The 249,422-nt window shown below is 32.2% G+C and overlaps 25 protein-coding genes, 1 long non-coding RNA gene and 1 other non-coding gene across 42 annotated transcripts; 15 read left to right on the plus strand and 12 right to left on the minus strand.

The window, feature by feature from the left end:
* The first annotated feature begins 13,682 nt into the window (after positions 1-13,682).
* On the plus strand, positions 13,683-23,543 carry LOC101211772 (myosin-9). 2 transcript variants are annotated; one of them, XR_969201.2, is made up of 7 exons: positions 13,683-13,863; positions 17,233-17,335; positions 17,718-21,554; positions 21,647-21,889; positions 21,984-22,142; positions 22,274-22,449; positions 22,927-23,219. XR_969201.2 is itself a non-coding variant. In XM_004147689.3 (7 exons), the coding sequence occupies exons 2-7, from the start codon at positions 17,255-17,257 to the stop codon at positions 23,194-23,196; spliced, it is 4,749 nt and encodes a 1,582-aa protein (XP_004147737.1). In that variant the 5' UTR covers positions 13,685-13,863; positions 17,233-17,254; the 3' UTR covers positions 23,197-23,543. The 2 variants fall into 2 exon arrangements, 1 of the variants encoding a protein (XP_004147737.1); XM_004147689.3 differs by having other exon boundaries at positions 13,685-13,863; positions 22,291-22,449; positions 22,927-23,543.
* Positions 23,544-31,320: 7,777 nt separating this feature from the next.
* Positions 31,321-33,393, minus strand: LOC101212169 (scarecrow-like protein 23). The gene has a single exon (XM_004147690.3). It carries the CDS (start codon positions 33,051-33,053, stop codon positions 31,719-31,721), a length of 1,335 nt encoding a protein of 444 aa, XP_004147738.1. The 5' UTR covers positions 33,054-33,393; the 3' UTR covers positions 31,321-31,718.
* A 3,642-nt stretch (positions 33,394-37,035) lies between these two features.
* LOC101212413 (60S ribosomal protein L27) lies at positions 37,036-37,812 on the minus strand. Its single transcript, XM_004147691.3, has one exon. The coding sequence runs from the start codon at positions 37,735-37,737 to the stop codon at positions 37,330-37,332; it is 408 nt and encodes a 135-aa protein (XP_004147739.1). The 5' UTR covers positions 37,738-37,812; the 3' UTR covers positions 37,036-37,329.
* A 3,611-nt stretch (positions 37,813-41,423) lies between these two features.
* LOC116403584 lies at positions 41,424-41,502 on the minus strand. Its single transcript, XR_004216389.1, has one exon. It is a non-coding gene; the product is annotated as a small nucleolar RNA R21 (small nucleolar RNA).
* Positions 41,503-41,992: 490 nt separating this feature from the next.
* On the minus strand, positions 41,993-42,722 carry LOC101212658 (60S ribosomal protein L27). The gene has a single exon (XM_004147692.3). The coding sequence runs from the start codon at positions 42,628-42,630 to the stop codon at positions 42,223-42,225; it is 408 nt and encodes a 135-aa protein (XP_004147740.1). The 5' UTR covers positions 42,631-42,722; the 3' UTR covers positions 41,993-42,222.
* A 777-nt stretch (positions 42,723-43,499) lies between these two features.
* LOC101212892 (serine hydroxymethyltransferase 3, chloroplastic) lies at positions 43,500-47,651 on the plus strand. Of its 2 annotated transcripts, none has more exons than XM_011654958.2 (12): positions 43,500-43,660; positions 44,079-44,322; positions 44,570-44,762; positions 44,885-45,059; positions 45,145-45,262; positions 45,342-45,454; positions 45,557-45,679; positions 46,295-46,399; positions 46,510-46,596; positions 46,678-46,785; positions 46,869-46,941; positions 47,018-47,651. In XM_011654958.2, exons 2-12 carry the CDS (start codon positions 44,106-44,108, stop codon positions 47,290-47,292), a joined length of 1,587 nt encoding a protein of 528 aa, XP_011653260.1. In that variant the 5' UTR covers positions 43,500-43,660; positions 44,079-44,105; the 3' UTR covers positions 47,293-47,651. The 2 variants fall into 2 exon arrangements, with proteins under 2 accessions (XP_011653260.1, XP_031740593.1); XM_031884733.1 differs by lacking the exon at positions 43,500-43,660 and adding an exon at positions 43,742-43,772.
* Positions 47,652-50,610: 2,959 nt separating this feature from the next.
* LOC101213130 (protein PAT1 homolog 2) lies at positions 50,611-60,367 on the plus strand. The gene is made up of 5 exons (XM_004147694.3): positions 50,611-51,146; positions 52,095-52,240; positions 54,203-54,259; positions 55,227-55,302; positions 57,843-60,367. Exons 1-5 carry the CDS (start codon positions 51,095-51,097, stop codon positions 59,936-59,938), a joined length of 2,427 nt encoding a protein of 808 aa, XP_004147742.1. The 5' UTR covers positions 50,611-51,094; the 3' UTR covers positions 59,939-60,367.
* Positions 60,368-60,379: 12 nt separating this feature from the next.
* Positions 60,380-61,828, minus strand: LOC101221168 (protein TIFY 5A). Its single transcript, XM_004147727.3, has 3 exons — positions 61,617-61,828; positions 61,417-61,516; positions 60,380-61,158 (listed from the first exon to the last, which is right to left on the minus strand). Exons 1-3 carry the CDS (start codon positions 61,700-61,702, stop codon positions 60,955-60,957), a joined length of 390 nt encoding a protein of 129 aa, XP_004147775.1. The 5' UTR covers positions 61,703-61,828; the 3' UTR covers positions 60,380-60,954.
* Positions 61,829-70,782: 8,954 nt separating this feature from the next.
* On the plus strand, positions 70,783-74,192 carry LOC101213376 (DNA topoisomerase 3-alpha). The gene is made up of 3 exons (XM_004147695.3): positions 70,783-71,387; positions 71,884-72,081; positions 73,527-74,192. The coding sequence occupies exons 1-3, from the start codon at positions 70,914-70,916 to the stop codon at positions 73,836-73,838; spliced, it is 984 nt and encodes a 327-aa protein (XP_004147743.1). The 5' UTR covers positions 70,783-70,913; the 3' UTR covers positions 73,839-74,192.
* Positions 74,193-78,841: 4,649 nt separating this feature from the next.
* On the plus strand, positions 78,842-83,899 carry LOC101213612 (N-acetyl-D-glucosamine kinase). Of its 3 annotated transcripts, XR_004216212.1 has the most exons (8): positions 78,847-79,342; positions 80,051-80,198; positions 80,579-80,770; positions 81,675-81,803; positions 82,276-82,445; positions 82,581-82,711; positions 82,938-83,143; positions 83,395-83,899. XR_004216212.1 is itself a non-coding variant. In XM_004147696.3 (7 exons), the coding sequence occupies exons 1-7, from the start codon at positions 79,111-79,113 to the stop codon at positions 83,001-83,003; spliced, it is 1,068 nt and encodes a 355-aa protein (XP_004147744.1). In that variant the 5' UTR covers positions 78,847-79,110; the 3' UTR covers positions 83,004-83,355. The 3 variants fall into 3 exon arrangements, 1 of the variants encoding a protein (XP_004147744.1); XR_969202.2 differs by lacking the exon at positions 83,395-83,899 and having other exon boundaries at positions 78,842-79,342; positions 82,567-82,711; positions 82,938-83,355; XM_004147696.3 differs by lacking the exon at positions 83,395-83,899 and having other exon boundaries at positions 82,938-83,355.
* A 2,978-nt stretch (positions 83,900-86,877) lies between these two features.
* On the minus strand, positions 86,878-91,210 carry LOC101213852 (polyamine oxidase 2). The gene is made up of 10 exons (XM_004147697.3): positions 90,744-91,210; positions 90,500-90,618; positions 90,316-90,404; positions 90,114-90,227; positions 89,216-89,303; positions 88,957-89,042; positions 88,677-88,779; positions 88,048-88,145; positions 87,540-87,969; positions 86,878-87,441 (listed from the first exon to the last, which is right to left on the minus strand). Exons 1-10 carry the CDS (start codon positions 90,781-90,783, stop codon positions 87,133-87,135), a joined length of 1,476 nt encoding a protein of 491 aa, XP_004147745.1. The 5' UTR covers positions 90,784-91,210; the 3' UTR covers positions 86,878-87,132.
* A 16,421-nt stretch (positions 91,211-107,631) lies between these two features.
* LOC101210478 (reticulon-like protein B8) lies at positions 107,632-112,640 on the minus strand. Of its 3 annotated transcripts, none has more exons than XM_011654960.2 (6): positions 112,468-112,640; positions 110,001-110,197; positions 109,709-109,889; positions 109,462-109,603; positions 108,649-108,718; positions 107,632-108,100 (listed from the first exon to the last, which is right to left on the minus strand). In XM_011654960.2, exons 2-6 carry the CDS (start codon positions 110,185-110,187, stop codon positions 107,931-107,933), a joined length of 750 nt encoding a protein of 249 aa, XP_011653262.1. In that variant the 5' UTR covers positions 110,188-110,197; positions 112,468-112,640; the 3' UTR covers positions 107,632-107,930. The 3 variants fall into 3 exon arrangements, with proteins under 3 accessions (XP_011653262.1, XP_011653261.1, XP_031740165.1); XM_011654959.2 differs by lacking the exon at positions 112,468-112,640 and adding an exon at positions 112,267-112,457; XM_031884305.1 differs by lacking the exon at positions 112,468-112,640 and adding an exon at positions 111,895-112,234.
* A 7,299-nt stretch (positions 112,641-119,939) lies between these two features.
* Positions 119,940-122,402, plus strand: LOC101214094 (oxygen-evolving enhancer protein 2, chloroplastic-like). Its single transcript, XM_004147698.3, has 4 exons — positions 119,940-120,347; positions 120,797-121,029; positions 121,635-121,685; positions 121,918-122,402. Exons 1-4 carry the CDS (start codon positions 120,101-120,103, stop codon positions 122,176-122,178), a joined length of 792 nt encoding a protein of 263 aa, XP_004147746.1. The 5' UTR covers positions 119,940-120,100; the 3' UTR covers positions 122,179-122,402.
* Positions 122,403-124,684: 2,282 nt separating this feature from the next.
* LOC101221870 (DExH-box ATP-dependent RNA helicase DExH6) lies at positions 124,685-142,967 on the plus strand. Of its 5 annotated transcripts, XM_031884897.1 has the most exons (16): positions 124,685-125,009; positions 126,518-126,608; positions 126,842-127,121; positions 127,288-127,359; positions 127,545-127,589; positions 128,144-128,234; positions 128,356-128,414; positions 128,860-129,021; positions 137,594-137,646; positions 138,425-138,458; positions 138,637-138,726; positions 138,804-139,805; positions 140,360-141,466; positions 141,551-141,736; positions 141,861-142,372; positions 142,522-142,967. In XM_031884897.1, the coding sequence occupies exons 1-15, from the start codon at positions 124,895-124,897 to the stop codon at positions 142,122-142,124; spliced, it is 3,651 nt and encodes a 1,216-aa protein (XP_031740757.1). In that variant the 5' UTR covers positions 124,685-124,894; the 3' UTR covers positions 142,125-142,372; positions 142,522-142,967. The 5 variants fall into 5 exon arrangements, with proteins under 5 accessions (XP_031740757.1, XP_031740756.1, XP_031740758.1 ...); XM_031884896.1 differs by having other exon boundaries at positions 124,686-125,009; positions 141,551-142,372; XM_031884898.1 differs by lacking the exons at positions 124,685-125,009; positions 126,518-126,608 and having other exon boundaries at positions 127,121-127,171; positions 141,551-142,372.
* LOC116403562 lies at positions 129,030-130,249 on the plus strand. Its single transcript, XR_004216367.1, has 2 exons — positions 129,030-129,394; positions 129,519-130,249. It is a non-coding gene; the product is annotated as an uncharacterized LOC116403562 (long non-coding RNA).
* A 2,341-nt stretch (positions 142,968-145,308) lies between the features above and the next one.
* On the plus strand, positions 145,309-148,827 carry LOC101222105 (probable fucosyltransferase 8). Of its 2 annotated transcripts, XM_011654963.2 has the most exons (3): positions 145,309-145,587; positions 146,562-148,106; positions 148,500-148,827. In XM_011654963.2, exons 1-2 carry the CDS (start codon positions 145,449-145,451, stop codon positions 148,055-148,057), a joined length of 1,635 nt encoding a protein of 544 aa, XP_011653265.1. In that variant the 5' UTR covers positions 145,309-145,448; the 3' UTR covers positions 148,058-148,106; positions 148,500-148,827. The 2 variants fall into 2 exon arrangements, with proteins under 2 accessions (XP_011653265.1, XP_031739550.1); XM_031883690.1 differs by lacking the exon at positions 148,500-148,827 and having other exon boundaries at positions 145,310-145,587; positions 146,562-148,251.
* Positions 148,828-153,885: 5,058 nt separating this feature from the next.
* Positions 153,886-159,469, plus strand: LOC101214577 (BTB/POZ domain and ankyrin repeat-containing protein NPR1). The gene is made up of 4 exons (XM_004147699.3): positions 153,886-155,141; positions 155,626-156,385; positions 157,652-157,849; positions 158,938-159,469. Exons 1-4 carry the CDS (start codon positions 154,593-154,595, stop codon positions 159,186-159,188), a joined length of 1,758 nt encoding a protein of 585 aa, XP_004147747.3. The 5' UTR covers positions 153,886-154,592; the 3' UTR covers positions 159,189-159,469.
* A 5,071-nt stretch (positions 159,470-164,540) lies between these two features.
* Positions 164,541-168,112, minus strand: LOC101214823 (phytoene synthase 2, chloroplastic). The gene is made up of 5 exons (XM_004147700.3): positions 167,485-168,112; positions 167,080-167,130; positions 166,004-166,176; positions 165,321-165,556; positions 164,541-165,140 (listed from the first exon to the last, which is right to left on the minus strand). The coding sequence occupies exons 1-5, from the start codon at positions 167,819-167,821 to the stop codon at positions 164,771-164,773; spliced, it is 1,167 nt and encodes a 388-aa protein (XP_004147748.1). The 5' UTR covers positions 167,822-168,112; the 3' UTR covers positions 164,541-164,770.
* An 8,216-nt stretch (positions 168,113-176,328) lies between these two features.
* Positions 176,329-180,479, plus strand: LOC101215061 (protein JASON). 2 transcript variants are annotated; one of them, XM_031884030.1, is made up of 7 exons: positions 176,329-176,706; positions 177,127-177,175; positions 177,267-177,337; positions 177,784-177,902; positions 178,274-179,015; positions 179,093-179,172; positions 180,020-180,479. In XM_031884030.1, exons 1-7 carry the CDS (start codon positions 176,533-176,535, stop codon positions 180,120-180,122), a joined length of 1,338 nt encoding a protein of 445 aa, XP_031739890.1. In that variant the 5' UTR covers positions 176,329-176,532; the 3' UTR covers positions 180,123-180,479. The 2 variants fall into 2 exon arrangements, with proteins under 2 accessions (XP_031739890.1, XP_004147749.1); XM_004147701.3 differs by having other exon boundaries at positions 176,330-176,706; positions 177,258-177,337.
* A 487-nt stretch (positions 180,480-180,966) lies between these two features.
* Positions 180,967-188,137, minus strand: LOC101215308 (switch-associated protein 70). Its single transcript, XM_011654964.2, has 10 exons — positions 187,906-188,137; positions 187,707-187,811; positions 186,936-186,997; positions 186,739-186,822; positions 186,616-186,647; positions 186,432-186,513; positions 184,262-184,490; positions 182,822-183,049; positions 182,415-182,707; positions 180,967-181,752 (listed from the first exon to the last, which is right to left on the minus strand). The coding sequence occupies exons 1-10, from the start codon at positions 187,927-187,929 to the stop codon at positions 181,428-181,430; spliced, it is 1,464 nt and encodes a 487-aa protein (XP_011653266.1). The 5' UTR covers positions 187,930-188,137; the 3' UTR covers positions 180,967-181,427.
* Positions 188,138-189,274: 1,137 nt separating this feature from the next.
* On the minus strand, positions 189,275-197,067 carry LOC101215545 (translation initiation factor IF-2). The gene is made up of 4 exons (XM_004147703.3): positions 195,820-197,067; positions 195,425-195,574; positions 190,947-191,132; positions 189,275-189,716 (listed from the first exon to the last, which is right to left on the minus strand). Exons 1-4 carry the CDS (start codon positions 196,837-196,839, stop codon positions 189,636-189,638), a joined length of 1,437 nt encoding a protein of 478 aa, XP_004147751.1. The 5' UTR covers positions 196,840-197,067; the 3' UTR covers positions 189,275-189,635.
* A 3,771-nt stretch (positions 197,068-200,838) lies between these two features.
* LOC101215781 (photosystem II 10 kDa polypeptide, chloroplastic) lies at positions 200,839-202,614 on the minus strand. Its single transcript, XM_004147704.3, has 5 exons — positions 202,308-202,614; positions 202,157-202,215; positions 202,006-202,061; positions 201,799-201,851; positions 200,839-201,087 (listed from the first exon to the last, which is right to left on the minus strand). Exons 1-5 carry the CDS (start codon positions 202,459-202,461, stop codon positions 200,993-200,995), a joined length of 417 nt encoding a protein of 138 aa, XP_004147752.1. The 5' UTR covers positions 202,462-202,614; the 3' UTR covers positions 200,839-200,992.
* Positions 202,615-203,252: 638 nt separating this feature from the next.
* On the minus strand, positions 203,253-207,874 carry LOC101216187 (renalase). 2 transcript variants are annotated; one of them, XM_031884145.1, is made up of 10 exons: positions 207,752-207,874; positions 207,579-207,654; positions 207,386-207,485; positions 206,909-207,089; positions 206,268-206,340; positions 205,992-206,171; positions 205,413-205,510; positions 205,079-205,167; positions 204,798-204,971; positions 203,253-203,659 (listed from the first exon to the last, which is right to left on the minus strand). In XM_031884145.1, exons 2-10 carry the CDS (start codon positions 207,619-207,621, stop codon positions 203,488-203,490), a joined length of 1,110 nt encoding a protein of 369 aa, XP_031740005.1. In that variant the 5' UTR covers positions 207,622-207,654; positions 207,752-207,874; the 3' UTR covers positions 203,253-203,487. The 2 variants fall into 2 exon arrangements, with proteins under 2 accessions (XP_031740005.1, XP_004147754.1); XM_004147706.3 differs by lacking the exon at positions 207,752-207,874 and having other exon boundaries at positions 207,579-207,739.
* Positions 207,875-214,986: 7,112 nt separating this feature from the next.
* LOC101216433 (cold-responsive protein kinase 1) lies at positions 214,987-219,021 on the plus strand. 3 transcript variants are annotated; one of them, XM_031884037.1, is made up of 8 exons: positions 214,987-215,230; positions 215,481-215,533; positions 216,285-216,436; positions 216,593-216,708; positions 216,834-217,044; positions 217,216-217,453; positions 217,904-218,054; positions 218,438-219,021. In XM_031884037.1, the coding sequence occupies exons 3-8, from the start codon at positions 216,367-216,369 to the stop codon at positions 218,843-218,845; spliced, it is 1,194 nt and encodes a 397-aa protein (XP_031739897.1). In that variant the 5' UTR covers positions 214,987-215,230; positions 215,481-215,533; positions 216,285-216,366; the 3' UTR covers positions 218,846-219,021. The 3 variants fall into 3 exon arrangements, with proteins under 3 accessions (XP_031739897.1, XP_004147755.1, XP_031739898.1); XM_004147707.3 differs by lacking the exon at positions 215,481-215,533 and having other exon boundaries at positions 214,988-215,230; XM_031884038.1 differs by lacking the exons at positions 214,987-215,230; positions 215,481-215,533 and adding an exon at positions 215,580-215,596.
* A 2,528-nt stretch (positions 219,022-221,549) lies between these two features.
* LOC101216675 lies at positions 221,550-229,514 on the plus strand. Its single transcript, XM_004147708.3, has 9 exons — positions 221,550-222,884; positions 223,590-223,719; positions 224,646-225,133; positions 225,894-225,974; positions 226,097-226,207; positions 227,766-227,879; positions 227,979-228,062; positions 228,475-228,546; positions 228,634-229,514. The coding sequence occupies exons 1-9, from the start codon at positions 222,564-222,566 to the stop codon at positions 228,904-228,906; spliced, it is 1,674 nt and encodes a 557-aa protein (XP_004147756.1). The 5' UTR covers positions 221,550-222,563; the 3' UTR covers positions 228,907-229,514.
* A 1,204-nt stretch (positions 229,515-230,718) lies between these two features.
* LOC101216905 (protein Iojap, chloroplastic) lies at positions 230,719-235,040 on the plus strand. The gene is made up of 5 exons (XM_004147709.3): positions 230,719-231,115; positions 232,402-232,528; positions 233,336-233,474; positions 233,580-233,668; positions 234,363-235,040. The coding sequence occupies exons 1-5, from the start codon at positions 230,852-230,854 to the stop codon at positions 234,476-234,478; spliced, it is 735 nt and encodes a 244-aa protein (XP_004147757.1). The 5' UTR covers positions 230,719-230,851; the 3' UTR covers positions 234,479-235,040.
* A 2,160-nt stretch (positions 235,041-237,200) lies between these two features.
* Positions 237,201-239,161, plus strand: LOC101217146 (uncharacterized serine-rich protein C215.13). The gene has a single exon (XM_004147710.3). It carries the CDS (start codon positions 237,527-237,529, stop codon positions 238,877-238,879), a length of 1,353 nt encoding a protein of 450 aa, XP_004147758.1. The 5' UTR covers positions 237,201-237,526; the 3' UTR covers positions 238,880-239,161.
* The last annotated feature ends 10,261 nt before the right edge of the window (positions 239,162-249,422 follow it).

A 249,422-nucleotide genomic window follows, 5' to 3' on the forward strand; every position in this document is an offset into this window, starting at 1 on the left:
GAATGAGAAGGGTCCTGTATCACAAAAAAAAAACAACCACTAACTTACAAAATTACTATACCTCCCAATATTTCTTTCAATATTAAAATATAATATATAGGAAAGTTTTGAAATTAAAGTTGAAGTTTGAAACCAAATCTCAATTAAATATTTATTACTAAAATCACATTAGATTTACATTTTCCTTTTTCTAATTTAACCTAACCAACACGTGATCCACTTCTTAATTACTTTAATTATATTCTCTCATCGACTTTTTAAATTAAATTAAACTTTTTTAACTATCTTATTTGTTAAATAATATTTAAAGTTTTTTCGAGATGCCTTCGATCTTATTATTTGCAAGAAGTATAATAGGAGAATTCAGATTATTAGATCTTACATTTTGTGTAAAGATTAGTTAGTGTCAAGTAGATCCTTAATTCACAATTATGACTATTCAATCTTCTCATTGTAAGTACAGAAAAAAACCGATGTACTAAAAAATCTAAAAGTCACATGTTCTTTTGGTAAGAGGATTTGTTATTTTCCTACGACGAAGATAAAATCGTTGTGTTATTCTCTCAAGTCTTCTTTACTATCATCCATTCTCATAATCTTACGTAATTATCACCATACTATATATTCGACCATCTAGTCCTTTTCACAACACATATTAATTCACTTTTTTCTTATGATACAAACTTTTTTTCTCTTTATCTATCAAATTTTGGTGAATAAAAACAATTATATTTTGATATTTCTTAAATCAAGAAATTATTCAATAAAAGTGTGTGTTTGTATACTATAGGAATAAAACATTGAATAAATATTTTAAGGTCGTATACAGATAATATACAAAATATATGAATGTAGATCCAATACCCATTAAATTAATGAATAATTTTTGGGAGAAGAGTAGTGTGGTTTGGTGGATGTGTGTCCCAGACTCCCAATAAATGTTCAACAGAATAATTGGGCTATCTTAGAATATAATGAAATTAATTTACTATTATTATTATTACTACTTTTGTAGCTTTTCCAAGACAAGATCCAAATAAATAAATGTGATGCAGTGATTCATAATGCACTGTGAAGTGCAAATTTGGTTATTTTTAGGAAACTCCATTGATGCTGATTAGGAAGGGCAATGGATTGTTTTCACTTTCCATTTTCAAATAATTGTTCATAGTAATATTTTTTTAAAAAAATAGATAGTTGTTATAAGAATATATTGAACTAATTAATTAGGATATGTGTGTTGGGCAAAAATGATCTAATATTAATATTATGATAACTACTCTGGTTGATTACAGTGGCATTAGCTAGGAGGTTTAGGGTTAATAAATGTGAGGCCATGCTAACAGTTTTAGGTGCTCAAGAAATTTACCAAATCACACATTTGTGTAACAATTAATTATTACCCAGTTGTTGTAAATAATTCAAATATATCATAGAAGACATAAACAGATTCTTTGGGAGCTCAAACCCTCACAAAGTCACAATCTGACAGTCATACTCACTACTCTTACTGTATTATAAAAGAAATGGACCATCCCATTCCCCTGCAGGGTTATTCGGAAAAGTAGTGTGTGGTTGTAAGAATAAATTGGATAAAAACAGAGTTGGTTTTGAAACATTTTAGTATTACTTGAAGCTAAAAGGTGTCTTCTGCACAAACAATAAAATAAAAGAATTGGCCACTGAATGCGAATGCATCACCCCCACTCTGATCTCTTTTCCTCCTTCACCCATGCTTCTCTTACCTTATCATCAATATTGTTATTTTTCTTATATTCTTTTTTCTTCTTTCTTATCGTTCTTCTTCTTCTTCCTGTTATTGTTATTTTTCTTACTGTCGTTGTTCTCTTCTTATTATTTCTACTGTTAATAATAAGATTTAAATTTTATCTTGGCCACTAGTTTTTATATTTTATTTCATTTTGATTCTTGATGATAGAACTAAGTCATGCACAGCGGAAAAAGAATCGAATTTCTACCCTAATTGCCACAATTAACATGTAACCATAAACTAATCAAATTAGGGTTTTAAGAAGTATTACCTTTGAAGCTTACAAAAGGTTTGATGTCTTCTTACCAATTCTACCCGAGACCACCACTAGTACTCAACTGCTATCCTCTAGACAAAGAACCGGGTTGTGGGACCCAATTTTGGTGTAGAAAGTAATGGAGATAAAATGAGATTGGAAGCTTTCTTTTTTCTTTTGTTGAGATTATGAAAATGATAAAAGAGGCAAAAGTCCTTCAACATTTGAAAACATCTCTATTTATAGCCTAATTACATGCAAAAATGCATGCAATTCAATTGCCAAATCTCAACACCTAATATTCCACTAACAATTAGTGGAACTTAGTGGGCTAGGTGTCTATATCTCATATAGCCACATATCCCACTAAGAGTTAGTGGGATTATCCAACAAAATGTTGGATTTTCCCACTAACTTAGTCCAAGGGTAAAATGGTCATTAGATTTTCCTAGTCAAAAGTCAAACTTTGACTTTGCTAAGTCAAAAGTCAATATTTTGACTTTTTACCATTTTGTCCGTCTTGACTAATTCCAACCTCCCGAGCATGAATCCGCATTCATTTTTCCAAAATTCAAATCACATTTGAATATAAGGCCGGTCAAAGTTTGACTTTTCAAAGTCAAAAGTCAACATTTTGACTTTTTACTATTTTTGACCAATTCCGAGCTTCTTAGTATGAATCCACATTCATACTTATAGTATGTAAAACATAAAGCTCTATTTCTAATTAGAAGACCGACGATTATATCACTGTATATGTCGGTTTTCCTTTCTTCTCCCTATTCGAACAATTCGACTTATTTCATCACACTGTTCTAAGTTTAATCCATATGAGCTAGCAGAGGAACCTAATGGACCTATAGATCATGGGCTCCAACGATTCAAGATTAACTAGCTAAACTCTTTTAAACCGAGTTAATCAACATTCGTTAACTAACGGGTCATTCCACTAAAGTCCCGTAGTTGCACTCCCCTCACTATAGATATATTTGTGTCCATTTGATAAAACCATAATCAGTAAGTTAATCCTTCACAGGTTGCTCGTAACCTTGGCTGGGTCAAAATACCGTTTTACCCCCAAGATTACATCTTGCTCCTTAAGTCCCACTAATCCACTATTGAACAATTGGTTTAAGGTTCAACCTATAAACTTAATCCCTCTCGGGCCAATGAGAGGGTGGGGCCCCTTGTTCAAGACTTGGATTCAGTGCTTAAGAGAGCAACCTATCTACTAACCCTAAAGCGGGTAGGAGTGAATTCCATCTTGTACCCTATGTTCCCAGCTATCCACCCGATCTTACCCCTGAAATGGGAGGCTTATTGGGCCAACGCTGATGAGCTGCCCTCACCTATGCAGATCTAAGGATAATCTCGTATGAACAGGAGTTCATAGTTAACTCAGGATTAAGACTAAGTTACCTAGGTCATCAATAATTGAGATAGTCAGTTTTAAACAGTAAACGGTGTTATAACGTAAAAATGACTAATTCATGGTTCAGTCTTATGTAAACATTTTACATAGGATGCCCCCACTTTCATGTCTCTACATGAACGGTTAGGATCATATCGTTTGTACTACAAAGTGGGCCGCATCCATAGTCTCTCAAAATAAGGCGCCCAACCTTTATTTCATATACTATAGACTATTTAGGCTATATACTCGAACTTGATCCACGTTTATGTTTACACATAAAGTTCAAGTTTATTCAAAAAATAGCCTTGGAACTTTGATTTATTGGATTTAAGATTATAATATTTTAATTTCTCAATAACAACTTTATTGAATAGAATATGATTTACAAACTACGAGTTTTAGGACAAAAAATTCCAACACTTGAAAATTTAAAAAACGTTCATAAATTTTTTAAAAGAATCTATTTTAGTCTATGTTGTTAAGATTCCGTTAACTTTCTAATGAATTGATAAAGTGACTTCTATATTTGGATAACTAGATTGTCAAATAAAATAATCACTTTTAATAATTTAAGTATTAATTTTAAACTCAAAATATCACTTGGACTCTAAAATTAATATGTTGATGGTCATTATTTTAGCCTAATGTCATTCTATTTCGCTTTCTCATATAATATGTTACATGCAATATTCATCTACATACAACAATTTTAGTGCCTCAAGTTCATGATATTTTGTATTTCATTAAGGTGTATTTTTTTTTTCTTTCTCTCAATTTTTTTTTTTTTGTGATACATTGTAAAAATATTTATCTGTAATTTGCCCATTGTTGCGAAAGAGGTTAATTTAGTAAGTGTCATTTTTTTCAATTTAAGCACTTGAAGGTAGTTAATTGTAGTATGTATCTCTAGTAGAATTCTTTTAGTCATCATAGTCTATCTTTTTTATATATTTTGCTATAACTATAGTTGTTTAAAAATGTTGTTACATTCATACTTAATAAGTAATATTCTTAAAAGTTCTATTCAATGCAATTATTCAAATGAAAAATATAGCCATTAATGTAATAAAATGAAATGTAAGAGAGTGTTTTAGTCCAAAACATTTCATAAAGATATACCCTTGAATTTTTAATATAGGTAGAATTTAATCATATTCTTTTTCTCAAGTTTGAATTTTCTTTACTGAATTTTTATAATTAATCTAGCATGTGTAAAATTTTAATTATTTTTTCCTTATTATATTGGGTTTGCTTATTTTTTTGGGAAAACTTTAAATCAATTTAAAAAGAAAAAACGTGTTGAATTTTTAATTGTTTTATTTTAATTAATTTGCTATTAGTTTATTTTTGGATTTTTTCAAAAATACAACAAGAGCCAACATATTTTAAAATGGAATAAAAGTGCATATCTACCATAAACAAATACCAAAGATGCACTATCAACATGAAATTAATTGGCACGCATGATATATTTGGTATACCATCGTTTATATTTGACTTTGATATATTTTTTGTACATAATTGGCTACATGACGATTTAGATTTTGGTTAAATATGATCGTATACCAATATCCAACTAATTTTTTTTTCAAATATTTGTATTTGATAGATTTTGTTGTAGCCAAATCTAGCTATGTACCAATATTCAACCAAATAATTTTTTTTTAAAAAAATTGCAGAAGAAGAGAAAAAGACGATTTTTGTTTAAGATTGTATACCAAGATCTTTTGTATTTGGTACACGATCTTGAACAATCAAATAAAAAAAAAAACTATGAAAACAAAAAGAAAAATTGAGGAAGAAAGAAGATGAAAGAAAGGGCAAAGTTGGAATACTTAAAAAAGATTACCAGCTTTCTGAGATATTTTTATTTTGTTACACGAAAAAATATTTAGTATTTTGTTATATTTATGAAAAATTGCATATATTTTTTTCTCCAATTGTTTTGGATTTAAATTAGCACTTGATTTTCTTATAAAAATAAAAATGAGTTTAGTATGTATTGAAGATTGTCATTGGTAAGAATTATTGAAAATTTATGACTAATTAATTAGTATATTGAATGATTATTTTTATGTTATTTTAGGGTTTAATTAGGTGTGAGATAATGTTTTCTAACAAGTATCAACAATTGTTTTAAAATTATGTTATGATAGTATATTTCATATCTTTACATTATGTTATTATATATTTTGCAACGTTTTTTGTTTTCGTGTAAATTTAATATATAGTTCGTTATTATTTTTAGATTATTATTATGGGTTTTTTAAAAAATGAAAAATTTTGGTAAAATACTTACTAGAACAAAACCACTACAAAAAAATTTACACTTAATTTTCTAGCTTTTTTTTTTTTTACAAATTTTCTTATATGTTTATTGTGTTGTTCATTTGTTTTTTCTCATTGTTTTATTATGTGTGGATTCTTTTAACTAATTAGGTATATGAAGATTAATATATTACTTTAGCATGTGATTTATTTTTTAATTAGGTTTGGTTAAGTATTTAATAAATTTATATTTGAGATTAAAAGCGAACCTTTTGGTGGGTTGAATTATTGGTTATTAAAAGCTATTGAAATTACTACAGTAATTGAGAGTTATAATATTTTGTAGGGATAACGTATGATATTAATTAAAAACATATATATAGTATATAAACACTATCGACACACTTTGGGCAAGAAGTAGATTATAGTAGCAGGTGGTTATAATAGTCTGAGGATTATAAGAATTTGTAGTTTTAATTTGGGTTATTACGGTCTGTGTTTGGAGTGCATAATATATTATAGTTTGTGTTTTTATAATATTTGTTTGGAGTGATTATAGTTTGTGTTGTTATAATATGTGTTTGGGGTTTGAGACTTTTAGAATTTAGTTTTTCACTAATCTTTTTTGACATACATATATATTATATATGAAATACACATTTTGTTTCCATTGATCCTATTAAATTTGATTAATTAGAATGTTCATTTAACAAATTTAGCTTCAAATTGGGTTTTCCACTATCGTGAGTGACTAATTGGTGCTAGTATAGAGAATTGGACAGAGGAATGGTCAATAAACGTAAATGCTAAAAAAAAATAACTCAAATGATAATATTTTATTTTTTTATGAAAAACAATATGGTTAGTGATAAAAAAAAATTGTTGTTACGTAAGTCAAAGAATTTAATCCATGATATGTAATGAAATTACAGGTTAATGACAATTTGTGACCAATTGATAAGCATAAGATCCCTTTGATAATCTTCTAAAGATAAAAAGTGAAATGTGACTCAGAATATTTAAATGCTATTTTAATTAATTAAATTCAAATATTTATTTATACTATTAAGGTTTTCAAAATTTCTATTTAAACTTCTAAACTTTATATATTTTAGTTAGAATATAAGTTTTTGAAATTTAAAATTTAATAATTTTGATTCTAATATAATATAGTAATATTATTAACCTTCTTTAAAATTTTGGGAATTTGTTATTTTTATAAAAAAAAATGTAATTTGTTTTAGAAAAAAATTATTTCAAATTTAAATTTATTTCAAATTAAAAGATGGAAATTGATCTCGTGGTCAAGGTGACGTTAATTTTCATAAATGATATTACAATCTTTTAATTTTTTTAATGTATGTTGTGCAAATTTTCATCTAATTTTTTTAATTAAACTAAATCTTTAAAGATATATATGAACAAAATTTATTAGATAAATTTTTGTGTGGCATAATTAAAATTTGTAAAATTTATTTTAAACTACATATTATATTAAAACAGTGGCAGACCGAGAATGTCAAAATTGGGTAATTAAAAAGAACGGCAAGGGGCATTATGGTGAGAAGAAAATTGATCATTTTGATTTATCATGTTTCTATTCTATCTACTCCCAATATTTCGAAAAACAAATTCAATTCAAAGATGATTTAAAACGATTAATCCATCGAGAGACTAAAATTGGAAGTTCGATCAACCTCTAAAGAGTCAAGAAAGAGACGAATCAAAAGAAATCCACTAAATTCTTCCATTTATTTATGTCCTTGTCAGATATGGTTGATGGTGCTGATAAATTAGTCTATTTCCAAACGATTAATCGTTTTCGGAGAATGAAATTGAACATTATTGTATTGGGCTTGGGCCAATAGCCCATGCAACCCAGACCATCACTTCCTACTTTTGACAAATTATTGCGTGCTTCTCTTTCTTTTTTATTGTGTTTCAATAATAGTTTAGATTTGAAATATGGGTTTAGTTCATTTTGTAATATTTTAAAATGTTACTTTCCATATTTTTATAATAATCTTATACCCTTAAAATAGTTCAAAATAAATGTGTAAAGTAGCTTAGGATTTTCTTTAAAAAGAAAAATAACCATACACTATAATATCTTTAAATGAAAACCTGAATTAGCAGCCAAAATAAAATAGAGTAATAAGGATGTAGAAGTTTAGGTATTTAAATATATTTAATAATTATATGTGTATTCATTTCTCCTTTCGCAATTTAATGTTTAAATTTGAAGAGATTTTAGGTTGGATGTCTGTAGTATTCATTATATCATTTTTCATGTTTAAATGTGTTGTAAGGTCTAAATAAAGAATAGTGTTGTTGGCTTTAGGCTATTAACTATTATTACCCATCCAACTCCTTCCCCTTCTCCTAAACTCAGTAAAGCTAAAGCGTATCATTACCTTTTCATTCTTCTTCCTCTTTCTCTCTAACATGCTTCCTTCATACCATTCTCTTTCATTGTTCAAAAATGTTTCCTATTTTATTTTTTAAAATGTTTAATTAATACCTATTTTCTCTTCATTTCTATTCATAATTTGTATCTTTCTTAACTATAATTCGTTGTTAAAAAGGAAAATTGTTATAAATAACAAATAATAATAATAATAATAATAATAAATTTTAAAAACTTTTGGATTTTTGCTATATTTTGTAAATAGTTTTAATTTTGCTATTTTTGAAAATGTTTCACGGTTAATTATTAGAAAAATTTTAAAAACAAAAAATAACTAATTTTTAGTTTTCAAAGTCCAATTTATTCTTTCAAACTATTGATGAAATATAGATAACAAAAAAAAAAGAATGTTGGAGATGAAAATAATATTTATAAGTTTAATTTAAAATCAAAATAGTCACCAAATGAGCTAAATATTTAAAAGTCTATGTTGTCATAAATAATTTTAGGGCAAGTATCAACTTATACCTATAAAACTAATAATCGTATCAATTTAAACTGAATTTTATGGTCGTAGTATATCAATTCAAACCTTAAACTAATAATCGTATCAATTTAAGTCATAAGCTTTCATAAATGCATCAACTTAAACCCTAAACTTTCATATATATTTTAATTTAAATAAGTATATAAGTTTAGAATCTAATCTCATTTTAAAGTTTGAATTAATAGTATTAGTTATTAAGATTGAAATTGATAGGATTTCCAAAATTGAGGGGTATAGATTGATATCTTTCCTTCCATGGTAGATTACCTTTAAGCTTAGGAGAATCAATGGATGGACGTTTTGAAGTTTCAAACCACTCAGTTTGAATTTATACGAAGTTGACTCTTTCCTCCACTTGGCAATTTCTAGAATTTCCACGTGTAAGTCTTCACTTGGCCACGTCCTTCACATACCGCTTGCCATATTGGACTGGTTACGCAGCCCGCCGACGTGGATGCCCACTTGTAATCGCCGCCGATCAATTGTCAAAGGTTGATTTTTTCCAACTTTTAAACATCATATTATTATTAATTCAACACTAAATCTGTCCATTAAATATCAGACATTTATTTTTGTGAATAAAACTTTTGTAAAATTTTATTTAAATTAATAATTAAGTTGTTATTACTCACTCTAACCTAAATTATAAATTACATTATTTATATTCATATTGAGATTAATAGAGGATAATTTGTACTTTTATTTCAAATAAATGGTTAAAAATAGTAAAATGAATAAATTATCAATCCTACCAATAGTGATCTTGTGCAAGGTAAATAGTTTGTTTTTCTAATATTTATTTATGTTTTAGAATCATCAATATCAAGAATGAACCCAATTGTATATAAATAATATTTCAATCATGCATCAATTACAATATTTCATAATTTTATACTACAAATAAAGGAAATTTAGTCCTCATTCTAGAAGAAAAAATATCAGTAACGCCAAGATGAATTTAGTTTAATTGACACCTCTTTGTATCGGTAAATAAAAGATTTTGGATTTAAATATTCTCATCCGAGCATTAAGTTATAATATATTTCCAAGTAATTTGACCGTCATATAGATGTAGTCAACAAATAAATATTAATTTTTTTATTAAAACGATGATGATAATAAGAACTATTAAATGTATACATTTGAATTTTATGACATAAAGCAACTTAGAAAATCTATAGAATAGCTTTTAATTATTACCTGATTAGTATTTGACGTTGATTATTGTGTTAAAAAAATGGTTTTACATTTTACTATATTAAAAAGATAGTATATTTGTTTTCAAGATTGGGTTACTTTACTAATTCAACAAACATACCATATACTTGTAGGTCCTACAATATACATAATAATATATGATTAACGAGTCCATATTTCACCTTTGATATGAAGTATCCAAGAATAAGCTTTTTGTTCATAAAAGTCTTACAAGATTATTTGGATTAAGATTTGTCTTCAAAAAAAATATCTAAACTATAACTATATAACTATATAACTATATATTAATAATATTTACATATGCTGTTCTCATATTAACTAAAACATTAAATTAAGACGTAAACAACAAATTATGAATAACGATTCTAGTTCAAAGTTATTCTTATAAATTAACTGGAGACAAAAAAAAAAATTATACTAAATATTAAATTTGGAAACCATTACCAAAATTAAAATCAAAAGCATACAATTTAATATCACGAAGATTATTATAAGAATATGACAATAAATGAAGTTGAAAATTTCCATAACTATCCCTTCTAACTTCTCTAATTTTCAATTCAAACCTTCAAAGTCAAACTTCCCCATACATTCTTTGTTAAACCAAATAAATTCCTGAGACCTTGGAATTTTCTTCACTTTCTCTTTAAAATAGGGAAAATTAAATATCATAGGGTGAATTTTTATTTTTTTTCTTTAATTAATTAAAAGTATATTTGATTTTCTTAAAAAGGAAGTATATTTGTTTCGTGTTTGACTAAATAGTTTAACTAATTAGCCAACATCAATCTATATAATTCAATTTATACAATTTTTATTATTGAGCTCAATCCGTTAAGTCAATATTTAAATTTTGCTTTAATAATTTCGAATGATATATTTTGTTTCTTTTTTCTACTTACTGAGTACTCTACTTCTGATTTCTACATTACTTTTTGTCAAATTTAATGGTTTAATTTAAAAAGCGAGGAGAGAAAATAAATTGTATTTAATTTTGCTCCTAATCAACACTGATGGATTAATTCATACAGCTAATTAAGTCCCTAAGTCCCCTTTTCATTCTCTTTGTTATCATCTTCTTTGGCTGTTAATTGTTAATTGTAGAAAGAGATATTTGGGTGTGAGAAGACGTTACGTTATAAAAGTTATGCCTATGGGCTGTTTGGATAATGACCTTTGCTTTTTTTTAATTGCATTTTTATTTTTATTTAATACATTGAGTTTTTTTTTTTTTTAAGAAAATCAAAATTGTATTTAATTTTGCCCCATATCCCTATCCACTAATTAATATAAATATATTCAAAAGTAATATAAGATTTGGACCTTATAATTTCTTGATGTAACAAATACAACAAAAAAAACTCCCTTAAATTTCCTCAATAAAGAAGTCTCAAGCTACTTTTAAAAAAAATCACTTAAATTGTACAATGTGACCGACCATCTCTACTAATTAATAAACTAACTAATAATAGAAGCTCTATATATGTATGCATATCAGTTTAATATTAGTCAACTATGGATTCTAAAAATTTAGGAACTATTCATTTTTCAAACTTTATAAAATTTGTAGGAGGTTTGTTTTAAAATTTGATGAAGTGAACATAGGACGAGAGGTGCATTTAGTTAATAGATCACTTGAAGAAAATTATAGAAAAGAAAATTGAGGCAAAACTAACTTATAAGTTATACCTGGACGTAGCAATAGCTTGACTCAATATATATCTAATTAAGAGTATCAGAGATGCTTGGGGGTATTCGAAATATGGATATATAAATGGGTTAGGGTTGTGAAAGCAATTTGGAAAAGAAGGTGGCGAAGAAATGGAATATAAAGAAAGTGTAGGGGTGGGAATATGAAAAAAGAGGGCGTGGCCAAAAAGGAAATTGTAGACGTCAATATCACAGGGAAGGAAACGACAGAGTGGTCATGTTTGCACACATACAATGGGCGGTTTGGTCGGTGGACTTTGCCAACGCTTGTCGCCGCCACTTTCAGACCAAAAAGCCTACCCCTTTCTCCTTTCTTCACAATCACCTTTCTCACCTCTCCCTCTCTACTCACTTCCATCCAAATTGCAAATTGTTAATACTAATCATATTTTAATCCACTTCTTTCTTACATTAATTTACCTTTCTTTTTTTAATCATGGTTAGTAAATTTAAATACATATCCACCAAATTATAATACATTTTCCAAAAATTTATACATTCACAAATTATAATACATTTTCCAAAACCAAAAATTTCTTTTAGTTCACGTATGCTTTAATTCACCTTCTACCAAAGGAATTGATCCTTCGTAGGTTTACTCAACTAAAACATTTTCCAAACCCTCGATTGCTATTAGTGAGGGGTATTTTAGTCATATTGTGTTTTTCTTCTTTCATAAACAAAAATGTATTAACTAATAAATAGGAATAATCTTTAAAAAAAACTAAATCGAATAAACAATAGTATTTTACACATCTACTCCACATGATGTTCTTAGAAACTATAAATGACAAATGTCCACAACTCAAAGAAAGACAACATTTTGTCGTAATTGGAAAGTTTATAATTGTAAGCAAACCATGCCATATACATTATTGAACCACATTCTTATTACCTTTTTCCTAATATACTTTCCACCGTCAGTAACAAGGTATATTGCCTTCGCTCATCACTGCTAGGAGTGCAAATACTTGTCTTGATTAGAAAAGAAAGTGATCGTATGTATGTGAATGATGACGATTATCTCTATTGACCGTGTGAGTTTTCTTTAGTGTGCCAAAAACAACCTTGAAATTTTTTTTGTCCAAAGTATATAATGTCATGCATTTGTACTGTCTTGTCTACCTTGAGTAGTAAACGCTCTATGAGTGCACATATACACCAATAACTCATATGTATTGAGATATATTTTAAATGTTAATTATCCTTTATCGTTGTATCTATTCTTTCGATGACGATTTGGATATATTAATTGTTGCATCATTGTAATTATGTGATTAATGTTAGCTTCAACATTTTAAATAAATTCTATAGATGAGTATCACAGCTTATTTGAGAGAATGAATAACTTATGTCTAAATTAAAAACAATTTAATAAAAACTTTACGACCCAATCAAACATATATAAAGTTCTAGATTCTATTTTCCAAGGGTTTAAGTTATGATAAAATAACTCTCGCTTTTTTCTATTTATTTATATAAAATAATATCCCAAATAGGTAACCAATGAAACAAAAAAAAAAATATTAATGAAAAAGAAAAGAGCATTGTATAACAAAATCTATCAATTTTTTTTATAGACTATTTAAGTTTTTTTTTTTTTTTTCCTTTTGCTCTACTTTATAAATACTTTCAATTTTTTTCTATTCACATGAATGGATGGAGAAAAAAATAGCATTTCCACGAATAGAAAAATCTACAATATTAACACATACTTCTATACTATCTAAATTAAAGTTAAAAAAAAACTTAAATAATTTGTGTGTAACAACTTTCTTAATATTGAACAACAAAAAGTTGATTAATTAAAAAATAAGATAAATGAAAGGGTTTAAACATATACTTAGGAAAAGAAAAAAGGGGTATAAAACTTAAAGAAGTTTAATTAAATGGAGAAAATTAGAGAGATGAGTAGATGGTACGGTTGTAATATAACTCGCATTTAAGGGCTGATGTGGATGAATTATCCAACGCGGCTGCTCTAATTGGACCTATAACTATTCTCCCTTCTCTTTGTTATTGTGGACCCACTTCCCTGGGTCCCACATCCTAATTAAAAACATATATATATTAATATTTATAATTAACCATATATTAACAATTCAAGCCCATTCACAAACTCATTTACTAAAAAGAATCTCTCTCTCTCTCTCTCTCTCTCTCTCTCTAACCGCCGTCCTTGATCGGCGTCTCCTCCGCCGTTCCCCCATTTTTCACGCCGCAGAAACCTTACAAATCGTATTGAAAACGCAACCGCCGACCCTAATTTCCGGTAACTTTACTTCTCTCTTTCTCTCTCTTTTCTTCATCTTGCTTTCTTGTTTACTCGTTTTGTCTTCTTGCTTCAACTTCTCTGCTACACTTTTAATTAATTATTTTCTGCAACTGCTGCTTCACTCTCCACCGCCCTCCCTTCTCTTTTTTACTTCTATTTTCTTTCTAATGACAAGATCGGCGACTTTGTGTTTTATTCCACTTTATTATGTTGTTTTCTTGGCACTTGATCTCCTCGTTGTGTAGTGGTGAATCGATATTAATTGATCGATGATGTTGAACAGCCGTCTCGTTGATGTGCGTTCTTTAGATAACTCTCTTTAATTCTCCGCTTAATTTTTACTGCTAGTGGATCTCGTTCAATCTCAAGTTAAATACTGCCAAGTCGTGGTTTCCTCTGATGATCACTATGTTTCCCTGCTTCATTTCTCCTTTGAATTTTGCTTCGCTGAATTGAAAATTTACAGTATTATCGCTGTGTGTTAATCACTCATGTTAATTAAATCAATTCATCGCTTTCTTAAGGATCAAGGTAGAATTTCATCAGATCATATGAGATTTCCATTTCGACTTTACTCTTCGCCAAATCATCGATTCGATAACTTTGATCTAAGTATATATTATTATGATTTTTTTTTTTTCATTCTTGCTTATTCATCGGTACGGTAACTTTTGTCACATAAAGTGAATAATTCTTCATAATTCATAATCAATTGAAATAAATTTATATTTTCAATAATTTTACCGTGAAATAACATTCCACTTCCGTCTTTAGATCTTTAGAGATGAAAACTCCAGAAAGTTAATAAGTTTATTTCCCCAAATTTCTCCCTCATTCTTTTGGGTTGCTTTCACTGTGTGTGATCTACTGCACATCAAGTTTTAGGTAGAAGCTCAAACACTAGAATAATTTATATTAAATATCTGACTCATATCCACGTGGCATGGATTAACATTCTTAACATGATGACGTTGATTACCACGTCAGATAAATGCGAATTTCAATTCAGCCCATTCATTACTTAATTTTTTTTTTTTTGAAAAAAAAGTTTAAGTTTTACAGACAGTAAATAAAGTAATGGACTTAGTAAAATAAAAAGATGCCATTATGATGATCAATCATTTTGACAAAACCATTGCCTTTTTCCGGTCTGGTAAATTGAAATGTCACGCCTACCCTTCTATAAAGTATGTAATTACAAAAAGGAAGAGAAGGACCCAGTCGTAATTTCGCGAGAGAATTATTAAAATTTAGAAAAATGGAAAAAGAAAAGAAAAAGGTACCTGATTTGGACGGCGTTGATTGAGCTGTCCGAACAAAGGGAAGGGAGAGAGTAATGCGTTTGGTGGTAGTGCCGTAGTGGTGCTACTGCTGACACCTATCGGAAACAAGCAACCGGCTGACCGGCGATAGCCTGTTTTCGTGGTGGGGACCACCTACTCTCCATTCTACAAAAACAGATATTCATTTCCCACCGTCTGATCTCATCTGATCTATATTTTTAGAGACTTTATACGAACTTTATGGTAAAACTGTGATGACAAGGCTCCTTCCTTTGCTTTGCTGGCAAGTGGCAAAACCCACTCAGTGGGTCCCATCTTTAAGTAACGGTCCTGACTCGGGTTCTACTTTAATTGAAAACTTGTTAAGCACAAAAAACAATGCTTATGGCCCCACCAGCTAGGTTGGAAATTGTTTTGGTTTTTAATTTATATTGCTCCATACGGACAGTAATAGATAAAAATAAAACGTTTCTAGTTTTTGTTTTTTTGTTTTTTTTCCCCAAATGTAGTTCATAATTCTTTTGGATTTTTTTTAGTCTTCAGAAAATAAAATATGATTTTGTTTTTTGAGGTTGATTGTTTAAGTATATGTCAATGCAACAAAATTCATGTTAGTATTTCTTAATTTGTTGCTTTCAATGTATTGCCCTTTAGACTTCTTTTTTATACCTCCAATGTCTTTGTTGGAAGCATGTCTTGATTTTGCCTTGAAGTAGCAAAATAAATTCCCTATTTTTTTTTTATTTACGTAATGACATAATAAAATATGGCATTATTTAAAAATACCTCTTTAAAATTATATTATGTGATTTACTTTTATTTAAAATTATTAGTATTCTACAAAAACGATTTTATTGTAGTATTCTATTTTTGTCTTTTTTTAAAAAAAAAAAAAATTACTTGTATGGTTCCAAATGTATTCAAGGTCAAAGTAAAGTAGTATTATTTTACTTTCTCTATGATCTCATGTCATGTCATCTTATTTTATTTGTTTCAACTTAACTACGTGTATGACATTAAATTATTATATTTATATAGTATAAAGACTAAAATTATTATTTAATAATTTTTTAATGATAATGAATTTCTTTTTTAGTTAGCAGGTGACTTTTTGAATGATATGTTCAATTTTATAGCATTTAGACCTTTTTTTTTCTTTGTAAAAAAATAGTCTAGAAAACGTGCTGCCTTTAACTTTTCTTAAAGAGACAGATAGAGTATCTCTTAGAATATTAGTCGATGGAGATGATACATTGCAATAATGACTGCATTGTATTAGTTATGGTATCGTTGGCAATTATCAGTTTGACAGAAATATAAGTTAGTAATAATGAGGTTTTTAATTTTAGCCGCCTAGGCCTAGTAGTAAGCAACAATTGTCCAATTGTAATCAATTAAGGCTGAAACCTCCACGTTCTCTTTCCTAGAGGGATTCTCAATCTCTTCTTTAAAATATGACCAACTTTTGTTTTATGCGAATTAAGAATCCAAAGCAAATAGTGCAACGACCCATGGTTTTGAAAAAAAGGCAGAATAGTTATTTAAATATTTACTTTTAGTACTCTGTGTCGCAAATTTTTGCATGTTCAAAAACCCATCAAGTAGATCAGTAACTGTAATTTTTTTTAAAAAGATAGGGGTTAAAATTCTAGATCTCATCAAGTGTCGAGATAAATTCGATGGATCTAAATGCTAATTCAGTATTCTTGAATTTAATTGAAAGTTGGATGTGTTTGTGAAGTATTGCTGAATGCCATAGTGATAGACAAACGTGTGAGTTTTTGATTTTGTCAGCCGCTCTTCATCTTCGTTTCATATTTATTTTTGTGCAATTTTTTTTGCTTACCTCTCTGTTCCATCGACTCTAAAACCTATTAGACAAGTATAACGTTTCATTGCAAAGTCAACTGTTTATGAAATGTTTAACTCATATATATTGTAAAGATCATAAGGTCTCCATCTTTTTGAGGTGGGATACTCAACACATAATAATACTGAAAATAGTCAGTAATAATCGTTGTTTGCTTTTCTCCTTGTTACTATATGCTGACGAATTGACCTTTTCTTTTTTCTGTTTAATTAGATATTATAGATATAGCTGAATCATGGAAGTCGAACCTCAGAATTCGGAAGTCCCAGTTACAAAGGTAGTTGAGGATACTGGAAATGATGCCAATGGCGATAAGGTGAGGAATGCATTCTTTTGTGTTATTCTAATAGCTTTCAATTTGGTTTGAGCTTGATGACTGAAGCGGAATATAATGAATTTAGCAACAAGTGGTTATCTGTGTGTGTACACATTTATGTAACATGTTCACTTTCATATAATATTTTGTGATGAATCAGATGACATGTTATGTGCACAACTTCTTTCATTTTGTTTTTTTTTTCTATCAAAAGCAAACCATTTTTGTGTTCTGGCATCATGACTAATGGAGCTTTGTATAACTCCATATCTGAACTTCTTGATAGAAATATTTAGGTCCTACAAATATCATGCTAAAATTACGATTATTAATTCTTAGAAGTTCTTGATAGTCATGCATGGTTTCCCAAATCTTATGACAGATAACGAATGGGGTTGCTCAAGTAGGAAAAGAAATTAAGAACGACGAGGAGGACAATGCTCTTGACGGGGAGTTCATAAAAGTAGAAAAGGAGCCTCTGGAGGCGAAGGATACTCATTCAGCCAAAACATCATCCTCAGAGGAGTATAAACCAACTATTGTTGAAAGAAGTTCAAGCAATTCAAGCAGAGAATTATTGGAGGCCCAAGAGAAGTCAAGAGATCTTGAGCTTGAAATTGAGAGATTAGCTGGAAGTTTGAAGGATTTAGAGTCAGATAATTCAAGGCTGCAGAATGAGGTATCACTCACAAAGCAGAAGCTTGAGGAAAGTGAAAAGAAGTTTGAAGTTCTTGAACTCGATCACAAGAAATCAAAAGAGCAAATTGTTGAATCTGAAGACAAACATAGTTCGCAGCTCAACAGTTTGCAAGAAGCATTGCAAGCTCAAGAAGCGAAGAACAAGGAGTTGATAGCGGTGAAAGAAGCATTTGATAGTTTGACCAATGATTTTGAGAATTCAGGCAAGCAGATTCAAGAGTTAGAAAAAAAACTGAAGGTCTCTGGAGATGATGCATTGAAATTTGAAGAGCTCCACAAACAAAGTGGCTTGAATGCTGAAGCGGAGGCAAATAGAGCATTAGAGTTTGAGAGGCTTCTTGAATCAGAAAAACTGAGTACAAAAGAAAAAGAAGATCAAATCTCTTCCCTGCAAGAAAAAATCAAGGACTTAAATGACAAGATTGTTGAAAGCCAAAAGGTCGAAGAAGCACTTAGAACTACAGCAACTGAGCTTTCTGCCGTCCAGGGAGATCTAGAGCTTTCAAGAACTCAAGTGCTAGACTTGGAGAAGAAACTTTCTACAAAGGAAGGTTTAGTTGAAGAATTGACTCAAGAACTGGAAACACGAAGGGCTTCAGAATCTAAGATCAAGGAAGATATTTCAGCCGTTGAAATCCAGTTTGCTTCAGCTAAAGAGGATCTTCGTGTAAAGATGTCTGAACTGGAAGAAATAAGGTTGAAGCTTCAGGAAGAAATTAACCAAAAGGAATCTGCTGAATCTGCTATAAAAACACTGGAAGCACAAGTCTCTGTTATTCAAAAGGAACTTGCTGCAACTACCAAAGATAAAGAAGAGCTTGAAGTGACTGTAGCAGATCTCTCTAGCAATGCCAAACAATTGAAAGCTTTATGCAACGATCTTGAGGAAAAACTGAAGCTTTCAGATGAGAATTTTGGGAAAGCTGATTCTCTTTTGTCTCAAGCTCTATCCAACAATAAGGAGTTGGAAGAGAAGTTGAGGAATTTGGAGGATCTTCATAATGAAACTGGAGTTGTCGCTCAAACTGCCACTCAGAAGAATCTTGAACTTGAGGAAATTGTCCGTGCTTCAACTGCCTCAGTGGAAGATGCAAATTCAAAATTAAGAGAATTTGAGACCCGATTTATAGCAGCAGAACAAAAGAATGTGGAGCTTGAACAACAGCTAAATTTGTTACAATTGAAAAACAATGATGCTGAGAGAGAAGTGACTGAATTATCTGAGAAAATAAAAGAATTTAGTACTAAGTTGATCGATGTCGAGGAAGAAAAGCAGCAGTTGAATGACCAAAAGTTGGCATATCAGGATAAAGTACTTCAACTTGAGTCTGCGATAGAGAAGTCAACGTCACAACATCAAGAGCTGGAGAAGGAGCTGACAACCACAATTGGGAAATGTTCTGAGCACGAAGAACGAGCTAACATGAATCATCAACGTAGCATTGAGCTTGAAGAACTTATCCAGACATCTCATAACAAAATTGAAACTGCAGATAAAAGGGTGAGTGAGTTGGAGTTGTTGCTTGAAGCAGAAAAGTACAGAATTCAAGAGCTTGAGGAGCAGGTAAGTAATTTAGAAAAGAAATGTGGGGATGCTGAAGCAGAAACCAAGAAAAACTTTGACCAGGCAGCTGTCCTGGCATCTGAAATCAAGTCATATGAAGAAAAAGTAGCTAGCCTTGAAACTGCATTGCATGTTGCCAATGTAAAGGAAAAAGAAATAACTGAATCGCTGGATATTGCAACAGAAGAGAAGAAAAAATTAGAAGATGCATTGAACTTGTCCAGCAGTAGGCTGGCTGAATCAGAAAATTTGGTGGAAGTTATAAGGAACGATCTGAACATTACTCAAAAGAAACTTGAAAGTATTGAGAGCGATCTCCAAGCTACTGGTATCAGAGAGACTGAAGTGCTGGAAAAGCTGAAATCTGCGGAGGAGAAATTAGAACACCAATTACAAACAATAGAGCAAACTACTTCAAGAAACTTAGAACTTCAGTCGTTACATGAGTCATTGGCCAAGGACTCTGAAACTAAAATGCTGGAAGCTGTAGCGAAGTTCACCAACAAAGAATCTGAAGCTACCTCTCTAGTGGAGAAAATCCAAGTTCTTGAAGAACAAATAAAAGCTTATGAAGATCAGATATCTGAAACCAATGGAAGATCTGTAGCTTTGAAGGAAGAATTGGATCAGACTTTGACAAAATTGACTTCTTTAGATAGTACAAATGGTGAACTCAAGAAGTATAGTTCGGAAATTGAAAACAAAGTTTCTCAGATTTCTTCAGAGAATGAATTATTAGTAGATACAAACATTCAACTGAAAACCAAGGTTAATGAACTTCAGGAGTTACTGAGCTCTGCTCTTTCTGATAAGGAAACTTCTGCTCAAGAGCTTGCTTCTCACAAGAGCTCTATTGCTGAATTAACAGAAAAGCACTCGAGGGCCATTGAGTTCCATTCTGTCACGGAAGCACGTCAAGTGGAGATAGACCAGAAATTACAGGAAACCATTCAAAAGTTTGATCAGAGAGATTCCGAGGCTAAGGACTTGAGTGAGAAACTGAAGACAGCAGAGGAGCAGATAAAATTGTTTGAAGGAAAGAGTCTGGAAGCTTCTGCAGATGCTGAAGCTCATAAGAGTCAGCTAGAAGAGACTCTTTTGAAAGTAAAACAACTTGAAAGCATAGTGGAAGAGTTGCAAACCAAGAAAATTGATGCTGAACAGGAGAGTGCGGGGCTAAATGAGACGAAGTTGAAGCTAACTCAAGAACTGGCCTTAATTGAATCTAATTTGAGTGATCTCCAGACCAAGTTGTCAGCTGCAAACGTTGAAAGAGATGAAACTGCTGAACGGCTTCAGATAGCAGAGGGTCAGATTAAATTGGTTGAAGCAAAGGCTCTGGAAGCCTCTACAAATGCAGAAGCTCATAAGAGTCAACTCGAAGAGACTCTTTTGAAAGTCAAGCATCTAGAAAGTATAGTAGAGGAGCTGCAAACCAAGGCAGTCAATGCTGAAACGGAGAATGCGGGATTAAGTGAGGCAAATCTGAGACTTACTCAGGAATTAGCCTCATATGAATCTAATTTTAGTGATCTCCAGACCAAGTTATCCGCTGCAAACATTGAAAGGGATGAAACTGCTGAACGACTTCAGACAGCAGAGGGCCATATCAAATTGGTTGAAGCAAAGGCTCTGGAAGCTTCTTCAGACGTTGAAACTCACAAGAGTCAACTCGAAGATCGCGTTTTGAGAGTAAAGAATCTCGAAAGCATATTAGAGGAGCTGCAAACCAAGGCAATTAGTGCTGAAAAGGAGAATGCAGGATTGAATGAAGCAAATATGAGACTTTCACAGCAATTAGCCTTGTATGAATCTAATTTAAGTGATCTTCAGATCAAGTTATCTGCTGCAAATGCTGAAAAGGATGAAACTACTGAACGACTTCAACTTGCAGAGAAGACTGTAAATGAGTTGAAATCACAACTGGCTTCTGAAGAACAAAGGCTACAGTCTCAGGTTTGTAGAAAAGCTTATCTTTCAATTATTAATTGGTGCTAGCTAAAATGTTATTTTCGGATAGTGCAATGAATTCTTTCTCATGTTTACAGATCGCTTCAATTGTGGAAGACAACAACGTCCTCAATGAGACATACCAGAAGACCAAAAACGAATTTCAGTCGGAGATATTACGGCTAGAAGAAAATTTGAAAGAACAGAGCAAAGTAGAAGAATCATTAAGATCTGAAATTGAAAATCTCAAGGCAGATATTGCGGAGAATAATGGTATAAAAATACGCCACAAGGAGCTTGAAGACGAGCTAAGTAAATCTGAAGCTCTACGGAAAGATGAGGTACGTCAAAATGAAGATTTCATTAGTTTTCTCATTTGATAAAATTCTTGTTCTGAAACTTTAATGATTTGTTTATATTGAATTATGTTATTAGGTTGAAAGTGTCCGGGCAACCGCTGCTGGAAAAGAGTCAGAATTGATTTCCAAATTGGAAGATTATGGACTAAAAGTTCAAGATAGAGATCAACTCAATGAACAAGTACTTCAACTTCAGAAAGAATTGCAGGTAGCAAAGGCGGAGATTGCTGAACAGGTTAGTCATCATGACTCTTTCTTTTTTCTTTAAATCAGAAAATAAACTCTATATTTCTGAAAAAACATGCTGTTACAATCAAGTTGAATTGCTTGGATTGTATCAACAATGAATTTAGTTTAATTTCTTAGGACGCTGTCTTCAACAGAAAGAGAAAGATTCTCAAAAAGAGTTCGAACGAGAGGATTCACTTAAGCGGTCTCTTCAAGATCTGGAAGCGAAGGGCAAAGAAATTCTTGCTCTAGAAACACAAATCAAGGACCTCCAGCAGAAATTGCTCCTGGCTGAGGCTAAGCCTATAGAAAAGGTTCGTTTTTCTCCTATATACAATCTTAAAAGAATCCTATTTTTATGAACGACTTCAAGTCTTCTTATCTTAAACGTGATTACCCTCAAATGATCTAGCCACAGTTTGGCACCTGGTCTATTCTAAATATTTCCATCTTTTTTCCTATTTTGTGGCTATATGTAAGTATTATGCTATGAAATCAGACACATAACAGTGTAGCTAAGTCCACAGACCGAGGGATAACAATAGATTATGAATATAAAATTGATGCCTTTTCTTATAGTTTATACAACCCAATTCTCTAAATTTGGTCTTTGAAACGATAGATAATAGATTCAATACCATTCCAACTTGTAGCTTTCTAACCAATAAAAAAACTATAAAAACAGCCAAAGAAACATTAGTTATTCACAATCTTGAATTGTATGAAACAATGAATGCCTGTTGTTAAGCAAAGTGTATAGGCATTGATGTTGTGTTGAACTATGTTTGCAGGCTGACGGAGGCAGCTCGACGGAGTCGAAGGAAGGAGTAGAAATCAAATCTCGAGACATTGGATTAAACTTTTCAACTCCAACAAAAAGGAAGCACAAGAAGAACAAAGAGGCATCATCAGCATCAACACCATCTTCATCTCCATCTCCATCTTCTGCCGAAACACATACTCAAATTGCTGAGGTTTCTTCAATCTCCTCTTTGAAGTTAGTTTTGGTAGTAGCTGTCGTATCTGTTATACTTGGTATATATCTGGGGAAAAGGTATTAAGCATCATTTGTGGTTTTCGATTTTTTTTTCCCTTTTTTTTTTCAATCTTTTCCCCCTTGTTTTTTCTCCTTTTTTTCTTTTTCCTTTTTTCATAAGCCTCATTTTGTTTCTTCTTTCAAATTTCTTTTTTGAGTTTTAAGGTTTTTCTAGTTGGTTCGGGAATTTGATTTTTATTTTTCCATCCCCAGCCAGCATGTAAAAACAAATACAATTGATGATACGTCCTAAGTTCTCAAGTGTGTATTTATATATTGTATGCTCAAAAGCGTTGCAGATGTCATGTATGTACTTTCTTTGTAATGCATTTTATAAGTCATTATATAGTGGAAGCATTTTTTTTTATCCAATTTGGTAGATATTGCATACTGGAGGAGAATTTGTAAAAAGCAAATTTTATATACATGGAGTCAGTCTATTGCTATCAATAATATAGAATCTATCGTCGATAAATTTTTTTATTATATATATATATATATATATATGCTAGCTTAACTTTTTTTTTAATCTTAAAATTCTCGAGCTTAACTTGTAAACTAAGATCTCTTTTGTATATTAAGAATAATTTAACTTATTATATTTCTTTCAAGTATAATAACTAAGTAAGGTATGGAGAATATGAACTTAGAGTATACCAACTTATGATCTACTAATTGAGTGTTGAAAATATGGTCCATTTCAATTATGATGCATTGTTTTCGGTTGAGGGTGATTCTTTACATAATTTTGGAGAAGTACCAAATATTTTTAAAAATTTTAACGTTGTTACATTACATTCCTTAATAAATTTAATTTTAATACATATCTTGATTTTAAAATACTAATAGGTTAAATTTAATTTATTGAAAATAAGTTTGTTTTTTTTAAAAAAAAAGTATAAACAACAACGACCAAATATCCAATTTAAATATTTTAAGAAAAAAAAAGCATCATGAAATTTGATTGTGCATGTGAGGCAACTTACCCCACTCTTTCTTTTCTTTTCTTTTTCCATTCGAAATGTGGTGTATATACTATGATTATTACACTCCTTGGAAACAATTGACATTGAATATAATGCTCATGTTCACCATCAATAAGTGGATGTCTCTTTCATCTTCTACTATAATCCTTTACAAAAAGAAAGAAAAACCAAAAACAAGAGAAAAGGCAAACAAAATAAAAATAAAAGGACAGAAAAAGGAAGAAGGATTTGGTAATACTATTAATATCGTTTCTTTCATTTCAAATAAAAGTTTTCTATTTTTGAAAAAAAAATTATTGAATAATCAGTGAATTGCATAAAAATGGATGAAATTTCAGTATTATTTTTAATCCAAATTTTTATGAAGAGAGAGAGAAAAAAAAAAGGAAGTTTAATCTTAGAAGGCAATTTTTATTTAAATTTTATGGGTCACTTTTCCTTTACCTTTGACATGTGAATTTTCTCAATTTTCCTTAATGAACAATTTTTGTTTTTGTTAGGGATTTGGTCCAAAGGAATTGTGCAATTTAATCAATGATTTTGAGTACCAAAGTTTTTCTTTTCTTTGTTCATCTTACCCACACAATTGAAGTGGACACCATTTTGACTCATAATTTATGATCTTTAACCAAATGAGGACATGTTTCCATACAATAATTAATTATATATTCCTTTTTCATATAAAACAAAAATTAAAGTCCTTTATATATGTTATTAATGCTTTAAAAAATCTTAGCCTTTTCCTCCTAAAATCTCTATATTTATATGTTGACAATTTGATGATATATATGAAAATGGATCTCTACACAACACAACATAAAATGTGGTCTCTTTCTAACATATATAGTAACATATTTTTCTTACTATATTTTCGAATTATGAAATATATATATATAATATGAGTGTATGAAATCCTGCAAACATGACACAAACCCTAAATGCATGCTCGAGTGCTTTGATCAACAGTGGCCATATATACAAATGGATTCTCTAAATCTATGTAAACGTTTGATAGGTCAGATAGGTATTCTTGAATGATTCAAAGTTTGTTTTGTTCAAAAACAATTAATGCAGTGATTTTTATCCATATTTGTTATTCTTATTTGTCGAAGTATGAAGAAAATATTTTTGGTAATGAATAATCTGCTTGCAATTCACAATGGCCTTGTCGTTTCAAACACTCAGAGACCCATCATGGTTGTCTTTGACTGTCTATGTCTAGGAATATTCAAACCCCTTAGTTTATCTTTTGCTTGTTCGCGTGATGTGCGGGAGTATACGAGTAATGAGTGGAGAGAGTCATCAAACAGAGAGAGTGAGCCTTCAAAATGGACGAGACCTTGATATTTTGAGATTACATAGTTTGTGGAATCATTATAGATATGGGGATAAGGGTTACAGATGTTGGATAACAAGAAAAGAGTAGAAGTAGTGAAAGGGGCATTGCTGGATGGTAAAGGGTCCGTTGAAATGGTGAAATGCAAAGGGTAGATTCAGAGAGTTTTGTGAGATTGCTGCTCTGATACATTATTAAAAATGTCCCAAATTTCCATTCCATCATTATATGAATGTATGTATTCTTTTCTAAAATTTAAAAAGAAAGGGGGGTTTTTCAAAGCAATAATAAGATGAGATGGGTAGTGTGTCTCTTAGGTATGAGAGAATCCCACCACCATCATCATCATCATCACTACATGTCCAATCTAAATCACTATTTTTCAACAAACTCTTTCATTTTATTTTGGCTTCCATTGATAACAACAACTTTTTGCATTGTCTGCTCAAAAGATTCTTCCACTACTTCTTCATTACAATATACCTTTTCTTTTCTTTCTTTTTTACCCATAAATCTTTACCCTTTGTTTCAAAGATCTTTTCTCTCTATCTCTCTCTCTTTTTAATTAACTTCAAATAATGCTATTTGTGAAAGAATATTCAAACTAAAAATGTCACTACAAAACATGTTTATGCAACTTTTGTTCTCAACAACATAAACATAAATCATAAAGTTGAATTTGGAAAAACAACTTTCTAACTTCCAAATAATCTATGTTTTCTTTTGTTCTCGTCAAAGTTGCCCTTTTTTTAGTTCTTCTATTCTACTTTTTAGGATTTTAATTAATTATGAACGGAGTACTTTTATTTACAGGGGAGTAGAATAATGGTATAATATTAAGGTCTAATCGAATATAATTATACAAGTTTGTTTTAATTAAGAATTATGTTGATTCTGAAGAGAACGGATTTAGTTTATGAGATCTCGCATTTTATAACATTCAGTTTAGTCATATTCAACATTTTGAGAATGTAGTGACAAACGAGGTGATCCATTGAACTGTAGATGGATCTCATAATCGTCGTGTTAACCAGATAAATACTTTGTTTTAATGTGAAAAGGGAAGACAAATATTTCATAGCAATCAAAATCTTTATACTTCATATAGTACTTTATATATATTTGGACCCTAAAAATATGAATTATAACTTTTTTTTTTTTATTGAATTTCTTATTTGTTTTTTCTTCTTAAACAAAATTTATCAAATTTTACTTAAAAACAATTAAATTGTAGTGATTAATTTTTATAAACAAATAACATTCTATTTAAAAGAAGAAAAAGTTCACTATAAGAAAATTAATTTACCATTTTTTAAGGTTAAAACTTTTCAAAAAAAAATTAATAGACATTTGATATATATTTTTTCAAAGGTTATCTCAACTTTTGAAAAGTGTCGTAACTATTTTTGAAGGTCAAAACCTTTAAAAAAAGATTTAATAGACATTTGATATATCTTTTTTCAAAGGTTATCTCAACTTTTGAAAAGTGTCGTAATAGTTCTGTTGAAGAAACTTTTTTTTATGGTTTTGCCGACCTTTGAAAATTAATAATTTTTTTGAAGGTTTACTAATCACGGTGGTCTAAAGTCCACTCGAAAGTGTGGTGGAGCTTCGACTGTTGTGATGGAAAGACTTGTGCGACAGAGGATGTGGAGCCTGGGGTGGCCGATGGATGATTTGAAAAACATTGGGGAAGGAGAAGAAGGTGTTGTGGATATGGAGGGAGGAAAGGAAATTTGGGGGAAAAAGAGAAAAAAATACATATTTAACCTTCATTTCTTAGAATTTATTTTTCTCGAAGGTTTTATTTTACCTCCGAGAAAAGTAAGATATCTTTTACTTTTTTCAGAAGTTTTATTTAACCTATTTTTCAAAGATTTTTCTAAAATCTTCGATAAAAAGTACATATTTATTTTTCCTGTCAGAGTAGATATTATCGAAGGTTTTTTAAACAAAAGATTTTATTAATTTTTGATGAAAGTACCTATTTCTCAGAGGTTTCTTCAAAACTCTAATAAATGTATATTTTTTTCAAAGGTTATTTGTTATTAGATAAAATGTATATCTTTTTCAAAAGATTTTAATAACCTTTGATATTTCTCGAACGTTTTTTTTATAACTTCTGATAAATGTATATATTTTTTTAAAGATTATTTATTATCCTCCAATAAGGAATAGGGTCAAAGGTTTTTTCAACACCTTCGAAAAAAACGTATATCTTTTCCAAAGGTTTTTATTATTCTTCGATAAAAAATTTATATTTCTCAAAGGGTTTTCCTAACCATCCGATGAATGTATATCTTTTTCGAAGGTTTTTTATAACCTCCGATAAAAGATGGTTGAAATATGCTCACTTTCTTGTAGTGGTCACACTCAACACACCAATTTTGATAAACATGTTGATGTAGTCTTTTATTGTTGCCTGCAGATGATCAATCAAATAAAAGATCAATACTACCTATACTACTAAGTAGTACAAGTGGCAATACCTGGTTGATCAGCAGGGAGCACTGAAATGAAATATATGGTAGCTAAGGGAAGCATGGAGATTAAGTTTTCAAAGAGTTACTTAAATTCTTTAGTTAAAGTGATAAATGAGAGGTTTGGTATGGTTTGAGATTCAAATGAATAAAGTGCTAAAAAAATAACGATATAAATGCAATCAATGAAAACATTCTAGCTTAGAGGAATAGAATTGTCCAATGCAATAATTTTGATAATTGAATAATCAATGTATGATTTTTAGCTTCTTACCTATGCCTAGCCCAATTGAGGATAAAAGTTAACCAATGGGTCCTAAATATCAAATTAGCCAACTTATTTAGATGAGAAGCATTCTTAATCAAGGTAACAAATTAATGCACTACGTTTTAGGGATTAGTTTCAATTACGGACAGACTTGAAGAAAGAGATTTTTTTTTTCATTAAAAATAAGAAAATAAATAGTTTCAATTATGTTTTTGTTGTGTATTTAATAGTAACTCATAAGTTTTCGTTTCTATTATTGGGAGACTAGAAAAAAGTTGAGTTTATTTTCATGAAAAGTAAGAAAATCACACTATATTTTTTTTTTGTGAAATCAAGACTATTTTTTTATCATTAACTAATTCTTCTAAAAAATGTTACTTATTGCAATTGCCCTTAAAACAAAGGTATTTTAGGAATAAACAAAAAAATTAAAAAAATTGCTAATGTTTAAAAAAAGTGTTATATCTTTAATATTTTATGCCAAAAAGTTTACCCATTTTAAAAAGGAATAGTCGCAAATATAGCGATTAAATTCAAAATAATTAAGTATATAGCAACATTTTAAAAAATTTACAAATATAGCAAAATCTATTAAAGTCTATCACATAGATCATGTTACAAATATTTGTATATCACCTATAAATTTTACTATATTTACTTAAAATTTTGCTATATATTTAATAATTATTTTTAAAAAAGATTGCCACCAATTATAATTACTCTTACAAAAATATTATTATAAAATATATATATATATATATATGGAAAACAAGAGCAATGACTTTGGAGGAAATTGTTAAGACATTTTTGGCCATAAATAAATGATTCCTCCCTTGACTTTGTTTGCATTATGGAGAGTGAGAGAAGGCATCAAAATTATTATAAACTGTCCTTATACTATACTATAACACACACTACCCCAAACCATCACCAATTATTCAACAATTCCATTCCCCCAATATATACACACAATTCTTGAATGCATGTATCATAACATCAGTCCTTTCCAGTTTTCAATCATGATTATGATCTAAGTCTTCCTTTTTCTTTACACACTACAACTTTAATCTTTGACAACCTTTCATAATAGTTTTACCCAATAAGTCTTTAATTTTTCATTTTATATGTTTCTAAACTAATTTCAAGTTTTGTGTCTAATATATATACTTAGATTTCTAACCCCTTTTTTTTTATAGAAAAAATATCATAATTCATAGTTGTATCCTCTTCCTTTTTCTTTGGTTTCCACATTAAAAAAAGGACAGAAGAAGAAGAAGGCAAAATAATTACAATTTTGAAGAGAGAAGAAACTAAGAGTCTTTTTTTTCTTTTTTTTTTTCCTTTGGGAATAATTTTTAGGGTTGCTTTTTCAGTTACCATTTGCCTTGGCTTTTAGGGAACAGCTTCTAAATTTGAAACTTCCTTTCTCAAATTTTGAAATCATGAATTCTCAATTTTCAATGCAATTTCTTCTTCTTCTTCTTCTTCTCTTTTTTTTTTCTTTTTTTTTTCTCTTTTTCTTTTTACTAAGAATGAGTAAAAAGTAAGTAAATCAAACATTCATGATTGCACTATTCATTTGTAGATTCTTTCTATTTGGTACTTGAGAGTAGTTGAGTTTGAGTTGAGTGAGAGTGTGTATATCTCTCACTTCTCTACGACTCCTTAACCAATCTCCCTTTGGAAATTTGTGCTAATTTAGCAATCATTTTCCTTTCCTATTTCTCCAAACTTGGAATAATTTCCAATCTTCATTTACCCACCATACTTACTTTAAATATTGTGAGAGAAAAAGTATTCACAAACAAAATATTCTTCCAAGATTTGTAGATTAAATTACAAGTTTAGTCACTCTTAATTTTAAAGGAAAGTGTTTTGGATAGTAAAGTTTCTAATATGTGTAATTAATTTTGTAAGGTAGTGATTAATCTTCTCTCTTTTTCTTATATAAAATATTTTCTAAGTAATCGTTTTAAATGAAAAAACTATATAAAATATTTATAATATAACAAATCAATCATACCGATTACTTTATGTGATATGTTTTGATCAAATTCATATATTTACATAACAAAATTTGACATTCCTTTTCTTTTTGTTTTTGTTGGTGGTTTGCATGTTCAGCCATTGGTTCATAGTCAAAGCAATTGCTGTTCATGTTAACTAAAAGCATATTACAATACTAACATTATCAAACCAAACATATATCAAAAGAATATTGTCCTTTTTCTTTGTGTATATGATTGATTTCCATTGATTCAAACATGAATCAAAATTCTTTTTTCTGATGAAAGAGAAAGTCATATAGTCTAAATATTTTGTGTTTGACATCTTTTTTGTTTTTTTACTATATATTTCTTTTTCTCTTTTTTATGTATAAATTTTGATGAGATATTTTTTCTTCGTTAATAGATAGAAAATTCGTGCATAATGGGTCTTTTTTTAATTTTATTTCCTTCATAATATAAAAACTAACTTATATTTTGTTATCAAAATGTAGAAAGCGTAAAAAAAAAACTTCATCCCAAAAATACTAACCTATCAATGTGAAATAAATTGTGTAGGTAAAAAATGTTACCAAACAACAAATTATGTAAGCATAGGCATGGTATAAAAAGAAAAATTAACGTTCCTATTTTGATAAAAAAATTCTTGAAAAAAGCACCAAAAAGAAAAAGAGAGAGAACAAAGAAATGGTGAATTGGGATATAGTGTTGTGATTAGAGGAAGTGTGGAGTAGATAAAGTTGTTTCTAGGGATTATAGCCACTTGAATTAAATATTCAACTTAATCATTTAAAAAGTATATATAAATATTATTCAAACATATATATACAATTTTAAATCAACCTCTCTCTCCCTTCAAAAAGAAAGTTCCAAAAACAAAACAAATAGATAAACGAAACAACTTTATAAGATTCTTCTATCCAATGTCAAACAATGTGTAGCATATTCATTACATTCCATATTTTTACACAACTTTTATGGGAACAATAAAGCACGAATTTATCCTAATTTATAATGATGATTGTAATTATATTTTCAAATTAACTTATAAAAAGAACCATTGATGTTATTGATGATTGATGAATATGATTCCAAAACAATACATAGATATATATATATATATATTATATTTTACATAAAAGAAGACAGTAGCAGATAAGAATTTCTATTACAAAAATAAGTTTGGTTCAGCTGCTACCAATCCAACAATAATTAAATTATAATGTCAAAAATGCCTTCAAGAAGAGAGAAAAGAAAAAAAAAAGGGAGCCCAACAAATCTAAAAAGTAAGACAAACTTTCTTGTCCCCATTCCTTCGAACCTTCAAACCTTCAAACCTTCAAACCTTCATACCTTCCTTTCTCTATTTTGGGTGTGCAACAAAATAAACCAAAAAATACAACCTGATCTAGTAGCGAGGGCTAGAGCATTTGGTTGGTTCGATTTATAATACAAAACTGGTAGTGTGTGGTTACGTGGGCTGCCATGCTGAGGCTGTAAGAAGAGATAAATCCTTCCATCCAAGTTTAAGGCACCCATTCTCTTCAACAAGAGTATAGCCTTTCCAAGGGAACATCCCTAGAAGTAAACTGGCTTGAGCAGCGGGGTTTCCACGAAGAGAAAGGGGTTTAAAGCCGAGGCGTTTGAGTTCATCTCCCCATCTTTCGACCTTAACTTCACCAGTTCTTTTGGGTCCACCAACGGCGATAATGTTCCTGATCTCACACCCAAACAATTGCTGTTCCACCACATGTCTTTCAATACTATCCATCCCTAAACTATCACCAAGCGCGTCAAATAACGCGCTATAATAATGTAAAGCTTCTACAAATCTTCCTAGAAAACTACCTCCATGGCTCAGATCTTGTTCAACAATCGTGATTATTTTTGGTTTTAGAGTTGAAAGTAATCGAAGCGTACCTATATCGCTTCCCGTTACGTCGTATAAGCAATGATGCATCCAATGAACTACTACTGCTTCCCCAGATCTCAATTCCAGTTGACCCGGGTTTGTTAGGTTCCCGATTTTGCCTTCCACTGGATGGAATTCGAAGGGGAGGCCTAGAGATGTTGCAAAATCCGCCAGTCTTCGTCCTGTTGATTGGAGCAAATCGGAAGAGGATCCGAAGCCGGAGATTCGTAGGGATTGGATTTTCTTTGGCCGAGAAGCGAGGATGTGGAATAATCCAGGCCATTGGAGACCTTGCATTACGTCGAGGTCGATAACGTGGACTCGATCTTCACCGTCTAAGGCTTGGAAGATGGCTTGATTAGCGGTGAAGTGAGAAAACTTAATCAACGGACTGATGGAATTGTAAGATTGAAGAGCGTTGAAAATCCTCTGCGATTGAGTTTGATTCAGTGTTCTAATGGTTAAGGGCGAGTAAGTTCCTAAGCAGGAACTTATGACTCTAGCTTGAAGCGCGTGGGCGAAGTAGGCGCCGACGCGCTCCGGTGAGGTTCCAAAAGGCGAGGAGAGCTCGGAGATTTCGGGTAGGAGATCGTTGGCCTCTTGGAGGTTATCGATGGCAACGCACTCGGCGCATTGAAGGAGAAGGCCGAGCAAACGCAAACCGGTGGAGTCGGTGGGGTCGAGGGGAGGAGGAGGGTCGTGGTCGTGGTCGTGGTCATGGTCGTGACAGGAATTGAGGCGCTTGGAGGGAGGGTGGTCCGGGGAGGAGTCGGCGGCGGTGGAGGGGTTGGAGTCGGGATCGAGATGGTGATCGGAGCGTTTAGACTTCATGGAGGAAGGAGAATTGTTGGAAGTGGAATTGATGGGGGAATGAGGGATTAAGCTACGAAGCATGATGGGATGAATTTGGGGGAAAAAGAGAATCAAAAGGAGAGAAGCTTTTGGGGGAAAAGAGACAAACAAGAATTGAGGGAGAAATGGAAAAAGTTCATTGCAGACTTTCCTCGCAAACAAAAACAAAAAAAATGTGTCAGATAAGTGAAAGAATGAAGAGAGGAAGGAAGGAAGGAAGGAAGGAAGGAAGAAGAAGAAGAAGAAGATGAATAAGCCTATCTTAAAATCATTTCTCAATTACTCCTTTTTCTTTTTTCTTTTAACAAAAATAAAATTATATTAGCTTAGCTTAGCTTCATGTTTATGACTTTGATTTATAACATTCATTTATGTTTTAAATACAAATGAAAGGTCCAAAATTGTCATTGTTTTAAATAAATTGATGAAAATGAAGAATCATACATTAAAAAGTTTTATTTATATTTTTGGGAAGAAAAAACGGAAGTAATATTTAAATCATATTATTAAGAAAAGTTGTTAGGTACTCCGTCTACCGTTGTCTTTAAGTGCGTTTTTTTATGTTGAGGTTTACATTTTCTTATTATGTCTTCTCTAATCATCATTTTATATTCTTAACAATATCTTATGTTCCTTAAACTAATTACTTCCTTCTTTCTTACAAAAAAAAAAAAGAAAAAATGTTAGTTTGGGTAATCTCCTACCTTTCAATCTAAATATGTTTTCAACTCCACAATTTTTCTATCCTAAAATCATTTTATCACGCTCAAAATCATTCGTCTTATTGTGTAACTGAATTTGATAATTTAATGACATCTCTTGAAACTTGTATCGTGCAATAGGGGCAATTGCCTTGACCGAATGTCTAAATGCACAGCATGACAACTCTACTTGTAGATTGCCTTGTCTAGACAGAACACCTAGAGTTATTGTTTGATGTCTCGCCTTGAGTCTAAGGAGTATCACGTTGAGAAGATGCAACGCCTAGACAATGTGCGTGTTAACTCGTTTGTAATAAATTGTGTACCGTATGGTCGAGATTTTGTTATTAATCCAAACGTCTAAGGATTAGCTCACCTGGTGTTATTGCAAAATAGAAACTAGTTAATAAAGAAAGGTTGAGTCATAGATCTCGCTTTCTTTAAGATATTTTGCGGCTCAGCCTTGTTGTGGAAACATAATTTCTTGTCTTGTCAATCTCAGGATAAAAGAATCTCGTTCTTCAATCAAAATTGCACATAAACTTATTGGAATATCAACACTTGAATAGAAACTTTTGTTATGATCGTAAAACTCATATAAAAATTGTATAAAAAGTTTTTTTTCCTTTTTTTTTTCAAAATGAAGAAGAAAATTTGTTTATACAATGGAGAAGACTAAAAAAGACGTTGATACTTGGATAAGGAAGTTTAATTATGAAAACGTTTGTAATTAAAGGAGGATGACATTGAAAATTATATATAGAACATACTGAAAACGTTTTACTCTTTTATGACAGTGAAACAAACGTAGAGATTTTGTATTAAAGAGACAACAATTATATCATTATTACATCTCATCTAGCCTAAGATGATGACATGTGCATGAAGATCTTAGCAAATCTCCTAGTCATCTCGACTAGGATGTGCAACAAGTCTAATCGCCTAGCCATCTAGTTTTGGATGACAACACACAACTTATTTGTCTATCTTCTCTCACTTCCAAATTCATGATTGGACGAGTACTTTGTAGTAATAAAAATTTCAAAAAAAAATCATCAACAACGTTTCTTATATAAACATGTCAACAAACTGATTGACAATTGGGTAATTTTATAAAATACAATATTAATATCATACAATAGTAAAATCTAACATCAAATATTAATATATTTTATTTAGAGGTTTTTTCATGAATAGAAAAAAATTAACGAACCAATATTTATCATACTCAGTTTTTCTATTTTCGAAATTTTATATTATAGATTAAATTATTACAAATTTAATATTCTTATTCATTTAAATGGTTAGTTATAAGAAAAATATATTTAAGTAAATAAATGTTTAATAATAATTTCAAAAAAAGTTGAGATGCATATCAAAAGATAATACCCCAGTCGCTATCCTTATTCTTGAAGTATGAACCAAATGACCAAAATGTTCAATTTTATCGTTAAGCAAATTCCCTATATATATACATACTTATATACAAATATTAAATTTATTTTTTCAAACTAATTTAGACTATTTTCTTTTTCCTTTAGAAAAAAAGATCAACAATAAAATAGAATTAAACATCTAAAAATATAGAGAGAAATAAAACAAAGTTGAAGTTAGTGTTTGCTCTTGCCGTCCAAACTAAAATAGTGTTTTGTCTTTAGATGTTCAACAAAGTACACTTCACCCTTAACATATTTTAACAAGAACCAAGTTGTTTTTGTATTTGAGTAGGACGTTTAACTCCTATCCCGATTCATTCGCTAATTCTTTTAAATAAGTTTGAACTTGAATACAATTACATAGCACATCATTTTCTTTTAACAATAATAATCAATTTCATACCATGTTAGTTACTTCATATCTCTCTCTTTATTATCAATATCCACACTTGTTTTTTTCCTTCTCCAGTACTTATCCATACTTATAGTCATATGGGATGAGTATGTCCAAATCATTGATATATAAACATATATGTAATGTCCAAAATTCCAATCAATTTAATCAAACAATTTGATGTTAAATCCCTACAACTAAAAGGCAAATACATATACTATCAATTGAATATATTTCGAAAATTATAGATCAAATTTTAAAACCAGTTCAAGAGCAAAATAGGTTGCATGGGTACAAATTAATAGTAAATGTTACATTTTGGAAACAAAATCATGATTTGTTAAACAATACCATTAGTGAACTAACAAAATCCAAAATTCTTGAAGAACAAAGAGGCCTCCCTCATGGCCTCTATAAAACCAAAAGAAAAAACAAGATTTTATGAACATTTTTAGAATTTCAGATTAACATTAATCATTCATAAAATCATGCACCACAACAATATAATCAACTAAAAAAATGAAATGGATCACACATAACAAAATATAATGTTTATTTGATCTAACTTTCAAGATTTTGAAATCCAGACAGAGCGATGGACCAACCGGTCCTAAACCAACTTGAACTGAACCAAACAAATTTGACCAAAGCAACTATAAATTACTTTTGAGTTGTAAGTTTAAATAAACTAAACTAAATTGCCCTAAAGATATAATTAAGCTATCATATTCCCCTCTAGGCCATCTACCAAGACCTAAACATGCATTCAATGCATTAGTAGAATATACCAAGACAACGAAATGAAATGCAATAGAAAATTCACAATACATGGATTAACCAATGCAATGGAAACTAATGAAATAGCAGACGTATACTAGCAACTAATCAGTCTATTCTCTGATTAACAAAGACAAAATGTTTGAGAAGATGAACGCAAGCAAAGCATAGATAATAGATTGAAACTTACACGGTAAGTTACCAGTTGAAGTAACATGGTATCCCAAAATAGAAGTTGAAAGCAAATACTTGGCATCATGCAAATTAAAGTCCATTTTGAAAGTGTAATATAAGGGAAAAGAATCGACCGTTTGATAATATATTTTAAGGATCACAAGAGACCGTTCTCAAGGTGCTCAGTTTCAACATGGATTTGATTTGAAAACATTCGAATAACATTTTCAACTTTCTCCTATATGTGTGTTATTCAGAGAGATTGTGACATAACAAAATGGATAACAAAAGATCAAGGACAGGTATATGAGATCCATCAAATAAAGGCACATAACCAATTTCGATATTTGTTCATCAACATGCTAAAGATAATAGTTCAAAACTTTTGGATTAACTTTCCATGTGTTTATAAACAGTTTTCTAGCACTTACAAACATCTTCTTTATCACTAAGAGTGATATGAACTTGTACAAAATTTGGTTGCAAACATGTAGTAATAATGTCATCAGACATAGAAAATCAGCTAATAAACCCCTAATGAAAATCATTAAAACATCAAATTTGTTCATTTAAGTTCTTATATGCGTAAAAGTAACTCTTATCAAACTACAACAAAAATAGCCAGAAGAATATTTGCAACTATCCACGGGCTTCAGACATTAAGTATTAAATATAAATTCAACTGATGGAAATGTAATTTGCACACAATCCATAACACCAAATCAAACTAAACTCGTAATGTAAAACGTACGATAGCTCAAAAACAAAAAATAAGGTTGTTCAGTTAACCTAACAAGAGAGTAATGCAGAACAAACCCATAATTGAAGCAGCCACTTCAAAACCTGAGCTTGGTGAAAAACCACCTGTTCTTCCCGGTTTTGAACCTTTCCTCGAACCTCTTCTTAGTCTCCTTGGCGGCAGTCACCTTCTTGTCTTTTGACTGCAATGAATCAATAGTGACAACGTCTTTAAGATCGACATCGAGAGTGTACCTTGTGGGCATCAGGTGCCTGTAGTTGACGAGCTTGACAAAGGCCTTGACTCGAGATTTTTTGGCGGTTTTCTTGGCGGAGTCCTTGCGGATGACCTTGGCCGGGTACTTCTTGATTCCAGCGACTAAACAGTGGCCATAAGCACGATCCCGGGTACCGTCGTCAAAGGCGCGAACGATGACCGCCTTCCGACCGGCGTAACGGCCTTGGAGGACGATGACGGCTTTGTTGGGCTTGAGGAATTTCACCATTTTCGGATTTCTCCTCCACTCTGTACTTCCCCTTCTATGACGGCTCTTCTTCAACAAGAGAGGGGGCGTAGATTTAGGTTATCTCAACATATTGGGTTTTAGGGCATTTTCAACTGAGATTGGGCCCCAATTAAAATGGGCCTTCCTACTGCACTGGGCCATACTTGAAATTAGGCCGAAGTATTAGCAAAAAAAAAAAATATGCTTATTTTGTTTTTAATTGTTATGCAACTGTTCGAGACCAGGAAGACCGAGTTTTGTATTTTAATATTAATTTTGAAATATTATATTATAATATATTAAATAATATTTTATTACTATTGAATTCTACTTCATAATAGTACGTGTATTCCTTTCAAAATTTCAAAATTTTGAGTTCAAATCTTATCTACAACATCTTTAAATGGTATACGTTGCTTTCTTGCTATTAAGTTGGTGATTCCTGTTGTGGTATGATCCGTTTGATCTAATTTTTTGCTAAGGGGTTAAATTTTGCTATGAAAGAAGGCTCCCAGAGACTTACTTACCTACATCATTTGATGATTTGCTGTCCATTTTTTTTGTAGTTAAAAGTTTTGCATTCATGTTTTGTTCTGATTTGTTGGAATTGGAAGGCATTCTCCACAAACCCCCTTTGTGTGATGACTTGAACGGTATTATTGATATTAGCTCTTAATATCTTTGGAATAGTGTGCTTTAGCCTTTACCTTCTCATAGCTGTTATCTAGTTTGCTTTTTATTTTCTTTCTTTTATTGGATCAAGTTACTCAGCTACTGGGTTTTGGTCCTCTTGTTCTTATGTTCCATTCTTGTTGAGGTCTCTGTTTTCTATTTAACCTAAGTATCTCACTAGGTTGTTTTGAGATATGCAACGAGGTGGAAATTTGTGATTGGGGTCAATTAGATGGTCTTCAGCTGATGACCTCTTTTTTCCTCTTCTTTATTTTGAGAATGATTAATCAATAATCTTATTTTGTTCATGCACCCAATTCGCTTTTTGATGCTTCACGATATGAGGTTTTTTTTGTCAAAATGTCTTGGAAGAAGTGGGGATGGATGAAGATATCCCTTTAATTGTTTGTTAGGGAAGAGGTAGGTTTCAGTTCACTGCTATGCTATGTTACTTTAATTATTGCATTATAAAACTTAATTCCCAGACAACGGAAATGAAAAAGTTTTAACTCTTTTCTTTATCCTTCGAGTTGTGCTTACATGTGTTTGCTTTGAAAAAATTTTGGATGTGGTTTTCTGTTAGCGGGTCACACATCTTTTAGTGATATATTTAAGGAGTTCTTTCTCCGTCGGTCGCTTTCAAGAAGAGGGATTTTGTAAAGACCCTAGATAGGAAAATAGTGGATTACTGGTAGAAAATGTAGAAAATAAAAATAGTAGTTAACAAACATATTAGTAAATAGTTAGTAAGTTGGTTACATCTTTTTGTTATATATAGTATGGGAGAGGGGTTGAAAAGAGGTGTGAAGAATTTTGAAGAAATATTTCCTTGTAAGGGAACCTTGAGAAAGTCCAGCCCTCTCAAAAGGCTAGGATTACTTGTTCTTATGATCTTCTAGTATATATTTCATATTTGAATGTTCTGTTAAGAGTTATTGAGTTCATCTTATTTTATTGAGATAATTCTGGTTAGGTGAGATCCTAACAAATTAGTATCAGAGCTGTAACATTTTGTGGATGACACAGGTTATGTGTAGAAACAAAACAGAGGAGAGGTTGGAAAAGAATGAAGACATTAGGGAGCTTAAATATTTAGAGTTGTCCAAAAGAGTTGAAAGGATGGCAGAGGAATTACGAGAAAATAGTGTTCATCATCTACGAAAAGAATCTAGTATGTCGAAGAAAGTTGAAAGGATGGCAGAGGAATTACGAGAAAATAGTGTTCATCATCTACGAAAAGAAACTAGTATGTCGAAGAAATTTGTGTTGAAAAGTAAAGGAAGGATGGAAGAAAGCACGGGCACGATTGAGAAAGGGACTTGGGAGTAAACACCTAAATGCGCTGTGGTTGAAAGAGGAGAGACTCTATGAATATGGGAGTAGATGCAGAAATGGATTGTAGATTGCAAAGAGAAGAATACATAGGCATGCTATATCAATGCATCAAAAGCTTTCTAAAGGGCTGCAAAGTGATAAAGAAAGAGAGGGGAAGAAACTAGCAAAAATCAAAGTTAGAGAAAAAGAGAAATGGAAAAATGACTTGAAGATGAAGGAATCAAAAAAACGAGCATGAAAAAAATGGAGGAAAGAGGAAGCCAAATCTAATTGTACATTCTTATGACCAACGATGAAAGGTGAAGTGGTCGGAGACAAATACTGAGTGGAAATGGAAACACTAAACATAGGAGGCAGAAGCATGGGAGAAGAGACGGTTACTATTGACGAGAAGGGAAAGTGTATGAAAAATGAATGATTGAGAGAGTTATCCCTGACCCTACAAGAAAATGAAAATCTCTCAATGCATGAGATATAGTCTTTTACGTATAATTTAACTGTAAGATTATATGAACGTTTTTAGAATTTCAAATTAACATCAGGCATTCATAAAACCATATACCAAAATAATATAATCAACTACAAAAACGAAATAGACCACACACAACAAAATATAATGTTTATTTCATCTAACTTTGAAGATTTTCAAACCCAGACAGAGCACAGGACCAACCGGTCCTAAACCAACTCGAACTGAACTCAGATTCCACCAAAACAACAATAAATTACTTTTGAGTTGTAAGTTTAAATAAACGTGACTAAATTGCTCCATAGATTTAATTAAGGTATCGTATTCCCCTCTAGGCCATCACCAAGACCTAAACATGGCATGCATTCAATGCATTGGTAGAATATTCCGAGACAGGGAAATAAAATGCAATAGAAAATTCACAATAAATTGATTAACCAATGCAATAGAAACTATTGAAATAGCAGACGGATACAGCAACTAATCAGTCTAATCTCTGATTAACAAAGACAAAATGTTTGAGAAGATGAGCGCAAGCAAAGCATAGATGATATTGAAACTTACACAGAGCAAAGTTACCAGTTGAAGTAACATGGTATCCAAATAGTAGAACAAATTTTTCATCATGCATTAGATCTGAAAACAGTAGAACAAATTTTTCATCTTTCTACTATGTGTTATTCAGAGATCAGGGACAGGTAGATGTGATCCATCAAATAAGGGTACATAACCAATATCGATATTTGTTCATCAACATGTAATTAGACTTCAACTATAGCATAGTTAAAATAAAAAAATAAATTGAAATTGTGTGTAATTAGACATCAATTATAACATAGTTAAAATACAAAAAGAAATCCTAAATTATTTTTCAGGAGTATATCATATTTAGTTTAACAAACTCGCGAAAATCCCAATGGGAGCTAACATCTTTCAAACCTAAAATAAAAATCAAACCCTAAACCACAAACCATAAATGAATTTTTCACAAAAAAAAAAGAAAAAAAAGAAAAAAAATGTGAGTTTCATCCAAACTCAAGGTCGACAAACAGGGATTAGAGACTCAAATGCTCCGTACCCTTGCCCAAAACAAGAACACAACCTCTGCTCAACATCCATCATGGTCATATATATTATTTTTTAAAAGAAATCCTGACCAAAATTTGAAACCTCACAATGACAGCTTCAGGAAATCTATTTGCAAAAAAAATATCCCTCAGAATTGATACTTCTCACCAGTAAGACTCAGTCCACTACTTTTATAATTCCAATCAATCATCATAGGGATATAAATTTCAATACCTATTTTTTTCAGATATAAATCATTAATATTCAATGTAAAATCCGGAACTACGGACAAATATACCAGAGATTGAAGGCTTAATTCATCGATTAAAAAAAAAAAATATATATATATATATATATAAAAACCCAGAAGCCATCTCAGAAGGAAAGGTAATTCAAGCAGTATATCTAAAAACTCATTAAGATCGTAACAAATTTGTAAAGGAAGAAGGGAATGCTTGGAATTTCAAGACGTTTCAAGAGCATTCTGGTTGAAACGAAAAAAGATCGAAGACTTCAAAACAAGACAGCCGGCCGGTAAACAAAAGGGATGGAAACGTTTAAAGGAACTCCACTCAATCATAAGCAAATACTCAGACATCAAATATTTAAAAGTATACAGATACATAAGTTGCATTGCATAATCTACATCTCGTAAAGCGGTTTTCACTTTAAAACGAAGAAGAAAAATATATGAATACCAAAACCATCACATAATATCAGAAAAATATATGAATCTATATAAATGCAAGTCTCAAATGTATCATTATAACCATAGAGATTTCTCATCCAAGCATTCAAAGTACGTCCAGACAAAAATTAAACACCAAAACAAACTACATTAGTAAGATAGAACGTACGATAACTCGAAAACAAAAAATCAAATTGCTCAATAACCTAATACGAGAGTAATCCAGAAGAAACCAGTAACTGAATGAGCTACTTCAGAATCTGAGCTTAGTGAAAAACCACCTGTTCTTCCCGGTTTTGAACCTTTCCTCGAACCTCTTCTTGGTCTCTTTGGCGGCGGTGACCTTTTTGTCCTTTGACTGCAACGAATCGACAGTGACAACATCTTTAAGATCGACATCGAGAGTGTACCTAGTGGGCATCAGATGCCTATAATTAACGAGCTTAATGAAGGCCTTGACACGGGATTTTTTAGCGGTCTTCTTGGCGGAGTCCTTGCGGATAACCTTGGCCGGGTACTTCTTGATTCCAGCGACTAAGCAGTGGCCATAAGCGCGATCCCGAGTTCCATCGTCGAAGGCGCGAATGATGACCGCCTTCCGGCCGGCGTAACGGCCTTGGAGGACGATGACGGCTTTGTTAGGCTTGAGGAACTTCACCATTTCCGAACTTCCACCTCTGGTCTGTGTTTTCCGTCTCCTTGCTCTCTGCCTCCAAGCCTCCAAGCCTCCAACAGTTGAAACGTTGATTTAGGTTTTCCCTAAAAATAGGGTTTTAGGGCTTTTCAAGTCAATTTGGGCCATAATTTAAATGGGCTTTTGTTAATCAACTGGGCCGACGGCACTGTATCTTTTAATCAATAGCTTACACCGTTTTCGTCCATCCTCCGCTTCTTGGTGACGTCCATGTCTTATAGGGTGAAGCTAAACCCTAATCCGAGGCTTGAACGACGACGGAGACGAAGAGAAATAGAACGAATGGAGGGCAGTTGATTGTACACCCAATGTTTTTATTTGGGCCGAGCCTTACTCAATGTCTCTTTTATGGGCCCATGGGCTTACACTCCGTCTCAAAAAGATTATTATTAGGAAAATTTTAAAATCAATAAAAGAGACCATAAATAAGTCTATAATGTGTGCATTTTATTTGGTTTAGTTAAAAGAAATGTGAACTTTGTGGGGGAGAACTAAAATAGATAGTTTAAACACAATTTTCTTCTGATCGAACTAACTAATATAACTCTGAATGGTAAATAAAAGAAACAAAATAAAGTAATTGTAATTACATAGTAAATGTATATGATGATACATCAAAGTTGAACAAAATTTAAATATGAATAGCGAAATATGAGCATTTTGGGTAGCAAAATTTTTAATTTAAAAAATTGGAGGTTAGAAATAGAGGCTTAAGATTAACCTAATTTTGAAGTTTAATCAAATATAAAATTGAATGCGTTATTGATAACTGCTGACATGGGAAAGACACATCCTTGAGTGACTAGATAATTACAAGGTACTACTTCTAGTCAGCCAAATTACAAAAAGTTTCCTATCGTTTTTAAATTCTTTACGAACCCTTCTCAGTTTTGTAAACCCCTTCGTCTCTTCCTCTTCTCAGTCTCAGTTTTGCGCCCTCTCCTTCTCGCCGTCCGTCTCCCTCCGATTTTCTTCCTATTCCGACGGCCATCCTAAGGTTTGTATCATTTTCTGATTTTTTATTACCAAAACTCCTTAAAAACTCTCCAAAAAAATAATTGGAAATTTGATTACTCAGCCGCTTCTTCGCCGTCACCGTCGCCGGTCAGGTTTTCGTCTACAATCACTCTGAATCGTCTTCTCATTGTTTTTATTATTATTTTCCGTCCATTTCTGTGTTGCCTGACTTCGGCTAATTTCTGATTCTCCGTTCAAGTATTGGTTTGTTGGCTATTACCGATTAATAGTTTCTGTTTTCAAATATCAGAGCGTGTCTCGAAGCGGTTTGTGGGTCATATAGACTATGTTGTGTGTTGTTTTCAAACTTTTTTTATGTTTGATTAAAGTTATCGCTGTTCTGTTATGGTGTTTGATTGTTGTTATTGAAGTTCGTTCTGTTATATGAAATTTTGTAGGGATTTTTGAAGATTTAAGTGGACAGGATGCAGGCTACAAGTGGTGTTGCAGTGATGGGCTCTCTGCAAGTTGCTGTTTGTGGGAAGGGGTCGTGTTTTCCTTCTAAAAGTTCTAGCATCTGTGTGTTTCCGCAGCAGAAGAAAATGAACATCCTGAAACCCTGTAAGTCCTTCAAGGTTGAAGCAAGCATGGTTGCGGGGAAGCCATCATCTTCTGTGTCTGTCACTGTTCCAGAAATTGGAGGTGAAATATTATCTAACTGTTATGATTTTCTTGAACATAATTTGGCAATTGGCATATCTGCTTGAGCTTGACCCATGTTAATAGAATGGATCGAAAATTTGACCCTCTACTCAGAGGAAAATTGGTGAGATATTTTTTTTGTTTTTTAATCCTAGATTAGCCTAGTTGGTGCCTATGAATGAAAAAGTTTTATGTTTGATTGAGTGGGAGAATTTAGCTTAGGCCACCCTTCGTTGTTGTCATGCAGGTGTAAGCAACTTTGTAGACCATGCCTTGAGTGAAACAGATCCTGAAGTTCGAAGTATTATTGACAAAGAAAAGCAGCGACAGTTTAAAAGCCTTGAACTTATTGCCTCGGAGAATTTTACCTCTCGGGCAGTTATGGAGGCAGTGGGGTCCTGTCTGACAAACAAATATTCAGAAGGATTACCTGGAAAAAGGTGAAATTTCTTCATTTGATGTACTATGGATGTGAGTTCCAATTCATTCAGGGGAAGTTTTGAGGTTTTGTTGTTGTTGAGAGGATTGTGCAAATTAATATTTTTTCTATCATGCATCTCAGGTACTATGGTGGCAATGAACATATTGACGAGCTGGAAACACTCTGTCAACAAAGGGCTCTTGCAGCATTTCATTTGGACAATAACAAGTGGGGTGTAAATGTTCAACCACTATCTGGTTCGCCTGCTAACTTCGAGGTTTATACTGCAGTTCTTAATCCACATGATCGAATCATGGTGAGTGGCCTTATGATTACTTCTTTAATCACAGTGTTAATTTAGACAGTTGTTGATACTACCAATTCGTGTTAAATGACTTTAGGGTTTAGACTTGCCTCATGGAGGACATTTGTCTCATGGGTTCATGACACCAAAAAGACGGGTGTCAGGCACATCAATTTATTTTGAATCTATGCCTTATCGTCTTGATGAGACAACAGGTACTTCTCATACATGATACAGGTTTTTTATGATCATTCCCTGGTTTATGCGTTCTAATTTAGTAGCAAACTCTTGCAGGTATTGTAGATTATGACATGCTTGAAAAAACTGCTAACTTGTTTCGACCAAAGTTGATTATCGCTGGTGCAAGTGCTTATCCACGAGATTTTGACTATCCTCGCATGAGAAAAGTGAGGGTTTACCTGTGTCCAATGTTAATCATTTTACTTTGGGCAGCTCTGTTGAAAATAAGTAATCATTAATGACTGACTTACTTGATTTGATATGGGTAGATTGCCGATGCTGTTGGTGCTTTTCTCATGATGGATATGGCTCACATAAGTGGGCTTGTTGCTGCTTCTGTGGTTGCTGATCCTTTTGAGTACTGTGATATTGTGACCACAACGACACACAAGGTAGATGATAAATGTTGGTAATGGATGCTTCCTTCTAAGCACATGCTTTTCTTTAAATTCGTTTAACTTTTTAAGACAAGAAATTTGTATATTTGAGAACCAAACGTAAAAAGGGAACGACCTATTGAGCAAGGTAGAGAAAACTAATACATAAAACTCGTCCAAGTTAGAATTAACATTAAGAGGATTACCGTGGTTACAAAAAAAGCCTCTTTGTGAATGATACTTGTATGAGATTGCAAGAAAGGTTTAAAGAATTTTTGAATCCTTTGGTTTCTTTGTAGCTCTAAAACCCACAAAAGAGTTCTAACCTTGCACTCCAAAACATTTTTGCTTCGTCATTCAGCCACCAGCCCAAGAGAGCTTCAGGAAATCAAATACATGACTTTACTTGAAAAGTAAAGGAGATCAGAATTTGTTTCTTCCATAATATTTGAGATTCAGCCCTTCATCATTCCGATTTAAATATCATAATTCATTTCATGCTTATTTACTTGTATTGAATTTTTGTCATTCTCATCTCGTGTTGCCTTCTCTTTAAAACATATTAGCTTTGTATATGATTTGAATTTGATATGATTCTGAGCCTTAAAGAAATGTCAAACTTATATGCAGTCTCTGAGAGGTCCAAGAGGGGGAATGATCTTCTTTAGGAAGGATCCTGTTCTCGGAGTTGACTTAGAATCTGCGATTAATAATGCTGTGTTCCCAGGATTACAGGTTGGTCTAACTAGTCTTGTAGAGTAGGCATGTAGAGAAGAGTTCATTTGTCTCGCTGCATACTTTTTCTTTGGTTCTTAAATATTGTCAGTTTTATGGTTGATATACAGGGTGGTCCTCATAATCATACAATTGGGGGACTAGCTGTCTGCTTGAAACATGCACAATCCCCAGAATTTAAGGTCTATCAGAACAAGGTACTTCATTTCCTCAATGATCTAGAATTGGTGTAAGACACTGTTTTCTTATTTCTAACAACATAGCTTTTTATACTTTAGGTCATTGCCAATTGTAGAGCTCTTGCAAATCGGCTGGTCGAGTTAGGTTATAAGCTAGTTTCTGGGGGAAGTGACAATCACCTAGTTCTTGTAGATCTCAGGCCATTGGTAAATCTATGCTCCTTATAGATGTGCTTTCAAAGATTGATGTGGGTACCATATGTTAATGCATGCGTGAACTCTAATGACAGGGTATCGATGGAGCGCGGGTGGAGAAAATTCTTGACATGGCCTCAATCACTCTCAACAAGAACTCAGTACCTGGTATTGACTCATGTTTCAACAGGCTGATCGTCATTTCCAATTTTCTTGAACTGACTCTTGGCTGTTTTATGCATAGGTGACAAGAGTGCTCTAGTTCCAGGAGGCATTCGAATTGGGTCGCCTGCCATGACCACCCGAGGTTTCACTGAGAAAGAGTTTGTAGCGGTTGCAGACTTCATCCACGAGGGTGTTAAGATAACTCTTGATGCCAAACCACTAGCCCCTGGATCAAAGCTCCAAGAGTTCCTCAAGTTTGTGACAACTTCTGATTTCCCTTTGACCGACCGAATATCAGATCTTCGCTCGAGAGTCGAAGCTCTTACCACTCAATTCCCAATACCGGGCCTGTGAGTTTCGCACTTCTGAGAAGGAAACGGTTATAAATTTACAATAACAATTCTGACCAAGAAAAGGGATAAGGTCAGAGAAAATGTCACTTATTCTTGATGGGGACATGTTTGTGCTGATTGTAGTAATACAAGTTAGGTAGTTTGTAACATTTCATAAGCTCTTGCTGCGATGAGGCTTTGGTGGGAACTGGATCATCATTGATCAATTTTATCTTCCTATGTTTTTCAATTTTGTGTTCCTGTTAGTAGTTTTATTTTTAGAAACTTCTATGTGTTTCACTTTCAGTGTATTCAAGATGTTAAATTTAAAGAATCCAATGCTGATTATTGCAGAATTAACAATGATTTTGTTGGTGATTACAAATAATTTGAAAATGAATACTGTGCAATTATTTGTTAGTATGAATGGTTTTGAACAAAAATAAATTTCACGTGCTTCTCTTATTTTATTTGTTTTTTTATTTCTAATAATGTGAGCCAATGGGCACATTAATATTGAAACTGGGTCAAGAGTTGTAATGTTTTCTTATATTAAGATATTGTACGATTTTCTTTTGAATATTGTACAAAATTCAACCATCCACTATCTTATAGAGTAAGTGATGTGTCTTAATTTATTTAAAAGAATGACAACCTTTATAAGCACTTGATGTTTTATTAAATTTCATAAATTGCAAAAAGGATAAAATATGATCAAAATAAATAAACAAAACATCAACCATGGGTTCACAATATGGTTATACCTTTTCTTTCAAAATGGTATATTTACGTTGCCACCTTTTTTTTCCTTTGATTTCTGAATCTTTAAAATTATTTATCAGTCCTTGAATTTTTAAAATTAAATTCAAATAAGCTTGAGATGTCCTTGAATTAGTTTTTTTTTAATTATTTTAAATTTTATGCAACGTTTTAAATATCTCTTTCTATCCTTCCTCCCTTTTCTACCTCATTAAATTATTGTTTTTTACTATTTTAAAATTTAGATACTCAAAAAAGTAATTTTTCAAAACAAGAGAGCACAAATTATTCCTTGTATTTGATAAAAAGTATTATAGTGTAATATTAATCCAGAGCTAAATAAAATTTAATTCGACTAGCGAGAATATATGCTATAAATAAGCACGTGAATACAAAGAATAAATATGACAGTTATCAAATAATAAGACTACAACAAACTCAACTGATTGTAAAGATAGATGTTCCTATTATATATGTGGACATGAAAATAAGGTTATGTTCATGATGTGTTGATCCATTAATTCAAATTATTCACATTAATGTATATATACTTGTACATTTGTAAATTTAAGCAAAAATGTTTAAACAAAAACTTTATTTATTTTTTTCATTCCTACACGTTAATCTTCATATTAGATATAGATAGTGGAGAATTGTATGTTTTTGTTAGGAGCAATCCCATCATCAATCATTTCTCAATTTGTATATAAAATGAAATCTATATAATATAACTCATAAGGTAGTTTATATATTAAAAGGATGTAACTTTACTCTTTCAAACCATATTCCTTATTTTAAATAACTAGTTATGTAATCATAAATATTAAACATTTAAAAGTTTGGATAGACACGTATATTTTGAATTACCGACTTGTTTGTTCATTGCCAATCAAAGTTCACATACACCTAAAATCTCTCTAAACTAATAAACTCACTATACAACGTAATTAATTAATATCATATCTAACATACACAAGTTTGTGATTTTTTCTTCAAAAGTCAAATACGTCAACAAATGACTAAAACCGTGCTAAAAGTTGAAGTACGTATTAAGAACAAAATAAAAAAGTTTATAGCTTCTCAACTTGCCTTGAGTATGTAAGTCGTTATCCTAATAAATATTGAACCTCCCTTCCCAATTACTATAACACACAATCATCCGAATAAAAGCTATACGTCAAATGTGTTTCTACGACATTTACTATTTTATAACAACACACATATTGTAATAACCAAGGTACATAACGTTCTTGAATAGACACGTTTCATACAAATAGAAGTTTAAAAGACTCGTTCGACTAAACCGAACCTGTAATGTTTAGAAAATCATTAAAAATGGATTGAGTTGAATATTGAGTGGATTTGTGAAGTAAGAAATAGAATAGAAAAATTGAGAGTATAAATAAAAAAAGAGAGAAAAGAAAAGGACAGTCCCAACTTCTCCCCAGCGATCTATACGTCTTATACTGACTATGCTTTCTTTATTTATTAGTTTATTCCCTTATATAATGTTTAATTTAATGTGTGTGTGTGTGTTTTGCTTTTACTAAAAGAAAATGGATCGCTCCTAATCCAAAAGAATATCCGGGGTAGCGTAGCACTCACTCAAACACATTACATCACACCACTCATATACTGCCACGCCTCCCACTCTTTCTCTCTCATCCTTCCCTCCGGATTTGTCTCACTAAACACGTGCCTTTCCCCACCCTTCATTTTTCTTAAATCTCTTTTCAATTCTATATTCTTAAACTCTCTTTCATTTACACAAATTATTACCTACACCAACAACAACTTATATAATTACATGCATTTTTAATAAATACTACCCTTCATCTTTTCAACTAGGTGAATGTAAAATATTATTATAAATGTCCTACAACTATTCGTATCCTACAAAGTCTCAATCAAATTCAAATTTAAAGAAAAAAAAAGTGCATTTATAATTAGTAGACGGTGAATTTTAAAAAGTAAAAATAAGTAACAATTTTGTAAGTTTAGAAATTTAAGAATCATATAGGCATGAATACAATAGAGGTAGAATTTTGTTAAATAAAATACTATGAATTTTGAATGATTAGATGAAAATAATTATTTTTTTGAAATGAAAATTGACATCAAATGAATCAAAACATTTTAAAAAATATAACAAATATTTTCATATATTATTGATGATGAACACTAGTAGATTTTTATTAGTGTAATGTTATTAATAGAAATCGATTGAAATCTATATTTTGTAGGTTTGGTAAACATATTCAAATTTTCTTTTTAGTAACTAATTTAGATATAATGACTAATTTAGAAAAAAATTAACTTTTAAAGATGAGTATAAGATCTTATTTAAAGCTTGAGAATTGAAATTAAATAGGCGAATGTATAAAGAATTAAAAGAATACAAAAATCAAATTTAATTTAATGTTGATGAACACGATATTCATAACACAGATGTAACTTTCACTCTCAATCAATTGTAAAAAAAAGAGAGAGAGAGAGAGAGATAAAAAATGATATATATTTTTTAAAAAATAAAAATGAAGGAAAAAAAAGTCTTCGTCTTCTTTCTCTCTCATCCCCGACCTTTCATCCCTGTAATTACCTAAAGCCCAACCTCCAAAATGTTCCTATTGCATCCCTCTCTTTCTCATTCTCTCTCTCTCTCTCTCTTCGAGAGAGATGGGTTTTCTTCTTCTTCTTCTTCTTCTTCTTCATATGGTTCCTCACAGTTCTAGCCTGAATCTGTAACCCCTTTTCAAATTCTTTTGAATGCTGTCGTTTTTCTGCTTGTAAATCTCCCTTTTCACTTTCACATAACCCTAGAATACACCCCCCTCCACCGCTTTTGTTGCTGCCTGCTGCTCTCTCTTTTCCTAATTTGCTTCCTCACCGGACGAGAACCACGACGACGACCACACCTTTGTTTTTTGTTGTTTGGTTGTACTTTCTCTCCGCTTCTTCCTCTACTTCTGCTTTTTCCTCTTCATCTCTATCTGTGTGTGTGTGTGTGTGTGTTTCTCCTTGTTCTTTTTTATGGTTCCTCCCTCTACCTGATTCCTTCTTATGCCATGGAACAATCTGATGTCAACGATTTGAGGGACTCTGCGGAGAATTCCTCTGGTGAGCTCATTCTTTCTTCTTATGAGATTTGATATGATTTTTTTTTTTGCTGTTATTTTCATTTCTGTGCGTGGTTATTTGGAATTGTTTTGCCACCTTTGCGATCGTGTTCTTCTGGAGCTTGTTTCGATGTGCTTACTAGTCGGTGGGTTTTGTTTCTTGTGTAATATAGAGGGCTGTAGCGTTGTAGGTGGGAAGTTTGGGACCTTGTGTTGGACGATTTTAATTTTTTTGGTTGATTACTTGTAGTTTAATTTTGTCTTGCTTTCACATCTATCTACCTTTGTTGAGGTTTTTCTTCGCGTTTAAGCTATTTTTTAAAATTGTTCTGCAACTGTGTTTGCATTCGAGTGTTTTATGGCGTTGAATGGTATGTGTTGCTGCCATTAAGTTGGTCATTTCTGTGGTGGTGTGATCCGTTTGATCTGACCTTTGGCTAAGGGGAGGTTAAATCTTGCTATGAAAGAATGCTCCCAGAGACGTACTTACCTACACCATTTAATGATTTGCTGTCCATTGTTTTTGCAGTTAAGTTTTGCATTCATGTTTTGTTCTGATTTGTTGGAATTGAAAGACATGCTCCACAAACCCTGTGTTTGTGTGATGACTTGAACGGTAGTATTGATATTAGCTCTTAATATCTTTGGAATAGTGTACTTTAGCCTTTACCTTCTCATAGCTGTTATCTAGTTTGCTTTTTATTTTTTTTCTTCCGTTGAATCAAGTTACTCAGCTGCTGGGTTTTGGTCCTCTTGTTTTTATGTCCCATTCTTGTTGAGGTCTCTGTTTTCTATTTAATCTAAGTATCTCACTAGGTTGTTTTGAGATATGCAACGAGGTGGAAACTTGTAATTGGGGTCAATTAGATGGTCTTCAGCTGATGACTTCTTTTTTCCTCTTCTTTATTTTGAGAATGATTAATTAATAATCTTCTTTTTATTCATGCAGCCAATTCGCTCTTTGATGCTTCACGATATGAGTTTTTTGGTCAAAATGTCGTGGGAGAAGTGGAGCTGGGTGGTTTAGAAGAAGATGAAGATGCCCCTTTATTTGGATCTACAGATGAAGAGTATCGTTTGTTTGTTCGGGAAGAGGTAGGTTTCAGTTCACTGCTATGTATGTTACTTGCATTATAAAAGAGAGTATGTCAAATTTTCATTTTCGTGGTCTGGGAATTAAGTTTTAACTCTTAATTTTCATATCCTTGGAGTTGTGCTTATATGTGTTTGCTTTGAAAAATTTTTGGGTGTGGTTTTCCGTTAGCGGGTCACACTTACACAGCTTTCAGTGATACGATTAAGGAGTTCTTTCTCCATCAGTCGCTTTGAAGAAGAGGGATTTAATTTTTTCTTCAATTTTTTTATTGGAAGGTTGGGGTTTGTCCTTTGATGCGGGAGAGAGAAATAACTAAATGTCAGAATCTTTTGTGGGGTTGAGATGGAACCTTTTGATATTTGGGCAGTTTTAATGTTTCTCACTGGGTGTCTGTGGCAAATTCTTTCTTTATTTGTCAGGTCATATTTTGGTAGATTGGAGACTCTTCTTCTAGGGTGCTCTCTTTTGTGGGCTAGGTTATCCCTTTGTTTTCTTTCAATCGTCTTAGTAGACATTGGTCTTTTTATAAAAAAATTCAACCTTTTAAAGGGTTGAGAGGCCTTTCAGTGAGGTGGGATCTTGTATGAGATTCTACATGTCCAGTTGGGTAGTTGAAGATCCCACATTGTATAAATCAAGGGATCTTACACTCCTTATAAGATAGATGAGTTACTTTTTTCATTGCCAATTGGTTTTGAGATGAATGAAACCCCATGCTGTCATCAAATAAGTTGTCCGATCCCATAAAGCCCAAACGGGTATTTTGTCCAATAAAAAGAAGCTGGGATCCGATCAAGAATGGTAAACCCAAAAGAGACACCATCTTGAGGGGGTCACGTTGAGGTTCCCTCAATGGAAAAATCAAGGGACCTCACATTCTTTATAAGATAGATGAGCTAATCCTTCTTTTATCAATTGGTTTTGAGATGAAACCCCATACTATCAAATAGGGCATACGTGACCAAGCTTTTTAGTAATTACCACTATGTTTTATTTTCCAAGATTGAGGGCCATGCTTGTAGGTTGCCTCCTTCTGTGAACTTTTCTGTTTTAGGCCTGCCACCTGTGTGTTGTTTTATTTTTTTCTCAAGGAAAATTCGATTGTTAAAAAAATAAATAATAGCCTGTCTATCAAATAGGGATTTTGGGTAGGGAGAAATGGATGGTTTTCGAACATATCGTTATGGGTATCCATTGTGAGTGATGATTTCTTTGTTTTCATTGTCCTTGTTTCATTTTACTGCTACTGGATGAAGATGTGGTTGCTTTTGGGGTCATTCATTTGGATGGTTTTCGTTCTTTTCATGCTTTCCTGGAGCTAAAGTAGAAGATATTTTTTAGTTGGATATGCGTGTGCTAAAACTTAGAGCAGAATAAGATTGCTTCTATTTGGACCTGTGAAAATTACTGGTTAGATATTTATTCCATACACGGCCTATGTTTTTACCGTGCAGTTTCTCTTCTCTAGTTCGATTGGTTGTTCTTCATCGCAGACATAATTCTTTCCTTTCCAGGGATTTTAGAGTTTTTACCTTTATTTATCAATGTTTGCACCACTTTGCCATGGATAATATTTTTCTTTAGGAATTTAAAGAGGTCATGCTTGATGTTGCTTTCTGAGCAACTGGGGACTGGGGTAACTATTATTTTCTTTCATCTTCTTCTCTCAACTGTGCCTCATATGATAACATGATCAAGTTTATGTTTTTATATTCATTTACTAAAACTATATTTGTTCCCTGAGAATATTTTTTTTGAAGTCCTCATTTTTTATGCTAATTATACATTTATGTAATCACTATTTAATGTCAACCATTTTTACTGTTTGTTGCTGCTGCTGTTATTATTTTTTTGGTTATAAATATGCAAAATAAAATAATATTTATTTAAATGCCTCATTGGAAGATTTGGGAGTCAAATTTAATTTACCTCTTTTTTCCCCCCTACTTTTTCTTTTTCAGAGTGCAGGGTTGGGATCTTTATCGGAAATGGATGATTTGGCAAGTACTTTTGCAAAGGTATGCCTTCATTGGCAATTATGCAAATAAAAATGGACAAACCTCTCTTGAAATATTTTATTGGTGTGATCTACTGATAACACCATTTTACTGAATGTTCTTCACCGTTGTGGTCTCCATGCGAAATCTCTCCTTAGGTTTTCTCTACCCCTTTTTCCACTGATCTAGTGATAACACCTGTTTGGTTAAATTAAGTAACAAAGTTCTTTAAATAGAGAAAAAATCCAGATGATATGCAGCAGCTCTCTTTTCCAAAAGTAATGATGCAACAGACATGATTTCAGTTGCAACTTTGATTGTTACTTTGCTAAAAGATTGTTACCACATACCGTCATGATATCAGTTTCCTCTTCTTCTCTCCTCTTCTTTCTTTTTCTTTTTTGAAAAAAAAGGATATCAATGTATTTGGTTACTGGATTGTAACAACTACTCTGCTGACAGAAATATACTAACCCATTGAATAATAACTACGAGCCTACATTTACATCAAATAAAAATTATTAAGAAGATAAAACTTTCATGCATATGAATATTTCTCTAGTTATGAGTAGTCCATATCTATTTCCTAACACCTATATTTGACTGAAAGACACATAGCAAGAAGTGATCTTTAAGATAATGTCAGCATAATTGCTAATTTGCACTGGGGGGTGGGGGTGTGCTTGGATTCTTTCAAAGCTGTCATAAAGAAACCATTTTTCCTTTTTGTGGTTTTGTAATTTGTATGCTCTTGCATCTTCCTTCATTTCTTATGACAGCTTTGTATACTACCAACAAAAAATGGTTTCTATTTTTGAATACTATACTGTATTTTAATATTAATTTACAAATTACAATAATCTTCCATTAATCAGTTTAGCTGTTCCAACTGTCATCGTTCTTCTTTTCTTTCTTTCATCATCTTCTTCTTGTGAATGGAAACAGTAACTTTCATTGTCGTATCACTCATTTTTCTTCTTTTGTGCAGTTGAACAAAGTTGTTACTGGACCAAGACATCCAGGAGTCATTGGAGATCGAGGATCTGGTTCTTTTTCTCGAGAAAGTGAGTTTTTTGTCAATGGAATTTCCATATATACATTAGACACATATATACATATTTACTTATTTATTTGAATAACAAGTATAAACTTGGATATTTATATAAAAAAAAGTAAAAAAAAGGAGATGGGGCATCTTCCAACTGCCAGAGTATTACAGAAAAGAAGTCTCAAATGGCATAAATTTGCAAGTTGCAACAAAGTAAAATTGTAGAATTTTTTCTGGAGAGAGCACCATAAAGAACCTGTCAATCTTTTTATGTGCTTCTCTCCATGGACTAGTCTTCCTATTCCTTTCAAATTTCAAATGTAAGTCTCCAAGAAGGTAAACATGAAAGGGAAGTATGAAAGGAACAGACATGGAGATCCTCTTATCCTCCTTTATTTTCCTTCTTGTCGTGGATGTTTTAAGTAGCCTTATCTCTAAGAGCATTGTTGATTAAATGACTTAAATCCATGTGTTCTTTGTAGTTGAGAATGAGAATGTGTTTCTTTCCTACAAAATCACTAAAGAAAGGGTTTCCAACTAGGTAAAATAGGTGCCTAGAGAGGAATTACTAACAACCTTAGAAAACGAAGCCGTAAGAGAAACATGAAACATAACTAAGGATCAAACCTCACTAGGGCCTCTTTTCACACCCACCCACCCACACACACACACACACACAGAGATCCCATAACAATTCAGACACCTTTGGTAACCAAAGAAAGCGCTTTCCCTCTAAAAGGTAGATGGAAGAGGAACTCCCCTATCAATCAATCATCAAGCGGACATCCCTCTGGCTAAAGCCATCAATATAATTCTCAATTGTCATTCTTTGAACATCCATAGACTACATCAATATGTTTATACATCCATGGACTACATTCTTTGAAGACGTGAGTTTGCAGGATGCGTGTGGAATCATTCCTTTTAGACATTTGGTTGGCAATTTAGATTTTGTTTTTGTCAGATTCACTGAGTTCAACAAATGTGTATTTGGTAAACAACTTGAATTCTGTTTTAGAAAACCGTTTTCGGATATTGTGATCCAAACCGTGAAAATTCTGAAAACAACATTTTGATGTTTACATTGTATTCAAAATTTGAATTTTAATCTTATGTATTATAATGCAGAATTATATTAAATAATCATAAAACATTTAGAAATACAATATGCAATGATATAAAATCAATTTTTTTAAATTCAAAATTTGGGTTATCTAATGTATTATAAACTGTATAATATTACAAATCAATAGTTATAAAAAAATTTGGGCTATTTTCAGAAAAATATCATAGTTTGTCTACGATGGGCTGCTATAGGCTACTATTTGTGTGTGTATCTTTATGATAGACATGGATAGTAGCCTATCTTGGTCTATCACAAATAGATTGTCATATTTTGCTATAATTGCAAATATTTTTAGAAGTTGTCATTTAAAATAATTTCCCAACTTTTTGTAATATAAATCATGATTAGAAATTAATTAATAATAGTTTATTGCTAATTAATATTTAGTGTGCAACTAGTTTTATGATTTATAAATATAGTATCTAACACATATTTTATAATTGTTTAAATTATAATCCAATTTTTGAATTTGCCATACAACTCATATTTGAAAATAGGAAATACAACTCTATTTTTTCATTGGACACCTTGCTTTTATATTTCTTACCAAACTGGCACTTAACTTCTCGCTAGCTCAGTTGTGCTATGGACTGGAAGTTCCTCCTCTATTCATTCCTTAGTGAGAAGAGTAGTTTTCCATGGCTTACTAGGGTGTGCTATATTGTGGGATTTTTGGGGTGAGTGGAATAACCAGTGAGGGCTGGAGAAGGATCGTATTGATGTTTGATCCGTCATTAGATTTCAGGTTTCCCTCCATGCTTCTATTTTGATGACATTTTGTAATTACTTTAGTCACTATTGCATAGCTGTGGCCCCTTCCTCGTTCTCGTTTTCCGTCGGTATAGTTCGCAGTCCATACATTCCTAAGGAATTTTCAACAAAACAGTAAAAAAGGGTGCCCACCAAAGGACCACTTGCTTATCTTGGGATGGTGGATGGAACAGACCTCCTCTGTCACCCGATGGCACGACTTCTTGCAAGCCTAATGCTAACACACTTAAAAGGGCCTTTAAACCTTTACGATTGATGAACCTAACTGAAAAAAGTAAGATTTTCTTGGGTCTCTGTTCTCTTAGAGGTTGGGTATCCATGATACATTGGATGCCTATAATGAAAGATTCTCTTGGTAGAACAAAAAGAATAACCTCACTTGAGCTTGAGTTGTTTTACCTTTGTCCTCGAATTCAAAGAAGCATAATTGAAAGAACTGTATTGCAAATGGGTCTTATTTTCTTTCACCATCTTGGCGTTTTATGTGCTGTAAGAAGCAGAAGTGCCAATTGGTTCTCTTTCATGATTATTTTAATAAATTATCATTGTACACCATATTTTTTTTTCCAGTTGATGTGTTGTTCATCCTTGAAGTCATAATTTCATTGGTAGTTCTAATGGTAATTCATCTGTGTTTGTGGTTGTATCATTTTCTTAAGGTTCATCTGCAACTGATTGGGCACAAGATGGAGACTTTTGTAATTGGTTAGAGCAGCATGTATTTGATCCAGAATGTGCTCAGGAGGAGAAGAAATGGTCATCCCAACCTCAATCTTCTGTTCGTCTTCCAGATCCGAAACCTTTGTATAGAACATCCTCTTACCCTCAGCAGCAACCTACACAACATCACTTTTCTAGCGAACCAATTATAGTACCAAAATCTTCTTTCACATCCTTTCCTCCTCCAGGAAGTAGGTCCCAACATGGTTCACCTCGTCACCTAAAAAGTATTCAATCTCTTGCGGATGGAAGTCAGTTACCCTTCTCTGCACCAAATATCACTTCTTTATCCAAGTCTAATTTGCAGTTAGCTGGTATGCATCATGGCTTGCATTATGGGGGCAACATGCACCAGTACACCACTCCCGGCCTTTCTTTTAGTAGCAGGCCACAAAATCAGTGGATTAACAACGCTGGTCTATTACATGGGGACCACTCAAATCTCTTTAACAGTATATTGCAACAGCAACTATCTCATCAAAATGGCCTTCTGTCCCCTCAGTTACTGTCAGCTCATCAGCAGCTGCAACAACACAGGCTGCACCATCCAGTTCAACCTTCTTTGGCGCATTTTGCAGCTCTTCAGTCTCAGCTTTATAATGCCCATTCACCATCCTCACACAGAGCAATGCTTGGATTGTCTGATGTGAGGGAGCAGAAACCCAAGTCCCAGAGAGGGAAGCATAACATGCGTTCTTCTCAGCAAGGTTCTGAAACCGGTAGTCAAAAGAGTGATAGTGGATCCATTCAGTTCAGATCTAAGCATATGACAGCTGATGAGATTGAGAGTATCCTGAAGATGCAGCATGCTGCAACCCACAGCAATGATCCATACATAGACGACTACTATCACCAGGCTCGTGTTGCCAAAAAAGCTACTGGTTCAAGATTGAAAAATGCATTTTGTCCGTCTCGATTGAGAGAACTTCCATCTCGATCTCGTAGTGGTTCAGATCAGCATTCTCATTCCACACCTGATTCATTGGGAAAAATACCCCTCGCTTCTATTCGTAGACCCCGGCCTCTGCTTGAAGTTGATCCTCCACTGTCAGGTTCATGTGATGGTGGTTCTGAACAGACAATATCTGAGAGGCCTCTGGAGCAGGAACCAATGCTTGCTGCTAGAATCACCATTGAAGATGGTCTCTGTCTTCTCCTTGATATAGATGATATTGATAGGCTTTTGCAACATAATAAACCACAAGATGGTGGAGTCCAGCTTAGACGAAGGCGGCAGATGCTGCTAGAAGGTTTGGCAGCATCGCTTCAGCTTGTTGACCCACTTGGAAAAAGTAGCCATGGTGTTGGCCCATCTCCAAAAGATGATATCGTGTTCTTGCGTTTGGTTTCTCTTCCCAAAGGTCGAAAACTTCTTTCTAAATTTCTGAAGCTGCTTTTCCCTGGTAGCGAGCTTGCACGAATTGTCTGTATGGCTATTTTTCGTCACTTAAGGTTCTTGTTTGGTGGACTTCCATCTGATCCTGGAGCAGCTGAAACAACATCTAATCTTTCCAAGACTGTTTCTACTTGTGTTAATGGTATGGACCTTCGTGCACTAAGTGCTTGTCTTGTTGCTGTTGTCTGTTCCTCAGAGCAGCCACCACTGCGCCCCCTTGGAAGTTCTGCTGGAGATGGGGCCTCTATTGTTCTGAAGTCCATTCTTGAAAGAGCTACCGAACTATTAACCGATCCTCATGCTGCTAGTAACTGTAGCATGCCTAACCGTGCACTCTGGCAGGCATCCTTTGATGAATTCTTCAGTCTTCTTACGAAGTACTGTGTGAGTAAATATGAGACTATAGTGCAGTCATTATTTTCGCAGACACCATCGAGCACCGATGTTATAGGGTCAGAGGCAGCCAGAGCCATTAGCCGTGAAATGCCTGTGGAGCTTCTTCGTGCTAGTCTTCCCCACACAAATGAACCCCAGAGGAAGCTTTTAATGGATTTCGCTCAGCGTTCCATGCCAGTTTCTGGATTCAGTGCCCATGGTGGAAGTAGTGGGCAAATGAGTTCAGAATCAGTTAGGGGTTAGAAGAAAAAACACGACCATGTGCCAGTTCAACTATGTTACTACCAAAATGTTTATTCTGTGCATTGCTTGCTTCCTTCAGGAGGTGAACGCTCTCGGGGTTCAAGGAGGCAGGACGCAATGATTGGTGAGTAGCATGGCCATATCAATCACATCACAGAAGTCTGTTTGAAGGGCTTCTATTTTATCCATTTCAGCGTTTTTTTTTTACTATTTCTTTGAAGGAAAAAAAAGTTCATCGAAAAATGCTTATTCTGTTTAATAATAGTCATATGCATAAATGTGTATTATCAAAATTCTTAATGGGGTTGTGACGGGAGCTTTATTTTGGTGCTCTGTCTTTAACTTGAGGCTGAAAAGTCAAGAAAATTAGGTTGTAGAGGGCAGCAGTCATTCTAAAACTTTCAGGAGTCTTCTCTTTTCCAGACTGAATTTTTTTTTCTCTTTTTTTTTTTTTTTGGAAAATGTATGTTTGTTCAAAGTTTCTCAAGGCCATTCTTTCGATGGTCTCTCACAACTGGATTAGAAGTATATGTTGTCTCTTTACTTGGCAGTAACATTCTAGCTCTCCCTGTCTTTACATCAATGGGCTGGGCTTTAGGAAGTGTTTCTCACTCAACTTATAGTTGGGCTGTTGCTTTTACTCTCAATTCAAATGTAAATGCACCTTTTGGCCCAACTTCTAATCCCTTTCCCTGAATGTGTTGAATTCTTTTACAATGCTTCTTTCTTGTTGTCAAATACTATAACGCTAGAGATGCAATTTCTCGTTCCAGAGATTAATTTCTTTATTGCTAAACATCCTGACCCCACCCGGGAAAGGGATCACATGCTCGTGATAGATATATCTTTTGTCCCTTAACTTGGGGTTGTGTAAAATACAGGAACAAACAAATTCTTTTCTTGTAGGAACTTTTTCTTGTCTTATTTCGTTCAACAATACAAAAATGTTTGTAGAATCATAGTGCAATTGAGAACTGTTTGATTCATCGTTTGAATTGGATCAATGGTTTTGTTCATTACAGTTTGTGATATGGAGACATTGTTCGAATTCTTCTCATCTTTCTCCTTTGTAAGAATTTCTGCAGAGATTTCTTAATGGAGAAACCTGCATTCCCATTCCCATTCCCACTCTTTAACATTTGCATATTCAACCATTCTGGGTTCCTACATCTCACATTTCCACTTCTCTCTTGGCTTCCAACCCATATTATGGCTCTTGCCTGCAAACGTTGTAAAATATAATGTTAAATTCATTAAATCTCTCCAAACGTTGAAGTATTAGTATATTCTTCATATCTACAATCATCATTGCATATTAAATGTCCTAGAATTTTGAATACATTATGAAGATTAGGTTAAAAACCGTTTCATTATCAAATTCAAACGAACAGTATCCAATCAAACTTTTCTTCGTGGATTCTATTCTCATCTCATCTTTTCGGTTGCATAGGGGAAAAAAGGTTAATTTGAATACCAACCTGAAGTTCAGTGAAGTCACAGATGGAAAGTGCTCCATTATAGAAAACCATGATCTGTTGCTGCTGCTGATGATGGCTCAAAGTAAATGGCAAAGTCATCCTACATTCATAAACACCAAAATCCAAATTCCACTTTCCATGAATGTTTAAACAAACAAGAAAATCAAAAAGAGGAAGAAGAAGAAGAAATTATCTCTCACATGGGAATTGCAGAGAATTGGAAGGTTGATTCTGAAGCAGAAGAAGATGGCCAAAGACCAAGCTCCAAACTGAACTCCCTTCCCATTTGCCAATCTCTAAATACAATTCCTTTAGCTTTAGCTTTTGTTTTGTGAATGAACCTCAATCACACCTTTTTATATATAACATATAAGAAATGTTTTAGACAAAAAAGAAAAAAGAAAAGAAAAAAAGCTGCCTAATTTGGGCCTAATGCAAAATTCACAAAGTGTTGGTTAATAAATAAGAGAATAAGAAACTTTATAAACTGTCAAAAATATCTACACGTTTAAATTATATAGCAAATGGGCATGTGTTAAACGAGAATTTGGAAATAAAGAACATGCTTAAAAATTAAAAAAAGAAAAAAAAATGGTATCATATGCTCAAATTATGGGGTTTTCTTTAATTCTCATAATTTCAGCTCTTTGTTTTTTCTTTTACCAAAAATGGAAATGGCAATGGGTAATGGCATTAGGTTTGATTGGAGGCTTTGAAGAGGTTCGTGGAAATTGGTCACATGTGAATTGAAAGAGAGAGAAGGATTTTTGGTTTTTTGGTGATTTGAAAATGGGAAGTTCTTCACTTTATGAGGAGTTGGAATTTGTTGGATTTGTTTTTTTGCTTTGCTTTTTTGGTGTAAAACTCCAATTCTCTTCTTTGGGGACTATCTTTATGTCTATTTTCCACCCAAGTCACATTTTTCTTTCTTTTTAGTAATAAATACTCACTATTCTTACAAAAATATCTCCTTTCTTCTTCTTCTACATCTCAAAATTTAACACCCAAAACAACCAAAATTACAAATTTGATCATATATTTGAAAGAATGTTACAACTTAACCCTAACGGTTTGATAAAAACACTCATACATAGACCTTATATTGAAGATCATATACGGAAATTTTATTAGACTCTGCCGACTATCAATCAAATTTTACTTTTAAAAATGAATATAAAATGTTAGTGCAAGGGCATGATTTGCATCAAACATGTGTACTTTGTGCTAAACTAAATTGGTTTTTGTTAATTGAGTTACTGTGGAGCATGTTATATATTATTATTGTTGATGACCAAATTTAGATAGGTAAAGTGGTTTGACCTTGAATTTGGAGTAATAGTAAATTGGTATTTTGTGGAAGAAGATTGACAAATTAACAAGAATTATAGGATACGTGTGGTGCAATCATACACGTACTTCCATGTTTAAGTCAGAAAGTTTAAATGTCTATTTTAGTATAGAGTTAATAGCAAATAAACAACATACATTTTTTATTTTCTTACCTTTTTATTTATTTATTTATAGAGCTTGGTGACTTCTCTTTAAGATTTTAACTTGAGTCTGCAAATATTATATTTTCATATAAAATAACGTTATTGTATGAATAAGGCATAACTATATGGACATGATTTGGGTCGAGGCCGAATCGAAAGCCAATTTAACCATTTCCTTGAGGTTGAATAGAATGCACAATATGTGGGACTCCACCCTAACATTGGAGTAGACCAATATAATCACATAAAACTATATACACTTATAATTAAGAACACTATCTATGATTCTATATCATCCTAATTCAAATTAAATACCATCATATCATTGTAACAATATTTTCTATACTCAATCACTAATTATGATTTTAAATGCTAGTTCTTCCTATAGCATCTAGCCATTAATATAAATTGACAAAATGCATTTCATCTTAAGTTTTCATGACATAGCTTCATGAAAAAGCTAACAAAGATAATTGTTTGGTTCAAAACATTATTTAAAAGAAAAAAGAATAAAAAAGCCAATAAAATTTTAAACGGTTTGTTTTTCCAATTGGCGTAAAACTAAATTATTATAAATGACAAAACAGTTGAAAATATTTACAAATTATAGCAAAATTTAAGATTCTATCGCTGATAGATAACACTACTTCTAAACTTCTATGTATAAGCTGTCATTTCTATCAATATCATCGATAAACACAGATAAAAGTCAATAAATGATCGATAGGGTTTGGAATTTTGCTATATTTAAAAATGGTTCTAAAATCATTATAATATTTTTAATAAATTAAAATGATTTTTCAAAAGGGTACTTTTCAAAAAGAAAAAGGTTGGATTTGTGGAGTGATGAAGAAGAGATGAGATATATATGTGTGTGAGAATTGAATTGAGCATGTGGGTATGTAGGACTTCTCACATGGCACGTGCGAGTTATTCTTTATTGGAAAAAAACACTCCTACCCACTCATGTGCCACCACGTCGAATATTCATAATTTCGAAAAGATAACTAATATCTATACTATATTTGATTTGCGAGTTATTCTATACTAAGTTCATGACGTTTTATTTAATTTTTGTGCTTTGTCCAACCTTAATCAAATAACACAAATTTGTAATACTTTTTAATAGATACTTTTTACATCCTATTTTTAAAAAATAAATAAATATATATATATATACATATATTTATATTTATGATAGATTGAGTGAAATTAGTGAGATGTATATTATTCTCTTGTGATTTTATCACAATATAGGAAATCTTTAATATCTAAAGTGAAATACCTATTTAAACATTATTTCATAATTTAGTGGACTTTAATTAAGAGAACATTTATTTTAAAAAAACTATGAAAACGTTCAAATTTAACCGTAAAATCAAGTGAGTCGCTCACAAATTTAACAAAAATAAAATAAATACAAATACAAATATTGATTTTTAGTCTGTTTGAATGGATGTGAAAAAGAAATATTTTTCTAAAACTCATTTATATTTAAACACGTTTTGACAAATTTCTTATAAATAAACTCTAAAACCTATTTTAACATTTCTCTTTTTTTTTTTTTCTAAAAGAATTTATTATATAATATTTTTATAGGAAAAGAATGGACGTGATCAAATTTATTAAAGAGTTAATAAATAAGCAATACAAATTTCATCTTTATAATTTTAAAAAAAGTTTGAATCTGTCAGTTTACTTTTCAAAGTCTAATTTAGAAATCAATTCGTTTTATTAAAAAAACAAAAATCTTTGGACGAAAAGATTATACATTTTTCCCTCCAAAATATTGCAATCAAATAATCAACGATGTAGAATGATGCATTAAACTATGGTGTAGTTTAATAGATTAAACAATTTGTTTATTTATTCTTTAATTAATTTTTTTAATATTTTAAAAACCTTAATTAATCTATAATCTATATAGATTCAATCATACAATAGCCTACAACTACCCTAAACTATAACTACAATATATTAAAAACGTGAAGATTTAAATTCTACCATTCTTAATTACTTAGACATAATTACAAAAGAACAAAAGTCTTAAGGAATCACATCTAACAACCAATCAAATACAATAATAAAAAAAAAAAACTATGGAATTTTGCTAATGTTTTGATTTATATATATATATATTTGTAGATATATGATGGGATGGTTTAAGCACATGATATAAAAGAAATAAAAGTTGGGGTTGACAAAGTTAAAATGAAAGGTCACTCTCCTAAGAAAACACTTCCCTAAAGCAAAGTAGACAAAGAGATTTTAATTAATTAATGGTTGCTAAGTGGTTGAGGAATTGATGGATGCAACTTTGTTATAAGTTATTTTTTATATATTTTTTGCAATAAAAATGTGGGATTTCCATTTTTGGAAAAGCTATGGATTTATCTTTTTAGATATAGGTGAAAAAGGGTGGGTACTCTCTTTCTATGCCCTTCTCTTTCTTATTTCTTCCTTTTTTTTTTCTTTTAAGCTACCATCCAATTCCTTAATTATTATTTAATTTGACTTTTTCTATCTATCAACTAATATATTTTTGGAGTTTTATTTTTTGTTATATTATGTGAGTTTTTAAAGTCATTGTTCAAATTAAAATTTTATTTGTTGCAAAAATCTTAAATTATCCAAAATTATAGAGCTAAGTAGTTAAAATGAAAACAAAATCTTTTAAGTTAAAATATCAAATTTCATGAAATCTTTCCAAATTTTAAAATAACTTAAAACATACCAAACCGATAAATAGACAAATAAAATGAGTATTTTTCTTGATATAGTCTATATACTCTAACCGAAGTGGATACTTTTTATTTATTCATTTATTTATAAATAAACAAATCTTAAACGAAGAGAGCATAAAAAAAAAGGAAAAATAAAAGCATAGAAAGATACCAAAGATTCTTATTCATATATAAACCGTTCTTTAGGTTTAACGATATTTTTGAAAATTTTAAAAGTTACTAATGTTGAACCGATATGGCAACCCTAGAAAGGTGAATGTGATGATTTAATTAAACTTTTAATAAATATGCATAAAATAAACTAATTATAAATAATTTTCAAATTAAATAAAAATGGCAAAATGCACTTTTGGTCCCCGAGGTTTGAAGTTCATATTTATTTGGTTCTTGATGTTTCAAAATAGATACTTTGGTCCCTCACGTTTCCTAAATACTTCTAAATAGTCAATAAGTTAACTTTTAGTTAATGAAATGCTTACTAGACTGTTATGTGATGATGTGGATGCTAATATTGCATTTAATGACATGTTAATTAAGCTGACGCATGAATGGCTCCACTTGAACGTCTGACGTGACCCACTCCAATTAGGCTTGTGAACAGTGCCCATGGCTTCTTCTACTCCTTTCTCCCCTCAGAATATGGCTTCTACTTCTTAACGCTTCCTTTGAAATTCTCTATTCGTGTCTTGATTCTTCTACTTCAAAGGTTTCACTACCGGTGTGCCTAAAAAGTACCTTATCATCGGGTTCGTTTCTTGAAAAAACTTATCTATTCAAATTTGATTTTAACAATATGATTCCATTTGAGAAATCAAATCCATTAATTTTTATGTTTCAGCTGATAATTGAACATGAAATTTTCTTTTTGGACATTGTTAGGTTTAATGGTTTGTACAATCTCGTTTGGTGTTAAGTTGCTTCGTCATTAAGCTATAATCCTGTTGAGCTTGGCCTGTTGTTGTAATGTTGTTTTACATCTTCCTCATTGCCTTGGACTTCAGTCTATGACTTTTGATAGAATATGATATTAGATGGTCTTAGTGATGTAATTTCCCCCCAATATATTATAGTTCTTGGACTTGTAAAATTTTGATTGATTCATTCTTGCAATTACTACCTATTAAAATGCTTTGTACATAATCTCAAAATGCATATCTCGGTGTACTGATAGCCCAAGATCCACCAAGATCTAATATTTATTGCTTCAAAGCATATACCTTGAGGCATTGTTGTCCCAAGATGTCCTCAGTTTTAAATAAGGATTTCACAAAAGTCATTTCTTGGGGCACGTTGTCCCGAGATGCATGCCTCGAGTTTATAAAAAAAATACTCCTTAGCTTTGCATTTTTGTGATGAATCCCGATCGAGAATGCCCTGAGATTTCCTAGAGATTCATCACATAATATTGATTTACATGTGTTTTGTTTTTCTTTCAGGTGTCTTTTATCATGAGGATCAATTTTTGGCTAAATTATAAAAAATACTCCTCAACTTCACACTTTGTGACAAGAAGCATCTGCAAGAAAAAGAAAACACATGTAAATTAGTATTCTGTGATAAATCTCGAAAAAATCTCAGAGCATTCTTTGTCAAGATTACATGAATAAGTAATAGAACTCAAATAAGATTGCACAGAAATACCACGATATTAGGGTTTTGCATGCAATATGTATGGTAATCTCGGTCAAATCTCAGGAAAAATCGGCCCTGAGATTACCCTGCAAAATGTATGTTAAACTCATATGAGCTCGAGACTCCTTCAATAAAGCTCGAGGCAAAGTCATAAATCTCAATCGAGATTCATCATCTGCATTGACCAAGATACAGAAAAAAGATGAGATTCTTCAAAAGAGTTCACGAACAACTATACGATCAACCCAAAATAACTCAACAATAACTAAATCAGAGCATCAGGATTAAAAAATGTATTTTGTTTTTTACCAACTAATTCAATATAATTTACACATCATCTAATAAAACTAATGTCCATGTTAGCATTTTAACGGTCGAGTAAGTATTTCATTAAATTAAAGTTAAATCAGGGACCATTTAGAAGTATTTAGCAAACATGGGGATCAAAGTGTATATTTTGAAACTTTAAGAACCAAATAGACATGAACTTCAATAGGGACCAAAAGTGCATTTTACCTTAAAAAAACTTTAGCGCTAATTTATTCTAAATAACAATATTGATAAAATTTATGTAATAGAGTATACAATCAATCTCAACCAACAAGAATATGCAACTAAAATTAAATGAAAAAATAACTAGAAAAGAGCTATAGAGAAGACAGTGCAATTTTACAGTGATTCAATCAAACGCGACCAACGTCCATTTTTTCAAGCACCTTTTGGTATTTTGATTAACTTTTTTTAATCTTTCCACGGATTAGAGTCGAACGATTCCCTTGCTCTTTTTTTGGGTTCAACAGCAAACCTAATCATTCAACGAGTTAGAATCCAACCGTCACAATATTTTGAAGCTTTAAGTCACACAAAAGAAATATTTCTAAAAAGAGTGAGTATACATTTTTGAGTTCTCATAAAAATCCTCACAATACAATAAGAATTCTCTCAAGGACAAAATGAAATGATAGAAAATTGAAAGCTTTAGAGAGAATCAATTTATGAGGATGGTAAAGTTAAAAACGATTGTTAAAATTTTAAGGAGAAAAAAAATATTTAAAAAGAGAGGAAAGATATTGAAATCCAAAATTATTTATTTTATATAGGTAAAAGAAAATTGGATGTTGGAGATTTAAACCCAACTAGCCGTTAGACACAACCACAAATAATAATATAATAATACATAACTTTTTAAAATCATCTCGTTTAAAGCCCAACAAAAACAAGTCCATCATCTTTTAAAAAACTTGTCGTTAAACTCAAAGATAAATAATAATATTAAATTTAATTTTTTAAAGTCAATCCAAAAATCAAAAGCCACATGTGTTACTCCTCCATTGGTCAAGTCATTTTCTTTAATTGGTTTAGTTTGATTATTTGGCCACTAGGTCACCATCTCATGTATTTTTTTCATTAAGTTTCTTTCAACAATATTTTCTTCATTTGAATACCGATATGGGTGATTCAATAAGTGTCAAAATCATTGTTCCAAGCTCTACGCTATGAACTATTCAAAACAATAAAATTTTTAATAAAAAAATTAGATTTGTTATCATCAAAAGATTAATTAATTAAAGATTAAAGGCCAAAAAGCCAACAATTAATTACTTTTTAACCAAAAATACTAATGGTTTTAAGAGTTTTTTTTTTTTAATTTTAAACTTTAATATTACTTTTTCTAGGTACTAAGTCTAACATGTACGTGGCCAACAAGAGCTTAGCTCGACTGACACCTGTTAGGGAGGATAAAGAGTTTTCGAGTTCAAAACTCACACCTCAATTTGGAAAAAAAAATAAAAAAATTTAGAATCTTTGTGTAATATCTACTAACCTAGGACAAGATCATTGAAAAACTATCTTAAGAATTTTGGGATACTTAAAGCATGCTAAAATTTATGGATTACAATAGACTTGATATCTTGTTGTACTTGAAGGTTATAGTGTCAACTGAATATCGAGCACTAAATTTTTAATTATTTGTTATCATTAAATGTAATAATAACGTAGAATATGAAATGTCTTTATTTATTTCTTTCTTTTCTTAAAAAAAAACCACTCTATAATTTATAACTTTGATTTCAAAACTTTTGGAATTTTAGCTATTTTGTAATATCATTTTTGTTACTATAAAATGAATCTTGTTCACTACATTTTTTAAAACTTGTATTCTCTTGGTTTAGAGATTTAGTAACTTGAAGATGAAATTTTATTAATTTTGGTTTGAAGATGTAAGGTAACGAATGTAGTTTTAGTGGCTTTATGATAAAATTTATATTTGAAAATGGGGATGTTGGGGTTTGTTACGTGAGTTTATGGAGAATGACACTGTATTGAACTTGAAGATGGAAGATGGAGGGTTGGGTGTGCGTGAGTGTATTGAACTTGAAGATGGAAGATGGAGGCTTGGGTGTGAAGATGGAAGATGGAGGCTTGGGTGTGCGTGAGTGTATTGAACTTGAAGATGGAAGATGGAGGCTTGGGTGTGCGTGAGTTATGAATGTTTGTATGATATTTTCATTATTGGCTTGATTCTTTTTTTTTTCTTTTTACTAAAGAAAATAACTAAATATGATTTTTTATTTTCTTTTAATTGATATAATCTTCTTCTCACTAGGATAATCATAAATAATGTGAAGTAGACATTTATTTTATTATGTATTTTAAAATTAAAGTAACCTACTTTTAAACAAAAATATTTATTATAATTTAAGAAATTTTATATTAATTACAACCTCTCTTTTCTTAAATATTTTGTTTTACATAACTCATTAAACTTGAATATCTTACCTTTTGAATACACAAATTTAACATTCTCATATTTCTTTCTTTTTTTCTTTTAGGTAATTTTTGTAATTATACAAAATTCATGTTATGTTATTCATACAAATTTCACTATTTTTACATACTAAAATAAAAACGACAAATTATACTAAAATAAAATGACAAATTTCACGTACATACACATGTTGCTAACTAGTATAAGTCCGCCTTGTTTCTCACATCTTCCTTCCAACCAATAGAAATTTGGTTTAATGATGACACTTTTTCATTTTTTTTTTAATTTAACCATACAAATAGAAAAATAGAGAATTATTATAAATTTTTATTAGAATAATAGAGAGGTCACCAAAAAATTTAACTTAAGAAAAAAATGAAAAATAAAAATTAAAAAACTTATAGGATTTTCTTTCCTAATTTGATATGTTTTAAAATTTTAACAGTGATTAGTTTAAGTTATATATAATATATTTATTATCATCAAATTCTAAATTTGTAGAAACATATGTTGTTTTTATAATATCTACCACATCCTAAATAAGGGATTTATTTAAAAAAGAACTTAATATTTTTTATGAAATTAAATTAGGATATTAGGTCTAAATTTGTGTAAATAGTTAGAATTATTTAGTTATTTCATTTTGTATTTGTTTAGAGGTCTTAATTTTTATTTTGCATTTTTTAAACACGTGGCAAGCAGGTAGTTCTAATTTTATATCACAAAACCCTAACGAGGATGTTACTACACCAAAGGCCGGAAACGAAACCCTGACGCAAAATTTGAAACCTATTCCGATCAAGTGGACGAAGTTGGAATCCAAGACCAATTTTGATTTCCATCTCCCAGAAGAAGACGATGAAGAGTTCCTCTTTGCAGTGGCGGACAGCAGCTGAAGTTGTTTCCCTAGTCAAGAAAGTCAGAAATGTCCCTAACCCTACCATCGATCTCCCCAAAAATGCCGTTGCGGAGGTTTCGCATAAAGTTCCCCTTAATGCAGACTTTTTAGGGACCTACATCGCCCCTTATAAAGGAAGCCGTGCTCTCTCTCAAATTTCAGGCTCGGAAGCCAGTTCTGACAAAAATGTATCCATTTATGAAAATACTACTGCTCAATCGGAAGGCGATGGTTCGTGTTTCAAATGCGGGAAATTAGGGCATTGGGCTAGAGACTGCGATGCTCCGGGTGGTGGAGGATCTTTCAGTTCTTCAGGAAATGATATGTCTGTTCCGGATAAAGCATGCCCCTGCGGATCGGGAATTTGTTCAGTATTAACTGCGAATACGGAGAGGAATCGCGGTCGAAAATTTTACAAATGCCCCGTTCGGCAGGTGATGAAGGAAATGTGTAGTAGTATCATTTCTTCTTCTTTCTTTTATCGCCATTTTTTAAGTCATAATGTTGCAGCGTAAACTTGGGAAATGGAAGAGAGATTTCGTGTTCTGATGAAGTCATGTGCTTTTTCATCTAGTTGATGTAGGGTTTTGTGAAACATATATAAACTTCTATTAAGAACCTCGAGAAAGATATTGATGTTACTTAAACCTTTGTTATAATCATCTAGAAATTAATTTAGTAATGTGTAATGGATTCATATAATTTTTGTTGATTAAAACGTACTTGTTCTTTAACCAACTGGGTCTAATAGATTAGGGTACTAGTACCCTTTTCAAAAAATTGTGGAAGTACTTTTTTAAAGTCTTAAGTTTGTTATTATCATTTTGAATTCAAAGCTCATTAAACTGTTCCTGACGCAATAACTTTTATAATTACATGTTAGTATACAATGCCCTTACTTTCTTCTCATGTTCATACAATTGTTCTCAGGAAAATGGTGGCTGCGGATTCTTTGAGTGGTGTGACAGTGCCTCTGTAGCTAATGTAGTGTCTTATGGAAGCCAAAATCCATTAAGTTCGTCATTTTCAGACCTTCAGTGCCCCTGTGGTGCTGGTTCTTGCAAAATTCTAACAGCTAAAACAGGGAACAACGTTGGGAAGCAGTTCTATTGTTGCCCTTCATCCCAGGTAAGTTTTATAACACAAATGTTCGTGCAGCAGCTTTTATTGTCTTGTGATGACGTGATTCTCAAAACTGTTTGTTCATAATTAAGAGTCATAGCTTCTCTACCTTATTGAAGTGGAAACATCTTTTGTATTCCCTTTAGTTGAGACTCTTTTGTATATCATTGGATATTTCATCAATCTATGAAATAGTTTCTTATCTAAGAAGAAGATTTCGGTTTTGAATTTTCATTTTCATATTAAGAAGTCATGGACTATCCAATTATCTGACTGACAACTGTGGGAAAGCTTCATTCTGATTGATTGGGAGAAAGTAAAATTTGCTCTGGTACCTTGTCTAAATTTATTGCTTCTCATTTATTCTTCTCATTCTTCCAAATTTAATTTAGAGTCCCAATTTTATGACTTTTCATCTTTAGATCAATTGATGGTGCTGGAAGTTGAAAATTATGACCTTGAAGGTGGCTGAAATAATTGCAAACAATTGGATAGTCGCCAATTACTCTGCATACTTATTAATTGAATGAAGCGGATAAAGAGGGATGTTATAGTTGCATTATGAACTAAGGAAAGAAAGCAAGATCCAATGCATGTGCGAGCGGTATATAATAAGAATGTGCTTAGTGAAGTTTTGGAGAGGACGTTTATCAAGGAAAACACAGCTCTAGATCTTTTAAGCCAAGGTATCTAAACAAATTTTCTGAGATGACTTTTATCTAGGAAAACACGTGTAACCCGATTTAGAGCACAAACAAGAGCAAATTAATTTAATTCTAACTCTACGCACAAATTAATTGAAGAGAATGCAAGTTCTTTGATCGGAATACCTACTATAGGAGAGGTAAAAAGGGGAATAATCACCAGAAAATAGGTAAGTACACCTGTTGGGCATGAGTGTGTAAGTAGGCCTTTAAGGATCAGGTTGTGTTGCGGGCAGGGGTATGGTATTTTTGTAGTTGAACACTGTTCTAAGGTTTAGGATAGTTTCTTTAATTTGATGGGTTTTCATTTTTGTTTGTTTTTCAATGTTGCTATTGTTGCCTCAACTTACATTTCAATGAAATAGTGAGGGAATACCCTTGCAGAAAATTAGTGGATTGTCGTTCTGTAGTTTTTCTCCCAGCCTTTTAGGTGGTTGGGGTGCTTGATTGATTAGTCCTTGATATGAGAAATTTCATCTTCAATTATGCATAGCACTATGATATGAAACCCTTCCAAAGTTTATCCTTCTATGTGTCCACCATGATCTATCCAGTCCCAACATCTCTTCAAATTTACACCTTGTGTGGTAATGGCAATTTCCGTCACCTCCCACATCTGGAGGAGTCTCAACATCAACCAAACACAATTTTCTGAAAATGCTTTGATACTTACAAATTGCACAAGTTATGCAGTGGATTGATTTCCATGTTGTAATTTTTCATCAGTTGAACTCATCTTTTCTGCAGGCTTCTTGCAGGTTTTTCCGATGGTGCGAAGAGCCTTCCATGGAAACCAAGAATCAAGAAAGCACCCCTAAGGTCTACGGTAACACAAATGACACAAGCAAAAGTGCTACCTTGAATGTGAAGACTAGTTCTTCCAGTTCCAGCTATAAATATGGGAGTGAAGGGCATTGGGCTAGAGACTGGTCGCAATCACCCTCATCTTCAACTTCTCCTGCAGAGTATGGCAGAAGTCAATCTTCTTCAGCTGGAAGCTGTTTCAAATGTGGTATGCCTGGCCATTGGGCGAGGGACTGCTCTAATTTTGAAAAATAGGTACCGACTCTTTGGCTGCTTCGGCATTAAGCTGTTTCAAGGTGTTTAGCCGTTGTTTAAGCTTTTAAATCCATAAGTGCTGAATATGTCATCTGGCATTTCTGTTTATTTGGTACACTCGCCTATTTTGAAGTACACTTTTGGGGATGATGTCTAGATGGATTAGCTTAGAATTGAGACTTTAGTATTGAGTCTCTTAAATTTGAATTTTTATCATTTAATCATCGATTATTTACTTATCTAAATATTATTAAAAGTAAGTTTAATTTAATTCTTTTTTTCTCATCTGTAGTATATATAAAAGAATGGAAGGAGTATATAAAAGGATGGGAGTGGAGTAATTTTTTAGTCTCATTATATCATTTCATTATAACATTTTTTAGATTTGGTTTAGTGGTAATTTTGTCATTTAGATATATTTAATATTTAATGTTTGTGTTATTTTCATCATAACTTTTGATGATTGAAATGATTTTTTTAACTTTTCATCTCCTTATTACAACATTTTTCAAATTTTAAAAGATTTTCACTCAGTTATGTCATTTAAATTTTATCCAAATTCATTTACATTCTTCTCTTCTTTAATCCTCCATCTTCCAACTATTCACATTTCTTATAAATCTTCCAACCTTTCAAATTCTTACTTTTCAAATGGGTTATAAATATATCTTTTTTTTATTCACGTTCATGAATCACACCAAAATGTTTATGGGTGAAAAAGAAATAAGTCATTTTTTTCTGTTCTCTTCTATTTTTTTTAATTTTGTTGTCTATTCTTTTTAAAAGTATGCTTCTGGTTTCTTTTTTAAAATTTAAATCGACCATGTGGTTGATATGCATATGTTTATGCTATAATGTAATATTGAGAATTCCTTTTTAATGTATGAGAATTTTGCTCGTGTTTTTTTTTTACATTTAATTCTTTTTATTAAAGCTATTTTATTAGTAAAATAATTGAGTGACTTATCGGTTGATTTTGTTATAATTTATTAAGTATAAGTAAATGTAAGAAAGCGTGTAAAACAAGAAATATTAAAGTCTTTTCTTAAATTCTTTATCTATAAAATCATTTTTAAAAAAAGACTATCATTTTATATTTATAACTTCAAAAGAAATATGATTTTTGTGGATGTTTTACCTTTCATTGTAATTTTTTTAGCCTTTGCTTTAGTGATAATTTTATTATTCACATAGATATAATGTTTGCGGTTATTTTCACATTAAAAAGGATAGAAGTTATTAACTTTTCATCTCTTTATTATAAAATAGTTTTGATTCTATAACTGATATTAGTTAATGATCTATGTTATTAGGGTCATAATGTAACTTTTTCATTTACCATAATTGATATTACATGATGCTCTTTATTATATATATATATATTAGATAGTTAAGTTTGCAACGTTAAAGCTGTTAAGAAATAAAATTTGAGTTGTACAAACAAATCAAATTCAAAGATACACTTGAAAGATGGCAATATTGTTTCACTCATTACGATGAAAATATAAAAACATATAAATATAAAAATATTGAAATGACTCTTCTAAATTTTTTATAAAGTGAAGTTAAACTATAAATTTGTTGGATGTGATTTTGAAGTGCCTCACACATGTTGTATACTAGTATTAGAAAAATGGTCTAAGTTATTATTATTAGTATTAGTCTAATTTATCATGGGGTGACTATATTTTACTAAAACATTGTTGTTTTTAAAATTTATTATCAAAATGATGTTATTTCAAAACTTATTACCAAAATAATGCTTTTTTTTTCTCTTTCCATAGGACGAGTTTTTTTTGGTTACTTTTATTTTTAAAAAAAGTTGAGCATTGAATGCTCGACCTAAATATAGGGAATATATATATATATATATAAGAAAAACAGTCAAGACTTGCCCTCTTCACCACTTTTATTTAAAGTCTTATGGCATTTTTATTTTCTTTTCTGTCAATAGAAAAAACTAATTTAAATATTTTTTTTCCTATCATATTCTTGATTATTTACGATTGAAAGAAATGTAAAATCTAATTTTTAATAATTATATATATGTTTTAAAATAAATTTTAAAAAAACTTGATTTTAACCATTTTAGAATCACTATTAATTTTAATATTATTGAGAGAACAAATAAGTCAAAAAAGTGAAGATAATATCAAACTTGATTATAGCCTACTAGAGATTAGGAAATACATATTTTAATTTTGGTAGGATCGTAATAAATTATACTCAAATTTTTTATAGTGGTTTCATATGAGTTATCTAATAATTTTTTACTTCTTCTCTTATATTCAATTTTCTTATTGACTTGGACACTATTGATGTAATGTGAAGGTATCAAATCTAAATAATCTTGCTAAACGATTTTTTAGATTTATAGTGAAAGAAGAAGAATGACACAATATCTGACACTACAAAAAAATGGAGGTCGAAAATTCTTTGTCGACGCATAAATCTGCATCGAAGAAAATGAGTCAATAGAGGATCTCTCGATTATATTTGTGCGTCAGGAGATCCTCTATTTTTTTTACAAAACCGAGAATGATATTTAAGCAAACGAATGAAAAAGTAGCAAAGCTAAGGTAAAATTAGAAGTATGATTTAGACAAAAATCTAACTTAAATAAATAACTAATTGAAAGAGATAGGGGTGGTGGTGGCACCAAAAGGGAGTATCAAGAACATGAAGAACAGCAACAATAAATCAATAACAACATATTATAAACTATATTTGGAGGAGTTAAATATAATAAAAAGTTATAAACTTCTCCCAATGCCGTTATACGTGGCCTTGGAGAATTTTATAATTTTTTTATTAAATTACCTTATATCGATGTCATCTTATGTAACGTTGAAATTGCCAACCTTTCCCGATTGAGCTTTTATGACATCGAGAGAAGCTTTTTTTTCTAGCGTTTGTGTTGTGCGTCAGAAAATATATATTTTCTTGTAGTGTGATAATGAAAAAAGAATAAAAAGATAGCATCGAACATGGGAACTGACAAATAAGGATAAAATTATGGAAGAGGAGATGAAAAAATCATGAATAAGAAGATGTGAGATTATGAAGAAGGAGAAATATTAATATGAAGAAGATGCACAAGCATTCAACGCGAAATTCAAAACAAACCAGAAAATGACAAGCAAATATATGTCATTTATGTTGTTTACAAATGATCTTATGATAGATAGTGTCGATAAAGTTTATTATGACCAACATCCACGCGAAAACTTAAATGAAATGTAGGATCTATTTTGGGCATAAACTTAAATGCACAATCAATGTGTGATGATAAAGAAATGTTAGATAACAATAAATATAGAGACTTTAAAACAGAGACAGATGATGAATTCGAAGAGATGAGCCTCAATGGTCATGAACATGAATTTCCTTCAAATACATTTAGTGAATTGGACATGAATGCACTATATAGTGTTTGGAAACACGACAATCCACTTATAGTCTCGGTGGTGAGCGACAACATATTAAAATTGTACAAGAAAATGATCTGTGAAGACAAATAATGCTACAATATATTAAAAGTAACACACAAAATAGCATAGTCAACACCGCCAAAGTAGGTAATTGAAGGTAAGAAGTCGGAAGAGAGAAAAATAAATGAGTTAAAATGTGAGAGAAGGTGAATGCTTTCGTTAGGGTGAGAAAAATAAATTAATATTAAATTAAAAACAATAATTAATTAAAATGTGATAGTAGATTAAATTAGTTAAAATAAGAATGTAAAACAATAACCACCCATTTTTTTAATTCATTTTTTAAAATTTTCAATTCTTAATTTATCATATTTAAAACATTTTTTTAATTCAACCCATTTTAACCTTCACGTCATTTTTTGAGTTATTGAAATACACAATATTTGGAATATATAGATTATTATATACCCATACGAATTATACTTATATCTTAATTACCAATTTTTTTACTTTTATATGTGTTCCAAATCTGTTGTTTATAACATCATTCATACTTGACATATACTATATTTGAAAAACTTAATTTTATTGATTATTATAAGGTTTGGTCAGCTAAACGACCGCGATTATGATTCAATGATCCTGTTTAGAAAATAGTTATTTCCTTTTATGGAAGGAAAACTTTTCTGGTTAAATGCATCATAATTATAGGAAGAAATAACAAATAAAACCATTTTATGGAAGGATGCTTCAATAAACGATTCTATGAAATTTTTAATTTCAATTTATTATTATTTTAAATGAACCATTTTATGGAAAGATCATTAAATGCATAATTACCGGAAAATACAATTTAATATGAAGTTGTTATTATATCAAATGACATTGATATAATATAAGAAATAATTAGTAGCTGCAAAATTACAGGTCATATAATGTTACTATGTAGTTGTTATTATATCAAATACAAAATTTTAGGAAATGATACAATTTTAAATTCTATTTTGGAGATTTTTCAACTAAACTTTTAAAATAAAATGATAAAAAAATATTTATTACTATATATATAATTCGAAAACAATGAATGATAAGTTTGAAAATTTGTGTATTTCTATAATAAATAAAATGTTATATTGAAAATTTCTACCTTCGTATGATATAATAAAATGTTACTAAGAATTAACCAAAACTCATGAAACCACGAAGAAATTATATTATCAATCATTTTATGGTGGATAGTAAAAAGAATATGAATTAAATAACTATTATTATTATTATATTATTAATAAAAAATAAATTATTAATCATTTGATTGGAAAGGGTAGGAGGTATTGGTTAATTGAGAACAATCTCGAAAATAAATATTTATTTAATATTTGTAGAAAACTAAATGATGTGCAAATACGCTCGTAATGTATTGGTAATTACGTGTTATATTTCATTATATACACAAATACACTATTAAATTTGTTGTTTTCTAAATTATTATTATTATTTTGCAGGGGTTATATACTAATAGTATTGACGATTTATAATTGTTATCATTTTGAGTTCGTAAGAGAGAAAGTTGAGATATAAAATTGATTTATTTTCTCCTAATCCTAATTGTGAAGAAGAAAAAATGGATAATGGTTGAATTGTAGGATCATCCAGTGGACAATCAACAGCAAAATATTCGGCTGTCTTCTCTATCGTTTACCGCCAATCTTCGTCTTCTCTCTCAATTTCTGACCATTTCTCCACAACCAAGGACACTATTACTTTCGATTTTTGAAACGGTACACACTAAAAGCAAAAGGATCACCGTTCTTGTCCCGGATTCTGGTTCCTGTTGTTTCTAGATGACGAAGAAACATAGGAATGGGGAAATCTCCGAATTCGACCGGGAATTATCCGCCGGAACTGCCGGAGGAAGAGCTGTTGGAGATGTAATTCTTGGAATTGATGGAGGAACAACCTCCACTACCTGTGTTTGTCTTCCTTTTCTCCATCCTCACTCTCTCCATCTTCCTGATTCTCTTCCTCTTCTTGCTCGAGTCGAAGCCGGCTGCTCCAACCATAACAGCGTTGGCGGTACTCTCTCTCTCTCTCTTCTCTCTCTTTCTGCCCATTTTTGTATTGACTTATTACTGTTCTTTCATTCCTTTCGTATTGATTTTCTTCTGCCTCTGTTTCTCATTGTTCTTCCTGAGCTGGTGGCTGTATTTTGAATGATTATTGAATGCGAAGTTGTAAGGGATAGGTTCTGCCTTCCGGTTTCATTTATTCAACAGAAATGCGATTCGCCTTGGGGATTTCTATCTGCTTTGTCATTTGGCATAAAGAGAGAACCTTAAGAGAAGTTAACCAAAGTGCATTTATCATGGCTATCAATTGTGAATTCCTATCGAAGTTAATTTGTTGTTCAATCATTTTTTTTTATGTTAAGAATTGACAGTTGCAATGGAGCGTTGCCTTGCCACAACTGATTTGTTGTTGAATTCTTTTAATAACAAGATATCGACAGTTGACAGTGGCAATGGAGGCATATATTAACTGCAACTCTTTAAACCTAATCAACTTTGTTTCAATCAGAGGCAGCCTGTGAGTTGTTTTTTTTACCGGATTCAATGGATTGATGTTGTGCCATTTCTTATGTTTTCAGAATTTAAAATATTGAGAGTTGGACATCAGACTTAGTGTGAATTGGTGTGGAGAAAAAAGGCCGGTTGGTTTCGAAGTATTTAATATGAGATTTTAGCATTGATAGGTCCTTGGTGTAAATTTGCTTCTTTTTCTTAGAAACTGCTGCGAGGGAAACGTTGGAGCAAGTAATGGCTGAGGCTCTTTCAAAATCAGGTTTGGATCTGTCTGCAGTTCGAGCTATTTGTTTATCTATTTCTGGTGTAAACCATCCAACGGATCAGCAAAGGATTTTGAATTGGTTCAGGTATGGACCAAGAAAGGATTCTTAGCTGTTTCTATGAAACTACGTTCTTCTAAGTTCTTTCTTTTAATTTACTGATGGAGCATGTTATATGCTCATTATTTGGATCTGAAATCCTAGGATGACCATTGTTCTTTCTACTCAGTTCATATAGTGTTATGGACTGATTATAGTGGTTTATACAATGCAATATCCCTTAGTGGCATATTGTAGCCGAATCCTTTTATTTAATGACCTTTACAATCTGAGTTGGGAGTCAATTCCCAGGTTCCAAGCTGGTATTCCATTCACTAGCGTTTTTGTTATGTTACATATGAAATCTGAAACTGTATGGATCAATTATGTTTTTATATTCTTCTGATATATTTTTTTCGAATGCACAGAGATAAATTTCCTAGCCATGTCAAACTTTATGTTCGAAATGACGCTGCGGCTGCTCTGGCAAGTGGTACCATGGGAAAGCTTAGTGGTTGTGTTCTAATTGCCGGCACTGGGAGCATTGCTTATGGATTTACGGATGATGGAAGAGAAGCTCGAGCAGCTGGTGCAGGACCAATCTTGGGTGACTGGGGAAGGTCACTTTCTCTCTCACATGAACACATGCTTTTAAATTGTTTGACTGATTGTAGGAGCCAGGAGAATCACCTTATTTGTTTCCTAATATTCGTTGCTGTTGTGTGCTTGAGTGGTGAATTTCCTCTAGGCTGTATTCCTCTTTTGTGCAATACACAGGTTTCTTTACCCTTCCCCCACCCACCACCACACACACACACACACAAACACTCATCCTGTAATTTTCTCTTGCATTTTTAGTTCCTATTGTCTCCTTTCAGCATATTGTCTGATCAAATGTGACTTGCTCAGTTATCTAGTGGACATAATGGTTTGTCCTTAAGTTGAGGTTTTACTTTATTGTGGATAGTGGTTCAAGGAAAAAGAAATTCAGAGAGTTCAATGTTCAACATCTCAAGACTTTACAGAACGAGATTTCCTCCCATGTGCACTTTTTGTAACGATTGTTATATCACAACTTAGACTCAAAAGTTAAACTGATAGATTACAATATATTTATTCTTATTCTTAAGAAACCTTCACTTGTTGGGATAAAAATTAGCCTAATGCTGAATGCGTGACATTAAATATTAATTGCAGAAAAAAGAATATTACAGGAATTTAAACACTGAACTGCTTTGACACCACGTTAATTCACCACAATACCCAAAAACTTATGCTGATATATTATGGTATAAGTAATCATTTATTCATAATTTTAATGTACAATCAAGACTAGGACTCCAGGGCGGGACTTTGCACTCTGCATGTTTATTCGTTTCTCCGATATATTAGTATTTTAAAATTATATTACTGCATTCCATGCTGATCTATATCGAGACATTTCTGAGAGTATTGTGCATTACATAAATTTTTTTATTTTGGTTCACCACTTCTCATTGAAGATGATATCTTCTGTAATTTCAGTGGGTATGGCATATCAGCGCAGGCTTTAACAGCAATTATAAGAGCGCATGACGGTCGTGGTCCTCAAACGAAGCTCACAAATAGCATTCTTCAGACCCTTGGTCTTTCTTCTGCTGATGAACTCATTGGGTATGAACACTTTTCGATTGGCATTGTCCGTCACAATCTTCACTATCTCCTCTTTTAATATAAATTAAATTTAGTAGAAGGAATCAAATATATTCCAATTATAAGAAGAGAATAATTCTTTTAAATGATATATATAGCTTCTCTCTGTCTCTTTCTCATATATGCTTGAAGTCATGCGGAGGCTTGCTTTGATCTTTATTAATGCATGTAATAATCTGTAATATTGTGAAGGCTGCTCAGGTGTAGCAGCTAAAATTTTTTTTGAAAGCTAATGAAACGAGAGTTCAGCATTTTAACATATATCAGAAATTTGAGTGTTTCCTTAGCTTTTGATGAGAAAAATAGGTGTTTCTTCTTCAGTTTCTGACATTTGTACCTTAATTCATGAGTTGGAATGATGTGAAAAGTACTGTATCGTGCATGTTTGAATAGAAATGGATCACATATATTTTTGGTTATCATTGGAAATTAGGTGGACATACGCAGATCAATCTTGGGCTCGCATTGCTGCACTTGTTCCTGCCGTTGTGGCATGTGCAGAAGCAGGGGATGAAGTTGCAAACAATATCTTGCAGGATTCAGTTAAGGAATTAGCTCTAAGCGTGACTGCCGTTGTTCAAAGACTTGGATTGTGTGGTTCAGGTACTGCAATAGCGGAGATCTTTGGTCATAGTTAGTAAACTTGATTTTCCTGTCCCCTTTTTCTGAAACTAACCGTTTTTGAATCGTTTAATCAAAGTTTTCCCTCAACTTTCATTGTTAGCATTAACATTGCAGATGGAAAGGGTTCTTTTCCCCTTGTCATGGTTGGTGGAGTTCTCGAAGGAAATAAGGGATGGGGTATAGCGCAAGAAGTAATAAACTGCATTTCCAAGGACTACCCTGGGGTAGTTCCCATTTGGCCCAAGGTAAAGCATATCATTCAATGCCCTCCAATCTCTGCATGTATTTTACCTTACCATAACCGCAATGCTGTTTTGGAACTCATGTAACATTATTGTCTTTAAATCTTTACACATGCACAGACGAGCTTCAAAATTATTGTTGCGTCTTTAAATCACGAGTATATGTAACAGTAATGCATATTCTTCACCTTGCAATAATCATTCATACATTTTCTTGAACTAAAACCAGGTGGAGCCTGCAATTGGGGCTGCTTTGTTAGCCTGGAATTTCTTGAAAGATTGTGAACAAGAATAAGGCTTTTAAAAAAAGTGGCCGACAAATATTCATAAGTTGCCAAGAGTTGTACAGAACCAAAGTTGTAAGCGGTGACCCCAGAATTCTGATGGGGAAGAAGAAGAAAAAAAGCTCCTGTGAATGAGCTATTTCAGATCTCGGTATGATGATAGGAGATTTACTAACTTAGTTTGTGTCATTTTTCTCTAAATTTTTCATTGGGTGATTGAAAAAAGAAATGCTGCACATCAGCTGCTTAATAGAGGATGTGTTTAGATTAATCCCAACATTAATGCATGATTTTAGTGCATTTCCTGCAATGGCTTGTGGTTACTATCAACCTGAAAGCAATTCTCATTTCTTTTGCTTCCGAGTCCCTGAGCACTTTTACTTTGCATTTCTTTTTCTACAGGTGGACGGTTTGGAAGGCTCAAATGAATTTTGATCATGTTTCTTTTACCTTTTGCTTAAGTCATATCAGCCTGAAATTACCAAAACAAAACATCGTATATATGGGTTGGGATCTTGCTCGCTGCTTAGGGTTAAGAGTTGCCTGTTTCTCACTTCCTCTATTTTTCTCTTGTTCTCGTGATTTGATCTCTTTTATTAAAAGGGAAGGGATAAAAAGAGTAGCAAGAGTCAAGAATAAGGATTAAATGTGAGGATATATAGTAGCGAGCAAGAAGCAAGAGTAACGGGAGTGAGAAGCAAGAGCTACAAATAAAGATTAAAAGCAAGGATGTGTACTATTGACTAATGGGAGCAAGTGTGAACCAATAAAATGTTTGAGCTTAACCAAAAAGATGCATGGGGCATCAAAACAACAAATGTGAACCAATTCAAGAACATTGTTTTTTAATTAGAGTTCAACTCATGCAACCACTAGGTTGAGTTCAAAGAAAAATTTAATGCGATAACTTAAAATAATCCTAACAACTTCATACATATTGTTAGTTCTAAAGTATGTGTTTCTTTTTTCATGATAAATTGATTTATCTTAATTTATTATACTTGATTTTTTATTTTTGTATGAAGCGTAAATATTTTATCAAATGTTCTATTTTTGACAATTTTATTTATTTATTTAATTTTATAATTTTCTGTGTCATTTATTTGTCAACAAATTTGAAAGAATTTTTTTAAAACATTCTAGAAAACATTGGTAATACATACTTTTTATATGGTTGAATTGGATGACATAGTTAGTGACATGGAAATATCTTCGAGAATACAAAAAAGAAAAAAAAAGATCAGTGACTTTTAGCTGATTTTAGGTTACATTACACAATCAATTCATCACATGTATTAAGTGTTACCATCATGTCCCACTAAACGTCATTGTAGTATGTATATTGAAATCAATAGAGATATGATGGTAACAATCAAAACATGTGGTGGTTGTACTTGATTATGAAATGCAACCTAACACCAAGTGATAACAACACACTTATTTTCTACGTCCCTAAAGACAATGCATGTTATCCATTTTGGTCATCTAATTAAAACACTTGTACTTAACTTTTATAAAATATACAAAGGTAAAGCATTAAATTTTTTTAATTTTTTGGTTGATGACACATCTCTTAATTAATTAATGACTTATGATTGAGTTGACATATCTATAATTACTTATATGGACTTTTATTGATAATGATAACAAAATGATCGCTGTCCTTTTAGATCATTATATTAACAACAAGCTATTTTTTGAAATGATAAAAGATCAAATTTTACCGTGAATTTGACCAATCACATTAATTTTTTATTCAACTTAGGATTTTATCAAATTGGATCTTTTGCTTAGATATTTATACTACAATTTTCTTTCTGTTTTGATGTTTGCTCCTTCATTAATTATTTTTTATGACATCAATGTGAAAATACTCTTACTCATGAAAATAATTTCAATAGATTAGTCTTGGGATAAATACATCAACTTAAATATATGTTGATTGGTTTAGACATTTTGATAGATAGACGTTCAAATATACATTCTCACGTATTTTCAAACTAAAATGTACTGAACTTAAAAAGAAAATAGAGTTTTTCTAGAATAAATATCAAATTCTTTGGAGAAAATATAATATTAAAACAATAAATATATAATATATAATTTTTTCACTTTCTTACTTTTCCTAAATTCTTTGAAATTTTTTCTTTACAAATCGACGGAAGCTCTTTATTTATAGAAAAAATGATGAATAAGTGGTGAATTACTTGACTACTAAGAAACGATGTCTTCAATACATATGTAAAGAGTGTTATTAGATTATTAAAGGGTGACATATGACTATGAGCACTAAACTTGATTAGATAATGGATATCTATTGAATATAATATTTATAATACAAACTTCAACGTTTCTTAACTTTGGTTTTTTTTTTTTCTTTTCTAAATTTGAATATATCGAAAGCAATTAAATTCATTAGTATAATTTTAAAAATTTACTAATCCAACCAAAAAAAGAAAAAAGAATTATTAGATACTTTTAGAGATCGAGGTGCCTATTAAAATGATGTTAATAAATCAAGGTCGTAGTTCAGCCTAAAAGGTTTTTCAAAAAATAAAGAAATAAAAATAATTTTTTTTAAGTATAGCAAAAACAAGTTAAACTCGTAGTAGAGGTGAAAATTATCCTTTTATAATTTAGATAGACACTAACAATGATAGAAGCCAATCATTTATACTATCGACGATAGAAAGATAAATTTGATAGATATTTATATAAATCAATAAATGTCTATCAGTACCTTTTACTTTTTGCTATTTCTGTAAAATGCGTAAATAGTTTGAAATTTTTATAACGGCAAAAAATTCTCATAAAGAAATATCCATAGTATATATAAATGCATGGATGAGAAACCTTTTATTTCCAATTTTGTCACTCTTCTTAATAGATTTACATGTTTTTAACTTTGGTTTTACTGTAATTTATTTTTAATTTAAAATTAATTATTACTAAATATATGGGTATTAATAATTTTAACCTTTACTCTCCAATTAATTATGTCATTAAAATTTCTCTAAAGTCATTTGCATCTCTCTATCTTCTCATGTGAACTATTTTATATCTATTTCAACCTTTCAAATCATTTCTCTTTTTCAAATCTTGCATTCTTTTTCTTTTTTCTTCATGTTCACAAATCACAACAAAAAGTTAAGGGTTTGAAGAAATTAACCTTCCAACAAGTTTAAATGAAGATTTTTGAACCAAGGTTACAAAAGCCCACAAACCTTCATCAAATTTTTACGATGCTTAGGAGCAAGCAATCAATTCAATAAAAAAGATCCGAAAAATTGATAAGGATTCAAGAATGAAGAATATAAAAGTGGAAAACTAAATAGACAACGATAAAAAACGTCATTTACAAAAAAATAAGAAAAGTGACATGAGAATGTCAAAAAACTAGATTTTTCAACATTTAATTATTGCTTTGTAGTCAAGTATATTTTTTTATATAAAGAAGTGCTTAACACACTAGTATATTATGTTGTGGACCTTAGGATGAAAAAAATTGTCTTCTCTATTTGTATTATTTTAATAATATATTTTTATTTAAATTTAATTATTCATTTCAAAACAATAACTAATTACGATTGTTGAGAAATTATTTAAATAATTAAACTTCTTGAACATGAATGAGAAATTATTTAAATAATTATAATAATTATACTTTTTGAACAGAAATAATCTAATTAAACATTCAATATGTAATTGATACATATAAAAAAAATTACTTTTCATCTAAAATTTGATTAAATGAATTATTTCCTACTCATACAAATTTTGTATATGTTTGGGGTTGAGTAAGAGTTTCAAAAAATGAGGTGAAAATTGTATTTTAAAAGATTGTGTACTATTTGTGGTAACTATTTAGTGAAATAAAATGAAAAATTAAAGTTAAGAGTTGGAGAAACTCCCATTCGTAAATAGCAAACTTAGGTAATAGTTTTAGATCCATAAAAACACACTGTGATTTGGGGAATGTGATTTGGGGAATACAAATACAAATACAATTACAATACACTTATGTTTTCCATTTGATCACTAATCTAAATACAATCATTTAATCCCCCAGACATCAGGTTTTTCTTTTCTGTTACTCACACACATAATCTCCAATGAACCGACACCCCACCACGAACGATATTACATTCGAGAAATTAACAAAGGTGCCGATAACGGAGCTTCGTCGACCATGACTGCCTGCAACAAGTCCACGTCCCCATAACGCTCTAAAAAACGCATCCTGCAGTCTTCGGCAGCCATCAGACCGGTTGAGTATGCACCGTGCACGGATCCAGGGTAGTGGATACTGGTAGCCTCCCCAGCAAAAAAGAGGTTGTCGACAGGTATCCTCAGCCTCTCAAACAAATGATGGGGTTTGCCTACAATGTTGTAGCTGTAGGATCCAAGTGAATTGACATCTGATCCCCATCTAGAAACTAGATATTGAATCTACAATATGGGAAGACATTTATGTTTGTTAATTAAGTTCATGTACCAAATAGTGTTAGCAACCAGCATCATAATGTACAATCAAGACTAGAACATACCGGGGCGGGCGCATCAGGTACGACCTTCTTGAGTTGCATGAAAGCAAAATTGGCAGCTTCTTGATCTGACATCTTCTCAATGTCTCTAGCGAGCTTTCCAGAAGGCATGTAAACAAGGACAGGATGGCTTGTGGCCTTGTGAAGATTGAGGAAGTAGCTGCAATTCTTTGATGTATCGGCAACAACTCCTAAGAACTCCACATTTGGCCAAAAAGCAGTTTCAAAGTGCAATATTATTTTATTTTCAAGCCCCACTCCAACTTCAGCAATGGCTGCCTCCTTCCAGTCTGGAAGCTTGGGCTCAAACTTGATGACGTTTGCTTTAAGCACACCAAGAGGAACGGCAATAATAGCAGCATCAGCTTTGAATGTTTTTCCGTTTTCCACTGTTATCTTCACTCCAGTATATTGCCTAGATATTTTTGTAACCCTGAAAACGCACATAATTTAGGATTGGTCGATATGTAAAGAAATAGAGAACTAAGAAGAAGAGGAGCAGCTAGATTACCTATGGCCTAATCGGATGTCAATACCCTTAGCTAGTGTGTGAATAACAGGTAGGTAACCCCTGACCATAAGTCCATGCCCACCAGGGAGTAGTTCTTCCTGAACATATGAAACAATTAACTTTAAGAGGTGGCACTTTAGAGAGACTCGAATAAACAAAATTCTAAGGGAGGAGTTATTAAAATTCAACAGAGCTGGGTGGTCAGCACCATGCTAGTATAAACTCGGCCATGTTTAATATGCAACACATTTGTCACTTCAATATCAGCTATTGATGTTAAATGTACATATACGTCGATCTGTTCTTTATCTTAAAGTGTGTGTGTCATCAGAAGAGCAGAGGAATGACGGTAAAGATCACAGGGGTAAAGCAACAAGAGAGGATTCCCAATTGTAAAAAAAACTTTCCAAAGACCATAAGGTCAGAAATAGGAAGAAAAAACTGAGTTTAGAAAAGGAAAGGAAAAAAAAACAGAACAAATTTTAATTCTTAGGAGAGAAAAAATGTCACTTTTTAATGTCTAGCACAAGTAAATATGACTCGGATTCTAGATATTAAACCAAGCTTGAACAGGCTTAATTGTAGAAATACTAATCTGCATAGGTAGTCAACTGTTCAAATAGACTTGCCTGATCCCAGCCTTTAAGTGAGATAGTGTTGGCATCAGCAGAAAACCATCCTTCCATCCTGCATAAATACCATTGAAGAACCTTCTGGGCAAGCCCTTCCAACCTGCATCCAGAGAAATCATATAAGAATATGTCTACAAGTATAAACTGGAACTACGTGTCACTGAAATGATAGTGTAAGGTAGTAGCTAGTTTTTTTTTTTTTTGGGGAAAAGAACTTGAACACTCTATAGTACCGTCAGTCTATTTATACACATTATTCTCCAGGCAGACAACAAACCTTAATTCTGGTCTCCTTTCAAAAACAATGGAGATTGCACGGAGTATGGACATGTCTTCAATTTCTTCCTCTCTTATAGTTTCTGTCTGTATTGAGCAAGAAAGCAAACTCAAAGATCATCAACAATATGATTTTTAAACTCAGAAAAACAAAGTTGTTAATTTCATAAATTGGGGAACATGAATTATGTATAGTACATTCTGTTATTAGATCAAGCGAGAAGAAAATTAAACTGGAGAAAGAAGGGGTAATGACTTACCTCTTTCAAGATTGTTTCGAAGGTTATGCCAACTTTTGTTACCAACTCAGGAGGAACTTGACTCCCATCAGTATCAAACAGTGCATAACTGATATGAAATATAACGTTAGTACTAAACCAAAAAATTAATTTTGTTTAAAGAAATGATAAAGCGAAGCTCTGAAGAAACATATGGATAAAAAAACTTGAAATTAAAAAACAAATATTTATCTAGAACAGTTTGGACTAAAAAAACTAACACGCTCTCCCTTCAACAAGATCTACAAAGCTTCAAAGACCAATTTAAGTTGAACATTTACAAGAAACTATTGTTACTTTAAACTAAAGCTGGTAAAAAGGAAAAAATCTACAAACGAAGTTATTAGACCAAAAAAACCCAGTAATCAATATATCAAACCGAAGTCCTGAAATTTGAATTTTAAGGATGAACAAACAATAAGGGCACTTTCAAGTTTCAATCTTCCTTTGGACAAAAAAAAAAAAAAAAGGGAACACAATAATTAATTGATCCAAACAGATGGCAAAAAATCCTTTTTCCATCCTGAGATTGCTTTAAAACCACATCCAACCACAATTCACAAATTAATAGCAGATGTAAACAAATATTAAGAGACTACCCATGAGATTAGTATCCACCTGTAGGACTTGCTTTCATTTGCATCAGCTTTAAAAAGGATCCAACTCATATATAGGATGGATTCCTTTTCTTCCTGAACAAATCAATTTGTTGTTCACAGAGGAAATCAAAGATACTAAGTAACTGTAAGTATGTGACTCCAAAATAATAAAAATGACTTTCGCTCGACATCAGGATATAAAAACTTTTGATGGTAAGGTTTACAAAAAAATTGAAAAAGAAAGTTGAAAAAGGAAAACACCAAATGAAATTACTCGATACCTTTCCAAATCATGGTCATACAACACAGAATTATCCTCACTAGTTCGATACAATGGCAATCCGAGCCTCCCAATCAAAGGGGCCAACGGATTTTCCTCACACGCGCCGTGCAACCTGCAGATAAGAAGTAAGATGCAGCTCTAAATCTAAACATAAAAAACTAAGAACTGCAATAACGATACAAATGACTCCAAGATCATACCACGATGCTCCAAGATCAACAGGAAAACCAAAGGAATAATCAGTGTGAATACGACCACCAAGTCTGTCTCGTGACTCCAAAAGAGTTACCTGATCAAAACAAACATCACTCAGAACGAATTGATAAATACAATAATCCGATCACGTCAATAAAAGTAATATCATCATGCATTCTTCCGTCTTACCTGAAAAGAGGCGTCGTGGAGAGCACGAGCAGCCGCAACGCCGGCCATGCCACCGCCGATCACTATAACAGACGGAGACGATCTCACCTGCTGCGTCTGGGGTTTGGGATAACAAATTTCTGCCAAAGAAATGGAACTCCATGAAGATCTAACATTAACTGCTACAGACTAAACCGATTCTCCTACTATGTGCCTTTTTGTGTGTGAAAGAGATACATACACAAAGAAGAGAAGAGAAACAAACCTGTACGAAGTTCGGAATTACTCTTGGCTCCGGATTCCATGGTCGACGAAAGGGAGTAAGCGAATATCGAGACTCAGATTATGAAAGGAGAGAGGAAGAAGCGATGGATAATGAAATTGAAACGAAGGAGGAAGTAACTGAGGGGAATAATGGAGGATGAAGATGAGAAGACGAGTAAGGAAATGGTTGGAATTGGTATTAAGGTTCAGACCAAGTTTTCCCAACCAGCTCATGCGCTTCAATTTCCAAACTCCTGAAGCCACAGTCAGGTTAGTATTCCCGTCCGATCGACCGGAATTCCTATGATGGACTGCAGCTTCAAGTGTATCGAAGAAGAATTATGATCGGAGAAGGAAGATCGTCGGAAAACCAAAGGGATATTCTGAGTTAAAAAGGAAATTTCAAGAAAGAGAAGGAGAAACGAGAAAGGAAATCAGTTTGAGATTCCCAAATCCCACTTTCACCCCTTATTTATAGTGTTTGAACAAACTACTATTTTTTTTAGTTCCTAAATTATGAAAAACACGATATGATACATTTTAAACTGATCTATTCTTTCCTATCAATTTGTCAAACATTTTCCGTAAATTTTCAATATAAACAACCTCTACTAAAACAACATTATACATTTCCAAAATTTTTCTTTTTCCTTTTTGTTTCCACAAAATTTATTATTACTCAATTCTTTAATTAATTTATAAAATATTGCAATAACTATTAAACATATATTTATGTTTATCTTTCTCGATGTATAATTGGATACATTAATATTCTATTACCATTTGAACATATTTTATGTCATGTGAACAAAGTTTTTTTTTTTCTTTCTTTCTTACTTATCAAAGAATACTAAGTATATATTAAAATAAAATAAACATGAATTTAAACTTATAAATTAACCATATGATTGGGTGTGAATTAGGTAATCTAACATGTTTGATGTTTGTGTATCACACATATTTTTTGAAAAGTTTTATTGTGGTTATAATTTGTTTGATTGTTTTTAGATTAGACTTAGATAGCCTTGTCCTAAGAAATTAGGAAAAAAACCACAATAATAATATATAGCCTAAATGAATTAAATTAACCAAGAAAATATCCTTTAATCTATAATATTATTTGTAAAATCTATTTTTTAATAATAATAATAATAAATAAAAACTACGTCATAACAATAATAATCTGTTTTTAGATTGTCGTTCAAAAAATTCTTTAAACAAAATTAATATATGTTGAGTAATTATCGAGATTTCATTTCTTAAAAACAACACATAACATATACATGAATAAGTTTCATTAGGATCTCATACTTATTAAATATTTCATACGACAGTAAAATCAAACTTCTAATATGGAAGATATGAGGAGAGTTAGGTTAGGTTGATTTTATTAGGTAATTGAATATTGATGATTTACTGTTGGAAAGGGATGGAGTTAAAAGAATTAATAAACGTGGGGAAAGGAATAACAAATAATGAGGAGGGCAGTAGTGGAAAGAAATTTCTAGAAGTTGGGTTGTTGGTAATTACGGTTTTTGAAATAGGGACCCACAGAAAGAGTTTTTAAAATGCTTAGGTTTCGGATTGGTGGGCTTCAAGTTGCCACGTGGAATACATTTTCCTCTTCTTTATGCTCTATACCAATTTCATCACCAAAACACATTGATACACTTTGTATTAACCAATATATATTTATAAACAAAAGATTGATAGACTTGTATTAATCAAAATTTATAGAGAAAATTAACCTTAACTAATTTTAAATAATCACTCAAATTATTATAGAGTATATCAATCACACACACTATATTCATTTTATTGTATTTCAAATGTTCCCTAATTTAACCTTTTAAACAAACTACTTGAAAATTTCTCTAATTAAGATTATTTTTAATGAACATGTTAATTTCGGAAGGGTGTTTAGTATAATCATTTTTTCACTAGCCAAAATCACTTTTGCACAATAATCATTGTGTTTGGTAACCTAAAGAAAGTGATACTAGAAAAAAAAGAAATAACTTAAAATTAATTTTTGAAGGATCACCTCTATTGATGGTGTAAAAGTGATTAATCGAAAATCAATAATTTATTTTAGGTCCGTTTGGATTGAATTAAAAACAAAATGTTTTTCAAAAAATAGATTTTCTTTTAAACATTTTCTTGAAAATGAGTTTAAATTTAAACATTTACATATTTCGTTAGACCTTTTTATAAGTGTTTATATGTGAATTTTATTTAGTTTCTTATATAAAAGAATGTTTATATTTAACTTAAATTACCATAAAGGACTATTAAATATAAAAGAGAAAAAAATGAGATATTTTTTCATAATAATTTGTTTTTCTCAACAACATAATATTAATTATATTGAAAATGGTAGTATGGATGGCAGTTTTATAATTTTCATAAAGATTTAGAAAAACTTGTCAATTTTCTAATCAATCACCTAAAAAGTTCCGTTCCAACAATTTCTCTAAAATAAATTTTTAGAAGATGCATTATTCTAATTTGTCAAACACTATAATTTTTTTTAAAATAGATTTTTGATAAAATTAAACACTCCATAATTTCAATATACATTTTTGGCAAAACTAAACACTTCATGATTTCAACAAACACACCTTTTATATATTTTTTAAATATCCAAAATACCATTTTTTTTAGTAATTTAATAGTTTTAAAATCACTTTTGGTATCGAACGTAAATATATAAAAATCAATTTTAGAAGTTCGTTATTAAACGTAATTGTGATGGTTTAGAAATCAATTTTACAAAATTCATTATACCTCAATTTCTTTTTTCTAAAATCACTATTCTAATTATTATTTTCAAATACAACTCGATTGTTTTGGTGGCTTGGAGTTCCAATTTACATTTTCCACTCAAAAACATTATTTTCAATTAGAAAATTAGACTTCTATATACTCATTTAATTCGATTCTGATTTTATTTAATATTTATTTTGATTTTTGAACCATCTTGTATTAAGGTTGTCTAAGGTTTAACAAATTAAAAATCAATACCCATTCTCATTTCTTTTTTCTTTAATATATTAGAACATTCCAATGTTAACTTCGATCCAAAAATATAATTAAAAAAGAATACTCGTTTACATGCATGCTCACGTGTCGATTTAAAAATTTCCCACATGCTCAACCTTCATTATGATAATATCCCATTCTTTAAAATGATTCCCTATATAACTATTAATTTTTTTTCATATAACAATTTTATAATTCAAAATAATAATAATATGATAACAACAACACAATGGTTTTAACATTTGAACGTACTTACATTATTATTATAGTTTGTATTTTGAGACGTAGGTTATTTTAATTTATATTATTATAATAGACTTCATGCGAACCAATATAAATATATAGTTATTATTTAATTATATATATTTTCTTCCTTTACAAAAGTTATTGTTAAAAGGTGTCGGTGAGAAAATAGAATAACTTAAAACCGACTAAGTTTTGTGAGTTGAGTTGTCTTCATATTTGGATAATTATATTTTGTTTTTGTTGATTTTATTCTATTTATTTTTGTAGCAATATTAAGATTTAAAAATTAGGTTAACATTGAATTTTCTTTTCAAGATAAGCTAAAGTATTGGCATTGAGAAATGAGGTGTCAATACAGGGACCTTTCAATTTCCCTAGATATTCTATTTTAAAATGAGTATCTATAATTTTCATATTGATTACATTTTAAAATCAAAACAAACAGATAAAAAAAAAGATTGACATTGACAAGTAATTAATTTTGTGTCAGTGTAAAAGACTTTTCATTTGGATCGTAGCTTTGAATACGATGTCTAATATCAAAATATTTTTTGGTTTTGTTAGTTTCATCGTGAGGAAAACAAAAGTTCTCATGCTTTCACATCTTTACAAGATTATTGAATGATATATTTCTTTTAAGTATTAGCGCTTTCTCTTATTGTGGAGTCATCAACGAATTTAATATAGATTTAAGAGAAATTCCATCAACGAATTTAGTATAGATTTAAGAGAAGTTTGACTTTTTTAATTTTATGCTTTTATACGATATATATACAAGAAAAATGCTTAAATAATATTAACATCAGTAGTTAGTTTAGAGATAAAGTTTATTAACACTAAATTGTCGATTTGTTATAGCCTACAAGTTAATTAGTTACAAAGCAGTTACCAAGTTCCTTTATATAAAGAACTTGGTTCGTATAAATAATCATAAGTGAAGAATAATAAAACTTTCCCTTGTACAAACCTCTCAATTATGGTATCATAGTGATTTCCACAAAGAGAGTATTGAACCCTATCCAAACGTCCTCACCGTCCTCATGCAGTCTTCAACATGACGACAGCTAAGAGTATGACACTTGGAAGTTCCACCACCTCAACTCTAATTACCTCTTCTAAGCTTGATGCCCAATTGAACTCATTTGTGCTTTACTATTCAATCATTTTGGCCTCCAACCTGGTATCTACACTACTTACGAGATCAAACAACTATTCATCATGGAATAGAGCTATGATGCTCTTTCTCTCTGGAAAGAACAAGATTGGCTTCATAACCGATGCGATCAAAAAACCTACAGAAGGTAATCTCCTTTGTGCTTGGAAATGCAACAATGGAGTAATAGCATCTTGGATTATTAACTCTTTTTTTTATAGAAATTGTTGCCAGCTTAGTCTTTCATGGAAAAGTGTAAAGAAAATATGGGATAAACTGAAAGAAAGATATTGACAATCCATTGAACCTCATATCTATCAGTTGCGAAAGGATTTGGTAACTACTGCACAAGGAAGTCTCTCAGTTGAAACCTATTATGCTAAAGTTACCACCACATGGCAAGAACTTGTTGAATATCGGCCTATCGATGAATGTACCTGTGAAGAATAGAAGAAAATGATTGACTTTTTAAATGCTGAATTTGTGATGATATTCCTTATGGGATTAAATGAATTCTACTCTCAAACCTGAGCACAAATCCTACTCATTGATCCTTTGCCGCCAATAAACAAAGTATCATCCAAGCTAAGAAGAAAAACAAAGATCCATTGGATCCCCCTTCCATTGAGACTAATGCCTTAATGGCTAATATTGACAAAAAAGTTTCTTCCAAAAAGTCCAAGAAGAAAGCTACACGTCTGATATGTTCCAATTGCGATTACAGAGGCCACGTTGTTGACAAGTGCTATAAACTACATGGATATCCGTCCAGACACAGATTGGCAAATAGCAACTTAGTACATCAACAAAGATAAAACAATTATGACCAAACTGGAAGTGAGAAGACAGCAGAAGCACCTAAAACCAACCAATCTTCATCTTTTGCGAGCCTCAACAGTGATCAATATTCACAACTCCTAAACATGCTTCAAACACATCTCAACACTTCCCAAAATGGTAAGAGTTCCAAAACAGAAACCACTCATAAAACAGGTACTTGTCTCCTTACCTCACTCACCAATTCTTTAGTTTGGATCATTGATTTACGTGCATCCTCACATATACTCCATGAAAAATCCATGTTCAATGATCTGTAGAGCACTCAAAACATGTCAGTCATTTTTCTACTAAAAGTTGAATATATATGTGAAATTTCCACAAAAGAAGTGATACTGAGAGATGTACTTTACATACTTGGTTTCAAATACAACTTGCTATCAGTAAATGCCCTCCTCAAGGATAAAATATATTATATATCATTTTCTAACGTTGATTGCATCATTCAGGACAAGTTACTTCTGAAAATTATTAGGAAGGTTGAACATTTCAACGGACTCTACTTACTCAGAATATATGATGAAAAGAGTAAAAGTCATCCCATCCAGCATATTGCACTGACACGTAAAGCTTCAACATCTATTTGGCACATCCGTATGGGACATCGTTCTTTCAGTAGAATAAAAGAACTAACAAAACTGATAAACATTTCTGATTCTTTAAACTATAAAGAAGTCTATCATGTTTGTTCTTTAGCTAAACATAGGCGTCTTTCATTCCTTACTTTCAATAATGTTGTTGAGCACATTTTTGACCTTGTGCACTGTCATTTATAGAGTCCCTTTATAAAACTCAAACACATGTTGGTCTCTCTAATTACTTTGTTGCTATTGTTGATGATAAATCAAGATATACTTGAATCTATCTTTTGAGAAATAAAAATGACGTCTTACAAGTCATTCCACGATTTTTCAAACTCATTGGAACCCAATTCTCAAAAGCGATCAAAACCTTTCGCTCTGACAATGCCCCCGAGCTAAACTTGATAGATTTTTTTGCTAAGACTAGATCCACCCTTTGGTTTTTGTGTGCTTATATACTCCTCAACAAAACTCAATTGTTGAAAGAAAGCATCAACACCTTCTCAATGTAGCAAGGGCCTTGATGTTCCAGTCCAAAGTTCCCCATTACCTTCTGAGGAGAATGCATATATTGATTGTCGCCTACTTAATCAACAGAACACCCATGGTCCTACTTTCAAACAACACCCCATTTGCTACTTTATTTGGTAAAGATGTGGACTACAACAATATAAAGATATTTGGTTGCCTTGTCTATGCCTCCACATTGTCAACAAACATATCAAAATTTGATCCAAGAACACAACCATGTATCTTTATGGGATTTCCACCAAGTATGAAAGGCTAATTGTATGACATAACTAAAAAGAATTTTTTTTGTTTCCAAGGATGTGTCCTATTCTTTAAAGAACTATTTTCATTCCATTCCATCAAAGAAGTTGACAACCCCATCTCACATGACTTTCTGGAACAATTTGTCACATCATGCCCCTTATTTGACCACCTTGAAAACAAAGGTGTCACCATAGACCGTATTGCTGAAAATTCCACTATCCACATACCAGAGAAATCACAATGATGATGATCAAGAAGCCTATATTGAAGCCTCAGAAGAAACTAATAACCCTACCCATTGCACCAAGAAGGTCATCACGACAACATTGTCCACCATCCTAACTTAAAAGACTTCCATTGCAACCTCACTACAAAAAATAATTAACCTTTTCCCCTCACTAAATACCTCACATATAATACCTACACTCAAAACCACAAAAACTACCTACTAAATGTTGCCTCTATCTATGAGCCAACTTATTATCATCAAGCTCTAAAACACTAGAATTAGTGATAAGCTATTGCAGAAGAAATAGAGGCTATGGAAAGAACTAACACATGGGTCATTGTAACCTTACTAAAAGATCATCACACCATTGGCAGCAAATATAAGGCAAGACTTGTGGCAAAAGGCTACAACCAACAAAAATGAATAGATTTCTCAAACACCTTCTCACCAGTTTGCCAAAATTGTCACAGTCAAGATTTTCCTAGCCCCTGCCACAACCTACAATTGACCCCTCACCCAAATGGACATAAACAATGCATTCATAAATGGAGATTTGTTTAAAGAAGTGCACATGTCCTTACCATTGGGCTATCAAACCTTAGAAGTACCAGGAAAAGGAGAAAAGCTAGCCCGCAAACTCAACAAATCAATATATGGCATCAAGCAAGTCTCAAGACAATGGTTCATCAAGTTTGCATCAGCACCATCCTCACACGATTTTCACCAGTCAAAGTATGACTATTCATTATTCACCCAAGACAATGGAAGCAACTTCGTAGCTTTGTTAGTATATGTAGATGACAGACTACTAACTGGACCATCTCTCTAAATCATTAACTCAATCAAAGATATATTAAAGGGACATTTCAAACTCAAAGATTTGTGACAAGCTAACTATTTTATGGGCTTACAGGTATCATGATCCCAACAGGGACTCATGCTCTTCCAAAGAAAATATTGTCTTCAAATACTTAAAGACACTGGTTTTCTTGATGTAAAACCAGATACATCACCAATGGATCCAAATTTGAAATTATCAAAAGAGGAAGGAAAACCCTTTACTTTAGAGGAAATTACTTGCTACAAAAGGCTGATTGGAAGACTAATATACCTCCAAATATCTAGATCATACATTTGTTTTGTTGTTCATCGCCTCAACCAATTCATCCAGAAACCCACAAAACCTCATTTAGATTTGCATACCACTTGTTGAAATACCTAAAAAGATATCCAGGCCAAGGTGTTCCGATAATAAAACCAATTACCTCCTTCCATCTAAAGGCTTTCATTAATGTTGATTAAGGAGCATATCTTGACACTAAAAGATCCATAACAGAGTTCTACATTTTCTTAGGATATTCCATAATCTCTTGGAAATTCAAAAAGCAAGCAATTATCTCAAGATCCTTTACAGAAGCTAAATACAGAGCATTAGCCTCAGTCACCAGTGAACTAATGTGGATCACACAGCTACTCATTGACCTTCATGTGAAAACCTTATTGCATACAACAATATTTTGTGACAACCAAGCAGCAATTGGAATTGCAGCTAACCCAACATTTCATGAAAGAACCAAACAAATAGAGATTGATTGTCACTTCGTTCAAGATAAGATCGTTGATGAATTTCTCAAAGTCCTACTCGTCAAATCTAGCAAACAACTAGTAGATATGTTCACTAAAGCACTACCCTCATCTATCCTATCTCGACTAATATCCAAGTTGAGAATCATTGACAATCATCTTTTAACTTGAGGGGGACTATTAACAGTAAACTATCAATTTGTGATAGCCTAGTAGTTAATTAGTTACAAAGAAGTTACCAAGTTCCTCTATATAAAGAACTTGGTTCATGTAAATAATTATTAGGGAAGAATAATAAAACTTCCCTTTGTACAAACCTCTCTGTTAAAGCTATCATCCAATCTTCTATATGACTGTTGATTTGTTCTTGTTCTTTGACAGTCCAAAAAGATCAAAATAATAAGATTTTTTTTTTAATTCTTTGGGAATAATAAGGTTTAATATTGCTTTAGATTATAGATATCTCATATAAAAATAATAAGGTGTAATGTGGCTTCCTTGACTTGGCGATGTTTTAATACTACTTTGAGATTTTAATTACTGATTTAATGGAAAGTTTTTAACAATTTAAATTTTATTTTGGTTCTTAAATCTTCTATTTTGTTTTTTATTTTGATTCTTGAAATCTAAAAGACGTATGTTTGAGTTTTTGGACTTTTAAAAACTACAAATTTTTGTCTATGTCAACTCTCTAATGAAATGTTAATGGAATAATGAGATAGTTTCTACATTTGGATGACTAGTAATTTCTATGTTTTTTGTCCCTATTGTTGTGATTCAATTAACTCTCTAATAGAATCATGAGATAGTTTCTATATTTTTGTCGGTTGAGATTTCATTGACTCTTTAATGGAATGATGATATAGTTCTTATATCGGAGAACTCAAAAACTAACTGTCTTCAAGATTTTAATCATCACAGTTTTGACGCATTATTGTCATTCTTTTTCACTTTCTCAACTCATATGTTAGATGCAATTTATCTACGTAGTCTTTTGTGATTCATTTAGATGCCTTTTTTTTCTCTTTCTCCGGCCACTTCTTTCTTCTTCCTTTTTTGGTGGGTTTTGTTTATTTTACCTTGTCATACTATTTTATATTTTTATTTTACTCAATGTTGTCCTTCTCATTTGCTTCGAAATTTCAATTTGAAAAAAAATATAAATAAGAAAAGGGTGGGGGAGTTGGGAGGGAATGTGATAGATTTAAGTTTTTGAAAAAAAAGAATTAAATTAGTTTTAAATTTCGGTTTTTTAAAATTCAAGTGTGTTGATTATGTTTCTTTGTTGGCATACAAAAATTATAGAATAGATTTCTTGTTATTTACTAATTTAATTGGTATGACGAATAGTCTAGAGTATGATAATTCAATATAAAAGTCACATTAATATTCCGTAAAGAGTTGATGAAATTTTAACAACATGAACAAAAATAAGCTTTTTCCAAAAGTTGGATGACCACAATAAATATTTTTAGAAGTCTAGAGACAAAAAAATATATATAAAATTTAGAGAGTAAAATAAGATTTTAACCTTTCTAGTAAATAAAAATGATAAAAGTATTTCAATTTTCTCAACACATTGTTTAGTTACCCTAAACCCTTAGTTTTGACCGTGAAGATGTTACTAAAATTGCATCAATAAAAGAAAGAAAAAAAAAGCATTGAAATAAGATTATAAACAAATCATCACGTTTATTTACTAAACCTCTCAATTTAAAATTTGTAATGTCCAAAACAAATGTATTATTGGGTTTGAATTATAAATTAAATTCAGTGAAAAAAAGTATTGGAGATTCGAATATTTAATTAATTGCATTTATAAATATGAATTGTGATTTGGCAAACATTTCACTATTTCGAGGCCTCGTCACAAGGCAGGGAGCCAACTAGCACAAATTAAACTGGGTGTCACTTAAATTTGTTCAATTTATTCTTCTTCTTATTTTCACTTTATGTCACCTCTTCATTTAACTAAAAATGTTAATAAATTTTGTAATGTTCAAACCTTAAAAACATAGTTTAAATATTTTAAACTTTAAACAACCTACTCAATCATAATTCACATAAATCAATTTTGATTAACTTTTCTTTCTAACTTTTTAAAAAATGGTTCTTACTTATAATTTATTATATGTATATTGTGACATTTAATGTACTAAATGAATTGATATACACAAAAATAATGTATTAAATAAATTGATTATACAAATGATTTTAACGAATATCTTTTGAAATAAAGTAAATCACATTTCAACAATCTTAAGAGTTAAGCTTTTATACGAGACCATAGATAATAAAACGTGCACTCGTTAAATCTTTCACATAAGTTGTCACGTCGAATCTTATCATTTAATTTAATAGAAAAGAACAATTTCTTTTTCGAATAATACTTTTAGAACAAATTCCAAACATCTAGGCTAAAAATAAAACTTTTGGAAGTTGAACAATTACTAAAAACTAAAGTTAAAAAGTTTACTCTTTTTTTTTTTGTCAACGATGAAAACAACACCACCACTTAAAGAAAAATGTAGAGCTTTAAAGATTTTTTTCTCATCGAAGATTTTTACGTTAGAATATTTTGATATCAGCGAACCTAAAAAACTGTGACATCTCATAAAATTCTAATTTTAAACTCTTTATCGAATCTTATCGATAAAGATTAAAAGAACTCCAATAATTTAACTCCACTCATACCTACTTAACAACGGAATCACTATGGGGCAATGAAATTGAAGTATAATTAGACGTAAATTAGATGTCAAAATTGGTATATTGAAAGGCATTGAGATATTATTTTTGAATTGCATGATGTAAATGTGCATAGTATTAAGGTCACCTTATAGCATATAGTTTGAAAAGGACTTGTTTGGCTTGTATGCACCGTCTAATAAAGGCCTCTTAATTTCTTTTGTAGGTGAAGACAGAGTCATGTGATCAGTGAAAATGGGTTGGTTGCTTTTCAAGCATTTGGTTCTTTGTTCGTAGTTCTAAGTAAAGGCAGCATATTTCTTAGCTTTAATACCGATTTTTATTCCTTTTCCTAATCATATATTTTATACTTTTATTTTCATGAAATTACATTACCATTCGGATTTTGAAAACTGATCACTTTCCATTTTTTTTTTATTCCAATCTCACTGCAATTTGTTATTAACAAAATAAATTAAATTATTTATAGATTATAGCATTGATATCATCAGTAATAGAATTTGTTATAAATTGTAAATATTTTTTTAAAAAAATTTCTAATCATACTCATTTTAGTCTCTCATTTTAATCTAAGTTGAAAATTGGTAATATACTTGGGAATTTTAGAGTAGTTGTTGGTTTTCAATTTTGTGCATAACCATGTAAAACATGAAAATCAGCAATTTTCTATCCTTTGGGTTCGCCTAAGGTTGCATGCTTTCTTTTTATGTGTTCAAGACATGGTTAAATTAGATTTGGTAGATGATGAATTTGTATACTTTATGTCCCTTTCGCAATAAATATTTGTATGGACTTCGTTGGTTTCAAATTTGGAGACTTCTTCTTGTAAAGGAATTTGAATTATTGGATTTGGGCGCTAGTTAGCTTTCTTTTAGACCTCTTGTTGTGGCAATCTAGGTGTGTGAAGAAATGCTATATAATAACTAAATACATTATCATACTGATTTGATCTAGTTAAACAAAAAATAATAAAACAAAGCTTATTAATTGAGATAGCTAAGAACCACAAGATACGTTGTAGACATCAATAGGTAGAAGAGAAACGTTTTTTATAAGTGTATTCATCTGAAAGTAACTATTTATTGTACATGAATGTGAATACAGCGATCGCGGTACAATACAAAGACTAATTTCGGTATAATTGTTACCTCGAACTTGATGCAACGCAAAGGATATTCTGGCCAAATTCAAGAAAAATTTGACCCTAGAGGTTGAGGAACACTCTCCAAGAACAAAATTCTTTAATTTGTTCAAATTCTACATTCAAATATAATTTTAAAAAATTCCTATTACATCCGTAACGCGATTGTTTATAGTCTTAAAAGAAAAAGATTAATGAAGTTTAAAATACTAATTAAACATTGGATGAAAAGAAATATTGTGTAAGATTAAACTTCAAACATTTTAGAGTTAAATATAAATCTTGTCAACTTATCGTTAAATCAAATTCTAGAAAAGTTATTGTTGTGTCTAACGATAATAGATCTGAAATTTTATAATATTATATAAATATTTTACATCATTTTGTTATATTTGAAAGTCTTATTCTAAATTATGGAAAATGTTATCAAGTGTTTTGTTTGAATTTACGGTTAGATAGAAAAAAAAATTGTAAGTAGATTGAAACACTTAGGTAATTTTGTTTGAAATGTATTGTATTTAAAATATTTACAAATGATAATATAGTTGGATCAAAAGCCCAAATGAGTATAATAATAACAAAACCCAAAGTTTGATGTGATTTGAGAACTATTTGAAAATGATAACGATAACAATCATCCAAGTAGTAGAGGACCCATCGCACTAATTTTAGAAATTTTCACATCAACATCATCATACTTTAACACCTTTCATTACCATTAGGATTGATTTATAATTGTTTTTTTTTAGGATTGTTTTCCACAAGATTTAAATTCTTTAAAAAAATTAATAAATCTTCAACTTTCTCACTAAAAATATTAAATATATAACGTATGAATTCTACTAATTTAAACCCTGAACTAATAATTATATCAATTTAAACATGCACTTTTATAAATCTTCTAATTTAAATTGATATATTTGTGTAACTTTAGTGTTTAACTTGTACATTTATAAAAGTTCAGAATTTAAATCGATACAATTATTAGTTTGAAGTTTATATTGATACAATCCGAAAGTTTAAGATTTAAATTGATATAATTATTAATTTAGAATCTAAATTGATACAACCTATGGCTTGTAGTGTAAATTGATGTTTGCCTTAGTATATATAAAACTTTTGATTTACATTTAATAGCTAAAATTAACGTAATTCAACGATAGTTGACATATAATCCTTATCATGAGATTGTATGTTTAAATTTCAAATTAATATAATTTGTATCTAGTAGATTTTTCACGTGTTGATTTTTAAATTGTTTGATAAATTTTTAATTTTTTCTATTAAATGGCATCACAAATTTAAAATTTGGATGAATAGATTTAAAAAGAATTCAAAGGCATTTGGACCCTCTTTTAAAATTTAGGGATGAATTAACCAAAAGATAAAGTAATTAAAAGTCCACTAACTTATATTTTTCTATAAGTCCTACAACCTTTAGAAAAAGCATATGGTATTACTAGGTATTAATGTAATATGAAAACATTTATTAGCATGTTTGCTTTCAGTATGAATGTCACTTTTTTTGGTATCAAATATTATATTTCATCTTTAGTTAATTACAATTAAACATGTAACTTTTCTTTTACGAAATTATTTTAAATGATTAAACTTATGAAAATATTTATAAATATAGTTAAAATATCATAATATAATCGTGATAGACCTACTAGATCACTAATATATGTATCTATTATGTTATATAGAGTAGATTATCTTGATCTATCAAGATCTGTTATTGTAAATAAACAGTGATATTTGATAAATATTTAGTTCATTTAGTTATATTTAAAAATATTCTTTTTTTTCGTACTTATTTTCCGTTTTTTAGTGTGATATTTTCCAATTTTGCTTTTACTCTGGGTTAAATTCCTTTCCACATCTCCATCCCAACAAAAAAAATTATTATATTTTTATAGGTAATTATAATAGATAATAATTAAATATATAACAATTTTTTTAAAAAAAACTACAAATATAACAAAAATATGTCATAAACTTTGATTGCTAGTAGATCATTCCTAGACTCTTATAGCAAACTAATTTTGCTGTATTTATAATTTTTTAAAATGTTGTTATATGCTTAATTATTTTGAATATAATTTCTATATACGTAACTGTACATAATTTTATCTATTATTTATTTGTTCAATTTTAAGAAATTAACAAACTTTTAGACTAGACTTTTTAACGTCTTAATTTTGCATTTAACGAATTCTTCAAATTTTCGAAAAAATAAAGTTGATTTATTAGATATAAATTTAAATTTTATTTATAATAAAACATCAAGCTTTCAATTTATGTCAGTAGATTATTGACTTTTCCAGAAGAAGTTTAAAATTAAATTTTTTATTTTAAAAGTTAAAATACAAATAAGTAAGTCTCAAATTTGACCCTTAGATTATGAAGGAGTGGGGTGACACTCCATGTTTGGCTCAAAGGTTATTATAACTCTACAATTAGGATTACAACTATTTTACTTCTTTCCTTATTTTTCCTTTGTAGTTCTTCCTCACATATCATTTTCTTCTTTGTCACTATTCCCCACTTCTTCATAGGTTATTATATATTTTACAAATTTTAATTACGCCACAATAAAACCCATCTAATGAATTTTGTTGGATAAAATACATTTGCAAAAATAACTTAGGAATATGGCTTGTTAGGAAAAATAAATTACAAAAAATACATTTGCAAAAATAACGTAGTAAAAATTACTTAGGAAAAATAAAGGGGTTTTTTAAAAAATAGAAAAAATTGACAAATTATTGGATAGAAATCAGTACAAACGGAGCCAAAAAAACAATATTTAATTTACCCTAATTGCATCTAAACTATTTAGAAATTAACATGTTTTAACTAACTTAATTAAAAGAAACTAGGGTAAAAAGAAAACTCATATCTTTATAGCTTATTGTTCCTCGTTATCTCCTCACGAACTTAGAAGCAGGTTGTGGGACCCGACTAATGGAAGGAAATAGATAGATATATGGAAAAGGAAGGTAGAATTTTAGAGTTAGATTTTGGAAGAGAGAAAATTAAATTTGATATAGTTTTGAAAGTAAAAGAAATACAAAATTTTCCAAAATTCTTTAATTAAAAGGAAAAAGAAAAGCTTATTTATAACCTAATTATATGCAGAATTGGGTGTTATTGGTTGATCAAATCTCAACTCCTAACATTTCACTAACAATTAGTATAGCGTGTATTCCACTAACCATTAGTAGAACTTAATGGGTTGGGTGTCTGCATCTCATTTAGCCCTTTTTATTAGATTTTTACACTAAATTTAATTCAAGTATTATGTGGTCATTTGATCATTTAAGTCGTTTGATTTTGACTTTTTAAGTCAAAAGTTAACATTTTAACTTTTTACCAGTTTGTCCATCTTAACTAATTTCGACTTTTCGAACATGAATCTAATTCGTTTTTTCGAAACTCAAATCACATTTGAATATAAAGCCTTTCAAAGTATTTTGACTTTTTTTACAATTTTGACCATTTTCATCTATTTCGAGCTTTCGAATATGAATCTGCAATCGTATTTTTAATATTTAAATCACATTTAAACATAAAGTTCTATCTCTAACTTATAACCAACGACTATATCACATATATTTGTCAATTTCTTTCTCTTTATATAATTCGAACAATTCGAATTATTCCAACATATTGTTCTAAGTTGATTCCATATGAGCTAACAGTAATTTCGTATGAGCTAGCAGGGAAACTAATAGATCTATAGATCATGAGCTCCAACGATTCGAGATTCATATACTATAGATCATTTAGGTTATATACTTGAACTTGATCCACGTTTATATCTCTATATAAAGTTTAAATCTACACTAGATAGTCTTAGGACTTTAGTTTATTGGATTCAAGATTATAGTATTATAATTTCACTAATAAGTCATCAATAATTATTTTATTGAATATAATATAATTTAACTACAAACTATGAGTTTTATAATATAAATTTCAACATTGTTGATACACCGTAGAACAAAATCACTAAAAGACAAATTTAAATATACTTGATATGTAAATATTTTGTCAAATGTTCTATTTTTTAAAAAATATATGATCAAAATTCTCTATGAAAAAATTTAGAAAAATTATGTTAAACGGTTAATGCTCGAACATAATACGAAAAATCAATTGTGTGTTAAACTTAGGGAAAATGGCAATTCGCATTTTTTTTCAATTTATTTAAAGTTTTCAAAAAGGAAAAAAAAACAAAAATAAAAAATCAACAACTTTTGACAATGTTTGCTACAAAAATAAATAAATGTTGGTAATTAGGTCGTGGTGAGTAAAATAAAACTATACTTGTATTTCAAAATTTATTTTTTTGGGCTCTTATTTCTAAATAAATCAAAGGAATAATTTTAAAAAAAATTAATTTCTACTTTTCCATTGAAAATCTATTTTATGAAAAGATTTAGCATAAAACAAATTTTGAAGAAGCAAACTTGTATCATAAATTTGAAGAAGAAAAGATGCATCATAATACATATATATGCATAACTGAGTAGAGAAGGTACTAATTACCACCTAAAAGGTCGATAATTGAATCTCGACCCTAAAAAATTGTTGAACTGGGAAAAACTATTTCCTTGTTCACAACAGTTCATGCGCTGAAGTCAAAAGGATAGGAATGTGAAGCAGTTAAAATAATGGAAGTTAATAGCTGCAGGAATCAGTTAAAGATGGTTCCCATTTCAGCAAATTGGCAAATACAAATTTAAACTAAAGATTCATTTCTACCACTTGGTCTCTCTATGATTTCACCATGAGGTAGATAATATTTTACCAAATCTTATGATACAACCAATTCCATGCAAAAACTAGGGCTGGTTTAGGCATTGTTGACAGTTGAAAATGATCTATTATTCATACTTCTTTCCCTTGAAAGCTCCTCTGGGAATCTTGCTGAGGACACTTGAATCGAACTTTTGGTAGTGGCCGCAAAGCTGATCGAACACCTTATATGCGAAGGTGTCGACTTCATCTTCATATTTCTCGTACAGAATTGGAAGCGTATGGGCCGCAACAAAGCCTGAACATATTTGAAATGTGTTAGTAGTCTCCCATGACCAAAAAGTTTCTATCCAGACTTTGATTCGTTGCGGCTGACTAAAAAGCAAGATAATTTCAGCACTTTCATCGGTTATGCTTTTTTGTTCTTTTTTAGACAGTTTACATTCTTCTCAACTAATTTCATAGCGCAACAATCTCACGGAAGTCAATCATTGTGGAGTACCATACTTTCCATGTGGCATATAATTGGAAAAAGCTCATCCTATATTAGGTGATGAAATGAAATAGCTAAAGTCCCTTCCACAAAGAAGCAAAATAATTCAAACACTTTAAACAGTAAACTGTACCATACTTTCCATGTGGCATAAAATAGTTTCACTCAATCATATGATCCTACAACATTAAGTTTTTTAAAAAATTTAAGAAGTTATAAGTAGCCATCACAATTTGAATCAAATATATAAGGCAATCCAAACACACTCTAAATCTTTTTTCTGGTTTCTAAATAATATCATCAAAGAAATTGAAGATGTAAATGTTTTGAAAAGCAGAATCTGAAACACTTACCAATATACAAGACAGTTACGAAATTGCACCAGCTACTAATCACAGCACCAACCCATAAGCTCACTACGGCCTGGAAATACATTCACATTAAAGAAGTATCGACAAGAAAATCAAAAAGTAAAAACAGCAATCTAACAGGTTTCCTAGGAGCTATAATCAAAGAAACTCCATTCAATATAGCAGACGCTTGCAAAACTGAGGCAGCATATTTCTCAAATATCCCATGTTTTGGTGTTCCTGGAGCTATAATAAAAAAAACGCCTAAGTCAAGAGGCAAGGCAAACTAGGAGCTTAAAGTCAATAAGAGAAAATCAATGCTTGTTTTTATCAAATTTCAACATCTTGTACCTAAATACTCAAATATGAATGTGATAGAACCCGACTTCTCAGTTGGCAATGGAAAAGGATACAATATAGGAAATACTGTGGCTAATGAAAAATACAGAAGAAAAATAAAAGCTCCCTGTCGAAGACTCCCTCTCTCCCTCGGCTGCCTTCCTATCTCTCAAGGAATAACAGTAGGATTCTTATCACCAAAATTCTCTGCCCTCTCCCTTCCTTCTCGTCTCTATTTATATTTGCTCCCTCACTCCCCTGCCATGGTGATCGTGCGTCGGCACTCCATTTCCTTGTGGTCCCCACTTGCAGTTGGTTACATAACCAACTCCTCGTCCTTTTTCTCTTTCCTGTTTTTTCTCCTACTATACTGGCGTATGATGGGTGGTCTAACAGAATGTCTAGAGCAAGTCGTTCTAAGGACATTTAGAAATACAACAGAATTGCAAAACAAGTACATGAAATATGTTAGCATACCACAAGGAAGTGTTTCAAATTTCCTTCACAAGCAATATCTTGGAGATAACAGAGAGCTCGGTTAACCTCAGCACCAAACGTAACGGCAATATTGACAAATAGTTCCTTGGGAAGAACAAGGCGAGGAACGTTGGACGATGATCTGCAAGTGCATGAAATTCTATTACAGAATGCACAGGCACGCTAAACCAGAAAGAGCATCAAAGTCAATGAAAAACAAAGGCATAAACATCCAACTTTCAATCACCTGTTCAGAAATCCTGACGCATTTGTCCACATAAACTGAGCCAACATACCAAGAACCAAAGCGAAGCAAACAAGAGTCAAGAAGTGGTAATTAAGCCATTCAAAAAGCACCCATATAATAGTTGCACCAGTCAAAACACTAGCTGAGATTTTCTTGTTCCTCCATAGGAGCACATCAGCAGCTACAAATATTTGGTCAGCATAGAAATCAAAATGAAGTAATATGATCTGTGACGTGAAAAAAGATTGTAGAAGATGAAAAAAAGACTAAGAACACATAAATAAGGATGTACATTTTCCACCCCCAAGAAGATTGTAAACAGGTTTTTGGCGTCCAAATATCCGATTGATCTGACCAGCCACTGAACTTGATTTGCTATCTTCCCCAAAAAATGAAACTGATTTTCCCTTTTGACCATGTTCAGTAAGAACTTCAGAAATGTTATTAATAAAATCCTCAGCAGTCATCTTCTCAGACATCGTTCTCGTGCTTCAGAAAAGAAATAACAACAAGGGAGCTAAAGTTAAGGACCAGGCTGTTCTTCACCAAGAAGGTAGATTTATGATAACATAACGAGCACAAAGTACGAACTATACTTATGTAAAAGAGTAAAAGTTGAACACAATACAACAAATTTAAATAATAGTCAATAGGATATATGAGAGGCATCATATGGGTAATGGAGCAAATCTAGGTCTTAGCTCCAGGATCAAATTTTAGGAGGATGTTTCGGCTGGAGATCCACCTTCTGGTAATGCATTTCCTTAGTTCCATTACATGTCATGTCCAAACCAACACCAAATACCGCTGAGGTTTTCATTTTCAATTTGCTTTCTCAGCACCAAATCTTGTTTATGAAGGAAACCAAGTGACAGAGAACATAAAAGAGCCATCACTTTCTACAATTCTTAGAGCAAGGCAAGGAGGCAACAGGTTGGATATTTCGGTGATCGTCATCCAAGAGGGATTATAAATTTTGGCACATACAAATCTCTTCATCAAATGGAATTAGTTTTCCACAAAAAAAAGGGAGCATGTAGTCGAAATGTTGGGTAACAACAACAAAATCAAAATTATAAATTGATTTGAAACAAACTATCAGAATAGCAAGAGATCTTTCGTACCAGGAGCATATAGAGTGGGAAAGAGTTTAATGGAATCACATTCAAGGAAAAGACACAAGTTGGGCCAGGTACTAAAAGGTATAGAAAAAGATACATAAAGGAAAAAGAAAACGAAGAAGGAGTCTTTAGTGTATAAGCAGGCACAATAAAGAAGGAAAATCCACTTAATCTGATAGAACAAGATAAAAAACAAAAATTTACTGAATTCTGAGTTTTAGCCAACACTGAAATTTTCACAATTGATCACGAGGACATAAGATTTGAAGAGTGTGAGTGAGTAAGAAAGTTGATCAAAGAAGAGGGTCCAGTCTAATTAGCTCCAGAATTTAACTTTTGCTCAATTAACGGGGTAAATATCAAGCCAACAAAAGGGTTACTAACTCTGAAGACCAGGGGTGGAGGAAAGAGTCCCAATGGCAGAAAATTATTACAGTTAACTTCTACCGTCCATGTTAATCATCAAAGTATTAAGATTACACAACATATTTTTGTGGAAGGCACTCCAACAAGAGGTCATATAAGGTAGAAATCACCAAAATAGGCGAAAGGCTGTATGATTCCATAGGCATAATGAAAATCCGCAGAGCTTTCAAAACCTATATTATAACTTACCAAACCTTGATTGTGCTAAAAAATGACAGAAATTTGATATTTTTGAGGCCAACCAGAGATTGACAGAAGCCTTGTATGAAATTTATGGAAACAAGGGGCGTGAAGAGGTTTTTTTCTTTTTCTTCTAATGAATAACCAAACTTCCATTGAGAAAAATAAATAAATAAAAGAATGCAAAGATAGATGTAAAACGCTCACAAAAAGCAAAAGTTACCTAAAAGAAATGACTCGAAACTAAAGCTTAGAAAAAGCTTCAGAAGAATAAACACCAGACGTTCAAAAGCACAAAAGAATTTAGAGACAAAACAAAATGCTGATCAATACTGACCATGAAACATAAGGAAGCCAGAAAGGCAAAACACAATGAAATGTCATAAAATAGGAAGGAACGCGATTTTTAGCAAAACGTTTTCAACTCAAAAGCAGAAGTCAGTCGATGTTTCAACCCACCTAGAAGGAAGAGACATGGTCAAAATCAAAGCAATCCAACCTCATTTAAGCATTATAAACTTCAGATTCAACCAAGAACTGAACCGCAGTAATACAAGATAAAAAAAAATAAATAGAATCTTCAAATGACAGACGGTACACGGAAAGATGAAGCTATGTGCAAGAAATTAATTGGTCGAATAGTAAGATAAACAGCAGAAGTTAACAAAAAGAGAGAGCAAAACTACAACTACCACAAAGGTAAGCAGAATTAGCAGCATTTATTCTCATTTAAGCATCAAGCAAGCAAATTAAAAGACGAAATCAGCTGAAAGTGAACACAAAACAAGCAGGAAACCAACAAAATCTAAAATGGTACTGAAGAGAACAAACCAGGAGCAGGAAATTAAAGGGTCTTCAAGTAAGAAATTGAAGAAGAAGAAAGCAAACAGACAGATGAAAATGGGTTCTGAAAATTTTCCGTTCGGAATTACACAAAAACGGGAGGTAGAAGAACAGAAAACGAGGAGAGAAAGAAAGAGTTATGGGATTCCAAAAATATCGACAAGAAATGGCGTGGAGAAGCTGACATACTGAAATTATAAGCGGGCCACCACCAACCCAGATGAAAAATTCCCTCTTTTTTTCTGTTCTTCAAGTGGGTCGGATTGAATTTTTCCTTTTCTTCACTTTATCTTTCACTTTTTCTAGGTTGCATTTCTTTTAACGGACGCCAAATGCGAATCCCTTTCGGGGAACTATTAGTTTCGTATTGGAAAGTAATACGATCGCTTTGCTGACTTCGAAACAAAAAAGGAGAGCTGGTTAACAACAAAACTTAATTTCTTGAATTTTCTCCGTTGAATATTAGAGATCAAACGACCAGTGGTCAATGGCGTCGTTTTAACTACTAAATCTTTTTAAATTAGTAGAAACAAAAAAGTTTAAATTGGATTCTTTTTGCAAGAGGATTCAAAAGTATAGATTATTACATCCAACATATAGCTTTCAGTTCTTGTAAAGTTACCAAGTTGCAAAGTTTCATTTTTAAAAAGGTTTCAAGTTTGTTTTCTCTTTTTGTAGCATGTTAATATGGCTTAGGAGGAATTCAACAATTAGATAGAAGTTGGATGGTTGATAGAAGTGTTAACTAAAACTTAATTATAAAGTCTTTTTCAACTTGGATACTTTTAGTTTTTCAATTTTACCCATTGTTTAATTTTTTTGTTCTTGTGATTATAATTTTATCTTTTGACCTAGTAGATTGTGAAAGAAAACTTTTAACGTTTTAATCTCATCTAATATGGTTCTTAAACTTTGATGAGTGCCTTTGTCCAATTTCAACCATTCCACTAACTAATTTTAACCCTAAAAAAATCTAGATTATTGCACCAAGTCACTCATTAAACATTTACATTTAAACTTTTGCATTGCATTAATGAGATGCAAATGCTAATGGAGTTTTTTTAGTTGGAGTCTAAAAAATTTCTTTCGATTATCTAAGAATGGATGTGAAGTAATGATCAGATTCAATTTAGACACAAGCAAAACACAAAAATTCAAAACAACTCAGCAACCGAATACAAAAGAGAAAAAAACTTTAAAAAAAAAAAAAGAAGAATAGTCTATAGAGTTTTCGTTCTTACCGTAAACAATATATAAAAATCCCAAACCGAATATCTATAGTTAACACTTGAGATAAAGGTGACAGCGGAGGTACCATGACACAAACACTTTAACTTATAAAGTTACAATTTCATGGTTGTAACTTGTAATTAAATTTCTATTTTCTAAACTTTTTTTTCTCATTTTGGTAGCACGTGTCACCATTTAATTGGAATCTAACCTTAACCTATCTTTACCACACACATGTTTGTGGCCAAAGTATTTGGTGTTATTGGGAAATATTATCTTAAAGGAATTTGGGATATTTTGAATATTTTGAAAATGTGTCCAATAGAAAGCAATCTCTCTCACTTTTATTCCAAAAGTATTTAAAACGTCTGCAGCAGTATTGATATCGATTTGAAAGTGAGAAGTTCAAACTTCATTTCTTAATACATTCCCAAAATACAATTATAAGAACATATGAATTTAAAATAAAGGACTTCTCAAATAAATAGAAACTGTCTTGGGAGTATAACATAAAGTCTACCAAAATTAATATTAGATTTAGTAGTCTACCAAATAGAAACTTTAGATTTAGTAGTTAGTTTATTTAAGAAAGCTCGTTAAATTTTAACATTTGTTTTTATTTTTTAATGATATTGATGAATTCTATGTCAATTTTATTGCCGGTTAAATTTAAATTTTAAATATAGAAATAATAAATAGTTACTTTTTCTGACAAAAATGACAAAATAAGTTGTAATAATTGAGTTCATAGCACACAGATTTTATTACTTGATAAATTGACAAAAATGAAGCCCAGCTCACATATCAAGAGGTAGAATGTCACAAATGTCCTCGTTACTAATATACGTTTGATACACCTTATACACGTCTAATACCCATTGATACACCTGATACATTTAATTGATACACTTGATGCACTCGATACTTCTTGATACACTCGATACCGAAACATACTAATATATGTTTGATACACCTGATACACTGCATATACATTTAGTATTATTCACATATACAATTGATTGATTAAATACACTTGATATGCTTGAAGTTCTACATATACACTTGATATATTATTGATATACACTTGTAAACTCGATTCATATACTTGATAATGATACACTGAGTTACATCATTTATATATTTAATAATACTCTAACGAACGGCATAAAATTTGAAAAAATGAAAATCACGTAGTAAGTATATTAACCAACTAATACATATAATATAGGTATACCACAACACTGACATACGAAACTGAGACAAAGTAAGACAAAAAAAAATTAATGTAAAAAAATAAAACAAAATCATTTGGAATCAAATTCAACTCAAAATACACATCGAAAAAAGTAAAAAAAAATTAAAGTTAAATTACTCTGATCAACAACCATTATATTATATTTCATATTACAATTATTGTACTATTGATATTTTAAAATTAAGATTAAGACAGAAAAAATAAATAATTTTTCTAGTATAAGAATAAACAAATAATTAGGATCTTAAAAAATGAAAGCATAAATAAATAATGAGTAGAGTGTTAAAAATAATGAGAGAAATAAGTTATTAAAGGGTAATTTAGGAATAATATTAAATTTATGATGATGAAGTGAAAATTTTGCCATATTTGTAAAATTCTAAAACAATCTGTTATAATTGTTATACCATATTCTCGAAATGCTATTATATTATATGCAATTTTCTTTCATTTAAAGCTTAGGCTCCAAAAGTATATAGAAATAAATAAAATGACAGAAATATATATGAATTATAACGTTTGGGACACAAAAAGGTAAGTTGGTTTCACATTTAACTCTTTGTGGTTGTGGACTTTGTGTCTTTTCATTGATTAAGAATATTGTTACTTTTTTTAATCATTCCCAAAAGCCTATAAACTTCTTTGAAAAGCACGTATGAATCACGTGAACAACACAAACATATTCTATATTTTGGAAAAAGAAAACAAAAACTACACTTGTAAGTGTAATTACGACTATCAATTATAAAATCTAAACTTTCGAACTTTTACAAACCTTAAAATTGGTCTTCGAGCTTAAAGTGGTGGTAGAAGTTGGACCCTTAGACTTCAAAATGATCAAAACATTGAATCCTCAAATTAATGTAATTTTACGTTTTTGTACATTAAACTCGATACTTTAGAAGTTGTTTTTATAATTTACCCTTAATTATCTTATAATCTGTGGAGGTGACAGAGTTCAACATTTGATCTCAAGACTGATAGCTAAATTTATGCTAGCCAAGTTATACTTAGGTTAACCACCGAATCAAACAATAAATAATTATAAATTTTGTTTTTAAACGTAAGAAAACAACTTGTTGGTCTCTCTGTTTTGATTCCAAATTCATTTAGTTATATAGTTTTAAGCTTAGTTATAATTTGGCCTCTGATTCCAAAACTGTATAAGGTTAAATTTTGTATCAATTTGATCTATATATTTAAATATTTAGGATTTTAACTTAATTTTTTTACCAAATACCCATTTTCGCCACTGGGATGATGACAATCTTAATTAATTGTAATTATTTTGATTTTTCAAATTAAACAATATACCTTAGCATGACAGGCTAATAAATTAGTATTTAGAAGAAGGAAAAAAAATTTGATGTTAAAAGTATAGATATTTAAATCTAGACACACATAAAAGCAATGTTTCTACGTTCTTTCATTTAGGGCGTATTTGGTAACATTCTTGTTTCATGTTTCTGATTTTTCGTTCCTTCATTTTTTAGATCAAGAAACAGAAATGTATTTGATAACTGTTCTTGATCTTGAAAAAAGAAACAGAAAATGTGTTTAATAATTGTTTCTTGTTTCTTGATTTTTTTTAGATTTTTATTTTATTTTATTCACATTTAATTCAATTAAACATCAAACAAAAATATATGTCCTCCATTAAGCATAAAAGTTAAAATTATCGAACCTAGATTGGAAAGTTTTTTTGTAATCTTATGAAGAACGAGATGAAGATTGAGATCTAAAGAACAGAGCTGGCGAGAGGAAGACAAAAACCCACGACGAAGAGGAGAACCGAAACCCACGGCAAAGAGGAAGACAAAAATTCACGGCTAAAACACAAATCTAGCAAAAACCCACAAATTCAGCGAAAATCCATAACGAAACACACAATTCACGCAAAGAGGAAGATGAAAACTCATATCCAATGAAGAGGAAGGTGTTGTGTAGAGGAAGACAATGAGAGATGAAGAGGAAGACAGTAAAGATGATGAAGACGATGAGAGGAAGAGGAAGAGGAAGAGGAAGAGGAAGATGATGATTATTTGGAAAAGACGATGGAGATACGAAGAAGAAAAAAGAAACCAAGTAGAGAGTGGTTATTTGGAAAAGAAGATGGAAATGAGAGGAAGAAAAGGAAAATCAGGAGAGAAAAATGAAATAGAAAAATAAATGAAAAAAAGGAAAAGGAAAACAATAAAAAAAATTGAGAAAAAGAAAAACAATGAAAAAAATTTGAGAAATAGAAAAAGAAAACCAATAGAAATAATTGAGAAAAAAAAACCAATAGAAATAATTGAGAAACAAGAATGGAGTAAACTACTTTTTTTTCCAATAATTCCTTATAAAATGAGAAACGTTTATATTTTTTTTAAAATGAGAAATAGAGAAGGTTACCAAACACGAAACAGAGAAGATTATCAAACACCTTTGTTTCTTAAAAAATGAAAACGAAAACAGAAAACAGAGAACCAGAACGTTACCAAACGAGCCCTTAATTTTCATATTTGAAAATGTCCGCACTACTTCTTCTTCGTAGCTAACATTTCGATACTAATTATCTTATATCACAAAATATTTAATGTTCTTTTTCTACGACGAACTTAAATAACTTTTGTACTGCAGTGAAAAAAATAAGATAAATTAGACCATAAAAAAGAGTTGGGACGTCTCCTAATCATTAAAAAAAGCAAAGAATTTAATTCTTCAAACTTTATAATTTCTACCAACTAAATTAACTAAATTTATTATTAGTGTTTGAGTGACGCCTATGACCCCAAGATTAAGCCTATAAGTCAGATTAAATTTAATAAGTGTATAAGTTAGATTAAATTCAGTTATATCAACCCTTTTCTAAGTGATTTGAAAGTGCTGCCTAATAACTTAAAATTAGTGAGAGTGAATTTAAAAAATGGGATTTTAAAAAAAATATAGCACATCCAATAAATATTTACATTGTATAGAATAATTTTAAAAACAAAAAAAGTTCACGAGTCCAAAATGAAAAATACCAAAAAATGTCCTAGTCAACATCAGATTAATCGGCCACATACCCGTGTGTAATTTTTCTGATACACGATCGTGTAGGTAGTATCAACGCAAATCATATAATTTTTTTAAAACAATGAGAAAAATGCTTCAAATCTAAACGATTATGTTGATCACGCTAAACGATTGTGTTAACTATGGTAAATAATCGTTTATATCATATCGACACGATCGTGTAGTTCTTTTTAAACGATAGAAAAATAACTTTAAATCTAAACGATCATGTTAACTATGGTAAGTGATCGTTTAGATCATATCACACAATCATGCAATCTTTTTTTAACCGATGGAAAAATGACTTCAAATATAAATGATCGTTTTGACTAAGGTAAACGATCATTTAGATCAATATCCACATGATCATGTAATTCTTTTAAAGCGATGCGAAAATAGCTTCAAATTTAAATGATCGTGTTGATAATATTAAACGATCGTGTTGTTCGTGTTGACTTGGCATACGATATTTAGATTGTGGGTGCAAATGGGTTGAGTTGGTAGACATTCTCAACCCAACTCATACTTTCGGGTTGGTTGGGTTGGCAACCCGAATTAATTTTTCAACCCAACTCGTAAAATACGTATTGGGTTGTTTTTTTTCTCCATTTACAACCCAACGATCATTTACTATGTTACATGATTGTTTACCTTTCTACCTTCAAACGACTATTTACTTTTTACATAATTGACTATTTTTCATACAATCGTTTAACTTCCTACACGAATAGTTTAACAAAATACTCATAACTTTACTTTTATTAAATAAATAACATATATAGTTAATTAATTGATTCGAGTTGGGTTGGGTTGAACATAATTTTTCAACCCCAACCCAATTCGAACAAAATAAAAAAACTAAAATTTTCAATTCAACGTTGTCGGGTTATTCAAGTTGGACTTACAACCCTAGTTTGGATTATATGAAAGTGATATTTAAATGATATTGATATTATAGAAGATGAGCTGGAAGAAAGAAAGAGAATATGAAAAAAAAATATATATATACTCAAGAAAAATTGGAAGAGGAGTTAAAGAAATTTGGTAGAGAAGATGAATAAATCGAGAAGTGGGGAGAGAGAAACATAAGAGCAAATATGAAATTTATGAAATATATATTGTTGGCTTTATGGGTTTTATTGTTTTTATTATCAAGATCGTAAATATTTTGGTTTGAAAATTAAACTAAAAAATACTTCTTACATGATCGGCTAACTTTCCATACAATCGTTTAATTTTCTACTTGATAGTTTAACAAAATACTCATAACTTTACTTTTATTAAATAATATAATTAATTAATTAATTAATAATTCAGCCGGTTGGACTGAGTTGAATCGAATTTTCCAACCCAACTCAAAACCTAACCTAAATTGAAAAAAATAAAAGTTTCATCCCAACGTTGTTGAGTTATTCGAGTTGAACTTACACCCCTAGTTTAGATTATATCATAGTAATGTTTAAATATTTTAAGAGAGGAGTTGGAATAAAGAAAGAGAATACGAAGAAAGAAGGAAAAAATGAATAAAAATATAATAAAAAAATATGGAAGAGGAGTTAAGAAATTTGGAAGAGAAATCAATAAATGGAGGAGAGAGAGAAATATAAGGGCAAATATGAAATTTATGAAATATATAGGAATAGTTACAAATTTAGCAATTAAATTCAAAATAATTAAATATATACCAATATTTTAAAAAAATTGTAAATGTAGCCAAATTTGTTAAATTCTATCAATGATATAAGTCTATAAATGATAGACGATGTTGTAAATATTGATCAAGTCTATCAACGATAATTTTGCCATATTTATAACTTTTTTTAAATGTTGAAACGACTATACATTACAATTAACATCCGATTTATAGGCTTTTTGTTTTTATTATCGATTCCGTAAATATGTTTGTTTGAAAATTGTTAAAAAACCAATTTAGTTAAATAAATGTTTTTTTTTAAAAAAAAGACAGACCAATAAGAGGAAGACAGATGTACAAAATCTTAGAAGGAGAAGCTCATTTGAGGACAAAAAAGAGTGAGTGGAGTGAGAAGAAAGAAGAGTCACGAATATTGCTGACTGTGCAACAAATGTACATTTGGCACCAATCAAAACCTATAAACCCTTATCCAAAAATCAATAATCTCATCTCTTCTTCATTGTTCTTCCCCAATCCAAACCCCAACCATTTTCCTCCACACACACACTCAGATACACAAATCCTTCCAACAATATTCTATACCCGCTTCCCAATTCTCATTGCATTTCACAATCATTATTCTTACTCTCTTACTACCTCCATCAATGGCTTCCACCTCCTGTTTCCTTCACCACCACGCCCTCACCGCCGCCGCAAGATCCTCGTCTTCCCCACGCCAGGCCGCCCTGCCCAAGTCTCCCCAGCTGCTCGTCTGCCGTGCCCAGAAGCAGCAACCCGCTCAGGAGGAGGAAGGCGGTGTTGTCTCTCGTCGATTGGCTCTCACTGTCCTCATCGGCGCCGCTGCTCTTGGCTCCAAGGTTTCTCCGGCTGATGCTGCTTATGGAGAAGCTGGTAATTCAATTCACCCTCTTGAGAATTTGATCAAGCATCTTGTGCAATTCACTTGAAACCCTTTGAAACTTGTTGCTTTTGTTTGTTCTGTTTTACCTTTATTTTGGATTTGGTGTTTTTTGCTGGTTCTATCTTATGCTATAGATGGTTTGAAAGTTTTAGTATTAAGTTATTGTGATCCTAATCTTGAAATCCATGTTGAGGAAGTGATTTAGTGAGCTGTTCTTTATTGTCTTTTATTTTTAGGTTGAAACCCACTTGGAATTCAAAAATGCATGCTCTTAGACAATTCCAATGATATGCATTGACTTAGTAGCAAGAGCAACTCTGTTTAGTAATCTTTTGATTGTTTACTCTACTTAGGCTGTTTTTGGGAGTGGGATTTTATTATTTGTTGTATAGTCTATTTGTAACGGAAATCTGGCTTTTCATTGATATTAAAAATGCAGCCAATGTGTTTGGAAAGCCAAAGTCCAACACAGATTACTTGCCATACAGTGGAGATGGATTCAAGCTTTCAATTCCTTCTAAGTGGAATCCAAGCAAAGAAAGGGAATTCCCAGGCCAAGTTCTTAGATATGAAGACAACTTTGATTCCAACAGCAATCTTAGTGTAATTATCAACCCAACTGACAAAAAATCCATCAAAGACTTTGGCTCCCCTGAAGAATTCCTTTCCAAGGTAGCACTCTTCCTCACATTTCAACTCTCAACTCTATTTTCACCTGTTACATAGTTCTTTATAATATTTTTCGCGCACGCATTGTTTCAAATCAATTATATCTCGATAGGAATTTTAAAATAGTTAGAACTTAATATCATTTCTTTCATGTTTAAAATTACTTTCTATCACTTTCATAATTCAACATGTTTAGAGTGATTTTTCACTGTGATAAAAGTAATTTTATTCTTCTCAAATATGTTCTTACCTATTTAGTTGATGGTGCGGATTTGGTGGGACTTCAAAATTGAAGCACAGTGGAGGGCGTTATAAAAGTTAATTTCACTGTCTACTTGAAATCATTAATTGCAGGCCTATGCTTCTTGTAGTGAGAATTCCTTTAGTTACTGTTAATTAAATAGCCCCAATCAGATAAACGAACTTTTAAGAAACAGCTACTCAAATTAACTGAACTATTTTCTTAGGAAAAGCAAAAAACAACTCCCTACAGCCACTATAATTCTTGATGTTTGATAACTATGTGGCTGTTAGACTATTTCATGTCAGATTTGGTCTGAAACTAGACAAGAACATTTAATTCATATGGCTTAAATTGGCCTTTGCAGGTTGACTATTTGCTGGGAAAGCAAGCTTACTTTGGAAAGACTGCTTCTGAGGTAATTTTACATAAGGCACATTATATATAGAGTTAACAATTGATGCACTCTTAATGCAACTGATACAAACTTAAACAGAACAAAGCAACAACAATTACCGTTTCGGAAACAGAAAACTAAATCATTATTAGATGTGACCTAAATTTTCCACTTTAAGTTGGTATTGGTCCAAATAACATCTTTTAAGTGAATCAATCCAATTTTCACTCAAACAAGTATTGAAATCGATCAGGGTGGGTTCGACCCGGATGCAGTAGCAACAGCAAACATATTGGAGGCTACAGCGTCCAACGTGAATGGAAAGGACTACTACTTCGTATCTGTGTTGACAAGAACTGCAGATGGAGATGAAGGTGGGAAGCATCAGCTGATCACAGCAACTGTGAATGATGGAAAGCTTTACATTTGCAAGGCACAAGCAGGAGACAAGAGGTGGTTTAAAGGAGCAAGGAAGTTTGTGGAGGGTGCAGCTAGTTCTTTCAGTGTTGCTTAAGAAGAGAGAGAGCAATGTTGTTTGATTAGTAATGTGAGCGAGAGAGAGAGAGAGAGAGGTGTTTGTTGTATATTTTGGAGAACATTACCTTAACCAATGAAAGGGATTGTCAATGTGTTGTGTTGAGATGTTCATGACCTTTATTTTTTTGGTTCTCCATAAAATTGTTTTAAGGGTTGGGTGAATGAAGCTTTTAGAAGGAAGGAGATATTTCTTATTCTCTTCATCTCTTTCCCATCATTTATACAAATAGTCAAATTTATTTGAAAATGGTTAATAATTACATTTCGTTAGCCATAGTTTCCATTTCATTACATGTTAACTCGTATATATCAAGTGTTCTAATATAATTTAGTCTATCTATAGTTTCATCTCATAGATTAGTTTAGTTAGTGTTGTTAGCTTGAAGTTAATTAATAGCATTAAGAACTACTCTTAACATAAACAAAACTCAGTGATAACCTTTCATCTATTATCACCCCTATCCTTGTATTTGAAGTTCCAACTCTGTCAGACTTTGAACAACTTCAACTTTTATTTTTGGACTTTGTATTTTATTTTCATAATACCTTCGAACTTTGAAATTGTTCAACCATTCCCTCGCGTCATTTATCTATGGCCCTTATTGACCAACAAAACTAATCTACGATGATGAATTGTATCTGTGACACTCTACAATGCAAAAGTAAAATATAATATGCATGAATGTACATATACACACCAGTTTGAGCTTGGATTTGGAGAGAAAACACCTAAACCTTCCTTAAATTAAGGTTTAATCTCATACTCTACATTTAAATGAAAAACACACATCGTCAAATACAACAAAATATTTTATAATATGGTAGGTAAATCTGGGGTTAGATCATTTCTGGAAAGTTTCAACTAAATCTTATAAATATGTTAGCAATTTGTTACCAAAAGCTCATTGTGATATTAAATTATTATTTTATTAACATGCTTGAATATATTAAAGTTCTGATTGGAATAACTTACTATTACTTTAATAAAAGTAAATTAATGTTAGTTCTCAGTAAAATTGATTATTATTTTTGAAAAAGATGTAATAGAAACTCTAAAGGATAAAATTAGTCATTTTATTTGGAGAAAATTAGAAGTTAGTTGTTATGATTTACAATTAGAATATAGTTAGTATGGTTGAATAAGAGTTTTCGACTCTCCGTCATTGTTTATAAATTTTTTGAAAGGCATATGGCGACTGAATTTTGGGTGCAGACTATTATAGTATGTGTTTAAGGTCCACATTATTATAATGTGTTATTATAATATGTGTTTGAGGTGAAAGACTCTTATAAATCGGATTTTTCACTAATGTTTTTTGGAATACATATATATTGTACATGAAATAAAGTTTTTTTTTCAAATAATATTAAATGCCAACATGAGCTTAGCACACGTCTGTGTTCGTGTGGATAAGAGGTCCCAGATTCAAATTCCCACCTCAACATTTATTACAATACATTTGCAAAAAAAAAAAAAAAAAATTGTATAAAAGTATTTAAATACTGTTTTATGTTTATTTATACTATTTACGTTTTCATGTTTAAACTTCTAAACTTTACATATTTTATTAATATTACAAGTTTGGGTGAATTTAAATTTTAATAATTTTGATCTATATGATAGTAATATTATTAAAAAAATTTGAAAATTTGAAAATTTGTTATTATTATATTTTTAAAATCTTTCAAATGTCCATTGTCATGTTAATCTTTATAAAAAATATTACATTCTTTTAATTTTTCAATGTTATGTAGATTTTTATCTAATTTTTCAATTGAGCCGAATCTTTAAAGATATATATAAATAAAATTTATTACATATTTTTCTTGTGGCATTATTAAAATTTGTAAAACATATAATAACTCTTCAACAATGAAAAACAATTATAGATGAGAAATGAAAGAGGAGTAGAATAGTCTTAATTATTATAATATCTTTTGGACCAAACGTCAATAGTGCTAAAATAGTCACTCCACTCTCGTTAATGGTACGAGGGCCAAACATCCATTACATTGTAACCTTTAAGATTATATTCAAAACACGTCAAGCAAATTTACCATTTAACTTAATTTTTTTGAACACATGAGAAAAAAATAAAATGAGATAGTTGCAAATTTAACCATTAAATTCAAAATAATTAAGTATATAACAACATTTTTAAAAAATTACAAATATAGCACAATTTGTTAAATTTTATCAATGATAGTGTCTATCACTGATAGATCATGTTATAAAAATTGGTCTATCACCGATAAATCATATGAGTCTACCAACGATACAAGTCTATCAACAATAATTTTACTATATTTATAATTCTTTTAAATGATGCTATATACTTAATTATTATTTTGAAAATGGTAATCCAACCCCATTTTATTTGAAAAGATTCGGAATTTGGAAATATTTGGGCCTACAACCGGGTAGGGTGCATGAGATGAGTTGGGCAATGGCCCATTTCATACATAGAAAGGGGTGAAGAGAGAAGAAGAAGTTACACGGCTGATGAAAGACGATGGAAAAGCAAGCGCCATCGATACATATTAGGGCACCACTCAATGTTTCAAATGTTAGTCTCTGTCTCCTGTCTTTCTTCTACTTTTAAGTTTTCTTATAACTGAGGAAAAGAAAAGAAAAGAAAAGAAAAGAAAAACCCAGTAGGAGGAGGAAGGAAGAAGCTTCAGCTAGAGAAGTAATGACGAAGAAGAAGCAGAAGAAGGGGGTGCAAAAGCCTAAATGTAAACTAAATTCAAACGTGGGTTCTGCAATTACGCAAGCTCTCCAACGGTTTTGCCTGACCCATGACGAAGGTAAATTGGAAATCATGACTCAGATTGAGAAATGAGAAGAAGATGGAGTTTTTCAACTGTGTTCATGTTATATTCCAACGGAATGATTTAAATAATTTGTGGGTTTTAATGGGACTTGTGATTTTGGTTGCGGGTGATTGCTTCTTCTTTCGTTTGTTCATTTTTTTTTTCATTTATCAAATATCACGTGGGAGCTTCAAAGCAGGGACTGCTTGTTTGGCTATGTTGGTTGCTCCTGAGTAGTTGGTCAAGGCATTGGAAATTGAAATTGGTTTTGAGTATGAATTTCTTAAGAAGGCTATTCAATGGACAAAAGTGATCGGAAATCTGAAATTTGAGTTTATTGCGATTGATTCGTCCTAGCTTATCAAAACTAATCATATAGATTCTTCTATAATAACGGGCATGGTTCCTTTTTCTCTTTGAAAAACTTCTGCCGACGTCTCACAATGGCAAAATCTAATTGCAGAAAAACAATCTAGCCTTTCTAGGTATGAACTAGAGATTTTCTGCCTTTTCAGCTGTAGAGTTGCAACTTTTTGATAAGAAAGGAGGTTTCAGGGTCGTTAAAAACACACTGGAGGAATGCCCAAACTAGTGTTTTTGTGAAGTCTATGTTTTCACCTCTTCCAATAGATTAGTTTAGTTAATTTATCTTTCAAAATTTCTTCAGTATTTACGAGATTTAGCATGTCTGGTGTAGATATGGATTATAAGTCAAACTTTACTGGCCTTTTTATGCTGGGACCGACAATGAACTTGGTGTTAGATGTTATGGGTAACATGACTTGGATGATTGTTGGCGATTTGTTTCTTAAGTGTAGCAATAATCATTTTAATCTTTCTCTATAGTCTATATTCTATCTTCCTTTTTTCCTTTCTCTCTTTCTTTATTTTTTAATGAGAAACATGGATCATAATCTTCATTGTTGGGATGAAATTACAAAAAGGCAACAAGAGTCATGAGAGATCGCACAGTGCTACTCCATTGTGAGATAAGAGAACTAAGATTGTAATTACAAAAGTAAGATGCGAGTTTACACTAAGAAAGAGTTGTAAACAGAAGGTAATTAAAAAGTTGTATGAAGTCCATTTCCTTGTTCTCAAAGATGTGAGGATTTTGCTCAATCCACAATGGCAGTGGGAAGGCTCAGACGATGAAAGTCCATAAAATCTCCTCGTACTTCTTGAATGGACGATCATTGAGCAGCATAGTCAGAAGAAGGGGACTAAGTGATAATTGAATGCATTCTTGATTTTCTTCCAAAAAACTTGCACAAAATCACAACTAACTAGTATGTAAGAGATTCTTCACTTTTACAGCGAAGAACGCATCAACTAGGGGGAGATACTATCCATGCAGCTTTTTTTAATCGATCACATTTCTTCAAACTCTCAACTCTTTATTGTTCCTCATGCAAGATTTTTCTCCCATGTACAGATATACTAATATTGGGGTCTGTTTTTATCTGTTGTTTAATTAGCCAATATATGGATGTTTCATGCAGTTTTCACTTTTGAAGCTGATCTTTCGAAGCGTGAACGTGCTCTTGTGCATGAAGTGTGCAGGAAAATGGGTATGACATCGAAGAGTTCTGGGTAAGTTTCAATTAGCAATGTCTCCCTTGAGTTTAGATGGCATCTAGTCATATATAGTATAGCTATTTAAAGTAACTTCATATTCCTGGAAGGAAATTTTCCCCACATTTGAGAAGGCATCTAGTTATGTACTGGTATCTATTCTTGGAATGGAGTTTTTTCTGTGCATGTAGAATGTCTTTGGCCCCTATAATATTTTGCTTTGGGTTTCTCAGTTTCTCTTCTCTTTGTAGGCATGGAGACCAACGACGTGTGTCTGTATATAAATCCAAACTGCAAATGGAGACAGTGAAATTTTCTGAAAAAACCAAAACTGTTTTGGACGACTTGTTTAGTATGTATCCTCCTGATGATGGAGAGTTGGGCAAGGAGACAGTTGGGAACCACCATAAAAAGGCTGATAAGCCAAGGCGTAGGAAAGATGACATTTTCTGGAGGCCGTCAATGACCAAGGAAGAGCTAACGAAGAAAGTGGGATCATATACTTTGAAGAATGTTGCTAATATGAAAAAGGTTTCTTTGAGTACATGAACAAAAGTGATGAAGTTTACTGGTTTTATGCTGTACCATCATCTCTCTTTTAGTTTTTCTTACATAGGAAACTTACCTGAAGTTTAAAGGTTATCATCTTAATACCAAAGTAGCTGATAGTGAACTTTTGATACTTTTCTTTTTGTAGATCTCAGAGAGATCTAAGCTTCCAATTGCTTCATTTGAAGATGTTATTACTTCAACAGTTGAATCTCACCAGGTTGCTTTTAATATACAACTCTATTCAAATTACTTATCATCTTTAGACTGCCAAAAAAACTCCATTGTTCTTGTGCATTTTTTTACATGGTTTTTTGGAGCTAGTGTTGGTTGGTCTCTGGTTTCCTTACTTAACCATTGCATCAATTTCTATCCCAATAACTGCTTGATCATTGTTTTAAGCAGGTTGTTCTCATATCTGGTGAGACTGGGTGTGGAAAGACAACGCAGGTTACACATTCTTTTTCTTTAATGATTGCTATTTATGTATTTTCCCCTTTGAATTCATCATTGCTTGCTTGCCTAATGCTCTGTTTTGGATGCAATGAATTATTTTCTAATAGGTATATTCGTCCCGTCTTTTGTCCCATATATGAGTTGCATGGTTTGTTGGCATTCTATGTACTTTTTTACATCCCACCTTTTTAGACAAGAATTAGGAAGAAACAGATGTGAAATTTGAATGAGATATCCATCCCTTGCTCCACCAATGACATCCTCATGAATCACCTTAGGCCTTAGGGGTTTGGACCATTTCATGTTTCTAAGCTCTGTTTATCTTCAAAAAAAGAAGAAAATAATCACCCCTTGAGCTAGTATCCACTTGTTCCATAGGGAAATCTGGTCCTCCACAAATTAGCAGCTGGCACAGGTATATATATCCTGCTGATTTTGTTTTGCATTTTGAATGTGGACCAAGGAAAATTATGATACTCATTACAATGTTGTTTATCTTTGACGGTATTACCACCATAAAGCTTGATGATCTTTCATGTTTTGTATAGGTCCCTCAGTTTCTTCTGGATTATATGTGGGGTAAGGGAGAGACGTGTAAGATAGTTTGTACCCAACCTCGACGAATATCTGCTGTATCAGGTTAGCTCTATTTATTACCTTTTTTCTGTCTTTTTTTCTTTTGAAATTATTTTTTCCCGGACATTACTATTATTAGTTGTTTTACTTCCATTTCTTTGAATGTTGTCTTCTTCTGTTTTAGTTTCTGAGCGAATCTCCTATGAAAGAGGAGAAAATGTTGGAAGTGATATTGGATACAAGGTATTTTTCCTGCCGGTTATTTACACCAAAAGATATCTACGTAGCTAGCTCATGTAGAATATTATTATCCTTTGGAGTTTCAGTGAGGGGATCAGTTTTGGTCAATTTCTCGAAGTAACTGATGTTGTGAAGATGTTTATGATGAAAACATGATAGGACTTTATCAATTCAATTGCTTTGTTCTTGCTGCTCTGCTTGTATGATCTGTCTATGTGTATGTGTCTATTGTTTGGAGTTTAACTGGATTGCAATTGTGAAAATTTCTTATTTTATAGCTTATTTTGAGAATTTATACAACGGAAAGTTATTTCGTAATAAGCAAGGGGCACTTTTGGAATTCTCCACTTAAATATATGGAGATGTATACAACATCATGTTAATTTTGTTTTCATGAACATTACATCTGGTGACATTTTCTTTTTCTTTTTTTTTTTCATAATGGAAGATACGACTGGAAAGTAAAGGTGGTAGACACTCATCAATCGTACTCTGTACGAATGGTATTCTCTTAAGGGTGCTGATTTCAGAGGGGTTGGGCAAATTAACAATGGAAGCCTCCAGAAAGAGTAGGAAAAATGTTGTGTCTGACTTAACTCACATTATTGTGGTATGTATTCTATTTCTTGCTTGTGGGTTTTGTCATTTTCTTTGCCACATTGTGTATGGTTTTGTTGCTCTAAACTGGTAGGATCTACAGCTGGAAAATTTGGTGCAGTTTAGTGTACTTTTGAATTTTGGGGTGTGTTTTGCTCCCGATTTAAGTTACATACCAACTTTTCACCATAAGCTCATTACCTTTTTTATTTGGATAACATATAGAAGAAACTTGAAGAAGATAAAGAGGTGCAACTTAGCTAAACAGAGAACCTTCCCATAAATTATCTAAGATTCTCACTCGACGACAATTATTGGGGATCCCATGGTTGATAAGTTCAGAATAGCGAAGCAAAATGGAAGATCTCCTTGCTTTTTAAGGGAGGGTGGGTCTCTTTGATTACTTTGGTCCTTAATGGGCTCCCTTTGTACTTCTTTTCCATCCTCAAAGCTCATAAAGGTTTTATTAAAACATGGAAAAACGTATTGAACTATTTATGATTTTCTTAGGATAAATGGCTTCTGAGACAAGTGGTAACTGGTATTTACGGGGAAGGACCACTTGGATGGAGAGATTTTAATACCCAAGGGAAGCTCAAATGATCGACCTTGGTTTGAATCACTAATAGAACTCCTTTGTTTGACAGATTCACTAGTTTCAAAGTTGGTAATGGGCAGTTTATTAGTTCCTGATATGATGTGTGTGTTGGCTCCTCTCCTCTTTAAGATGGTTTCCAGATATTTTTAATCTCTTTAAATTGGGGTGCTATGGTGGCTGATTGTTGGGATAACGATCTGGGAACTTGGGTTCTAAGTGTTAGAGGAGACATTTTGATAGAGAGGTGGACAATTGAATGGTTTGACTATTAAATATGGAGGTTGTCTTTGGCGTGTTTGAGCATGTCCTCCAACGTTCAATTATTAAAAAAAACAAGGCATGCTGAATTGTGTGTCTGACTTGTGCCTGGCATGTGCTCGAGTTTGTCATGTGTTGAATACCTATAGATATCTACACTTCCTAAAAAAAGAAGTATTTGTGGTTCCTATTTCATTAGAAACTCCCTGATCACCCTATCTCTCGAGTCTTTTCTCAAGATCAAATTTCATTCTTGATTATTGAAATTTCAACCATCTTTGATTAAAACATCTTTTTTATATTATAATCACGTATTGTTGTTGGATCTATCCTTTTATTTCAATCACGAACAAAATGTTTCTATTACGAAAAAAAAAAAAAAAAAGGAAAAACTCTACAACAAATTATGCAAATCCTTAGACATAAATCTAGAAAGAATGCACCAATGCAATAAACAAGATAAAGGACTGAGTGTCTTTGAACATTTTCTAAAGGACTCTCATGTAAAACTTTCCATACAAAAAACTTTGCCTTTCTAGGAATTTTAATTCCTGATGGTAGAGACTATTTGTGGTAGAAAAGAGATAGACACCAAAGAAAGAAGAATCTATGAGAAAAACTACTTGAGCTTCAGGCAACCATTTCAGTTGATAACGTAGTTGCTTATGATCCCCTTCCTTCTAAAAAACATTTTTCTGTCATGAAATGCCTAACTATTTGATGATCTGAAAAGGAAGGATGGATTTTTCCTGTGAAGGTCATCATTTCATCTTATAAGATTGTAAAAAGAGGAGGCTGCACGAAAGATAGGCCCAATCAAATTCAAGGGACCACCAAAGGATGCATACGAAAATTTCAAGGGACCACCAAAGGATGTATACGAAAATTTTAATGCAAGTACTTGTAGAAACAAAAATCATAAAGTGGTCTAATTTTTGGAAACGGTTAGAAATAGTGTTAGAAATAGTGGGCTTAGGTCATGTTGAAAGTCCAAGAGTACTTAAGATTTACCTTTTTATTATTTTAATAAGGCTCGTGTTGCCTATAAATGTTCTCCCCTGTTTATTTTTATTATCATAAGAAAATAATAAAAAACATTAGCATCATGGTTTTTGACCCTATACTAATGTTTCGAAATTTGTGTTTGTTCTACGTCTCTACTTTCAATATTGTATCAGAGTAGAACATTCAAGAAACCCTAGATGATCAAGCACTTGATGGAACCCTAGCAAAGGGGACAACCATTGACATTAGTGTTGTTGTTGCTGCTCGAATCATTGCTGCCATGGATGAGTGGTTCCAACATCTTCAGAACCCACTGGCCAACGAACCACAACCCTCTGGCATCTAGAACCCTTCAGCCGCATAGGTTCTGCATGCATCGTCAGTTCGAATTTCTCCATACTCGTCGCCATTCGTTCTTTAGTCAATACCTCTCGTGCTGTCGACCGCGCCTACACCTATACGGTATGCACCATCTTCTGCCTTCACCCAGTTGGTTCATGCACCGCCGCACGCGCTGCCGACAGGACTTCTTCAGCTGCCCATTCTTGTTCAGTTTCTTCTTGTTGTTTTGGTTATGCCACCTCTTGCTAGGTTAGCCACAAACCTTAGTGGCTGCCTCGAGTTTGGAAATCTTCAAACCCACTCATCTTTTGAGGTAGGTGAGTCCTCAACGCAGTCAAAGGCCCATGAGCAGGGCCTGTCTCCTGGTTTCACTAAAAATCAGCTGGGTGTGCTCCGACAGCAAATTGACCTCACCAGTGTATGTATTATGAGAATCCGATAGCCTTGCTCCCTACTTTGTTTTCTTCTTATGTGTCTAATCCAGTGACATAATCTACCAGATATTTTTTCGAGGAGAAATTGAATGGTCAAATCTTTTTCGTGGTCCCAATCGATTAAAATGCTCCTTGAAGGGCGCCACAAGTTTGGTTTTTTGACAAGGGAGGTACCTCGTCCTACACCAGGAGACCCTTAGGAACGATATTGGAAAGGGAGGATTCTTTTATTTGGTCCACAATGATCGACACTATGGAACCACAGATTGGCAAGCCTATATGGCATGCTGCAACTGCTAAAGATATTTGGGATAAAACTTAGAAATTGTATTCCAAGCGTCAGAATGCCTCTCATTTATACACTCTGCAAAAACAAGTTTACGAATGCAAACAAGGGACAATGGATGTGACATCCTTCTTTAACAGACTCCCTTATTTGGCAGGAAATGGACCTATGCAGAGAAATTGTCTGGAATTGTCTCAGCGATGGAATACAGTACTCCAGGATCGAGGAGGTTGACAGGATATATGTTTTTCTTTATGGTCTCAACCCTAAGTTCGATATTGTTTGCGGATGATAGGGGTTAGAGACCTATATCCTCTCTATGGAGGTTTGCTTTGAGGTTCGCCTTGAGAAGGATCGTACCAGTGCTATGAGTAATCTAATGATTTCTACTACTGATTCCACTGCCTTTAGTGGAAGGTCCCCTAGTCATGCAGGGAGAAGCATAATGGAAAACTAATCCTGTTTGTGAACATTGCAAGAAATAGTGGCATACCAAGGAGTAGTGTTGAAACTACGTGGTCTTCACCCAAGAGGTAGAAACGTCCTTCCAACAACAATAGAACATAGGGCGAGCTTATGTGAGTGAGTCTGCTAACCCCTCTCAGCCATCCCAGTCTGACTACACTAGAAGCTATTGCCTAGTCAGGTATACGGTATACCTCAGTCCCTTAGTCTTATTAGTGTTAATGGAAAGAGTCCTTAGATTCTGGACTCTGGTGTCATAGATCATTTGACAGGTTCCTCAGGACATTGTGTCCTATATTCTGTGAGCTGGAAATAAGAAGATATGTATAACATATGGCTTTTTGGCTCCTATTGTCGAGAAGGGGTTGATTTTCCTTGTTGAAGGGTTGACTTTACACAATGTGTTGCTTGTGCCCCAAATTTTCTATAATCTATTGTCTATAAGCAAGATTACTTGTGAATTAAACCAATTTTATGGTTTTAGGACTTGACATTCTTACCTGATTCAGTTTCTTTTTAGGACTTGAGCTCGTGGTGGATAATTGGCACTGCCTAGCACAGTAGGAGACTCTACTTGCTTGGTGATGATGCCTCCTCTAGTAGCATTTTTAGGACATCTTTCAATCTATGAAATACTTATTTCTTCATCTTTTTTCGGAAGTTGATATTTCTACCCTGTCTTGGGATGTGTGTATTCAGGTTAAACAACATCGAGTCTCCTTTTCCTTACAACCATATAAGCCATCCCAACCTTTCACTCTTGTCTTACTTAGTTAGGTTAGTTCTTTGTTGATTGTCCCAATTGTTCTTTCTTTGAGAATTCTTTATTTTCTTGATCTCTTCACTGTCCTCAATCTTGGAAGCTAAGGAGATGGCATCTGAAAGAAAAGTTAAAGGATGTAAGTTTACAATATCTTTAATCTCATCCCAACCTTTCACTCTGTTTCGGGAAGATTATTTCGAGCACCAAGTCGATAGAATTCTTCTGTATAATCCATGATGCTTCGTGAGCCTTGATGACATTGTTGATACTGATTGTAAAGTAGTTGCTGATAGTTGATTGGCAAGAATCTTTTCTTCATTAGATGTAACATTTTTGGCCAACTTCTTATTGATTGTTTATCGAATAATCGTCTATTGTTTTTAACTGATCCCACCAAGCGCTTGCGCCACCTTGAAGTTTGAGAGCAACTAATCGGACCTTCTTGTGTTCGGGTGTATTGGCATAGTCGAAAAAATTTTCTATGTTCTTGATCCAATCAAGAAACTTCTCCTCGCCCATTCGACCATGGAAGGTAGGGAGATCCACTTTCATACGTATTTTTTGATCTTCTTGAAAGTATGGTCGAAGTCCAAGCCTTTGTTGAGGTTCTTGATGATTGTTCAGTAAGTTGTCTTCATTGAAAGAGTTAGAATCGTCTAAGAAATGTCCAGGTACGTTGTTTCCATACAATTGGTTATTATGGATGTGAATAGGTTGATTTGTTAGTCGTTCTTGGTTTACAGCAAGGTTTCTTGGTCTTTCTTGGTTTGCTGCAAGTGGGTTTCTTGGGGGCTGAATTGCTTCTTCTAAAGGTTGGACATGAAATCGGGTAGAAAGGTTTGTTAATTCTACTAATGATTGCTGTATATCCGACTGCCCTTTTCGAAGTTCTTCAACAACTTGTTCTACCAACTGAAAGCGTTGGTTGAAGGAGGCCTCCGTGTCCATGGATAAGAGTGGTAGGATCCAAGTTTTTTGAGGGAAGGGTGAGCTAGGATCACGCTCTGATACCAATTGATGCAGTAATTGCAAAGCTAGGAAATCTTTTTGTATAATGCCTTTTTTAGATGATTTATTAATGAAAATGAGAAGCCTTTTTATAGGCTGGAGATTACAAGAGTTGTTAAACTAACTTGGGTTTGAGTTAGTTTATTTATAACTAACTCAATATACAAAATTGGTAATTCAAATAACTAATCTTAAACTATAAAAATGGTTATTCAAACCCCTCCTCTAGGATAAAACTCAAGAAACATCAAGAAGGGGGATGTTCTACATCAGTTTTCTTCATCTCCAACAAGTCTAAGGTCATCTCTACGTTTCGAGATTTTTATCACACTGTAGAAATGTAATTCAATGCAAAGATTGCAATCCTACGTACTGATAATGGTTGTGAGTTTCAAAACCACACCCTTAATGAGTTTTTGTCCTCTAAAGGAATTGTTCACCAAAGTTACTTTGCTTACACCCCTAACAAAATGGGGTTGCCGAGAGAAAGAACCGTCACCTTTTGAAAGTTGCTTGTTCACTTATGCTGTCTACTTCCCTTCCTTCCTATTCATGGGGCGATGCTGTTTTCACTGTAGCTCATCTCATCTCATCAACTGGATGCCTTCCCGTGTCCTACAGCTCCAGACTCCCTTAGACTGTCTTAAAGAATCCTATCCATCCACTTGTCTCATCTTTGATGTCCCCCTTCGAGTGTTCGGGTGCACAACCTATGTTCATAGTCACAACCCTAACCAAACTAAATTCACCCATCGGGCTCAGGCTTGCATGTTTCCAATAGGCTATAAATGCTTGCACCCATCCTCACGTAAATACTTTGTCTCCATGGATGTCACCTTTCTTGAGGATCATCCTTTCTTTCCTGTTAGCCTACTTCAAGGGGAGAGTGTGAGTGAGGAGTCTAACTATGTGGTTCCCTTAGAGTCCACCTATCCTACTCTTGGTATCTTACCAGACCCAAATCCTCATAGTACAGTCGTACCTACAGACCAAGTTCCCTGGAAAACATACTATAGGAGGAATCTTAGAAAGGAAGTTGGGTCTCTTGCTGTTCAGTCGGACCCGGTCTAGAATTCTGAACCTTTACGAGATCAAGGTATGACTGATTCCATTAACTCACATATTAATAACAGAATGACAAGTCGAGATGAAGTCCACTAACACACATAATGACAATAAGGTGGGTGAGAATGACGAGTCTGAGAATAACGAATCCAAGACAGTTTTTCTTGAAGATATGGTCGAGGAGGGCAATGTTGATGAGGTCATTACAGATGGAGAGGACAGGGTTGATGAGAATGAGGTTGTTGCATAATCTACTAAAGACAAAACCAAGTAGGACCATTTAGAAAACATTAGTAAATATGATCTTTACCTTGATCTTCCTATTGCCCTGAGGAAAGGTACTAGGTTCGGTACAAAGCACTCAATTTCTAACAGTATTTCGTACAAAAATCTTTTACCGCGGTTCAAAGCCTTCACTGCCAACTTGACTCTACTACGATATCCATGAATATCCACCTCGCCTTAGAGTGCCCGTAAGTGGAAGACTTTTGTCATGGAAGAAATGAGAGCCCTGGAAAAGAACAAGACTTTGGATCTCTGCCCACTTCCTAAGGGACAGAAGACCGTGGGATGCAAATGGGTGTTTGCACTCAAGTACAAAGCAAAATTGGGTCAAGTTAGTTGCAAAAGGGTTCACTCAAACTTGTGGGATCGACTATTCTGCAAATTTTTCCCTGTTGCAAAGTTAAACACTATTAGAGTCTTATTGTAAAGTTAAACACTACTAGAGTCTTGTTGTCCCCTGTATCAACTTGATGTTAAGAATGCATTATTGAATGGAGATTTAGAAGAAGTGTATATGAGTCCTCTGGTTTTGAAGTGGAGTTTGATAATTATGTTTGGAAGCTTCAGAAGTCTTTGTACGAGTTGAATCAGTCACTGAGAGCTTGGTTTGACAGGTATACCACTTTTCTCAACTCTCATGGGTACAATCAAGAGCACTCTGATCACACTTTGTTCATAGAAGTCTCTAAGACTAGGAAAATTACAGTATTGATTGTCTATGTTGATGACATTGTGTTATCTGGGATGACACCGTTTGAATCATCCAATTAAAGAAAAAGATGGGGGATGAGTTTAAAATTAAAAACTTGGGAAATCTGAAGTACTTCTTTGGGATAGAGGTTGCTAGATCTAGAGAGGGCATCTCCGTGTCCTAGTGAAAACACCCTTGATTTATTAGCTGAAACATGTATGATGGGATGTCGTCCTGTTAATACGCCCATTGAGTTTAATGCCGAACTCGGAAACTGAGGTGACATAATTCTTATTGACAAAGAGAAATATATCAGCGCCCTGTGGGAAAGCTGATTTACTTATCTCACACAAAGCCTAATGTCTTCTATGCTGTGAGTATTGTCAGTTAGTTCATTCCATATGAAAACCACATGGAGGCAATTAACATGATTCTGAGGTATTTAAAAGCAACTCCCGGTAAAAGGTTGAGGTTCAGGAAGATTGACAGAAGGTGTATTGAGGCCTATATTGACTCTGACTGGGTTGAGTCTATTGCTGATAGAAAATCAACATCGGGATACTTCACTTTTGTGTAGGACAATCTCGTTACTTGGAGCAGTAAGAAGTAAGGAGTTGTGGCTAAAAACAGTACTGAAGCTGAATACAGGGCCATGATTTTGGGAATCTATGAAGAAAGCTAGCTTCAGAAGGTGTTGTTTGATCTTTTCGATAGGACTATGAGGTGCCTGTGAAACTATTCTGCGATAACAAGGTAGCTATTAGCATTGCCAATAACCTAGTCCAACATGAGAGAACTAAACATGTGGAGATTAACAGACACTTTATCAAAGAAAGACCGGACAATGGTAGCATTTGCATTCCTGACATACTCTCAAACCAACAAATTGCTGATATTCTCACAAAGGGGGGCTCCTCAGACAAAACTTTGATTCATATGTTAGCAAGTTGAGTTTAGGATATAGGGTTCCCTAACTTTTTATTATTTTAACAAGGCTCGTGTTGCCTGTAAATATTTCTCACCTTTATTATCATAAGAAAATAATAAAAAACATCAACATCGTGGTTTTTCTCCTTGTATTAGGGTTTTTACGTAAATTTGTGTTCGTTCTATGTCTCTACTTTCAATAGTAACAAATGAAAAAAATGTCCAGTGAAAGCTAACTATTCTCCCTGCCTTTCTCTAGACACTTACATTCCCAAGAAAGACTCTTTTATTCCTCCACATCACGATCTTTCTTTCATCTTCAGGAGGATACAAAAGGACATCGTCCAAGATTGTCTTTGATGCTAGTTAATGTTCCAATATTGCATGTTTCTTCATCTATGCATTATTAATACATGTCTATTTTGGCCTTTATATTATTCTTATGTTTCTGTTTGTAGGATGAAGTTCATGAAAGGGACCGTTACTCTGACTTCATTCTAACAATTTTGAGGTATACTAATGTTGATTCTCTCTCATGTGTATTTATTACTTGTTTCTTTTTGAATTTTTTTGACAAAAAAAGAAATTAGTCTGAAATACTAACTTTTCGTGAGAAATTGAAAGAAGATGAGAAATGTTGTCCCACAATACTTGTTCTCTCCCTTGCTGATTTGTTATTCTGTTGTTATGTCAAAAAAAAAAAGAAAAAAAAAAGAAAATCTATAGTTGTTATGCACAGGAATTCTTTGATAAGAAACTCTATCTAGAAGCCAAGAGGAACTGAAAGAAATGGTTCTTGATGTCTTTCAATATTTGGATGGTATATGGTTAAGTTTTTTTCTATCAAATTATCCATATTGACATACAAGTAGTTTTCTTCCACCATCCACAACATTTGCTACTTTTGCAATTTGCTAGGTAGTAAAGACATTTCTTCTAACAGTGTGTGTGACTGTTGAGTCAACCTGCGTTAGGCTTTTACTTGGTCATGAACATATGCTAGAAAGTCTAAATTATGCATGTATGGGTATTTAGACTTCTATAAGCAAGGTACCAAAGAAAGATCTTTACTTTCTTGGGAATTTTAAGCTTCCTGACAAGGTTGGCCACTGGGAAGTTGTTTTCCGTGATCCCCTTAATGAAGTTTAGGAACGTAGACTTGGTGCATCCATATCAATCCAAAGTTTGTGTTTCTTTCACAGTTTCACCTTTGTCCTCCACTTTGGGATTCCTTATTTTATTAAAAGTTCTGTGTATTTTTCTTTACTCTTTTTCTTACTTGTTTGCAGAGACTTGCTTCCATCATATCCTCATTTAAGGCTGGTTAGTTCTATTCTTCTTTGGTTTTACTTGAGCTTTTTTCCCCTTTTACTATTCACACTGCTATTCAAATTATTCATACTTCTCTTGTAATTGTAGAAAACGAGACAATTTAGAAGATTTATGGTGGCTTGTCATTTGCTATGACTGAGATGCATACTTTTGTTTTATATCTTGACAGATACTCATGAGTGCTACAATTGATGCTGAACGGTTTTCAAAATATTTTGGAGGCTGTCCAATCATCAGCGTTCCTGGATTCACCTATCCTGTAAACCTTCCACTCTGATCTTGTAGTTTTGAATTGGTATGTAATTTAGGGCCCTATTCTAATACTTAAATATTCAGGTAAAAAATTTCTATCTGGAGGATGTACTTTCTATAGTGAAATCTTCGGAAGAGAACCACCTTGATGATAGTATAGTGGGTGTTTCAGATGGGGAACCTGAGCTAACTGAAGAAGACAAGCTTGATTTGGATGAATCGATTGACATGGCTTGGTTGAATGACGAATTTGATCCCCTTTTGGAATTGGTTGCTTCTGGTGGATCCTCTCAAATTTTCAATTATCAGCATTCCGTGACTGGGCTAACACCTCTAATGGTTCTTGCTGGAAAGGGTAGAGTTTCCGATGTTTGCATGCTGCTTTCTTTTGGTGCTACGTGTGAATTACAGGCCAAGGATGGCTCAACTGCATTGGAATTGGCTGAACGAGGAGATCAGAAAGAAACTGCTGAAGCAATCAGAAAACATCTGGAAAGTTCCATGTCCAACTCCAAGGAAGAACGTCGGTTGATTGGTGCATATCTTGCAAAAAATTCTAATTCTGTTGATGTTCGTCTTATAGAGCAGTTGTTAGGAAAAATATGTCTTGATTCAAAAGAAGGAGCTATTCTTGTTTTCCTTCCTGGGTGGGATGACATTAGCAAGACTCGAGAAAGATTATCAATCAATCCTCTTTTCAAAGATGCATCAAAATTTCTGATAATCTCTCTTCATTCAATGGTTCCTTCTAAAGAGCAAAAGAAGGTATTCAGACGACCTCCTCCTGGTTGTCGCAAAATTATTCTGTCCACTAATATTGCTGAAACGGCCATTACAATTGATGATGTGGTTTATGTTATAGACAGTGGATGGATGAAAGAAAAAAGTTATGATCCTTACAGTAATGTTTCTACTTTTCAATCATCTTGGATATCAAAGGCTAGTGCCAAGCAGCGTGAGGGTCGTGCAGGTCGCTGTCAGCCTGGGATATGCTATCACCTTTATTCAAAGTTCCGTGCATCGTCTCTTCCTGATTTTCAAGTTCCTGAAATTAAGAGAATGCCAATAGAGGAACTCTGTTTGCAGGTGAACTTTTCCTAGTTCTTAGCAATATTTACTAAGATCGCATAACCATTCTCTCTAAAACATAATTGTATGTTAAACCTGCCTGTTGATTTGTTATTCTGTTGCATAATTGTACCAAAGCTTAATGTGACTGAGTGGTTGTGAGAAGACAGTGGCATTGAACTCAACTGATTTGCTAACCATTGTTGACAGTAAAAACGACCACTCACAGTGAATAGTACATTGTTTTTTTTCCTTAAAACCACAGGGAATATATGAATTAATTTCATTAAATTTTGACCAACTGATTTTGGATCTCAGTTCTATATTTTCCTTATTATGCATACTAGATAAGTTGATATGTGGTTGGATCTAAGCTATTCCTAATTTTAGAATCCCCTTTGATTTATTTTTGCCCATGCAAATTGTTTCCAGAGGGATATGTGTTCTTTTCAGATATAGTCTGATTATGTGCTTTTTTGAAGTATTAGAAACGCCTTTTTTAATATTGAATATGTATTCTTCACTTCAGCATTCCCTTGTTTAATAGTTTTAATTGTGTATTTATTTTACAGGTGAAATTGCTTGATCCCAATTGTAAAATAGAGGATTTCTTGCAGAAGACTTTGGATCCTCCAGTTTTTGATACTATCCGTAATGCAATCTTAGTCCTTCAGGATATTGGGGCTTTGTCACTAGATGAGAAACTGACTGAGCTGGGGAAGAAATTAGGTTCATTGCCTGTCCATCCAGTAACAAGCAAGATGCTTATCTTCGCCATACTGATGAACTGCCTTGGTCCTGCTCTAACTCTGGCTTGTGCTTCGGACTACAAGGACCCTTTCACTCTTCCAATGTTACCAAGTGAACGAAAGAAAGCTGCTGCTGCTAAAGCTGAGCTTGCTTCTTTGTATGGTGGGCATAGTGATCAACTGGCCGTTGTAGCTGCATTTGATTGCTGGAAAAATGTTAAAGGAAGGGGTCAAGAGGTACGTTTCTGTTCTAAATACTACATCTCTTCGAGCACTATGACTATGTTATCTGGCATGCGGAGACAACTTGAGATGGAACTAGTTCAAAATGGTTTTATACCTGAGGATGTTTCAACTTGCAACTTGAATGCTTGTGACCCTGGCATACTCCACGCTGTCCTTGTAGCTGGTTTATATCCAATGGTGGGAAGATTACTTCCACCCCAGAAAAAGGGAAAGCGGGCTGTAGTTGAAACTGGTTCAGGGAGCAGAGTTCTTTTACACCCACAATCCCTTAACTTTGAACTATCACTCAAGCAAACGGATAGTCATCCTCTAATTGTTTACGATGAGGTAACCCGAGGGGACGGTGGTACACACATTAGAAACTGCACTATTGTTGGGCCTCTCCCATTATTAATGGTTGCAAAGGACATTGCTGTTGCCCCTGCTAAGGAGAGTAATAATCGTAAAGGTGGTACCAAAAATAAGAATAAAGGCAATGGTAAAGCTGGTATAGATGAAACTGCTCAAGAGAAAATGGATATAGAAAATAAATCAAATCAACAGCCAGAAGAGATGATTATGTCCTCCCCAGATAACTCAGTAACTGTGGTTGTTGACCGTTGGCTGCAGTTTTGGTCAAAGGCACTTGATATTGCTCAGTTATACTGCTTGAGAGAGCGATTATCTTCAGCAATCTTATTCAAAGTAGGTGGTTATAGACTTGTATTCATGGTTTTAAACTTTCTCGCACTTTCTGCATTATTGTAATAACTTTTTACTGCGTTTCAGGTAAAGCATCCAAATGGAGTTCTTCCTCCTGTTCTTGGTGCCTCTATGCATGCCTTGGCTTGCATTTTATCTTATGATGGCTTATCTGGTATTTCATTAGAATCAGTAGAAATGTTGACGTCGATGGTAAATGCGACTGAAATTGGCCATTTTGCACCTGGGAGGTCCATAGGAACACATAAGAAAGTAAGTTGGTTTCATAAATTGCATCCAAATTATAACGATTTTACTGTTCCCGAAGCTAATGGAACATCAATTTTGAATGATCCATTAAGTCAGAATCTTTTACCAACACCTGATTTTAGAACAGCAAACCCAAGTGACCCATCAAGCCCTTATGTTAGGACTTCACCCAATTCAGTCTATGCAAGGTCAACACCACAGTCACAGAGAGAGCATAAGCCTTTCAAGCTGGGAAAACTCTCTCGAGACCAAGATGCTGCGCAGCAGCAGCAGCAGCAGCAGCAGCAGCAGCAGCACGTTCAAGAGCACAACACACGTAAACAAAGAAAGTCCCACAAGGAGCGCATGGCAGCTAAACAACAGAAGCCTCCATCAGGAGACCTCAGTTTAAATGGGTATGGGTTAAATACATATGGACCATACGGCCCTCGGGGTATCTCTCTAAAGCGGCCTCGTGGTAATGGTGTGGGTTAACATCCAACATCTTACATAAAAAAAGTAAACAAGTAATCTTCAGGTGACTGAACTTGGTGGATGTATTGTAATAGCTCCAGATGAGCATCCTATGGTGATGTGTGGCTTCCCTGTTGTCTCTGACCAATTATTAATTGAAACTATGACGCTCAGTTTTGACTGGAGGTAAAGCCATTACCTTGCATCTTTGGCTTAGCTTATTTCATGATCTTTTTCTTAGTGATTTTTTGGTGTCCAACAACAGTTCTTTGTGGTAATCTTGTCAGCCAGCATCTTATTATTTGTTTCAATTTTTCCTTGTTGCTCTTCGACAGATGTCTAGTGGTTCAGGCCTCAGGGGAATGGAACTCTGCTGCTTTTGTAGATGAAACAAAGCATCATAAGAATCCATCGATTATAGTTCGCTTTCCGGTACAATTGTAATTATAGTAGATTACAGGGTTCGGTTTTTGCCTTTCCAAGCATCAATGCAATACAGGCTCATTTGGGTATATCGTTCTGGGTTTCAGCACATTAGAACAGATGTGTTAGTATAATGATGTTATTATCAATGAGAGGATATGTGCGTCCTTCCTTATAACTCTTCTCAATTCTCTTTCTGTATACAGATCTCACTGACTTGCCATGCTATGAGAGATTGGGACTAGCTTATGGCTCTTTAGTAGTATGTTCTCTCTGCCATGTCATAAACTGAGAAATTTACTCATTTGTTTTTAGATGATCTGATAGATATAAAACTCTTCTGCACAATTTGGCCCTGTATTGTCTCCCTTTATTGTCATTTTCATCATGGTCTCCAACCAAAAACCTTGCTTGTGAAAATGGGTAAACATTTGATTTCTACAAATCAAGCTTATACATATTCATTCCACCTCTAAATTTCTTAAGATGCTACCTACTTTTATTCATATTGGTTATTAAGAACCATGTTAAATTTTGAAAACTAAAATCAAACCAAATCTTTTACGATTGATGACTACCACATAGGGCTGTGATTCTTTGAAGATTGGCAAACCAGGTGAGTCTAAAGTGTATTTTCTCTGATCTTTTTCCATCTAATTTGTTTTATTCCTCAGACATTTTTTTTTCTTTTGCAACTTGTGAATATTTCGTTTTAAATTATCATCTGTTATGTTGTTATAATGCTATGTCAGATGTTTACAAATATTGATGACATAAAGTATGAGTTCGTTCGAACCGAACTTGAAAGATCGAGTGTAATTAGTGTTCTATTTTGTAGCAACCTAATATTCTAAATAGGTTATTATTTTATAAAAAAGTCTTGTCCAATTTAATTTTAAAGCTATTTTACTATTAAACTTTTTTTAAAAAACACATTAATTCCAAAAAATGCATTTAAATTAAAATTCTTGCAGTTATGGACTTTGTAAAACAACATTTATTGCACAATGTACACACAAGTAAGCAAAGTTTCTTCAAAAGTCCAAAATGGTTCCCGTAATGAAACTAAGAATCTGTCATTATTACACTCTTAATTTCGGTTGACCATTTTAAGAAGCTTGATTGGTCGTTTAAATCAAGTTAAATTAATTTAATTTCATCCCCATTCATGACCCTAAACCCTAAACCCTGTTTACTATTCTCTTTTTTTTCCTTCATTAAAGTAGTAAATTCCAAGACGTAAAAGAGAGAGAATTGATGGTTTATTAGCTTTTCTTTCCACTAAAAGTATTTTAGTTATTCATAGTTCAACTACTAAAATGCAATATGAAAGATTGAGTGTAATTAGTATTTTCTTTTGTAAGTATCTTTATGTTGTTTTATGCTACAAGTTCTGTTTTTGTTTTTTTATTCTTTTTTGACAATTTGAGGTTGAAAGAATTCAACTTTCATTTTTGAAATTCAAATTTATACCGGTTTGCTGTATGCGTTTTTTATCATAGTTATCTTAAACATAGTGAAAGGAAAAATTATTTTTGAACTACTTTCTCTCCATGCCATATTTTAAATTTATAAAAACATAACACTAAATTATAAGATTAATCTTTTATACGAGGCTAAGGAATAAAAAAAGTATCTTTTTGGACAACATTATATACTGATAAACATCAAATACTTTTTTCACGTCTATCATATCTATTTGCGATAGAATTTGGAAATTTTCTAAATTTTATTATATATATTTTCAATATTTTTTTTTTGTCATTATATATATATATTAATGATCTCATTTTGTTGCATAATTCATTGAGTTTTCCACAGATAGTCATCCAAGAAATAACAACAAATTCATCAATGGCCTTTCTTCCTCCAACAATCATTCTCAAGTCGCTATCAACTGATCGAGATTTGGATATATGTGGCACAGGGGCTGGCTGGAGTGCAGCCATATTGGATGCTTTACAAGCCAGAGAATAAGGTGTTTAGGGCATTACAACAATGGCTAAATTACAGAATGAAGAATCAGATGACTGACGACGACTGGCCATGTTGACAAGCTGGGTGTCGGTAAAGCCATATGCTTCCACACGCCACCGGGTGTGCGATTGCATTGAGATGAAAAGAAGGGTTAGCTTGATGAAATTAATTGATTCACAAAATTAGGGTATATTAAGGGTTGTGTCATGTGTGCATGTAGATGAGTTTGTTTATTTTATCACCGTTGCCTTGTCGATCTTTTGGGGTAAACTGTCCTTTAGCTCCGACGTTCACATTTCATTCTCCCTGCCAAAATCTTTCACTTTATCAGTAAAGAAAAACCAATGAAGGTTCGCGGGCGAGAGAACCTATTCAATTTTGTCCCAACCAATCCTAAAATCCCATAACCCTTTAAAAATGAACTATTATTGGCAATTTCCCAAGTAGGTTCTAAAGAAATAACTCTAGCTCCAATCTTCATATTCAATCTCAAGATGGTTAGTCAAACAACTTTAATTAAGAAAAAACAAACAACATTGATTGCAACTTAATCAAAGTAATGATCCATTTCTATGTATGTATGATTTCAAGAAATAATAATAATAATAATTAAACCAGCTATAAATGTTGCTTAAAAATACAGTATTCACTATTCATAGATGTCTAAATAAAAACAACTACAAAACTTGATGGGAATTAAGGAAGAAGGCTAAAACACACTCAACCACCACTTGCATTCTTCACATGGCTTTGACTTTTTTCTTCTTCTTATATTTGACTGAGTTTCTTGTTTTAAGGGGAAGTTCTTGGAGAGGGCAGGTTAATTGGAGTGATAGTTTTGGGTTTAGGTTTTTGCAGAGGTATGGAGACGATGGCCACGACTGCGAAGACGAAGATGATGAAGTTGGTTTGGTTGATTGTAGGTTCAGTTATGGTGATTGTGATATCACAACGATTTTGGATGCCATCTTTGGAATTTAGTCATCTTTGGGGAAGTGTTGGTACATGCTCATTATCTTATTCTCCCCTTTCTTAATTTCTCTTATAAATGTCTCAATATTGGTTGTTAACTTTATTTTCTGTCTTGTAACAAAAAGATACTTTTCTCATCTTTCAAAATCAATTTAATCAGTTTGATTTTGTTCTTTTTATTTTAATGAAGTTTTCTAGTTGTAATATTTTTAAAGAGTCACAACATTTTTTCAAATCTATTTTGAATTAGACTTAAAGACGGTTGATTTGTCCTCACGTAATAGAGATGGATCGTGGGATTACAAAGAACATATCTCTTAAAGGCGACTTAGTTGGAGTTTTAGAGTATGTTTTGAGATTGTTTTTAGAAATCATGATTCTAATATAATTGATTTATTAAGAAATGATTTTTTTTTATTAAATATGGTTTTTATATTGTTTGGTTGTAGTATGAATTTAAAGGTGCTTTAGTACAATTAAGAATGCTTTCTAATGACTTGAGAACATGTTAGGAGATTGACTTCTAAATTATTTAGTTATAATTACATTTTGCAAGAGTGATTTAAAATTAATTAAAAGTATTTTTAATTGGTTAATCCATGTTTTTAAAGATGATTTTAGAATAACCAAATTGCTAAAGCAAAACATTGCTTTTGTGAGATTGAAAAGAAAAAAAAGATGAAAGGATATGGTAAACAAAAATTATATGGAGAGAAATAGAAGTTTGAGCTAAACTTTCTTTAAAAAAACATTAAATAGAATATTTTCATGATCATTTTCTCATAATTGTTGAACATGATTTTTATTAAAAAATAATTCCTAAATATACTCTTAATTTTGAATACTTTAAATTTAGTATAAAGTAGTTATAGAATTGAGAAGAAATAAAATTTAATTTAGACTATAGTAGTATATTAATTTATAGTGTGAGAGTTTGGTTGAATAGTTTAATGTTGGATGTATGCTATAATGATCTTCACATTTTGTTGCATAATTCATCCAGGCTTTACAAACAATAATCCAAGAAACAACGATAAATTCATCAATGGCCTTCTTCCTCCAGGCTTCGATCAAAAATCCTGCTTAAGCCGATACCAACTCAACCTCAACAGAAAACCCTCTCCCCACAAACCCTCTTTCCCTCTCCTTTCAAAGCTCCGTCGCTACGAGGCTCTCCACCGTCGTTGTGGCCCCAATTCCCCATCGTTCCGTCAAGCCCTTCTTCGTCTCTCCTCACCCACCAACTCCACAACCCCATCAGATCATGACTGCAAATACATTGTTATTCTTACTCGAGACGGTCTCGGCAATCGGATCCTCGCCATTCTCTCTGCCTTCCTTTACGCTCTAATCTCCAATCGTGTCATTCTAATCCATCCTCGCAATACCCTCGAAGATCTCTTCTGTGAGCCCTTTCTTGAATCCTCATGGCTTCTTCCCTCAGATTTCCCTCTCCAGAACAAATTTGGGTCATTCCGTCAGTCCTTCCCAGAGTCTTTTGGGAATATTCTGAGGAATGGGATGCGGAAGAAAACACTCGAAGATTCACGGCCTCCACCTTATTTGTATCTCCACCTCTCTCATGATGCCGATGATTACGATAAGCTCTTTTACTGTGATCGACAACAAAATCTTTTGAAGAAGGTTCCATGGTTGATTATGGAGACGAATAACTACCTGGTTCCGGGAATTTTTTTGGTTTCTTCTTTTAGACAAGAGCTTAACGAACTCTTTCCGGCGAAGGACACTGTGTTCCACCATCTTGGACGATACCTCTTCCACCCGACGAACGATGTGTGGGGGCTGATTTTGAGATCTTACAAGCCATATGTTGCCAGAGCGAATGAAATGGTGGGGATTCAGGTCCGAATTTTTGGATCGGAGTCCGGGTCGATTCAGGACCAAATGAATCAGATTCTAGCTTGTACACAGAAGAAGAAATTACTACCGGAGACCGAACCATCGTCGCCAGAGAAGACGAATTTCTCCACTTCTCAGAAAGTGAAAGTTGTGTTGGTGACGTCTCTCAACTCTCAATACTCTGAAACCTTGAAGGAGATGTATTGGGAGCATCCGACTGTCGACGGGGAGGTGGTGGCGGTGTACCAGCCAAGCCACGAGGGGGTTCAGAGCTCAGATAACAGGATACACAATCGGAAGGCACTGGCGGAAATGTACCTTCTGAGTTTGAGCGACGTGTTGGTGACGAGCGATTGGTCGACGTTTGGATATGTGGCACAGGGGCTGGCTGGAGTGAAGCCATGGATGCTTTACAAGGCAGAGAAAAAGGTATTTTGGGCGTTACAACAGTGGCTAAAGTACAAAACGAGGAACGAGACGGGTGAGGATTGGCCGTGCCGGGAAGCGGTGTCGATGGAGCCGTGTCTCCAAGTGCCGCCGGTGTGCGATTGCGATGAGATGAAAAGAATGGATGGAGGGAATGTTTTGCCTTATGTGATACACTGTGAAGATGCGAGCTGGGGCCTCAAATTAGGTTGATGAAATCAACTTATTTACAAAATTATAGCATTTTGAGGGTTGTGAATGTGTAAGTCTTTTTTTATATATACATTTCGTTTTTTTTGGTAAATGTTTGATGAAAATTAAAACTTAGAACCATGTCACATTAAGTTGTAAATTTATCCAAATTTTCATTTCAAGTTTCCTTAAATGTTATTCAAATTCAAAATCAACCCTTCTTAAAAAGGTAGAAGTGTAATATTATAACTTTTTAGAACATATTAACATTTTAATACAAGTTTTTTTTTTTTTTGGTAAATTTACACATACATGTAACAAAATTTAAAACTATTTTCAAGTCGTATAATAAAAAGGTCCATAAAACCTACTATTATTTTTTCATAAATTTTAGGGTTGTCTTTGTTTGTTTTGAATTCTTGGAACGATTTTTGAATTTCTTGTGTCTTCTCCTAACCATCAGGGGCATTCTCTTTCTTCGTCTTCAGGGGCATGAGGTATTATGTTCTTTTTCTTCTTATATTTATACAATAGATCTTGATAGATCAAAACAAGATTATATTATACGATCCTTTAAATTTAAAGTTTTTTCATGATGATTTAAATTTCACTACATAATCGTTTACCACTACACGATCAGTCGTCTATCTCAGATATACAAAGATAGACCATTATCACTATTTATTCTAAAGATAAGTGATAGATTAAAACGATTGTGTACCATGATCTAAACAGACTCACACGCGCGTGCGGTGGATTAATTGACTTAGGTATTTTGGTATTTTATGTTATGGGCTTGAGAGTTTTTTCTTTTTTAAAATTATTTTATATGGTGTAAATATTTTGTTTGTTCTCCTTTTTAAAATTTTCAAGTTTTTTTTTTATATATATAGTTTGCATAGGTTTGGAAATAGAAATTTGAAAACCATATATGTGGTTTTAAGTTGTGTGTGAGAGAGAGAGAGAGTAGAAACACGTGATTTAAATTTAGGATTAATACTTCAAATCAAGTGTAAATAAACTTTATGAAAGTGAAAAAGTAACAATAGAAGATGAAAACAATTTTTTATTGTTGGCGTATTGATGTTTTGGTGTCTTCTTAAGTTTTGAGAATGTATAATGCTTAAAAAAGAAGTTCAAAGGATAAATTAAAAAAGAAAGTATAATGTATAATGCTTGAAAAGTAAATGTATTGATGTTTTGGCCTTTTTAACTTTTGGGTAATCAATGAGGTTTTTTGTTGTTCTTTTGCCTCTTTCATTCATTCCTCCTCTGTTCTTCATGAGAAGAGTAAGTTGTTTATGGACTCTGCTTAGCTTGTTGTTTAATGATACTCTTTTTTTTTTCTTTAAAAAAAATGATGATGTACCATATAATATATAAAATATTTGTCAATTTGATATTTTCTATTTTGAAATCAGTGTTATAATAATAATAAAAAAGTTAGAACACCCTATTAGGAAAAATTATATTAATGCACCATTTTCAAAAGCTATTTATCAAAATATTGCAATTTCAAAATTATTTATGAAAATATGATTGTTTTGTGTTTGATTTGTCTGTTAAGACTCTACCAATGTTTTCTTTTTCTACTTTTCCATTTGAATTTTAATTTTTTATTCTATTTGATTATTTGAATTTTATTTATTTATTTTTAATTTCAATGGTAGGTAAAATTTATTTTTTTAAATTCACTACTGATTTATATTTCTCCCCCAATCAAAAGATCTACAAAAATTTATTTTAAAAAAAGTGTGTTGTTTGGAGGTAGAATTGTCACATATGACAAACTTGACAAAATATAGTAAAATTTTAAATTTTATCAATAATAGATACCGATAGACACTGATATTCTTTTATTAGTGATATTGATAGATAATTATATAAGTTTATCAATATCTATTGTTGATAGAATCTAAAACTTTGTTCTAATTTGTAAATATTTTAGTTTATTTTACTATTTTTGAAATTGACGAAATTTTTTTAATTTCTTTTTAGTTTGTTACTTGACATGATAGATTTGTAACTATCAACCATGAATTGAAATTTTATTACTCTTTTTATCTCGAATGATCCACTTTGATGTGTGACTCTTAATAGAAAAACAATTGATTATATGTTATAGTGTTTCTTTGTCTTCACAAACTATTCCCTTATAAAATTAGTTGTTGATCACCACCATGACTATAATTGGATTGTGTTCTTGAACGCTATCTACTACATTCATGTCAAACTCATGTCCAGCTTAGTGAATGTATTTGAGGAAAATTCATTTTCACCACCATCAAAGTCCATCTCATTTGAATTTATCATCAATCTCTATTCTACAGCCTTTATATTTATTGTTAGTTAGCATTTCTTTATCATCGCACACTGGTTGTGTATATGATATATTGGGTCAATAACAACATATGTTGTGGTTCTGCATATAAGTTTATGGCCAAATCTATCATACTCACAGTCACATACAAATGTACCATGTTCAAAAAATGAAAATGCAACTGAAAACATGATGTTCATTCAAAATAGAGAATGATATAAACCTTACTAATCCGAATGATGTTAAATTGATGTCTATATATATTATCTCAATCCAGTTTGAATTCATATCTATACCAAATTATAATCCCACTATTTGAAAAAATTGTTAAAAAACAACCCTACTACTCACATTTATACTAAAATTTTCCATGGATGTTGGTCATAATCAACCTCATCGACACCATCAATTATGGACATTTGTAAACAACACAAATGACACATATTTGTGTCATTTTCTATATAAAAAAGACATACAATATACATAATTAGTTATTATTAAATAACACTAGAATAAAATTTAAATTAATAAAAAAAATATAAAACCACGTAAATCACAAAAACAAAAAAATAAATTAGATGGAGCAAATAAAAAAATCACAAAAATAAAAAATGAATATAGATTGAGTCGTAAAAAAATATAACATCACATAAATAAAAAATAATAATTTAAAATGAACCAATATAAAATAAAAATAAAAATAAAAAATAAATTATTTAAGAAATTGTAATCCTGATTAGAAATAAAGAAAATGTAATGGATATAAAAATTAAAACTCCTTAGCTAAATTTATTACATAATCTAGAAATTGTTTGAACTAGAACTATTTAATTGAAAAAAATAATTAAAAAGGGGATGCCACTCTTTGAGAAAGTTATATAGTAATTAAAAAGGAAAAAATGGTTGAAAAGTATATTGATGTCTTGGTGAAAAAAGGTTCTACCCTCACTACGCTCACTTTACCTTAGTAGTGTCTGAGTTAGTAAGAAAATTGAGTATTAGGAAAGATGTTAGAAATTATTAGAAAACTCATATAAAATGTGAGATTTATGCAACTAAAATTAGAATATAAATTTCTTAATCTCTAGTAAGTTAGAATCAAATTTGTTATGCTCTCGGTTAAAATTATGTTTTATTAAAAAAAATTATTTAAAAACATATATATATATATATAATAATTAAAAATTATATATCTTTTCCAAATTAAATAATTAGGAAAATAAGAAAAGTTTAAAAAAATGAAATTGGAAAAGTGTGAAGAAAAGGGATTATGAAGAAAAGAAGACTCACACGCTTGGACATTTTTTTAAAAATAGAGTTCGAGAGTCTCAGCCTCTTGGTTCTTTTTTTTAATTAAAAAAGCACAATTTTTAAAAATGGTTTTTAAAGTACATTATTTAGTTAATAAATTTTTAAAACAACATTATTTTAATAAAAGATCCCCTATATTATATATATATATTTGAAAGAAAAAAAAAGTTTACCAAATAACAATGACATATATGAAAGAAACTTTATGTTTGAATATATAATGTTGAACTTAATTAAAAGAATATGTAATATTTGATTGGGGCGTATAATATAATTATGGTGGGAGGAAAATTGTAAGAAGAAAGCAATAATAAGTCATGAACCTGATGACTCATCTTCAACGCGGTAGTCTACGTTCCCAACACGATGACGTGGTAATAAATCTACCCACTCTCTCATTATCTTCCCATATTCAAAACCTTGACTCGTAACTTTTGTTTGATTCTTTTTTTTTCTAACAATTATAGATAGTGTGATTCATCCTCTTACCTCCAAGCCATCCTTCTATGTTATATAATAATATGTATGATTTTTCATTTACTTTTCTTTCCTATATTCTTTTCCACAAAATTTTCTCTTTCTTGCTTTATTAAAATTATTTGAAACACGATCATTGTTAGATAATTTAGAATTGATTTTAAATAAAATTTAATGAATTGTGAATTATTAACTGACCATCTGATCTGATTTAATTTTGGGTTGTGATTGACCTGATCTATAAAAATTTAAAACACAAATTATTTCTCTCTTATTTATGTATATGAAAAAATGATACCATTAATAAAAACAAATGAAATAAGTACAAAAAAATAAGAAATACTTGAAACAAGTTTTTTATAATAGCAAAGGTGAAGTATGAAACTTTGATCTTTTGATCTAAATTAAAGAATACTTGTCAATTATTTTAGTTATACTAGAACTGATCCAAACTCACTGGTTAAGGCTTTAAGGTTGAAGCTAACTTTATTTCAGTGAACAAGACATACTCATTACATGTCCAAACCTAAGTGATTCAAATACGTTAGTCCAATTTGATCTCTAAATTTTATTATAGACGTCTTTAAAATAAATTGTCTATAAATGTGTCATAACAACCGGTTCATACATGACCTTCACCCTCCAATTTTAATTTGCACTATCTTTTACCTTTAGGCATTAAAGTGTTTGTATATTCTACCAAATAAATTTATCAACGTCGTCTCAAGGAAATTGGTTACACTATTCTTTCCAATTTGTACATCATCATATTGCACTATCATCATTTGTGTATGGTTTGAATAAACCATTAAATAAAACCTTGAAATCAACATATTGCATTCATCATTCATGACAACAAAGATGTACGTGATATTGACAAGACCCACTTTAGTTTTAATACTCGATTTAATCTTTCTTTCTTTTTTCTTTTTCACTAAAGTAATAATACCCAAGATGTAAGAGAGAGAAATTTGATGGTTTTATAGCTTTTATTTATTTATTTATTTATTCATATATGACAAACATTCCAAATAAATGAAGAAGAAAATAAAATTAGATTAGATATAGGGACAATACTGTCATTTTGAAATCAACATAAGTCAAGTTGAGATTGAAGAACCAAAGCCATGTACTCACCAATCACATTTCCAATAATACAAAAACAGAAATATCCCTACTAATGTATTTTAAAAAAAACCAATGATCTACCATAATGCATAACTTTTTCAATTGAGAAGTTTGATGTTGGAATCGAAAATATTTTTAGCATCTATTTCATATGCAGACATTAAATAAATTTTATTTCACAAATAACTATTAAGGTCCCATTTTATAATAATTTGATTTTTTTGAAAAGTAGCTCTGTTTTTTTCAAAATTTTTAAAAAAGTTACATACTTAAATTAAACGTGATTTCAATGTTACTAAATTTTATGTCATTTTTCGAAAGTGTTATTTAAAAATCAATCAATGAAAATAGTATCCTTATATATATATAATTATATATATATATATATATATATAAAAAGAAGGGAAAATCGAACACTATTGTGGGTAAACAAAGTGGTTGTAATTTTTCACCGTTAAAGGTAATTCTAAACTAATTACACTACTGATTAATGATTAAAGAGTCATAAATCTCCTAATGAAAACTTAACTTAATTTTAGATTATGAAGTCATTAATTACTAATTACGTTTAATGGGTCTTCCATTTCTTTTATTGGGTCAACGTTGCTACCTTTCTTCTTCTTCTTCTTCTTCTTCTTCTCTGAGCAATTTTTGCCAATAAGAATCTCTCCTGTTCTTCAAACCCTTTTGGCTGGATATGTTGAATCGTCTGAATTCTGTAAATTAATCCATTCTTTTTTTTGCAATTATGTTTGGATTCAGTGATTTCTCTCTTGTGTTTCCAATTTCTACGAATTTTTTCTGGTTCAACTCTGTTAGTCCTCTACTAGCTCTTCTTCTCGAATCCTCAGATCATGATATCTAGCATCTGGTTCGTTTTTGTTCATTATTGGCTTTGGTCAAAGGATTTCTTTATAAGCAATCCTGACCCCGACCCTCTTCTTATCTGAACTTGTTTCGCCTTTGTTATTGTTGTTTTGCTTTTGTGATAAGTTTTGGATTTGAAGTTCTTTGTTGGTCCATGGATGAATTGCTGAAAAAAGCGTTTTCAGTTGGACTTTGATTCCATTTCTGATTGTGGAATCTTGGTTATATGTTTTCGTCTGATTGTACACGACATGATTTCCATCCATGGGGTTTCAATTAAGTAATAAATTAAAAATAAATTTCCCTACTTTTTCTTGTTCCAAATCCGTGCTTTGGGCTTTTTTGGTTCTTTCTCTTGATTTAATGATCTGAGCGTTGAAATTTTACTCAATCTGTGTCACTTTTGAGCTTATTTCTTGAGTTAGCTTAGTGGTAACGCATCTTTTTTAAGTCATGGACAATGCCAATGATCCCTCCTCGTCTCCAAGTTTTGCCTCGTCGTCTTATGTGTCAAATGGTTCCAGTTATAACAACGTTGCTGCAACATTCAGCAATGACCCTTCTGCAAATTCTGATCATATGTGTCTTAGCAAACTAAGTGCAAACCTCGAGAAGCTTGTGGTTGATTCTGATTTTGACTATACCGATGCGGTGATTGTTGTTGAGGGCATTGAAGTGGGTGTTCATCGATGTATATTGGCTGCTCGGAGTCAGTTTTTTCATGAGCTTTTTAAGCAGGAAGTGGATAGCTCCACCGAAGATGGCAAGCCAAAATATTGTATGTCTAAGTTGGTGGCTTTCAGAAAGGTTGGAATTGAAGCTTTCAAGGTTATCTTGAATTACTTGTACACTGGAAAGCTAAAGCCATCACCGCCAGAAGTATCAACATGTGTGGATGAGGCCTGTGCTCATGATGCTTGTGGCCCTGCTATTAATTATGCAGTGGAATTGATGTATGCTTCTGCCACTTTCAAGATGAAAGAGATGGTTTTGCTCGTACAGGTAGGAGAGCTTTCATATTTATAAATGGAGATTTTTATGGTTATAAAGAAAGTGAAATGCTGTATAGAATTAGAATGGTAGCATTTAGCATAATTGACCTTATAGGTGCTTTTAAGAACGAGATCATTAACTCAGCTGTGTAGCCAGTGCTTGCTATGTGTTGTTGACCGTGTATGAATTAATGATGGTTTGGATGGTTAGGTGGCATTATAGATAGCTTAGTCCGCTTGATGTACTGATTTTGCCAAAGGTTAGTTCCCTAAGTCAACTGCCAATACTGTTTAATCCAACTAAATAAATTCGTTGGGTGCTTCATTTAGTTTAAGTTATCTCTTGAGTTTAGTAGTGAGTGAAAATGGAAAAGGATGGTATGGCTGCTTGGATTCTGATTTTGGATGTACTTTTTGTTAGTTTAGTTCCTCAACAAAATCTCCATGTCCTGTGTGATTTTATAATCTAACCCGGTATTCACTGACTTGTGCAGCGTCGACTCCTAAATTTTGTTGAGAAAGCCGCAGTGGAAGACGTGATAACTTTACTGATTGCTGCATTTCATTGTCATCTGGACCAGCTGCACACCCCCTGCATTCAAAGAGTCGCAAGGTCGAACCTTGATGCTGTGTCTCTAGGGAGAGAGCTTCCTGATGAGATTGCAAGTGAAATTAAATCACTGCGTATGAAATCTCAGCAAGAAACTGAACCAGATATTGTGGAAGAAGCGGACCTGAACCGTGAGAAGAAAATCAGGAGGCTCCACAAAGCATTGGATTCTGATGATGTCGAACTACTGGGACTATTGTTGCGTGAATCGTCCGACATTACCTTGAATGATGCTTATGCTCTTCATTATGCCACTGCCTATTGTGACCCTAAGGTCATTAAGGAAGTTCTTAACCTAGGGTTAGCAGATCTCAACCATAAAAACCTTAGAGGACAAACAGTTCTCCATGTTGCAGCAAGGCGTAAGGATCCTAATATCATTGTAGCTCTTCTGGACAAGGGAGCCTCTGCATTAGAACCTACAGCTGATGGACAAACTGCTGTTACAATCTGTCGAAGACTGACTAGGCCTAGGGACTTTAATGAGACAACTCAAAAAGGACAGGTATCTAACAAAGATCGGTTATGCATTGATGTGCTGGAGAGAGAGATGCGTAGGAATTCTTTTTCTAGTGGCATGGAAATGGCAACTCAGATTTCCGCTACCGATATGCATGTGATGCTAGACTATCTAGAAAATAGAGGTGATATTCTCTCCCTATTTATTTATCTTTACCTATTTTTTCCTTATAAGATAACTAATAGGAGTTTTGCTTTGCCATTACTATTCTAGGAAGGAAAATTCCACAATGTGTTTAAGCCTCTAGAATCTAGGTCGTCAAGAATGCATATGGTCTCTGAAACTTGTAGTTCGTTGTTTTTCTTGTTTATCTTTTCCTAAGATGTCACAAGGTTATTGGGCATTTGGAAAAGAGTAGAAAGATTATGCTGAACTTCCTGGAGAAAGGAATATGAGGAAGTGTCTGTTCCAGCATGAATTTGGAGACCATGTGTTAACATGAAGATAATTATTGTGAACATATATATAACAAATAGCTTCAATAGAATTAGTAGTTAAAGTTGGTTTTTAGAAGTTTTTTTCTTTTTCTTTTACACCATTTATATTTTTTTAGATTTAATTTGCTGGTAATATCGTGATATTGATTATGGCCTTGTGTAACGTTAAAAATTGATTCTGTTGTATTTGATTGCTGTTAGTGAAAAAATTGTAATCCATGAACTTAATTTCAATTTGTGTGATTTGTAAAGTTAACAAAACATTTTAAGTTATTAGGATTCATTTTAGAAAGATGTTTTTAAGAGTAATTTTTAAAAGGCTAAAATCACTGACCCTCATGTTCAAAATCAGTGAGAAGCATGCATTAAATAATTTAAATTTTAAAACCAAATTTTATTGTATGAAAAATGGAATTTAAAGACGAAAGGGACAAGTAACTTTAGTAATTTCATAATCACTCTCAAACATGACATAAATTTAGTTTACCTGTAGATTTGAGGATTCAAGTTGAGCTACGTGTATTATGAGCTCTTACATTTAAGATCAGCTTGTGGAAAAGATACAGAGAAGAAATAGGCTACTTAAGAAAAAATATTCGTCAAAGCACGATTTGATCCAACAGACTTTGATCTAAGCACTATCGAAATTTTGGTTTTTCTCCCATTGAAGTGAATTATGATACTATTGTTGGTTCTGGACCAATGTATTGCTTTAGGAAGTCTTACAAATTGATTTCACTTGATCAAGTTTAATATTTATTAGGCCAAATTCATATTTCAAACTTGTTTTAATTCCTTTGCCTACTTATATGGGAAACATACGGCATCATTTTATCTTCTTAAAAATGTAATTTTCTTTTGGTTTTATGATCCTAACAATTTCTTGGAAAATGTAACTGTTAGTGTAGTTTTATGACACATCAAGAACTCAAAAATTCTTTCCTTCGTTTCAGTGGCCTTTGCTCGCCTTTTTTTCCCTGCCGAGGCGAAGGTGGCAATGGAAATTGCAGATGCAGGTTCCACAATAGCAGATATTGGCCCTGTACCAGCCAAGGGGTCATCTGGCAACTTGCTGAAGGTTGACTTGAATGAAACACCATCTGTTGGAACCAAGAGACTTCAGTCAAGAATGCAAGCTCTAATGAAAACAGGTACTTTCCAAAACACTGTTTTAATTCTCTTTGCTAGAGGGTTGAAAAAAGCAAACAAGTTCAATATTAGCTGATAGTATTTTCTGATGTTTAATCTGGGCAGAGGGGTCTTACAAAACATGAATCAAGATATGAGTTGAATCACGATCTTTTGAAAAAATAAATATATAATTGAGGTATCTAAAGACCCCATTTCTTGCATTTTGTTCATGGCCCATCCTACTTAGGGCAAAACAGCTATGATTGACAACCAAGTTTTGAGTTATTATGTTTTTCACCTGGGGGCTCTTTTGAGGTCAAATTATTGGCGAGTAATTCCAAAATTCCTAGCCTTCATCATTCGAACCACCCCTTCAGGGTTTAATTGAATTGTATTGTTATATCGAGTCAACCAACTTTAGACTCATCAATCCAAATTTTTTTGTTAAATGATAACGTTACTTTGTACATTATTTAATCTTAAATGATGAACAACTTTGTTGGGCTGATTGAATGAGCTCGATTCAATCAGCCCATCTACTGATTGCATGAGATTGAAAGAGGTGTTGGGTAATACATTCTTTCATTCCTTTTTTTTTTGTCTTGTATGTCCTTGTTTATTCTTTCATTCTTTTCAACGAGGGGTCGGCTCCTTAAAGTAAGAGAAGAAAGAAAAAATGAAAAAGGTGTTGAGTAGTACCCAAAAATTTATTTTTCAATACTGATTACTGTACAATTTTACTCTTCCTTATTGTGTCTAATATGCATTATATATATACATGTCTTTTTTTCCTTTTTCTTTTTTCATTTATTATTATTATTATTATTATTACTACCACTACTACTACTACTATTATTATAACCTAGCTCAAATCCTCCATGATTGGGAGGCGGTCCTACACTAGTTTTCTTTTGAGGTGAGGGAGTTTTTCAGGCTGTATTCCTTTTGTAAATACTGTGTTGTGAAGAACTGTCTCTTAGTATCATCTAAGGAAATAGAGAATAAGCCAGGTTGATGTGTAAACCTGTGATATCTCAAAAGAATTTAGTGTCTACTTTTACCAAATTGAATGTATGATGAACTCACGTCGCATCAAATCTGTAAACAGTGGAGACAGGTCGACGGTATTTCCCTCATTGCTCGGAAGTACTCGACAACTTCTTGGCTGATGACATGCCTGACCTTCTCTTCCTGGAAACGGGAACTCCAGAAGAGCAGCGGAAGAAGAAGGCTCGGTTCATGGAACTTAAAGATGATGTTCAAAAAGCATTCTGCAAAGACTTAGCGTCAAGTTTGTCATCCTCTTCATCTTCGTCCTCACCCAAAGTGGGTATAAATCATAAAGCTAGGAGAAAATGATGTCCGACTTGTACTATATTTTTGTAGGTAACATAAACAGTTGAATATGCCATAGAATTTTCCCTGGAAGAATATTTACATTACAGGAATGTAGAAATGTTGTTCTATCCTTTTTTTTATCTGTATAATAGGATAAGGTTTCCCTTTCCCATCTTGCTTTTTTAACCTATCCTTGCTGTTTTTGGGCTGTAAAATAATTCTAACTTATTATTAGCTTTATGAGGAACAAGAAATTGGGCAGCTTGTTAATGGATCTAATGGAAGTTTCTATTTTTTGGAAATATGGAACATAATAAATAAATATAACAATACTATCTGAGTGGTATAAAATGCATGAGTGAACGTTTAGATTATACTTCTATGCTCTCCATTATTATTATTATTATTTCGGATGGTTAATTATATAGATCATTACATTTCTGAGTTCTGTAATTTGATATAATATATGAAATGTAAATCTCAAATCATAGCTATCCGAACTCGCTTATTCGATCCAATGTCTCCAAAATGTTACTTTTTTCCCTGATTTTCTTAGTCATATAATGAAACTTTATCGATATCTTTTTTGGGTGAGCAGTGGTCGGTTGGAATTGGTCTTTTGACGGGATTGATCCCAAACTAACGAGTTGGTTTAGTAAATGTTCAAAACGATCTCAACCATAAAAGTGATTTAGGTTAGTTTAAGCCTTTGAATTTTTTTTGAAAATGTTGTTTGTTTGGATATTTTGCAGGCTCTACTTATCTAAAACCAATTGCGGTTTCTGATATGTTTAGTAGAAAATTGATCTAAAATTACCTTAATTGCTAAGGTAAACATGCATAAATCTAATCTACATGAGTTAGGATTTTTCAAGAAAATACCTTATGTAGCTTCCAAGTCACTTGAATATATTTACACGATCTTTATCGGACCACTACTAGCACCTACTATACTCTAGACTCATAATCGGATTGTGAGACCCAATAGATAAAGGAAAATCGGGAGAGAGAAAAGGATGGAATAATATGAAGAAATATGTGAGAACTCTTTTAGGAAAAAAAAGTATGTAATTTAGTTAAGAGAAATTAAATTAACCAAAAGGTAAAAGTTTCTTAAATTTAAAAAAGTTTTTCTTTTATAAACAAATTACAAACAAGTTTTTTTTTTAATGTAATTGATTCACCAAAACTCAACACCTCACAATCCACTAACCACCGGTGGACTTGGTGTCAACATTTTATGCAACCACATATCTCACTATGAGTCAGTGAGATTACCAAACAAATGTTGAATTTTTCTTTAGTTAAAAGAAAAAATGATCACTTGACCATTGAAGTCAAAGTCAAACTTTGACTCTTTCAACTCAAAAGTCAACAATTTCGACCTCTCGAGCATGAATCCACATTCATTTTCTTGAAACTCAAATCACATTTGAATCTATAGTCGGTCAAATTTTAACTTTTCAAAGTTAAAAGTCAACATTTTGACTTTTTATAACTTTGTCCAATTCCATAATTTTCAAGCTTCCGAGTATGAATATGTATTCATATTTTTTATATTTAAACATAAATCTCTATCTCTAAACCAACAACTATATTACATGTGCTTGTCGGTTTCTCTCTCCTCATCTAATTCATACAATTTGAATCAATCTATTGTACTGTTATAAATTTATTCCACATAAGCTACCAGAAAAACCTAATAGACCTATAGATCATAAGCTCCAAGGTTTCAAGATTAACTGGCTAAACCTTTTTAGACCAAGATAATCAACCTTCGTTAACTAAGGGGTCCTTCCACTAAAATCCCATAGTTGCACTCCCTTCACTATAGATATATTTGTGTCCATTTGATATAACCATGATCACATTAATCAGTAAGTTGATCCTTCACATGTTGTTCTTAACCTCGGTTAGGTCAAAATATCGTTTTACCCTTGAGACTACATCTTTTTCTTTAAGTCCCACTGATTCACTATTGAACAATTGATTTAAGGTCCAACCTATAAACCGATCCCTCTTGGGCCAGTGAGAGGGTGAGAACCTTTTGTTCAAGACTTAGATTAAGTCCTTAAGGGAACAATCTATCTACTAAATGCTAAATCAAGAAAAAGTGAATTTCGTCTTGCATCTTATGTCCTTAACTATCCACCCGGTCTTACCCTTGAAACCGGAGGCTAATTGGGCCAACACTAATGAGCCGCATTCACCTATACAAATCTAAGGATAATATCATGGTGAACATGAGTCCATAGTTAGTTAGGATTAAGATTAACTTACCTAGGTCATCAATAATCGACATAGTCAATTTTAAACAAAAGAATGACGTTATAATGTAAAAGTAACTATTTCATGGTTCAATTTTACGTAGGATGCCCCCACTTTCATGTCTTTACATGAACGATTCAAGATCACATCGTTTGTACTAACTACAAAGTGGATCGCATCCATAGTGTCCCCAATATAAGATAACCAACCTTATTCATATAGTATAGACTATTTAGGTTATATACTCAAACTTGATCCATGTTTGTATCTCTTCATAAAGTTCAAGTTGACTCAAAATAGCCTCAGGACCTTAGTTTATTGGATTTAAGATTATAGTTTTTAAATTCATTAATAATTTCTCAATAACGATTTTATTGAATAGAATATGATTACAAACTATATATATATATATATATATATGTACACACACACATATACAAACATATATACATATATACACATGCTCAGAGATGCTCAGACTCAGTTTTTGTGGGATCAAACCTTTAAATTACTCAAAATGAGGCCACTTAGTAGTTAAATGTGAATTTTCGAGACTTTTTAACATGGTTCAAAATTGGTCATATTTTTGTAGGCTAGCATTGACCATTTTTCGACCGTTTTGGGTGCTGTCTTAGTACACCACTAACGAGCCCCACCTGACCCCTAGGCTATTTTCTGTGTCATACAGTATACAAAAGATGGGATGCCACACTTATCCGCTGACTATCATCGATTTAAAGAGGTACAACAAAAGAAAAAAACAAAAAAAATTGAACCGTTCAAAGAAAAGTATTGAGAGAAAAATAAAAAGGTATTTTCATGAAAAATATTTAACTACTTCAAGACTGATTCAAATTATATAAGAAAAAGAGATTTTAAAAAGACATTGATATTTGAATACGTGTTCAAGGGAGCATGACATTCTTCAATAGATTTAAACTACAATTCATGGGGAGCCTGATTATTTTAGTAAAAATTAATTACTAAAGAGTTCAAATATAGAGACAGTGTCCAAATTAGTGAAGTGTATTCACGAAATAAAACTCATTTGAATCTTAATAAAATCTCATTATTTGACCACAAAAGCTCTCCTGAACTGGATGAATTTTAATGAATTGAGTTACTAAAGTGATAGTGCCTTATGAAAATATTCTATTTTACTTTTTCAATGTGAATAAAATATCTTATCAAAATCATAATAGGTACAATATATTTTTATATTGAAAAATAAATATAACTAAATAAATAAAAGTACATCGAAAGAAAAATTGTTACTAATAGATGGTGAGAATTCCACCTTATACATCTTACTATCAAATAGTAGAAAATAAAACCATATTTGAATGTTAGATCAAAATTCAAAGACTTTCAAAAAGTAGGTGTGAAAACTGTTGAGATTTATGTCCTAAAACTCGTAGATTGTAAATATAATTCATTAGCCGTTATTAATAAAGTGGTATTGTTGTAATAACTTTTATTGATTAAATTATTAGTTTTGTTTTAATAACCCAAATCTAATAAACTAACATCCTAAGCTGTTTAATGAGTCTTGAGTAGTATGTAGAGACATACATGGATCAATGTTCAAGATCAACTTAAATGGTCTATAGCATAGGGATAAGGTTGGGTACCTTATCCTGGTAACACTATTGATACAACTCACTTTGTATTTGATACAAACTTAATGATCCAATGCGTTCGTGTAGTTGACATACGAGTTAGGGTATCTTATGCAATGAGTTTGCGTAAGATCGGACCGCGAAATAGTAACCACTAGATGTAACTCCGTTAACTAGTTAGAATTCTATTTCACCAGGATGACGTAGGTAACTTAGTCTTAATCTTGAGTGTGTTATGAAGATTTATTTATATTAGTTATAATTTGAAACGTTCAAATTTATATTGGTTGAAACTTTATTATAAATTTAATTTTGGATATGATTCAAAATTAATTTATGAGAGATAAAATATTTGCATAAGTTCAAGTATATTATGAATTAGATTCATATTAAAATTATTGGTTACGAGAGAAACTTACATTTGAATATGATTCAAATTTAATTTAAGTTAAATATACGATATTTAATTTAACTATTAAATAATTGGAGAATTAATTAATAATTTAGTTCATTTAATTAAGTTTGATTTAATTAAATTTATAAAGTATTGGAGAGATATTAATTAATTATGATTTAATTAATTATATTAATATAAATATATAAGATATTGGAAAGATATTCATTCAAATAAGTAAATTATTAATTGATTAATTGTTAATATTTAAGATATAAGATATTTAATTAATTATTAACTAATTGATTAATTGTTAATTAATTAATAGATTTGATAAGATTCTCTCCTACTTCTTTTCCTATTCCAAGAAGGATAGATAGTTATAAATATCTAGAAAAGAGTTTTCTTTAGTCAAGTTCGTTAAGAAAAAAAAGCCAAAGCTTTTTCTCTCTAAAAAAGGAGTTTATCTCAAATATCTCTAAACATTTTTCATCATAATTGGTTCCCACAAATTAATCTCATCCCAGATGATAGGAAAGTCTCGACGGGTGGTGTCCCAATTTGAAGGTTGAGTTGTCTCGACGGGTGGTGTCCCAATTTGAAGGTTGAGTTGTAGATTTAGAGACGTCATTGAAAGTAAATCCTCATATCTTATCTTTAAAAACATGCTTAGAATTTATTTAGAATTTTGATTCTAAACTTTTGTCAATGTATCAATATTTTAAGATTTTCAAATTAAATTGAGTAATAATTAAGAAAATTAAATTGAATAATGATTGTTTAAGGAAATTAAATTGAGTAATGATTCTTTAATTCCTATACTGCCATAGAGCTTTTATTCGTACGTGAACACTTCATTTCTTTCGTCCTCCTAACTCTTAAATTTGATAAGAGGCTATTTAGGCTTTTAAAGCCTTGCAGCTTTTAAATCATTTTAGGTCATGCTCCCCTGTAATTAATACATTTTGTCTTGTTTCTTCAAAAAAACATACGACTAAAGTATGTTATCTGCCAAAAGAAAAAACTCATTAACCCAAGGTTAGCTTGAAAATGATTCTTTGGACCACTTTCTTTCCCAATATGTAGCAAGAGGAGTGGAATGTGATTTCTCCTTTTAAGCTATGGAGATTGATCATACAAAATTAAAGAATATTTTTTTGTTTAATTCCATTATACGATTTCCAAGCTTTTCTTTGGTAACATACAAATTAAAGCTATGGAAATCTAACCCCTAAAATTTACAATCAGCAAATTGTCTAGACTTTTTGAGTAATCACAAAAAGGTAAGAAAAAGAAGGGAAAAAAAAAAAGGAAAATAAAAACTATCTTGTTACTAAATCTTTCAAGTTTGAGGGGCCTACCATAGCTCTCCCAAAGGCTATGGGAAGTGATAACAGTTTCTTTGCTTTGCCTACATATGCCCTTTTGGTGAAGTTGTCATAATCATTTGCTTCAATGGAATCCAATATTTGTTTATAAAGCATTAAGGATGCCCATACTGGCCATCTACTGGCTGCACTCAGTTCTGCAACACCCTTCTCAGCCTCATCAAAGAACCTTCTTGCTCTTTTTATCTGTCCTTTCATGAAAAACCGCCACTTGTCGGTCACTTTCCCTCGGAATATGTCGTCGTCGCATAGCCCTGCTTGGGCCAACTCGTCTTGTGGAAGATACACTCTACCTCTCCTAGCACTGTCCAGAAAGAAAAATATGCATTAATAACTAAATGTAGGTTACTTGCAGAAACTTCAAAATGGTTTTGTGTCTGTTTCGTTTTTTTAGAAAATGATAAAGTTTGTATAAACTAATTTGTAACCCTATGGTTTTGAAAGCAATATAGTTGTTATGAAAAAATGGTGGAGGAAAGCTTACTCTTCTCCAACGTCTCTGAGAATGTTTGTGAGTTGATTGGCGAGTCCGAGAGCCAACGCTGCATTGTAGACACTTTCTACTGAAGCTTTTGACTCAGGTGCCAATCCCATGACAGGAACACTCATGAGCCCAACAGTTCCAGCAACATAATAGCAATAAAGGTAAAGCTCGTCAAAGTTTTCATATCGTGATTTTCGCAGGTCCAACCTCATTCCTTCTATCATGTCCTTGAATGGCTGTCAGAAACATAGCATACAATTCTCAAGCCAAGTGAATCAAAACATACACAAATGGAGCTAGTGATGAAAAAGGATTTAGACCTCCTTTACTCGAAGAAGAGAGTAGAAAAATCATTGTTGCTCTTTTTAAATCGAGTGCTTTTGACTAGACCGAACACATTCATGCACTGCCAATTCAAATTAGAACAAAAAGAGCTAAATCTCATTAACTTGGATGATCAATTTTTAATGATAAAAGGCGGGCAATAACATCTTCAATTTGTGTGACTTCCCCTCTGTTCTTGTACGGTAAAAAAACAGTTCATTTCTTCATTGGGATCTGGTTTTTTTGTTAGGTTTCACAAGATCTTAGTCATGGCAACTTAAAGTTCTCACATCAAAAAGGGAGTGAAGAGACATAAATATTGTGAAAAATATTTTAAATAGATCCTAAGTCAAGTTTACCTGAATGTCAACAGGGTATTTTGAGACTGTATCGGAAAGAGCAGCATCATACATATCATATGGACGACCCTCGAATAGATCAGTTAGTCGTTTTTCCCATCGCTCAAGAGCTTTAGGGGTGATATGTGAAGCATTAGGTCCATCGACAAGCTCATCAGTCCTTCTGCACCACACTGCATTACAAAGAGTTGCACTCTTGAATGTCAAAAGGAATGTTAAGAACTGCATGGCAAACTGCTAATATGGCCGTAGTATGAACAAAAAGGATAGAATAGCAAGTTCTCGGAAGGTATATTTTATTGAAATAACGTATAAAATGTAACAGGACTGCAAATATAGAATTATCCCTGAGGCTGTATTTAAGTAGGAGCTTAAGATGTTTTGAGATACCCTTGAAAGTCTTGGGTTCTAATTTTCCGGTTGATAACTAAATTAGAACTTTTGTTGTCTTCCAAAATTTCTCAATGAATGGAGGTCATGGGTCTTTGATACTCCAATTGTGAAATAAAAAGTGTAGAGATGAGAATTTGGTCTCTAAGCTTTTGGGACTGTGTCTCATAAGGTTCTAAACGTCAACTTGAGTCTAATAGGTTCTTCAACTATCAAATTTGTAGTCAATAATTTCCAAAACTTTAGAAAATGTCTGGTAAGTTGGGGATTTTGGATACAAAAATGAATTTAGAAATCCGTAAGATACAATAATGAAAATCCAAGGATCTATTAGAAACTTCTTGAAGTTCAAGAACTTAAAGGATATACCAGTAAAAATTAGCAAGTAAATGAACACTTGTCAAAGGACCTAGATACAAATCTTGGAGTACAAGGCCCAACCAAAAAGTTAAAAGGACAACTTGCGACTCTACATGTCTTTCAATAAGAAAAGAAAAAAAAAACACTGGCACACACAAAACCCAGGATCATCAATAGAAACTACTAGGAAAGCTAAATCATATCTACAACTTGGGTCTGTCCATTGTCATATCCAACAAACAACTTGGTGTACAAAAATGAATAAAAGTTGCAGCAGATAAAAAGATAAAAAAGATAGCATGGTGAAGGAAGAGGATGACTGATACCGTAAATCGCCCACACAGCTCTTCTTCGCTCTGGTGTCATAAGTTGTGTCCCTGAGAAAAGCAAGAAAGAGATTGAATCAAACAATTATTTGTAAGTTGAGATACTAAGATCAAAATGAACCAATATTCTTCCCATCATTTGCAGACTAAAGAGTTAGAAAAATGTGCATGTCTCTTTTAACTTGACTACAACAAGGGGGAAAAGGAGAAAAAGCCAAATGGTTTGAACCCAACTCCAGCCATTGGGAAAGGTATCACAAGAATAGAAAACATCCCAATTCCATTTTCTTGGCAACCAAACTATCTATATCTTAAAGAAAGGCAGCGGTAAAAATTGTAATGGAACTCTAAAACAGGGTTACATTCAACCCAGAAATGAAAAGAGTAGGAAAACAGAAAGTATACCCAAGTAAAATGTTTTGGCATATTCAGCACAGACCTCACCACAGCGAGCATAGGCCTCAGACAAGAGATTCCCATCAGTGATACCCTCATTTTGGATGGTTTTTTCCCAATCCAAAGCCCTTTGTACATCTCTTTTGGGTTCTCTCACAAGAGCCGCTTGCTTCAAGACAACTTCATACACCCTTTCTTCAGATGATCTTGAAGGATTAGCCACAGCAGCAGAGGAAGCCAAAACCCCATCAGAAAAGAAACTCAATCTCTTAGACCCAAATGGGCTGCTGCTAATTCTGATTCTTGGCTTGGGGATTAGCAGGGAGTTGGCATTGACACCAGACATCTTCTTCACACAACTAATCACAAAACCCCTCCAATATTTTATTGGGTCTTGCTTCTTCTCTTCTCTTTTTCTTTAATTTATTTGGGGGATTCAGAAAGAGAGGGTAAATGGGTGACTAGCAATTTTTTGACCATTTTGGATTGGAGAACAAAAAATTAAAATACTTTTCAACTTCTTTATGGTGGGATTTCAAGAAGCACTCTCCTTCGAAAGCCAGACTGTGGGAAGATGCTCTCTCTCATCCTAAAGATCACACACATGGGAGGATTTGTGGACAGAGTTAAGACCCCATCTCCTCTCTTTGTTTTTCTTTGTCCTATAACTAAAAATTAACTTGGGGGACACAAAGATTGTGGTCCTAATAATAGAGTGAATGTGGCCTCTCTTATTGAGGTAGATTAGCAGTGAAGGAAGATTCTAAACTGGAAGTTTTGATAACTCCAATCAAATTAACAATCAATGAGTCAGTAATCATTTGTTTTTTAAAAAAATATTCAATCTACCCAAGCATTTACCATCCTTAAATCTCTTTATTTCTTACCTACATTTTATTAACCATTTAAAAAATCAAGTCAAATTTTAAAATCTAAATGAAAGTAGTTTTTAGTACTATGGTATACAATTGCACTAGAATGAAGTATTGTAACAAATAGGTATTATAACTAGAGCTCCAAGTATATTCCTTTCAAGTTGGTAGTCCAAAACATTTCTTTTTTGTAATCAAGTAATGTGACGTGGAGATTGAACGAACTTCAAAGAAATAAAAATGTCAATTATTTACTGAATAAACTAATTTATTTATTTATTCATTTTTAAACTAGAAAAATGTTGTTTAAACAATCATTATTAATTTTGAAGCAAATTTTAAGTGCAAAAAAGAATTTCAATTTCATTATGATTTGGATCTCAAGTTCATGAACTAATATAAAGTTTTGTCTTTTTTTTCATCAATTCACTCATTGTTTTTTCATTTTACTATTTGGTATATTTCCTTTTCACCTATTATGGAGAATTTGACTTTTCTTTTTCTATAAAAACCAACCTTTCAAATAAATTTGTTTCCTTTTTATTTTTTATGTCATATTAATTAAGCACAGAAACTGTATGAAAATTTGATAAATTAAATTTCAACCATGCATGCATGTGAGAGGCACATGGGATTGAGTGATATAGAAAACTTATGAGTGGGACCCACATTCACTTCTAATTACTTTATTGTGTGATTTTGTTTTTATTTGTTACAACAAAACAATTATGTATATTTCAAGTCACATTTGATAAGGATTTTATTTTGTTTTACAAACTTAAAAGCTTATTGAAAAAGTACTTTTATATGTCTATTTATTTCGTCTTTATTTCCATCTCTATTTTTTTTTTCATAAAATGAATTTGTCTAAATGAAAAAAAGTACTTTTTTATTTATTTATTTTTAGTTTTAAAATTTTGATGGGAATTGCAAAAGAAAGAAATATATATATATATAATGATGCATATTGGTATTTTTTTTCTCATTATTATTTGTCAATGTATATTATGAAAATATACTCACTTATATATAGTACTAGATTGTGAACTTTATGATTCAACCATTTAATGATTAAAAAAGTATAGGTGTTGAATTTTGTTATGATCAAAATGTTTGACTATATCAATGATTTTGGAGACTATTGATAAATCAGAAAATATATTTATAATCTATATTTTGAATTTCATTATTGTATTTGATTTTTAAAATAATCATGTAAACACTAGTTTCATTTACAAACTTAAAATTGATATTGTTTAACCATATTTAAGATTAGTGGAGTAGTCAAAGAGGACTCTATACTTGAAAGTTATGGTTTGAGTAGCACTAATATTATGAAAAATAAACTGATATATATATATATATATATATATATATGAAAAGCAAAAAAAGAGAAGGTGCATATTCATCTTTTTATAAATAGAGAGTGTGTGTAATGAGCCATGTGCAGAATGCAACAAAATGTTAGGTTTGGCCAAATTTAGATATCTTTGGAAGACATTGCATGAGCTATCAGTTATTATGCTATAATACCTATACAATTAATGTTTAATTACCCAATGTCTTGTTCAAATCGTTAGTCTATATCCACTAAATTGAGGACATATATGATTATTCAGTTAGGTCTAGTTTTAGATATTTTAACTCAGCTATAAGACACCTCTTCCTCTTGCCTACGTTGTTATTTATTGGGATTCTTTTGAGTGTTTTGCAAATCTTTCTTATTTTCTCCTTGAAAGCGTTGGGTGGCGATTGGTTTGCCATTTCGATTCTCCTTGAGTAGTATATGTAATGAACCTTGTATTTTAGGATTTTTGTTTTACTTAATTGATGTTTACTTTTAAAAACTATAGTCTACTCATTACGCTAACCTTTAATTTATTGGACAAAATTATATGATTATTGTGACATCTCTAGATAACATAGTTGATTACAACATCTACGATAATAAATCTATTAGTATTCATTATTACTGTGTATTTTCTTATTTAATATATCATATACCTCCTCCTAGATCACCTACTCTTAGCCTAAAAGACAGCGTGAAGTCAATAGCCTCTAACAATACCTTCTGACCCTACTTAAACCTTAATCTTATATTGAAATTTATGTCATAAAACTCGTAGTTTGTAATTTAAAATCATAAGGTTTATAGACTAAGGTCCTTAAACTATCTAGAGTAACTGAAACTTTATGTAGAGACATAAACATGGATCAAGTTCGAGTATGTAGCCAAAGCGGTCTAATATGAATAAGGTTGGGCCCTTATGGATGCGATCCGTTTTGCAGTTAATACAAACGATGTGAGACAACAAAAAAGGAAATTGACACCCACAATGTTAATTGGGGGTGAGGATTTGAACCCGGGACCTCTTATCCGTAGGCATATACAAATGTTAGTTGAGCTAAGCTCACGTTGGTCAGTTTCAACAAAATTTAAAAACCATAAATTACAAACTTTTAGTTCAACTCATTAAAGTTGAATACAATAACTAATTAAATTTTGATAAAGACATTTATTTCAATCTAATTATAATTACAACGTTTACCTTTTTTAAAAAAATAATATTGTATTATTGATAAATAGAAAGTAATAATTGAAAAAAATAGTAAAGATTTAAGAATATTATTGATGAATATATCATGTTTTCTGAGCCCGTTAACAAGGGTTCAAATTTCGTGCTTCGTGAAAAATAATTTTTCTTGATGGACAATGGCCATCAAAATATCATTTTTTCTGAATGGACCCATCAAGAAAAATTCTAAACCCATCAAAAAATTCAATAACAAATATATTAATTTTTTTTAGATGGTGACCATTGCAAATCAAGAAAATTCATCCCTTGATGGGCATCGAGAAATAGTTTTCTTGATGCTTGTGGACCATTAGCAAATTTAAAGGAACTTTGCCCATCAAGGAAATCTAGAATCCACATTTTTTAACGTTTTTTTTCTTCATATTTCTTCAGCAAAATAAGAGGAAATAAGGGGACTTTCTTGACGTACATGACCGTCAAGATAAACATTGTATCAAGAAAAATGATGGTTCTTTGCCATGACCATTAAGAAATCAAAATGTGCGTGCATTGTAATGATTGTTCGAATTAGGTGAGAGAGAAACCGACAAGTATATGTGATATATATAGCTGTTGGTTATCATATTAGAAATAGTAAAAAAAAAATGTGAATGCAAACTCATATTCATAAACTCAAAATTGATATAAATGATCAAAGTTGTAAAAAGTCAAAGAAACTTTGATGAGCAATATATTCAAATGTATTTTGAATTTCAAAAAATAAACGTGGATTCAATAAAATTGTAAAAATTCAAAATGTTAACTTTTTTGTTTGAAAAGTTAAAATTTGACTTTGAACAAATGACCATTTTGCCCTTTAACTAAAGTTAATGGAAAAATCAACATTTTGTTGGATAATCTCACTCACTCTTGTGGACTAGGTGTTGCCATTTGATGAAAACATAAAGCCCATTAGAGAAAGTGGATTTTCAAGTGTTACACCTGATAGTCTTCAATTTCGGGAGAATTGGAAGAAATGGAAAATTTGGGGAGGGCTCCTTGATTTTTGACAAAAGTTATAGCTAACTAGTTTTATGGCAAATGATATGCACAACACATGCTTAATATTTTTTTAATATACAAGTTATGAAGGTTTTGACTGAGAGAAATCTCTTTATAACAAACGGAAAAAAAATGTGTGAATTTTGAAATTTGAAGTTGCTATTTATTAGTTTTTATTTGATTTAACATAACAAACATTAAGTTTGATATAATAAAATATTTTATTAGTTAATTTTTTTTATAATCTCTAAATATATTTATTTATGAAAAAAAATTATTTACATTTGATTTATTTCAAAATATTTCATTAACCTACCTACAAATATATTTTTGGAAAATATAAAGAAAGTGTTACAAAAAGGAAGTATATAGATTTTGTTTTCCAAAATATAAATACATTTATCTTTCTTTTACCAAAAATTTTTTCATGTACCTAAAAAATTTGTTTAAGCAAATTAAATATTTAACTTTTTTTTATTGTTTATTATTTTTCCATAAGGCGGAAGGAAGAAATAAAGGATGAACTGAACCTACAACCGATCGACGACTAAACAAAATATGAACGCGGACTAAACTAACCGTTAGTGATTGCTATGAATGACCTTTGCTTGAAGGGACGAAGAAAACAAACGAGCAGCTGCTTTGAGAGGACCAACAATGGAGATTTTTTTTCTTTTGGTTCAAGTTTGAAAACAGGGGGTGAAAGGGTTTCTCACTTGTAGAGGTAGGGAGAAGATTGGAAGATTTGATTAAATTGATTTGATTTTTTATAGAGAATTAATTTGTTGCCTTGGTATTTGGTTTTATTATAGGGTATTTTAGTGGTTTTTTAAATTTTTGTGTGGTTATTGTGTTGAGGTTTTAGATTGGGTATTGGTTATTTTTAATTTGCATTCTATATTTTTTGTTTTTAATATATTTTTTTATTTTGTCATTTGTATAATAATTTTATTTTTATTTTGTTATTTTTCAAACTTTTAAGTTTACAATTTACCATTTTTATTTTGTCATTCCTCTTTTTATTTCCATCTCTCTCTTTCTCTTTCTCTCTCCCGTTTTCTTCATCCATTGGGTACCATAATGGTTTTGAGTTGAGGATAATAGGTCAATTGTAGTGGTGGTCTGGTCGAGTTCATGTGAAGAACTTCGAGTAAACGTAGCTATGAAGGTAAAGATCCTTTTAACTTTAATTTGCTTTAACTTGGGGTTTCATATTAATTTAGTGTAACTAGGGTAAAATCTCGATCCGATTTTCGATGTGCATGACTAAAATCTATCAAATCTGATAAACATACTATTCTTATGTAATAGACACGTAATACATAAACTTAACGCAACAAAAATTAATTTAAACTCATGTAAACACGTAGTGTAGCCCAGTCTAAAACATTTGCAACCAAGACACATTCAACTAGAGATCGAGTAATCATAACATCTAGTGCTTACACATACCATAAACTTAATCAACTTAACAACATATAACAAACATATATAGAATTTGATGTACAACTTTACCCACGGATTAAAAATAGAACTTAAAGCTTCTAGTAGACTCTAATCGTGTGTCAGGCACCGGGAACTTGATTCCTACCTGAAAAGTGAAAATATATTTTTAAATGGTGAGCTATAAAGCCCAGATAAATTTGTTAAGCAAAACAACCTCATGTTTTTAAATGTAAACAACTTTTCAAATACTCAGCAAGCATGTTTATATCTCTAGCACGACATTTTATGTTTATAATAGAACTGTATAACTAACATGACATCACTATGTTGTGTAGTAGGGCCTGCCCAACACTCACGACAGCATCATTGTCACAGAGTACACTCAACATCTACAACGAAATATAACATGTGTGCACACGGTATTCTCTAGTCTCAAGTTCAATATCTCAGTCATGTAGTAAACGAAAAGCTCAGAAATCACATGTAAATTAACATTTCATACATGTCTGCTTATACCTTTTTGACTTAAAACATAAACATATATAGCTTGTTCGTGGAAAATAGTAAAGTTGAGTTAAATACTCTTGCTAAATACAAGTCATGCTTAGTTTAAATCAATACTAGTCTATAATTCTTATCAAGAAATCTAAACTTGAAACTCATGCTTGAAAACTATTGGTAGAAATTGTGTTTGTTCATAAACTTATAATTAAACATAAATAATAGGTTTAACTCAAATGATCTTCGTGAAAGTTGTAGAAAATTGAATAAACTTTCCGAACATACTAAATAGAGCTTCTAATTCTAATTCTACTTCTACAATTCAAACTATTCAAAACACCATAACCTCTCTAGATTCGAGTCTAAATCCAGTGTTCTATCTTCACCTTCAAATTTCATCACTTTCCCATTAGTTTCAGCTCAAGCATCCTTCGTAAACTTTGTAAAAAATTGAAATATCTTTTTAACCTGACAAATCTCGACATCTAATTCCTCTTGTGCATCTCGAAATCAACGAAAAACTAGTAGTTTGCTTAATGATCCAAAACCTGCTATGGATTATGACGATTTAAAATATTTGAACTCCCCGTCCCCGTGCATAAAACTTCAAGAACTCCTCAATCTTCTTCTCTTAGTTTTCTCCCTTCCATTCTTTAAGAATTTTGATGAAGAAAATGGTGAAATGATTTTTTGGCGGTGGTAGAGAACCCAAAAGAAAACTTACGATGAAAACATAAAAATTATATGTGTAAACTCATACATATTTAAATTATTAAGAAATTTAAATTAACAAATAAGAATTCACCCTTTTGATATAATTAATTTATAATATCTATTGAAGTCAAACTCACATATATTTCAAAAAAAATTTATAAAAAATATTAACTATCTAACTTCTCTTCATTAATGCACTTTATCTATTTCACTATGCACATACACTAGACTTACATTTGTACAAGTTATTGTTGAATAATATCTTTTAGTAATGTGTGAGATGAATTGTTATACTCCCTGAAAAAAAAATCATGTCAATCATTACTTTATTGAGTTAAGCCATGTTCCATAACTTTTTAGTTTCTAGTTTTAAAATTTTATACTTTTTTTATAACATTTTCTTATCACAATTTTGACCCGACAACTATATTTTGAATTTTTAGTCTAAAAACAAAATCAAGAACTACGATGTCTTAATTTTTATTTATATATATACATTTATTATATCAAATTTTATTCTGCTTTTTATATATTTAAACACATAACAGAGTAACAATATAGTTCAACAATATTAGGTTGCAAACAAGTTAGTCTATACATTTTTTTTTTTGTGACATTTTAATCTCATAGTTTAAAAAAATGTGATGATATCATGAAAAAGTATGGTTAGTATACTTGAATGAAACTTGTTACAAATGTAGATCTATAAATGGAATAGTGATTAAATGTGTTTATAAATAAAAAATTAAATTTAAATAATTGGAAAATAGAAGTCACACTTAATTTTGATAGAATTGTTAAAAGGCTTGTTCAATATTGGTTTTATTTTTAAAAATTGAATCTATAAATACTTCTTTAAAATTATAAAATATGATAGTGATGACAAAAAAACCAATGGTGTATAAGAAGTGGAATTTTCAAAAACAAATATTCAAAATTATTATCAAATCGAATATAAATTATTATAATATAATGAACAAATTGTTGTATACTAAAATTGAAGGACAAAATTGTTACAAATTTAAAAGTAATTTTACAAAATTGTTATGAAAATCAACAGTCAGACGGTTAAAAGTAACAATGTTTTCTTAAGCATAGAAAGAGTTTATCCAACAAACCAATATAAAAACAAGTCAAGCTATCTAACCTTTTGTTATGTTAAGAAATTAGTATTAATTTGATAATATACTAACTTAAACCAAAATATTATAAAATATATATAAAAAAATCATATAGATCACATATAAACACTAATACTATGGATGTCTATTAGGGAGATTGATAGATAAAAAATAGAAACTTATTAATGTTTATGTCATGGATGGAATTCAAAATGAATAATTTTTTAAACCTAATTTCTTTTATAAGAAAAGAAAAGGGAAGAAAATTGGTTTAGAATTTTCATATATTTTTTAGGATAATTTGGATTGTAATTAATCTGTCATTAAATCCAATAATAAAAAAGGGTAGAAACATAATAAAAGAAATATAATTTGTTTAGAGACATAATTAAAGAAATATTAATAGGAGGTTACAAAAGCAATTTAAAAAATTTAAAAAAAGAAATGCTCTTGTTAATCAAATGACAATAATATGTTGTCTAAATAAAGTCAAATAATTTATGTAATTACCAAATGAAGATACATATCTCCACGTGTCAGGCATAAGAAGGCGAGTAGGAAGGAATGCGAGTGGTAAGATTAGGAAGAAAGGGAAATGAAGCCTATACCTTTCCCTCGTATTGTGAATTCAAATTTCAAAAAACGACCCAACAACTCTCTCCTCTTCACTGATTGATTGCATAAATCCCAACTCGAAAAAGAGCAATATTATTAGAACCCCACAAGAAATTTTGAAAGAAAAGTAATACCCAAAAAGAAAACAATCGGTTTTTGTTTTCTATTGGGGCCTTGGGCGTTTTGGGTTCTGTAGCCATCGTCAATGATATGTGCTCGCACTTGAGGCGTGAATTGGGGTTTTTTTGCTGGTCTTTCGTAGGGTTTCTTGATCGATCGGTTTCAAGAGCAATGGGTTGTTTCTTTGATTGCTTCAAAGTCAGAGATGATCGCCATCGACCTCGATCGCACCTTCTTTCTGACCCACCTTGTTCCAAGTACGGGGTGCGTATTCGATCCTTGTTTTTCCTTTTTTTTTTTTTAATAATGTTTCATGATCCCTTCGTTTTGTTTCAAGAGGAATTTGGAGAAATGAAATCAATTGGGAAATTTGTTCTCCTGTTTCTCGGGAAGATTCTGTTCTGATTCTGCCTTTTCAACTTTTGCTTTTATCGGCTTTTTGTATAATGGGGTTACTTCTCTTCCATTCTGCTGATGTTATTGGGGATTATGTAGTTTACCTCTGCTTGTTTACTTTAATTAGGTAGCTGATTTGGCTTTGATTTTAGTTAAATCAGATGTTCGAAGTGCGAGATTCTGCTCTTTCTTTTTATGTCTCTTTTTAGTCTACTTTGTATGTGAGGGAATCAGGGAAAGGCATAAATGGATTTTTTGTGACTTATCGCTTTCTATTTCATGCTTCAGGAACCTGTCGTAGCTCGAAATCAGCTATCATCTCTCTTCCTGTCTGAAGGTAGATGTTTGTCTCATCCATGTTTGTTCCTTGTATTCAAATCTGCGGATTCTTATTTCTTTATGTTTTTGTTTTATGTAAGAAAATGAAGATTCCCCAAAGAAGGATTCAGGTTCCAAGTCTTTTGGGTCTCCACGGTACACCAAGGAGTTGATGGATGAGGTATGCAACCTTCCTAATAGTGTACATCTCCAAGTGTAGCGTGCTGATTCTGATCGCGGCAGGTGTAATAATGATTTCAGTTTGACAATTCGATTGTAACTAGTTGGGGAAATGAAAAGCATGAGCTAGAATGAGCTTCTCTGCTTTCAAGTTACAAACAAAACATAATGTTTCAACTGCTTAAGACTGTTGCTTAATTACTCAAAGTTTTAGTACAAGTATGGAAGTGATTTTAAAATTGATGAGATTCCTTTTGTCTTTAACTTTAAGTTATTTTAATATTTAATGTTACAATTTTGAATACATTTTTATTTTGAAATTGACAAAAGTGTTTTTATTCTTTTTCAGAATAACTCTCAAACGTACTCGTAATCTTGTCCTGGCTAGGATTATATATGTTGATAGGCATCATTATAATCTCTAATGATATGAACTTTAATTTGCAGGCCAAATTTCTTAAGGCGTGTGGGGCTATAGTGGAAACCCCAGCTGAAATTCGGAAAACATCCAGAAAGCTATCAAATGCTTCCCTTGAGTCAGGTTCTGCTGAACGTTCACCTAGCAGGTTGTAATATACATGTGAAACCAACATATGTTTCATGATTGATTTTGTAGCATGGCCATCTTATAACTTAATAAGTTAATAGATTATACATGCAAGTTCTGCCATCTATTCCTCCAAGAACTGAATAATACGGTACAATTTTGATAGGAGGATGTGAAAGTTGGTCGAATATATTGGCGTTTATGGTCAGGAGTATGGTTTTTCTTGCTAGTCTATTGTAAATATTGTTTATTGTCACAAGAGATGCCGAAAAGCTGTGCTGAATTTAGTTGAACTTTCAGTTTCTGTCTTTTACTTTAGTATCAGACTCGGATATCTTTCTAACCAAACTTGGACCATGTCTTACATTGTGGAGCTTGTTGATACTACAGTTGTATTACCGGCGAACAGAATACTGAAAGAGTCTCTGCTCAGCACATTGAAGGCAGTGAGGATGGAAGTGAAGCTGCTCTTAATAGTCCTGATAATGTGATGACTACATGCCGGAGTAAATTTGTACGTTTTGAATGTGATATAAACGAATCCCCCAGCCGAAGTTCATCTGGAAGCGGAAGAGAAAAAGTACAAGGATTTGCTTTATCAGGCAATAGGAGTGTATCAAAGTCATCGCCTTATCCAACTCCTCTACAGCTATCTGACGAAATGCAAACTCCCGGAACTGTTTTTCCAGCAAACTTGGATCATGGGAAAGCAAGAATCAGGTCCCAATACGTTTATTCAGTTATGAACCCGGTTGAGAGTGCCGCTCAATTGAAGGCACTGAAGGAAGAAGATTCTAACCTGGAAGGAGTTTCAAAAGAAATGGGAGAATCTGTTGAAGAGCTTGAAATGATGACACCTATGCCAGAAAGGAATGTGAGAACAAATACACGTGAGAAGGACTTGATGGTGGAAGCAAGCTTGTCTGCTTGGTTGAAACCAGTATCTACTCATGATGATGATGGCAAGAAATTCGGAGCTGCAGATAGGCCAATTCGTGTTGGAAAAAGTGCAGGGGACAGGCCAATCATAGGGATGGTTGCCGCTCACTGGAACGAGGATGAACCTATTCAAATCTCACCCAAGGAATGGGATGGGAACGGAATCCCAAATTCCACCAATAAGTACAAGGAGGTAACTTTATGACTGTTTTTGAGATTTTCCTTTTTGTATGAACTTGAATGGTCAGTTTGCTTTCCTGTTTTTTGCAGGATCAAAAAGTGAGTTGGCATGCAACACCATTTGAGGAGAGGCTGGAGAAGGCCTTATCAGAAGAAAGCATAGTTACAAGGTAAGACTACTCTGTTTGCCGTCTTCCATGCTTTTTTCCCTAGAATAGAGGTTAATAGCTGGACTTCCTCACCCCCATCTTCTGTGGTGAACGGGTATAGTCACTGATCTCAACTCACTGAATAAAACATTATTAGTTCTTTGAAAGAAAGTGGTGAAGCTATAAGGGACATAAAACAACCAAAAAAATAGGTGAAGATAATCTTTGTTTTCCTCTCTGCACAGCATTATATGCTTGATACCATAAGAAAATGTTGAAACTCCTAACACTTCGTCTATCTCCAAGCCTGATAAGTAAAGTCTGTATCCTAAACAATGTTTCGAGCAACCAAATTTTTGTGTGCATTTATTGCTTCAGGTAACAAATAGGATATGATACTCCGAATAGAACTCATAAGGTACTAGAAAAGTACAGCTTGGAAATTAGATAGCCGTTAAAAGTGAGAGCAGTCATTAACCACTTGTGAGATTCCGAAATTAGTTGGAAGTGTATTTAAAATTTGTCACTATCTGAACATATAACCAATCGCCATCATCTAGCATAAAGTCTAAAGTCTCGACCAAGAGTTCATAGGTTTGAATTCCATACTCAAAAACCGATTGCTATAAAAATTTTGGTAAAATAATGGTGTCTTTAATATCCTTCCAAACGTCATATCTAAACCCACTCTAAATCAATGGAGGGACTTGAAGAATGGTTACTTGAGCTTGTATTCCCATGCCCTTGAAATGTTAACTAAGGTGTGTGAAAGACTCTGAACACAGTATAGATTCTTGTGAAGTTGAAATGAAAAACCTGTCCTATAGTTTCAAAAATTTTATACGTTCTTGTGTACATGATTATGCAGGAAGAATTTCCAAGGAAAGTTAGTAGCTTTTGATGAGGAAGACGATACAGCAGTTTCGCGGTTACAATCCTCAATCCAGCGAAGTTCAGTGGTATCATATTGATAAAACAAGTACATTCTTTTAGGGCTGTGTTATCCAACCCAGATGTGAATGGTAGCTTCAATCTGCCATATAGTGTGAGTCATGAAATTTATATTTTGAAAACTCTATCATATCACACCAGTTTGAGAGTTTTCTACAGTGAAATAGAACAAGAGTGGCTGAATGTTCCACAGCTTACCCTTTTTTTGTAGTGTTGCTTATATAGCAGCAGTAAAAAAAAACTTGCGTATGTAGTCTCTGCAACTTCTTGTTTATGGGTTTGAGCTTGTAAACCTTTTTGGATGATGGACAATGAGTCATTGCTTATAAACTTGATTCAAAATGTTATTGACAAATTGAAATTTGCCCTTTCGATCATTGGCGAGGATAATATTTAGAATGGTTTTGATTCTGACTAAGTATAGCTTAGGAAACGTGTTTGTGCGACACCAATATGTTGATTTTAACTTCAATTGTCAACATCGAAAATGAACTCTTAACAATCTTCAAGGCATTGTTTTAATTCAGCTGTATCAATTGAATTGCAATTATACCTATACAATAAAAAAATATAAAAACAATAGAATACAAGAGCATACAAAAATAAGTCAAATATTCCAATCAGGTAAAATAAGAATGCATGAGCAATCACAAAAAAGCTCAATCACTGTAGTCCAAAGATAAATATAGAATCTAATAAGGACCATCTCTAAAAGATTCTATAAACTAGAATCAAAGCTTAATCACTGCAAAATAGAATTAAAAAAAGCCCTTTCTATGAAAATATTAGTCCTCCTGAAGCATGATAAGAACTCGAGGGAAAAGCTGCAGTGATACTCTATGAACCAACTAAACTCGTATGAAAGAACCAAACTCGTCTGCATTTTCATTTCGGTTAGGAACTAACCCAGAAAACATTCAAAAGGAATGACATTGCTGCTGTAGAAAAGTTCAGAGACCATCCTAGCGAGTACACTTGAGGGGAAGAGATTTTATAATACAACAGAGCAGGAGAAGCTGAATGTTAATAGAAAAAACACTCATCATCAATGGTTTTTGTTCCCTAGATTTACAACTCCCGACTCTCTACACAAAAGTATAAATCATCGATAAATGGCTCACACAACAGAACACGTTCTGTTAAGACTTTAGCATCTAACGTCAAGAAATGTACACCACATCACCAACATCAGATCAGCCAGTCAAATAATTTGAATATTACTCGCACATAAAAGAATGCAAAAACAAAGTTTGCATTCTTTCTAAACTAGGTGCTGTGTACTGTATGCTTACATCTAACATGCATTTATATGTATGATGTCGAATTTATGGTTGATTGGAAGAGCTCACATCTTGCTCATGATGGCTGTTGACAGGTTGGCTAACAACAGTAATATCTAAACTGCTTCCTTCAGTTTCTGCGGCAATTTCTCTAACATCAGCAATTCTTGCTTCTGTTGTCTGAATATCACTCCATTCCCCATCTCCAATTGGTTGTAGGTTGACCTCACCAGAGACTGGTATTGCTCTAGAGTCACTCAAGCATGCTTTATCCACATTATCATCTGATGAGTCAACGTGCTTTGTTAGCAGAGAACCATCATTACCTGGGCAAGACTCCATCTTCTCCTCAAAAACTTGTATATGTTGTCTGCAGTGCAAAAATGAAGTAGAGAACACGCTTGAAATTTCAATCGAAATCTTCTATCATTTTAAGATATGGCTGTGATTTTTAAAACAAAACAAATAAATATTGTTGACAAACAAAGCATAATTTCTACAAAGTACAAAATTAAAGTAATTTAACTTCGAAGAGGTTCTAAATTATTTTGGAACTGATATATTGTGTAAAAAGGCCAAAACTGATATACCGGGTTCTAGCTCCCATGAAAGAGGATGTTGATTTAAGAGAGAGAAACAGTGGCACATGCAACTTAATCAGTTAAACGGTTAGGGAGAAGGATACGAGTGTAACACTAAGACCCCCAATTGTAATGAAGTATTATAGAAAGGGGAGGAAAGGGAAAGCCACTGTTTGTGGGAGTTAAGCCTATGAAGAGTAGCTGGAAATGTGCTAGTGATGAGCTGGAATTAGCTGTCTGGGGGGGGGGGGGGGGGGGGGGGGCACTTGAGTAAAAGTAGGGAGTTATGTTAGTAAAAGAGAGGGAGGGAAAGTTAGTCTGTTGTCGTGGTCATTGTTGTTTGTAAATTTCCTTAGAGCATTTCTTTTCAATAAGAATTCCAGAATTCCATCTGGTTACCAATCACACTACTGCATCCAAGTATGAAACTTTAGGAGAAAAGATGATAAACCTCTGAATTTGTGCTTGTAACCTATTTATATATGCCATAAGCTCCTGCTTCTCCTGCAAAGCAGCCAACTCTTTCTGTTTAGCATCTTTTATTCTTGCTTCAGCATCAGCCTCTGAAACCCTGACTTTTTCCTCCGCTCTCACAACAGCACCTTCTAGAATCACAGCCTGCTCTCTAGCTTTTGCAAGCTCAGATCGCCACATATGTGCTTCCTGATTAGCAGCATCTCTTTGTTTTATCAACTGATCTCTTTCTCTACTCATATCCATTAGTTTTGCTTCGTACTCTTTGAGCTGGAAATGGATGTGAAAATCAGATGGAATACATATAATGTAACCATAACGTCAAAAAATGGGGCACAGGCCATTCCATGAGTTCTAAGTGTTGTGTAATAAAGTAGGCAATACCTTCAAGATGGATGCATCCAGTTGCTTCTCAGAATCTTCTTTTATACGTTGAATTTCTGCACAAACGATTTTCCTTTGTTTATCCATCATATGGGCTGCAGAAGCAGCAGCCTCAGCAGCTTCAGCTGTCTCAGATAATTTTTCAGCTATATCATTTATTGTTGAATCTCGTGCACGTAGATCACGAGCCAAATTCTGTAGTTCCTCATCCTTGACTCGTAGCGTCTCCTGGATAAACATAGAGATGGACATTTAGAACCACGTACAACTGAATGAGATTCCGGAAGGATCCCATTGCACAACCATAGTTTACCACGTCAAAGCAACTCCAGCCTCGTACAAGAAGTATCACTTTTGCATAAGCAATATGATCCAAAATAAGGGTTCAAATGTTCAAAGCCTACGGTTTTTATTGTGGACAAGGAAACACTCCCAAACTAGAAAGAAATGTAGTCTACAAAAACATAGCATCTAATTCAGACTATATATGAAATCTCTGGCTAAATATATGTGTGTATAACAAACAAATAGGTCTACTAAAACAAGGCCACAAAAAGAACACCGCTCACCAAATAACTACAAAAGAACGGTCTTCCAGTCAGTGATAACCAGACCTTGAAAATCATCCACTGACTAATTACAAAGAATTTATTCTAGTTTTTCAAACAATCTTAAGTTGCACATTAACAATTTAACGATAATATCATCATAAGCAATATATTACAACAGCTAGCACTCTTATCGTACACAAATCTAAAATAACCACCAACCAATCTAAAATTTCAACAAATTTAAAAATCATTCACTAAAATAGTGAATTAATAATTTTAAGAAAATATATATAGAAAAGGTTGATTTTAGCACATTCCAAACATTTTGATCAACTCAATGGTTCATAATTTGTATGGATAGAAACCTAAATTATATGAAGCTTTATCAACCTCCACAATTTGGCATGGGACCACATATTTACAGACAAACAAATGGAAAATGGTAAAGCATTAAAGTGCAACAAAACAATTGAGAATCTGAAGTCATCATGTCAGAAGAGCATAAGGCATCAACCATACTCCAACTTGTGTGTTTTTTAATTTGCACGAAGACTGGAATAAGAAACCCAGATACAAATGAAGCCTTACACACTACACTTTCAACAGAATGAGACCTACCCCTATATTACATAGTCAACAAAAATGAAATGTAGAGTTAGCCGGACTTCCCTTTCCAGGTTATCAAATACCTAAACCAGAGCACACTGACTTAAAGAAACTATTGCCTTGCCTCATTACATACTGATTTGATTCCTTGCCAGACCGAAGGGCCAAGGGGTATGGGATTGGACCACTAAGAATGACTTCATCCCGAGAAAGAAGAGAAGAATGACTCCCCATTGAAGACTAAACTAATAGACATGCATTTCAAATATACAAGAAGATTTACCTTCATAATCGCTAAATCGTCCATTTGGCCATCAGTTGCTTTATTTGCAATAATTCCCAGAGTATTTCTTAAAGATATCTGCATTGCTCTTTCAATTTCTTTAGAACTTTCCTGGGCAGTTGAATTGGCAGCAGCAACTACTGTGGCCACTGTTCCCAATTTTGCAGAACCATTGCCACTCAAGGAATTTACGGCTTCTTTATGGGCCTTTAGGACCAACTGGGTTGCACTGATTGGAAAAAATCAAAACAATAATATTAAGATGTATTATATCAGCTCATACCATGAATCTAAGGAAAATTGAGGAAAATTATTAATATATTTCCTTAAATAAGGTGAATCGTTATATGTCATAGAAAACAACCCACCTTGGAAAGTTATCAAGCAATGTTAAAAAAATAATTGAAAACCAAGTATAATGAGATACAAAAGTAAAAGGTAACAAAATTACAATCTTTCTATAAGAAACCAGAAAAAAGTTAAGAAATACAAAGCGTATAGAAAAGAGTCCAGAAAAAGAGAAAAAAAAAAGCGACAGAGAGCCTAATAACTAACTACCAAAAGGGTCTACAATCGAAAAATGATCATAATTAAAAAATATCATAATTGCAAAAAAAAGCATATTAACCGACACCCACAAGGAGGCATTAAACTTTACCCTTTGGCCTCTCCTAGACCTCCTCAATTTATCACTCAACCTCTCTAAAAATCCTATAATTTCCAGATAACATTATTACAATATAACTATTCCAAGTATTCTCGGTCTTGAAACCTCCCCTCTTGACACATCACTCCAGCCTGAAGCCATTAAACAATTGTCTATCTTCATGTTTTCCCCAGAATTCCCTAATATTACCAATATACGTCTAAACCCTAATGATATTTCTTAACTCTATACTAACATCATCCCTATCAGAGAAATCTCTGAGTTGAAATGATGTTCTCATAATAACTGAAGGCAGACTGTTTTAACTCTATTCTTCAGTAATTTGTTCAAAGCTTAAAGTTTTTTGGAGGAATGCCGAAGAATTTCTGGAGGATTGCTATGAAAGTTCTTTTATGAGGTTTATGTGGAAAGATATAGAAGAATCTTCACATCACATCATTCATGAAGATTTTCGGTGTTGCTTCTAGAAGGTGTTTCCTTCCAGTAACTTTTGTAGTCATAAACCCTGTTTTACTTCTCCTGATTAGGGTACAATTTTCAGAGCTCCTTGGTGGCCGGGAGATTTATTGGTTTCTTACAAAAGAAATTTGATTTTTACAAAGGTCAAGATTGTGGAAGATACCTAACTAGAGATATTAGTACACGATTAGTAAGGGTTGTTATGGAAATTAGTTGAGGAGTGAGTTTGGGAATTTGGTTATAAATAGAGGGTGGGGTTTTGAGGGAAGCAGGAAAATTTGCTGAGTGGTTAGGGCTTGAGTTAGCGTACCTGAACGTTTCAAGTTCCTTTATACTTCATTTATATTGTAGTTCATCATCCTTTATATTTCAATATATGTTAGATCTTATTCTAGTTAGGAGGCTAAAAGATTGCAACCATTTCCAGGTGATATATACATCAATTAGTTTGCAATTCAATAAATATGCACAAAAACATGGTGATTGGTACTGTAGTTTGTAGGTTCGTTAAAGAGGAGACCAGATAACTTTATTACCCAGAAAAAGAACTGTTTCAATTTTAAAAAGGGAGCTTGTTTTTTCATAAAATTCTAGATTGAAACAATCTCCAGGTTATACATCAAATAAATGATGATTGTTAATGAAGTTTTTAGCATCTTTAAAGAGGATAACAGTCAAAGTATCAAAAGTATTTTAATTTAGAGAAGGAAAATGATTTTTACGAAATCCAAGATTGCAACCATTTCCAGATTATACATCAATCAGTTTGCACTCTACAAATATGCATTAATAAATGATAATCAGTATAATAGTTTTCAGTTTCTTTATAGAACAATAGATATCTTATCATCTAGTTCTGTAATTTTCTTGTCCATAAAACCTCAGAACATATACTCCAATGGAAGTTCAGAAACTGCCATTTTATGTATACATTCTTGCTATAATTGGGCATGAAAAAGTACGGAAATAACTATGCCTTATGTGGGTTCATGAAGATGTTGCACAAATAATATCACGGACATGGGGCATTTTTGAACAACTTACTGCAAAGTAGACACCCAGGCTCTAGCTGCACCAGGAGTCTCTGCACAGAGGAAGTAATCTTGTTTCTGGGGTGTGCCAATATCTGAAGGTACAGTTAAGACATTTGATATCGTAGTAAATTAGTTTTTCAAAATAACATCCAAGTAAATATTTTTCCCCAATAGATACAAAATAATGAGGATACAGATACAGCAACCATCGTACTTTGGTAGACCACTAGAACAAAAGAAAATTTGAAGAGAAAATATAAATTAGTAATTTCAAAGCCAATATGAGTCAACCAATAAGCTGTAAGAATCAAACTTACTGGAAATTCACGGGAGAAACAGTAATATTGCTATTTGCATCAAATATAATAGATCCTTTGATAGTTGCCTCATTTCTCCTAATTCTATAGCAGAAGTTGCAAAAGAAAGAGAGAAAAAATGAGCTATTTCCACCAACATATTACATTGAACTAAGCAAGAAAGAGCCAAAAACAGTGTAAATTGGACGTATGGTTACTTGTATTCCATTTTCCCTGTTGTTGGGTCCAAAATTACCCATCGCTCATTCCATTTCCTCAACTGCAAACATTGTAACAGAGAAAATCAGATTTGCTACAACGAAGGGCTCATTGCCATAAAAAATGCTGTCTAAGAACAGAAACGCAGAAAATAGAAGGCTGATCAAATGTGACCACAATTCTGCATATGCGCACTATAAAACAGTCTGAGAATACTAGCACATCGACGGCCATATTCATAATCACAAATATGCCAACAGTTAGATCACTAACATGGGCATTTCTCACATTTCTAATCTCCTTGAAATCACAAATCCGACCTCCTATAATCTTAATAGGTACTTCTAAGTGATTTAATTAAGTCTTCAAATATCACTAAAACATTCTAATTTCCACAATTAAACGAGTTGTCAATGAAAATTTGAAAATCCTGCTACAAATAAAAAACCAATGCCAGACGAATCACCAACAAAAGTTTCCCAGTTTTTATCATGGCTAGCGAAATTCAGCTATCAGAGCCGCCCAGTTCACAAAATGAGGGAATGGGGGAGGCAAAAAAATGAAATAATAAAAATTCACCTACATAAATAGAAAACCAACAACTTTTTTGCCAGACAAACCCGTCGAACAATCCCCCAATTTAATCACCCAAAATTCGACGAGAAAGATTTAAATGGAAGACCTAAAGGCAGCGCAATTAAGCAGTAACCATCAATTCAAAACAAAAGGAAAGAGAGAAAGAGTTGCAATGCATTAGTTAACGATCGTACTGTTTCAGATCGCTTTAGAAGGGGACCCTGCAACAAATTCCGACCAGACCCAGAGGCCAGCTGCCGCTTGATCTTCTCCAAACTGTTCCCGGCATCTTCCGCTCTCTGCACCAACAACAATCATAAATTAAAAACATGTTGAGCCAAAAAGATACACACCAGCAAATCAGACACGGAAAAAACGAAGAGATACACCCACCGGAATAGCACCATTAGAGGCCATTTTCGATCAAAAGTGGGTGGCCGAGCTACCAAACAACCACCAGTACACTATCAGAGGGAATTTGGTTCAGTGTTGGATTCAACCTGCGATATTTCCGATTCTTCGATCGAGAATTTCCCCAAGAGTTTCTTCTTAGGTTTGCTTCTTCCACTTTCAGTTGAAGACTGTTAACCCTTAAGACTCAATGTTATTTATGAAATTTAAACAATCTTTATTCCTCTTTTCCCTTTCTATTTTCTCTATAAATTTTTCTAATGTATTTTCTAAAATGGTACCTTTAAATATTACTTTAATTGAACTGTTTGAAAAGGTAAGAAATTGAATCTTCCACTAAATTTCGAAACATATTAATTCTCACTAATTTATGCTTGTATTTATCTATTCAAAATAAAAAGCAAAAAGAAAATCGTACTTGTTTTTTTCTTTTTCATTTTGGTCTGTTATCTAAATTTGGTTTGTTTCAACTCATTCATTTTAGTGGAAGAAGCAAAAAATTTGTCTGATATTGCATCATCAATAATGTAAAGTTCATTACTTTATAATAATTATTATTATTTTGCAAAGAACATATAATTTAATTGTACAAAGGTAGGTTTAGGTACAATATATGTATATGTTAGAGTAGAACAATTTAAAAAGTGGCAAGTAGTAAAAGCTACAAGTCATAAGCTTAGAGGCCTCAACGAGTCGCATAACATAAGGCTACAAAGAAAAATAAAGCTTTTAAGAGAAAAATGTAGAATATTTTGTAAGTTTCAATAGTCTAAAATAAACTAATTGAGTTTGAGTATTTCGATTGCACACACTCTGATCTTTTAGATATGTAACTACTGTAAATTGTCTTCTTTTTTACTATTAACCCAATCTAGTTATTTTTTTTTTATTATATCAACTATAATTTACTGCCAACAGAATAAAAAAATCCACCCATTAAGTTATGTTTAGAATTAAAATGGACAATTTTGATTAAACAATTAAAATAATTAAAATTTGCACATTAAGTTTATTTTCAAACTAAAACCATTTTATTATAATTTAAAAAAAAATAAAATAAACCTTGTGATTTATTTTGGAAGCAAAATAACAAGACTGATTTTAATCCTAAAGTTTCTCTTTAAAACAATTATAGCTCGCAGTGTAATTAATTAAATATAAACTAGTAGAAGATAAAAATAAGTTGGCCAAATAAAATTTAAAAAAAAATGAAGACTTGAGACTATCATATCAACTCAACCATATGCATTCATTTTACAAATACACACTAATCATTTCACTGCTCAAACTCAATAAAACAGAAAAAGGAAAAAAGTAAAAAAAAAAAAAAAAAAAAAAGGAGGAGGAGGAATTTTATAAGTAAAACTTATGATAAGAGGGGAGAGTGAAAGAGCAGCAAATAAAGGAGAGATTTTGTACAACACAAAAGAACTATTCTCAGTGCATCATGTTGATAAAAACAAATGCAATTATTGCTTCCCCAAAGGAAAAAAAAAATGAAGCAGTACTTCAACAATGGCTATTGCAGCAATATCGATTACAAAAGACCATCATTGAGACACAACAGAAAGAGTGCAAAACTTCTGAACATCTCATGAGCTAAAATTAAATCCCAAGACTAAAGAAAAGATGTAGACCAATTTAGCAAGTAGCTTCATTTTAGTTGAGTGTAAGTTATAATTCTTGATGTCCTTGATGAAACTTTAGTAAATCTACTTGTATCGCTTGGAGAACCCCTCAACAAGTTTGTCCATAAGCTGCCATTTCTTGTCAAATCCCCACCCTGGGTTGCTCTGCAAATGGAAGAATTGTACAAATTAGCATTATCTTCATATTGAATGTCAAAGTCTTATGTATTACTCACTAATATGCAACATAGACAGGAAATGTCAATTAAACCTCTAATGTACAGCGGCTGAACTAAAAGTGGCTTGGACTTGCACATTTTGACTCTCAGGATCTAGGTAGCTCATAACAACGTTAAATTGAGCTGCCTAGTGTTTACACAACAGTTGTGTAAAATGATATTGGCTCCATAAACAGATCAACTCAATACGGAACAGTTCATTTATATAAATTCAAGATTATTGAAGCAGAACCAAATGAAATTTCTGTTTTTTTTCTTTCCATTCTGGTTGCACTGTATCTGATGTATTTAAGGCTACATCATTCTATAGTTTTGTGCCAGTTTCAAAACCTCGTCATTCATCTTTCTACCCAATGCTCTTTCCTCAGAATTTTCCATTACTCAGTAGTCAGTAACAATGCAAGTTAAAGGAAATTCATGTCATGAGAATTAACATGCTGAAGGGCTTCTCGTATTAATAAGAAACACAAATCAGTACCTAGTTCCCCTAAACATTCAAACCAAAGAGGACAGGATACAAATATTTAGTTCTCTTTTCATTTTTCGTTTTCAATTCTTCTTTTTTATAAGAAAAATAATTTCATTAGAACTCATGGACACAGTTGTACGTTGTACAACCTATAGTTAGAATAGATTATGTTCAAGTAAGATCGAAACAATTTCATTGATCTATGAAACTTACACGTCCCTTTACATCACCACATCCCAACAAGTTATTCCTATCAATGTAACTTCTAATTATGCAATACATGCCCAGTAAGGATGCAATTATACAATTCTACCAAACACTTAATTATTTGCAATAGCTTCGACATAAAAATAATAAATTGTTGTGAGACATTCAATACTATTAACTCTAAATTAATTGCACTATATATTTGATGGCAACATTAAATTGCATGTACTATTATCTGTCATACATTGTGCTTCATTTTAACGGTTACTCATAAAATATGTAAAGCATGGCATGCATGGATGATGATTATAACAAGTTTGGCATATACTTCACAGTAAACACACCATAGTGATTTGTAACGTATGTTTGCAGCTTAGAATTCTGAATTTCTTCTTGGAATTTTATTTTTTAATTTTTTTTCCTATTTTCGTTTCTAAAACATAATTCAGAATAATAAGTCACTAATGTGGCTTCACTAACCTGCAAAGAAAGAACAACACGATTGGTGAATTGCTTTACAGAATTAGGTGCACTTTGTGGAAGTGTCTTTGCAACTCTTTCCAGCTCCCCTTGTTGTTCCTTCGCAGTTACTCTATCTGGTCCACCATAAGCGTCAACTATCTCCTTCAGCAATGGGACGCTCTGCATGGTTTCTTCCACGATTTCCTTGTACAGCCAAATGAAAAAAGTTAGAAGAAGAATAAGAACAATCCTTATAAGAAGCGTACCATATTTTCACGTTATCCTCCCACCCAAGAGGAGATAAGAAAGCCTCTCTAGCAGGAATTAAAATAAACAAGAAAAAAAAGGGTAAAAAGAGAGATCAATGAATGACAATCCAAAAGGATGCTGATAAAATTCGAACTCCATATTGAATTTTAAAGAGCTCAATGCCAAACACAACTAAATGTTGAGAATAGAACGGACTTGCAGTCATACATAACCTCAGTCAACAACAAAATACCTAACTCCTGGAGTTTTGAAACCTCAAAAAACTTGCTTCTAGGCCAAAACTTCAAATTTAGTAACCTCAACGAGCCCATTAATGCACTAGCCAAGAAGAAAACATTTTCAAGTTTTTTTTTTTTTCTTTTGAGAAAGATGAAGTGTATAAATCTTCAAGTGTGACCTTCTCTAACTCTAAACCCATGGGAAAGCAATATTTGAAAATTATCAAAATAAAAAAGTAGTGGGTGTAGATATAAGTTTATATACAACATCTCCAACACAAAAATCTTAATCACAAGATAAAATCACAATCAAACGACTGTAGACCAACATCTTATTCTTAAGGAAGCAAATTATCTGGAAATAAGCACAAAATTTATCAGAGATTAACCAAAGCTAGACTCAGTTTAATCATATCAAGTATCACTCTCTTATTCCAAAATGGCTGGCAATACAACACCTCCTAATCATCAGAAGGCATGACCTGTTAATAAGAACCCGACACATGATAGTTAGTGATAAAGGTAAAATTCTTTCTTTTGGGAAATTAGCCAAAACGTCAACATTTGTGACAAAATATAGTGGCCCTTCCCTCACATGGCTCTCTCCCCACATTGTTGTATAATTGTCATGCCGTAAACAAGACACTGAGTCACCTTAACATCAATTGTGTTTTTGCAGAAAGATTATGGGAGGAGGTATTCCTCTCCTTCTAAGAGTCCACAACTCGTCCCAACAAGCTTGTGAACCTCCTCACTTGCACTCTCGTGGTCCACCCTTTCAGTGGCAAAAGGAGGATAATATGGATGCATATGATTTGAGCTTTCTTATGAATTTTATGAAAGGAGAGAAACAACTGCCTCTTCAATGAAAAAAGCTCTTTTCGCAGTTTTTTTTAACATATATATCTTACTAATGTCTTGGTGTAAGTGTACATCTTTCTATATTTCTTATAACCTTACATCTCCTTTGACCAATTGGAGAAGTCTCTAGTAACTCCTTTGGCTTGGGCTGGTGCCATTCTTTTGTAATTTCATACATCAATGGATATTGTTTCTTATCAAGAAAAAAAGAACATTAATGGAAATCCAGATACAAGGAATAATGGAAGCTACCGAGCAAACTTCATAGAAGACAAATGATACAAGTGAAGGAATCAAAGTCATGATGAACTATCCCCTACCTAAGATCCGTCCTGCAGAACAAGCAAGTATACCCAATTGAAAAGTTGCAAAAACTTAGCAAAAGAAAAGAAAACAGATGTGACAGCCACAACCTTCCAAACGTTCCTAGAAATGCCTTCAAATCCAACCATCAAGACCCACTAAATGGGTGACAAACATCTTTGCAGTTTGCTCGCTATAATCCTATGAGACACAAAATTGAACTCGAAAGGGAAATGCCACATCTGCTTAGCCAACAAGGGTGTACTAAAGACCTCAAGTTTTTCATGTCCAAACGCTCAGCCTCAGACCTTGACCAATGCCCAATTAAGCTTAATAACCGCCCACACCTAACTGAATGAGAACGCCCAGCCCTCTTTCACGCCGAACGATAAAATATCTCTTATCATTTTTTCCAGCTTGGAAATACTAGAAGGAGATTTTTTAAATAACTTTTATGCGAAGAAATGAAAAATTACAAGGGAATGCAAAATACCAAGCTCAGAAAAGGCAACCCAACTAAGAAAAGGGGCACATCAGTTTATCTTTGGAACAAAGACCAAAGAGACCGAGGCAATTTGTTTTCCTTTGGGTAAGAAACAATTTCATTGATTAAATGAAATATCAAAGAAGATACAAAATGGGCCCAAAAGATGTCTCCAATTTGTTGCAAGAAATTCAAACTATTACTTTGTAAAGGCTGTAGATTTTTACACCAAAAAAAAGAGCATTGAAAATAGCCAATTCAAGAACTTCTCCTGCAGATCTTTCTTCGTCTTGAAAAATTATGGTTCTGGGATTCATTTTCTTTTTGTAAAGACAACATCAAGATGAATCCAAGGTCATCTCTTTTGGAGCCTGTCCATCGTATTAAAACAAGAGTGCGTGATCGCTCATACAAGGAATTTAATCCTTTTGGTACAAGTGAACTTCCTAACATTCTTGATCTCGAATACCATACAAATCTAAAAAGGGGGGAAAATTTTTCATAATTATTAGTGCATTGCAACTCATGCCAAAATAAATGTCCTCAAAAAACTAAAAACCAAAAGGATGAATTCATGGTATAGACGATATGGAAGTTTAAAATCCCAAATAAAGTTAAGTTTTCTCTTTGGACTCTTTGGTATAGAAGTATCAACATGGAGCCGAGTACAGTCCAAAGAAAATCCTGAGTGGGTAATTTCTCCCTCAATTCGATCTGCAACCATTGTTAAATAATGAGTTTTTCACCCATTTCCTTTTTATTTTGAGGGTGGATGAGGTTACCAAGAAATTTCATTTGTCAATGTGTCTTCCAAAAGGAATTAAAGATTGGTTATTACTTAACGGAGTGGCTGGACTCTCAGGTAAGGCTGAAAAGTAAGGCTAGAGCCAAGGTAACATGGAGCTGCACCAATAGTTCTTTTTCATAGATCGTTTGGAAGGAAACAAATAAGAGGACTTTTTTTAATACCCTTCTACACGTCTTTTTATTTTGGACTACGTATACAGTACAGCTTCTTAGTGGTGTTCCGACCACCATAAATTTTACTCTCATGATTTTACACATTGGAAGGATGTTCATAGTCCTCCGTGGAAGAGGGTTTTCCCTTTCCTGATGCTTGAGTTGCTCACCTTTTTTTGGTTATACAAGGGATTAATGTCTCTTGCCTAATCCCAGTCCCAATAGAGGCAAAAATTCCACCCCTAGGCTTACTATTTACCAGAAATAGAATGGTCAACAAACCTAATGCAATTCCATATCCAAGATCTCCCCTTGAACCAACCCCAATATGTTCATTCAAACTACCTTATCCAAGAAACCCAAATCCACACAATCATAGTCTTTCTCAATCAATCTTGAAAACAATTCTTTGTCATTAACAAGTTATATAGTTCTCAATGGTATCGTTAACAAGGACCTCATCCATAACTTCTCTCATCATACAAGCATCTTGAAACTTTGAGGTATTCTTAGGGAGGACCTTTCTCAATGTATATGTCAACACCTAGGCAAAATAATCGATCTCATAAGAAGCTGCTAACATGGTTGATGGTTTTAAAGTTTTTCAATCCCCTGCGTTCTCTTTTGCAGGGATAAAACATATATAGGTTTCGTTGCCATTATAATCGATAGTCCCTCATAGTCAAGTGTTCGCACATAGCTTTTCCATACTTTCCATTGTTTTCTCATTCTAACAACTGCAGCCACTACCAGTAATTCCCTTATTTTGTTCTTTGGTTTCACACCACGTTTCATAGTAAATAGTCCCCAAGGTAAGAACTATTTAAGAGAGTTTAACAAACAATTGGGACTGTATATGAAAATAACTTTTTAGTTTTGACTTTATCCTAAGTCCTAGGGACTAAACTTTGAGTTTAAAATAATTTAATATATGATTCGTTACATGATTGATATTTTGATCTTTAAAAAAAACGGTTTATAAACTGACACCATAGAAATGTTTTTTTTTCGGAATTTGTACTATTTAGAGTACGAAATCTGAAAATAGTTTTCTCAAAAACAGAATTTGAGTTACCTGTCTCAGTGAATTGAAAACATTAAACAGAATCTAGATTGCGAACAAAACAGGCCCCAAGTAAAAGAAATTGATGTGACTAGTTTATATACTTTGTCACACTTTTGCATCTCTACCTGTATTAGATAAATATAATATGTAATAATAGGGAAAATCTAGGAAGAACCAACGTAAATAGAGTACAGTGGATCTTTTCATCAGTACTCTAAAACCACAAAAATAACGCACATAAATACTTCACTCAGACACAGAGCACAAATTAACAAGTAGAAAAGACGTTGGCAGGAACAAAGAAACGAAAACATGAAGTCACAGAAAAAGATACCTCCCACTCTTCGTGGCTTTGGATGTTTTCATACGCCATTAAAAATGGTTTCATCTTCTCAAGTGCATCCCGAAGGGGAATTGGTGGATTCTCATCAATATCAGGGTTATTTTCAAAATCTCCCATCAGGTACTCCGGCTCACACTCGATCTGCCATACAGAAAAAGAGTCATAACCGAGCAGTGATCCAATCTCTACATTTTTCATAAAAAACTAGACAAACTAAGGTTTGTGATAATTCAACCAAGCACGCTATTTAATTCGTCACCCCGATCACAAAAACCGAAAACAGTAAATTTTTCGATCATGTCAAAACAGTTTAGAGTTAATCCTTAGTCCATATGTCCATAGAGAGGAAAAACGGGGACAAAAAATAAGACACAGGAAATGCTCACCATAAAATTGGTATCCATCCCATCCAAATACTGATCCACCAATGGCGAAGGCAGCACTCTACCACTCATCTCTTCAAATCCTTCAACCAGTTTGTTCATATTTTCGGTACCAATCCTCTTTGCCAGCCTCTCACCGTCTTCATTGTTGCCTAAATAAAGTCCAGCAGCATATCCATCCTCCTTATCGTGACCACTTCTTCTCTCCCGTCTCTCCCCAGTTCTAAATGACCCCCTGGCTCCCCGTCTGTACGGTCCTCTGGCGCCTCTGCCCCGATAACCGCTAGTTCCTCGACCACCACCAACTTCACCATCAGGCCCGTCCTTTGACACCATCCTATTAGTGTTCCTCCATGGTTCACCACGGCCTATCCTTGGTTCGAAGCCACGACCCCTTCCACGCTCGCCAGCTCCAGGTCCATCCCCCTCTTGTCTAGGTCTAAGATGACGATTCTCCTGCTTTGGTTGATCTTCCGGGACTGGTTGCTTCATGGGTTTTCCTCGTCCAACACCAGAAAACTCAGAATGCAAAGACTCAGGCAAGTTTCTCTCTCCCGAAACCCTGTGTAACCCGCCAAGTGAAGTACTTGCAGCAGAGTCCCCTGCATTATTCTTCGAGAAAAACACAGGTTTCTTAGGCTCCGAATCTGGCTCGGGAGGGGACCGAATCGATGGCGAAGCATCACCTCTACCCCGACCAACAGACGAGGGCCTGACAGAGGGCGAAAAGGAAGAGAAAGATGGACGGAGTGGGGAGGAAGGAGTGGGTTTACCACGGCCATGACCAAGCCCAGGAGTAGGACGAGAATCTATAGGTTCTTGTTTAGACGCATTTGAATGTTCCTGATTGGGGACTGGAGGGGTGAAATCAAAGGGTCCGGAGGGAAAGGCACCTCGACCTCGGCCACGACCATGACCACCGGAAGAAGAAGAAAAAGAAGAAGAGAAGGGTACAACGCCTAATTTGTTGGCATTGGATAGAAGTGAAAATCCTGTAACCTTTCTTCCGATTGATCTACTCATCTAGACTTCACTGAGAAAAAAAAAAAACAGGAAATGGAAAGGACCAGTTTCGAAGAGTTTTGTTGATGAACGGAAAAACAAAAGGGTTTAAGATTGGGATTTAACAGCGCCGCCCATTGGCAGTGATCGTGATTTCTTTCGCCAACCAAAATCTCCGCGTGTTCGTGAATTAGGGCGCCAAGAAGGCCAAGAAGGCCAAGAAAACACACACAAAAAATACATAAAACACAAAACTTTACATAGATTACTATATACCAATTTATTTCACTTTCTTTCTTCTTGTTTGTAAAGACTTTCACTCCTATCATTTCAATTAAGGTTAATTTTTATATAGGTAACAAAATCCAAAAATACATCCTAAAATATTTTGGAGATTTTCTATCTTATATTTTTAAACCATTCATGTTTAAATTTCTTATTTTACCTTCACCATTTTGAACAACATTTTTTTAAGTTACTTCATCTTCCTCGTATTCGACAATATCAACATCGTTTAAATATCACTTTGACATAATCTAAACAATCATTTATTATTGTTAACACGATCATTTACCACCGTTAACACAATCATTTAAATTTGAAGTATTTTTTCTATCCTTTAAAAAGAACTACACAATTGTGTTCATATGATTTAATCGATCGTTTACCATAGTCAACACAATCGTTTACCATAGTCAACATAATTATTTAGCATGGTCAACACAATCATTTAAACTTGAAGCTTTTTTTTCCATACGATCATGTTGGTATGATATAAACGGTTGCTTACCATAGCCAACATGATCATTTAGCATGATCAACACGATATTAGATTTGAAATTTTTAACGATCATTTACATTGAACTACGTGATCATTTATCATAAGCAACATGATCGTTTACTATGGTCAACATGATCGTTAAATTTGAAACATTTTTTCCATTGTTAAAAAAGAACTATACGATCGTAGTACATGTCATTCAAAAAGAAGATTACTAGCGTGTGGCTTATTCATCATGTGTTGATAGGGCCATTTTTTATATTTTCCAATCTGAATCTATGGGCGTTTTAGTTTTTAAATTATTCTACACGAAGTAAATATTTTAACGCTTTATTATGTTTTTTTTATTTTAAAAAAACCTTAATTAAGGTTATCATATAATTTATTTTCTTTTTATAAAAATAATTACATAATTCTTATTAACTAAATAGATGATGATAATATTTAGATGGAAAGATGAGAAATAACAAAGTTAGTGAAAATTGTGCTTGATTTCAATTGATGCTATTGTTAATTATTAGTTAAAATGTTGTATGAAAAATTCAAAGCAATTAAGATAATTATTGTCATAATTAGAGTAATCAAGCTATAATTTTGGTTTATATTATTCTTGTATTTATTAGCCCATTTTTTCCTTATGCTTCTATTATTTTGTGTATAATCAAACTTATATTTATGGAAAATATCAACAAAATGTACAAATACTCAATAAAAACCACATGGTATCAAAGTCCATTTTTTTTACGTACGTCGTTGTCCCTTAGATCTGCAAATCTGCTGCTTCTGTTCAGATTAGCAAATCCATCGCTCCTTCCCTATTTCGCTCAGATCTACAACTGCAAAACAATGACCTCTCCTTCAAATGGATATTAAAAATGTGTTCCTCAATGGAACCTTACTTGAAGAAGTTTATATGAAACCACCACCTAGTACTACTTTGCACCTCAGAAAGTGTGTCTTCTTTGTTGTGCTTTCTAGGGTCTCAAACACGCTCCTCAAGCTTGTTTTACAACGTTTAATTTCATTATTACCCAACTTGGGTTCACTCCAGCTCTCACGATTTGGCCTTATTTACTCTTTAGACATCTAGTGGTATTGTTTTCCTTCTTTTATACGTTGATGATATGATTATTAGAGGTGATGGCCCTTAAGCCATATCTGATTTGCAATGTTACCTGGGTAACCACTTTGAGATTAAGGATTTAAGAACCTTTAACTATTTTCTTGGTCTTGAGATATCATCTTCGTCTAATGGCTACTACTTATTATCTCAAAGCAAAATATGCATTTAACCTCCTCAGTCAATCTGGTATTACTAATTCTACCACATCTTCAACACCTCTGGATCCAAATGTGTTACTCACTCCTTTTGATGGTGTTCCCCTTAACGATCCTACTTTGTATCGACAACTTGTTGGCATCCTAATTTACTTAACTGTGACTCGTCCAGATATTATGTATGTAGTTCACATTGTTAGTCAATTCATGACTGCTCCTTGTACTATTTACTTCACTGTTGTTCTCCGTATTATTCGCTATATTAAAGACTCTTTAGGTCATGGTCTACATTTCTTCTTACAACTATGGATTCTCTTGTGTTGATTGAGCAGGTGATCGTGGTGATAGAAGCTCCAACACTGGTTATTGCTTCTATGTATGTGATGCTCTTATCTTCTGGCGCAACAAGAAACAATCTATTATTTTCTATTCCATCACAAAGTCCAAATATTGTACTATGCCTAATGCCCCTTTAGAATTACTATGGCTTTTTACTAATATGGGAGCCCCACAAAAATCACCAATTATTCTTCATTGTCATAATCACAATGCTATTCAAATTGTACACAATGATATATTTCATAAACGAACAAAGCACATTGAGAATGATTGTCATTTTGTTCGCCATCATTTTCAGAGCAACACTCCATCTCCACCACCAACCAACCTGCAGATATCTTCACCAAAGCTCTTCATTCTCCTCGTTTCACTCAGTTACTTCACAAACCCAATGTGGTTTCTACTCTATCATCTTGAGTTTGAGGGAGATTATTACCATAATTAGAGTAATCAAGATATAATTTTGGTTTATATTATTCTTATATTTATTAGCATATTATTTCTTTATGTTGCTATTACTTTGTGTATAATTAAACTTGTATTACTACTAAATACACAAACTTGTATTACTAGTAAATATCACTCAAATATACAAATATTCAATAAAAACCACAACAATAACGGCTCAAATATAAAATGAGAATTAAAATATTAAAAATCTAACCAACCACTTAAATTTTAAGAATGGCTAAATCTCCCCTAAAATTTGGTTTTGCATCATATAGACTTTTGTTACATAGTTCGATCTCAAAAAAAAAACATGCTAGAGTGACTCTAATTCATCCATCAATATACATACATATATAATTAAACATACACGCTATATTGGATTTATAAGATCAAATCCTTATATTCTACTTTTTATTTTTTAGGTAAAGGCATGCATAAATAACATAAGAAAAGACAAATGTTAAATCAAGTTATGTTTGATTTTTGTTTTTAATATTTAAAAATTAAGTCTAATAAAAAAAGTGAACGTAATACAAACTAAATAAAAAATATAAAACTAAATAATTATCAAGGGACACCTAAAAATGAAAAATGACAATTCAAAAGGTAAAGTAAGCTCGAATAGAGACCTACTCAGATAGAAATGATAAACTTTTGAATCCAAACATGATTCACGAGTGAATGAGACAACAAGTAAACCAAATGAATTCTTAACGTATCCATGATGGCTGTGAGATGCTTAATGTTTTGGATAACACAAGATGAAGTTCATTAGATAAGTTTGGTTTCCCAAAACCCAATCATGAGTGTATATTGCTTAGATACATTTGTCATCTTCTTAATAATCCCATGAAATCTTACAAGTACGAAGTGTAATTTTTTAAAAAAAGTGAAACTATCATCTAGATAATTAATAAGAAATTCATAAAACGGAAGTGCTTAATGAATAAAAGTCCAACACAAAATTTAGAGGAAGAAATTCGAACATTTAAACATTCCGATCAAGGGTATATATTTTAAGCTAAAAACACTACACCTGAATTCAGAATAAACAGTCAAAAACTACTTTAATTAGTATAGAAGAATTGTTATTTGACCTAAAATAGTACTCTATCCAAAAAGTGATTTCAAACTCGGTGCCAACCCTGAAAGGAAAAAACAAGAAGAAAAGATGGGAAAGAGAAGAATTATCTTACCAAGCATTTATGAAGCAATTATCCAGATAATTACACAGAAGTTCTTAATAATAATGTTTGTTCATAATAATAACATGCTACAAAAACTAATGTGAAGAAAAAACAAGACTTTTAACTTTCCCTTCACACCTTACTGCACCAAAGCACTGGTGTTGTACACGAGAAGAGCACCTCCAGCAAGAAGACCAGCCAAAGTCGCTGCCCAAATGGCTAACCCAGTAGTACCTGAAATTCAATGTTGTCCATAATATATCAACAAATATGTTCATGTTCAATCACAATGCAATTCCATATTTCAATAGTATCCCTTTTTCACACAAGGTATTGATACTGACTTCTGTTTGTTAACATAATTTTGATGCAAGTTTTCTGCATGGATATTATTTACATTAGAATTAACTATAAAGTAAAAAACAAATGCACATCGTTGGATCAAAAAAATATTTAACATGCCAGTTGCTTCTAAAGTAAGAAGGGTTGAATTCAAATGGAAACATTGTAATCTATTTTAATTTATAACAACAATTTATTTTTTAAGGCTTTGAGAGAGAGGGTTAAGAATATATAAAATGAATAACCTATTGTAATCTACGGCTTTAATTGTCATGTACTTCTCTATTTAATTGTGACATGTCATCATATTTTTTAAAAAATAGAATGGAGTGTATTAGTATTAGCGTAGAATCTATTGGTGACAAATTTAGAGCGTAAACAAATGGAGTATAATAATATAGAAATACTATATATAAACTTTTCCACTCCAAGTTATCAAGTCAATTTGCAAATCTAGGATTGATTAACTAGCCACAATCAATTCAAATAAATAACGTATAAAACTCAAATTTCTGTAATATATATATATATATATATCATATGCATGCATGAATGATTCAAAAGAAATAGGGTTGCAAATTCAAAAGTGGAGGAAGAACTTACCACCAACATAGACATCACCAGTTGGAGACCAGTCTTTGGTGTCGTAGATGGGACTGCAAAAGTTTAGAATACAATAAACGTAAGGTTTAGTTTGTTGATACGTAATAATGAAAGATTTCCAAATTAAACATGAACAATAACGCTTAGAATTCAGGTTGGTTTTCAAATTCAGAAAACTATGAACAAAATCAGAGCCAGATGTTTCACCTGTAACCATCGACGTTGGCTCCGTACTTGTCGACAAATTGGTACACTCCCTTTCCCTAAATCAATCAAATTCCAAAACAGATTGAGTTACAGACTACAGAGTAGCTAATAAGATTACCAAAACGGCAGATTCAGAATTTCGAATACTAACCTTGCCCTTCCTTCCTGATGCATCAAGTCCATCCCTCAAATTCATCGAACCATTGATTCCTATACGAGTGAGAATCGTAAATAAACTTAAAACCAATCCCCTAACAGTCTCCAAAAAGCCAAATACCGCATCAATAGATAGCTAATTTTACCGTATGGTTTGTCGGTCTTGATCTTCTTCCCACCACTGGCCACGACCTTGAAGGAAAAGGACTTTCTCGCCAGAGATGGAAGACCACTGGCCGATTTCTCGACGGTGAAGGGAGCTGGTTTAAGACTCACTGAGGTCATAACTGAGGCCGCCATTTCCGATCGATAAGCTTCTTCTTCTACTTCCTCTTCTTCTTCTTGTTTAGCTCGAAAAGATGCAATGGCGCAAAACGGAACTCAGAGCTTGATAATCTGAGAAGTGTGATTGGTAGGAAGACACGTGGCATTTCGTGAATGGCGGTAATCTGGATATAATCCTATTGTGTTATCGGAATCTTTTCGCGAACTATTTTAGCCGCTTCTGTTAAAGTTTAAACACTGGCCGTTGATGTTTGCTTTGACGGCTGTGATCTTATTCGTTTTGATTTTTTAATTGATATTTAAAACGTTATGTATTTTGGCTCCTACTGTCTTCTAAAAAACTAAGACCACGTAAATTTCTTTTCATTATGAGCACCACATAAATTTCAAATAATAATACATTGAATTTTATTTTAAATTATAAATGTGATGAAACTTATAAAAAAAGAAATGGAACTAGTGATAATATCGAACCATCAAGATTGGCATCAAATGAGAGGGAATAATTCGTATTGAGACGTTTGCAAATTTTATGTATGAAAGGGAATTATTTCAATAAAATGTAATTTGTTAAATTCATGGGAAATTAATTGACATGTACAACCTACCTTCAAATTTGAGGTTTATCTAACTTTAAAAAAAAAAAACTTTGTTTTAATAATAAAAAAATATTGAAAGTGTATTCAGTAATTTAAATTTTATTTTATTTTTGTTTGACAAACAAGCAAATAATGGAGCTTGAATCTAGGTCTTGAGAGTGTGCCTGGAATGTCTATGCATACATTTGATTGTCCAAGAATTTTACATTAATATCAACGTAAGTTGGAAAAATACTTATTCGATTTGTAATTCATGAAAATAAGTTCACAGCCTACAAAGTGTATTCAACTCGGCTAGAATCATGATGATCAAGAGGCAAGTAAATCCATAAAACCTATAATTTCACTCTAGACCTACATTCAGACAATGTATAGTTAAATTTTCTATTAAGAAGAATTAAAAACACTTTTGGAATTAAGCACTCGTTCCAAAAGCCTCCAACTACAAATAGCTAACAATCTTTTGGAATTTAGAAGCAGCAGCCAAGCCACTAAGAATGGCCCCTTCAATGTTAGGGCTTACACAGAAATCTCCACAGATGGCTACCCGCTTGCTTTCATCCCAAAGGCACTTTTCTTCTCCGGCTATGCTTGCAGCTGGAAAAGCACTCCCCCTACCAGAAAAACAAAAAAATAAAAGAGCACCTTTACAGTTAGACATTCTCACAACAGGAAGAAGAGAACACGAAGTACATAAAATAGGAAGCTCTGGCTGTGTCTATCCTCAACAACGTTTTCATGCACTACATGAGACCCAAAATTTAGAATCGCACCCTTTTATAGTATTACATTCTAACAGTTTTTTTTCCAGTACAACAAATATAGGAAATGAAGAATTGAACCTCCGATCTCAAGAAAATAAGTGCACTGTTGGCATAGGGTAACTAATTTCTACAAGCAAATGGAGAACCCATTGTCACAAACTCAATTCCCATATACCATCAAAATATCAATGGTATATGCTCAGTAATTTATCTACTTCCACAATCCACAACTTATTAGAGTTGAGAGCCAAATACCCTAAAAAAGCTTTGTGTTTCAATAAAGAACATTTTGCACTCCAGATAAGCCATCTACCATAGTTGGAAACCTTTTCCAAACTTATTTATCCACTCATTTCGGATTCATAATGCAAAACTCTCTTTTATCAAGTTTTTAGCCTCTGCAATGTTAACCTTTCGTGTATCAGTAGTTTCCACCCATAATATACTCATCGCCACAAGATTTGAAACAGAACCTCGTCCTCTAGAGGTATTATTGGGCTTTCACAGCTACTGCACTGGCCCCTTGATAGATGTGAAGTGCAGAGAACAGAATAATGGCTTAAAACAGCCAAAATCCAAGATTCAAATCAAGCTCCAGACCCTCAAAACTTCTTTGAAAAAATTCAGATACGATTGGTTTTCAGTTTGGCCCAAAAAACCACTTAAAATATTGCACGTCCCAAAATAACCAATTAAAAAAGAACAAGATTGGCCCAAAAAACCAGTTGAAGAGAAAAAAAAACCGAGAGTTGTCAGAGGAACTCAATCCCATAACACTTGATTGATTGCAAAACTATTTGGAAAATTATGGATCACTAGATAGAAAAATAAAAAAAAGCAGCCAATCCGAATTTTTGTTTAAGAGGCAATAGTCTCTAGTATCATCAACACACTTGGTAGCAGAGTTATGACTTCTGTACTTGATGCCTATACAGATATACTATGTGAAATTAACAGTCGAACATGAGGTTCTAATGCAAATGCTTACCATCTATGAGCTTTCATAAAGAATGGACGGGGCGTGCAAAGTCCCACGCTTTGTAATTCTTGATAAAGTTCTTCGGCCACTTTTTTCAACATGGCATCTGAAGGCTTCTGAAGACCATATTCAGCAATTACTCTCTCTGCATACTCCTTTGTCGAATGCAAGACCCATCGTTCACTATTGTAACAAAAACGAGAGTAGAAAGAATGAACCAAACAAATTATGAATAGCAAGCCCAGCTAAGGCTGGTAGTTTTGCTTCACAATACATAGAAATGAACATACCAAGCAGTTGAACGCCCTGGCTTGCTGCTGTCGCAGTAAGCCCAACTCAGAACTTCAGAATTCTTTATAAAGAAACCTTTGACGGGTATCTGATAATTGAACAAGGACGTTCATTAGGTCAATGTATCTCCATGGAAACAAAATAAAACGGGCGTTGGAATAAATTTTAAACCAAGATTTTCTGTGTAAGATTGATTCAGTGAAAATTTTGTACTGAAGGTAAAGGATGATAGATGTCAACAAATGTTTTTCTTTTTTTTCTTCAAAAAATACTATTTATTGGGGATTGAATACAACTCTATAGTAGTTTGGATATTCGAAATTAGAATATTACCATAGAGAGAGGCTGTTCAAATGCAAGCATCAGAGCAAAACACGGAATAACAGGAATATTCTGCAGCTTAATTGCCAAATCTGGAACCAAACTAAGATCTGCATAATTGTTAAGAGTCCGATGAACCTGTTGTATACTAACCATGGTTTATCAAAAGTAAGACTTTTGGCTGCTTGCACTCCCAAATAAATATGCAGTTCAGTTCAGACCACAATGGGAATATCTGAATGTTGAAGTTGCAAGAGGAGAGAAAAATGGAAAGGGAATTTACTTTCTCAACGCTCTAGAATCAATTAAATAAATTATTTTAAGTCTAATGTTGTAGTGAAATATCAAACAAAAGAATAAAGAATAAAATGGAGGGGAGAGAGAGAGAAAAGGGATAAGGGCAGGACGAGGAAATGAAAAATTAATGCTAAGCATGATAGTTTCATCAAATTGAGACAAAGTCTTGTATTCGACGAAGAGAAGTTGATCATACAGATACCGCACAGCTCCAATAAGCCAAAATATATCATGTACAGCAGCAAGAGGTACTTGAAACAAAAATGACTGAAGGAGAACCAACAATCAACTTACCCAGAGGTGGCACTCGTCCTGTTACACTGGTAAATCTCGGTGAAACTATGTTTTTGTCTGATGCAACAATACCCTCAAACTGACCCAGACTTTGTCCATCAATTCCCAACAATAACCATGAATTATCCTTCTCCAACCATTCCATTCTCCCAACACTTACCCCAAACTTACTCTCAACACCTGAAAAGACGCTGAAAATAAGCACTTCGTAATATTGTTTGAAAACTTGAATTGCAGAAACTTATAGAGAAAATACTAAAATAGTAGGTTATATACCAGGTTCATGGCATAATGCTTTGCAGATAGAATTCATGCCCGGAGTACCCACATATCTGCCACTTACGCGTTCCTAAATAGTAGTAATACTTAGACAAATTGATCCCATAGAAAGCATGATATGATTAGCATAAACAATCGTGTTAAATAGTTTTCCTGTTGCTGGATTTGTTCGCAATATATGTGGAATAGCAGCTTCAAGAGAGACACTTGAGCTTAATCACAATTCCTTTTGCCCCACAAGTATCACGAAGTAAAAGATACAGTCACTCAATTATACTATGAGCTACAACTTTCAAAAGATGCTATATAGTGAATTAGATAAAAACTAACAGCTACCGTACTTATTTGTCAAAGTTCAAAATCTTAATGTGGCAGAGGAAACTTGGTAGATTCTCAAATCTCTTTTGATATTAAACATGTATGGATTTCACATCCCAATCGTTTCCTTTTTTATATTTTCAAAATAGTTAAACTTCACATCCTAGATACCAGTGATTCGCATTCTTTCTTCACCCACTTCGCATTTAAAACCTTCGTCCATCTCTCTTGCAAAGGGGACACAAGGTCGAACAACAGGTAGATAGTAGATATATAATATGCTCAGAACAAAATACATTACGGACATGGTGAGTTTTAACCTGTTCTGTGCTGGTAAATTGATTGGAAAAGCAATCAAAAATGTCAAAACCCTCTTTCCATTCAGCACAAATTTTTTTGGATTCCCACTCACGAACAAGACTCAATACTTCCGGGGAGTTGACAGTAAAGTATGGGGCACCATGGTCGAAATGCAGTTCTCTCCCATCTTCTGCAATTTCTCTGTTGGAAATGACAAATTGTAAAGTTTAGAATAGTCTGATCAGATATCCTTTTATTCATTATTATTGTTGATATCCTGTTCATCCATTTTCAGGTTTTTTATGTTCGATTTATAAACACTTTGAGCACTCATTCTTCCAAATTACAAAACGACTTTCACGAGATATTTTCTGAACTTCAGGAAGAAGCAGCAATGAAATCCCATTGGGCAGTTTGTGATCTCTCGTTTTTCAGCAACCATAAAATCAAGTAATCGAAAGACAGCCAAAAAAGAAAGGGGAGGAAATTCGTCTCACCTCCTTTGGGACATTCTTCCACCGGGGCCTCTGGCAGACTCGAACAAGGTGACGGAGACCCCATTTCTGGCCAAACTCCATGCGCAAGCGGCTCCAGAAACTGCCCCATAAACCCAAAACAACTTTTGAAATGATCCCTGGATTAATAAGTAACAAAATCAGAAGCGAGAGAGAAAGGCGATGATTCGCTTACTTCCACTTCCCACAACGGCAACTTTAGAGAGGACGGAGCTCATTGCGGTGCTGTTTCTACAATTTCAATTCTTCCTCTACAACACACACAAAAAAATGTTAAAAGAATCTCTTCCTGAAAGTTAGGTACTGTTCGAGTCTGACAGAGCCCCGGTGGATGAAAAATCAAATTACCTGCTTCTTAATTCGACAATTTCACTCAAATTTAGTATGAAAAGATCAAATTATCTCCTTTTTTATGAAATCATTCAAATTTAGAAACAACAATTAAAATTATCTTCCCTCTATGAAATCATTAAAATTTTGGAAGAATCAAATTGTTTTTCTTTTAAAAAATCATTAAAATTTAGGATGAAAAATCAAATTATTCTCTTTAAAAAATCATTCAAATTTAGAAAAAAAAAACCAAATTATCTTTCTTTTTCTAGTATGAAATCATTCAAATTTGGAAAGAAAAATTAAATTATCTTCTTTTAGAAAATTATTGAAATTTGATAGAAAAAGTTATTAAACTTTTCAATAAAAACTATTTGGTAAAAATAATTAAACTTTTGAATATAAATTAGTTGGTAAAAATAATTGAAATAAAGACTCCATTTTAATTAAAATTTAATTATATTGTAATTTAGATGGGATAAGATAACACTAATAAATGTGTAAATGTGTCAGTGGCTGTTGGTAATGAATATATGGTCTAGGCATTGGAAGGAGCAGGAGCTTGTGGGGTGCAGTCATCCACGTGGTCCATGATCTCTAGCTTCTTAATATTGACCAACACCTTTGTCTACCGCCATCAGTTGAACCGGCGTTGCCCACCTACGTAATATTCAGTTCGCTGGTGCTTTGTTACCTTCCCTATCAGACTATCAACATTGGACTTTTTTTTAGTAATTGTTATTTTATTTATTTTGCAAATAGTAACTTTTAGTATTAGATTTAGAACCACGTGACTTTTGATTAATGGGACATGTCTTCCATTACGCTCAATTTACTAAATTTGTTTATAAAATATATATTCTTTTCAGGAAAACACAAAAATATTTAGAGAAAAACTGTTTATAACATTCAATATGGCAAATATGAAAAGTAATTTGTGATATCATATGACTATTAGACAATTATCACTTTTTAAATTTGTTATTTTTGCAATTTATAAAATGTAATGACATGGACTCTATTATAATAAATGTTTTTGCTATTTTTATAAGCCCCTCTTGTTTTAAGTCTATTGTTATGTTTAGAGTAATTTACATAAATGTAACAAAAATCTAAAATATTTATCGTTCATATATCAAATAAGAAAATCTCATGACGTGGGGCCAATTTTTCATAAATATATGCTCTTTCGATTTATATATTCTTTGCGATTTATTAATCACGAGTCATTTTGGTGTAATTAAGGTCCAAGATCGAATAACTAAAAACCTAAGTATTTCGTTATGAGACATCTTGGACCAATGTATGTATGGTATCGAAAAAAATAAAGACATGATTCTTTCATAATGAATCATCTGCATGCCACTAAGGCTCGAGATCGTGTATCACTATTTACACGATCGTTTAAATTTAAAAATCGTCGTTTAAAATTAAGTACGTAGATCCACACTTCTGCCTTTCATCTTGAGTTACATTGGTGCATTGGTTGTCTGATATCGACTGAATTAAAACCAAAGTTCTTCCATCTCGGGGCATAGTATGCTAGAGATTGTGTATCAAAATCTACACAATTTATCCGTGTTGACTTGAGGTAATTTTGGTATTTTACACGGTAGGTCTATAAAAAAAAAATAATTTTTAAAATTATTTTATACAGTGTAAATATTTGTTCCGTTTGTTATATTTTTAAAAACCTCCCTTACATTTATATATCAATTCCAAAATTGAGATATGAAAAACTTATTTTGACCCTGGCACCATAGTTTGATTTATGTTGAAGGAAGACTGAAATAGTCTTAAACTCAAACATGATTTTAATTATATCATATAAAGATAGGATTGACTAAGATAGTACGTCGTCACTTTGAGATATCAACAAAGGAAGTTGAAAGGTGTGTCCATTTTGATTTTTAGCGGAGTTGGAAGAAGCATATAAATTTGAACTTTTAACACTAAATCATCTTCTCAGACCACAAATGTGCTTACTCAAACCTTGTGTTTTCTTTTTCTACTTATTCTTATTTTACGACGGTTATATTACTAAGCATAGCATCACCATCATCATGCCACAACTTTATATTATTATCATTTTATGGAGTAGAATTTGAATATGAATTTGTTTAGAAAATTATATAACTATTTTACCAATATATATATATAAAGTTTTTATTTTTTAATTACATTTATTAATCTTTTAAAATTTCTAAATCCTAGAAAAAGAATGAATAAATAATTTATTATATAACATATATTTTACGTATTTGTTACATTTATAAAGAAACTCATAGTTAATTTAAGTAAATAGTAATGTTTTTTTTCTTTAATTGGTTGATTGAAAGATAAAAACTTTTAAACTTTTGTCGGATTCATTTGAGTATAAAAGTTAAATTGTTACGTTCAATTCTATTTAATTTTTAGACTTTTTTTTTAATATATTATCTGACCACAATTCAATTATATAAACAAGAGAACATAATATAGATGAGAGGAATTGCCATAATATCAAAATACACAAATTATTTACAAATAAAAGTGTGTTTTCGTATATATTGTTTAGGTGAAAATATATTTAAAATAATTTCTAAAATAAAATTATCTATTATATAATAAACCATAACCTTTTTCATTTATTTTCTTATTTATGAATCAATTTTTATGCTATTGAAATTGATTTTAGCAAATCACTCTTGAAACCTCCTGCATATATTCAATTTCATTCCCATTTTCAAACGTTGAACTAAGAAATATAGTTTTAATGTTTGACTTGAACTCTATCGTTTTTATGCCATTTATATGCAAATATATATATATATATATATATATATATATATTTGAAATTAATGTATTTAAAACTTCGTTTTTAGATGGTAATTAAAAAGAAAAAAAAAATTAAGAACTCACTGATACATATTTTTATTTATTAATGCGTTAATTAAAAATTAAAACTCTAAGGTGAGTAGGTGTGAATGAATGCGATTAAGTTTCCTTATTAAGAAAAACGTCGCTTAATTATGATTAAATAAAGGTTTGCAGTTTTTGTTAGTATTTAATGGCATATCCATGAAATCGGCGAAATTCAACGGTTTCCGTTCCACTTTCTACCCGCAGCCATTTGTTCTAAATAGTCTACGTGCACAAACTCCACCTTCACACGTGTTAAATGCTCTACCAATTACTACTTTTTGACCACTCAAATCAATTATTACATTTTGAACTTTGAACGTCCCATCTTCATCTACAAATACACTTCGTGTACGAAAATCAAACTTCTAATGGCGTGATTAATAGTGTAAGCATCCTATCTAGTTGGACTACACTTGCTTTAGTTTATTATAACATCGTGTTACAATCCCTTTATACTATTGAGTTTAATATTTTTAAATTAGATAGAGGAAATTGAATCGGATGAAAAAAATATTAAAAAAAACAGTTCATCACTTATTAACTCCTATGATAATTTTACGATTTTATAAAATGGAGTGACATGAATTTATTATCATAGATTTTTTTTGCTATTTTTGTAAGTATCCTTAAAGAAAAAATCTTAAATTTTGTATAAAAATTTAATATAATTGTTTATAATTCGTAAATAGTTTCAAATTTTAATAATTAAAATTATATTCAAATTTTGAACGTATATCAAAAGTTAAATAAAAAAATCTATCGTGAATTATCTAAGTTAAGTTTTATTGCGTTTTTTATCGTAAATAATAATTTTCATGTATTTGAAAATTTTACATAAAAGGATTAGTTGAGTTGTTTTTTCTTTTAAGATAAAAAAAAAAAAAGTTAGTAATAAGCTACTAATACCAATTTTCAAATTATTAAGCTCCAAACCTATAAAAATGATTATTTAAATTATTTGAGTAATTCTAATCTCAAACACATAGTATATGTTTGTTTGTTTTAGTACAACATTGTGATCCACCAAGAGATTGAACCCATTATATCAATCATGAAAGCTCCATACATTTTAGTTTAGATAGTTTAAACTACTTCGTACTAACAATTAAGTAACCTTTACTCTCTTATTTTAACACACCTCAAAATTTAAGTAGATTGTAGTACGTATATATGAACAAAATGATTACACAAGATTTGTGAAAGATTAAGTACAATTTCAGTTTTCATTTTTCTAATTAAAAAAGTATTACAACAAACAACTTCAAATAAAATACAAATTGTGAGAGAACAACATTTGAAATTGTTAGTTAGATTTCATCGTTACAAAAACTCATTGAGAAAGAGAGCGATCGGTGTATGATAATTTTCCGAAAGAAGAATTTGTTGAGCACAATTTTATAATTTTTGTTTCCTTACTGTTTGCAATACTTTTGGCCTAATGAAACCCATGATATATATATGTGTTGTTTATTTTTAGTTATAGCAAATCGTCTAGAATGAATGATTCGTTGAGTAGCCTTAATATCTAGACTGAACGCAAGCTACTTTATCTTGTCGCAAAATGTATGGGTATCTCTCGCTACCTGATCATATTGCAAAACAGAAAGAGGTTAAGAAATGTTCTCTTTGTGCAAAGAGTTTGATCACAATCCATTGTTCTCAGGATAGTGAGTGTGTGAAGGCAACCAACGATTAGATATAATTATATTCCTCTTGCACGTGTGTGGATATGACATATCTATATTTGTCTATTTTCTCACTTATTTCAAAATTTTGGTGTCCTTAAGATCCAAACTCATGAGTGAATGTATGAGTTTATAAACAAGACTTCCACGTTATCAAACAACGTGGAAATACAATTTTGAATAAAATAATAATAAATATATTTTTCAAAATTTACATAATGTTGATCTCAATAAATAAGATATTGTAATTATGAAAAAGAAAAAAAAAGTTGAGATTTTATGCTAGTGTTAGATCTAATTTATTGAAATCATGCCCTTCAAATTTTATCGCAAAGAAATAAAAATGAAGCATAAATAAGGGTTAACTTTTATAGGTATAGTATTTATTCTAATGAATAGAAAAACACTCTTTTTGAACCGAGGGTTAACATGTTTGTGTAGGTTGGAAAATTATCAATGAACCATGTCACACCACCGGCGGATTTAGTATAGTCCCCCTCAATTTCATTGTCTTTATATAATATGTATAAACAAATTCAATTAATGCTTAATATTTGTATACAGTTTAGTGATAACTATGCTTGTTAGCCCCCTTACAATTAGAATTCAAGTGTTACTTATGTAGTTTTTTTTTTTTTTTCCAGATTTTCGAAGTTTCCTGTCAATAAATTTTTTGGATCCGCCATTGTGTAACATTATACCAAAACATTACCCTAAGACTAAACGAGATAAAAGAAAAATACGATGTTTAAACAAGTCTCATTTCGGTCACATGCAAAACATGACTAACCCACTCAACCGGATGAAATGAAGAATCATCTCAAAAGAACTTTGAAATCCTATGGAAACAACTTTGACTTATTTTGTAGGTCATTGTAGGGTACAAATTTAAACATGAAAACTTTTGAATTCTATAGATATTAGTTTAGCTAAATTTTAGTGGAGTTAATATTATAATATATATTTTACTTTTGAAAGAAAGTGTGCATTTAAAGTCATGTACCCTTTCGGGTGTTTGAAGGAGGAAAAGGGTTATCGGGGAGTGAGCTATTTAACCCAACCCGTGTTTGGGAGAACGGTTAACATAACCCTTGTTTTACCCCCTAAATCCTTCTCAACTTTCCTTAATTTCATTTTTTACAATTACTAATATACCCTCTTGTGATTACACAATTAATTTTTTTAAACTTTTATTTCTTGGTACAATTACATTCTTCAAAATTTTAAAATTCAACTCTTCGTTGGTACAATTACATGATTAAAATATTTATTTGTTCCTTTACTCTTCAATTAGGTAATTTATTGTGATTACACAATTAAAATTTTAATTTAATTACCTCTGATCAACTTTATGTTAGAATTCACATCAATATATTTGTAAAATTAAAATTTTGATATCAATCTCAGTCTCATTGTATATTTTAATTAGCTTAAATATCTAATGAGTGTCAATTCAATAAAAAAAAATCAAATATACGAAATTGTGTGTATTGGATTTAGAATATGAATTTATATTTAAAAAAATTATTTGCACGTAACGATTACTTAAAAAATGTTGAAAATTAGGACAAATAGTTTTACGAAAATTAGAACGATTTGATAAATTAAATATACAAAATTTGTGTGTTGGATTTATAAATAAATAAAATTCGTAACACTATTTGACTTGACGTTCTAATGAAATTATGTTATAGTAATTGATTTAAATATCCTATATTTGCAATTTTAATGAAATTATGTTATAGTAATTGATTTAAATATCATATATTTGTGTATTGCCGTTAGAATATAAATTTAAAAAGTTAATAATTTATTCGCACTTAATAATGACGTTAAAAATGTTAAAAAATGACATAGTAAGTAAATAAATTACTGAAATTTGCTAGAACGATTTGGTAAATTAAATATATGAAAATTGTGTAATAGAGTTACAATACAAATTTTAAAAGAAAATTAATAATTCACTAACACAAAACAATTGCGTAAAAAAGTTGAAAATAATCGTCGTATTTAAAGAAATTACTGAAAATTGTTATACAAAAATAAAACAATTTGATAAATTAAATATACAAAACTTGCATACTGAATAAAAAGAATAATTTTCATAACAGTGTCGTAACCTCCCTACGGAACTATTTCTTCAAACATGTCTTATCATACTCACCTCATACCCTTTCTCCAAACACATATTAAAATAACCACCTCAACCTTTTTCATGTAATCTTTCCTCAAAAACATCTTTATCATAATATTATTTCAAAGCCCTTTTTCGAAAGACATACTATCATAATTCAACTTTTTTCATAAACACGATTATCATAATTATTTTTCGGTAACTCAATCCTTCCTTAGACCACCCATTTAGTATTAAATTATTTTTAACTATTAAAACTTATGGAATTAAATTTGAAAACAAATACATATTGTTTATGCAATTAATTAATGAAGCATTGACAATTTGATCACGTTTGTTTGACATTAGCATGATTTTCTTAAGAAAAAAAAAGTTCTTCCTTTTGCTATTTTCCATTTTCAACGGGGTGTGCAGAAGACTAGACTCCCAACATTTCACACTGCAAAAATACTAAATTTGTTCAACCGCTCCACAAATGACACAACAAATAAACCAACGTCATCGATTTGTTGGTACAAGAAATTAAGGCAGCCATTTCAATTTGGTTTAAGGGTCATGATTAAAGCAGCAAACAATGGCGACTTTGTTTGAATTTTCAAAAGGGGTGTACGCGTAGCTTGATCGAAGAACCCACTTGCCTAGACTAGAGTTGCTATATAGAAATTTCCACAGAACCTCCAACTCCCGTCTCCCTTTTACCCATTTTATGTTTTTTTTCTTTCTTTCTTTCCTTTCAAAGCTGCATAGCTACGATTTCACAGCTCACCTTCTAAGGTCAGTTTAGCTTCTGGGTCTCTTTTGATTTCTTTTGGTTTGGGTTCAACTTCTTGTTAAGTTATGATCGTGTTCTTCGCTCTGCCTTGATTGGTGATTTACCCATCTTCATTTTCTTTTGTTGTTCTTGAAATTTGAAAAGAACTCTGGGAATTGGGTCAGTAGTCTGAATCGTTTATTTGCTAGTTCTGAAAGGATCTCGTTTCTTGATCAATTTTTTTTGTTGGGTTTGTTGACTTTCCTCTGTTAGATGGCGATGAACTTGAATTTGGAAGTGAATTCTGGGTTCAGGAAACTCAGAAGGTAAATTGTTTCTCTGGAGGTGACCTTGGCTGGATGATGCTTTGCTCACCATTGTCTTTCATGGTTGCTTCTTGAAGGCTATTGAGCTTTTTCTTCATACCATTACGATAAACATTTCTTATCAATTATGAGGATTCTTAATTACGATTCTCAATTTTCCATTTGGGTTCAACGTTTATATTACATTTCTTTTTGTTAGCAATTAGTCCTAAAAATTCCACTAATTCCCATAGATCTAGAAAATCATCTAGCTAATTTCACTTGAAAGGATGCTGCTGGTGAATGATGACGGGGGATGTGGTTTGCTTTTTGTTGGGCAGTGGCAAGGAACATATGTTTTTTCGTTATATCTGATCAAATAATCTTTGCAAATGTCAATCAATAATGAATTGTCGTTCATATGCACATTTTCTGAATTAAGGGAGGACTGAGTAATATCGGGTATAGTTTTTGTCATGATGCAAACCTGCTGCATTGTTGATTGTCTCTTGTTTGTTATTTTTTTGTATGTTTTTTTCCCCTCAAATAAACTTGTATTTATAAGTTGGAGAACTACACATTTTCCATCTTGAGATTATATGAACTAAGAAAATCATACTATTTTTGGACTATAATTATACAATAGTTGCCTCCATGGACGGTCTCTGCATAGATGATCTTCTTACTAAAAGTTAACAACATCTGAGATTCTTTTACATTTATTCTGTTCTATCCATGTATCTGACTCTAATCTGATTTGTTTCACCGACAGGTTTCAGTATTTAAGTCGGTTTGGTCATATTATTAACAGTCCTTGAAGGAGCAGGCAAAAGCTGCTGCTTTATCATATAGATATGACTTGCTTCCCTTTTTTGTTCAGCAAGAGGGTAAAAGGCCCAACAAGAAGTTCGGTCGACGAAGAAGGTAAATTAATCACCGGACATGCATAACCTCGTCTTAATGGGCATATTTGAAGAGTCTTTTGTTGTTAAAAATTTAAATATGTAAATTGAATGTGCAACTCTGTGCAGTCCTTTCTGCAAGGAATTCTAACATTCTCATTCTTCTTCTATGCAATAGATTTTTCGAGCATGCAAAATGTTAAATTTTACACATACAAAGAGCTAAAAGTTGCAACCGAAGATTTCAGCTTGGCGAATAAAATAGGGGAGGGTGGTTTTGGTTCTGTCTACAAGGTAGCTGAATATCTCTTTTAACATGAACTATAATTGTTTTTGCTTTATATTTAAAGCGTTTCTAAGTTACGTCATCCCCTATATTCATCATGAATATAACCTTGAGAACTACTGTCTATGATCAGGGAAAGCTAAAAGATGGAAAGCTTGCTGCCATAAAAGTTCTTTCGGCTGAGTCAAGACAAGGATTGAGGGAATTCTTGACAGAAATTAATGTCATCTCTAAGATAGAACATGAAAATCTGGTTCAGCTTTATGGGTGCTGTGTGGACGATAATCATAGAATTCTTGTCTACAATTACCTTGAGAACAATAGCCTTGCACAAACTCTTCTTGGTACGAATTGAATCCTAATCTCAAATTTATTTGCTTGAGTTGTATTCTTGAGCGTCCCTCTTTTTAGGATTATCTGCTTTCCTTTTCATTGTGAATAGAGGGTCGGAGGGCATGCTTTTGTTTGTTCTGTTAAACTGCAGTTCAATGCTCAAGATATTGTTTCTTTTTCAGGACGAGGTTACAGCAGCATCCAGTTTAATTGGCGAACAAGGTCTAAGATTTGCATTGGAATTGCACGTGGGCTTGCCTTCCTTCACGAGGATGTACAGCCACATATTATACATAGAGATATCAAAGCGAGCAACATTCTTCTCGATCACGATCTCTCTCCTAAAATTTCCGATTTTGGTCTTGCAAAACTTATTCCAGCCAGCATGACTCACGTCAGTACACGAGTGGCAGGAACAATGTAAGCCACTTTATTTCTGATTGAACTTTTTGATTATGCATACAATTTCTTGTGTGTCGTATAGAGATAAAAGACTTTTTTGGATGTTTGAAGAAAGACTGGTTTCTTGGTAGTTCATCTGTGGAATTGTAGCTCTGACACATCACAGTATAGGCAGAGTTTCTTTAATGATTGTTTGTCGTACAGCCGTATATTTTTGTGTTAAATTTGTACGTTTGCCTGTCTTGATCAAATAGTTTTATCTGGCTGTAGCATCAGTGATATTTTGCATTTGTTATGATTGTACAAACATTAAATTTGTAAGCACTAAAGCCTTGAGACCCAGGAACACAATAGCCAGAATTCAGTTCCCAACCTGAGAACAATCTTTTATCTTTTTTATCTCTCTCATTTGCTTGTCTGTCTTTGTAGATGAAATTTGATTTTTAATTTCTATTTGTGTTTGTTTAGTGGTTACCTAGCTCCGGAATACGCGATAAGAGGGCAGGTGACAAGAAAATCAGACATTTACAGTTTTGGAGTCTTGCTTGTGGAAATAGTCAGCGGAAGATGGAACACTAATACACAATTACCAATTGGAGAACAATATCTTCTTGAAAGGGTACGCCCAGGTTTCTCTAATCCGTTTTATTCATATTGTCCTCTCTTTATTCTTCCCATAAGTAGTGAACTATGATTATGTTAAGAACTATATTATTATTATTTTTAAATTCGAAAAAGGTTGTTCGCCAAAATGAACAAAGACTTGAAAATTGTAGAGACGTGAAGTAGGCTAGTATATCCAATGATACTTCCATTCAATATCTTTGCCTTTTAAATTCAACTCTATCTGTATTGATTCAGCTGCTAATTTTGTTTCTATTTAGATCTTGGAAATCACTTGAGCAAATCTTTTGATCACCGATCATTTGTTATAAAACAGACAGATTTAATTTCATTGCCTGCTGTGTACTAATGTGTTGAATCTATGTTTGAATGCTGCAGACATGGAATCTTTATGAACAAGGAGAGCTCGTTCTCCTAGTTGATACGTCCTTAAATGGGGACTTCGATGCTGAGATGGCCTGTAAATATCTAAAGATTGGCCTACTTTGCACGCAAGACAGTCCAAAACTCCGTCCATCCATGTCGACTGTGGTAAAGATGCTAACCGGTGAGATGAGTGTCGAAGACAGAAAGATATCGAAACCGGGGCTGATTTCAGACTTCATGGATCTAAAAGTAAGGAATCCAGAGGAAAATAAAGGGAACAGAGAGGGGGTGTCTTCTGATAGTCTGTCCTCAGGATCAAACATCCTTGGAAATTCAACAATGTCATCTGAAGCCTCAACTGTTACAACAGGAACCTTCACTGCACAATACGACAGGAATACTTTCTCATCTGCACTGTGAAAGTGACTAAACCCAATTTAATTTATTCTCTTGCGTAGTAGAGTTTTGGGAAAGAGTGTTACATTGTTTGATATGTTTTTTCTTTTGGCTGGAAGAGTTATTGGAAGGCTTTGTAATATATTGTATAAATCTACATGTGTTTCCTTGTTTACCTTGGCTTCCGCATTCTTTTTTCTTTTTTCATAGCAAACATGCTAATACGAAGATCATTTTAAACTTTTTGGTACATCCATGATTAAAATGATATCAAAATGTGTTGGGATAAACACCTTTTAACTTGGATCTAGGTTAAAATGCTAATCAACAATAATAACAATAATAATCAAAGTATTGACACAATTAATTTAACATGAAAAACTCTCCTTCAACGTTGGGAGTAAAAAACCACTCACATAGATAAGTCAAAATCTCCATTGTAATCCTTAAGGGAAATTGGAATTGATTACTATTTTAGCAATATCTCACAATATGTGGTACGTGGTAGGCAATTATCCACTAAAATTAGCTTTAAACAAAATCTCCATCATTTAGAATGAAGAATGAAGACACAAAATCTCCATCATTTAGAATGAAGAATGAAGACACTCGTACCAATAATATACTGACCATAGATCGATCCCCAAATAGATGAGGAAATAAACTGCACGAAATTTTTATTTTTCTATTTTTCTACTTACTGTGTACCCTCACGTAAAATTGTAAATAATAATAATAAAAAACTTAACAAATAAAAGGGCCGAACTTCACAAGTGAAATAAGCCCGTCACGGGGAAGATCATGTGTTCAAATCCTTACAACGTTATCTCCTCCCTCGTTTGATATTGGTGTTAAATATTATATTAAAATTGACTTCATCTATCAACTTAAGCTTTTGGATAAATTGACGATTTAAGTATATATACATTTTTATACAATGTCATTGATTATAGGCATATACACTTACATATACAATATCAATGGTAATGTTAACTTGTCTCGTTACACCTAGTTGTTTCGATAATTTATACATTTCATTCACCTTTTTCCAATGTCATACCACCATTTAAAATTGAGAAAACAAATGGATAAGATCCAAACTTTGCAATAACTTCTAATGTTTCAGCATGTGATGAACAAATTATATAATAGTTGAATATGTGTGTGTCTATGTATATATTGCTTCAAACTAATTGAAAATTTATGGACAAGGTGGGTTGGATTCCAGTTGTCTTTAGTAGAACCCAAGCATTGTAGCAGATCTATAGGACACGATGGATAAACAGAGCCAACCAAATGTGTTTGATCTTAGCTTATGATATATATTGAACAATAAAATAAAGGCAAATACGACGTAACCATGTCATTAGTGATAATTGCTATGTACTATTGACTATAAGTTTGAACATTCAAGTATGCATACCTCGCTTTCTTTTGAAAAGCCAACCTCATATTTATTGTACTATAAAAATGTAAATCAATAAAATAAATGTATCAAAACTCAATAGGTTTAATGGGTCATATATCATTGACCAAAATGTCAAATGTTTTAGCCTTTTCCTTCATACATATTATAAAAAACATCATATTTAAATATGCATGGATTACACATAAAATTTAAATTTGCCAATTAATTAAAAAAAGAAAGAAATAATTGACCATGGAATATATTAGATCTAAGATTTAAAAATGAAAAACATTTAACATAAAATAAAACAAATACACACATTATTTTATAAACTTGGTATATGAAAAATAGTTGATATTATATCAAACAATTAAATCAGAACTAAGATTTGAAACATAAAAAGTAATACAAGATTTATAAAGTTTTCAACAAAGTTCACAAATTCAATATAAAAAAGTTTACAAATTATTGGTCTTACTAACAATAATCAAACCATGGAAACTTAATAGTAAGTTTAAAAAGCTTGAAATTACAGTATGTATACATTTGTATAGGGAAGAAAGGTGGGATTTGATAGACCAAATTCTTTAATCTTTATTTCAAATTAAAAAATGGAGAAAAGGAATATATTTAATGAAATATTTACCTTTTTATTTTTAAAAAGAAAAGAAAAACCAATAATAAACTTATCAAAACAACAAGTCTACAAATTCAAAAACAAATTATTCCAACCACACTTACTCCAAATAAAAAATGTTCCTTTTCTAAAAAGAGACAATTAAGTCAATACTATAATGATAGCAAACTTTTTAACAAACATAACATGTATGATTTGATAAAATTTATATCATCGTGCTTATTAGCTAAATAATATATGCTTAAAGCATAATATAATAAAAAAAATATTTACAAATATAGAGATTAAGATAAAATAGCATATGTGTATATCCTGATGGAAGATAGATAAACAGTAATATTTTGTTATCTATTTAATTCGATAAAAATAAACGGTGTATTTAGAAAAACACAAGGAATAGAAAGAGAGAGTGAAAGTGGTATATTAGTTTTGTTTGGAAGAGTTCTCTCCCATGTCATGACAATAGAGTACACATTCTTTATTTTGCCATAACTTGCAATGAAGATTTTATAGTGTACAATAATTTAACAATAAAGAATTTGAATGTGAGTCAATTTGTGTTTTAAAAGGTTCAAACAAAATGATGAAGAATTAATAAGAATGTTAAGATGATTAATTTTGGAGAGAAAACTTGAGGAAGAAAATTGAAGTGGATCCCACAGAATCATTAATGTAAAAGCAAGCTCTCCTCTCCTCCCCTCCCTTTCTCTTCCGGCTGCCCCAGCTCCGTCCATCCCAATTTTCTCTCTCACCATTTTTACTCTCTCTCTCTCTCTCTCATCCATTTAAGACCAAAACTCTGCTCCAAGCTCTCTACTTTTTCAAACTTTTCATGTGGGCACTTTCTCTTTTCACGAGTTATGCAATGTTATGCTTCTAAGAGAAAAAAAGAGAGAAAAAAGAGAGTTAGGGTTTCATTTCATCTTTTCTCTCCTTCACTACCCAGATTAGTTTCATTTTGATTCCTTCATTTAAAGCTTTGATTGAAGGATTTGAATGACACCTTTTTGTCTCTTGGGGCTCCATTCAACTTCTTCTTGTGTTGGGCTCTTCTATTTCTTCTTCTGATTCTCAATGTGCTGTTTTCTCTGTTCATTCTTGTTTCCCCCATTGTTTTGATTTTTGATTTCTTATCCGACATGTGTTTCTTCTCCTTGATTCTTGTGCCTAAAGAAGAAACTGAGATATTCCTTTTTTGGGTACTCTTCTTGGGTTGCTGTTGATTTTCAAGGATGGTAGTATGTGGGATCTTTTGATTGTTCCTCTTTTTCTTAGAAAAGTGTTCCTGCTGGTTCTTCTTTTTTGTCTTTTTTTTTTCTTCGTGGAAACTTACATGTGAAGCAATTTGCGTTGAACAAACTGACTACCCCTTATCGTGATCGAATTTAACTCATTCCACTATTTACAAAGGGTTTCCCTACTTACTTTAATGTGTGGTTGTGCGTAAAGAAGTTTCCTGATCTTCTTGCAGCTAGAAACCCGTGAATTGGTGGCTCATGGGCTTCCTTTTTTGTGATAGTCTAAAGGAAAGATCAAGGTTTTAGATTCATTTTCCATGGGGTGCATTTTAGATTTTACATCCAAATTCTCAAGGGAGACTGTGTTTTTTGGTAGCATTGATTGCTATCTATAGCAATAGCAGCAGCTTCTCTTCTAGGGTATTTCAATAAAGGGTTTGGCTTTGGTTTTTAGCTGCCATGGAGGATATAGGTCTTTTCAAGCAAGGATGGAAATGGTTTCAGTCGCAGAAACACACTTACTCGCGTGCTCGAACTGCGTTTTTTAGTTTCAGAGACAAAGTTGGGATGTTTATTGAGAGACATTGGCCAACAGTGTGCCGAGGCTGTGCCTGGATGGGGAGTTTACTACGTTTAGTAGTGCTTCAATGGTGGGACTGCATTATAAAAGGCTTCAGATCGCTTATTGGATTAGGCTCTGCTGCATTGCTTCTTATAATGTGGAGTTGCTTTCTTAGTTTAACCTCCATGTCCTGCCTGGTTTACGTTCTTCTTAGTATGGTATATTCCTCTCTGATACCTGATAAAAAGTTCTTTCTGTTATTTTGGGTTATTTCAGAATTAGGATCTGGATGTTGCTTGAAATGATAACGAGATTTAAGAAGTTAAGTTCCAAACGGTTCAATCGAATGAGATCAACAGTTGGTCAAACGATTGACGTCTGGCTAAAACTTTACACTGGATCTTCACTGTTATAAATTTGACAATTGAGAAGCTAGAGATGTTTAACATTCTATCCACAAAGGTTCATACTAGTATTCAACTACCTTACTTTTCCATATAATCCTTGGTGGTGCCATTGTTTTGCTACTCGTGGTTGAGTTAGGGTGACTATGAATGGTTTAGATTTTATTTTCATGATGTAAGTTTGTTGAAAACATCACTGTAAAGGTACCTTGGGGTTTATTGTTCTGTTAATAGCTGAAACACTTTGGTATTGGTAGCCATTTGTTAAAGTGGATCTTTGACTCAGGGAATTCTCTCCTGTTTCCTTCTCTAGCATCTAGTCCCGTTCTTTGAATTACAATCCCAGTAGCTTTACAATGTCATGGAAGTTGGCAATAATCGATATATTTTCTAAGTTACTTTGATAAAATTATTTGTTAAGTTGCTTTACAAGGTTCCTTCTATTTTAGTTTAGTAGTGATTACGTCAATAAAATGAAATTCCATTTCATTATACTTATAGCTTAGTCCACTGTTTCAGGGAGCTGCAGGAGTTGCTGTTCAATATCTGGGTTACACTCCTGGACTTTTTATTGTGGGGCTCTTTGCTATTCTAGTCTTGTGGATGTATGCTAACTTTTGGATTACAGGGACGTTGTTTATAGTTGGAGGTACAAACTTCTTTCCATAAATTGGGCTCTTTGTAATTACCAGTTTAGTCTCATATTCATTTAGATTAGGGTCTGCCCTTGTTGATAGGGTTGAGACTCCATTTCTTTTCCCTCCCTATGATATGTGTTACTTTTCACATTTCTCATTCTCGGTTTCCTACACAGACACATATCTTAATAGTTAATACTGTGTTACAGAGTTGACTACTAGATCTTTTCCATGGTTGTGGTTTGCGTGTCTTCATAGTAGCCAATAGCCATAGTTTACTTCTATTTTTTGTGATTGAAGGTTCAATGTTCCAATCTGTGTATGGCTTTCCACAATGCAATTATTTTTTCTGTAGTCAACGGGGTAAAAAGGAAAAAACAACCACATATATTTCATAAATAAGTCTATTGAAGCTATTGGGGGAAGGTGAATTATGGCAACGTTTCACCATATTAGATGTTATATTGACTGAAAAAGTGCTATTTTGCATACAAATGTTGTCTCTGCATCTTCCAAGACTGATATCTTATCTGTGAATTGTCACGAGGGTGTTACAAAAGTATCAACTAATTTCTCCGTTTGTATGGAGTTACATGTACTAATAAAATGTCTATAGTACTGGGAAGGAAAATGTTTATGGGCATATTATCTCTAAAATAAATATTTTAAATTTAGAAATGACATGTAGAGAAAGATAGATGTTTCCAATACTTTCCAATTTTACTGCACACTGCTCATGGTGGTTGCAATAAGAGATCTATATGAACTTTTTATACTTCTGCACACCACTATTCACCCTTATGCCCACTTTAGTATCCGTTTCCCTTAAGGGTAAATTTTCTTGATGAATCTATACTCCACTTCAATCAAATTGCTATTTGAATCTTGAAATTCTGTCAGTTGATTTGGGTTTTTGGTTATCCTTTCTTATTTGCAGGTTATTTATTCTCTCTTAATCATGCACGGTTGGTGGTCTTGATGGCAACTGTATATGCTATATATTGTGTCAAAGTTCGTGTTGGATGGCCGGGTGTCTTTCTCTCAATAAATCTTGCATTTCTATCCAATGATGCATTAAATTATTTGCTCCAATGGTGTGATAAGGCGAGTGAGAGCTCACATTTTGAAGAGCAGAAACAATCTGAAACAGTTTCGGGAGATGAATTCTCAGGAGAGTGTGAATACTCTATTCCTACCAGTGAGTCGGAGAAGGTTCATCCATGCAAGTCAGCCAGCCCAACTGTTGTGACATCTGTTGTTGATAACCAAAAAGAGGCTTCTTGTAGCAAGGTGACCAAAGATCAGACTGATTCAGTTGATGAGATGAAAAGGATTTTGGATAGTGGGGACCATTATGAAGCGCTGGGATTTACACGTCACAAGAAGATTGATGTCATAGTTTTAAAAAAGGAATACAGAAAAAAGGTGACGTGGTGTGCTCATTATTTTGGAACACAATTTCCCTTTTTCACATTTGAAAAATAATGGGGGTCTAATTATGTAATTTAGTCATTGGGATCACTCTCAAACACATTTTTCTTGTGAATTATAAAAATATATCTTGAAGGGGAACTGACTTGCAGTATGTGAATGAAACGTTACTATATTCCTTAGATATTTTTCCTGTTAGGCATGTTCCTCAGGAAAATTCTTAAAACCATCACTATCTAGTGGAAATTGACCTATAATTGTAACAGAATTCTTATCTATATTGAGACATATGTCAGATGTAGTAACATGTTGATTTTCTAACTTAATATTTAAATATATAGTGATCTATTCGTGATTTTATGTCATGTGACTCATGTCTATGCTATTTCATATGAAAAGATGCTACACTTCATTTTTTGTATCATATTAACATATTTATATAACTCTTAATCAGTTTTGGTACATTGGTATACTGCTTTTTTTTTAAAGAACATATTTAGGGTATGTTTTGAAATTGATCACTGTTTGGGTGAAACAATATCAAAGAAGTTAGATAAATTTGCCTGGAAAAATTATTGTACTCCCATGGTCTCAGTCCCGGCTACATAGCTGAGAATATTATATGGGAAAAGTAAAATGATGTCAGAGGCTAATGAAATTCCTTTCCATTTGCTCTTGATGCCAACATTCTAGTATTAGTCACTCCTAGAATCTCTTGAGGAAAAATTGTACTAATGTTTGTCTTTTCTTTTAGGCCGTGCTTGTGCATCCTGATAAAAATATGGGAAGTCCATTGGCGAGTGAGTCATTTAAGAAGCTTCAATGTGCATATGAGGTAATGTTAACTTTTTTGTCTTAGCTTTCTGTTTCTTCAATCATATCTGCCGCGAGAGTTGTGAGTGGCTTTCAACTCTATGGCCATTATCATCTCTTACTCATGTTTGCATGGAAAATTAGGTTCTTTCTGACTCTGTGAAGAAAAGAGACTATGATGAGCAATTGAGAAAGGAGGAATCGAAGACTAAAAGTGTCTGCCAGAGGTCCCAGTCCTATGGGACTTCACAACAGGTTGTGCATAATCTTTGTACGATTGATGCTGACATTTTATAGTTTAATTTATGTGTGTTTCATTCATGATAAATGTTCATTTGTTTCTAACTCAGATGATATTTATGGTAATTAGAAAGGAAGCTAATACAATTATACTAATAAAGATGGCAATTTCTTTCTGACTAGACTCTGTAGGAGGGAGAGAGAGAATGAAGCATCTTCTAGGCATTAGTCAATCTTATTCTTCGGTTCAATATACTTTCAAGTTACGTCTAGATGGCATTGTAAGATTTGAAGCATTTGCTTACATAGACTCTTCGGAGTTGTTTGGGCGTAGAGTTGCTGTAGTTTGTGGTTATTGTAATATGTGGAATTATATAATAGTTTTGTGGAGTTAGAATAGTTTGTCTTTGGGGTGTAGGCTATTTTATCTGAGTTTAGATAGTTTGTATTTGTGATAATCTGAGTTTAGGAAGTTTGTATTTGCGATGCATGCTATTTGAACCTAGATTCAAGAAGTTTATGTTTGGGGGGTAAATTATTCTAGTTCGAGTTTACAATTTATGTGTTTAGGTTGCTGAATTTTTTAACCTGGAGTTCTTAAGTTTGGTATCTAAATATCATATTTTGTAAACAGAAATAAAAATATTTGTTCTGCCAATCTTTAAAAATGCATTAGATTTTAAGTTACGTTCTTCTCCGTTCATTTGGTCATTTTGGGGTTGAAAGTGCACAAAAGCAACCAATGCTCTAAGTCCATTTACACAATTTTGTTTGGTTTGCTCTACACTCAATGTTTCTAGAATGCCAAATTACAATAAAAGAAGACTAATACCATGCACCGGTCATCGACCAAGTATAGGTGGTTGCTGGAGGTGATTGTCAGAGTTGACCGTTAGAAGTCGTTATCATTGCAAATAACTGGGGCTGGTTGCTGCTGAAATTTGTCGTTATTGGTGGTTTTTGCAGAAGTTAGTTGTCTGAGTTGGTGGAGTCATTAGAAACATGGGAGAGAGAGAGAAATGGTTATTTTAACCATTGAGATGAAAATACTACCTTAGCCACTGAGTTAAAGTAGCCCCTTACTCCCATTTTCTTAAAGCCTTCCCCAAGTGTTTGAGTGAGCTATTATAACCGCTCAACCCATTCCAAATTGGAGCCTCAGACTACTGTCCTTTTGTTTCCTATATGGTGGAATCCATTGTTGTTTCTTCTGTAGATTTGTGTGATTCTTTTTAAATTATTGATTGTGAATTAATGGCTTGAAAATTATTTTTGAAGATAGACGTAGGGAGAGGAACCAGTCTAGATTTTGATACCTTTTTAAGAATTAGTTTCATAACCTCCATTTGAGATACTGGCCCAAAGAATTTAAGTGGCAATGCAAGTCGCCTCTTACAGAAGAAGCTTGTACCTAATCCTTAATTATGCATGCTTTCACTGTTAGATTCTTGTGACTACTTGAAGTGAATTAATTTGTCGGGGACAAGTGTGGCTTCTGAGGCTTGTTTCTTCTTGTCTGAGCATTTCTCAAGTTGCTAGTGTATAAGCAACTTTTAATCTACTCTGTGAGCAGATGAATTCCGATTATTGCTCTGAGGAGTCAAGACGCATACAGTGCAGTAAATGCGGTCATTCACACATATGGGTCTGCACAAATAGGAATAAGACGAAGGCAAGATGGTGTCAGGTTATTCTCTAAGCTTTATATGTACTCTCTGTTTGAATCTCTCTTTGTGTGAATTTTAATTTTGAGAATAAGTTTGTTCGGTACACGCTTTGATGTCAGGATTGTTGTCAATATCATCAAGCTAAGGATGGAGACGGATGGGTCGAATATAAAGGTTCTCTAGTCTTTGATAAACCTCAGAAAGTAAGTTCCTTCACATACTCAAGCTCAAGTATTTTTTCTTGCTTGTTCCCTTTACTTTTTCTATCCATTGTTTTCAATCAACCATGAAGGGGAGTATCTAATGATTGTGATCCTTTATTAGATCTCTCTAGCCTCTTTCAAGTTCTCTACCAACAATATTATGTTTTTCTTTCCTTTTCTTTTCCTTTCTATTTTTCTTGATAGTAAAATGTCCATGAAATAATGTCCCAAGTCCCAACCTTATTGCCCTGTATTGACTTTATCCGACGTTAGATCTAGGAGACAACATGGGGTTCCATTATATTATTTATTCTCATCTTGTCTTATATAGAGATATGTTTGATATCCATATTTTACTGTTGTCCATCTAAAAAGTTGATTTACTCTTTTAAACGTTACCTTTTCTTTGTAGATGGATATTCCACGTGCTTTTGTTTGTGCCGAGAGCAAAATCTTTGATGTGTCCGAATGGGCGATTTGTCAAGTAAGTGGTTGATAGTCTGTAATTTAATAGCTTGGGTTCATGCTCTGATCTTCAAGGATTTAAGTTCTAAACTGGACTTTGGAGCAGGGAATGGCTTGCAGGCCCAATACTCATCGCCCAAGCTTTCATGTAAACATGGTCGGTTTAGGGAAAACCACACAACGATCCAAGTCGAGTAGATTTCCTTGGGAATTGGATGCTGAAATGATGGATGAAGACGAGGAAGAATTTGAGCTGTGGCTTCAGCAGGCTTTAGCCTCTGGTCTTTTTTGCGAAACCTCGAAACGGAGAAAGAGCTGGAGTCCATTCAAGCTGGGCCAGAAGATAGGGAGCAAACAATGGCGAAGAACATCATGCTAGAGCAGCAAAGACCTGGGTCTCAGCAGTTTTGCTTGCTTATTCCCAAGGAGAAATGTGCACGTGCCACCTTCTCATTCACAAGGTACGAATGAGAAACGATTTACTCAACCAGTTGGAAGAATGCCTAGACTTATTGAAATCACGAGGAAGACATAACGTCGACAATAATATAGGATTCACTGGGTCTGGTGGCAGGTTTAATCCAAAGCTTAGGCAAATAGCCTTTGTTGCTTAGATTCTCACACATCCTCTTAGATACCTAAAGCATGAGATCCCTTGTAACTTTTTGGCCTCAATTCCAAGTACCTCCAAATCTTGTCCTCTATGTTAATTGAAAATATATCTGCTGCTGTTGCTTCAGTTTCTTCACCCCCTTCAAAATTCAAGCTAAATCCCAATCTTCTAGAAGATTTAACTTGTACACTTCCCAATCTCATGTACATATCTTCTCTCTTTTTTTAGTTTTCTTATTTATATTATTGTTTGCCTTCAAGGCATGGCTTCTTATGTTAGGTACGTAGATAAATTTCAACATTCAGCATTAGCAGCAGAATTCTCTTTTTTGATTAATGTGTTAACAACCTGATTCCCACCGTTTTCTCCATTCACATTCTTTTTCTGTGAGATTGCTCTTTCTTTATGTTACTGTTTTTTTTCCTCCTCTCTTTGTAGATTTATCTTCATTTTCAAAACACAAGAAAAGTTATGATGAGTTGGTTTAGATGATGCAAGTAAAAGCTTAGGTAAATGGTTTGTCTGAAGGCATTTAAGTACATTTTACTTGGCATTCTTTTTTATCAGTTGGAGGTTTTGTAGCTTAAAGTTGAGGATTTTGGATATTTTTGTTTATCTTTTCTTTGTTCGAGAGTTCTAGTCTGATGTGACCTAGGAATGTATTAGTGATTAAGAGATCTATATATTATGAATCTTCCTATTCCTATTAGGTACAAAGAAAGAATGTGAAATATGAGTTCAAGTTGAGTTGTACTTGGGTGGACAAAGTTTTAGAATTTCCTTTACATATGGTCACTATTGCCCTTGTTCTTTTATATTCATTTTCTCAATTTCCTTTGTCTCTTCTCTTCTCATCTATAGATTCAAAAAGGAAAAAAAAAAAAAAACTTGAGAGGAGGTTCCAGATGTAGAACAAAAGCATAAAAAAAAAGTGGCAGTGTGTTAGAACATAGAAAGAGGGGAAAGAGATATTTGTGACACAAAAAGGAAAAAAATTATATTTAGTTTAAAATATCCATAATAAAAGATATATATATATATATTTTGGAGAATTGCGGCAAATATTTATACTCTTTGGAAATATGAGGTGATAATTTTTTTTTTCTCTAAGTAATTAAGAGTAAAATAAACATGAATGTTTATATGCTATAAATTTTTTTTGGATTTTAACTATAAATGTCTATAAAAAAAAACTGTATAATTTCTGTTATATATATGAATATAATTTCTGCTATATATATATGAAAAATGGTTGTAAATGAAAACTGTTGAAATGTTTATACAGTAGACAAAAATTTTAAATGAATAATAGACTAAATATTGTAGTAATAGAATTATAGAAATATAGGTTTAAGTGTCTATCCTTAATCAAATTTGAAATCTTATGTATTTATTTGCTAAATTTGAAAATAAGAATTGAGTTCACTCCTAATTTCAACAAATAAAATTAGAATATTTTTAAAGTTCACAAATGGCGACTCTTGCACAAGATGTTCCATTAAAAAAAAAAAATTAAACTTCAGTATGTTTTTCTTTGAAATTTAATGAATTTGGAGACGAGGAAGAGCAACAGAAGTTGTATACTTTATGGGTTAATAATATGGAGTTTAATTTCATGAATGAAATGATGAAGATGCGACAATTGGATTTGACAAATAAACATTGCTTCATCGTTTAAAAACATCTTCCCTCACCGCAAAAGGACACAACCATGGCGTTATCCACTACCTTATCTCTTCACGGCGCCGGTGCCGGAACCTTGTTTGGCGCTGAGCTCCGGCAATTGGGTCACGATTATTTCGGAGTTTTCAAAAGACCCAGAAAACAAATTTTCTGCTCATGCTGGAATGGGTCTCCATTTCCTTACCGAAACTGCCTTTGGAGGGTACCCTCTGTCAATAACTTCCATTTGAAGTCAATGGAGTCCTCGCCATTGTTCGCCGTCGGAGGAGAAGCTGAAGATGGCTTTTTATCGGTATTTTCTTTTCATTTCCTTTGTTTGGAACTAACTTGAATTATGTTTCGTTAATATGTATTTGGAATAGATTTCGTTCTTGTTACTAATTGATGTGTGGTTTCTGGGATTTCGTTGAGGCATAACTTGATTGATCGAAATCTTACCTTTTTCTTTGTTCAAAATGGATGTTATTTGCTAAAAGAAAAGAGGCTTCTCTCTTATCTTTCCCCTTTATTTTTGGAGCTGAAGCTACTTGGGATTATGGGAGGAACCTTATCTACTTGGAAGTTATTTGCAAAAAGAAAAAGAAGCTCACTTATCTCTCTCTCTTTGTATTTTTTTTCCTTTTGCACTGGTTGTTTGAATGCTGCAGCTAATTGGGAATTGATAAGAACCTTGTCAAAATTAAGAAAGTTATTAGCAAAAACAACAGGAGCCCTCCTCCTTGGATCTACTGGGGAAGAATATTCTCAAAATGAGAGTAACTTGCAAAATAAAATTAGTCTCTCCATCTCCCTCTTTCATATTCCCTTTACTTTGATCTTTGGATGATGCAGCTGCCTGAGAGGAGCTTCATCAAATCGGAAGTTTCAAAAGAAAGAAGAAATCTGTCTCTCTCTTTCTCTCTTCTGTAGTTTTCCTTGATAATGGTGGGATTGAGTTACTTTGAACTGTATTAAACATTCAGTATTGAGTACAGTGATTTAGCCTATGAATCATACTTTATGTTTCTTTACTGGGTTCTAAATGATGCTTTTTGTAAAAAGGAAACAAGAAACTGACGATTGAAGAGGCTGAATCCAAGACACTCTTTTGAATTGTTCTGGAACTTGTATGTTCATTTACTTGCTGATCTTCGTAGAAAAATCAAGTCATCATTATGTTTTCATTTTCAGACTCAAATTTAATTTGGATTTTGGTGAAGGAAAAAAAATACTAATCAAACCGATCTATACTAACTCTGGATATCAATTTATTTTAAATGATTGCCTTAGGGTAAAGATCGTAATGGTTTCTATTACACATTCTAAATGTCTGATATTTTTGTTGCTGTTGCACGTTACTGCAACTACTTGCGATACTTGCGATACTGTCAGACTCAAACTTAAATTTGGTATAAAGGAAAAAAAAAATACTAATCAAACTGGTCTGCACTAACTTTTGATATTAATTTATTTTAAATGATTGCCATAGGGTAGAGATCTTGATGCATTTTATTGCGCATTTAAATGTCGGATGCTTTTTGTTGTGAAGTACTGCATTTGCTTGTGATATTGATCAACCCAGTCAATGATTTCTGGCAGAATATGAATGATGAAACCGATGACATGTATGATGAATTGTTCAAGAAATATGGGAATGTGGTATTCAAGAGCAATGACCAAAAGCCTCCCAGTGCAGAAATTGACGATGACTCGGAAAGCCTTTCATGTAAGTGATATCTCTTTACATTAGCAAGATCAAGAAGCAAACATAAGCATGTTGTGGACAAATCTGTTGTGTTCATGTGGTGATTTGCCTGCCAACTGCCTGCTTCATCTATGAGTATAATGAATAATCTTAGCTAATATATCTTAATTTGATATGGTTTCTAGTAGTGTTGTTGTTAAGTATTTAAACGAAAGGAATGGAACAATCTTATCATTCTTTGGTTGAATCAGTAACAGAAATGGGAAGTGGAATGGAAAAAATGATTTCCTTGGCATTTCCAGAGGTTTCTTTTCCCCTCTCATTTGATGTGAAATGGTTACGTACAAATTACATATCTATCCAAAAACAAGTGTAGATCGTCGAATCCACCTGGGCAGTCCTTTTAATTGGAGAAGTTGAGAGAATTCATATTCATTCTGAAGGGATTGAATAAGCCTTTTGGATGTGTACCATAGACAACAAAATAGCGAAAGAAAACAGTCTAAGGGCAGCGGAAGATGTGACCCTTCCTGTAGAAACTAAAAAACTGCTATCCAGTAGTTTCGAATCAGTTAAAAATGAATTTTGTTTCTCACACGCCACCAGGACACTCTAAGCTGTACATTACTACAAAAACCCTCAAAGAGCAATCAAAGATAGAAAACAATAGGTACCTCAAGTTTTCAACTTTTCAATAGGCAGAAAGCAACTATGGACGAACAATTAGTACATAATTAACATACGTATTTTGTCCAGTTATATTGTGAATTCAAAACTTCATTACATGGAATGATTCGTGAACTAATTTTCCAATGCTTATCTCTGTAGTTGCTGTATCAATGGCGAAGGTTGCAAGTGATGTAAAGGCTGCAGATATCCGGGTTCTATTTGTGAAACCTCTAGTTTATTGGACAAGATTTTTCATCATTGCAACAGCATTTTCTCGCCCTCAGATCGATGCTATTGGGTACTGCTGCCTTTTTGGTTTGTTGTCCTCTTATCGCTTGCAATAAGGAAATCTATATATGAAGGTTTTCCTTAAACTGATGTTCAATTATATTTTCCAATGCAGATCCCGAATAAGAGATCTTGCCGAGAAGAAGTATGGAAGAAGTCCTTCTGGTGATGTGAAGCCAAATTCCTGGACTTTGTTGGATTTTGGTATGCACTATTTGTATTTCACTTTGATGATAAATGAGTGTTCCGTTAGAGATGATGGATGCACCAGAAACCTGGACAGAGAACCAATTAGAAAGAAACAACTTGTGTTGAACTAATAGCTATACGAAAATACGTAGTATACCTAGAGGAAAAAAAAACTCCTGAAATGATCCTTCTAGGTACTAGTTCAAGCTCTTTGGTGGATGTTTCTAAATAGCAGCTTTTAGAGTGAGCAAAATTTTTCTGAGATTTAGTAGTAGGGATGGATGATGAACTTAATGTAAGTAGTGAGGCCATTTAATTTGGTGGCATCCCATTTATATGAAAAAGGAATTGATGTATAAATGTCCGTAGCGAAGATCTAAAGAGCATTAGATTCTAATCTCGTGAAGTACCAATGCTTCAATCTTTAAAAAAAACCATTTCAGATTAAGTCTATCAAAATGAAATGTGATTTTTCACCAATCAGAGCTCATCATTTAATATAGAGCGGATATGGCTTTGAGACCTCTTTGTGACTATAGGATCATTTTATCATCGCTTTATTATCGGTGTGCTATGCCTTTTTCCATATTATGTGTGAAGTCCATTTTGGAATTCAGTTAAGATATTAGTCCAAAATGTGCATCGATTGATCTTTGATACCGAAGAACTAAGAAGTAAAGCAAATTGCTGTGATGTTTTTTGTTCTCAGGAGATGTGGTTATCCATATTTTTCTACCCCAGCAGAGGGCATTCTATAACTTGGAAGAGTTCTATGGCAATGCAACTCCCGTGGAGCTACCGTTCGAAAACCAACGGCCGTTTTGAAGTAAAAACCGCAGCGGATTTCCCGCCGAGCAGCTGATGGTGAAGGAAAAATGCAGTTTGTTGGCAGCTGGTGAGGCAGATTGCTTATGTTTGTTGTGTCCTCTCATGAAAACAGCTACCATGTGAAGTGTTGCAGAAGCAGCTGCATGAGTTGGGAGTTCCAACTTCTGACTGCTTGAGGTTGAAGACAGAATCACTTGGCAGATGGTGGTATTATTGAGAGCCCTATCCCAAACTTTCTTCTGTCTCCTAACTCTCCCTTTCTCTTTCTCTTTCTCTTTCTCTCTCTTATGAATCACTGGTTTGATTTGAGATAGTTTTTAAGTAAAGTTAGTTGTTATGAATCTAGTTGGTTAGAAGGGGCCCTATTACTTACACCAATGAATTAAGATTCCATTACTAATTGGAGAAAACTTGTAGGAGAATTAAAATGAATTTGGTTTGGTCAAGTATTGTATTCGAATTTCTTGTATATTAAGGATATCAGAGAATCTCCATCTCATACTATTGTATTCAATATTCATATTGTTCTCATGGTTGAAGTGAGAATTGATTTTTAATTTGCAGAATCTTTTGTTAAACTACAAAAATGAAAATCAAAAGAAATAAAACAGATTTGGATCAACATTTTAAGCGATTTTGGGAGACTTTAATACTTCTCTTCTAATCCTGAATTGTCTGGCGAATAAAAAATGGCTTTTAAAACAATCAAGTTGGTTTGAAATCTTCTTTTCTTTTCTATTTGAAAAATCACTATAGAATTTATTCCTAAATAATAATAATGGACCAACAATCACTTTACTTTATGGTTATGCAATATTTGTCTTTAATTGATTTTTTTCCACTCTTGTAACTTGTGATTTTAAGTGCCAACCATAGATTAATTACATATGATAAATCAATTGAGTAATGATTAAAACTTATAGCGTATAGAGTAAAACTATTGTGAATTAGTCTCTTAATCAATTTGGAACCTAAAACCTATTTATTAATCACTATAAGGTTGGGGGATCGCATGCAATTAATGTTTTTTATTTTATTAGGTTTTGATTTTTGGGTTTCCTTTGACAAAATTGTTCACCACTAGCTTTCATTCAATTATATTTTAATTGCCTTAATTATTATTAGTCGATTTTCAACTATCAAATTATGATAATTAGGTTTCTTTTATTCATAGACTATGGTCTAAATTAAATATATATAATTTGAATTTGGTTAACTTACTTTCTGGAATTAGTTTATAGGAATTAATGCAGAATTTGCCAAACCATGTTCGTAATGTGATAATATCATCTTACCTCTCCATCCTTCAATTTTTTAATTGTTATATTGTCTATACACACACACACACACATGTATATGTATATACAATAAGCTCTTTAATATATATGGTCATATTTTATGGAAATGTGAAAGAGTTAAAGATATCTAATATCATATGGTTCAAGGTTAAATTTCAATTTTTTGGGGTTCTTTGAAATTTGATAAAGATGTATATTTTGATTAAGCTCTTTTACCTTTCAGAAGGAGACGGTTGGATTGGTGAATTGGTTATTATAACTAGTAATTACGTGTTTAAAGTACATACTATTTTAGTTTGAGTTATAATAATAATATTGTGCTTGAATTTATGGTGCAAATCATCTTAGTCTCTGTATTAATCCACATCAATATATTGTTAGTGCAACAAATATGATCCTTAAAGAAAGAAGGATTAAATTGACGAATGATGAACATATTTTTTCTTAGAAAAAAATTTAAGTAAAAAAGAATTAAATTACAAATTTAGTATTGATACAAAGAAAGTTAGAGTTTAGTTCTTAGGTTTATAATTAGAATTTAGTTCATATGATTCGGTAAAATCTTTTTAAATAATTTCTATGACTTTTTGGAATTTAATCAAATCATAGGGAACTCTTTATGAGATTTTTATCAAATCATAGATACTAAATATAGACTAAATTTTAATTTTTTTAAAAAATTGAGAAGGTCAAACCTTATAATTAAAAGAAAACCTAACTAACTATGGGAGATGGATATATGTTGGGACAATGACAAATACAACAATTAGATTAAAGGTATTAACATATATATCAACATTTAAAAAAAAAATTAAATATATATATACATATCAAACATTTGGTAAACTTAATTAACATGTATTATATGTTAGCAATTATGGAATATGTGGTTCAAATATTGGGGTGTTGAATTCTTTTTTTTTTTTTTAAATAAAGTTAATGAAAATGAGTAAAGCATTTGGTATTTGTGAAAAGAATAGTTAGAAGGGACATGAATGAGAAATGATGTTGAATGTTGAATGTTGAAAGTTGATGTATAATAAAAGCAATAAGTTGTAAAATAAAAAATAAAAAAAAAAGAGGTGATGTGAGTGTAAGGTGTTGAGTTTAGATTAAGTAGATTTGTAAAGGAAAGAAATGTAAAATAGTTGAATGATGTAGAAAGATACAAAATTTAAAATTTAGATTACCTATAAATAAGAAGTTAAAAGCTTGAGAGATAAAAAAAAAAGAAAAAAGAAAAAAGAAAAAAGAAAGGTGGAATAGTAAATGGGGGGAGGGGGAGAAGATATGTAAGTTACAAAATCTTAGAATTTAGCGGTAGGGGGGAAGGGGGAAGGGGGAAGGGGGAAGGGGGAGAGCAGCGTAAATGGGCTACAATGCCTACCCCTGATTTCTAATTAATTATAAAGCAAAATGGAAATGGCGCCATTCTCATTTTTGGCTGCACTTCCAATTTATATATATATTATATATTATATTATCAATTATCAATCATTTTATTATTTTTCTTATACATATAAATAGTGAGTTTCCTGTACGGTGCCACCACGGTCCTCTTTCTAAAAGCCCAACTCATCATCTCTCCAAACCCTAAACTCTCTCTCTTCTTCCCTCCAGATCTCGCCGGATATTCACCCCATGTGATTTCCTCCACACCACGTTCACCATCTTCCCCCTCATTTCCTTCTCCCACCATCCAACTTCCATTTCACCTTCGCATGATCATCATCCCCCCCCTTTATCCATGGCTTCCGCATGCGTTAACAATGTCGGAATCTCCTCCGAAAATTTCCTCGACTGCTCTTCTTCTGTTCCATGTCATTCCTATGGTTGGCTCGGCCCTCGCCTCTCCTTCAGCCGTGATGACTCCCCTCCTTCTAACCTCGCCGGACCTTTGTCCAAGACTAAACCTCCTGCTGTTGCCGACTCCGACAGTACTCGAGATCCGGATCCTGAACTGCTTCCGGTTACTGACTTCGAGTTCCGTCTTCAAGATCCCGTTTCCTTGATGCTCCCTGCGGATGAGCTGTTTTTTGATGGCAAACTCGTGCCGCTTCAGGTTTCGTCTGTTAAACCCTCAGTCAACGGGTTGAAGTCCACCAGGTGCGTTTCCTCGCCACAGACTACGGTTCAGTCCCGTCGAAGAGTTGAGGAAGAATGCAGTACGGATCCGTATCTTTTTTCTCCTAAAGCCCCGCGGTGTTCCAGTCGATGGAGGGAGCTTTTGGGGCTCAAAAAGCTGTACCAGAGTAGCAGCAATGGCAATGGCAACGCTAAAAACGATAACCACAAAGCCACGACCACCTCTTACTTCTCCGAAGCTAATTCGAAGGCGTTGAAGTACTTTCTTCACCGAAGTTCCAAATCGTCGTTGTCATCCTCTTTGGATTCGTCGCTGAGCCTTCCATTACTAAAGGATTCCGATAGTGAGTCTGTTTCACTATCTTCTTCTCGTGTATCTCTTTCCTCTTCTTCCTCAGGTCACGAACACGAAGATCTTCACAGACTGTCACTCGATTGCGAAAATAAGCCAAACACGAATCCGATTTCCCTCCATAGGAACCCCAATCACAACAATCCACCGCGGATGAGACTGGTGAAACCGAGGCCTAAATCGGAGAGTAATCCAAGATCAACTTCAACAGCAGATCATCATCATCCATCGGCGACGAGAGTAGGGAGAAGCCCGATACGGCGTACGCCTGGAGAATCATCGTCATCCTCCAGTAGATTAGGGATGCGAGGAGAATCGGTAGACAGTCCACGAATGAACTCATCAGGTAAAATCGTGTTCCACAACTTGGAGAGAAGCTCAAGCAGTCCAAGCAGCTTCAATGGCGGACCAAAATTCAAAAACAGAGGAATGGAACGGTCATACTCTGCTAACGTGAGAGTAACTCCAGTCCTAAACGTTCCAGTTTGTTCTTCCTTAAGAGGATCCTCAAAATCCGTCTCTGTATTCGGATTCGGACCATTATTATTCACCGGGACCGGCGGAAGCAGCAGCAGCAGAAGCCACCAGAATAGCAGCAGCAACAGTAGTAGTAGTAGTAGTAACCGGACGGGGCGGAGGGAAAATCCATTGGTGAGAGATTAGAAGAAAAGGGATTTCTAATTTTGGGTAACACTAACCAAACCCCGTTTTTTTCCCATTTTGCTCTCAATGTTTTAGGATTATACTGAAATTTCCCCCTTTATGATAGACGGATTTGGTTTCAATTTGCTAATTCTTAACACAAAAACAGGCATCATAATCATCATCATCACCATTCACCACCATCGTGTATTATGTAAATACGGCAGGGGAATTTTTGTTTTAGTTTGATTTAATTTTAGTTAATCTGGTTGATCTTCTAATTAATCTCTTCAACACTTTGAATTGTGTGTGTTTATGAGGATCATGAATGGCATCCAAAATGAGTATTTGTTGTAAAAAACAATCCCACAGCGTCCCCCCCCCCCCCCCACCTGAGAGGAAAAAGAAAAAGGGAAGAGAGAGAGATGGTTTGGTGATTGAGAATTTTGTTTTTTCGCTGTTCCATCAAAAAGTAGGGGTTTTAAAAACACGCGCTGAGTAGAGGAGAGGAGTGGAGCGTCTGAGTTCACAAACTCTCTCTTGTCTTTGTTGAAGCTTTTTTCGTAATGATGTGTGACATACTTGTTATCTAAACCCTGTCCCTTTCAAGGATCTCTCCCTTTCTCATTTTCATTTTCCCTTTCTCTTTCGCTCTTTCTCTCTCTCTTTTCCCTTATAAATTAAATATATATATATATCACTTCAAACTTTAATATTAATATTCCTACACATAAACCTCTATATAAATCTACTCAAATTCACGTTTTCCTTCACACTCAAATCTTACATCATTAGATCAACATGGAACACCATTAGTTATTAATTTACAACATGTTATTGAGTAGATACCAATAATAATAAATGGTAAAGGTAAAACAATAAAAAAATAAAAATAAAAAGAGAAAAGAAGTGTAATTAATTGAATATTAAAAGTGGTGGTTTCCGTGATTGTTGTCTGTTGTGGTGTTTGGGAAAAGATGCCAATATTCCAGCAGATGTACTTTTTGGTAAATTACAACCTTTTTTTATTTTTTTATATTTATAATGTTAAGTTTTAAAATCTCTTTTTTGATCTTTGTTGTTTCCAAAAGGTACTTTAGCTGACCTATGTAGCTCATGCATTTGTTGGAAGAAAAAAATATATAGATATACATATATAAAGCTGGATCAAGATGCATTCAAATACCCCTTATCATATTTGGGTTTTTTTTAAAAATAATAAATAAAAATTACCCATTATTTTAATTTCTTTAATATATTAATATATCATTTAACAACTCAACATAAATAATATTATTATATATATGTGTGGCTAAAATAGATACTTCAACAAATTTTGACAGCAAGATAAAAATCCTATACTTCCATTGGCAACAAATGCAATAAAATCATTGATTGGTAATTTATCATTTTTCTATAAAAACAAACATCTGGATTTCTTTTTCTTCATTACGATTTTCTTGCAAAAAGAAAGAAAAATAAAGATTAAAATAAACTTAAACCTTTTTCTGTCAATTCTAACGTGGTTTACTGGATTTTGTCTCTATATTAAAATAATAGTGGATAAGTTCAAAGAATATATATTTATGGAGAAATGGAGAACGGTTATCTTATAAAAGTCTCTTTTTAGAACGGATTCAAATGAGTGAATTTAAATTTGCAACTTCTTGATCTTATGTATATATATGCATTGGTTGAGTTAAGTTTTATAAAGTGATTTTTATTTACTTGTTTTAATTAATTAATTAATTATTATATTATTATTTTAAAAACGAACATAGCTCAATTGTTAACTGCTTTTGAAAGTTGATAGTTTCAATTTCTTTTCTCTAAATGGAAAATTCTTTTGTTCATTGATGTTCATTATTTTACTTTTAAACAAAGGATAAGTTAAGCAAATGCCAAAAACCATATACCATCAAGAAAATAAAATATGGGAAGTTTGATCTCGACTAATTTACAAAATTGATAAAGATTTACACTTCTTTCGCAGAAAATTTCTTTTATTAATAAATTTGTTAGCAATAACTCAGTTGGGATAACGTAATATTTAGTTTAAATCCTCATGATCAAGCACAAATTCAATTATTGAATTTGTGAATTATAGTCTCCATAAATGTGAGAGATGAGAACCAAACCCACTAATATGGGATGTGAGAATGTTAACTTCTAACTTTAAACTCTTTTATTATTTGAATACAAAAATTTAGAATATGAGAATTTGAAGTCTAACTTATCGAAACGGAGTGTATATTATCGTTGTTGAATTATGCTTGTGTCGACAAGTTACTTATGTAGATTCTTAAAATTTTTGTGACCATACACTTTTTATTTCTTCCGCTAGACATAGTTGTTTTTGTTGGAGAGAATGTGTGAGAGACTGAAACTTTTGTGGTTGCGTTAGCCAATGAGAACGAAGACATCCCTGTTACCATCCTGTTCTTCGTCTTTACCATGTTACAACCTCTTTTTAGTTCACTATTATGCTTATTGTCTTACTATTCTTTTAGTATTAAATATTTTATTTAAATTTTAAGTTCTATTGTTCAACAACCACTCAAATAATGCATACATGTTTAAGTTTAGATATACAACCAATGATTATGAATATTGAATACTTTGGCCGTTAATTATTTAGTTTTATTAAAAAAGTTCAAACCTCAAATATCTTGTTTCTTGTAAATTTAAAATTTTCTGTAAATTGAATACGTTAAATGTTTTTTTAAATGAAAGTGAAATATAGATTTTTTTTTCACTAAGGATTCTATGAATTTCTCGTAGAAACCCCGTCGCCTTAATTTTGACAAAATTTCTTCTTTTAACTTCGAGGACATAAAAGTCATCTCCGACTCCGGCCCCAACCCGAATAAACATCTTTACTTTAAAACTAGAAAATATAATATAATTTTGGTAAAACAAAAAGAAAGAGGTGTTGTTATGAACAAATCATCTCATACACATTCCTTAGTTTGAACTCCTTCAACTTTCTTTCTTTCTTCATCCATTATTATCATAAACTTCACTTCCAAATTTTTCATCATTGGTTTCCTTAACTTTTCTTTTTCTTTATTTTTTTTAAATTCTCAAAACAAAATGCATAATGATTCTATATATACATATATGGTTATAACTTAATTATAAGCATTCTTTTACAAATAATAATTCACTAATGATTATGATACTTGCATTCATCATACTCGTATAATAATTTGGTTACTTTAAAAATGAAAAAAAAAAAAAAAATTCACGTGGTTTTGTATTTGTATTGTTTAAAATTTTATCCTAAAATTCTAATTATATTTTGAAGTTCATATTGTTAATAAAACAATGATGTGGCATTTTTTTTTTTTTTTTGTTGACTAATTTCATATTGACATAAAAAATAGATAGATAATGAAATAAAGTTAAACAATCATTTTGTTCAAGGTGATTCGAATACCTTTTTAGGTTTTGAACTTGAATTTACCACTAACACAAAATCAGAATCATATATTAGACTTTAAATTTATATTGTTTTTTATTTTCTTATATATATATATATATAAAAATTCTATGATTGTTCATGAAAGACATAACTTAGGAGAAATCAAAATATCTCTATAGAAAGCAATAGGGGAAGTTGATCCTAAAGTACTTTACAAATTAGGTTTTTCTTTTAGGTCTTGTCAACTCATCATACTTCCATATATATTTTTTAACCCTCTTTTTTGCCTTATTTCAATATTCCCCTTTCCCATTATTATTATTGTTATTATTCTTTAGATTATTTATAATATATACTTTGCCTTGTTTTTTATTCCAAAAAGGACTAACATTCAAAACTAAATAAGTGAAAAATACCTCATTGGAACGGAAAATAATCTCCTCATCAACACATCTCTGTACTTTCACTATCTACAATTATTTTTAAAAAAATCAAAACTAAGAGAAAAGGCACAAAATTTGTAAATAATGAGACCACTTTTATAAAAAATCAAATTTATAGACTATAAAATATTTTAAAATTTTGGGTTTTCCACATATTTTTATTGAAATATATTTAAGTTTAATAGATTATGTTTTAACCTTAAAATTAAAAGTCTCGAAACTTAGTCATACGAGAAATTGACGTTAATGCTCTTTACCCATATAATTTATTTGTTTAGGTGTATATTTTTCTAAGGTGGATTTAAACTTCTTACTTCAATAAATGTTAAATCGAATTGATGAATGTGATTTGAGTTTCATTCTATTTAGACTCAACAAATTAATTTCAGGCTATACTTTTTTTATTTTAAGACCAGTTAATAAATTTCTAAAAATTATAATGAAAATTATTCTAATCACTATTTTACTCAATGTTGAAAGAAATTAACTTTAAAAGAAACATTTTAAAAATTTATTCAGAGTACAAAGTCTAAATTTGCAACTACATGTATTAATATGAAATAAACTATAAATAAAAAAAGGAGAATCAAGATAATATTTTAATTTTGATTTACTATTACTATTTTGTTTTCTAGGGTAGTGATAATACAATGTTATCATATCTTTATTTACACTTCAAAGAAGAATAAGTGTAGTAAGCTTTTGCAGTGGTTTTTTTTTTTTGTAAAAGGTAAATAATGTATATATATATATATATATACTTTTATGTAATTATTGAGTGAAATATTAATGTGAATAACGGAATTTGAAAATGATTGGAATAGGAGCAAGTAAAGTAAAAAACTTTTGAACTTTACAAACAAATAAAAACTGGGTTTCTTTAATAGAAAAATATGGGTTTAAACTTTATAATATAAAAAGAGTATATTTAAATATTGTTATTTTATTTGAACATACCTTTTGTTTATATGAAAAAGGTTATCTCTAAAACACTTTTTAAGTCATTATTTTGTCGAACAAAAAAAAGAATTAAAGAAAAGAAATGTCATTATTTTGTCTGCTCAGAATTCACATTTAGGTTTCCTTCTTCCTTTACTGCCCCTTTGCCAAAATAAATAAATTAATAAACTCTATTTATTAAGTGATAAAAAAAAAAAAAAAAAACAGCAGCCCACAAAATCCAATCTAAGATTATAATTTAGATATATGCCTTTTTCTTTTATTCATTTTTTTTATTTTTAATAAATATTTGGTATTTAGTAATTTTATTTTATTTTTTAAAATAACAAAGTATTCTCTCAATTTGAGAGAAATTGAAATCATATGGCTGGTTGACCTTAAACACCTTTTTTTCTTTTTTGTTTTTAAATAAAATAAAAACTCTCCAATTTCTGGGCCCATTTCTCTCCCACATTTCTTTTCAAGCCTCATTTTGTCTGTCTCTTAGGATCTTTTTTTTTTTTTTTTCCTTTTCTTTTTAAAAAAACTAAAACTATTCACCCACACAACATAAAAAGTTGAGGAACTTTGTCAAATACAGATGAATTAGTTTGCAAATTTATTCCATAACAATGTAATAATATTGAAAGTTGGGATCTATTATATAAATCTTTTTAAGATTAAATTAGTAACACTTCTATTTTTAGTTTTTAAAATATTAGACTTTTAAGGGAAGAGAATCAGAGATCATTTCCAATTATTACCGAGCGTCGTAAATTTAATATTAAGAGCTAAGAAAAGGACAAGACTTATTTTCAAAATTTCTTTTTAATTATAAGAAGAAAAAAAAGAAAGGGAGAGAACATGGTTAAGGACAGTCCAAAGGGAAGGGGTCTGTGATTACTGATTAGATTCTCCTCTTTTTTTTTCTTTTTTTTTTTTGGGTGAGTGAGTGAGTGAGTGAGTGTTTCTCTTCTCAGCCCTCTCTTTTTAACACCAATTTAATTTTCTCTTTTGGTGAGCTTCCCTTTTTCTGGCCCTCTCCCTCCCTCTTCTCTCAATGATTCACAAAACCCCTTCAGAAGGTGTAGGGTGGAGAAAGAGAGAGATAGAGGGGGAAAAAAAATAGTAGGTGTAGCCGTGTAGGGTACGTAGAGAGACACTAACAAACATACATAGGGTACTATATGAGAGAGAAGAAACTTAAATTTAATGTTCGATATATGTAGCGCTCCAAATCAACCAAAGCACCACCGGGTCTTTCTTAAATGCACATATATACATATCCCTATAACTTTATAGCTACCCTATCATATATTCTTCTCTATTAATAAAATCAATCTCTCTTTCTCTTCTTCATACACTGTACCTAACAAATAATCACCTAAATATATCTGTCTTCATCTTTACCTACTCACATTTACTGTTTCTCACAATAATACCATTTCAAACTATCTCAACTCCACTAAATCAATGGATATCTAATTTTCTATGTGTCAAAGTTTTTGTATAACAAAATTATTTTGAAATTCATTTTGAATTGTGAGTTTTTTAAAGAGGAAAATCTTAGAAAAAGAATATCCTTGTGTTTTTTAACATATATTTAGATTTTCCATAAGGATCATTTCGTCCATCACTTATATGCATGCACGTAACTCCATAGTTTTTTAAACTCTATAAAAGTGTAGGATTGATCTCATAAAACAGATTCGGTTCATAGTTGTTAATTGTCAATCATTTAATTTTGAAACTCTATCCTAACTAGACTCAAAGAAATATTATGAAATAAAAGCACATTAAATAATTCATAAATGGACTTTAGTGATTGAGAAGTATAGTAATTAGAAAAAAGAGTAAGTTGCAATCTGCCAAAATTAAAAAAAAAAAAAGAAAAAAGAAAAAAAAAAGAAGAAAGAAAGAAAAAGATAATTGATTGATTTATATAGGACTCAAGAAAGCAAATTTGAATAGGTTGTTGATGAAGTGAAGAGTTATATTATTTTCTTTGGCTATAAGAAGGAGAGTAGGTTTTAATTTGTTTGATATAAATGCCATTTATCTAACACTCCAAATTCCATCCAACCCTTTGAAGTTAACAGCTTACCAAACATACATATCCCACCATGTTGTATATTGTATTTACTTTCACCATAAATACCGTTTATAACAATTTTTTCTTTCATGTTAGGTTCAAGAGACATTTTAATTATTCTAATTTTTCGCAGTGATTTTCTTGTTGTCTTTGTATTTAAAAAAAAAGAAAGAAATAATATATTAGAATCAAATTCAATACGTAAGATTAGAAGTATTTGAGACTGATAAACAAAATTGTATTTGATGTATAATTAGAAAATGCTGTTAAATCAGATTACAACAATATACCCTTCTTTAACTACATGGTGATAGAATTAACAAAGGATCAAGAAATTGGTATGCCCATTTTTTCTTTTAAATCTTTTAAGATTTCTTTTTGGTAACTTATGATCTTTGTTTATTTTGTTGGATAATACGTATGCCCTTTTAAATTTTAATTAGTTTCATTTTCAAATATACTAAAATCTCACGCCCATGATGTTATATATTTTTTATATTATAGTTAAAAAAAAAAAATTCATTTGTACCTAAATTTATTTCTACATTGGAGAGAAGCAAACCATTGCATGGTTTGTTGTTCAATATGTTAGTCTTTTCAACAGACACAAATATTGAAGATGCAATTTAAAAAGAAAAAACTGAACTTTTACAAATATAGTTTGAAGCATTGAAGTTTTTACCAATTTATTTTTTTTGAAAAAAATATGATTGAAGAAGGTTGAATTTAAATTTGCTTAAAACATAGATCTATATATCAATCTCAAAAGGAGACAAAGAATGTGGAAATGTTGGTTATGTAATAAGATAAAAGTGATTTTGTAGTGTGAAGAAGCATACAACATCATATGGGAACAAAGGAGCTGAAATTTGTAGATATGGTTTGTGTGTAAATTATAAAGTAAAAGGGATATTATTATTATTATTGTGTTGTTTGTTGATGGAATATTTGAACATGCATGTCTCCCTTTTGGATTCTAATATTCACAACTACTCATTTGGATTTTTATGAATCTTAGGCTCTAATTATAACTTTAATTATTTATATTTTTATGCTTTTTTCATTTGATTTTCAGTGGCAGGAGAGCAGAAAGAAAACATGTCTCTATCTTATAACTTTTTCTTTTAATTTGAAATACCATAAATTTCATTTCATTTTTCTAGAGATATTATTACAACGACAAATTACCTTGAAGAAATTTGGTTCGAATATTATATTAAGAAATTAGAGATTGAAAAAACAGTGAGGGTCCTTGATGTACAACAAATTCTGAACATGTTTATGATGATATTAGGTTGGGATGTCTTGGTTTCTTCAAAATAATTTGGTCAATTTTGGTCTTATTTTCTTATTCAAACTCAACCCATCAAATTGCTACAAAACCATACATTTTCTCTTTCTCAATATTTTTTTTATTTATTTTAAGATGTTGTCATTGGTTTTGATGTTCATCCACTCTTTCTTTTCAAGTTTGTAATAATGACTCATTATGTTTTGTAAAAGAAAAATGTACTTCACTATATGTTGGATATACAAGGAGTGGTTCTTAAATGAGTAAAAGTTATCTTTATAATTAAAAGTTTCACATTAAATTTTGCCTTATTTCTACTAATTAATTTATTATACTTTTCCCTCAATCACTATCATTTCTTACAATGAAAGATCTTCTCATGGAAGTGAAGAAAACAAAAGAGTCCTAATCATACTTTATAATCCATATCGATTTATTATTATTTATTTTGCAATGAATGAGTGAAAACAAGTGGAAGAGTGGATGTAAACATATTTAAAAAATGTTATTTAGAAATGGAAATATTTGGAATTGAAAAAGGAAAAAAAGGGTTGGTTGATGAAGTTTGGTGTTGGTGATATATATGTGAAAGTGTGTATGGTTTGACCAGATTTAAAGGAATGGGGGAATTAGGCAGTGGCCTTCCCTTTAACCCATTAAACTCAGATTGACATGATGGATTGATTTGATCCCCTTTTTCTTTTTTTTTTCTCTTTTTGTAAATAATATAATAAATAAAAAAATAAATAATTAAAAATTGAAGATTTCTAAAGTTAAAAGTGTCACGTGACCCCCTCTTTTTCCTTTCTGGGTATGTTTCTTGTCTTCTTCTATTCCCAACCCAATCACTTTCTCCTATTACCTCCCCCCTCCTCTTCTTTTTATTTCTATCTTTTCTTTTTTTCTTTCTAATTCATCTTTAAAACTCAATTCCTACGTTTTAAAATCCCACTTCTTTTTTTACTTTACTTAATCTATTTAACTCTATATTTTTTTTTACTATAATAGTAGAAAAGAAAACATGTGCATTATCAAATTTGTCCTTATTCTTTTCACCATTTAAATTACTATATTTATCGTTATAAGAAAAATGATAAAGTATTATTAAAGAAAAGAAGAAGCCCCTTCACTACAAAGTGATATCCCTAAACAATTTTAGAGTTTTCTTAAAACAAATCTAAAACAACAAATATTAAGAACAAAAAAAATGTCATAGCTTCGGTTATGATAAGACTAATATATATACTTTACATAAATAATATAACTTATCATTATGATTGATATAATAATGTGTGGTAACAATCATAATAATGTGTGGTAAGTCTACTTTCTCATCTAAAACAAACTACCTTCCCAATAGTTATCAATCTAATTTCATTTATATAATTTATGTAATGCTTCAATATTTCTAACCTTTTTTTTAATTTAAAGATATGTGAGACGATAATGAGATTTGAACTTCTAAAACCTTCTAACTAGAGTATGTATCTAAACTATTTGATCTATACATTCAAATTTTGGATATAGTATCATGCAACGTAACTATTACATTAATTGTTATTGTTATTATTTTAGTAAACAATCATGGAACAAAAAATTGAACCATGCATCAATTTTTGAGAAGAAAATTGATGTCTTTGTTTGTTGTTTTTGTAGTTATATCGTCTTTTTCTATTTAACCTAATTTTAATTTATCCTCCATTCCTATCATATTCATTTCATTTAGACTCCTACAGTCAAAGAAAACAGCAAAACATTGATTATTAATTTTTTTTAACAAGGGTCCAAAAGAATATTTTCTTGTTTGATCATCTCAATAGGTATATGAAGAGATAATAGGTTTATTTCATGGGTAGCTACTACCAACACAACAAGCAGTAACCATAGAATCGAAACCTATATAAAATCCTTTTCTTTTCTTTGTCACCTCATTTAATTTCTAACACTCTTGGCATTTTCTGCCATGCCCCTTGGTCCTTGGTCCTTCAACTACCATAGAGCAATGATAAAGAGATAATGTTAGGTTAAGCTAGCTTTTTAATGGGATCTCTTATTATATTTGATTTCGCATTTTAGGTTTATGACATTTAATATAATGGAAAGTGGTAGATACACTATCAGAAATTTCAAATCTTCTGACGTCGGTTTAGACTGTCGAAAGAAACGACGTCAGAAAGATATGGTATCTTCCAACATAATAACTTGAGCGTAAGGAGATCGAGGATTTCTTGATGCGTACCAGTACAAGTTGGGAGATAGAGGCAAACGAAACACCTTAACAATGCGTTGAGAGTTTAACAAAGACATCAGAAAATGGTGGGAAACTCTTGATGCATTGTTGGTGGCCCTGAGAGTTTACACATAACTCTCGACGC

The sequence above is a fragment of the Cucumis sativus genome, chromosome 4 (genome assembly GCF_000004075.3).
Source record: "Cucumis sativus cultivar 9930 chromosome 4, Cucumber_9930_V3, whole genome shotgun sequence".
Lineage (NCBI taxonomy): Eukaryota > Viridiplantae > Streptophyta > Magnoliopsida > Cucurbitales > Cucurbitaceae > Cucumis > Cucumis sativus.

Bases quoted from the DNA above. Each gene is read 5' to 3' on its own strand.
- LOC101211772 (XM_004147689.3), top strand. From the start codon at position 17,255: ATGGAAGTCGAACCTCAGAATTCGGAAGTCCCAGTTACAAAGGTAGTT. The intron at 21,555-21,646 runs GTTTGTAGAAAA...TCATGTTTACAG, and splicing joins AACAAAGGCTACAGTCTCAG to ATCGCTTCAATTGTGGAAGA. The intron at 22,143-22,290 runs GTTAGTCATCAT...TGTCTTCAACAG, and splicing joins AGGCGGAGATTGCTGAACAG to AAAGAGAAAGATTCTCAAAA.
- LOC101212169 (XM_004147690.3), bottom strand. From the start codon at position 33,053: ATGCTTCGTAGCTTAATCCCTCATTCCCCCATCAATTCCACTTCCAAC.
- LOC101212413 (XM_004147691.3), bottom strand. From the start codon at position 37,737: ATGGTGAAATTCCTCAAGCCCAACAAAGCCGTCATCGTCCTCCAAGGC.
- LOC101212658 (XM_004147692.3), bottom strand. From the start codon at position 42,630: ATGGTGAAGTTCCTCAAGCCTAACAAAGCCGTCATCGTCCTCCAAGGC.
- LOC101212892 (XM_011654958.2), top strand. From the start codon at position 44,106: ATGCAGGCTACAAGTGGTGTTGCAGTGATGGGCTCTCTGCAAGTTGCT. The intron at 44,763-44,884 runs GTGAAATTTCTT...CATGCATCTCAG, and splicing joins GAAGGATTACCTGGAAAAAG to GTACTATGGTGGCAATGAAC. The intron at 46,942-47,017 runs GTATTGACTCAT...TTTTATGCATAG, and splicing joins CAACAAGAACTCAGTACCTG to GTGACAAGAGTGCTCTAGTT.
- LOC101213130 (XM_004147694.3), top strand. From the start codon at position 51,095: ATGGAACAATCTGATGTCAACGATTTGAGGGACTCTGCGGAGAATTCC. The intron at 51,147-52,094 runs GTGAGCTCATTC...TTATTCATGCAG, and splicing joins CTCTGCGGAGAATTCCTCTG to CCAATTCGCTCTTTGATGCT. The intron at 52,241-54,202 runs GTAGGTTTCAGT...TTTCTTTTTCAG, and splicing joins GTTTGTTTGTTCGGGAAGAG to AGTGCAGGGTTGGGATCTTT.
- LOC101221168 (XM_004147727.3), bottom strand. From the start codon at position 61,702: ATGGGAAGGGAGTTCAGTTTGGAGCTTGGTCTTTGGCCATCTTCTTCT. The intron at 61,517-61,616 runs GTGAGAGATAAT...TTATGAATGTAG, and splicing joins CAATTCTCTGCAATTCCCAT to GATGACTTTGCCATTTACTT. The intron at 61,159-61,416 runs GTTGGTATTCAA...CAACGTTTGCAG, and splicing joins GTGACTTCACTGAACTTCAG to GCAAGAGCCATAATATGGGT.
- LOC101213376 (XM_004147695.3), top strand. From the start codon at position 70,914: ATGAAGAGTTCCTCTTTGCAGTGGCGGACAGCAGCTGAAGTTGTTTCC. The intron at 71,388-71,883 runs GTGATGAAGGAA...AATTGTTCTCAG, and splicing joins ACAAATGCCCCGTTCGGCAG to GAAAATGGTGGCTGCGGATT. The intron at 72,082-73,526 runs GTAAGTTTTATA...TCTTTTCTGCAG, and splicing joins ATTGTTGCCCTTCATCCCAG to GCTTCTTGCAGGTTTTTCCG.
- LOC101213612 (XM_004147696.3), top strand. From the start codon at position 79,111: ATGACGAAGAAACATAGGAATGGGGAAATCTCCGAATTCGACCGGGAA. The intron at 80,199-80,578 runs GTATGGACCAAG...TCGAATGCACAG, and splicing joins AGGATTTTGAATTGGTTCAG to AGATAAATTTCCTAGCCATG. The intron at 81,804-82,275 runs GTATGAACACTT...ATTGGAAATTAG, and splicing joins TCTGCTGATGAACTCATTGG to GTGGACATACGCAGATCAAT.
- LOC101213852 (XM_004147697.3), bottom strand. From the start codon at position 90,783: ATGGAATCCGGAGCCAAGAGTAATTCCGAACTTCGTACAG. The intron at 88,780-88,956 runs GTTTGTTGTCTG...CTCTGGATGCAG, and splicing joins GAAAGGAGACCAGAATTAAG to GTTGGAAGGGCTTGCCCAGA. The intron at 87,442-87,539 runs GTATGTTCTAGT...CCCATATTGTAG, and splicing joins TACCTGATGCGCCCGCCCCG to ATTCAATATCTAGTTTCTAG.
- LOC101210478 (XM_031884305.1), bottom strand. The intron at 109,604-109,708 runs GTGATTGAAAGT...ATGCACTTGCAG, and splicing joins GCGTCAGGATTTCTGAACAG to ATCATCGTCCAACGTTCCTC. The intron at 108,101-108,648 runs GTAAGTGTTTCA...AAATATGTTCAG, and splicing joins CGTAACTGTCTTGTATATTG to GCTTTGTTGCGGCCCATACG.
- LOC101214094 (XM_004147698.3), top strand. From the start codon at position 120,101: ATGGCTTCCACCTCCTGTTTCCTTCACCACCACGCCCTCACCGCCGCC. The intron at 120,348-120,796 runs GTAATTCAATTC...TTAAAAATGCAG, and splicing joins TGCTGCTTATGGAGAAGCTG to CCAATGTGTTTGGAAAGCCA. The intron at 121,686-121,917 runs GTAATTTTACAT...GAAATCGATCAG, and splicing joins TTGGAAAGACTGCTTCTGAG to GGTGGGTTCGACCCGGATGC.
- LOC101221870 (XM_031884896.1), top strand. From the start codon at position 124,895: ATGACGAAGAAGAAGCAGAAGAAGGGGGTGCAAAAGCCTAAATGTAAA. The intron at 137,647-138,424 runs GTATACTAATGT...ACTTGTTTGCAG, and splicing joins TTCATTCTAACAATTTTGAG to AGACTTGCTTCCATCATATC. The intron at 138,727-138,803 runs GTAAACCTTCCA...TTAAATATTCAG, and splicing joins TTCCTGGATTCACCTATCCT to GTAAAAAATTTCTATCTGGA.
- LOC101222105 (XM_011654963.2), top strand. From the start codon at position 145,449: ATGGAGACGATGGCCACGACTGCGAAGACGAAGATGATGAAGTTGGTT. The intron at 145,588-146,561 runs GTACATGCTCAT...TAATTCATCCAG, and splicing joins TCATCTTTGGGGAAGTGTTG to GCTTTACAAACAATAATCCA.
- LOC101214577 (XM_004147699.3), top strand. From the start codon at position 154,593: ATGGACAATGCCAATGATCCCTCCTCGTCTCCAAGTTTTGCCTCGTCG. The intron at 156,386-157,651 runs GTGATATTCTCT...CCTTCGTTTCAG, and splicing joins AGACTATCTAGAAAATAGAG to TGGCCTTTGCTCGCCTTTTT. The intron at 157,850-158,937 runs GTACTTTCCAAA...ATCTGTAAACAG, and splicing joins GCAAGCTCTAATGAAAACAG to TGGAGACAGGTCGACGGTAT.
- LOC101214823 (XM_004147700.3), bottom strand. From the start codon at position 167,821: ATGTCTGGTGTCAATGCCAACTCCCTGCTAATCCCCAAGCCAAGAATC. The intron at 167,131-167,484 runs GTATACTTTCTG...TGCTTTTCTCAG, and splicing joins TGCCAAAACATTTTACTTGG to GGACACAACTTATGACACCA. The intron at 166,177-167,079 runs GTATCAGTCATC...TTTGTAATGCAG, and splicing joins AGCTGTGTGGGCGATTTACG to TGTGGTGCAGAAGGACTGAT.
- LOC101215061 (XM_004147701.3), top strand. From the start codon at position 176,533: ATGTGCTCGCACTTGAGGCGTGAATTGGGGTTTTTTTGCTGGTCTTTC. The intron at 177,338-177,783 runs GTATGCAACCTT...TTTAATTTGCAG, and splicing joins CCAAGGAGTTGATGGATGAG to GCCAAATTTCTTAAGGCGTG. The intron at 179,173-180,019 runs GTAAGACTACTC...ATGATTATGCAG, and splicing joins GAAGAAAGCATAGTTACAAG to GAAGAATTTCCAAGGAAAGT.
- LOC101215308 (XM_011654964.2), bottom strand. From the start codon at position 187,929: ATGGCCTCTAATGGTGCTATTCCG. The intron at 187,812-187,905 runs GTGGGTGTATCT...TTGTTGGTGCAG, and splicing joins CCTCTAATGGTGCTATTCCG to AGAGCGGAAGATGCCGGGAA. The intron at 186,514-186,615 runs GTATCCTCATTA...CTGTACCTTCAG, and splicing joins GTACGATGGTTGCTGTATCT to ATATTGGCACACCCCAGAAA.
- LOC101215545 (XM_004147703.3), bottom strand. From the start codon at position 196,839: ATGAGTAGATCAATCGGAAGAAAGGTTACAGGATTTTCACTTCTATCC. The intron at 191,133-195,424 runs GTATCTTTTTCT...TGGCTGTACAAG, and splicing joins AAAGCCACGAAGAGTGGGAG to GAAATCGTGGAAGAAACCAT. The intron at 189,717-190,946 runs GTTAGTGAAGCC...TTCCATTTGCAG, and splicing joins GTGTTGTTCTTTCTTTGCAG to AGCAACCCAGGGTGGGGATT.
- LOC101215781 (XM_004147704.3), bottom strand. From the start codon at position 202,461: ATGGCGGCCTCAGTTATGACCTCAGTGAGTCTTAAACCAGCTCCCTTC. The intron at 202,062-202,156 runs GTTAGTATTCGA...TGATTGATTTAG, and splicing joins CATCAGGAAGGAAGGGCAAG to GGAAAGGGAGTGTACCAATT. The intron at 201,852-202,005 runs GTGAAACATCTG...AAACTTTTGCAG, and splicing joins GCCAACGTCGATGGTTACAG to TCCCATCTACGACACCAAAG.
- LOC101216187 (XM_031884145.1), bottom strand. From the start codon at position 207,621: ATGAGCTCCGTCCTCTCTAAAGTTGCCGTTGTGGGAAGTGGAA. The intron at 207,090-207,385 runs GTGAGACGAATT...CATTTCCAACAG, and splicing joins GGAAGAATGTCCCAAAGGAG to AGAAATTGCAGAAGATGGGA. The intron at 206,172-206,267 runs GTATATAACCTA...GCGTCTTTTCAG, and splicing joins AGCATTATGCCATGAACCTG to GTGTTGAGAGTAAGTTTGGG.
- LOC101216433 (XM_031884037.1), top strand. From the start codon at position 216,367: ATGACTTGCTTCCCTTTTTTGTTCAGCAAGAGGGTAAAAGGCCCAACA. The intron at 216,709-216,833 runs GTAGCTGAATAT...GTCTATGATCAG, and splicing joins GTTTTGGTTCTGTCTACAAG to GGAAAGCTAAAAGATGGAAA. The intron at 217,045-217,215 runs GTACGAATTGAA...TTTCTTTTTCAG, and splicing joins CCTTGCACAAACTCTTCTTG to GACGAGGTTACAGCAGCATC.
- LOC101216675 (XM_004147708.3), top strand. From the start codon at position 222,564: ATGGAGGATATAGGTCTTTTCAAGCAAGGATGGAAATGGTTTCAGTCG. The intron at 225,134-225,893 runs GTGACGTGGTGT...CTTTTCTTTTAG, and splicing joins AAAAGGAATACAGAAAAAAG to GCCGTGCTTGTGCATCCTGA. The intron at 225,975-226,096 runs GTAATGTTAACT...ATGGAAAATTAG, and splicing joins AGCTTCAATGTGCATATGAG to GTTCTTTCTGACTCTGTGAA.
- LOC101216905 (XM_004147709.3), top strand. From the start codon at position 230,852: ATGGCGTTATCCACTACCTTATCTCTTCACGGCGCCGGTGCCGGAACC. The intron at 231,116-232,401 runs GTATTTTCTTTT...GATTTCTGGCAG, and splicing joins CTGAAGATGGCTTTTTATCG to AATATGAATGATGAAACCGA. The intron at 232,529-233,335 runs GTAAGTGATATC...TTATCTCTGTAG, and splicing joins TGACTCGGAAAGCCTTTCAT to TTGCTGTATCAATGGCGAAG.
- LOC101217146 (XM_004147710.3), top strand. From the start codon at position 237,527: ATGGCTTCCGCATGCGTTAACAATGTCGGAATCTCCTCCGAAAATTTC.